This window comes from Cetorhinus maximus, chromosome 18 (genome assembly GCF_964194155.1).
Source record: "Cetorhinus maximus chromosome 18, sCetMax3.hap1.1, whole genome shotgun sequence".
Classification (NCBI taxonomy): domain Eukaryota; kingdom Metazoa; phylum Chordata; class Chondrichthyes; order Lamniformes; family Cetorhinidae; genus Cetorhinus; species Cetorhinus maximus.
This window is the reverse complement of record NC_135896.1, coordinates 14,154,130-14,442,487: the sequence shown is the minus strand read 5'-3', so window position 1 is coordinate 14,442,487 and position 288,358 is coordinate 14,154,130. Positions and strand designations below refer to the sequence as shown.

The 288,358-nt window shown below is 44.1% G+C and overlaps 1 protein-coding gene and 1 long non-coding RNA gene across 2 annotated transcripts in view; one reads left to right on the top strand and one right to left on the bottom strand.

The window, feature by feature from the left end:
* Window positions 1–61,210: 61,210 nt before the first annotated feature.
* Window positions 61,211–214,071, bottom strand: LOC144692953 (uncharacterized). Its single transcript, XR_013579430.1, has 3 exons — window positions 213,876–214,071; window positions 67,938–68,053; window positions 61,211–61,360 (listed from the first exon to the last, which is right to left on the bottom strand). It is a non-coding gene; the product is annotated as an uncharacterized LOC144692953 (long non-coding RNA).
* Window positions 214,072–286,459: 72,388 nt separating this feature from the next.
* Window positions 286,460–288,358, top strand: part of LOC144692949 (latent-transforming growth factor beta-binding protein 2-like) — a 662,780-nt gene continuing 660,881 nt past the window's right edge. Inside the window, exon 1 of the mRNA XM_078562124.1 lies at window positions 286,460–287,539. Coding sequence (XP_078418250.1) covers window positions 286,758–287,539 — 782 coding nt within the window. The 5' untranslated portion in view covers window positions 286,460–286,757. The remainder of the gene's footprint in view (window positions 287,540–288,358) is intronic.

Here is a 288,358-nt window from a genome sequence, read left to right as displayed (position 1 = left end):
CATAGCCCTGCATTTGCAGAATGCTGGTTAACTGCAAAATTGCTGGTCTCCAGAAACTTTCACCTTTGGTCAATGAGTGTTCCAAGAGGTTACCACCGCATAGTGGCAGAACATAGAATTGCACCTGCAATTTCCCACAAAGCAGTCCACTGATCCTCAGCTGTGCCACTGGGGGCAGTCAGAGGCAAAGTCAGGTAGGTGGCCACTCTCTATTCCTCAAGCTTAGTTGTTTCTTTCAGTGTTCTCCCTCATACCATCCTTTGCACACAGTCTCCCATTTGTGCTCAACATCATCTTCCCTGAAATGGTACAAACAAAAACCAGGTAAACTGTATTGAGTGGGAGATCTGAAACAGGCACTTTCAAAATCTAGACCAGGGTCAAGCAAGGCTGAATGACAACCCACATACTATTTATAATTATCTACTTGTCAGTGGATATTCACCTCATCAAAGATCAAATGCCCTCTGGTGTCAGTATTAAAAACTGTCTAAAAACAAAAAACTACTGCGGATGCTGGAAATCCAAAACAAAAACAGAATTACCTGGAAAAACTCAGCAGGTCTGGCAGCATCGGCGGAGAAGAAAAGAGTTGACGTTTCGAGTCCTCATGACCCTTCAGCAGAACTGAGTATAGTTAGGAGAGGGGTGAAATAAAACTGTATAGATGGAAAACTCTTTAACCTCAGTTGCCTCCATGACAAAACTAAACTGATCATCATAGATATACATGATCTACAGTATGCATATGACTGCAGTGTCATTGCCCACTCAGCACTAGATTTGCAAGCCACTCTCACTCTGCTCATTTCTGCATACAAGAAACTCGGCCTGTCCTTGAATGTTGCCAAAACAAAACCTACATATCAACCCACACCTGGTCAGCTAAATATTCCACCCCCAATGCACCCCCCACCCCAAATATATGTTGAAGGAGAGGCTCTGGAATATGTTGAGCACTTCCCATACCTTGGCAACCACCTCTCTTGAAAGGCCACCATTGATGAGGCGATCCAACATTGGATCAGCCTTCTACAAACTATGGCAGTGAATGTTTGACAACAAAGACCTCTGTAAGTCAACAAAAGTTCAAGTATACAGAACAGTTGACATCACCATACTCCTGTACTGCAGCGGGACCTAGACCGTGTATCAGCAACACATAAGAACGCTAGAGAAATTCCAGAAGCAATGCCTCTGCCACATTCTCTGGATTCAATTGGAGAACTGGAAAACAAATACTAGTGTCTTTTTTGAAGCCAGCTGCACAACCATTCAGGTAACACTCCTATAAAATCAACTTCTTTGAACTGAACACTGTGTACAGATGGCCGAAAACCGTCTCCCCACTAGGTGCTGTTATCTCAACTCTCAAATGGCCAATGTTCCAGGGGAGAACAAAGAAAACCCTTCAAGTGCACTCTGAAGCTCTCCTTGAAGCGCAGCATTGACATTAACGACTGGGAAGAACTTGCTACCAATTGTTCAAAATGGTGACAACTTGTCCATCAAGCTACGTCATGCTTTGTGTCACAATGTCTTCATAATGAGGCAGAGCTGCGGGAGAGAAGGAAAGAAAAGAAGTATATCATGTACTCCAGATCCCACTAGCTCATGGGGTATCTTACCCCATGTATCCAAAGATATGAGGGTTGAAAATCAACCTGATCAGTTACAGCAAGACCCATTGCAGAAACTCAAGACCCTGTGTAGACATTATCCTCGAATCGAAGGACAGCCATGATGACAACGAGCTAGTCACTCATTACAAAAAAAAATAGACAACAGTGATGATGAAGATAATCTCTGGAACTCTGAGATCAACGCCAATTCAGTGGTTACCAGTCCTCTCAAATTTGGCCTCTCCCTCCATTTGACAGGACCCAGCAACACACAGATAAATAAAAGCAAAATACTGCCAGTGCTGGAAATCTGAAACAAAAATAAAAATACCTGGAAAGCCTCAGCAGGTCTGACAGCATCTGCGGAGAGGAATACAGTTGACGTTTCGAGTCCGAATGACTCTTCATCAGAACTAAGGAGATAGAGAAATGAGGTGAAATATAAGCTGGTAATCCTGTCGGAGAGAAGAGCAATACTTCTTCAGGAATGTCTACCTTGAAGAAGTATTGCTCTTCTCTCCAACAGGATTACCAGCTTATATTTCACCTCATTTCTCTATTTCCTTAGTTCTGATGAAGAGTCATTCGGCCTCGAATCGTCAACTGTATTCCTCTCCGCAGATGCTGTCAGACCTGCTGAGTTTTTCCAGGTATTTTTGTTTTTGACACAGATAAATAACTCATATTAGCAGCAACATGGACTTCCCCATCCATAGGGACCTTCAAGACCACCCCAACTCACTACATGGGCTCTATGAAACTCTTTCTGGTTACGAATTGAGAATCTCAAGCTCCATAACACTGATGGAACCTGAAAGAAAGCTTGGGCAGAAAACACCCTCCCAAATAAACATATGGGGTGGGGTTTTCCACCCCCACCTGCTGCCGGGTTCGACCAGTCCTGTTGAAAGTCAATGGACTTTTGGCTGGGCCGTCAAATCTCCCGCGGCAGGTCCCGCCATGATGGGGCAGGAAAATCCTGGCCTTTGTCTTCAGTCCAACATCTCAACAACCAGGCTTCAATCTCCCCTGGGAGCACGCAGACAACCCTCATTAGAAGACAGACTGAATATGGCCGATGTGGCTACCTGTTGTACAAATGGCACCTCAAAACCTCGCCTGGTTGTGACTGCGATTCAATCAGTTATTGCAACCCATCAGTCTGTAACATCATTGGGAAGTATTTAACCATCCACAAAAACACCTCCTACTATGAGCCCCATTGCATTGCTGATGCTGAATGGAAACATCAGCTGAGGAAGTCCCAACCGGTAAAAGAAAGTGGCCAATCTAATGCATCTGAGATTCCCCGGTTACACTCATTCCCAACAATAATAAATCTCATAAGTCATAATAATTCACTGGAAAAAGAGGACCTTATATGCTGGTTGATTATTTCTTCAATATAAAAGGACTAATGATAATTTACTTGAAGGAAGGTAACAAAGAATAATGACACTCAAAATGATTTCTGTTGACAATTTCTAGCAATGAATGATCACAGATCCAACCTGTCCCACTACTGAAATCATCCAACGATTCAGAGCTGTGGAAATGTTATTACCTCCTGGCATCTTCCTCCCTCACTTACTCCAGTTACTGGGTGTAAATTGGATACAGGTGTGACCATGAAAAGTGCCACTTAGAGTTAATTCCTGAAATGCAGCAGAGTTCAGAGGTTTGATTCCTGCACTATCTCAGCCTGCGGGTACGTGGCTTACTTTAAATAGCAGTGACTCTCGCGGCAGGGCCGCCAAAAGCACCGTGGCTCCTGTTGTAACGTAGAACTCATGCTCCATTAACAAGGAATGGGCCGCTGATCTGAGTGTGTATCAGCAGGTCCGTCAGCTCTTGGCAGAGGGTAAAGGTATTTTGATGTAAAGATAGTGTCAGGGTCCAGAGAAAAAGTACCTGTGACTTCTCAAAGAGTGACTGATAAGTTAACAAAATGTACAAAGTATGCAGGCACTTCCCTTCTGAACTCAACCTCATTGTGTAAGCTCTGATCTGCCCCATCTCTTTTGTTTTTTGCTACATGTGCAGGGTAGATGTCAATAGTTTATTTGCAGTGATTTCTGAAAAAGATACTCTCCTTGACCCTGAAATGGTGCTTCATCTCAGATGATGTAAACAGATGCACGGCCAGAGTGTGGATTAGTTGGTTGCACACTTAAATCAGAAATTCACTCCAACACTTAAACACATCATTGTTGCTGGAGCACTGCATTACCAGAAATACCACGCGTTGGATGAGACATTAAACTGAGGATTTGTCTGCACATTCAGGTAAAAGATCTCATACACCATTCCAAGAGTGGAAGGGAGCTCTCCTGGTATTTTGGCCAATATCCCACCCTCATCCAACACCATCAGAAATACATAAACTGGCTAATGCTGTTTGTGAGTTTATAGAGGAAGTGCTTGAGACATTTTTGAGAGATGTTCAAGTTGTCCCTCATAATGTCTTCTGTCAGTTTGCTGTGAGGTCCATTTTTTTCAATATTACCTCTAAGATAATTAAAGTTTTAGACCCGATTTTAACATGGAGCAGGAATCAGGCTAGCAGGGGGCTGAGTCAAGCACCAAATCCAACTGACATCAGCAGCGTGAAGCCTGTGAGATTTTCAATCGTCATCCACATACTCTGATGGGTTCCCTGCTACAAAGTGGCAGGGGGTGCAGAATACTAGACAACAAAAGGCCACCAGCTGGAATCGAAGAAACGGTCCCCGGCACTCAGAAAAGTCAGGGGAGGGAGTTTTGGGAATTGTACTGAGGGTTGTCTGGGGCAGGGAAGAGCTAAACTTTCCTTGTGGAGCACAAAAGAGCAATTCTACTGCTTCTGGCCCCACAAGGAAAGTTAAGTATTTTTTTCCAAACTTTACCTGTTTGGGTCTCTCCTGACCACTCACCGCCACCACCAACCTTTCCTCCCAAAAAGCAACAACATTTTCCCTGCTCAGTCACCCACTTAAAATAGCAGTTGACTCACGATGCCGTTATCACAGTCTGATCTGCATGAGTCATTATTCGCTATCAAAAGAACAGTAAAACTAATGACTCTTGCACAAATACTACAACAACTTGAGACGAGGCCAGATGTGGGTTAATATGAAAATCCAAAAGTTACTATTTGTGCCATTTCTCAGCATCTGGTTCACCACTGAAAGGCATTGAATGTGTGAAGTTGCTATATTAGCATGATCAATATGAACTAATCTCATCACAGAAAGTTGTTTTGTTCATTTCAGATTAAGTATGTTTTTAATGTGATGAGTGTTAATTACTGACAGTTCACCTTACTAGCGTTGAAAATTAAAAATATGGGATCTCATTCCTTCAGGTTTTAGTTGTTGGAGTTTGTCAAACTCTAAATTTAAAAATATTAACATGCTCTTTTTTCATTTTCTCTCTCTCTCATTTCAGCCTTTCTTTCTTTCTCTTTATTTCTCTTTCTGATTTGGCATTGAATTCATTCATTCTAATTTACACTACCTTCACAGTCTTTGGGCAGAATCTTGTTGAGGCATCGGGGGTCTCGCCTGCCGGCTGGAGACCGGTGAGGGTCTTGTGCTGCCCCTTTTCTGGAAGGCCTGCTGAACCGCAAGCCAATCAGGCAGTGGCGAGGCCAGGGGGCGGGCCTTTCTCTGGAATTAGACCCCAGGGACAGAAGTCTTGCTTAGCAAGAGTTACCAGCCAATCAGAGGTTGCAGCTCTTGTGCTCAGCACCCCCACAGAGGAGGATGTGGCTGCTTCCAGAAGAACTTCTCCCAGAGTCCCAGGATTGCAGAGCAACTCAGGACAAAGGTAAGTGATGTGATGGGGGGTTTCACAGATTGAGGTTCGTGGGGAGAAGATTGCAGGGGGTTCAGAAGCCAGTGAAGGAGGTTGGCTTTCGGGGCCCCCCACTTCCCGATGTCTAGTCCCTCGACCAGGCACTGAGTGCATTTGATCAATGGACCCCCTTCCCTGGATGTAACAAGATGCCTGCAGGGTAGCAGCTTTTGTGCACACCACATGGTGAGAGGCCCGCCCGCAGCTAGGTTAATCCCAGCGGTGGAGGAATGAGGCCCTTAAATGGTTAAATAGTTCTTCATTGGCAACTTAAAGGCCTCAATTAGCAGCGGGGCCAGAAGGTTGATCATGGGTTTTCCTCCTAGAACTTAATTCAGGCTGAGGTGGCAAGGCGGCTGGGTTCGGGTCCAGCACCATCCCGCCTAAGGACATGTCCTTCCCACCTCCAAGCTCGCCATCAGCAAGAGCACAAGATCCAACCTTTATACTGTTAAGTTCAATCAATCAATCTGATTGGTTACGGAAATAAAGAATTGATTATTCTGTTCACTCAGGACTCAGAATCACCATGAAGGAGCCTAAGTATCTATCAGCTCGTCCTTTCACCGAATTGTCACTTAAAACATTCAAGGACCTAAGCATGCAATGGCAAGTCTAACTAATGGCAGATGCCATTAGATTCACTCTTACAGAAAATTATTGTCCCATATTTAATGAAGGACCCTTGTGGTTTCAGGCAGGTATTCTTGACACCTGTTCAGAAAAACAGATTAAAATTCCAGAGGTACATCAGTGGATCAAGCTTCCGGTTGATTTTAACTGCCCAACTGCTTAATTAGTGCTGGATTAAAATTTATTTCTGCTTTTCTCCATAATTATGCTTGCCAAACAGCCTGTCTGTTGCATTTGCACTCACCATGTACAGCATACCAACTCCTTGTGACCCTAGTACAGTGACAGGGGGATTTTAGCATAGTAAGTGTTGTAAAACAAACCATTTATGTTGTAAGCACTCTAGAGAACAGGTGAGAGAGAATGGATTAGTTAACATTTCAAGAGTGTACCTTTAGTTTAACCAGCATATATTCAGGATTTTGTTTCCATTACTCCTTGTTTCAGTTTATCTAACATTAACAATCTTTCAGCTACATGCATTTCCTGTCAACCTTTTTTCCATTATAAGTTCTTAGATCTTTATAATGAAAACTGCCTATGTGAACTTGTCACTCTGTAATTACTCCCTCCTCCCATCACAGTGCCATCACTGGCAGGAGGGTATAATTATAGTGTAACAATTTTCCAAAGGCAGTTTCTTTCATAAATATACAAATTTACAATGTAAATGTCAAATAGGTTTGGCATGTATGACTTTAGAATGGGGACTGAATCACATCTGTGTTCTCTGGTCATTATCTCCCCATATTCTAACTCTACTTCACCTGCAAACCACACTGTATTGTGCAATCTACTGGAGTTGGACTAGTACATGAAAAATTCTTACATATAATTTGTACTTATGGTTTTGCCACCTTTAGTTCCTTCCTTCTGTCTCATTATTCCTGGCAAAGTTACCTGTCACCTTTTGACCTAATACTTATCTACCTTTTACACTCACCTTCCATTGAGCCCTGGCTTCACAGTTAGGCCCTTTATCCTCAGGGTTCAGTCACTGGTATGTGAGATAACCAACTTTTAAGTTCCTTTAGTGCTTTGAGCACCTTTAAAAATAGTAATGGTTCAGCGAATACTTCCATTGCAGGTTGCAGGCTAGGCAAAAAAAAAATAATGCCATAGGTGGACACTGAATAGATGAAGTTGGTTTCAATGACAGTAGGGTAGCCAAATACTTAATGAATTGGCCCTCTCACTTTCTGTCATTACCAGCAGATTAAACCCACTTCTTTATGAAACATTATTTCCTTAGACATCCTCATTCCTGCACAACAGAAGATCCACAAGCAATTTCCTGTATATCCCACATTGCTTTGACCCACCCCCAGATGAGGTTCTCTAAAGTTGTTGATCCAGGCTCAATTTCTCACCGTCTGGCTGGGACACCCCCAAATTGTTATAGCCTTGCTGAGGAGGGATGAACTGGCTCCCTGCCTTTATTCAGCATCCCCTCTCTGTTGGTCGCAACAAGATTTGGGCCGGGATTTTCTGGCCCCATCGCGGACGGGACCCGTCGCGGGTGAGGTGGTGCCCCAGCCAGAAGTCCATTGACTTGCAGCAGGACCGGAATATCGCGGCAGTGGACAGGTGCGGAAAATCCCACCCTTGATCTAAAAAGGATCCCTTTTGCGGATACCTTTTTCCCAGACCCCAATCGTTCTGGTTTTGAAGGAGCCAATTTAATCAGACTTTCTTGAGTTAAAGGTAAGAGTACGTTTATTAACTACCAAAGGCAAGAAAGGAGAAAAACACATGCATATAGGTTCTTACATGCTAAAAGTAAGAATTTAGTTTGAAGTAATAAAAGGTATACGGAACAGTTCTTGACTTGTGGGGAGTAGGTGATTGAGCGTTGTGGCTGTTGTGATTCGAGATTCCAGTAGAATTTACTCTGGTAGACGAATAGTCGGATTCGAGGTTCCAATAGAGTTGACTCCAGTAGACGAATAGTTAGTTTCGAGGTTCCAGTAGAGCTGGATTAAGTAGAGAGTAGTAGGTTTTGAGGTTCCAGTAGCGTTGGATTTGATAGAGAGGGAGAGAGATCAGGATACCTGCAAAAAAGCAATCTGCTGGGGTGTTGTGTATGGCTGTTACTTCTGTGTCAAACTTCCAGTATTTGTTCTCTTTCAGAACACCCACTAACAGACACCGGGGCAGCTTTTCAGCTCACTTTTAACCCCTTCTTTGTGTGTTCCAAGTGGGAAGCAAATTCACAAATCTGTCTCACAGGATTTATTGATGAGATGATACTCATCTCCCATTATATCCCATTGTGTCTACCGGAGGGACCAATTAGGTTCTGAATGTCTTTAAAAGTGCTTTGTCTGGCAATAGGGTGGGGTTCCATTACCTCTTAGGGACTCACCCTGCAGCATTCCAGCCAGTGGCTTATGTGCATTTTTAAAAACTCAGGTCTTATTTTTTAAAGCCCAATATTTCCAGATGCAATTTGGTGCTTTCCCTTCATTATCATGACAACATTAATATATTTTAATTCACATTCACTTTTCACTCTACAATTATATAAAACCTTCAAAAATATAATTTTATCCTAATTGAATTAATCTTATTTCAAGCTCTATGTAATTCCTCTTTTGCCTAAATTTAATTTGTGTTAATTTGTTTATTTTTAAGCAAAATTTCCTTTCTTTCTGACAATACTAATACATACCAGCACAATGACATATTCTCCATTACACCAAATAATCCTTTTCTTCTTACCAAATACATTGTTTACAAAAAGGCACGCAATCATGGAATTCAAACCTTAAAGTGCCAGAAGCACTCCTATTGAGTAATAAAAACACAAGCTGAATTTAAGGGAAAGCTGGATAAACACATGGCAGAGAAAGGAATAAAACGTTACGCCGATCGGGATAGATGAAGAAGGGTAGAGGAGGTTTGTGTGAAACTTAAATATAGGAATAGTCTGTTTCTGTGCTGTACATTCTATGTAGTTCTATGAATTTTTCAACCACTTCAAGCCAAAGTACTTCATAATATAATGTAAGCTGCAGAGATAAAGCAGGAGTAACTCCCTCCACTGATTAGGGAGGGAGGGAGTAGCAGCGACTCAAAAATCATATCAAGTGACACATCTCCCCATTTACACTGACGCTGCTGCTGCCACCACCCTGGATAGGGTTCTGCAGTATCCCCATTGTTTACAGCTGAAGTGTATTCATCATACCCCCTGACCATCCCCTCTCCGATGCTGAACGTTCAGTGCTCAGCAAAGGACTTAGTTTCATACCCTTGCGCCCTCATCTCAATGAATTTCGGGCTCGGCACGATGCTGAACTCTTCTTCCACCGCCTTCGTCTCCATGCTCACTTCTTTGGGCAGGAGTCCTCTCCCCGTTCAACGGATCCTTTCACCCGCCTCCAATATTCTCCCTCCACCTGGACCCCTCCCTCTGGATTCTTACCTTCTCTTGATCTTTTCATTGAGAACTGTTGGCGTGACATCAGTCATCTCAATTTCTCTGCTCCTCTCACCCACTCTAACCTGTCTCTCTCTGAACTTGCTGTACTCCGTTCTCTCAGGTCCAATCCGGACATTGTCATCAAACCTGCTGACAAGGGTGGTGCTGTTGTTGTCTGGCGCACTGACCTCTACCTCGCAGAGGCTGAGCCCCAACTTGCAGACACTTCCTCCTACCTCCCCCTGGACCATGACTCCACAGCTGAACATCAAGCCATTGTTTGCAGGACTGTTACTAACCTCATCTCCTCTGGAGATCTTCCTTCCACAGCTTCCAACCTCAGAGTCTCCCAATCTTGGATGACCCGCTTCTACCTCCTACCCAAAATCCACAAACAGGACTGTCCCGGCAGACTGTTCGTGTCAGCCTGTTCCTGCCCCATGGAACTCATTTCTTGCTATCTTGACTCCATTCTCTCTCCCCTTGTCCAGTCCCTTCCCACCTATATCCGTGATTCCTCTGACACCCTACATCATATCAACAATTTCCAGTTCCCTGGCCCCAACCGCCTCCTCTTCACCATGGACGTCCAATCCCTCTACACCTCCATTCCTCACCGGGATGGTCTGATGGCTCTCCGCTTCCTCCTCGAACAATCCCCATCCACCACTACTCTTCTCCGTCTGGCTGACTTTGTTCTCTCACTGAACAATTTCTACTTAAACTTCTCTCACTTCCTCCAAATAAACGGTGTGGCTATGGGTACCCGTATGGGCCCCAGCTATGCCTGTCTCTTTATGAGATATGTGGAACATTCCTTGTTCCAGTCCTACTCCGGGCCCCTCCCATAACTCTTTCTCCGATACATTGATGATTGCTTCGGTGCTGCTTCATGCTCTCCTCTGGACCTGGAAAAATTTATTAATTTTGCTTCCAATTTCCACCCCTCCATCATTTTCATATGGTCCATCTCTGACACTTCCCTTCCCTTCCTTGACCTCTCTGTCTCAATTTCTGGTGATAGACTGTCCACCAATATTCATTACAAGCCTACCAACTCCTACAGCTACTTCGACTACAGCTCCTCACACCCCGCTTCCTGTAAGGACTCCATCCCATTCTCTCAGTTCCTTCGCCTCCGTCGCATCTGTTCTGATGATGTCACTTTCAAAAACAGTTCCTCTGACATGTCTTCCTTCTTCCTTAACCGAGGTTTTCCACCCACGGTGGTAGACAGGGCCCTCAACCGTGTCCGGCCCATCTCCAGCACATCCGCCCTCACACCTTCCTCTCCCTCCCAGAAACATGATAGGGTCCTCCTTGTCCTCACTTATCACCCCACCAGCCTCCGCATTCAAAGGATCATCTTCTGCCATTTCTGCGAACTCCAGCATAATGCCACCACCAAACACATCTTTCCTTTACCCCCCTGGCGGCATTCCGCAGGGATCGATCCCTCCGGGACACCCTGGTCCACTCCTCCATCACCCCCTACACCTCAACCCCCTCCCATGGCACCTTCCCAAGCAACCGCCGAAGGTGCAACACCTGCCCCTTTACTTTCCCTCTCCTCACCATCCAAGGGCCCAAACACTCCCTTCAAGTGAAGCAGCATTTCACTTGCACTTCCCTCAATTTAGTCCACTGCATTCGCTGCTCCCAATGCGGTTTCCTCTTCATTGGAGAGACCAAATGCAGACTGGGTGACCGCTTTGCGGAACACCCTCGGTCTGTCCGCAAGCATGACCCAGACCTCCCTGTCGCTTGCCATTTCAACACTGCACCCTGCTCTCATGCCCACATGTCCACCCTGGGCCTGCTGCATTGTTCCAGTGAAGCTCAACGCAAACTGGAGGAACAGCACCTCATCTTCCGACTAGGCACTTTACAGCCTTCCGGACTGAATATTGAGTTCAACAATTTTAGATCATGAACTCTCTCCTCCATCCCCACCCCCTTTCCGATCCCCCTTTTTTCCAATAATTTATATAGATTTTTCTTTTCCCACCTATTTCCATTATTTTTAAATGTATTTCCATCCATTGTTTTATCTCTACCTTTCAGCTTATTTTGATTCCTTCCCCCCACCCCACCCCCACTAGGGCTATCTGTCCCTTGCTCGTCCTGCTTTCTACCCTTAATGTCACCTATTAGCACATTCCTTAGATAATATCACCACCTTCAACACCTCTTTGTCCTTTTGTCAATGACATCTTTTGGCAATCTCCACCTATCACTGGCCCTCTATCTAGCTCTATCTGTCCCACCCCACCTTAAACCAGCTTATATTTCACCTCTTTTCTATTTTTCCTTAGTTCTATTGAAGAGTCATACGGACTCGAAACGTTAAATGTGTTCCTCTCCGCAGATGCTGTCAGACCTGCTGAGTTTTCCCAGGTATTTTTATTTTTGTTTTGAATTTCCAGCATCCGCAGTTTTTTGCTTTTATGCTTGCATCTCCCCAGTATTTGCTCATCACCACACAGCAGACCCCCACCGCCGCTCCCCCCACCCCCCACCCCACCCCCTCCCCCAACAGCATGCAGCCGATGGGTTGAGCTGGCTCTACTCCAGTGATATTAAAATTATCAGGCAGCACCAAGATTGCACACTGGGTGAGACAACGCCATGGAATGTGAAATGGACCTTCTACCCCCTGCATGACTATTTTTGGGCATTATCAGAATTCTAGGCCTATTACTTCCATATAATGATTATTGCTGAAAAGAGAGACATGTTACCAGAGCTTTTCATCTTGCACTCATCAGGACAAACACTAGAATGCCAAATTTCAAACAATCACTGCAATTTTCAGGAGAAAAGGGTGCTGATTGGTTGGCAAATTGACTCTGATTGGCTAAGGCATTGCCATGGCTTAAGCAATGGGGAACTATAGACTCCCCAAGCTTGGTGCAGAAATAGAGCACATCAAAGCTATCCTGTGGGACAATGGCTATCCTAATCAGATCATTGTTCACTGTGTATCAATATTCAAGTTCTGTACTACCAAGTGACTAGATGATAATTAGCACTGTTTGTTACAATTACAGCTATAGATTCCAGTTTTTAAAGCAATTTTGTTTCAGCCCCTACGCTTTCTCCGCTGAAAATTAGCAGCACAAATCTCAACACAGTGGGTGGACTCCTCAGCTAGTCCCAGGGTTCTGAAAGTTCCCAGTCGCTGGAAAGTGTGCGAAAGCAGCCTTGGGAGGAGTTCACTCACCTCATGATGCTCCATCTCTTCTCTTGCAGGAGGGCCTGGTCTTCACTCAGAGATTCCTGACACAGTTTGGGTGAGATGAGGAGCTCCCTAAATTGGAAATGCCAAGAATACTGGGGAAACTGACACCCTAATGCCCTACAGCACAAGTTATTGTTACATCAACCTGACTTTCGCGAGAACCTCTGCCATATTTAATTATTTATCAACTCCACCCTCCCCCCCCACCCCGCCACAAACACCCCAACTCACCCTACACCCCCCGACCGCTGAGAAAATGTCCCTCACAGGCTCTAACACCCCAGGCATCCTGATCAGGAACACCCTCTGCCAGAAGCTTTGTCTGAATATCTGCTTTCTATCAATTCATAGTTCTATGTATCAGCACACGAACATCACCAGGGCTGCTGTTTCTGCACTCGAGTGAGGGTCATTGCCATTCTATCCGCTTACTCCTTGGAGCCCCTCCCTAGTTTATTAGTTATTTGACTTACTAAAATGTTTGACATATTTGCAGAGGGTGGAGTGCATGGAGCCAGGAGCTGATTTACAGGGAGGCCCTGGCAGGCAAACACTGTCGACTGCATACTGTCCAAAAAAACAATCAGAAAAACGCAGGAACTGGCTTCAGAATTGGGAGACAAGCAGAGTCTCGTGTTTGATGGCAATGATCCTGTGGGGTAATTTAAGAACTTTTGTCTGGATTTTTCATGCATGATAATTACAGACAAAAGTAAACATACTCTATATATAGATGAATTGTAAGAAGGAGCCCATTGTAACATCCAGAATGGCTGTTTGGAGAAGAAGTGCTCTTGGACAATTACTACAGTACGAATGAAAAGGTGAGGATTAGATCCCATCACCTGATATTCACAAACACACACCAACTCCCACATACATTACCTCCCACACACGTTAACTTCCACACACATCTTTCAACCACACAGACTCACCCACCCACCATCACACTCACTCTCTTTCTCACACACACCCACACTCACACACCCCGACATTCCCACCTCCACACACACACAGTCTCACCCCCCCAAAGCTCACACTTACACTCACAACATACTGCCACACTCACATACACACTCACTCCCACACACAAACCCACACACTCACTCCCTCACATACACCCACACACACTCCCACCCGCAAACACATTCACACACACAGACGCACAGACACACTCACTCACTCACACAAACAAGCACACATGCACACACTCACACATACACACTTCCACCCACACAAACACATACACTCACGCTCATCCACACATAAATGCGCGGCACAGAGTCTGGTGTGGGAGGAATGGGTTTCAGTTCATGGGGCACTGGCATCAGTACTGGGGTAGAAGGGAGCTGTTCTGGTGGGACGTGTTTCACTTGAGCTATGCTGGGACCAGTGCCCTGGCGAACCGAATAACTAGGGCTGTAGAGAGGGCTTTAAACTAAATAGAGGATAGGAGGGTTCTGGAAAGGGGATACGTAGGCTTACTAAGCAAAAGGGCATGACAGCCTTGTAGGGCAGCTATTTAGGTAATGATAGCCAGAGTGTGACAGGAAGGGACAGAGAGTAAAAACATAAAGCAGCAAATAGGGTCAAAAGGGGAAAAAATGGTAAAAAGGCAAAATTAATGGCTTTCTATTTAAATGCATGGAGTATTCATGACAAAATATATGAATTAATGGCACAAATAGAGGTTGTTGGGTATGATCTTATAGCCATTACTGAGACATGGTTACAAGGAGATCAAAGCTGGGAACTAAATATTTAGGGGTATGTGACTTTTCGAAACAACAGGCAGGAAGGAAAGGGTGATGGGGTACCTTTGTTAGTAAGCAATGGTATAAGTATGATAGCAAGAAAGGATCTTGGATCGGAAGATGTAGAAATCGTATGGGTGGAGGTAAGAAATAACAAGGGGAAGAAGACACTGGTGGGAGTAGTCTATAGGCCCCCTGACAGTAGCTATACTGTAGGACAGGGAATAAATCAGGAGATAATGAGGACATGTAAAATAGGCAGTACATTAATCATGGGTGACTTTAATCTTCATGTAGATTGGGAAAATCAAATTGGCAGAGGTAGACACGAGCAAGAATTCATAGAGTGTATTCGAGGCAGTTTCTAAGAGCAATATGTTGTGAATCCAACCAGGGATCAGGCTATTTTGGATCTGGTAATGTGTACTGAGGCAGGTTTAATAAATGATCTCAGAGTAAAGGGTCCCCCAGGAAACAGTAACCAAAATATGGTAGAATTTAGCATTCAGTTTGAGAGTTGGAAACTTGGGTTGAAAACAACTGTGCTAAACTTACATATGGGTAATTACAATGGAATGAGGGCAGAGTTGGCTGGAGTGGATTGGGATAGCAGTTTAGCAGAAAAGACAGTTGATGAGCAATGGCAGACGTTTAAGAAAATAGTTCATGACTCTGAACAAAGATATATCCCAGTGAGGAAGAAGGGTTGTAGGAAGGGGATAAACCAACCATGGTTAACCAAAGAAGTTAAGGACATTATCAAATTGAAAGAAAAAACATACAATGTGGCAAAGATTAGTGGTAAGCCAGAGGATTGGGAAAGTTTTAAAAACCAACAAAAGATGGCCAAAAAAATAATAAAGAGGGAGAAAATAACTTTGAGGGTAAACTAGCAAGTAATATAAAAATGGACAGTAAGATCTTCTTTAAATATATAAAAAGGAAGAGAGAGGCTAAGGTGAACATAGGCCCCTTCGAGAGTGAAGCTGGGAAATAATAATGGGGAACCAGGAAATGGCAGAGGAGTTGAATAAATACTTTGCTTTAGTCTTCACAGTAGAAGATACTAATAGCATTCCAAAAGCACAAAATAATCATGGGGCAAAAGCAGGGGAGGGAATAAGCACAATATCTATCATGAGAGAAAAAGTACTAGGGAAACTAAAGGAGCTAAAGGCCGATAGGTCCCCTGGACCTGATGGGTTGCATCCTAGGATATTAAAGGAAGTAGCTACAGAGATAGTTGATGCACTGGTAGTAATCTTCCAAGAATCCTTAGATTCTGGAAAAGTCCCAGAGGATTGGAGAATGGCCAATGTAACATCCTTATTCAAAAACGGAGGGAGACAAAAAACAGGTAACTGTAGGCCAGTTAGCTTAACATCTGTCATTGGGAAAATGGTGGAGTCTATTATAAAGCAGAGCATTTAGAAATGCATAATCTAATCAAGCAGAGTCAGCATGGCTTCATGAAGGGGAAATCATGCCTAACACAAATTTATTAGAATTCTTTGAGGAGGCAACAGGCAGGGTAGATAAAGGAGAACCAGTAGACGTAATATATTTGGATTTCCAAAAGTCGTTCGTTAAGGTACCACACATAGTGCTACTTAATAAGATAAGAGCCCTTGGTATTGGGAATAGTATATTAGCATGGATAGAGGATTGGCTAATTAATAGAAGACAGAGAGTTGGGATAAGGGGGGCACTTTCAGGATGGCAACCTGTAACTAGTGGAGGGCCACAGGGATCAGTTCTGGGGCTTCAATTATTTACAATATACATTAATGACTTAGATGAGGGAAGTGAATTTACTGTTGCCAAGTTTGTGGATGACACAAAAATAGGTGGGAATGCAAGTGGTGAGGATGACACAAGGAGTCGACAGAGGGATATAGACAGGTTAACTGAGTAGGCAAAAACTTGGCAGATAGAATATAATGTGTGAAAATGTGAGATTATGCACTTCGGCAGGAAGAATAGAGGAGCTGAATATTATTTAAATGGAGAAAGGCTGCAGAAGGCTGCAGCAGAGGGGGATTTGGGAGCTCTTGTGCATGAATCCCAAAAAACTAACATACAAGTTCAACAGGTAACAGGGAAAGCAAATGGAATGTTGGCCTTTATTTCAAAGGGAGTGGAGTATAAAATTGGGAAGTCTTGCTAAAACTATACAAGGCACTTGTTAGACCACACCTGGAATACTGTGAACAAATTTAGTTCCCTTATCTAAGGAAATATATACTGGCGTTGGAGGCAGTCCAGAGAAGGTTTACTAGGTTGATCCCGGGCATGGAGGGATTTTCTCATGAAGAGAGGTTGAGTAGATTGGGCCTGTAATCATTGAAATTTAGAAGAATGAGAAGCGACCTAATTGAAACACATAAGATTCTTAGGGGGCTTGACAGGGTAGATGCTGAGATGTTGATCCCCTTGTGGGAGAGTCTAGGACCAGAGTGCATAATCTCAGAGTAAGGGGGCGCCCACTTAAAACAGAGATGAGGAGGAATTTCTTCCCTCAGAGGGTAGTCAATCTGTAGAACTCTTTACCGCAGAGGGCGGGTCGTTAACTATATTCAAGGCTGAGATACACAGATTTTTAATCAGTAAAGGAATCAAGGATTATGGGGAAAAGGCAGGAAAGTGAAGTTGAGGATTATCAGATCAGCCATGATCTCATTGAATGGCAGAGCAGACTCGATGGGCCGAATGGCCTACTTCTGCTCCTACGTCTTATGGTCCATGGTCTTATGGTCACACACTCACAATGACACACTCCAACACTCACACTCACTCATGATTACTCACACTCATAACACATTCCCACACTCAAACACACTCACCCCCCACACAAACACACTCACGCACTCACTCCCTCATAAACACCCACACATATTCACTCCCAAACACACATTCACAAACACACCCTCACATAAACACTCATGCCCTCACAAACACACACACCATCACACTCACTTTGTCACATACACCCACACACATTCACTTATACACACAGTCACTCCCAAACACACACACACTCATACTCACATACATGACAACACCCCCATTTCCTCAGTCAGATACACACTCCCTACAATCCCACAGCGCCACTTTCATTCTCACACATAAACACACACACTTCCACTCTCACTCATATAACCCCTCACACACTCAGGTCCACACACATTAGCACAAACTCACACTAACACACTTTCACAAGCATGTACACACACGCAGAAACACACACACACAGACACACCTTCTCCCCATCCTTCCATGCACTCACACGCGAACAAAGACCCATACAAACATGTACACACACTCACATACACGCACACTAACACACACTACCACACCCTCACACACACTTATATGCACTAACACAGACTCACACTAACACACATACACAAAAACACACTCTCACATAAACTCACTCAAACATACATTAACTTGACTGAGCTACAGATGTTGGGACAATCCCTAGAATCAGGACAGCAATCTTCTGACACTTCTCTATGCCTTTCAAACCTTTGCATTTTTTCACAATGTTACGGTAATGAACTATTAGAAGTCCTGTTTGGTATCTCAGGGGTGCTTGTCCTGATGTATCTATGGAATACAGCACTAGATATGGTAAAATAGGGGTTCATATGGCTGGAGCTGAGACAATGACATGTCACTCAACAGTATCTATGTGAGAGATCATTTATGCAATGCCAATCAAATACTGTAGTCACTGTTTACAAGCAGAATCCATTGTTAATTCTTCAATTTTTTCCCCTCCTCTCTTGAGGCTGGTTAAACTGAAATTCCATGAGGTTTACACCAGTCTCCCACTGTAACTCCAAGAGTAGGAGACTGGCAGAACATCCAGGGAAATAGTGTAAATGTAGGAGATTGTTGGAAATCCCACAGAATTTCATTCCCCAAGTTGGGGGAAGCCACCATCCAACTGGTGTTTCACCCAGATTGTCGTATTGCGTTTGTGTAAAGCACTAAACTGTTTTATCTTGGGCTGCATCATATAGAGTCAGAAATTGTTGTCTCCTGACCTCCATTTTCCAGTGCAGAATCACTAGACAGCAATCAGGGCTTGGAACCTTGGCTAACTTTTACTTTACCCAGGCCCAAAATACTGATACAACCTGTACTACTATTACTCCTATATAAAAGCAAAAAACTGCGGATGCTGGAAATCCAAAACAAAAATAAAAATACCTGGAAAAACTCAGCAGGTCTGGCAGCATCTGTGGAGAGGAACACAGTTAACGTTTCGAGTCGGTATGACTCTTCAACAGAACTAAGTAAAAATAGAAAAGAGGTGAATTATAAGCTGGTTTTGGGTGGGGGGTGGGGTGGTAGCGCTGAATAACAAGGCAAAAGAGAGATACGGAAATCCTGTTGGAGAGAAGAGCAATATTTCTTCAAGGTAGGCATTCCTTGAAGAGAAGTGGCAGTCAATTAAACACTAAGATAAAAGCAAAAAACTGCGGATGCTGAAAATCCAAAGCAAAAATAAAAATACCTGGATAAACTCAGCAGGTCTGGGAGCATCTGCGGAGAGGAACACAGTTAATGTTTCAAGTCCGTATGACTCTTCAACAGAACTCCTGCTTTGTTGAGACCAGTTGAATCAGCATATACCAGAGATTGAACTCTGGCACTTTCCTGATCTGTATGGTGAATACCACACTACAAGGTATATTTAGACACTGAAAGTTGAGAGACAACAAGATACAGAATTAACCCCATTGAGGAGCAGCAATTATTGCCTTTGGTTCAATTTGATGCATTGTGAAATTATCCTCGCAATTTAAAGTGAAAGTATTGCAATCAGGGCCAAAATGAATTAAGATTAATCGTGGCCAAAACAAATTAAATTAAAACAAACAAGATTAATCATAACTGAATTATGATTATGATTCCACAATTTTCTTTTTGCTTTTTCTTCTCTCCTTTACCCTTCTTCCTCTCCTGAAATCACTGGGACAGGTTTTCTTGCTCTTGGATGATATTGGCTCACTTAGACAGAGAGCAGAGAAGGTGGGGCAGATAACTCACTCGAGTTGATCCAATACCCCCAGTCCAATACTCCCAGTGATCCATTACCCCAGTGACTCATTACTCCCAGTGATTCAATACCTCAGTGATCCAGCATCCCTCGGTGATCAAATACCACCAGGTGACCTTATACCCCCAAATGATCCAATACTCGTAGTGTTGCAATACAATTATTGATCTAATATACCTATGATCCAATACTCTCAAGTGATCCAGAACCCCAAGTGATCCATTGTTACAAGGATCCAATACTCCCAGTGATTCAGTGCAAGCAGTGATCCAATGCACCCAATGAAATAATGATACTAGTGGTCCAATACTCACAATGATCCAATATCTCCAGTGATCCAATACCCTCAGTGATCTAATGCTCCCAATGATCCAATACTTCCAGTGATCCAATGCCCTCAGCAATCTAATACTCCCAATGATCTAATACCTCCAGTGATCCAATGTCCTCAGTGATCTAATACTCCCAATGATCCAATACCACCAGAGATCCAATGCTTCAGTGATCCAATACTCCCAGTGACGCAACCGCCAGTAATATAATACCCTCGGTGATCCAATATCCCCAGAATCCAATGTCCCAGTGATTCAGTACACCTGGTGATCCAATGCTGGCAGTGCTCCAATATTCCCAGGAGATCCAGTCCAACCAGTGGCCAAATCTCTCAGTGATCCAATATCCCCAGACAATCCAATACACCCTGTCATCCAATACTCCCAGTGATCTAATGCTCAGTGATACAAAACACCCAGTGATCCTATACATCCAGTGATCCAATATTTTAAAATGATCCAGTGCCATCCAGTATGCCCAGATGACCCATTACGCCCAGGTTCAGAAGCAGAAAAATCTCCACCACCTGACAGGTTTACCACAAACTGACTAGCTAAGGATGACACGACAGTTAAGACGGACCCTGTTTTTATGCAACATCCACGCTACTGGCCAGCGACCAGGAGGTCAGTAGTCACATTCCGACTGCTCACCATCGAAGGAGTCAGGAGATATCATATAGAGCAGGACTTGAACTTGGGCATCCTGAACCATATGGCTTAAAGTCACCAGGGCTAATGCTTTTACCCTGCGGGCTATTGAAGGAACCTCATTTGTGTTGATTTTTGAATATTCTTGTTTAAATCATGAGCAGTGACAATGTGGAATTGAAAAAAAAATGTCAGAATAAATAATGTAGATCACAATACTTGATAAATAAGCAGGAGTTTTAATCAATTATTGTCAAGGATCAAAGTGAAATGATGTTTATGAAAGATAAAGCCGTCGCTTAGTAGTATAGAACTTGAATATTGCTGAAAAAAGAGAGACATGTTGCTGAAGCTTTTCAGCTTACACTCATCAGGACAAATACAAGAATGCCAAATTTCAAAAGATCACAACAATTTATGCTACAGGGGAATTCTAAAGAAATATAAGGAAATAACTTGCATGTGTTCAAAAAGAAAGAAAAATTTCCATCTATTCAGCACCTTTCATGACTTCAAGACATCCCAAAGTGCTTTGCAATCAATGAAATCCTTCTAAAGTGTAGTCACTGTGGTAATGGAGGAATCATGGCAGTCAAAATTGTGCAGAGCACGATCTCACAAACAGCAATGAGATGGTGATCAGATAATCTGTTTTAGTGATGTTATTTGAGATTTGGTTGCATCTTCAGGGTACCTCAATGAGCTCCAAAGCCAATAAATTACTTTTGAATTGCTGTAAATGAGATGATTATTTTTGGTTAAGGGAGGAACGTTAGCTTTGACACCAGAAAATCTCCCTACTCTCAAATAGTGCCACGGGATCTCGATTTAACAGCCGATCTGAAAGACGTCACTTCCAGGAATGTGGTGTTCCCTCAGAGTTAGACTGGAGCATCAGTTTATATTGTGTTGAAGGCCTGGGGGACTGACTTGAAACCAGAACCTTCTGACTCAGAGACGAGGGAGCTGTCAAATACTGATACTTAGGAGAAAAATAGAAAACACATCAAAGTACACAGCAGGTTACTTAGAACATGTTAAAGTGAAAGACAAATTTGTGGTTTGGTTGATTCGTCGGACCTGAAAACTGAAAGATGAGTTAGCCCTTTACTAGAATTGAACAAAACAAAAAGGAAGAGGGAGAAATAAGATGAATAGGTTTTACTGGAAAACTGTGAAAATTGATGGCCTAAGTGAAATCATTTTAACAGGATGTATGAAATAGATAAAAAAAAGAGCAAATAGGACCATAAACATAAATGAGAAATAGCATATCCTGGAAATTTGAAATGAAAACCTAATTGGAAAACAATAGGGCCCTGAAATCCCATACAAGCCACAATCCCAACATTTTCCAGGATCTGGGGTGGTTCCCTTAATTCCCCACCAATGGTGGGTGCCTTGCTTTTTGTTTCAATGATGCACACAGGCTGTTGGCATTGAAGCTGAGTCAACTTTATTGATAACACATTTTCTTAACATGAATACATATCTGCAGTAACTGAATTCTATCAAGACAGGCTCCAACATGTGCTATCTGACCTTCAACACCCAGGTCAGGTGACCCCATGTATAGTACAGAGTACCGTCTAGTATCTGATACTGGAGTCCACAACCACAATCAACTATTATCATGACATTTCCCTTTTAAAAAAAAAACTCTTATACAACTCAAGTCAAGTACACAAAATCTCTTATATATTGTTTCTCACTGTTTTGATCAGTCTGTTTTGCCTTTTAGTCATCTCCATATTCCTGTGGTTTTTTTCACAATTCTTCCACTGGATGTTCTGAATGGTGTCAGAGGTGATTTTGAAGGACAAGGGCCTTCTCCAGCTCTGTGTTACTATCACCCCTTGGATAGTTTTAAGGACCCTCAGGTTGTGTTTGTATCTGTTGTTTCATTGGTGCACTCTGGTTTTTGATCTTCGGTTACATTTTCTGGTTCAAAGCAGGGTTGTGTTTCATTTGTTTTCTGTAAGAATTTTCGGTGTCTCCTGTACTGTTATCCGTTTGGAGTCTGCACTATGTAATACATTGGTTCTCCTGTGACAACAGCAGGATTCCAGATCCCTTCATGTTGAATTCTCACTGTCTCTCCCATGTTCAGGTCAGGCAGAGGTTGGGCACCTTGGTCCAAGTACTGTTCCTGCTTCTGCTGTCTCAATTTGAGCAGGTCCTGCACGCTGTAGCTCACTGGCTGTGGAGAAAACAGTTGGGGCACAGTTGGAAGCTTAGTTCTTAGTCTTCTCTCGATCAGGAGCTGTGCTGAAGATGATCCAATGCCCTCTAATGGAGCATTCCTGAAATCCAGCAGAGCTAGGTAGGGGTCTCTTCTGTCTGCCTTTACCTTCTTCAACAGCTGTTTTAAGGTCTGCATGGTATGTTCTACCATTCTGTTGGATTGTGGGTATTTGAGACTTGATGTAGGGTGGCAAAACTCCCAGTCCTGTGGAAATTTGCAAAACTCAGTGCCTGAGAATCGTGGACCATTGTCTGAGATGAGCACTTCAGGTATGCTGTGGCGAGAAAAAATTGATTTTAAATGATTTATTACAGTGATGCTGTTACTATCATTTCTCAGCAGCACAGACTCAAAAAGCCGAGTAATAATCTACTGCTAGTAGCTACTCACTGTTGTCAAATGTGAACCAATCCACTCCAATTTTCTGCCAGGGCCTCTCTGGAACACTGTGTAGCTGAAGTGATTCTTTTTGTTGTGGCTTACTGCACTTTTGGCACACTACACATGCATTCACCCTTCCCCAATTTGTGCTCCCATTCCAGGCCTCGAGCTCTTCTCATGCATATTTCTAAGCTGAGGTGACTTTCATGTATGGGCTGCAGCATTTCTTTCCTCAATGTTGCAGGAATTATGATCTTTTCTTCCTCAAAAAATATTCCCTCTGCTACATGAAGTTCCTCAAGAAAGTTCCAGTATTCTTGTACAGCAGAAGGGGCTCCGTTCTGATGTGTGGGCCAGCCAGCTTGCACAATCTGCTGCAGTTTTCTCAAGGTGGCGTAGCTCTTGGTTGCTTCCCTGATCTCATCCAATTTGGTTACAACCACAGGTAAGTTCTTTGTCAGCATGTGAACCTGTGCATTAGCGATTTTCCAGTCCTCTGGGACCCTCCCTGACTCGAGTGATTCCTGAAAGATCACCACTAATGCCTCCACTATCTCTTCAGCTATCTCCTTCAGAACTCTGGGGTGTAATCCATCTGGTCCAGGTGATTTATCCACCTTCAGACCTTTCAGTTTTCCTAGCACCTTCTCCTTGGTAATGGCCACCATACTCACCTCTGCCCCCCGACTCTCTTGAACTTTGGGGATGTTACTCGTGTCTTCCACCATGAAGACTGACGCAAAGTACCTATTCAGTTCCTCCGCCATTTCTTTGTTCCCCACTACTACTTCTCCAGCGTCATTTTCCAGCGGCCCAATGTCCACTTTTGTCTCTCTCTTACCCCTTATATATCTAAAAAAACTCTTACAATCTTCTTTTATATTACTGGCTAGTTTACCCTCATATTTAATCTTCTCCCTCCTTATTTCCTTTTTAGTTGTCCTCTGTTGGTCTTTGTAGGCTTCCCAATCCCCTGGTTTCCCACTGCTCTTCGCCGCATTGTATGCTTTCTCTTTAGCTTTTATGCTGTCCCTGACTTCCCTTGTCAGCCATGGTTGCCTCGTCCTCCCTTTAGTATGCTTCTTCTTCCTAGGAATGAATTTTTGCTGTGTCTCCCAAATTACTCCCAGAAACTCCTGCCATTGCTGTTCCACTGTCTCTCCTGCTAGGCTCATCTCCCAGTCAATTCTGGCCAACTCCTCCCTCATGCCTCTGTAGTTGCCTTTATTCAACTGTAGTACCGTTACATCTGATTCCAGCTTTTTCCTCTCAAATTGCAGGGTAAATTCTATCATATTATGGTCACTTCCTCCTAATGGTTCCTTCGCCTTAAGCTCCTTTATCAAATCTGCCTCATTACACATCACTAAATCTAAAATTGCCTGTTCTCTAGTGGGCTCCACCACAAGCTGCTCCAAAAAGCCATCTCATAGACATTCCACAAATTCCTTTTCTTGGGATCCACTACCAACCTGATTTTCCCAGTCTACCTGTATATTAAAATCCTCCATGATCACTGTAACCTTGCCTTTCTTACACGCCTCTTCTATCTCCTGGTGTATCTTGTGCCCCACATTCTGACTACTGTTCAGAGGCCTGTACGTAACTCCCATTATGGTTTTTTTACGTTTGCGGTTCCTCAACTCTACCCACACAGTTTCTACATCATCTGACCCCACATCATTTCTTGCTATTGATTTAATTTCATTTCTTACTAACAAAGCAACCCCACCCCCTCTGCCAACCTGCCTATCTTTTCGATAGGATGTATATCCTTAGATATTTAGCTCTCAGTCCTGATCCCCTTGCAGCCATGTCTCCGTGATGCCCACCACATCATACCTGCCAATTTCAACCTGTGCCACAAGCTCATTTACCTTATTTCGTTTACTGCGTGCATTCAGATACAACACCTTCAGTCCTGTATTTCCCGTCCCCTTTCTCATTGTCGTCCCTTTATCTGATGTGCTTGAAGTTCGATTCCTAACCCTTTCCAACCACTCTGTCCTATTCTGTGTTCTGGGGACTTTAATAGCCTCTCCTGGGTTCTCCTTTCTTTTCAGTTTTTTCATAAGTTTCCATGAAGTTGAATCCACCCCCCACACGCTAACCTGCTGCTTTGTTTCCCATTAGTCATACTTCTTGGAGTTTTACCCTTCCCTCCTCCACCCCCGCCCCCCACCCCCCCACCCCCCCCCCCCCCACCCCCCACTCCTTTAGCCACGTGTTTACTTCCCTTATTCTCACGTCCCTATGCTGATTTGCACGTGGCTCGGGTAGTAATCCAGAGATTATAACCCTTGAGGACCTGTACTTTAATTTAGTTCCTAGTTCCTGATAATCCCCAAACAGGTCCTCTTTCCTAGTCTTACCTATGTCATTTGTCCCGACGTGGACCACAACAACTGGATCCTCCCCCTTCCTCTCCAATATCCTTTCAAGCCGGTCAGAGATGTCCCTCACCCTGGCACTGGGCAGGCAACATACCATGTGGGGCTCTCGATCCTGCTTACAAAGGATGCTATCAATTCCCCTAATTATAGAATCCCCTACATCTACCACTTGTCTTTTTGCTCCCCCCTCTTGAATGGCCTCCTGTGCCACGGTGCCGTGGTCAGCTGGCTCATCCTCCCTACAGCCCTGCTCCTCATCCACACAGGGAGCTAGTACCTCGTACCTGTTGGACAAGGTCAAGAGCTGAGGTTCCTCTGTTCCTGAACACAGGATCCCTCTACCTGCCTCACTTGCAGTCACACCCTGTTGACCCTGATACTGACCGAACTTGAGGTACTTAATCTACCGGGTGTGACTGCCTCCTGAAACAAAGCGTCCAGGTAACTCTCCCCCTCCCAGATGTGTCGCAGCGTCTGGAGCTCGGACTCCAGCTCATCAATTCTGAACCGGAGTTCCTCCAGCAACCAACACTTGCTGCAGATGTGGTCACTGCGGCTCGCAATGGGATCTGCCAGCTTCCACATCATACAGCTACAGCACATCACCTGCCCAGCCATCTCGACTTAGTCTTACATCAGTTTTCATCACTATGAATAGAAGTGCTTGAGACTGTTTTTTGTAGTTCACTTTAAGTGTGCACTTGCTTTCTACTGCATTTTTTTCACCTGTATAAGTAGGCAGCTTCACTTCTGTTTTAGTTAGCTGTTTTTCTTTGCTTATATTACGATACAGGCTTATGGGGATGACATTTGCTTGTATGCCTGTGTCAAGCTTGAAATTCACCAACATATTGGCAATTTGTAAATCAACCTTCCATTCATCTTATTTGGAATTTATTGTTACTGCACCAACAAAAAGTTCCATTTCAGTGTTTTGTGTCAATCGTGTACACTTTCTTCGATTTATACATCTTAGCAGTGATTTAGTTTATCACAGTTCTTACATTGCTTTCCGTAGGCTGGATAACTACATGGTAAATGCTCTGTTCTGCATCGGCTGCATTTAAATGTTTTAATAGCAGTTTTGTTCTTTGTACGTTCAGACTGTCTATTTGTTGTTTCCCAGGGCTGTTTCTGTTTAGCTGCATCTAACTGCTTGACCGTGTGTGTCTTATCATCGTCTGTCATCTGCTTAATCTGGCTTTTGTTGTCTCTGCCACTTTGCAGATATTGATTACTTTCTCCAGTGTGAGGTCAACTTCTCTCAAAAGCCGTTCTCTCAGAGTGTTATTTGGGATCCCGCAAATTATTCTATCTTGGATGTGTGACTCTTCAAGCTCTCCAAATTCAAATGATTTAGCTAGTTTTCTCAGCTAAATTACGTACTGACTAATGTTGTCACTGCCTTGTGTGCACGTAAAAAATTGGTATCTTTCATACGTGATGTTTTACTTAGGGCTGCAGTAGGCTTTGAATTTTTCCATTATTTCTTTCAAGTCATTTCGTTTCTTTTCACTTTCAAACATGAATGTGAATGGCTTTGAGGGCTTCTTCCCCTGCTATGTGAAAAAAGATAGAAGATTGTACCTAACGGTCCTTTTTACCACTGCTCGTTGCTATGAGGTACAGCTCGAATCGCTGCTGGAACCTCCTCCAGTTTTTGGCAAGATTTCCTTCCTAACTGAGCTGTCAGTGGGTTCAAAACCTCCATTGTTGTTTTTAGTTTACTTCTGACACCATATCTTGTTTTTTGTTCCAATGATGCACACAGGCTGTTGACATTGTAGCTGAGCTAACTTTATTGATAAAACATTTTCCTAACATTAACACATATCTGCAGTAACTGAATTCTATCAAGACAGGCTCCAACATGTGCTATTTGACCTTCAACCCCCAGGTCAGGTGTCCCCCATATCTAGCACAGAGTACTATGTAGTATCTAATACTGAAGTCCACTACCACAATCAATTATTATCATGACAATAGGCACCTAGCATTCCAGGGAAGTCAGGGAATCTGAAAAGTGCCTGGTCAGGGAGATCGTAACAAATCTCTTCCTCCAGAATTAATTATCAGTAACCCACAGCCACTTTATGTTTGTTAAAAAATATCATCCTGTTTATCCTTGGAGTTCAGACCTCAATCTAGTCTGGACCCTTGAATCAGCCCTATATCTGTCGAAGGGCTAGTCTGAAAAGGTGCAACTCCATTGATGCTAGACCGATCCCACTAAAGGCCAGGAATGTGGGAACTCTTGGCTGAGGTAACCTTTGTTGGAGTCAATGTGTAAAGTTGGCTGAGGACATAGTTGTACTGAGCTGTGATTTTTACCCCCACCAATTGGAGCTGTTTTTAATTCTTTTGTGGAATATGGGTGCCACTGACAAGGCTGGCGTTTCTTGCCCATTTTTAATTGCCTTCAAGCAGGTGGTGGTGAGCTGTCTTCTTGAACCATTGCAGTTCATATGGTGTAGGTACACCCACAGTGCAGGTGGAAATGTGTTCCAGGATTTTAACCTAGCAATGCTGAAGGAATGCTGATATATTTCCAATCCCTCCCTAACAGCACTGTGGGTGTACCTACACCAGGTGGACTGCAGCGGTTCAAGAAGGCAGCTCATCCCCACCTTCTCAAGAATAATTAGGGATTGGCAATAAATGCTGGCTTAGCCAGCGACACCCACTTCCCATGAAGTAATTTAAAAAATGTCAGGATGGGGTGTGACCTGGACATGCTTAGGAGTGGTGCCCTTGTCCTTCTAAATGGTAGAGTTCATGGGTTTGAAGAAGCCTTAGCAAGTTGCTGCCATGCAATCTACAAATAGTATATACTGCAGCCAGCTACACACCAGCTACTGGAGAGTTTTCCCATTGATCCCCATTAGCTTCAAATTTGCTAGGGCTCCTTCATTTCACACTCAGTTGAATGCTGTCTTGATGTCAGGGGCAGTCACTCTCACCTCACTTCTGGAATTCAGCTCCTTTGCCCATTGTTGGACAAAGGCTGTAATGGGTTTTGTGCCGAGTGGTCCTGGCAGAACCCAGTGAGTAGGTTACGATAAAAGCAAAATACTGCGGATGCTGGAAATATAAAATAAAAACAGAAAATGCTAGAAAACGTCAGCAGGTCTGACAGCACCTGTGGACAGAGAAACAGAGTCAACGTTTCAAGTCAGAAAGACTCTTCTTCAATAGGTTACGATGCCTTCCCTCAATTTGCTGATGATTGAGAGCAGATTCATTGGACAGTAATTTGCTGGATTGGATTTGTCCTGCTTTTTTGTCGATAAGACATATGTGGATGATTTTCCACATTGTCAAGTAGGTGCCAGTGTTTCAGCTATACAGAAATAGCTTGGCTAGGGACATGGCTAGTTCTGAAGCACAAGTCTTTAGCACTGCAACTGGAAAGTTACTGGGGCCCTTTGCAGGGTTCAGTACACTCAGCTGTTTCTTGATATCACGTGGAGTCAATCGATTTGTCTGAAGATGGTGAGGCCGAGAGGATACTTTGCATTGTGGCTTATGGTGTTTGTGAGCCCTTCAGCCTTGTCTTTACCAATCACATGCTGAGCTCTGCTATAATTGAAAATGGGGATGTTCGTGGAACCTGCTCCTCTCATTAGCTAATTATTGTTCACCGCCATTTGCAATTGGATGTGGCAGGACTGCAGAGCTTTGATCTAACCTTTTGGGTGGGATTTTCCACACCTGCCCGCCGCCAGGATCTTCTGGTCCCACCGTAAGTCAATAGACTTCTGACTGGGGCGCTGCCTTACCCGCAGCGGGTCCCGCCTGCTACGGAGTGGGAAAATCCTGGCCTTTGTCTGCTAGATTTCTTAGTTCTGGCTATAGCATGCTGCTTCCACTTGATATTGAGTTTTTTTGCAGACTTTCACTATCACTGCTCACTCTTGAATGAGGTACTGTACCCCACAAAGAGTTAGGAAAGATGGATAAGTGAGGATAAAAGCAAATGGTGGATCAGAAATTTATATGCAATGGGAGTGAACACAAACCTTTGAACAGACTTGTTTGGATCTGGGTTTTAAACAGTAAAGACTAAACATATTACAATTTTAAAATCACTCCATTATAAAATAAATCTTTCCTCTGGCTATTAAATGGAGATGGTGTGGGAATTTCAATTTAGTCAATGCTGGCTGTAAAACAGAGTTGCTGTGAACTCCCCATTCCCTCATATATTCTGGAACCAAATTAGAAGATCACTTGTTGGGTGGATAGGATAATCACAGTTTTGGGAATTGCTGACTTTGAGTATGAGTAATGTATTGACAAAGCCACTTTCATCCATAGAGAGTGAGTGTACTTCAGTGGTTGAGTGGAGTCTAACTGATAACATCCAGTAATGAGAATAGCTTGCATGACTCATTTAGGATCCTACTGCAGGAAGACTTCTGTTCACCTCCCACACGTTTCTAATTTTAAGCTTCAAAAATACCTCACACAGAATGATTTCCTTCTTGATAATAAAGTTTAAATTACAGATTTTAAAGGCACTGAATCAGGAGTGGAATTAGACAGGACCTACTAGAGAACCTTTAATCATGTGGTTTCTTTAAGAACTGGTTGTATGTAATTATGAGGGGTTATGGGATACTGAGATCTCCTGGACCTTAACTGAATTGCTTTAGTGATTTGGAGTGGAGTTTAACTGTTATCCCTGAATTGACGGAGGTTCTGTCCCTGGGAATTATTTTGCCTCTCCCAGGAGGATGAGTTGTCAGTTGTGTATAAGCTATTTTTATATTTTATATATGCAATTTAATGTGCTACAATATATCTTTAGACTGGAATTTTAATCAGAATTACTAATAATGAGGACTCTCTTGATTATAACAGGAATAAGTTGTTACACTGAAATAACCAGAAAAGCCTTCAATTTAGCTCATGCCTTACTTGCCAACTCTAATGGGCTCTGGTGTAATCCCAGTTCTGACTTCAATCTCTTGAAAACATGTCATTTACATTGTAACATCAAGAAGAGAATTATCCTAAACAGATTTGTTCCTAGCTACCATCTTCATGAATCATTGGAGCTTCTAGTTTTTCTTCCATTAGGTCATTAATAGAAACAATATTTGATCCATCACGCAGTTAGATTCTAATCTCAGTTGTATTGCTGTGAGCAGTAGTTGAGCAGAGGCCATCATCTCCTGTTTGTTTATGGGCACTCTCCAGAATTCTGCAGCTTCCTGCACCACAAGATACTATCATGTTGGGCCCCTACTTGTGATTCTCCTCAGAGTTATGCCAAGTTGGGTCTGCTCTCAGAACAGAGAGAAGCAAGTAGAGCATGCACCTGGCTTTGCCAGAATAGTGGGCTCCCCCATGGTGCTGGGTGTCATTGACTCCACACATGTGGCTTGCCAGCGCCACAATGCTGAGATGTACTGGAACTCAAAAGGTTATCATTTGCTCAATGTTCAGTTGGCTTGTGACCACGATTAATGCATAATGCTAGCGAATGTCTCTCCTGGCAGCAATCATGTTGTGTTCAACCTGCTCCAGTTGGCTGCTCCAGCAATCTTTCAGCCACCATGTCAAACCAGAGGGCAGCTGTTGGATGACAAAGGTTATTGGCTTGATATCTGGCTGATCACTCCCCTTTGCAACCCAAACACAAGTAGCCAGCAGCTATATAAAGGGAGCCATGCTGCCATGAAGAATGTCACGGAGCAGACAATTAGTTTCACTTCCTCAACAGCTCTGGACTCATGGGAGCAGGCGTCCTGATTCATGATGGCGTAATGCACAATCTGCCAATCATGAGGGCTCAGCCCTTGCCACCACAGATTTGGCGACAGCCCCAGGTGGAGAAGGAAGACGATAATGAGGAGGAGGAGGAGGAGAAGGAAGGGAGGAGGCTGGAAGGGTCTTTCCCCCGGCTGCAGAGTCTAGAATATGGCGTCACAGCCTCAGAATGAGGTATCAGCCATTTAGGACTGAGAAGAGGAGAAATTTCTTCATTTGGAGGGTTGGAATTCCCCACCCTAGAGAACTGTGGATGCTCAGCTGTTAAGCGTATTCAACAGAAAGTGACAGTTTTTTGGATACTAAAGATATCAAGGGATATGGGGATAGTGTGGGAAGGCAGAGTTAAGGTAAAAGACAACTATGATATTATTGGATGACGAAGCAGGCTCGAGGGGCTGAATGGCCTACTCTTATTCCTGCTTTTTACGCTCTTATTTTCTGCTGATGCTCAACTTGGGGGTGGGGGAGTGGTTGTGATATTAAATTATAAATGTGATTGTGGAAGATGGTAGGATGGTACTCCAAGAAGGATCAGATGAAGTTCCAAAATGTTGCATTTTGGGCGCGAAAAGAGGGAAAAGAAATATGTCTAAAATAGAAAGATTTCAAGTGGAATAGAGAAATCTTGTTGTGAAAATACACACACCTAAAAATGATAGTCCAAGTAGGTAAGCTCATAAAACAGGTAAATTGAACTCTTGGGTGTGAAATTCAGGTCTGTAGCTTTGTTGGAGATGGCACCAGGGAAGCCTGAGGGCCTCTGAGTGGGGTTTACAGCACCCACAGCTTCTTCCAGCATGGCCTGTGTGGTGTCCTACGCCAGGAAGGGCACTTGCATGAACATCCCCTCTTTGCAAAGGAAGCAACCCAACTGGTGCTGTCATGACATCTATTGGCCATGATTTGACCCTCCCCTTATAAACATTGTCCACAGAAGCCCATTCAACATATTCACGTCATTCGCCAAGGAACATTCAGCTGTGAGAGGGGTCTAGCTGTAGCACTATCTAAAGGGCTAGCCGCCCACCGTGCAGGAGGACCTGCCAACTTCTGATTGGCCGGGAGCTCTCAGTGGGTGGGACTTCAACCGCAAGAGACCTTAATCCTCGGGAAGGTCGCCACTTAGGTGTCTAAAGGGCACTTGATTCCATTGGGCCTCCCCCATGGAACTGATGGAGGTTCCCTGCCAATTCTCTGACTGATGGGTGAGACCCCAGTCAGCCCAACAAAATCATGGTCAATATCTTCAAATGCCATCTACTAATAACTGCACCACCAACCTCACACACTACTCAATGCAACACTGACCTAGCAGCAATCTCTAACAATCAGGACTTAAGCTTGACTTTCATGTGCTTTACCTCACCCTGAAACCTCTATTACTGCTGTAAACCTCAGAACTACATATCACCATTTCCACATAGCTATTCAGCTATGACAGGCACATCACCCAAACACATTTCAACACACTCACTAACACTCTTCCTTCTCTCTTGCAGGTAACCCATAACAGGAAGGAACAGCAGAACTGTCCAGGTGGGGGACAGGCGCCATTGCATGTCCTCATCCCCTTGGGGGAAACGGTGCTCAGCTGGTGGACGGCTGCAGCTGACCTTGCAGAGCACCCTCAAACAACCCTGGGCCTAGAAGGCCCAGCTTTGGACTGCGCCGTTTCAACATTGGAGGCAGCAGTCGGGTTGGCTGCCTGACAGGCAAAAGCAAGGGCACTGCACAGTAGCAGAGATGTGTGCACGGATATGCTATCCTGAGAGAAGATGGCAGGCTCATGTAACATGAAGCAACTGACATTCCCCCATGGCACGGCCTCAGTTTGAGTTGGAGCACAGATTGCTGGACTGAGGTCACTGAGATCATGACAAGTGGTGTCATTGAAACCATTTAGGATAATGGCAGCTTCTTCTTTTTGCACTTTCTGAAGTCCCACATCACTCTCATTCTGCAGTCTGGTGTGATATGCAAGCTATGATGGTGTAATCATGCATCGCTTGCTTTCCCCACACCATGTCTTCCCTCATTCCAGCCCTCCCCTGCCATCCTCTCTCAGGGCAGCATTTATACTCTCATCCCTGATGCTCCGCCAGTGCCCTTACTGTTGCTTGTTGGGCAGCCAGCCCAGACTGCGGCCTCCCACGCTAAGATGGTGCAGTCCAAAGCCAGGCCTCCTTGTTTGAAGGAGCTCTGCAAGTCATCTGCAGCCTTCCACCAGCAAGAACTGCTGCCTGGCTGGCCAGTTGTACCTGAGGACAAAGGCTCAGGTGAAGAGCAGGCCTCTGAGGAAGAAACGCCTTCACTTAATCTGACACTTGCAGCCACCAATTCAGATACTGGCACTGCACTTACTTGAGGGGATAGTATAGAGGCGAGGTCTGCATGTGTTGAGTCACTGGGCATGAGTGGACTGCAACTACGCCAGAGGAAAGGATAGCGCGAGTGCCAGCTCTCAGTCAAGGATAGGGTTGCAGATGAATTCTGCTGCAGAGGACTTAGTTAAGGACTTTGATCAGCAAAAGGCTGATGCACACAGAGATATTTGATGTTATCACTGTCAAGCAGCATGGAAGAGTCTGGTTCCAACTTGGCACTGGACTTCGCGCAGAACTCAGAGCCCATCCTGTCCAGTATGGAAGTGGTGGCCAACTCCATGGGAACATTAAAGATCTGGCTGTGATGCAGTGTGTGATGACCAATGTCCCTGGGTCTGGGTTCACATCTGGGTGCAGTGAAAGTTTAGACAGTCATGAGATCCATGCTCGGTGCTGTGCAGGCTCAGGCTGCTGCCATGATGGCTGCGGATCTCAGTGCTCAAAGAGACGGCGCAGTCCAAAGCCAAGCCTCCTTGTTTGAAAGTGTCCTGCAAGTCATCTGCAGCCTTCCACCAGCCATGCTTCAGCCACTGGGATAGAACTACCTAGGAGCATTTGGCTAGGCAATAACATTCACAAGACAGGCACTAAGGAAAGGTTCAAGAGTGAACAGTTGAGTATGATATGCATTCAAAGTTTGTGTTGTTGGATAAAGTTAGTGTGGAATGGTTGTTTTATGATGTCTGTTGTTTAAGGATTTTGGCCAATAGGCACCAAAGGGTTGGAAAGGTGGGGAAGAACGGAGCAGCCTCGTTCTGAAGACTTTTATCAATGGAACCAGAGTTTGATGAGACACTCATGGACAGTCATCAGGAATGATGATATGCTGGCTGCCTCTGCCTCTTCCTCCTCCTGCTCAGGTGGTCTGGGTTGTGAAAGCCCCAGCAGATCACCACGAATCGGGAAACCCGCTAGGGCAAATACTGAAGGCCATCCCCTATGAGGCTCAGGCAGCGGCACCATTGCTTCAGGATGTGAGTGTCTGCACCTCAGCTTTCCTCGTGGCAGCTTCGCTCTCATTGTAGGAGCTCACTCCATGTCTGGTGGGGTATGGTGGAGGGGAGTAATTTGCCACAAGGAGAGGTTGTAGACCTTGTCATCAAGCAGCCATCCTCTGCTTCAACATAGTGGCACAGAGATGGTGCAAACAGCTGATTGGAAGCACAGAACGAAAGAACGTGACTGCTGCCAGGATAGTGGAAATTAATCAGCATGCTGATCTTGGCAAGGTCACCCAGTACACATTAGGGCAGTGGAACCCTTTACAATTGCAGTACATCTCCCCATTGAGGTGCAGTACCCACAAGGTATGATGATGTGTGATGTGTTCCCTGCACTTTTGGGAATCCTGCTATTTCAGCAAAGCCATGTGCCCACTTCTCCTGTTTCTCTCTGTTTAGGGAGAAGATAATTATGCCCCTCTCCAGTCATATAGAGCTTGGTTGACTTCCTGGATGCAGAAATGCAAATCGAATTTGGTATATTGTCGATGTCACTGGCTCCAACCTGAAAGAATCAACTGGCATAGAAATTGAGGACGACAATGATCTTGCTGGCTACTGCCACTGCAGTCCTTGCCCTGCTTTGAGGCTGCAGGCCTGGTTTGAGGAGGTGGCACACTTGTGACCACTTCTTTGTTGAAATGCATTTGCTTCATACACTGCTCCACTTGAGAATAGGTCAGGGAAGTGCTCTCTGTAGACCCCAGGTGGCAACGGCTTCCTTCTTCTGCAAACAGCTTGTCTTCTCTGCTGTCTCTGCATCTCCCTCTATGCTGCAGCTCTAAAGGGACTGCAAATGTAGCTCCCATGACTGGGAGAAAGTGGTGTAATCAGAGACCTTTCCAAACCACACAACTCCTTTCAAAGGTCCAGCACTACTCCCTTCTGACTGAAGGTACTTTTGTCAGCTCCTCCAACAACACAAGGACTTTCCCTAATAGTGCAGGAGCAGTTAGACAGTCAAAACCACCTCACCTGCAAGTTGGATGGTGATGCCTTTAATGTACTGGTTCGATGCAGTCTTTTATGCAACTGAGCATAGTGTGTTTAACAGAACATTAACAGGATCGATAAAGGCAAATATGGCAGTTTGTGTATCAAGTCAGTGCTGACATCTCAATCTGCCAGCTCTACAAATAATAATCCAGGAGAAAATTACTTGCCACTTGGGCAAGAAAGGAGAGCAGTGCAGATTTGTCAAGGGCAACCTTTGTTTGACTAACTCGATTGAGTTTTTTGGTGAGGTAACAGAAATAGTGGACGAGAACAGGACAGTTTATGTTGTATATATGAACTTTCAAAAGATATGTGAGGAAGCACCACATATTAGGCTTGTTATCAAAATTGCATTCCATGGGAAAATAGGAGCAGCAGCCTGGCTAAGAATTTAAAAAAAAAAAGTTGTAATAAATGACTTTTTTTTTGGATTGGAGATATATAGTGAGTTCACCAGGGATCAGTGCTAGGACCCACTTCTGTTTTTGATATGCAGTAATGACTTGGACTTCGGGGCACAGGAAACAATGTTGAAATTTTTAGATGACATAAAACATAGAAGTGCAATTAACGGTGAGAAAGATAGTAATGGACCTCAAGAAGACTTAGACAGGCTGGTAGAAGGAGCTGACACGTTGCAAACAGAATTCAATGCAGAAAGTGTGAAGTTTCAGTCAGGAGAGTGGAGAGAGACATTACGTGCTCAATGGTACAATTTTAAAGGGGTGACAACAACAGAAACCTGGGTTGCTTGAGCACAAATCTTTGAAGATGGCAGGACAGGTCAACAAAACAGTTAGTAAAAAGGATCTTGGGCTTTATTAACAGAAGCACGGAGTACAAAAGCCAAGGAGTCATGCTAAATCTATCTAAGATACTAGTTTGGCCACAGCTGGAGTATTGTGTTCCATTCTGGGTGCCACACTTTAGGAAGGATGTGAACTCTTTGGAGAGAGTTACTGTAGAGGTTTATTAGAATAGTTCACGGGATGAGGAAATGTGGCAGGACAAATTAAGAAGGTTGTTAAAAAGATACAGGGAATCCTTGAAGTGTCATTGACCTTAAACATTGGGCTGGATTTTATGGCCCCTGCTGGGCGTGTTTTCGGTGGGGAGGGCACTGTAAAATATGACAGGTGGGTGGCCCACCGCCTTCCCCCCTGCCCCTGAGCTGTCCCCTATAATATGGCAGGTGGGAAAGCACTGAAATTGGCAGCCTGCCCGCTATTTTTAAAAAGACAATTAATGGGCAATTGAGCTTGTTAACAAGCCAATTGACCCATATATTACACTGTGCCCGCCATAATATGGTTGATGTGGGCAGGCAGGATTGAATAGGCTGATTTTTTAACCCAACTCGATAAAAGGCGGGAAGCATCCTTGGGGGTGTGCCCTGTGTGCAATGGGTGCACCCCTCCCCAAGATGTTACCCCCCACTTTATTCCTTCCTGCTTGGCCTCCAAAACCGGTCTCCCCCACCACCCTCGCTCCACTCCCTAGGTTGTCCAATCCCTTCCCACCCTAAAAACTCAGGACTTACCTCCCTCTGGACACCATTTTTCTTCCTTGTGGGCCTGCTTATAGTCCCAGCAGTGCCCACTACTGAGTTCTGGTGCTGTTGGGATTACTAGATTGGTCAGAAACTCTTGAGAGCAGGACTTCCTCCCACTGAGCAGTGGAAGTCCAAACCTCACCTGCTTAAGGCAGCGTGTTATTGCTGCGGGTTGGGCTTGTTCAGTGTTAGTCAGCATGCCACCAACTTTCCTTTCAGGGAGGGTCAAACAATATGCCCCTCCCCACCACCCCCCGCCCCAGTAAAATTCAGCCCATTAATCCTGCTTCTCTCTACAGATGCTGCCTGACCTGCTGAGTATTTCCAACATTTTTAGTTTTTATTATAGGGATTCCTTGGCTTTATAAATAGAGACAGACAGTACAAAAATTAGGAAGTTACCTTTTACTGATCAGGCACCAGCTAATGTATTTTGTCTAATGCTGGGCACCACTCATTAGGGAGGATGTTAAGTCCTTAGAGAGGATGCAGAGGAGATTTACCAGAATGGTACCAGGGATGAAAAACTTCAGTTATGTGGAAAATCTCGGCCAGCTGCAGTTGTTCTCCTTGGAGCAGGGTAGGTGAAGGGGAGATTTGATAGAGGTGTTCAAAATCATGAAGGGTTTGGAAGAATAGATAGGGAGAAATTGTTTCCACTGGCAGGAAGTGCAATAACCAGAGAACACAGATTTAAGATAATTAACAAGAGAACCTGAGGTGGTATAAGAAAAAAAAATACAGCGAGTTGTTAACATCAGGAATCCACTTCCTGAAAGGACAAAGCAGATCCAATAATAACTTTTAAAAGGTAACTTGAGGAAATTTTTGAAGGATAATAAATAGCTGAGCTATGGAGTGAGAGCAGGGGAGTGAAACTAATTGAACAGCTCTTTCAAAGAGCTGGCAGAGGCATGGTGGGCTGAATGACCTTTTTCTGTGTTACTTCATTCTATAATCTATGATTCTGCATGATGTGGATTCTATGTGAATAGACTGGATAAACTGAGGCTGTTCTCCTTAGAGTAGAGAAGGCTAGGAGAAGATTTGGTAGAGGTGTTGAAAATTTCATGAAGGCTTTAAGTGGAAAGATTAAAGAGAATGTTTCCAATGGCTGAAGGGTCAACAACCTAAGGCACAGTTTTAACGTGGCTGGCAAATGAACTAGAGGCGAGATGAGGAGAATTGTTTTTACGCAGTGAGTTATGATCCGGAATGCACAGCCTGAAAGACTGGTGGAAACAGATTCAATACTAGCTTTCAAAAGAAAATGTGAATGAGTAAATATTGTGAGGTTATGGGGTGCAGCACTAACTGAATTTCTTTTCAGATCCACCTCTGGGTAATAACCTCCACTGACAGAATCCAAGCAACCATGTCTGTAACTTATTTTCTGTCATGAGCTGTAGAGTGGCACACCATAAAAAGGTTGAATGCAAAACACGGTCATGTCATGTCATGTGTGTTTTGCCCGAAGGCAGGCTTTTGGCTCATTATCTGCTGATTCTTCATCCTGAGCTGTTTTCGTAATGGCAGCTGTTGTCAGTAGTGGTTTGCCATTGTCTTCCACTCTCTGGCGGCAGGGTGAGGAATCAGGTCCCAAGTTTACCTCAGCCAGAATGGAAATTGAACCTGTGCTGTTGCTGTTATTCTGAACCCCACGCTAGCCATCTAGCTCCCAAAACTTGGTATGTGTACGCAATAAGTATAAAAATAATAATACTTTGCTAAAATATATAGATTATATTGCAATTTAATAGTAAAATAGAAAATAAGTATAGGCAGCCACATTTGTCATGAAAAAGGCAGCCAATTCTGCCTCATGAAAAAGATGACCCTGACTATAACCCAGTTCCTCAACACTATGAAATCACTATTCTTGCGGACCATGAAATTCTGCCACATAAGCTTTTCAATCACATGGCATTGTTTTTCTTCAAAACAAATGCAAGACCATGATAATATTAAATTGGAATGTTTTCACTAGAAGAATTTAGATTTTGGCTCAAGGAAAATTATTGCGCCCATCCTTTTTTTGTCGTCTTATAGTCTTCAGTCTTCTCCAAAACTCCCTTTACTCAAATATTCAATGTCCATTCAGTATCAGATAGTATCTCTCAATGGGTTTGATTCCACTTTCCTGTCTCAGAGTTCAAATAAGGAACAAGAACCACCCACGTTTCACTGTCATGGTTTATAACAGCAGGCCCCCTCAAACGGATTAGGATCTTGCCATCCACTGAGAGGTGACTAGTGTTCTGTACATAGTCCAACTGAAGGGTCCAGATGACCTAATGAAATATTAGAGAATTATGCTTATCATTTAAAATCAGTGATTGCATTGCTTTTTCACCATCACGGTTCATTTTAAAATCAAGCTTGACAGCTTGACTGGAAAATTACTGTTAGTTGCCTTCCATTAATAAAGCTTCAATCTCCACACTTTTTTGACTTTTTATTCCTGTTGATGCTACATTTGCACAATGAACTGAATGGGACGGAACAAAGCAAGGGATGAGAATGTTATAGAAACAGAAAATGCTGGAAAACCTCAGCAGATCTGGCAGAATCTGTGGAGAGAGAAACAGAGTTGACATTTTGAGTCCAATGCGACTCCTCTTCGGAACCTAGATCGATTGTTTGTTGGTTATAAATGGTTTGATTTTGGAAGTGATTCTAATGGTGCGACTCTCATTTAAATATCTGTGCAATAGTGATTTTTTTTCTTACTGTTGAGACTGAATTTACAGTGGTTGTGATTATGTTATGTCTCCAGTATTATTGGGCTACTTTTGATCATTAATCACAGAAACTTCCAGAAAAAACCAGGAAGGATTTCTTTGGAGTTGAGTTGGCTCCAAGATGGAAATTCAGAAGCAAGTTAACTAAGCTAAGGAAAAATCTGCAGGGCTGTGGAAAAAAGAGCAGGGAAGTAGTTTTAATTGGATAGCTCTTTTAAAGAATAAGCACAGGCTTGATGGGCCAAATGTCCTCCTTCTGTTATGTAAGATCCTATAAAGTTAACCTTTTGTAGCATACTTAGGAATTCAATTGGTAGGTCCACTATTGGTGGTAGACTCCTCATTTTTTGAGTATGCCCAATCTGTATGTGACCTTGTTTTCTATGGGTTTTCTCATGGCTGAAAAGTCCGATGCGAGATCGGCATAGCTGTCCACAGAACTGGCAGTTCATGCTGGGAGAAACTTCTGCAGCTGCGCCACCTCTGGCCATCCTCTGGTCATGTTCGACGCTCTGAGTTTGACGTAGTTCACCCTTGAAGCACGCTGAACCAAATTTCAGCACTTTGCTGCCACATGGGCTGGTCGGCTGCAGTGTTTTCCCAAGAGAAGTGGTCTGTAATGCAAAAGCTTGTGGGGCTCTTTTTTAAGGTGTCCTTGTATCATTTGTACTTACCACCTTGATGATGTTTGCCCTGAGAAAGCTCACCATAGAAGATCTGCTTGGGAATTCTGAAGTCATCCATGTGGGAGACATGGCCTGCACATCTAAGTTGAATTTTTTGGACGGTGGTCTCCAAGCTGTTGCGCCTAGCATGATGGAGGACCTCATTGTTTGTGATTTTGTTCTGCCATCAAATTCTCACAATGAACCTCAGGTGTCTTTGGTGGAAGCGTTCCAAAGTTTTGGTGTGGCACCAATAGCAGACCTGGAATTCTGTGCCATATACAGCAGGTTGGTAAGGACAATGGCCTAGTAATTTTCAACTTAATGTCATGCTGCTTCCAGACATGATCATGGAGTCGGCCATAGGCAGAACTTGCTTTCTGGATGTGTGCATGGATATCTTCATCAATGGTGGCACCGCTAGAAAGCACACTACCAAGGTACATCCTTGTGGCTGATTATGTCTGGTGCTTCATAGCGTATAACTCGTGCTGGCTAAAACATAACCTCGGTTTTGAAAACACTGATTTGAAGGCCAAAGTTTTTAACAGTACTTGACAATTTATTTGCCATAGTCTGGCTGTCTTCCTTGTTGTGGGAAGACAGGGTACAGTCATCCGGCATCCAAAATTTCTCTGATTACTGCCTCTATGACTTTGGTGGAGGCTCACAGTCTGGAGAGATTGAAGAGCTTTTCTGAACAGAATCTAATGTTGACTCCCGCAAGCGTGTCTCTGCTGGCTTCCTTTAGCACTGAAGCAAAGAGGAGATTGAAGAGATGGAGGGCCATGACGCATCCTTGCTTTATGCTGCTGGTTACTGCAAAGGCATCGGACATCTCGCTATAGGCATAAAACGTCCAGCCACACCATCATGCAGTAGGTGTAGGATTTTGAGAAACTTGTCCGACATCCTACTTTGGAGAGCAAGTGTCATAAAACAGGTCAAGTCACACTGTCAAAAATCTAGTTAGGTCTATGAACAGCATGTAGATCCTCTGCAAAGCGCGACAGATGAGGTCCACTGTTGATGAGGGCACTGTCAGTCTACCCACCAATGGAACCTGGAGAGGTGAACCAGTCACTGAAAGCTGAAATTCTTTCATCCTATCTCCAGATGACCCGCTAAGTCAATGGGAGGACTTTTCCGTGCCCACTGGCTTTGGGCATGTTCGGCGGTGTGAGCGGACAATATGACAAGAAGGCCAAAAATCAGTTTCATGAAGTCGTGAAACCAATTTGCAATCATCCGCTCTGCCCTTCAATGGTAGGCCACGTTTCTCGCTGTCGGACAATGGGAACCTCACTGAAATACATCTGCATAAGCCCATCCCACCAAAATCATCCCCCCATGCTGGATCATCCACCCACATGGGTGGGAAAACGTGCCGATGCAGAACACGTCTTGACAAGTGTGACGTGCAGAAGTTGGGACTTACCTTCAGGGCCTTGCTCACATCGCAAGCATCCGAGGAGCAGAAGATGCTGGAGCCCTTCAGCAATGAGGTGCCTGGAGGAATATCCATCGCATGCTGGGTGGATTCTCATGGACATGGCTCCGCTGTGAAGCAGCTCATGGAAGGTGGAAAGTCGCTGTTGAGGCTCTGCTCACAACGGATGATGGTCGAGGGGGTGGAGAGGATGGTGCAGCTGTGTTTGGGAGAGAATGGTCTAGGGTCGACAGTGAAAGGAAGGTGTGTCGGGAGGGGTGAGGTTGGGAGAGGGGAAACGAAGGTATCGGTGGGGTGAGGTTGGGGGGTGGAAAACGAAGGAGTCGGTGAGGTTAGGAAGTGGGGAATGAAGGTGTTGGGGAGGTGAGGTTGGTGGTGGGGGGGGGGAAGGAGGGGGTAACGGGTTGAAGATGGCAACTGGGGAGGTAGGTGTAAGGGGGGAAGTAGGTAAAAGCGAAGGAGTTCGGAAGGGAAGGAGTTGAGGAGAGAAAAGAGTCCGGGAGCAGGAAGGAATCCAGAGATGGGAAGGAGTAAGGCTGGAGGAAGAAATAAGAATGGCGCAAGAAGTAAGAATGGAGGAAGGAGTAAGGAAGGGGGAAGGACTAAGGGCGAGTGGAGTCTGGAGTGGTCGGGGAGTCCTGGGGTCGGGGGGGGGGGGCGGGTGGTGGTGGAAGGGTGTTTCAAGGGGGGAAGGAGTTCCAAGGGGAGAATGTCCAGGTGAACGTGCAAGGGAGGTCTCTGTTGATTCCATGACTGCCTCCTGGGGAGTGAACTGAGGGTGGGTATGGTAGGAGGGAATAGTGAGAATGACCGGGGGCAGAGTGAGGCAGTAGGGTGGGAGGGTTAGGGCGCAACGATATCAGCAGAAGGGACGGCAAGGGAGGTTGCTGGAGACTTGGAGGCAGACATGGACTCTGGGGGTGGGAAGGTGGAGATTGGGGAGATCAATGTGGATAAGGGTGAGATTTTCAGGAAGGTAGGGAACGTACACATTCACCTGGATGTCCTGAAAGAAAAGGGTTGTGGTTGGTAGGTCAGGGTGGGGAGGTGGAAGGTGATGCCAGGGGGCTCAACAGCGATGGGGGAAAGGAAATGGGTGACTAGAGGAGGGGAAAGGATGGGGGAGTGCAAGAAAAGCTGTAGCTTTCCCTGCTTGCTAAATCAAAAGTGAAACAAGAGTCGTGGTGGGTGAGAACAGGGGCTGCACGGGAGTGTGATCGGTGGGTGGCTGGAGATGCAGGTCAGCTCAGATGGACAACTGAAAGCGAACCCCAACAGGCAGCATTGAAAATGCTCAGGACATTGAGATGAGTGTGATGCAGGAAGGATCCACGTGTGTGGGACAGTGCTTGCACGAGGCTCCAAAAGGCCCTGCCACACACACACACTTCTCCCTCCAGAATCACTCATGGGCTGACTGGGTGCAGCTGCACTGCTAGTGGGAAGCTGGGGTGGGGGAAGGTGGGGGTGGTGGCGGAAATGCAGTGGGATGACTCACAAAGCTTGACAATGAAGTTGAAAGACACCCTTACACATTATTCTGTGAAAGCGAATATATTTTTAGATTGTAAAGTGACAAAATGTGTTCACCTGTGCAACCAACTGTGATCAGAATTTCTTAACTTTTGAACGCCTTAGACTTCTGGGTGCTGCCCTAACATCTGCAGCAGGGGTGGAGACAGCCTGTGCAAAGGTTGGCACTGTTGCCTCTGATGACTTTGGCATGGGTCCTCTGGACAGCTGAGGTCTTGGGGGCCCCGGCTTGTTTTGTCTGTCCTCCTGTGGGCCAGTTGCTCCCTCTGCAATGACAGAGGATGAGGTTGAGGGGGTCATAGGCAAAGGGCACTTGGAGGGAGAGGACAGTCTCTGAAATTCCTGAGTGGATGACCCAAGGGTGTCTCTTCCCCTCCCTTCGGGTGCCCGAGGGCCTGGCCTGACTCCTTGAGGGGAGGTGCACCGGGGGAACGTCGGGGTGCTTTGTTTCCCTCTCTCGTTGCCACTGCAGGAACTCAACCACGGCTACCGCGATGGAGTACAGGTCTACATGCATCTCCATATTCTGCTGGACCAGGGTCTCCATGGCATCTGCCATCCTCCCCGTGGGCACCACTTCTATCAGAGAGCAGGCAGACACACTCCAACTTGCGTGGCACTCTGTTGAGGGCTTCCAACAGCTCTGCATGACGTTCCTCCACTTTCTGCTAACTCTCCAGGATGAGTTGGAAGGTTAAATCCAGAGGCTCACCATCTGACTCGGGCCTCACAGATGACTCTTCCCCAGCAGTCCTCCGAGCGCCGGGGAGTTCAGTTGAACCTGCCTCCTTCTGCTGAGGACATGTGTCCATGTGGTGAACACCAGATTGTGAACCCGAACCTGCTCTAGATCTAGGTCCCACCGAGAGGTGTGTGTCTCTGTGCTGGTGGAGGGTGTGGGTAAGTGCTGTGATGGGTCTTCCAGGCTGCTTATTTCCAGCTCTTCAATGGAGGAGTCCTCTTGGCTGAAGGTGAGGACGTGGATGGAGTTGAGGGACAGGCTGGCTGAGGGTGTTCATTGATTGGTAGAGCTCCCTGTGAACCAAAGTAGAGATAATTAGTGTATGGCAGCAGAGTCAAAAGCAGGAGAGAGAGCACTCACAGTTGGGTTGAGGGACGGACGATGTGTTGCAGGATCCTCACATGTGTGTTCGCCGCCAACCTCACCCTTGCCGCAGGCACGGTCCAAATCCTCACCAGTCAGCACGATGGCATGCTCCTCAAAGTGAGTGAGGGGCTTAATGTGGGCCACTCCATCCCTGGTCTGGGACCTCTCCCTCTTGTTGTGAGCCAGCTTCTCCTGCATGAAAACAGATGGAGAGAATGTGAGCAGGTCACATGGCACTGCGTCAAATATTTGTGTGGTAAGCGGAGCCATGGATGGGATGGGGACGTGAGTTCCAAAGGATATGAGCCTGATAAAGATGTGAGGGTGTGTGTGAGAGTTAGTCGTGTTGTCCCTTAAGATGTGAGATCCCGGTGGATGTGTGATGGGTTTATGCGTGTATGAGTTGAGAGTGATGGGAATAGTGATTTATCCTGGCGGAACGGATGAGACCATTCATCCTATTGTGGCACTGGGTGGCTGTCCTCTTTTGCAGGGCATTGGCGTTGACCACTGCTGCCACCGCCTCCCATGTTGGATTGGTGACTCCGCTTGTTAGTTTTTGTCCAGGGCGGGAGTAGGGGAAATCACGGCGGGTCTCCACTGCGTCCAAAAGACACTCGAGGGATGCATCATTAACCTGGGGGCTGCAGTCTTCTTGCCTTTCGGAGCCATGTCTCCTTTGCAGCAGTTGTGGGCTGGAAGCACACTTCTAGCTGCACTTTAAATATGGCGCCCAGCGTGATGAAGCAGCGAGGTGATGGTGTGGCAGGCGAATGAGAGCCCGCCCGCCATCGGAACAGCATGTTTCCCGGGGATGCATAATTAATGAGGTGGGATTGGGACGATACGAAATGAAAAGCCGCTAATGTGGCCGGCGGGTAAAATGTCCTTTTTCCTGCCTGCTACCACACTTAGTGCAAATCTGGGACGATTCCGCCCAATGTCTCAACAGGTAGGGTAGTCCTAGCAAAAGAAACAAGAAAGAGGCTTACCAGTGGTCCATGTAGTATAAAGGGTTAACAGATGAGGTGTGCTAATGTATGATGTGGATGATGATGTACCACTGACATCTGTCAGTCATGTGTTGGAGTCTCGAGAGAGAGAGGCTGGAATTATGCCTAGGAGCATCGTGCCTACTCTGTAACCTGTTTAGATGTAGTATTAATAAACGTGTGTTAAGCAGATACTAGAGTAAGTCTACAGTCTGTCTAAGAACTAAGTCCCACGTTTACAGTCCAAGATAGAAGGACAGCGTTGGAGACATTGATGTAAAAAGAGATATTGATGTTCTGGAAGGAAACATAGAATAAAGAAACCTGTGAAAGTAGCTCAAGAAATTTCAGCAGTGGAAGGAGGCACACTGGAGAGAGGTAACGATGACCCTACCGAATGAGCAGTCCCTCCCATTGCCCTGTCTGTTTGACACGTGGTAGGTCCAGTAGCTGATGACGTTCTCTTAAGACACGGGGTGCGGGAGTCCACCATGGACTTTGAGTCCATTCCTAAAGCCTTTATTTTAGCACACGTTAACCAGCAGTTGCAATGACCTGGGGAATCGATTGAATCACTTCTAACCGACCTATATTGCCTAGCTAGTTCTTGTGGATACAGGGCACTAAAGGAGAAGATAATCAATGATCACATAGTCGTAGGTATACAGGATGAAAAGCTCTCCAACTTTCTGCAGACCAAAGATGATCTTACTTTGGATCAAGTGGTCCAGCGTGTGAGGCAGGCCGAGCTTAGAGAATTTAACCGGGCTATATTTCGGCGTGACTCCAAGGTTTCACATGATTCCGTTGACTGGTAGGCCCATGGGCAGTGGCCACACCAATACGAAAGCCTGCCAAGCAAAACAAAGGGTGGGAAACTCCATGCTGGCAGCTATTTTGAGAAGCTTGCGCTGCGGTGTGAAAATGCAGCATAGGCACCAGAACTGCCCAGCAGGGGGAATGGAGTGCTTTCAGTACGGCAAAACTGGATATTTCAAGCGTTTCTGCAAATCCAACAATTTTAATCGAAGTCGGAGACTAGAAAATATTTATGAAACACAATTCATCTAAGAACAAAACAAAATTACAGAGTTCCTATGGAAAGTTGATAGTCTTAATCCAGACTATTGATCATTTAAAGTCCAAGTTCAAGGCTTCGATTCTACTTTGAAAATTGATACTGGAGCTGCTGTTAACATATTAGTAGACGATCTTGGCTGGCTTCAGCTAATGATACTTCATCCATCAGACTTCAAATTGCAAGGCCCAGATGGCATAGACCTTCCAATCAAAGGCAGGATTATTGCCCCTCTTAGCTACAAGGGATCGTTGATTATCTCTATGTTCTTCACAATCAATGTACATCCCTATTGAATGGCGATGTTGGTGCGCTTTTAAGAATCCTATAAAAACCAGATGATGCTCATCATTTGAACGACTCACTGGCCCCAGCATGGCAGGACCTGCTGAGGGAGATTTGGCAGCCCAGCCAAAGGTCCATTGACTTTTGGCGGAACCGTATGATCCTGGCGGCGGGTGGGGCCAGAAAATCCCACCCACTGTCTTTCATGCAATAATCTTCAACCTTTAATTTAAAAGCAGTGGAACTTCATCCTTCAGAAGCTGAGGAAGTTTATACAATCAGCAGTAAATGCCTTTCTTTCACAGAGCCACCAACCACTAGACTCTGGGCAGAGATAGAAGTTATGAATCTCTCAGTTCTTCATGAAGTAAGGCCAGAGCTGGAGGATACAGAAGGCACTGCAGCAGATTGTGACCATCCCCATGAAGACCCGCTGGATCTGAATTGGCTCCTCCTAGAGAGTGATGAGGAAGAAGGCCTTGCAGTATTGAGTGATCTCTTGGAGGTTGAGGTCCTAGGGGATGATTCATCTTTCCAGTTGATGGACATATCGTTTGAAGTCTCTGTTGTCTTTTTAGAGGAGTCAGCTGTGTTTTTACTGGCTGAGCAGCATTCAGATCTTATTCCACTGAACCTACCAATGTATTGCCTACTTTATCTCCTTGCTTCCCATGGAGAGCCTTCCACAGAGAATACCTTGCCTGAGTCCAGGTCAGAGTCCACAGAGGATCACACTGCTAAAGAGCTGGCACCTTCCCAGGGTCAAAGTCAATTGGCACCACACTTTCAGCTGAAAGTCTTTTTCCCTCCAGAGCATGAGGTCAGCGCAGAATCTGCGGCACAATCTTTAGCACCTCTGAAGCTGCAGAATCCTGTGCAATTGTCTTGTTCCCAAGTTGATTGTTTACAGGAAATTTCTCCCATTCCAGAAGATTAGACTGTCTTGTCTCCAGATCCTCAGCAATTATTCCCATTGCCCATAGTGGAGCAACCTCACACAGAAAGTAGTGTGGTTCTCTTACCACTGGCTACAGAAAGTGGACAGTCCTCCTGAAATTTCATTGGAAAATCATCTCTTCTTTTCCTGACAGTCTTACAGGAACTTGGTTGTTTCTTGCTTCGTCATCTAAGTTAATTGAAATCTCAGATCTACAACGTTTTTTCAGTCATTGATACAGCTATGGATGATATAACTGTGACAGTCTTCCCTGGAGCTGAAGATAATTCCTTTTCTGAAGCTCTTCCCCTTTGTTCTTTGAGGGAGCAACAACTTCCTCAAGAGTGTCCTGAGTTCTTCTCTTCTAGCCCCAGAAGTACAAAGATTGATTCTTCTCAGTCTTCTCTCTTGCTTAATCTTACATTGAAAAGTCATTGTTGTCCTTACAGTTCAGCCATCCTGAAACCTACACTCTACTTCCCAGCAATGCTGACACCAATGCTGCTAAATTGTTGTTCTATTCTGCAGATGATGATGTCCTACCACATGCAAAAGAAAGCCTTCATGTCTCCAAGATGTGTTCCCTATGGACCAGGAATATGTAGGAGATTGAATCTCCCTGGAATATGACCTGGGGCGGGGAAGAGTAGGAGTTGGAGTTGGGTTGAATCTGTAGTTGTAAAAAGGGAGTTACAGAAATGCAATGTAGATAAAGATATAGTTTAATGTTTTTGTTGAAAATAGTTTAATATACTTGGGGGTGGGAGTTGTAGTATAAAGGGTTAACAGATGGAATATGTTTAGATGTAGTACAAATAAACAAGTGTTAACCAGATACCAGAGTATCTCTACAGTCTGTCTACTAATCAAGTCCCACGTCTAGAGTCCAAGGTAGAAGGACCATCCCAGAACAGTCTGTACCTGTAGACTGTGCAGTTTTAGCTGATGAAATGTCAGGAGTACTGCTGTGTATTTTCAGGTCTTCTTGTAAACTCCTTAGACTTTGGTAAAACATTTATGCTCCATACTGAGCAAACAGAGACTCCACTGTAAAAATTTCTCAGTGGGGAGACTCTTAAATATAATAAAGGGTTCCATGTGTGCCTTATCTTCTTAACAATCTGATGAACCTTTGCATGCTCACCCAGGTCCAACCTGACCCTTATTTCCAAAATTTGGATGTGATATAGTGAAAGGCTGATCCAAAATCGGAATATAGGAAATTGAGAGTGTGATGCCATAATGATTTTCTAACTTGCCTAATTTTTGTGTTAAAATGTGACATGTGGAAACCAATTCTATCCTCAGAGAAAAAGAAGAAAATAGCACATGAAAGTCACACCTTAGCTGTTCAATTGCAGCCTATTTTTCATCCAGCGTTAGCAAGAGACTGGGAATTGGTCACCTTCTCTAGGTTCATAAAGGACAAGCAGGTGAGGAAGCATCTCAAAAAACAGGAGTCACATCCTCATCAGCATGATTTCTGGTCAAGTGCATTGAGACCCGTTCTGCTGCGTTGTGGTAAAAATCCAATGTTGCACTGCTTCACCACAGAGAGCCGAGTGTGTTTGGTTAGGATGACTTCACTGTGTCCAGCTTGTGCTCTGTAATCATGCATTATAGAACTTTCCACAGAAGTTTGGCTCACATACCAGGACAGCTTTATTATTTCTTTTTATGAGCCAAATTACTTAGTGTAACTACAGAGAGCAAGCCAGTTGCAGTGATGTCATCTTACCCAGATTGAAAAAATTAGTCATGTTCTGTCCAACATGTCAAATGTTTATAATCTGAGCTGTAAACGAGGTAAGATAAACATATCACATTGGGTAATCTGGGCAAAATATTATTCACTAAATAGGAATTTACAGAGGATTGAAGAAGAAATCCAAGCATGTGGATAGAAAATGATTTGGGATTTTCATTTCCATATGCACTTACATAGAATCAAGACCAGGATATTCATTGATCTTGTGTTTAGATAAGTGGAGTCACGTCTGCTGAGCTTCAATGGCCATTGTTCAAAAGGTGGCCCTTGTGAACAATCAGGATTTATTTATGTTGAAATCAGAAGGCACTCTGAATAAGCAAAGAATCCGGTCATTGGGCCAGAGTATTCTCACTCACCAGCACTGAGCCTGAGTATTCTCACTCACCAGCACTGAGCCTGAGTATTCTCACTCACCAGCACTGAGCCTGAGTATTCTCACTCACCAGCACTGAGCCTGAGTATTCTCACTCACCAGCACTGAGCCTGAGTATTCTCACTCACCAGCACTGAGCCTGAGTATTCTCACTCACCAGCACTGAGCCTGAGTATTCTCACTCACCAGCACTGAGCCTGAGTATTCTCACTCACCAGCACTGAGCCTGAGTATTCTCACTCACCAGCACTGAGCCTGAGTATTCTCACTCACCAGCACTGAGCCTGAGTATTCTCACTCACTAGCACTGAGCCTGAGTATTCTCACTCACTAGCACTGAGCCTGAGTATGCTCACTGATTAGCAGTGAGCCTGAGTATTCTCACTCACCAGCACTTAGCTTGAATATTCTCACTCACTAGCACTGAGCCTGAGTATTCTCACTTACCAGCACTGAGCCTGAGTATTCTCACTCACCAGCACTGAGCCTGAGTATTCTCACTCACCAGCACTGAGCCTGAGTATTCTCACTCACCAGCACTGAGCCTGAGTATTCTCACTCACCAGCACTTAGCCTGAGTATTCTCACTCACCAGCACTGAGCCTGAGTATTCTCACTCACTAGCACTGAGCCTGAGTATTCTCACTCATTAGCAGTGAGCCTGAGTATTCTCACTCACCAGCACTTAGCCTGAGTATTCTCACTCACTAGCACTGAGCCAGAGTATTCTCACTCACTAGCACTGAGCCAGGGTATTCTCACTTACCAGCACTGAGCCAGAATATTCTCACTCACACTGAGCCTGAGTATTCTCACTCACCAGCATTCAGTCATGGATTTAAAAGCTGATCCATTGAAAGTGTTATAGGAGCAGGAGTAGGTCATTCATCTCCATGATTCTGCTTCATCATTCGATTAGCTGATGGCTGATCTGTATGTACATCAACTCTTTTACCTGCTTAAGCTCCATATCCCTTGATATCTTTGCCTAGCAAATATCCATTCCTCTCAGCATGAAAGTTCTAATTGTCCCAGATGTCTAATATTTCATTTCTGATTTTTAAAAATCTTTTCCCTCAAGATTGAATTATGCAATAAGAGTTGACGATGAAGATTTCAGTGATGATGATGATGATGACGGAATGTTGGAGTTGCACCTCTAGTGTTGTGCCTCAGAAAGGTAGGAATTAGCTGCTCGTAACTTTCTCCTACCACCGAGTTCCTCTTATCAGTCATTCAGACTGGGTGGGGTATCGTAGTGATTATGTTAGTGGAATAGGAATGTAGTAAATTCAACTACTACCACAGCAGTTTGAGAATTTGAATTCAGTTTGATAAAAGTCTGGTTTGATTTAATATAAGTGTCAGTGAATCTGTTGGTTTGTCATAAAAAGACAACTTTAGGGAAGGACACCTGCCATCCTTACCAGACTCCTGTTCCACACTAATGTAATTGACTCTTAACTGGCTTTGGAACTGGCCTAGTAAGTCAATCAGTTGTATCGAGCCATGCAGTGGTCAACCACTATCTGGAGATGGACAATAAAAGCTGGCCTTTTGTCAGTGACGCTGAGAATCAATTTATAAAAAAGTAATGGATAATTGCACTCAGGGTGAAAATCTAGTCATTCACTTGCCTGACCCACCACCCTCCCAGTTGCTCTCACTTCAGTGGATGGTCTCAGCCTGCCACTGTTGAAAGATTGAAACCAGGCTGCTGTGTCTTCTCAAACATGGGGCAGAGTTTTAAGGCCCTGTCGCGGCGGGGCCAGGGCCGTAAAATGCGGTGAGCCATTCAAAAGTCCATTGACTTTGGCGGGACTGGAAAATCCCGTTTGTGTAAAATTCCACCCATGGAGTGTGTTGGCAAATGGATGACAAAGAAAAGGAAAAAAAATAACCTACACAAATTTCCCATTGAAACTATCTTAATTTCAGAAAGAATAATTTGTTGCTATAAAACAAATTTCTGTTGGGAAGTCTCCTTGTGGCTTTTTTGGGGTGTGTTTCAAGTGTAGAAAGAACATTAGAATCAAAACGTCAAGTTAGATTGAACTGAAATCTGTAAATAAAAAGTAAGCAAAATGGGAGAGGATAGAGAAAAAGCAAAAATGGGGAAGTGAAGGAAGACAAGATGCACAGCAGTAAAATATTTTTATTGAGGATTATTTTGAAGTTATGTTTGTTGTTAATATTACAGTAATAGAACTACTTCTGAAATGTGAGAAGTTACATTATTCCAATATATTAATGTTTATTACATGGTAATGGATTGAGAAATTCCTTGGAGTTGTTCCTGCTCTGCTGGTGTAGCTTCACTGGATGAGATTTATGCTGCACTTCCAGCAAAGCTCCAGCTTAGCAGCTCCAAGTAATCTCCAAACCTTGGTGTGTTTCACTGAAACAGGTCTGCAATTCTAAGGGTTAATAATGGCTTAAGAGAAGGCACCGGTACACATCGGAGGCTAAAGCAAACAGTTCAGATACCTGGTGATTTGCTTTCCACCATGTATCTTTGGCAGCAACAAATAAGGTCCATTTCATAAAATTCTAAGCGCTGAGAGTTAGGAAGAAGAGAAAGGTATGACTTTTTGGGGTAGATTTTGGCTTTGTGTGACAGTATAAAATGATTTGTGGCAAATCATTTTTCGGCTTTCCCAGTTCCATTGACTTCAATAATTGAAATAAAAGTTGAAAGAGATGTAACCAGGCTGCCAATTCACTATCACCCATTTTACACTATTGCCTATTGCAAAAAGTAAAAATAAACCCTTGAACTTCCTAAGTAGGAGTTTCTGGTTTAATTACTTCGACCATAAAGGACTGGCAAATGAATAATTGAGGAATGACAATAAGTAACTGTCACCGGGTCCGCAACTGGTTGCACGCGAACACACCATCTCCTTCAGTTTCCTCTATTTGTAACTTAAATTTCCTTTTTTTTGGCAGTTGTTGAAGAATCATGAGTGAAACACATCCAGCACCTGCTTTGCTCAATCCAAACCAACCTTGCCAGGGCCTCACCTCTGTTTTAGGAATCTGCACTGTAAACCCACATAGCTGCCTTTACCAATACGGTGACGCCCAAATGGAGGGGTAGAATGGGAAAAGGACATTGTGCACTCACATTTATCTTTTTTTCCCTATTCTCTACTAGGAAAATGAGGAGTAATTTCTACCACATACTATCCAGGAAGATTATGTGTGAAATTTTCCATATGAGAATGGGAGACTTAATGAAAATTACAGTAAATACACTGTTTGAAAAATACTTGTTATAAACATAAGAACAGAAAAGGTAAGTATGCTGAGAGCACAACTTTTTTTATCTTGAGCTCCCTGCTGTTTAAATCATTCCGTGTCCTTCATTATTGTCCAATCTATCTCATGGTCTCTCCCTTGCGCCCATGTGTTTCTAGTTTTCTTTCCCATCTATCCCAGATATAAACTCCCATCTATTGAAGGCTGTTTCCTAATCTGCTTCTTGTCTTCCTCTCAAGTCTCAATATCCTTAGTATTCTTTTATCTTTTCCACTCCGTTTCTCTTTTGCATTCCTCTCTCTTCCACTCCTACCTGAAATGCATGCTTAACCACATTTTCTTTCCTGCTTCTTGGATCATGATCATCCCATCCCTGCTGACTGCTCTGTCTTTATCCTTTACCTCACCAGTCCCATTGCCTGTTGTGTTGCCTCCTGCCATCACCCCACTTTCCTGATTATGCCCTGAAACTCCATCATTTCTCACTTTCTCTAACAGACATAATTTTCCCTAACTTGGCTCTTAATTTTCAATCTTGTTATTATTTTAAGGCTAACATTAATTTGTTTGAAAAAGAAATGAAGCAAAAGCTATTTAATGACCATTTTGACAAGACACTAATTAAATTATGAACACTATAACTGCAACGGGCATTTATATTGCACCTTTAAGTTAGTAAAATGTTCGATGCTTTTTTTATTTGTTCCTATACAATGTGAGCATCATTTACAAGGCCAGCATTTGTTGCCCATCCCTTGAGAAGGCGGTGGTGAGCTGCCTTCTTAAACTGCTTCAGTGCATGTGGTACACCCACTGTGCTGTTAGGGAGAGAGTTCCAGGATTTTTACCCAGCGACAGTGAGGGAACGGTGATATAGTTCCAAGTCAGGATAATGGCTTGGAGGGTAACTTGCAGGTGGTGCTGTTCCCATGCATCTGCTATCCTTGTCTTTCTAGGTGGTTGAGGTCGCAGGTTTGCAAGGTTCTGTTGAAGGAGTCTTGGCTAGTTGCTGCAGTGTATCTTGTAGATGGTACACACTGCAGTTACTATGCACCGGTGGTGGCGGAAGTGAATGTTTAAGGTGGTGTATGAGGTGTTGATCAAGTGGCCTGGATGTTGTCAAGCTTCTTGAATGTTGTTGCAACTGCACACATCCAGGCAAGTGGAGAATACTCCAATACACTCCTGATTTGTGCCTTTGGATAGGCTTTGGGCAGTTAGGAGATCAGTTACTCAGCAGAATTCCTAGCCTTCGGCCTGCTCTTGTAGCCACAGTATTTATATAACTGGAACAAAAACAGAATTACCTGGAAAACCTCAGCAGGTCTGGCAGCATCGGTGGAGAAGAAATCAGTTAACGTTTCGAGCCTTCACGGCCCTTTATATAACTGGTCCAGTTAAGTTTCTGGCCAATGGTAACTCCCCAAGGTTGGTGTTAAAGGGGCAAGATATCAATTGTCTTTCAATAAAGGCAGTTAGAAGACCTGAATTACTTTTAAAGCAAAGGTTTCACCGTATATCAGGCATGTACAACAGTTGAAATTAATAGTAGGACTAATTGGCCTGAACTCTTTTTTGAGGACATGTTTTCTCCTTCACCTGTATCATTTACAATCCCTATTTCTTTTGCCAACGATGATCCTCCAATTTTACCATTTTCCTCTGTGGGGAAGCATCTAGGTGCCACTGATACTCTGCACCACTGACTCCTGACAATACTCTAACACTATTTAAGAAAAACCTTAAGACCAACTGGCGTTTCCTTGAATAGTGAGGATAAGAATGCCTGTGATTTCCATCAAAGCGAAAAAGTGGCTGACAAGTTATTTTTGTGATCATGGAGCACCATCTTAGCTTTCTCTTCTTAAGATACAATGATTTATTATGTACAACACCAGCTAAGGCTTTGAGGGAGAGGTTTGGGTGAGTGCCAAATAGGCATGATGTCAACTGCCAGTCAATCAAGGCAGTCGGAAGACCTGGGGCTGAATTCTCCCTCTGTTGGGGGGGCCTTTGCAGGGGTGGGCGGGAGCGAGTGCGAACCCGATTGTGGGCGCGCATGAACGTGAAATCAGTTTAAGGTTTCAAAATTTAAATAAAGGAAAAAAAAACTTTTAAAACATGTCCCCTCATGTGACAGTGTCACATGAGCTAGGGCATGTCAATGAATTTTTAAAATCATTTTTATTGAATTTTAAAACACTTCATGAAACCTCATCCCACCCATGGATGAAGCTTCATGAAAAATGCAAAGGCCGCCTGGCCCATTCACCCGCCCGCCAACCTTAAGGTTGGATGGGCAGCTCATTTAACTATTTTAATTAATTTTTAACAGGCCTTAATAGGCCTTTGACAGTTCGTCGGGCGCGCAGCCAACTTGGCTGCGCGCCCACCGAGCTGAAAATCTAAATGGCGCGCGGTGATGTCGGGACGCCCGCCCAGCGTCAACGCGCGTCATTTTACGCGTGGGCGTGTGGGCCTCACCCCCGCTCACTGACTGGAAAATTCTTCCCCTGAATTACTTTCAGGACCAGGTCTCGTTAACATTTTCTTAGTAAACCACCGATGGCAAATAGCCATCCTGGTCTGGTGAGAAGAAAGCAAGCGGCTGGTTGGTGGGTACGGTTGGTTTGGGGGCAGGAATGGATGGCAGCATAGGTTGGAAAAGCAGAAACAGGTCAACAATGCCACATTGCAGTCAAGCTACAACCTATGACCAGCTAAGGCAATGGCACTGCAACTCAGGGAGCCAAACTAAGTTCTGAAGGGCTGTAAAAAACATTGAATATTTGTCCCTTTTCCAGCTAATCTTAATCATTCTGCAAAAAGCCACAAGATGACCAACACTCAGTTGGAAGACAACAGATCTCCTGTCTGAGTTTACTTTGTTCCAACAATGCTTAGAGCTCTGTTTGCTGGACCTCAATATTTCCGGACCAGATAAATAAGACATTAAGGTTAAAATTGCTATAGGCAATGAAGGCCTTCACAGACTGAATATGTCAGGTCTGTCAGACAGTGACTGTAAAAATCCAGATAAAATATGGTCAACACTTGAAGATCAATAACGAGTGAAGCTCAACTTTTGAATACACCATCTGGAATCCATGTCTTTTATGCAATAACTGACAGAGACCATTGATCAAATCATAAGTAGATTTAGAGACAAGGCAGGTGGTTGCAACTTTATGGCGTCAGAGCTGGCCAACAGAATAATTGAGCTCATGATATCATCTATCCCAGTAGAAGTGTTCCAAAAAGACCACTTAGACCAAACCAAAGGTTTGAGACTGGAACACTACTGCAAAACGGACACAGGTATGAAGCCATATTACCGGGTAGCCAGAGTTTACAGTCTATACATAATATTGTTATAATAGCCAATGCAGGCAAGCCTAGTAAACAATATAGGTGGTGCGGCCTCATACATGCATCCAGAAATTGCCTGGCTTTAACAATGTGTGCAAAGCATGTGGCACCAGGGTACAATGGAAGCGCAAATGCAGAAAACAAAGGGCGGAACAAGTGGTTCAACATCACGAGAAGCCACAGCCAGTGGCCACACAGGTAGAGCATTCCATTCAACCAAGGGCATGTAACAGACATCATCAAAATAAGAAACACAAAATGTCTTGCCAAACTACATGGTCAGATGATGAAGATAAACCAAACCATCAACACATAAAGTGAGCAGACATTCCACATGGTGAACATTAAAGAATGTATTGGCACATCGTATCAACAGAAGCCTTTACCACCATCCAGTCTATATGCCCACAGATGCAGGGACAGTGCAAATTGTATAAAAAATTGTATACCAGTGTAGGTGCAAACATCCTTCCACTTCGCAGACTGTCATCAATGTACCCACAGAAGTGGCAAGTGATGGTTCAAATAACCACTGCCAAACCTATTGTGTACAATGGCTCAGAGATTCCGTTCCTGGGGTCCATTACACTTAAGTGTCGCCACAACAACTCACCCTGGTCATACCAGTTACTTTATATTGTGGACACAACAGGTCCAATGATTGCAGGCCTACTGGTGTGCAGGGACCTGCCCTTGGTCACCATTCATGGTCTCATCAAGATAATGATGAGGACCACAGACCACAAACAGCGCCATTGGAAATCCCATGCTTACACTGGAAGAAGGCCACCTACCTCTACATCGCAGATCATCAGCTGACAGGCTATGTGGCACAGATGGAACCGAATATGTATAGCCATTCTGAACTTGCAAACTTCATTGTATTGTGAAACAAATGCGGAATTACTATTCAGCACACAAGTGTGGAAAACCTTCCTCAGTCATCACTTGTCCATACTCCTGGGAGTACAAAATACATTCATTGAAAACTGGGGAAGATGAAAGATGCCCATGACCAGCATGCGGGTAACAAATTACCCAACCTGAGTGTCAAAGAAAAAAGTTTGAGTACAAAACCAAACCAATGGCACATGGAATCCAGCAGAAATCGTCAGCATATGCTCAGAACCAAGGTTGTATCAAATACAAACTCCAAATGGTGTGACAGTGTGACAAAACAGAAGCCAAATCAGAACAATACCACAATTAGAAACACTGAGTAATCATATTGCAAATAGAACATGGCCTATAAGGTGCAACACAAACAAAGCAACCCTAACCAGCCTTTGGAAAACATACAGCAGCCTCCAACCAAGATCATCGTAACTAAGTCTGGATGGGTAAGCAAATTAATGATATGTTTCAGAGACTTGTAAATTTATTACTTTATATAAGGGTATATTCAGACAAAATGTTATTTTCCTTTGCTGTCATGTAAATAGTTTGGAATAGTTTTTAATAGGTTCTTTAAAGGTAAACTTCTAGTTTAGGAAAAAGGGGGATGTTGTGATATGATGTACATGTACCTTTAAGGGTACACATCTTAAACTTCAGTCAATCTTACCCACCTCAAGACACTATGTGATTTGTAACCCCATGACTTTGTACTCAGAATACAGAAGCAGCCCTTCAAGGCAGATGTGCCTTCTCAGCCTCCCAGTTAACTCTGTATGTATATAGTCTTATCTTCAAATAAAGAACCCACATTATTGTTTTACCAACCCTTGTCATATGGTATGTTTGCAATGAACAAGAGAATGTAACAAGGGGAAACTTTTTATGCAGAGAGTAATCAGAATGTTAAACTCGCTACCACAAAGAGTAGTTGAGGTGAATAGCATAGACACATTTATGAGGTGGCTAGATAAACAAGTGAGAGAGAAGTAAATAGAAAGTTATACTGATAGAGTTAGATGGAAGGGTGGGAGGAGGTTGATGTGGAACGTAAACGTTTCCATGGACCAGTTAGACTAAATGACCAGTTTGTGTGTGTGAATTCTTTGCCATTCAAGATATTTCAATTGCTATCAGTAAGATGCAATAATTAATCCAAGGGCGCAGCATCTCAACTGTCTAAATTTAAATTTAACTCCTTTGCTCTATGAAGCTCAGATGAAGTCATAGGCCAAGATTTTATGGCCCCTCCCATCCAGTGGGGTATTATGGTCCCGCCGAACTGAATGGAGATTTAAATGGCTCGCCGCATCCGCCAGGGGGAGACACACTGTGGTGGGGCCATAAAATCCTGGCCATAGGGTCGTATTTTGACTACTACTCGGGTCATGTAACTTCCCAACTCATTGGACCCGCCTCAGTAAAAAGTGCTCCTAGTCACCTTGTGGGCAGGTTGGGGGAGGGGTAGATAGGTTTAGGATGAAGTTGGGCCTGCCAACCCCAGAAGCAGATGCGAAGAGGATCCGGGAGGGGGACAAATGCTGAGCTGGTTAGAAGGCCTCCTTTGGTTCTCTGGTACTTGGTCACAGTTGTTTTAGAAGATTTTATGCCACCTAGCCATCACCCCTCACTCCCTTACCCAACCCCCCATGGCCCCTCATGCCAACTCATGCCCCCCCACCCACCTCCCATAGCCCCTCATACTCCCATATCAACTCAGTGCAATTTGTGACACATACCCATCTGCATGGCCCCTCATACCCTATGTCAACTCATTGCCAACTCAGACTACCCACCCAGCCCCCATGGCCTCTCATACCCCCATACCAACTCAATGCCAACTCATACGCCAACCCATCCCATTACCCCTCATAACCCCATTCAACTTAATGCCAAGTCATTCAATAATCACCATGGGCAGGACTCAGGAGGCAAGTGGAGAAAAAATTAATTTATAAAAATCTAACACAGTTCTCACTATACAGCTGTGATAGTGAAAAATGCTCCTATTCATGAAAGCATCAGGACATTTAAATCTCTTCAAGTGGTTAATCTCTTATAAGAACAAAACAAACTTCTGTTCATACCCATAATCCTTTAATAGCCTCTTTAAGCTGTCATTCAAACTGTGAACTCAGAACCCCTGCTAAAATAACTGTAGCTTTTGCAACTCAGCTAAACAGTCATAATGGATAGCCCTTAGGGAAATGTCAACAAATACCTCTATTGAAATTGCTTGAACATATGCCACTCTAGCTGGTTAATCAATCAAAGCAGTCGAGCAGAGGTTTGTTTAAATAATCCCTGACAGCTGCAGCTAGTTGTTATTTACATTTTAAAAAGTGAGGGGTTTAAGAAACTTTAGATCATGACAGTTAAACTGACCTAATCCGACCTTCAAGAGTGTTTACATCTACGCCATCAATTTGTGACTCCAACACTGCAGGTTAAGGCCCTTGCAACAGCCAAAATGGGGTCTGTTTGAACTTAACACTAAGTTCACATGGGCCTGCTGAGTTCAGGTTTCTCTCCTGTATGATTCACGCCCACCTCCTTTCCTCCCACCAGCAAAAATGGATGTCAGAAATGGGGCGGGACTTCCACACCTGAGCTCTGCGCACCATTTTTAAAGGACTGTGAAGTTAGAAGACTCTGTGAAAATCTAACCCATGGTCACTCATTTTAAACAGGACCATTTACAAAATCAACAAAACAAAGCTCAAAAGGATTTGAAAATGAATCAATTTTTTTCATTGTTTGTTTTTTTAAAAATGGAGTGTTAATGGTATCACTCCTAGAATAGAGGTCTTGTGTTAATCACTTTGAAGATCAAAGATTAATTGATCTTCACTCATGGAGCACAATGTTATTTTAAGTGAAACTTGTGCATTTTTCAGAGTCTTTTTTGCTATATCTGTCTTTCAATTAAATGAGACAAACATCTCAGTTCTACCAAAGCATAAAATATCCAATCGTTTGAAGACCTGCCAAGTTGAGTACAGACAAGTGAGATCATCCACTTCTATTTTTTCATAGAGGAGCTACTCAGTAGGCTTGTATTGAATATACAGTTCAAACATTTATTTGGAGAACATTTACTTAAACCCTTCAGCATAGATCAGTGCCCTGCTCTGCATAAAATGAAGGTTTCACCATGTGTCATGCATGTACAACAGTTGAAATTAACAGAAGGCTTGCGCTCTTTTTTGAGGACTTATTTTCACATCACCTGCTTCATTCGTGATTCCTGTTTGGATTGCCTATGATACTCTTCCAAATTCCCATTTTACTAATTGAAGACCAAAAGCAGAGTTTGCTCAGTCCGCAAGCATGACCCAGACCTTCCGGTCACTCATCATTTCAATTCACCATCTTACTTTTATGCTTACATTTCTGTCCACAGCCTGCTACAGTGTTTCAGCGAAGCCCAATGCAAGTCGGGGGAACAGCACCTCATATTCAGACTAGGCACTTCACAGCCTTTTGGACTTAGCATTCGGTTCAACAACTTCAGATCACGATTTCTGTCCTCCATTTTGATTTTCCCTCCCTAAGTACCCTGCATCTTGCTTTCAAGGTTCTGCTTTCAGGCAGCTTCTAATAACATGAATCTGGAATACAAAAACACAATATTTATTGATACTGGTCACTCAGATTTGGTGCTCCATTTGCATTGAGCTTTAAACTTAATTGTCCACCATCATTCGTGGCTGGATGTGACAAGACTGCAGAACTTTGATCTGATCTTTTGGTTGTGGGATTGCTTAGCTCTGTCTATAGCATGCTGCTTCCACTGTTTAGCATGCATGTAGTCCTGCATTGTAACTTCACCAGGTAGGCACTTCATTTTCAGGTATGCCTTTTGCAGCTCCTGGTATGCTCTCCTGCACTCCTCATTGAACCAGGCTTGATCGCCTGACTTGATGGTGATGGTAGAATGAGGGATATATAAAGCCAAGAGGTTACAGATTGTTGTTGTGTACAATTCTACTGCTCCTGATGACCCACTGTGCCTCATGGATGTCGCGCTTTCAGTGGTAGATCTGTTCTCAATCTATCCCATTCAGCACGGTGGAAGTGCCACGCAACATGAAGGACTTCTTCTCATAAGCACTGTGCGGTAGTCATTCCTACTAATATTGTCATGGACAAGTGCATCTGCAACAGGTACATTGATGGCAGTGAAGTCAAACAGGTTGTTCCTTCTTGTTAGTTCCTCCACTACCTGCCAAAGAGCCAGTCTGACAGCCATTTTCTTTAAGACTCAGCCAGCTTGGTCAGTAGTGGTAATAGACACTGAAGTCCCCCATCCAGAGTACATTATATGCCCTTATTCATTCTTTCTTGGTTATTTTGCTTAAACCTCTCCCAAAGTTTGTTTGGTATTTGTTGACGCTATTTAAGCGCAATTTGCTAAAAGGTAGCAATCTCTCTCAGAGAGATTTCAATAGTAGTTGATGTGAGATTGTAAAGACATATCCCTTTTCCTTGGACTGTTGTAAAGAACATATCTTTTTATTTCTGTTGGACTGTGGATTAAGATTACAATGGCTGCAGTTTGAAGGACATGTCTACTTGAACAGTGTGAGGGATATAAACAATGTTACTGTCCTGGAACAGTGTGTGCCATGAAAGACAGGTTGGTGCCGAGGAGGAGTCTGGTCTAATGGGGAATAGCCTGGCAACAACATTTTAAATTGGCTCCTGACCAGGTGACAAGGGTTTGTGTGAGAACAGTGCAGCGGAATAACTCATAGCCTGAATGGAAAAAGTCCTAAAACCTCTGTCTCCTGTGTGTGTCAGATTCCAGTATTTCTACAATAATAGCTAGCTGGCTTTTTCTCCTCATACCTATATAACCTGCTCTCTCTCTCTGAAAACCCCTGTCAAGAGGCAAAGGGGAAAATCACTGTTCGAGACATTAGAAGGCAAGTGCTCAACCAGTGAACTAAATAGTGAAAGTGCTGGAAGACCACCTTGTGTCATCAACAAGAACTGAAAGGAATTTGGAAGCCATCAATCAAAATCAACCCATTGAATCCTGTACTCTGGAATTGGTGTTATTGAACTGTTCTATCCCACCCTTAAAATCTATGATTTTCTGTGTCTTATGTGTCTTGTATGTGTGTGTATAGGGATTTAAGAAGGGATAGAGTTTAGGTTATAGAGTTAGAAATTAGCAGCTCTTTCTTTTGCCACTGGTTAAAGTCAGTTTGTTCAATGAACAGTTATTTACTTATTAAGTTTACAAACCTGGTGCTTGTATTCTGTTAACCTAAATTAAGCAATTAGGTTGATCATACTTTTTCACATTTGTCATGGCTCAGGGAGCAGTGGAGCTTGATATTGAAGCGCACTATCCCCAGTGCCTCATGACAAGATCTTCACACAGGTACAGCAGGCTAGGGTTAAAAACATCTTGTTGAAATTGGAAAGAGATTATTCTACACCTAATCAGTTCTATACTTGTCCTGGAAATGCTTGATGCCAATACTGGATGCCAAATGTGGAACAATGCCTATTTTCCTCTTGCTCATTTCCATCTGTAACCTTAATAAGCATAGAAATTCATCAAAGAAAAATGGAATATTTGGAAAATCAAAACACAGCTTTGATGATACAAGATCAATAAGTAATCCGAGGTGAAACCTGGCATGGCATAAACATTGTACCAATGAAAGGCATGATTTTACAGAATGGAGTTAGATAATGGGTGGGGGAAGGGATATAAATGAGGTTCAGTAAAACATAACATGCAGGGGATTGATATAATGAAGATTCTCCTAGCCCATAAATGTTCTTGTTTGGAGTGTTGTTGAACCAGGATTGCTTCAAGATGCATTAACTCTCCATTTCGTAAATTCGTCAATAATTCAAAATGGCAGGCTGGCGGAGGAGTTTTCATATGTTTCCCATTGAGTTGAGTAGTCTTTTGCAGTGCGAAGTGACTGAATCTTTGAGTGACCTGTGGAGATTTTGATCTATGCTTTGATGACTTGTCTTTGGCATGGCCCTGGTTATTGTCTTTATACTGTGCTAATTTTACTTTGTACAGTTCAACTCTAACAGTTTGCCAAGAAATGTTATGCTTCAAATAGGATATCTATAAAGATAAAAAGGGTGTATTTGTAAATTCTTGTTCCACTGTTTATTTAATCATTCATAATTCAACCTAATTAAGAAAAATACTTAATCAAAACCTATGTTCTACATTGCTGAAATTCCCTGCAACTGCCAGGTGATATTCAACAGCTTTGATCAGTAAATCTGGAAAAATGAATAACTCTTCTGGATTAGAAGTTTCATACAATATGAAGCTGTTTAATCCTTTGCTTTCTCAATAATAATTGATCTGTTCCACTTGAATTATAAACAATGGGATTGATTCCTGGGAAAGAGCACGTATGGTTAATAGATTTCTACCAGTGAGGGTGTATCTGTCCACAAAAATCAGGGCAAATCCAACCTGGCCTATTACCGCCCTCTCTACTCTCGATCATCAGTAAAGTAATGGAAGGGGTCATCAACAGTGCTATCAAGCGGCAATTGCTTAGCAATAACTTGCTCATTGACTCCCAGTTTGGGTTCCACCAGGGCAACTCAGCTCCTGACCTCATCACAGCTTTGGTTCAAACATGGACAAAAGAGCTGAACTCAGAGGTGAGGTGAGAATAACTGCCCTTGACATCAAGGCTGCATTTGACCGAGTGTGGCATCAAGAGGCCCTAGCAAAACCGGAGTCAATGGGAATCAGGGTGAAAGCTCTCCACTGCTTGGAGTCATACCTAGCACAAAGGAAGATGATTGTGGTTGTTGGAGGTCAGTCATTTCAGCTCCAGGACATCACTGCAGGAGTTCCTCAGGGTAGTGTCCTAGGCCCAACCATCTTTAGCTACTTCATCTGTGACCTTCCTTCCATCATAAGGTCAGAAGTGGGGATGTTTGCTGATGATTGCACAATGTTCAGCACCATTTGCGACTCCTCAGTTACTGAAGCAGTCCATGTTCAAATGCAACAAGGCCTGGATAATATCAAGGCTTGGGCTGACAAGTGGCAAGTAACATTCGCGCCACACAAGTATCAGTCAATGACCATCTCCAACAAGAGTGAATCCAACCATTGCCCCCTGATGTTCAATGGCATTACCATCACTGAATCCCACACTATCAACATCCTGGGGGTTATCATTGACCAGAAACTGAACTGGACTAGCCATATAAATACTGTGGCTACAAGAACAGATCAGAGGCTAGGAATAGTGCGATGGATAACTCACCTCCTGAGTCCCCAAAGCCTGTCAGCTATCTACAAGGCTCAAGTCGGGAATGTGATGGATTACTCCCCACTAGCCTGGATGAGTGCAGCTCCCACAACACTCAAGAAGCTTGACACCGTCCAGGACAGAGCAGCCCACTTGATTGGTATCACTTTCACAAACATTCACTCCCTCCACCCCCGACGCACAGTAGCAGCAGTGTGTACCATCTACAAGACGCAATGCAGGAATTTACCAAGGCTTCTTCAACAGCACCTTCCAAACCCACAACCACTACCATCTAGAAGGACAAGGCAGCGGATAGATGGGAACACCACCACCTGGGAGCTCCACTCCAAGCCACTCACCATCCTGACTTGGAAATATATTGCCATTCCTTCACTGTCGCTGGGTCAAAATCCTGGAATTACCTTCTTAACAGCGCTGTGGCTGTACTTACACCACATGGACTGCAGCAGTTCAAGAAGGCAGCCCACCACCACCTTTCTCAAGGCAACTACGGATGGGCAATAAATGCTGGCCCAGCCAGCGAAGCCCACGTCCTATGAATGAATAGAAAAAAAAATCTGCTGTTCATTGTATTAATTAAATTATTTTCCTTCACCTTTGTGTTATTTATGTTGGCTTTGAGGTTTTTTTTCAGATGATACTGAGGAAAAGATATATTACAGTATAACATTGTCCTTTCATCTCCAGCATTTGCAATCAAATGCAGTCTAAACTAATCGGATGCAAGTCTCTCCACTGGCAGCAAGTATTGTGTGTGAAAACAGTTTGAAGCTGTGTCAGCTCAAAGGTATGAATCCACATCACCAAATTGCCCCAGTTCCTGCCCTTGTTGTATTTCTCAGTCAACTTCACTAACATAGTGGGCAATATTTAATGGAGGTGACATGGGTCTCGCCCACTAGCTGGAGAACTGGTGAGAGCCCCACATCACCTCCTTTTGAGAAGGCACTTAACTGGGCAGAGGCAGGTCTTCCCCGGGATCGATGACCCCAGGGCGGAAGTCCTGCCCACTGAGCGTCGTCAGCCAATCAGAGGTGGGCAACTCTTCACTGCCCGGCAGTGCCACCGGGGAGGTGGTGGCTGCTGCTGGTACTATACCCACCTGAGGCCCAGGATCACCATGGACCCAAGCAGAGGTGTCAGGAGGGCAGTTGCAGGGGAGGGGTAGTGTGCAGCAAAGGTGGGGGGTGGCTCTAAGCCTCCAGCAGAGACCACAATCCCCATTACTAGGGTAACGGAAAGCTGTCTGATACCTGGAAGGGTCCACACGGTCTGAATCCGCAGAAGGTCTTGAAGACAGCAATGAGTCCTGAAAAGAGGCCTGGAAATGCTTCCCCCCTTCCTGATGCCAACTCCCTTGATCAGGCACTGAGTGACTTTGGATAAGGACATCTCCAACCCCGGAAACCTGCGTGCAAAGATGCCAAGATTTGCTTTTTGGGCTCCCTGCATTGTGAATCCCATCCACCACTGGGTGAAGAGCAGCACTGGCGGGATGTGGCCCTTAAGAGAACATTAATTTCCCACTTAAGGGCCTCAATTGGCAGTGGAATGGCAATGCCATCCATGGGCCTTCCCACCATGGACTTAATCAGGGCAGAAACGGGGAGGCAGCGGAGTCCGCACCCACCACCATTCCACTTGATTAAATGCTCCCCCGCCACCAAACCCACCGTAGGGTTTGGTGGCTGGGACATTAAATTCCACCCAGTTTATTTGATCATTATCACATTGCTGTTTGTGGGACCTTTGCTGTTGCTGTGGCAAAATGGATGCCATGTGCTTCTTCCATTGCAACAGTGACTATGGGCAGAATTTTCTGCCTGTCGGGCGGGCAGGCCCGACCCAATCTCTGGCAGGCGGGGAGCTGATCCCCGCTGGAGAAGTGGGCCGCACCGCCATTTTACGTGGGCGGGCCAATTAAGGGGGGGGATTCCCCAAATGTGAGAGTGCGCTCTTTTGCGCATGCACACGAAAGAGCGCACATCTCCCTGAGGCAAACTGCAGCCTCAGGGAGATCGCTTCCATTTTGAAAAAGATTATAAATAGAAAAAAAAATTCCCTAACATGTCTCCCTCTTGTGACAATGTCACATGAGATGGGACATGTGCATAATTTACACTATAACTTTATTAAACTTTTTAAAACCCTGCATGAAACCTCATCCCACCGGTGGATGAGGTTTCATGTTTTTTCTATTTGCCGCCGGGGCTCCTGGCCTGCCCGCCCACCTTACGGTTGGACGGGCAGGTCCTTTAATTATTTAAATGATCCTGTCAATGGCCTCAATTGGCCATTGACAGGTCGGCGGGCCCATAGCTGATTTTGCTGCGCCCCCACCTTCCTGAAAATTTAAGTGGAGTGGAATGACGTCGGGGGTTCCGCCTGACGTCATCCCGCGTCATTTTATGCGTTGGCGAGCCCCGCCCCCTGCTCGCCTACGGCAAAATTCTGCCCTATATTTCATAAAGCACTTTATTGATTGTAATGTGTTTTGGGACTTCCTGAGGTTGTGAAAGGTGCTGTATAAATGCTCTTTCTTTCTATCTTTCTTTGTAACAGAGTGGAAGGGACTTTACTCTGCATGTGGCTCATTTTGTATTGAAGCTGGGAGTTCTTAATGCTGATGCTGTGTACCAAAAGAGGAAAGATGCTTAATTAAATGAAATAAGACCATCAAAGGGTACATGCATAGATATTCTTTGCTAGCAGACATAATTTGTTAGACCTTATCTACATTGGCAAAAAGAATAATGTTCCACCATCAGGTCATGTCGACATGTTGGAGCAGCTATCCATGCTACCATGACAAAGGCTGAATCCTACACTACTCAATGCTTTTACTCTAAGGAAGGCGCTGGCTAGAATGAAAACAGCTTAAGATGGTAAAAATGCAACTAACCTGTTTGAAGAAGATGAGACCTTTAAATAGTATTCCTCCAGGTTCCTTGTTGATTGTTGGCACTGTGATTTGTCCTGGGCAAGTTTAACACCTAGTGAGTCCATCGCTGAGGCAATCTAATCACAAAAGAGGGCAAGGCCTTTATTTTAATATTATAATGACACTTTCCAGTACTCCAAGTGGGTGCCTGGATGCCGACACTACGGCCATATTCCACACTTTTGGCACGGGATTGGCTTGTGGGGCCACTTGTCATATTAGAAACTTAGGCCCCTGTTTTAGACCTGTATATTTTTACGCCTGTGTAGCCTTTTGAAGTCCACATCTTGGACATCTTGAAAAAAAGACCTTGCATTTATGTAGCACCTTTCATGAACTTGGGTCATCCCAAAATGCTTTACAGCCAATTAAGTATTTTTGACGTGTAGTCACTGTTGTAGGAAATGCACCAGTCAATTTGCACACAGCGAGCTCCCAAAAACATCAATGTGATAATGATGAAATAATAAGTTTTAATGATATTGGTTCAGGGATAAATGTTGGTCAAGACACTAGAGAGACCTCCCATTCTTTTCTTTGAAAAGTACTATAGGATCTTTTAGCTCCGTCTGGGAGGACAGACAATTTAATTGAAGCTGAATGACGGCACTTTCAACGGTGTAGTACTCCCTCAGCACATCACTGCAGTGTCTGCCTAGATACTATGCAGTCTCTCAAGAATTTGAGATTGCTTTTGCTGAATGCATTATTCAACTTTACATCAGCCTTAAATCAGTCCAGGGAATAAAAGGGTAAAAAGCGGCTCTAAAACAAGCTAATGGCGTGTTGCCCTCTGACGCAGTGGAAGTGACATGTTTGCTGGGCAGAGCATTGCAATCTTCTAGTGACAGGCATTTGTTTATTTTCTCCATGTAGCTTGATTAATGTGGATGGATGAAAGGGTTCGGGATCACTTGAGGTAACCATTTATCAGATGGGAGATGACGGATGTGTGGCATTTGAAACCGCATGAGTAAAAATAAGAAAGACAGGTTGAAAGGTTGATGGCCTGTTTCACACTAAAAGGTTTGTTCGTTTTCTTGACCTGTACGTTTATAAAATCACAACGAAATTCACCCTTAAGCAGCTCCTGTTTTAATTTAAGGCTGTTCAATACCATGCTTTCATTTTAACAAATGTCAAGGTTCTAAAGAAATATATGTTATGGGCACGTAGGACAAGAGTTTGAGCCCCAGATTCCCTATAGGGGAAATTCTTGATCTTCATTGTGCCATGGGAGAGGGTGGAAAAGGCTGCAAATTAGAGACCAGGCGGGAGCAAATGTTTGTGGATGGGGTGCCAATCAAGCGGCTGCTTTGTCCTGGATATGCCATGCATGGAAGTGGGAGGAGGGGAAGAGAGAGAAAGAAACATTGAAGATTGCAAACTAATCAAAATTCCTCAACTCACTTAAAAACTACATGAATGATGGCGACAATCTGACTGTCATTAATACAGGACAAAGACAATAAAGTCTCTCCCTCATTAATTAACTTTTGCTGGTGGCAAAGTACTTCATTTGTGCTCAACACTTTCCCTTCATGGCCAAGTCATGATTGAGCATTCGTCATCTGGGAAAATCATTGGTGTGAACCAGATCTTACCATTTCACACTCATGTGCACTAACACAGTGGACTGGCAGATCATTATCATTCATTCTTACTTCACTAAAAATGGACACTGCTGCTTGATTATGAGCAGGTGGAGTTCAAGAATGGCAACTGTGATATTAGATTCCTGTTCTGGAGTGTTCGTATCTTCAAAGGTTAGGGAGAGATTTCAGAGAGATTTCTCTTCTTTGAGGTAAACCGTTCATTTCCCAGGAGACAGAATAAACTGGAATAGATTGTGGCAATATGAATTGTATATCACCCAATGGAAAATAATGGACCGTGAAAAAGAAAGAATTTGGATTTATATTAGTAGCATTTAATCCTCAGGACAACCTAAAGCAGCCACTGGACTACTTTTACGCATTGTAGGAGAGTGTTGAGCACAAATGTAATACTTCGCCACCAGTGTAGGGGTGGCAGTGGTGTAGTGGTATTGTCAACCGACTAGTAATCCAGAGGCCCAGGATAATGCTTTGGGGACCCAAATGCCACCATGGCAAATGGTGGAATTTGAATTCAATAAAAATCTGTAATTAAGAAGTCTAATAATGACCATGAAATCATTGTCGATTGTCAGGAAAAACCCCATCTGGTTCACTAATGTCCTTTAGAGAAGGAAACCTGCCGTCCTTAACTGGTTTGGCCTCCATGTGACTTCAGATCCACAACAATGTGGTTGACTCTTAAATTCCCTTTGAAATGGCCTAGTGAGCTACTCAGTTTTATCAAACCACTGAAAAGCCAATAAGGAACAAAACCAGAAGGACCACCTGGCATCGACCTAGGCACTGTAAATGACAATGTCAAACTCAGCCCTGTCGACCCTGTAAAGTTCTCCTTTCCAACATCTGGATAGCTGTCTCACAGACTAGTCAGCAATATACTCAAGAATCATATTGTGAGGACAATGTCCCAGACACCACCATCAGCATCCCAGACACCACCATCAGCTATCCCACCGGCAGTACAGACCCAGCAGAGGTGGCGGCACAATGGTATACAGTCAGGAGGGAGTTGCCCTGGGAGTCCTCAACATCGACTCCAGACTACATGAAGCCTCATGGCACCCGGTCAAACATGGGCAAGGAAACTTCCTGCCGATTACCACGTACCATCCTCCCTCAGCTGATGAATCAGTACTCCTCCATGTTGAAAACCATTTGGAGGAAGCACTGAGGGTGCTAAGGGCACAAAATGTACTCTGGGTAGGAGACTTCAATGTCCATCACTAAGAGTGGCTCAGTAGCACCACTACAGACTGAGCTGGCTGAATCCTAAAGGATACAACTGCTAGACAGGTGAGGGAAACAACAAGAGGAAAAAATGTACTTGACCTCATCCTCGCCAACCTACCTGCCGCAGATGCAACTGTCCATGACAGTATCGGTAGGAGTGACTACCATACAGTCCTTGTGGAGACGAAGTCTCACCTTTACATTGAGGATACCCTCCATCGTGTTGTGTGGCACTACCAGCGTGCTAAATGGGGTAGATTTTCAACAGATCTAGCAACTCAAGACTGGGCATCCATGAGGCGCTGTGGGTCATCAGCAGCAGCAGAATTATACTCAACCACAGTCTGTAACCTTATGGCCCGGCTTATCCCCCATTCTACCCTTACCACCAAGCCAGGGGATCAACCCTGGCTCAATGAAGAGTGCAGGATGGCATGCCAGGAGCAGCACCAGACATACCTAAAAACGAGGTGTCAACCTGGTGAAGCTACAACACAGGACTACTTGCATGCCAAACTGCAGAAGCAGTAAGGGATAGACAGAGCTAAGCAATTCCACAACCAACATATCAGATCTAAGCTCTCCAGTCCTGCCACATCCAGTTGTGAATGGTGGTGGACAATTAAACAACTCACTGGAGTAGGAGGCTCCACAAATATCCGCATCCTCAATGAGGGGGAGCCCAGCACATCAGTGCAAAAGATAAGGCTGAAGCATTTGCAACAATCTTCAGCTGACAGTGCCGAGTGGATAATCCATCCTGGCCTCATCCGGAGGTCCCCAGCATCACAGATGCCAGTCTTCAGCCAATTCGATTGACTCCATGTGATATCAAGAAAAGGCTGAAGGCACTGGATAATGCAAAGGCTATGGGCTCTGAAAATATTCTGGCAATAGTACTGAAGACTTGTGCTCCAGAACTTGCCACACCCCTAGCCAAGCTGTTCCGATACAGCTACAACACTGGCATATACCTGGCAATGTGGAAAATTCCCCAAGTATGTCCTGTACACAAAAAGCAGGACAAATCCAATCCGGCCAATTATCACCACATCAGTCTAGCTTTGATCATCAGTAAAGTGATGGAAGGGGTCATCAACAGTGCTGTCAAGCGGCACTTGCTTAGAAATAACCTGCTCACCGATGCTCAGTTTGGGTTCTGCCAGGGCCACTCAGCTCCTGACCTCATTAAAGCCTTGGTTCAAACGTGGACAAAAAAACTCAATTCCAGAGGTGAGGTGAGAGTGACTGTCCTTGACATCAAGGCAGCATTTCACCGAGTGTGGCATGAAGGAGCCCTTGCAAAACTGGAGTCAATGGGAATCAGGGGGAAAACTCTCCGCTGGTTGGAGTCATACCTGTCCCAAAGGAAGATAGTTGTAGTTGTTGGAGGTCAATTATCTCCATCTGTCAAATTTTTTGCCCACTTACTTAACTCATATATATCCCTTTGCAAACTCCTTGTATCCTCCTCACAGCTTGCTCTCCAGCATCATCAGCAAAATTGGTTACAGTACAATCAGTCCCTTCATCCAAGTCATTAATATAGATCATAAATAGGTGGGCCCAGCACTGATCCCTGTGCCACTTCACTAGTTACAGTTTGCCGACCTGACATTGACCCATTTATCACAACTCTGTTTCCTGTTAGTTAGCAAATCCTTTATCCATGCTAATGTATCACCACCCACTGACCCCGAATACTATGAGCTCTTATCGTGTGCAGCAACCTTTTATGTGGCACCTTATCAAATGCCTTTTGGAAATCCAATACACTACATCTACTGGTTCCCCTTTATCTGCCTTGCTTGTTACATCCTCAAAGAACTTGAATAAATTTATCAATCATGATTTCCCTTTACAAAAGTGCCGACTCTGCCTGGATGTATTACGATTTTCTAAATGTCCTACTATTGCCTCCTTAATAATGGATTCTGGCATTTTCCTGATGACAGATGTTAAACTAACTGGCCTATGGTTTCCTGCTTTCTGTCTCCCTCCATTCTTGAATGGTGGTGCTACATTTGTCGTTTTCCAATCCGTTGTGACCTTTCCAGAATCTAGGAGAATTTGGAAGACTACAACCAATGCATCAATATTGCAGTGATTCTGGCGATGTAGGGGTGATTGAGAAGTGATGTAGGTGGGCAGGTAGTGATGGTGTTGATCCTGATGATTGTGGTAGGGAGGGGAGAGCTTGACTAATGATGTTCATCTTAGATCCTTTCTAATTGTCCCTCTTTGGTATCAAGAGAGAATTGGGATGTACAAACTTTCTTCCTTTCCACTTTTCCCTCAGAAAGTAATCATATTATATGAGACAAAATAAGATTTTATATAATTTTAAGTGACATAAATAAGACTAAAATAACCCAAAGAAAAAATGAAAAATGTTGTTTTGTTCCAGCGAAGACATCCATCTGCTACAAAACGACCCCCTTTCCAAGTAGGAACCCTGGCAACGCGCAAACAAACAGACAGACAGACAGACAGAAACATTGAGATACAGACACTGTTTAATAGGGAGACTTGTGTTTTGGACTGAACTGTTAATTCCCAAAAGCTTTCTAAATTTTTAGGGGCATCTCAGATGATGAAGTAATTAACATCTGCAGCACCTGGCGAGGAGAAATATATGCTTTTGCAAACTTATGCACACATTTATTTTAAAAATGCCCTTTCTTTTATCAAATCTGCATTTTATTTGCAACAAGTGTGATGATTCCAGCTCCTTGGTATGCATGCTGGCTTCCTCTCCCTCTCTCACTCACTTTTGTCTCTTTTTCTCTCTCTCTCTCTCTGAATGTTCTCTATCTTTTTCTCCATATTTTCTTTTGTTTTCTTTCCTTTCCTCACTCAAAGGCCACTTCTTCTACTGTTCTTTGAAGCTTGTCAGCTCCGTAGAAATAAAGCCCAAGGCTCAATGCTTTGGGTCTCACCATTTAGACACAGGGCCTGTTCCCTCCTCCAGTGTTGGTTGAAGGAGGGATGTTGGCAGGGCACCAAGCGATGCCCTGATCTTTTTGAGAAGTACTAACTATTGAGTCAACCCAAAGAGACAAGCTTGGGGTTGTTAGGGAGGGGGGGGAGGAGGTGTGGGGGGGATGGTTTGAGGGGGTACAGGGGGTGGGTGGGGTGATCAGACAGTGCATCACTCTCTTGGTGTGTCAGTGGAGCATCAGTCCAAAGTGTGTTCAAATTCTGGAGTAGAACTTGAGATGTCAAACTCCTGGGAAGACTGCTGGTCATGGTGACCTTTTGAACAGTTTCTCTTGAAATGTCAATGTATTTTTGCTTGTCTGGTGTTGACCGATCTGCTGCACATTTTAGTATCTTCTGTTTGAAAATAAATTTTCATGTTGAATTTTTATCATTTACATTTTTCATCTTTCATCTTTTTACCTCTATTTTTCTCTTGATTGCAGAGAAGTAGAGATGCTATGGATAGGAAATGCTCTTTAGTTGAGAACAGACCTTGAAGGTATATATGGAATTGTTCGGAGTGACTTCTAAGGGGTTTTAAAACATGTTCCTCATAGGTTGAAGTCATTGGGTGTAGGCTTATGATCTATAAAATCCAAATTTATTTTAATTAATACCAAAATGCGTATTCTTAAATGATACCGAGCATAGCTATAATCTTTCATTATGTGAGAATTTCTGAAATGACTGAATGAGTTAAGTTTTTAATTGAGTTGGAATCTAGGCCAACAGCAGCATGTGCCACAAGTAGCTACTGCTGAGATTTTACTCAATGTTTTACTTTTTCTTTTTGATCTCAGCAGCGAGTTTTAAGTAATAACATTTCATGCATTTATACGGTAGCCAGAGTTTCAGATTAATTTATCGCTAACAACCAAAGGCTTTATCTAACTCTATTCAGCTTCTCCTAGATCCCTTACATCAGGCTCTGTTTAAGAAGCTTATTATCTGTCATCTCTCTTTACCAAAACAGGGATCTTACACTAAATTGGCTTCAGCTTCAAAAGATCAATAACTCATTGTTGAATAGTAAGGGGAGAGAAATGCATATGGGATAAAGTAGGCTAGTACAATTTCAAAGAAAAGTAATTAATTTATCTATTTCATTTCAAATCAAGGAAGTATAGTGTTCCACCGAACATTTGTCAGTCTAGATATTTTATTATGATCTTTGCTGATTTGCAAATAGTTGCACTGTGTGGCTGGCTGTCCATTTCCTGCAAACATTATAGAATGCAAGCCAATGTCCTGTGGTGTGCGCATGGCGTTTTCAGTTTCCTGGGCCCTAAGCTTTGGAATTCCCTCACTAAATCTCTTCACAGCACCACATTTCTTTCTATCTCTAAGACACCTACCTCTTTGACCAAGCTTTTAATCATCTTAATAGCCTAATATCAAATTTATTTCCTTATGTGCCTCAGTGCCAAATTTTATTTGATAACACTCTTGTGAAGTGCCTTGGGACACTTTACTATGTTAAATGGTTACATAAATGGACATTGTTGCTGTTGATGTAGTGTGGGGGCAAGGACATGGCTGTGATGTTAAAATGGTCTTTCTCTTTGATGTCACTGTTCAACTATTCCCTGCCAGATCCAGACACTTCTAACTGTGTGAAATCAGTTTGAAGTGGAATGTTGTTTTCCATTCAGAGGGCTGTTAGAATTGGATGTTTTATGTGTTATAGATTGTTCCAGCACCAACTCTGAATTCTGGATTGACATCCAGCAGGGCAATCGAAACTGATGGGAATGGATGTCCCTGCCCCCATCATATGGGTTGTAGGAGGCCAGGAAATTTGCTATCATATAGGATGAACCACTCTATTGGTGGGCATAATGATGGTCATGGCCCTGGACGGACTGTGGCCTGTCAGACTGTTAATCAACCTTTGAAGTTGGCTACTTCACTCTACTCTCTGAGGAAAGGGTCTGGCGATCATAAATAACAACAGCCAGAAATGGCTATTTAAAAGGGAATTAGATAAGTATTTGAAAAGGGAGATTGCAAAAGAACATGAGGAAAGACAGGGGAATTGGGATTAGAGCTGAAAACTCTTCTCAAAGATTGATTGGTCAGCACTCTCTTCTAATGAAGTATAAATTGTTGTTCCCTTTGAGATTTGGTATTCCTGTTACGAGGATGTGCTTTTTAAAGATACAATTTCTGATTTTTCTTTTTCTTGCTGATTTAATAAAAACACTGGGACACTATGTACAGGAAATGGACAACTGTCCAGGCTGTGGAAATCCACACAATCTTGCATTCCATTGAGTGGGATGAAAAGAACAGATACTGAACCTCCTGGGGAGTGTGAAAGACCCATCCCCCATTGGCTTCACACCATCCTGAGACTTTTCAAACGTTTCTGAGATAAGACATCAAAATGCAATTACCTGTTCTGAAACAATAACTGCAGCAGACATGAACCAATAGAATTTCTCTAGAATAGACAACCAGCAAGGTACTTTTAAGGACTGCATACTAAGCAAGAGAGTGAGAACAAAAGACAATGATGTACTGAATACAGGCTGCTGAAGCTGTGTGCCTCTCTGCTCCTCTCTCTCGGAAGCATTGTGCCCAATTTTGCAAAGTAACCATCCAGAGAGGAACTACTCCCAAATATCCCACCACAAACCAGCATCCATTGAAGGTGCTGAATCCTTGAAAGCGCCCCTAGCTGATCTAGCACATGCATTTTTCAAGATTCCGAATGACCTGTCCGACTTTCACATGCAATGCAAGGCCTTAGGACCAACCAGGACATCAGTAAACTGGACAAAGAGACGGGGATAGTCATCCTTAACAAGCGTGACTATATTAACAAAATACACGCCATTCTTAATGACAGGTCCAAATTCCTATCCATTCGATCTGCCGCTCAACATGACCAGACAATCTTGCTCGAAAGTAAGCTAAAAAAAACACTTGCTGGACTTGTGTAAGAGCAATGAGCTACCGCATGATATATATGACAGGGTTCGTCCTCATGGTTCGCTACATCTGCGTATGTATAATTGCCCAAGACACACAAAAATTATGTCCCTTTACGCCCCATCCTATCTTTGGCCGGTTCTGCACAACATGAATTGACCAAATGGTTGGGGGCGAATTGTTAAACCAGTTTTGACCAAGTTTTCCACATACACAGTGAAGGACTCCTTTACATTTGCGAAGGTCATACAGGACTTGTGTATCGATAGCAATGCTGTGTCCATGTGCTCATTTGACATTGCTGGCCTATTCACCAATGTTCCACTTAAGGAAGCCATAGACATTTGCACTGCAGCACTATATCATGGTGATCTCGACCCGGCGCCATTAGATGAATCAGTATTCTTTGAACTTATGAACTCAGCATCTCGCGCTGTTGAATTCAGTTTTAATGACACCATGTATGCTCCAATAGATGGTGTTACCATGGGATCCCCTCTAGGCCCAGCTCTCGCAAACATCTCTGTTGGGTTGCATGAGAAACGTGTCTTTGATTGAATGACGCCTAACCTGCTACCCCTCGCATATTTCCGACATGTGGATGATACGTTTGCTATATTTAAATTCGCAGCTGCATGTAACAATTTCCTTACATGTCTTAATGGGCTCCATCCTGCGCTCAAATTCACCTTTAAAATGGAGCAGTCAAATGAACTCCCCTTCCTTGACGTACTAGCTGAGAAATTTGCCAGAGGGTTCTCTACTATGGTCTACCACAAGCCTATCTTCACTAGTCATTTTGCGCATTGGGATTTTTACAGTTCCGCACGCTATAAGATTGGTCTTATCAGCAACCTTATAAATAGGGCCTGAGTGATTTGTTCACCCTGCAAGCTTGATGCTGAAGTAGGGCGCATCAAAGGCATCCTGCAGGATAATGGTTACCTTGATCACATCATTTCGCGCAATATATCACACAAACTCATGAACTGGCCTAAGGCCATCACTTTCAGCCCTGAAAAGTGCCCAGTCTACCTCAGATTACCCTGGAAGGGCAGGGTATCTCAAAAATTTGACCAACAGGTGAAACTAGCTGTTTTATGCTGCTACTATGCAATAGTAACACGAGTGGTATTTGCCACTAACAGGATGCTGCTACCAAGTCAAAAAGACATTCTGCCTATCACACAAATAAGTAATGTGGTATATAAATTTCAGTGCGAGTGTGATGCTACATATGTAGGCCATACATCCCAAAGACTGGCAGATCATATTAAACAGCATGTCTCAGCCGCTGTTCACAAAGGGGAAGGTACAGACTGTACCCAACCAGCCTGTGCTTGCAAAACTCGAAACACAGTGTCCAACATTAGATGTGATTTTGCATTTGGACAATGTTTGCTAAATAATCCTCAGTGCGTTAACAATTACACTGACAACCTATTTAAGATTGTCAGCCGGGCTCTCAGTGTGGTGCATTTGCATGTACTGGAAGCTACATATATTAATACACTTTGCCGACAGGAAAAACATGTACACACATTGCGCCTGTTTCAGCTAAACAAAATAAGTGACAACCTTCACTGACTCATTCCTCAGGGCAGTGCCTTGACCAATCAGGGTAATGCTGCTTGGTTTAAATTTCAAATAATGCTTGGCAGTTAACCCTCAGTTACCATCACTGTTGTATTCTCCATGGCAACACCACTTGCCAACCGATCAGCACTCTCTTCACATACGGTATAAATTGTTGTTTTCCCTTTATATTGGTACTCTTGTAAAGTGTCCTGATAAGAATAATCTGAAAAGCTTAGACATGTCTCTTTTTTCAGCAATACTCAAGTTCTGTACAACCAAATGACTAATAAAATCTGTCTGACTAATTCTTTACATTCCAAAAACGTTAATAGCGGGACGCCTACAGAATTTGCAAAGCATATCTTCTAAAAATTCACACAAAACTCTGACGTGGTCAAACCTGGAGTAGAAGAATAGTGGAGCCATTTCACCACTCCTCACGTGGCCACATAACATCTTGCAATTTCATCCTGATGAGTGCAAGATAAAAAGCTTCAACAATGTGTCTATTTTTTTTAACAATGCTCAAGTTCTGTACTACCAAGGGACTAGATTATGCAGTGTCTGTCTAGAGGGCTACGTTTGATTGAATCATTCGTACCATGCGGTGTCATTGAAATGTTTAGAAATTAAAATTTTTAAGCTGAAATCTTCTGAAGATGTTGCCTTTTTATTCCTGTAAGAGAAACTGTTCTGCTCAAGCTCATGTGCCTGAGGCAAAAGTTAATGCTAATAGCAAATTCTAAAGTCTTGTGGAATCCCAGTGTGAAGTGAGGTGGGCATGAGATTTATAGAGTATTAAAAGAGCCTAAGCTATGACCACACCTACATTTTGGCCACATCTGTTTGAGGTTATGTTCGGCACCAAACTGCATTCTTAGTAATATCAAAATGGCAGCGTAAAACCTGCAACTCCACTGCTGCTTATACACATCAAATGGTGCTGGACTACTTTCATGTAAATACTTTCATATGAAGATCACTTTTCAAACTCTCCAAAAACAGCTCTTAAATAAAAAACATAGATACGTTCAATCCAAACCCAGTTTTTAGATTAAAGAAAGGCACAATTAATCCAAAAACAGCTCTTAAACAAAACAAACATAGGTATGTTTAATCCAAACCCAGCTTTTAAATTAAAAAAATATAGGAAAGGTTTATCCAAGAACAGATCTTAAAATAAAATCCCAGCCGACTTTTATTTCTGCGCCGTTTTTAAAATAGCTGCTTTATTATTGATAAAGGATCTTTTTTAAAGCAAAGTTTCCAACAACGTATATATGTTGTCTTTCTTGATTGTTTTGGCCTTGGAGGGTCTTTATTAAAACATTTGTCAATTAAATGGAAGTTAATTAAGTTATGAAGAAAAATGCAATACATCCTGGATGACTGATTGCTACTGAGCAAAACTGTACAAATGTGACCTCTGCACTATGGAGCAGCTCATTTGTGGCAAGTATATCTAAATAATCTGGTAGCAACATTATTGGTCTTTTACAAATACTTAGAGATGAAATAATGCAATAAATTATAATAGGTATAGTAGGCTGTTGTACACAAATAATTAACAGCTCACAAGATGATGTTAAACACTTACTAGCCAAGCTCGACTTAGACTGGAAAGTTGGATCATCTTCAATTTAATGTACTCAATTTTATTATGCCAAATTTGATTAAGTCTTTTATGTTCACATATTTCTTTTTGTAAGAAATATTTGCTTTTAATGTTTCTGAATTCCTCTCCTGAGTTCCCTTCCACCAAGGGTCATGCTGCTCTGAGAGATGAGGCTGTTGAAGTTCTGTTCTGCCAATGCTGTTTTGTAGCCTGATATCTGAGGATGCCATAGGTGACAGATTATGTACTTCAATCCATCAAAAAGAAGCTAACTTTCGCTCATCTTCTGTTCACTACAGAATGACTCAGACCAGAAAGGAAAGACCAAACAAGGAAAAAGGGACCGTTGTGAAGAACCACTCCTTTTATGTAAAAATGTTAAAAATTGTATATGCTGCTTGTTGTAGTGAAGCAGAAAAGTGCCCACAAGATAAGTACAGAATTAATTTTGCAAATCAAGACAGGAGCAGTAGTAGTGATGATTTTTTTATTGCCTCAATGAAGGGTATGGAGGAGATCTTGCTCTAGTAATACAGCCATTACATCGCAAGAGGTCAGAGATTGTGAGCACTGATGTTGTGGGACATGAAGGAAGTTGATGAATAGAATTATCAGCAGAAGCAGAATAGGGTATTGGATACTGAGTCGAGAAAGATATTGAAATGAAACGGCAGAGATATTGAGAGGACAGCATCTTGGAAAAGCCACAGGATGGTGAAAAAGTGGCAGAACATGAACCATTACCTGCAGCAATTTGATGGAAACCATAGCTTTGATGGAAGATCCAATTATGGTAACTTGTTCAGAAGTGGCTGGTATGAGTCTGCTGCGTGTGATACTGATTGTGTTTGTCAGACATCGCTCATTGATTCAGAGGTCTTTCAGTGGTTGGAGATCTTTAGAAATGCTCTTTGACCTTGGCAAGTTTTCTCACATTCCAAAGTTGACACAGAGGAGGAGAGTTTCTTTAACAACTTTTAATTTCTATTTTGTTCCATTTAGTTTGGCAGAAGGCTGAAAGGTCACTTGCCTTTCCGTTGAGTTATGAAATAATGTGTGAAGAAAATAAGGAAGGAAGAAAAGAAGGAAGGAAACAAGGAAACATTTATATTAAGGCTAAAAGGATTGGGATTTTTTGGCTCGATCGGCTGATATGATGGATTTGTGTACTAATTTCCTAACTTTGGGACTAGGTTCAACTCCAGCTCATGCTGATTGGCTTAAAGTCTCTCTCTCATTGCCAAGGTCCTAAATAGAAAAAGCTTGGGGCAATTTGAAGACAGTTTTATATGGCCTCACAACTGCCAATAATTTTGCAGTACTTGTAATTAGCATCAAATTGTCAATATCTCTCAGCAAAGACATAAGGGAGTGCTGCTATTTAACACAGAAATATCACACTGCTGTTAAAGGGGTTCTCTTCTGATTCACCTTTGAAAGGAAGCATGTTGTTGTAAATGGGTAGAAGGATTTTTTTGTGCTTTAGCCCTCTGTATTTAACAGCACTTAAATATTGCTTGATCCAATACCAAAAGTAGAAACTGTTGCATTGCTCAACATTCCTCACTAAGAATAAATAAAAGGTGCAGATGGCAGAGTTACAGTACAAAGCAATATGCAGAAAAGGTTCTTCATAGGATTCAGGCTTTTTAAAAGTTATTGATGGGATGTGGGCATCGCTGGCTAGGCCAGCATCCAGCATTTATTGCCCATCCCTTATTGCCCTCAAGAAAGGTGGTGGTGAGCTGCCTTCTTGAACTGCTGCAGTTCCTGGAGGTGTACATACACCCAAATTGCTGTTAAGGAGGGAGTTCCAGGATTTTTACCCAGAGATAGTGAAGGAACAGCAATATATTTCCAAGTCAGGATGGTGAGTGGCTTGGAGGGGAACTTCTAGGTGGTGGTGTCCCCATCTATTTGTTGCCCTTGTCTTTCTAGATGGTAGAAGTCATGGGTTTGGAAAGTGCTGTCTAAGGAGCCTTGGTGAGTTCCAGCAATACATCTTGTAGATGGTACACACAGCTGCTACTTATCGTCGGTGGTGGAGTGAATGTTTGTGGATGGGGTGCCAATCAAGCGGGCTGCTTTGTCCTGGATGGTGTCAGCTTCTTGAGTGCTGTTGGAGCCGCACTCATCCAGACAAATGGGGAGTATTCCATCACACTCCTGACTTGTGCCTTGTAGATGGTGGACAGGCTTTGGGGAGTCACAAGGTGTTACTTGCCACAGGATTCCTAGCCTCTGATCTGTTCTTGTATTTATATGGCTAGTCCAGTTCAGTTTCTGGTCAATGGTGACCCCCAGGATGTTGCCCTGCCTTGAAAAATGCTGCAAGGTCCAATTATTCAAATTCCTGAAAGTTCTTGAGAAAACACTTCCTCTCTCAACACCATCCTGTATTACTGGTTCATCCTCAATTTTTATAATATAGCATGCGTGTTATATACTTTCATGTGGAAGGACAGTGTAATTTATTCATAAGCCATAGTTTTTAAATGATTTAGCTTGTTTTGAAAACGCTGATTGCATACCTGTCATACTTGAACATGCTATTCCCATACAAAACCCTGATTTATTTCAGTAATATGAAAAAAAGGAATCATAGAACCATAGTGGTTACAATACAGGAATCCATTCAGCTTTTCTGTCCATGTTGGCTCTCTGTCAAAGTTTAGTGTTTTGTCACTTCTTAACAATTAAGAATACACACACAGCTATCTGCTTCTGAACTCCAACTTCCTGTGTGAAAAACAGCAAGTTCCTTTATTCCTTGTTCTTCACCAGAGGGCAATACATCCAGGACTTAGCACACCCTACTGTCAGGTTTTGGAAGCCACAATTGAATCTGTCTCAACCACTTGCTGCATAAAAAGTTTTTCCTAATCTCGCCTTTGGTCCTTAAAACTGTGACCTAAATTACTCAGCCCTTCCGCCAATGGGAACAGTCTTTCTTTATTTACACTGATCAGACCCCTCATGATTTTGAAAACCTCTATCAAATCTCCTTTTCTCTTCTCGAAGCAGGCCTGTCCAAATAACTGAAGTCCCTCATCCTTGGAACCATTCTGATAAATCTTTTCTGCAACCTCTCTAAGGCCTTCATATCCTTCCTAAAGTGTGGTGCCTAGAATTGAAAGCAATACTCCAATTGAGGCCGAATTGGCGTGTTATAAATGTTCATCATAACTTCCTTTCTTTTGTACTGTAAGGGTGGGATTTTCTGGTCCTGCCAGCGTGATGGGTGGGACTGGAATTTATGGAGGAGGGCCAAAAGTCTGTTTCCCGCTGGTGTAAAAAAATGTTTGTGATTGTCCACTCCCTACTTTCATGGCGGCTCGGGCATTTGACATGTGCCATTTCGGGAACCAAGTTTGCATTCATTTAAATATTATGAATACTCATTACTAAGGCAGCTCACTAGAATCTCCAGATCATAAGGCTCCACTGGCAGCTTATTAGACTGGCATGATTCACAACCGATCATAAGTGACATGCACCTGGTGAGCACCACTTCACTCATGCCCTCAAGGTATGTTTGCTTACCTTTCATTCCGCTGCACTCGCGGCTGCACTGGCTCTGTGCCAAGCTGCGCAGGCAAAACCAGTGGGGAGGCATGGAGGTCTCTGAGTGAATGCTTACCATTCCAGACCAATGGGAAGGTGGGGGGGGGGGGGGGGGGGGGCGGAGGTAGGCGAGGGAAGGGGCTGGAAGGCAAAGGCTTGACTGCAGTGGCTGAGAAAGACTGGGGAAGGGTGCACACAGGCACATAGCAGGGGTGGGGTGGGGAAGGTGGGGAGGAAGTTGAATGCAATTGAGGCCAGAAAGCTTAGGCGGTTCTGGGCAGTTGCACAAGAGGCAGTCGGGGCCAGAAAGCCACAATTTAGAGGCTGTCCTTGGCATGCTGGTCCCAGACCAGGGACGGGGAGGGTCTGTCAGACCTCTGTCAGTTGTGCCTAGCATGGTGTTTAGGGTGTGGTCATTCCCTCAGACATATCGGGCCTGGGGGTTGATGGCATCATACTGGGCCGCGGATAGTTCAGTCACAGTGAGGGAGGCATTTGTAGCTTGTAGATGGGGAAGTAATTTAGGGGCGGGCACTTGACAGTCTCATGCGGGTGTCAGTGTAAGTCACAGTACAAAAAGCTCAAGATGGATAGAGGTCAGGTCAACATGGGGCATCGGAAAATCAACATCAAATGGTTCAGCGGGATTGAGTGGGATATCAACCACAATCAAGATGGCACCAAGGATGAGAGGGGGAGGAAGGACAGTGATTGGAGGGTGGGAAACCTGAACATGGTGCTCCTCCGGCACGATGGGAGGGATCTCAACGGTCACAGCGGGGGTGGGGGGGTGGCTTGAAGCTGGTCTGGTAGTAAAACCTCAGCACCACCAGTTTTCAAGCTGATCCAAAGATGTAGCTGAAAAACAAGCATGGTAAAAAATGACATGGGACAACTCTCAGGGCTTGTGGGAGGAACTGCCCACTGCATTTGTGGGTCGATTGAAGGGGTAGCCAATTAATTTCCACTTTTTCAAATTGAGAGGAAGGCATGGCTGAAACATGTTAGGAACAGTCAAAAGCCAACCTAGGAAATGTGGTGCCTTAACTCTTGTAGCGCATTCATCTAGGAGTATAAACCCGGTTGGGATCATTGTAGGATTGGCTTGTAAAGACCCTTTGTCCCTCTTGTGGAAAATCCCAAGGGCCAGAAGGAACCAATTAAAAAGGAGCCATGAGCCAAAAAGTATCTGCCTAATGGCCCTAAGACCTCTAAACTTTGCAGCTGACACATTCACTTTGTGATCCCACTTCCCCCTGCAACCCGACCCCCTCGACCCCCCAAATCTATCATACCATAATTGCAAGTTTGGACTCTTGTGTAATCCAAAGGGTGCAGTCTGACAGTGCCCTGAGTGAGGCTTCTTCTGCTTGGTAGAACTCATTGACATCCAAGCCCCTATGTCAAAGAACTGTCAAACGTGTGTCATTTTGGGTTGTGGGGTTGGGGGAGGCGGCTGGGTGCGCTAGCGGTGATCCAGAAGCCTGTAATAACACTGCAAAGGGACTAAGTGGGGATGTAATGGCTGGGATGATAGGAACCCATGGGCTCCACACAGACCCCCTAATTAGCAAATGTAAGGTGACCATTGCAGACTTATGTTCATTCACGTTTCTGTTCATTACTTCCACAGAGGCAAGCACAGGCATGATGGATGGGGCAGGAAACGTTGCATTCATCCTGGTAATTAGGAAACAAAGAAGGAGGAGAAGAAGGGCCTGCCGCCACCAGGCAGGACAAAGGCAAGATCCTCACCTTGATGATCAAGGGCCAGTGGGGCCCGCTCAACACCCTGAAGCGGAGGCTGCCAAAGGCATTGTATGTAGGCATCTGGCAGGACCAAGGGTACAAAAGACGCCTCTCATTCCTCCAGATGAGCAAGAGACAGTGCTGTAGACACCTTTGCATGTCTAGGGATCTGGTAGCTTACATCTGCCACATTCTTCCGAAGGAGTTGACGCTGCAGGAACTGGGAGGCCGCACGCCCAGCCAAGCTGTTCCTGTACAGCTACAACACTGGCATCTACCCAGCTATGTGGAAAATTGCCCAGGTACCCCCTGTCCTCAAAAAGCAGGACAAATCCAACCCGGCCAATTGCAGCCCCATCAGTCTACTCTCAATCATCAGTAAAATATTGAGAGGGGTCATCAGTCAAGCAGCACTTGCTTAGCAATAACCTGCTCACTGATGCCCAGTTTGGGTTCCACCAGGGACACTCAGCTCCTGACCTCATTACAGCCTTGGTTCAAACATGGACACAAGAGCTGAACTCCCGAGGTGAGGTGAAAGTAACTGCCCTTGACATCAAGGCCGCATTTGACCGAGTGTGGCATCAAGGGTCCCTAGCAAAACTGGAGTCAATGGGAATCAGAGGGAAAACTCTCGGGTGGTTGGAGTCATACCTGGCACAAAGGAAGATGGTTGTGGTTGTTGGAGGTCAGCCATCTCAGCTCCAGGACATCACTGCAGGAGTTCCTCAGGGTAGTGTCCTAGGCCCAACCATCTTCAGCTGCTTCATCAATGACGTTCCTTGCATCATAAGGTCAGAAGTGGGGATGTTCGCTGATGATTGCACAATGTTCAGCACCATTCGTGACTCCTCAGTTACTGAAGCAGTTCATGTCCAAATGCAGCAAGACCTGGATAATATCCTGGCTTGGGCTGACAAGTGGAAAATAACATTCATGCCACACAAATGTCAGGCAATAACCATCTCCAACAAGAGAGAATCCAACCATCGCCCCCTGATGTTCTACGGCATTACCATCACTGAATCCCCCCACTATCAACATCCTGGGGGATACCATTGACCAGAAACTGAACTTTAATAGCCATTTAAATACTGTTGCTACAAGGGTAGGTCAGAGGCTTGGAATAGTGTAACGAGTAACTCATCTCCTGACTCCCCAAAACCTGTCCACCATCTACAAGGTGCAAGTCAGGAGTGTGGTGGAATACTCCCCACTTGCCTGGGTGAGTGCAGTTCCAACAACACTTAGGAAGCTTGACACCATCCAGGACAAAGCAGACCGCTTGATTAGCACCTCATCCACAAGCATTCACTCCCTACAGCACCGATGCACAGTAGCAGCAGTATGTACCATCTACAAGATGCAACTGCAGGAATTCACCAAGGCTCCTTCAACAGCACCTTCCAGACCCATGACCACTACCATCTAGAAGGGCAAAGGCAGCAGATAGATGGGAACACCACCACCTGCAAATTCCTTTCCAAGCAACTCACCACCCTGACTTGGAAATATATCGCCATTCCTTCACTGTCGCTGGGTCAAAATCCTGGCACTCCCTTCCTAACAGCACTGTGGGTGTACCTACACCAAGTGGACTGCAGCGGTTCAAGAAGGCAGCTCACCACCACCTTCTCAAGGGCAACTAGGGATGGCAATAAATGCTGGCCCAGCCAGCGAAGCCCACATCCCGTGAATGAATTAAAAAAAATTCCTTGCCAGTGGCTCTCAAAGTAGCTGCTGCTTTGAACTTCTTCATGAGTGGCTCGTTCCCGGGCTCTGTGGGCTTTCTCAAGCATCTGCTCACAAGTGCATCCGAGAGTTTACGGATGCTTAGGAGCTGCGCGTTTTCATTCCGAAGTCAAGCACACTCAAGCTTATCGGAAGGTACAATGGAAGGCAATGAAAGAAGCATCAACTCTGTGCATGCCACCATTAAATCCTCCAGGATACTACAGATTGATCACTCTACAATGCATAAACATGGGGGGACTAAAGCAGCCTGTAGGTTCTGAACTCATGAGGCACCATGACATGACTCTCTGAGGCAGGATTCATTAATAACCTGTCCAACAACAAAGTTCTTAGAGGCTGGCACACTCAGGTTACTACTGAGCAGAGAATGGACAGGCACTGTAATGAGATGGTTGTAGAGACCATAGGGCTGAGGGAGATGATGGAAAGAGGTCGGTGGTGGGAGGGGGAGATGCATCAGTGACACCTGAGTGATCACAGAGCAAATCGTCAGAGAGAAGAGGCATATACAACATGAGAAGTAAAATGAGTGGAAATATATTTACATATGTGCAAAGAATGTACAAATAGTGGACACCTGTGCTACCTTTGTGCTCCTATTATTTAACTTTTCTAGCCCTACGGTTAAGTCTTGGTACTTCCCTTTCATCCAAGCAGAGGTAGAGACAGCCTGCTAACTGCTATGCCCTGTTGTCTGGGATGACCTTGGATAACCTAAACCTTATGATATAATGATCACTGTGATCTAAATGATACCTGAGTGACACTTGACCCAGCTGACCCACCTCATTCCCCAGAAGCAGAACCACTTTGGGCCAGAAACACACTGATCAAAAAAATTCCCCTGAATATACTTCAAAAACTGTTATCTCTCTCTGCCCTTTACACTGTTATAAACCCAGCCTATATTAGGATAATTGAAGTCTCCCGTTATCAATACTCTGTGGTTTTTGCACCTCTGTAATTTCTATACAAATTTGCTCCTTAATATCTTCTCACTAGTTGGTGGTCCATAGAATATATGTAATGCCTTCCCTGTTATTTCCTAGCTAAGTTTACCATATACAAGATACACTGCAGCAACTCGCCATGGCCCCTTCAACAGCACCTTCCAAACCCACAGCCTCTACCACCTAGAATGACAAGGGCAGCAGACACATGGGAACAGTACCTGCAAGTTCCTCTCCAAGTCACACACTGTGGGTGCACCCACAACACATGGACTGCAGCAATTCTACATGTCTCATCATGCCTTCTCAAGGGCAATTAAGGATGGGTAATAATAAAAAAAAACAAAGAAAACAGCACAGGAACAGGCCCTTCGGCCCTCCAAGCCTGCGCCGTTCATATTGCCCGTCAACTAAAACATTTTGCACTTCCAGGGTCCGTATCCCTCTATTCCCATCCTATTCATGTATTTGTCAAGCTGCCTCTTAAACATCACTATCGTACCTGCTTCCACCACCTCCTCTGGCAGCGAATTCCAGACACTCACTACCCTCTGCGTAAAAAACTTGCCCCCCACATCTCCTCTATACTTTTCTCCTCTCACCTTAAATCTATGTCCCCTAGTAATTGACTCTTCCACCCTGGGAAAAAGCTTCTGACTATCTACTCTGACCTTGCCACTCATAATTTTGTAAACTTCTATCAAGTCACCCCTCAATCTCCGTCGCTCTATCAGAGTTTCTCCAACCTCTCCTCATAGCTAATAACCTCCAGACCAGGCAGCATCCTGGTAAACCTCCTCTGCACCCTCTCCAACGCCTCCATATCCTTCTGGTAATGGTAGTTCTTGCCAGTGACGCCCACATCCCATGATAAAAACTCATGCTTTAGTGCTATCTGTCTCTCCCAATTCTTTGTGGATCTCGCAAACAGAACTTAAATTTATATAGCACCTTATCATTTCCTTAGGGTGGCCAAAAAGTATGACTTGCTTTTTGAAGCATTACCAAAATGGACATTCATCAATGCCTCACAAGTATTAAATGATTAGATGACCAGATAGTAATCTGTCTTTTGGTGGCTGAAGGAGGAATATTAGCTGTCCTCCAAAAAGTGCCATAGGATCTTTGCTATCCATTTACCAAGTGAACAGGGTCTTCAGTTAATGTCTCATCCAAAAGACAGCACATCCAACAGTCCAGAACTCTCACAACACTATACTGAAGTGACTGTCTAGATTATGTCTATAATGGGGCTTGAATCAATGACCTGGCAGCTCAGACATAGGAGCATTACCTATTGACCCTAGCTAAGTTGCAACTAATATCTCTATTCCTAAGAATGAAAAGATCTCAATGAAGAGCAACAAATTCTCATCTATAACATGGAATTAATAGCTGGCAGCAAACGGAAGTGTTTGAAAACTTTTGGTCTCAATTTTAACTCGACGTGGGATCAGGTGGGCAACAAATTTCCTTGCCAACAGCACTTGAAACTAGCAGGAATCACTGCCTGGCCATTAGGCGGAAGCAGAAATTCAGGCAGTAGCATGGGGGCCTGTGTGTGGGAATAATCCCCGGCTGTCAGGAGGGAGGTGAAGCCTGACCATGGAGTAGAGGAATGGGAGAGGAATCCTGGGACATGCTTGTTTGTGGGGCTTAGAGGAGATTTAGGGCTGGATTTTACAGGGGGTGGGTTGGGGGGGGCAGTGGAGAGCGGGGGCATAGTGCTCGCACTGCCCTGCACCAACACACCCCCCCACCCCGCCTCCCCCACCCCCACCACTCCTCAGAAGTAAAGTCATTCGCAAGGCAACTGATTTTAACAGAAGGCTGCCATGCAGTGATAACATACTGGGAGCAGCCTTAACTAGCTGAGGGTCAAACTTCCATCCCTCAGTCAAAGGAAGTTCCGTCCTCGAGAGCTGCAGTCCTAGCAGAACCAGAACTAAGTCGTGGGTGCTGCTGGGACTGCAAACAGTCCCCAGGATCAAGGAGACATGGCTACTGGAGAGAAGTAAGTCTGGGGTTTTGGACAGGGAGGGATCAGGGAGCCTAGGGAGAAAGGCGAAGTGGGTTGGGGGGCAGTTTGAAGGTTTAGCGGGGAGGCACAAATGAGGGGCATTATCTTAGCAGCATGCTCCTGATGAGTACACGGCACCCCAAAGGAGGTAAACTCCTTCCTTGTCGCCACTTCATCAAGTTTGGTGAAAAAGTGGCCTGCCCTCTTTGGTCAATTGTCCACCAGCCAGCGTAGTATAGCAATGGAGGCAGGCTTAAGCCCTTAAATGCTTAATAATTGTCCACTTAATGGCCTCACCAGGCTAATAGGCCTAGTGAATGCCTTATCGCCTCCCGTAGTATGGGAAACAGGTCGGGGTAGGTGGGAAGAGGGTAGGCTGGCACCTGACATACGTTACATGCCCCCTCGCCGTAAACACGATTGGTGGAGGACCGTAACATCCAGCCCAATGAATAAAAATTAACCTACTGAGCCTCTTCTAGCCCTGACTCCTAAGGTGCATACACTTTTCATCTCACAAGTATATATTTATTTTGTGTTTGGTTGTCTCATATTTGAAGATTTACCATTTCCTTGTCCCTCACATACAATCTGAAGCTGGATTTCTTCCAATGTTGATCTTAAACTAGCTGTGAGAAGGTAGACCATAGAAGCCCAGAGGTAGGCATAACTCTCTATCCTAAACTATATTGATCCAGCCCATGTTTGGTTTCTGACATTAGCACAATATAAGGGGTCTTAATTGAAAGAGTTATTGGCCTGACTAAGTTGTGCTATAGCGAAAGTTATCTCAGTTGTTTTGAACAGTTAACTCTACTGTGTCACTACTCTGCCTCCTTAAGGGGAACACATGGCCCTCTGCTCTTCCCACACCTGAGATGAAGAATTTAATATGTTATTGGCACACGGAATTGGTGCCGCCATAAAACCTGTCACTGCATTGCCTTGAGACAATACCCCTTTCAGAACGTGGGAGCTAAAATTCCTCAAAAAGCAACTGTAAAATAAAAGACCTCACTAATCATATCAACAATTCTTCCCAGAGCTGATTGCTGCCCTCCAAGATTATCCCAGTTGAAATAGATTGTGACAGACTGTTTATTCAACGGGTGTGAATGACTTCCATATCAATGTTATTTACACAAGAAAACTTAGAGGACAGTTACTCGCACTCCCCCACAAACAATAAATGTGCACCATCAGTCAACATTAAATCCAGTTCCAAGGAAAAGAAAAATATTGTGTCTATTAACTATGAAATTCTAGGTGCAAATTTAATCGTTATCTTCTCCAACCTGAAAAATATTTCCTGCCTGATGTTGTATTTTTGCTTCCCTCCCTCCACAACCACCACTTTAATTGCATTCTACATTCTAGAAATCCCATTTCCTTGTAAAACACACAATGGGAGATGATTTTCATCTCTTTATCATTCCGTTTGTGCTGTAAAACAGCAATGGTGGATGGAAAAATAAACTTCAGTACATCCCGCACGCTTGTAGCTGCTTGTCACAGCTGCTCAGATTCTCTGAGGGATATAAATTAAGTCTAAACGGACGGGCGGCTCATGAATTGATTTAAATCAGTGCGGCGCAGGGTCATTATGATGTCAACACTATTTCCAAAGCTGCCACCTTCCTGCTCCTGTCTGACAGGCATGGGTGATACATAACTTGAGGTCACAATTTCCATTGCTATTTAAAGGGGGGAGATGGTGGCGTAGTGGTAATATCACTGGATTGGTAATCCAGAGGCCCAGTTTGAAAGTGATGCAGTTCAATCGAAACCAGGCTCTTAAATCTAAACAAAGGGAAGTATGAAGGTATGAGGGGCAAATTGGCTATGGTGGATTGGGAATCAACATTAAAAGGAATGACGGTAGACAGGCAATGGATAACATTTAAAAGTACAGAGAAATTAATGGGGCTTAAAGTAGATAAATCCCCTGGAACTGATGAACTACATCCCAGAGTGTTGAAGGAGGTGGCTGCGGCGATAGTAGATGCATTGGTGGTCTTTCAAAATTCTATAGACTCTGGAATTGTTCCTGCAGATTGGAATGTGGCAAATGTAACCCCACAACTTAAGAAAGGAGGGAGAGAGAAAATGGGGAACTACAGACCTGTTAGCTTAATATCAGTTGTAGGGGAAATGCTAGAGCCTATAAAAAAGGATGTGATAACAGGACACTTAGAAAATAAGCATTGGGCAGAGTCCACATGGATTTATGAAAGGGATGAGGCTTCCAATAGTAATTTAAAAGCAAATTTTAAACATCATTTTTAATATGTCCTGTTCATGTGACCGAGTCAAATGTGGAGACATGTTTCCCTTATTTTTATTTTTCAGTTTAAAATTCATCAGCTCCCTGAGGCAGCTCTGCACCTTCAGGGAGCTTTCAGTGCGCGCTCCCCCACACATACGCAGACTTCAACGCATGCGCTCCTCCCACTCCCCATCCCTCACCCCGGCAGCGCTGTGGCTCTTAGCATGCGTTTCACACTGGCTGGCCATTAATTGGCCAGTCAGGGTGAAATCACGGTCCGGGCCCAATCGTGGGTGGTGGTTTGTTTCACAGCCGTTCCCAGGCCCACCACCATGTTTGCCCAACGAAGGGACAATCCAGCCCATGGTTTTTTTTCACTTACAGGAATACACAGGAACAATGGGTTAAAAAGCTAGCCGCAGGGCAGTGCAGCATGTGCTGGTGTGAAAGCAAGAAGAAGACCTGCAGTTGCAGGCAAAGTCTCTCTCTCTGTCTCTCTCTGTTGCTGGGGGCAAAGCACAGCAGAAGCCACAATCAAAAAGGAAATAGGACAGCTTCTTCAGCTATCCTGCAGAACCAAGTGCTTCCAAACCAACTGCCATATCCCTTGAAAGAATAAATTTAAAAAGTCAGCTCTACCAGAATCACCCAATTTAACATCCGCAATATTTCACCATCTACACCTCACAGATAAGCCAAAGACTGATTCGTATATCTTTTTAAACTTTTACTTGAACTCTTAACTTCTCATTTCTGATCTCTGTTTATGTGTGTTGCATTTTTATTACTTTTCTCTGGTTTTTAGTAATTAATAAACTTACTCTTTCTTTGACTCATGAAAGCCTGGTTAAATTGGCTCCTTCTAAAACAAAAATTTGGACTGGAAAAATGCATCCATAGGGGAAAGGACCCCTTTTAAATTTAACTTGTTCCGACCAACCGAGGGAGTTGAATAAAGAAGGGGAGCCAGCTCATTCCTCCTCACCCGGGAGCTTAACAAAATTGGGGTCCCATTCAGGAAGTTAACAAATTGGGGGACCTCGTCCGGGAAATGGTCATAAACAGGGAAGATGCAGGAAGGATGTTTCCCCTGGCTGGGGTGTCTAGAACCAGAGGACACAGTCTCAGAATAACAGCTAGGCTATCTAGGTCACAGATGGGGAGGAATTTCTTCACTCAGAGGCTGATGAATCTTTGGAATTCTCTGCCCCAGAGGGCTGTGGAGGCGCAGTCATTGGGTATGTTAAGGACTGAGATTGATAGATTTCTACATATTAAAAATATCAAGGGGATTCAGGGTTAGCACAGGAAAATGGTGTTGAAGTAGAAAATCAGCCATGATCTCATTGAATAGTGGTGCAGGCTTGAAGGGCCGTATAGCTTACTCCTACTCCTGTTTCTTATGTCTTTATGTCATGCTCTGGGGAGGTGGGTTCAAGTCCCGCCATGGCAATTGGCAGAATTTAAATTAAATGAGTTAATGCAATCTGGAATTGAAAGCCAGTCTTAGTAACAGTGATCATGAAATTATCATCAATTGTCATAAAAACCTATCTGGTTCACTATTGTGCTTCAGAGAAGGAAATCTGCTGCCCTTACCTGGTCTGGCCTACATGTGACTCCAGACCACAGCAATGTGGCTGAATCTTAACTGCTCTCTGCTACTGCCTTACAAGCCACTCAGTTCAAGGGCACTTAGGGATGGGCAACAAATGCTTGCCTTGCCAGTGATGCTCACATACCTTGAAAGAATAAATTTTTTAAAGTATTTTCTTGGGTAAAGTAGCACAGAGATTTTGTAGGCATTTTTCTTGCAGTAGCTTGTGGGGAATTTTCTTTTTTGACCTTAAAAGATTTGAAAGTGCTTGCAGTGGCTGCTGTAGGTTCTGAAGAGGCTTTTGACAGTACAACTGTTTTTTGATGAGGGTTTAGGAATACCATACTCAGAGGAGGAGGGACAGAGGAGGAGCAAACAGGGTTGCATCTGAATCAAATACAAGGCAGCATTCTCAGATAAATCATCTTCTTCCAACAGAGTTTATAGGTCTAGAATGTGGTATATATAGTTCTCTGAAGAGCAGTGCAATGGCTGACTTTGAGTGTCCAGAGAGGCTCTGACGAGTTGTGTTACATTGCACAAGAAGATTGTAGCTTTGACTGTTGCAACCAAAGGTCACTACAGCCTTGAACCTCCTTGTCTCTGGCTTTTTCCATGGCTTCCACAGGGATGATATCAGAAATATCAGTCAGTTTGCATTCCATGTTCACATTTAAACTGATTTTGATGCCTTGTTTGCTAGAACAAATACATTCATATTTTCCCTAAGGACAAATCAATTGCAGGATTCCCCCAAGCCCAGGGAAAATTTGATTGGATTTAGCTCTGAAGTCATACAAACCCGAAATGTTAACACTGTTTCTCTTTCCACAGATGCTGCCAGACCTGCCGAGTTTTTCCAGCAATTTCTGTTTTTATTTAATATTTGATTGTAAGGTTCCTTTGCACAGTGCACCGAGTTACCTTTGTGAGTGGCAAAGGCTTCCATTCGATTAATGTTAGAATGGTGTGTATTGATCAGCAGTGCATTAACCACTTTTCTGGAAGCTCCCTTGGTGCTTTAAATTGTGTCAATTGTCCAATGTTAACAACTCACTTATCCGGCTTCACGTGGGTAGGATCCAGATTGCCGCCAGGAACTTGCGGGTTTTGTGGACTATCATTTGGCCTGTGGTTAAAATGGTGCATGTGGCCCAATGACATCGTAGTGATGTGACTTTGCCATTGAAATTAGGTTTGCATTCCTCTGGAGCGGGGATCCATCTTGTGCCTGAATTCATTCAAGTTAAAATGGCGGCAGGGGGAGCTTGGGATTGTGACATAAACCCCTGTGCCATCATAAACGGCTACCTGCACTGTCATAAGGCCATAAGATGTAGGGACAGAAGTAGGCCATTCGGCCCATTGAGTCTGCTCTGCCATTCAATGAGATCATGGCTGATCTGATAATCCTCAACTCCACATTCCTGCCTTTTCCCCATAACCCATGATTCCCTTACTGATTAAATAACTGTCTATCTCTGCCTTGAATATACTTAACAACCCAGCTTCTGTGGTAAAGAATTCTACAGATTAACTAGCCTTTGAGAGAAGAAATTCCTCCTCATCTCTGTTTTAAATGGACAACCCCTTACCCTGAGATTATGCCCTCTGGTCCTAGACTCTCCCACAAGGGGAAACAACCTCTCAGCATCTACCCTGTCAAGCCCTCTAAGAATCTTATATGTTTCACTTAGGTCAACTCTCATTCTTCTAAACTCAATGAGTATAAGCCCAACCTACTCAACCTCTCATAAGAAAATCCCTCCATACTCGGAATCAACTTAGTGAACCTTGTCTGGACTGCCTCCAATGCCAGTATATCTTTCCTCAGATAAGGGAACCAAAACTGTTCACTGTATTCTCGGTGTGGTCCAACGAGTGCCTTGTACAGTTTTAGCAAGACTTCCCTATTTTTATATACCATTCCCTTTGAAATAAAGGCCAACATTCAATTTGCCTTCCCTATCACCTGTTGAACTTGTATGTTAGCTTTCTGGGATTCATGTACAAGGGCTCCCAAATCCCTCTGTGCTGCAGCCTTCTGCAGTCTTTCTCCATTTAAATAATATTCAACTGTTTCTGCCAATTGGGTTAAGATCAATCCTAATGATTCAGATGCTTCCTAAGACTACCCAAATATATAGTCCTGTATGATTGTGGTTTGCTGTACTCCACGTGGAGACACCATCGGAGGGGCAATGTCAGCTTGATGATGGAGAGGAGACTTTTGACATGAAGGATTGGGAGGAGGTGAATCCAACAGTTTCCCACAGCCAGAGTTGATTGAAAACAGCTGATTGAAGAGAACTGCAGCTGAACAACCGTACTCACAAAATTAACAGTCATGTTCATCATAAAATATGCAGCATCTACCAGAAAAGATAACTGATATTCATATGAACTGATATTGCAGGCTCATCAGCTACTGCGACACTATTATCTGCACAACAAAAAGTTCAAATAAGGTTATAGTTTATGGTTTGTAATTTTGTTGTCTTATGGAAAGTCTGAAACACAATTTCTCAATCCTGTTAAATTGGTCTCTTAATCTGCTCCAGTACTTATACAAAGTGTTCCTCCAGTGGTTACATCATGGGAGTGGGGGTGGGGTGTTGGGGTTGGGTGGGGTGGGATTAATGCCAAAGCTCAATCAAGCGTTATAACATGTTTGCGTTAAGTGTACTCTAAGTGGCCTGAGTAGGCCAATGGGTCAGATGGAAACTTACTCAGTGTCCACTGGGGCATTGGTTCTAGGGGTTGCAAGGGTTGAGGAATGTGGCCATAATGAGAGAGGCATGATGTTTTATTTCCATTGCATGAATACCCATGCTACCTAGCTGTGCCTCAGCACCTGCACTGAAAGGAAGTAAATCTGTCGTCCTTACCTAGTTTGGCCTACATGTAATTCCAGGTACACATGTGGTTGCCTCTAAACTGCCCTCTGGAATGGCCTAACAAGCCACTCAGTTGTACCAAATGGCTACAGAAAAGTTTACTAAGAATAAAATCAGACGGACCACCCAACATTGACAGAGGCACTAGAAAAGACAAGGGCACACCCTGCACAGTGGACCTTGCAAACTCATCCTCACTGACATCCAGAGATTTGTGGCAAAATTGGGAAAGTCCTCCCACAAACAATCATAGTCATACTTAAAGAATCATGCCTTACATCCAACATTCCTGCCCACTCCATCACCTGGGTAAGTCCTATCCCACCAGCAGGACAGTTCCATCAGAGGGAAAAGCAAATTTTTGATTTTTTTTATTCTTCAAGGGATGTGGGCATCACTGGCTAGGCCAGAATTTATTGCCCATTCCTAAGTGCCCTTGAGAAGGCGGTGGTGAGCTGTCTTCTTGAACCACTGCAGTCCATATGGTGTGGGTATACCCACGTTGCTGTGAGGGAGGGAGTTCCAGGATTTTGACCCAATTACAGTGAAAGAATGGCAATATATTTCCAAGTCAGGATGGTGAGTGGCTTGAAGGGGAACTTCAAGTTGGTGGTGTCCCCATGTGTCTGCTGCCTGTGTCCTTCCAGATGGTTGTAGTCGTGGGTTTGGAAGGTGGTGTCTAAGGAGCCTTGGTGAGTTTCTGCAGTGCATCATGTAGATGGTACACACTGCTGCTACTTAGTGTCGGTGGACGGAGTGAATGTTTGTCAATATGGTGCCAATCAAGCGGGCTGCATTGTCCTGGATGGTGTCAAGCTTCTTGAGTGTTGTTGTAACTGCACCCATCCAGACAAGTGGAGAGTATTCGATCACACTCCTGACTTGGGCCTTATAGATGGTGGACAGGCATTGGGGAGTCAGGAGATGAGTTAGTTGCCACAGGATTCCTAGCCTCTGACCTGCTCTTGTAGCCACAGTATTTATATGGCTAGTCTAGTTCAGTTTCTGATCAATGGTAACCCCCAGGATGTTGATGATGGGGGATTCAGCGATGGTAATGCCATTATATGTCAAGGGACGATGGTTGGATTCTCTTTTGTTGGAGATGGTCATTGGCTGGCACTTGTGTGGCACGAATGTTACTTGCCACTTTTCAGCCCAAGCCTGGATATTGTCCAGGTCTTGCTGCATTTGGACATGGACTGCTTCAGTATCTGAGGAGTCGCAAATGGTGCTGAATAATGTGCAATCATCAGCAAACATCCCCACTTCTGACCTTATGTTGGAGGCAGGTCATTGCTGAAGCAACTGAAGATGGCTGGGCCTAGGAACTCCTGCAGTGATGTTCTGGTGCTGGGATAACTGACCTCCAACAACCATCTTCCTTTGTGCTAGGTATGACTCCAAATAGCGGAGCGTTTTCCCCCTGAACCCCAGTGACTCCAGTTTTGCTAGGTCCTCTTGATACCACACCTGATCAAATGCTGCTTTGATGTCAAGGGCAGTCACTCTCATCTCATTTCTGGGGTTCAGCTCTTTTGTCCGTGTTTGAATCAAGGCTGTAATGACGTCAGGAGCTGAGTGGCCCTGGCAGAACCCAAGCTGAGTGTCAGTGAGCAGATTATTGCTAAGCAAGTGCCACTTGATAGCCCTGTTGATGACCCCCTTCATCACTTTACTGATGATGGAGAGTAGGCTGATGGGGCGGTAATTGGCAGGGTTGGCTTTATCCTGCTTTTTGTGGACAGGACATAACTGGGCAATTTTTTACATTGCTGGGTAGATGCCAGTGTTGTAGCTGTACTGGAACAACTTGGCTAGGGGCGTGACAAGTTCTGGAGCACAAGTCTTCAGTACTATTTGACCTCATCCTTACAAACCTATCTGTCATGGTTGTATCTGTCCATGAAATATTGGTAGGAGTTAACACCACGCCATCTGCAGAAATTAATTTCCATCTTCACATTGAAGCCATCCTCCATCATGTATGGCACTATGCTAAATAGGATAGATTTAAAGCAGATCTAGCAGCTCAAAACTGGGCATCCATGAGACCTGGTGGGCCATCAGCAGCAGTAGAGCAACATGCCAGCAGCACCAGGCATACCTAAAGTGAGGCTCCAACCCGGTGAAGTTACAACACAGAAGTACATGCATGCAGAACAGTAGAAGCAACAAGCTGCAGACAGAGCTAAATCCAACAGATCAGATCAAAGCTCTGCAGTTCTACCACATCAAGTCATGAATGATGGTGATCAATTAGACAACAACGCGAGGAGGAGGCTCCATGAACATCCCCATCCTCAATGAGGGGGGAGCCCAGCACATCAGTGCAAAAAAATAAGGAAGAAGTATTTGCAACCATCTTCAGGCAGAAGTGCAGACTGGGTGATTCATCATGTCCTCCTTTTGAGGTTCCACCATCACAGATCTCAATTTTCAACCAATTACATTTGGTCCATGTGATATTAAGAAATGGCTGAAGGCACTAGATATAGTAAAGGCATGCACCCTGACAACATCCCAACTGTAGTACTGAAGACTTATGCTCCAGAACTAGTCACATCCCTAGCAAAGCTGTTCCAGTACAGCTACCACACTGGCATCTACCCGACAAAGTGGAAAATTGCCCAAGTATGTCCCAAGCAGGACAAATCCAACCTCATCAATTGCTGCCCCATCATTCAACTGTCAATCATCAACAAAGCAATGGAAAATGTTGTCGATAATGATATCAAGCAGCACTTAATCACCAATAACATGCCCACTGATGCTCAGTTTGGGTTCCTCCAGAGCGACTCATTACAGTCTTGGTCCAAACATGGACAAAAGAGGTGAGGTGAGAGTCACTGCCCTGATATCAAGGCAGCATTTGCCCAAGTGTGACATTAAGGAAGCGTAATAAATGAAGCTAATGGAGTATTGGTGGAGAGGCGGGGGGGGGGGGGGGGGGGGGGGGTGGGTGTTACGAAAGTATAGTAATTTTCATAATATTATTCTGGTTTATTGTAAAATAGGTTATGGGTGTGAGTGTAGATGGTTATGTCTGTGGGATTTAATTATATTGAAGACAGGTAGACTGCAAGCTTGAAACTATCAAAAGAAGTTAGGTGTAGAAGTGTACTTGAAATGCTAATGAGTAAACATGGATGCTGTCTTAGCATATAAAGTGTGAAGGAAATTAGCATTTTTAGACAAGTGAATGGGTTGTTTGGATTTCAAAGGGATGTTAGGATGTTTAAATTTTTTTTCACATTTCTCTCACCGAGATGAGGAGAAATTTCTTTACTTGTGAATGTTTGGAATTCTCTACCCCGGAGGGTATGGAAGCTCAGTCATTGAGTATGTTTAAGGTAGAGATTGATAGATTTCTGATTAACAATAATGTAAAGGGTTATGGGGATAGTGTGGGTAAAAAGCATTGAAGTGTTCAATCAGCCATGATCATGATGAATGACAGGCTCGATGGACTGAACGGCCTTCTCCTGTTCCTTTGTTCCTGTTCCTCTGTTTGCAACTAGCCAGATAAGCAAGACCAAGCAGTGTGTTTATTTTTCCCAAAGGTTACTGACAATATTGGCAACATGAAGGTTTTTATATTATGGGAAAAGTGCATTTCCAAAGATATATGGAACAATGGGATTTACAGATTAAAGAGAGGAAAACATATATAAAGGAGAATGAAAGGCTATGTTGGGGGCCCATGTAAGATCTAACAGGACTGTGTGAAACAGCCTTCGGGAAGCCTCCAGTCATTTGTGCGTAAGTCTGCTGTGTCCAGTAACCAAAGTTGGAAAAAAGCCTTTTGGAATTCCACTGTCAAGTGGGTATTGTGGTAACTTGCTGGCTTGCTTTTTAAATTTAAAATTTATTTTGAGCTGTTGCCTTTAAGTAGGTGTGCAATTGGAAGTCAGGTTAATTAGGAATTTTAGGATTTGTCATAGTTTTAAATAATTGTAGTTTTATGTATGTGCTTGAAATCTTTTCTTTTGTTAATAAATATTTTAATTTAATTTTTAAAATCTCTAAAGGTCCTGGTGGACTTATTACTTCTGAATTCAGTGCACATGTCTTCTTGTAATAAATACAAATTGCAAAACCGTTGTGACAGCGTGGCTAAGTTTCCTTTGTGGATTTGGTTGGCCTGGCACACATCATCTGTCATGTCATAACAAGGGAAAACTGTCTACTGACTGGAGCCATACCTAACACAAAGGGTAATATTTTTAGCTTGGCGGGCGTGTGCCCGACCCTACTGAGCATAAAATGATATGCAATGACGTCAGGCAAGCGTCTCGACGTTATTTCAGTCGGCAGGCGCGTGCTGGATTTGGCAGCGTGCCCGCCGGCAATTAAAAAGCCTACTAAGGTCATTAAAAAGTTAATTAAAAGCAATTTTTCATTGCCCGTCCAATCTTACGGTTGAAGGACAGGCGAAAAGGCCAAGCGACCTTTGCACTTTTTGGAAACCTCATCCACGGACGGGATGAGGTTTCCAAAAGCAAATAAAAATAAATTTAAAACTTTAATTTTTCATTAATAACATGTCCCTGCTCATGTGACAGAGTCACAGAGGGGACATGTTTCATTACATTGTTATTTTAAATTTTTTTTTCATATCTCTTCATCTCCCTGAGGCAGCTCTGTGCCTCAGGGAGATTATGAAGCACACACTTGCCCGGCTCGCACTCTTCCCTTAATTGGCGCGCCTGCGTGAAATTGCCTTCTGGCCCCAACCGTGGGTGGCGGTCGGCTTCCTGACTGCCCACGCCCGCCACCGCCGAGCCCACCCGACATGGATGAAATTCTGCCCAAAGAAAAATGGCTGTAGTTGTTGGAGTTCAATCATCAATGGCCTTTCTTCCACGAGTTAGAAGTGGGGATGTTTGCTGATGATTGTAAAGCATTGTGCTACATTCACAACTCCTAAGATAATGAAGCAGTCCATGCACAGATGCAGCAAATCCACCTTTGATGATTTTCCTGTATGTCTGCAGACTCTGCTCCTGTGACTCTGGATTACTAATTGTTCCTCATACTGTCCTCCCTATCCTCGGAGGCTGATCTTTCAGCCAGTAGAGGCCTGAAATTTGTACGTGCGAGCACCCCAAAGACCCATCATCCTGCAGCTCTTTTCCTTCAAAAAACTCCTGATGGATAATAGATACAGGAACTGTAATAGATCAGTAAAGAGAGTATTAATCAGGGCAGCGTCACAGATCCTGTGTCTGATTTGATTAATGAGGGAATCTGCTGGATTAGAATTGCTTTTCTTTGCTTATGTATAGGTTTTAGCTTTTATTTGTCAAACCTGATAATATGATTCTTAAGCCACAATGTCTTAAAGCAACTAATTGGTGCCTGATTGCAGTTTTGCATTTACGTGTAGGGAAATAGTTTAAACAGATGGTTTTTGAATGAATGAATGAATTAGGAAGTGGAATCTGTAGTTGAAAGGTAATAAGAGTGTTGAGGTTGGAATAACAAGTAGGTTATGTCTTTGCAATGAAATATTGCACTACAGGATGAGAGCAGTAGACTTGAAATTGAGAGGTTGCTTAAAATGAATAGTAACCAGATTTATGGTTAGGAGGCCCAAAAGGTTGAATTAACAATTGACTGCAGGAAAATTGTGCTGTGTGATAGGCTAACTGGTACTTAGTGATATAAATTGCAAGGACACCAGAGTGTCAATTCAGCAAAAGGGAGCCATTTCATTAAATAGGACATCCTTTTCTTCATATGATAACGTTTATGGGAGACCAAGGGAAGTTATTACTGGGACAGGATGGTGAATGCCAGGAGCAATCACAAAGAAAAGAGTATAGAGAGAGAGGATCTTCACCTAGACGAGGAGCCACGGTGAATTCTCCACAGAAGAAAGATGTTGGCTGGCCATACACCTAGGTTAAACTACAATATCTTGTATGTTAATGTTGCTTCATAGTGGAATATATAGTGCCATTTACTCTTACTGCTATGGTTGTTGCTGCTACTTTACTGTACAAAGTACACAAAGTTCATACACATCGATTTTTAAAAATACATGTGTATTCCCATCTGAACCGACCTGCCTGAACCCCAATTATAAATAAAGACACAGTGCATGGTTATCTAAAACTCCATTGCCCCAATCTCTCCCCAGAGCCTCTGTATCTTCCTCTGCATCAAATATTTATTCAACTTTCCCTTAAAAGGTGCAGTGCTCTCTGCCTCTGCTTCAGTTCCAAAGCATTCCATGTTTCAAAGCCTGTTTTGTGAAGAAATTTCTGCTAATTTCCCTCCTCATTTTCTCAGTAATAGTTTTAAATTGATGTCCCCATTGACTCCTCAAACAGGCGGAATAATCTTTCGCAATTCACTCAATACCCGATTCATGGAATATAGTCTCTATGGCTATGACGAGTTGCCTGAAGCTGTACACGGTACTTTTCCTGTGACCTAACAACTTTGTTGTATAAATTCATAATTACTCTTGCATTCAATGCTTATGTTTATGAAATTTAAAATTCTATTGGTCTTTTTGTGTTTTTTTTGCTTTCAGGAAATTATGTGAACCACCAGGATATAGTTCATTCACACCCTTTATTGAGTGTGTACCTTAATTCTTTTATTTTCCTCCTAAATATATTACCTCACACTTAACCACCTTAAATTGTACTTGCCACCTGTCTGCCCATTCTACTAACCTGTCTATGTTTTCTCGATCAGTTCTCACTGCTTTCCAATATCTGCTTGTAGTGTCACTCAAACCAAAACTCGTGAATGAGCTTTGCTCATTCCTGTAGGTAATCAGCATCTCTCACCTTCAGTTCCTCCTTTCCTGAAGGCAGTGATCTCACAATGGGCTGAAATTTATTCACACGTTGGTTACCCTCCAATGACTGGAACTAATTAGCCATTCTTCATGTCTAAATTGCTGCCAGTGGCATCAAGAGATTCAACTGCTGGAGCAGATCCCAGATGAGTCCAATCACGTTCTCATGCAACGTCGACAGATTTTACTGCAGGGTCATTGCTTAAAGTTCACAAGCAGGCACCTTTTGCTGATTCCCCAACCTCACCAGATTCCTTCACCAAATAAATAAATGTTTTAGGAATGCCTGTGGTATAATTTTTACTGAAACAAGCTGCATCATCATGTGAGAGCATATCACCAGCCCAGCAAGTGGGAATAAACACCATCATGTTGCTAATCCAGCTCTCAGCTAACTCAACAAAGATGGAATCAATCTGGGATCTTCCTGGCCTTTGTGGCTCAGTAAGATGGCAGACAGCACACTTATAGAATGAACCAGCATCAGAGCTCTAAACTCTATTTTTCTACACAGCAATATTACAGTCTTTCTGCCCCCTTTCATTGATAAGGGTTAAGATCAGGAATTCACCTGGTGGTCCAACATCCAACTCATTGAGTAGAGGCGTGTGCTGATCTAACAAACCAGCCTGAAAAGAAATTACTTGAAAAATGAGAAGCAAAACAAACAACTAAATTGCCTATCACCACGCTTTACTCCAAAAAAATTGTGGAAAACTTTTGCTGCCAAAACTACAGCAAAAAATTTTACCTTTTGAGCTTAGTGGTGTCAATCATAACTGGTTCATGATTATGACAGAAGAAAACATAATACTGCTGTTTATTACTTCCTGCATACTGCACCCCTCTCTCTCTTGCAGAGCAAGCAGACACTGTTACTACCATAGGAGTGGGGACAGATTCTTTCTCTTCCTTAGTTCACAACCAGGTGATGGGAAAATATGCGGTGAAATTTAATGGTTTAATAATGGTTACTCTACAACAACACTATGGGCTGCATCTTCTGGTCAGTGAGCGGGTGGGCGGGGCCCGCTCACTGATGTGTAAAATGACGGGGGTGATGTCGGGCAGACGTCCCGACGTCACCCTGCATCATTTACATTTTCAGGCCAGCTGGCGCGCAGCCGACCTGTCAACGGCCTATTAAGGCCATTAAAAAGTAATTGAAATCATTCATGGACCTGCCCGTCCAACCTTAAGGTTGGCGGGCAGGCCGGGAGCCCTGGCGGGCTTCTAAAAAAACATGAAACCTCATCCACGGGCGAGATGAGGTTTCATGAGGGATTTAAAAATTTCAGAATATTTCGAAATAAAAGTTATGGACATGTCCCAACTCATGTGACAGTGTCACATTGGGTGGGGGGAGAACATGGCAGCAAAATGTTTTCTATTGTTTAAACTGCTTTTCACATTTGAGCCAATCTCTCTGAGGCAGCACTTTGCCTCAGGGGGATCTGTGTGCTCTTCCACACACATGCGTGAAAGAGTGCACTCCTGGCTCAGGGAATCCCCCCCTGCCCACACATCCTGGCGGACGTCACACTGGGCGGGCCTTAATTGGTCCACCCACGTAAAATGGCGGCGCGCCCCTGACCAGGGGCGCCGATTGGGAACCCGCCCGCCCGCGCTCCTGCACATCCCCCCAGCGGGGGGGGGGGGGAATGTTGCCCTATGTGTTGTGATCATGCTGGTGATTATGCCAAACCTCATGGTAACATGGTTGTGGTACTGCTGTTTCTAATAAAGTATTGTGTCCAGCAAACAATTATTTTCAATTGCTATGGAATTTAGATGTGCTTTCTTCTGCTCCAGAATTCCAGGTTCTTATGCTGTATAATCACAGGAGCCTCTATGACTGGATCTGCCCCTTGCCAACTATGCAGGGGTGAGCTGCTTTTCCAGTTTTGGCGAGGAGCTGACAAACTAAGCAACTTGCCAGAAAATGTGTGCGTTCAGTCCTTCCGCTTCAGGCCTTACAGTTTCTTTCTCAGTTTTCCTGATGCTTTGTGTCCCTTGCTGTGGCTCACGCCCACTTCTCTGACTAAGGGGTTGTCAGTTCCATGTCCTATCTATTTTGCTAAAACATTCTTGTGTGAATTAACAGGTTTTCCTGTACACTGAACAAAACCTGAAAAAGTCTGAAAACATTACAACTATGCTGGCATTTTGCAACAAAAAAGAATAAATAGTTACACCCCAATTAGGGTGCCTGGTGTATTGAAGTGAAGTCAATTGTGACATTTATGAAGGAGTTACATAAACACTTGGTAAGCATACCAAAGGTTATGGATAAACAGTACAGATTGGAATAAATGAAAAAAAGAAAGACTTGGGCAAAGGCAAGTTGCTTTTTCCTGTACGGTGCCGGGGCGGGGCTCCAGTTCGGGTGGGTCTGGGGGATGGGGGGCGCAAGGCAGCACAGACTGAAGGAGGTACACAAGCACATGCCAGGGAGAGAGGTTGGGTTGGGGGAGAGGGGCGGGGCAGTAGAGGGTGAGTGAAGTGGCCACACACTTGGAAAAGCTTATCAAAAGTGAATATTCTTCCGCAGCTGAGACCGCTCACCAGCAGCTCTTTTGACATGCTTGGAGTCGGGCCTCTGAAGCATTGACTCAAGCAATGCAAAAGCATGAATGTGCTACAAAATGCTCCAGAAATTTTCACCCCTCGGGTGCAGACTGCAAATTAATGTGCGTTTTAGGGCGCTGCAAAACAACTGGACGACTGGGCAAGTTTTAGAATCCCCTTGCGAAAGGTGGTCACAGCACAGTCACGGGTGAGGGCACTCAGAGCAATTTGAAATGTATTTATTAAGGTTTGGACCAGTATCCCTCATGGTTCAAGCTAACAGCATAGCCTTGCAGTGCGGGTTAGGAGAATGCCTGCACCTGAGCTGGGAGCACAGTATGCAGTCGAGAAGCCGAAGCTGCTGTCAATTGGTCAAATGGAGTGGGGCAGAGGTGAGTGGGGTTTCGGACAGCGAAGGAGCACACTACACACTGACCATCCAAATGGTGGCCAGCACTCTCCAGCATATGTGAAGGGGACTTGAGACATAACCAAGAGAGGTCCTTAGAACATAAGAAATAGGAGGAGTAGGCCATTTGGCCCCTCTAACCTGCCCTGCCACTCAATAAGATCATGGCTGATCTGCCCCAGGCCTCAACTCCTAACTGCTCCTATCTCAACTGCTAACCCACACATCTCTCTCTTTGATCCTGCAGGAGGGGAACATCAGGATCTTGGAGCCTGGTGATCTAGCGATATGCCTCATAGCTTACAAGGAACAAAGAAGAAGGAGAAGAGTGCAATGGAGGCACCTGGCTCGCCAAAGGAAGGAGCATCACTCTCAAGGTGAAGGTACTGCAGGGCCTCCTGCACACGATGCTGAAGATTCACAGCGAGCCTTTGTTCATAGGCACCTTGCTAGACCCAGGGTCTATAGATGGCACTTGTCATATCTGCATTCCTGGCCGGCCGCCAGTGATTTGGCGTGTTTTCCGTGACTGCATAACTTATGAGACGGAAAGGGGATGATACGGCGCGAAAGCCCGTCATTGCGGCCGGCGGGTAAAACATCTTTTTTCACACCCGGTACTGCACTTAGTGCAAATCTGGGACAATTCTGGTCTTGCATTTCTATAGCGCTTCTCATGACCACCGGACGTCTCAAAGCGCTTTACAGCCAATGGAGTACTTTTAGAGTGTAGTCACAATTGTAATGTAGGAAAACCAGCAGCCAATTTGCACTCAGCAAACTCCCACAAACAGTAATTTGATAATGACAAGATAATTGGCTTTCTTTTGTGATGTTGATTGAGGGATAAATATTGGCCAGGATCCCAGGGATAAATCCCCTGCTCTTCATCTAAATAGAGCCATACAGGATCTTTTACATTTACATGAGCAGGCAAATGGGGCCTCAGTTTAACATTTCATGCAAAAGACAGCACCTCAAACAGTGCAGCGCTCCCTCAGCACATCAGTGAGGTGTCAGCCTTGATGTTTGTAATCGAGTCCTGAGCCGGAATTTTCCGGCCCCATTGGCGTTGGGCATCATGTTGGGAAAGGCTTGGACAATATGGCAAGATGGCCAAAAATTGGTTTCACGCCATCGTGAAACCAGCTTGCGATCATCTGCTTCACCCGTCAATGGCGGGCCACGTTTCCTGCCACCCACGTTGGGACCTAATTTCAATACTTTAGCATCTCATTATAAGCCCTGCTCGCCAGAATCATCCCCCCACATTGGATCATCCGGGCGCGTTGGCATGATTGCACGCTGACGTGTTTCACAACTATACATAAGCGATATGCACCTGGTGGGCTGCATTTCACTTGGGACTTCGAGGTTTGTTTGCCTACCTTGCTTCAGGCAGCGCTCATGGTCATCAGCGCCAGGCTTTGAAGGCAGCACCACATCGCTTTTAGGCTGGAATCTTCTGGTCCCATTGGCATCGGGTGCCATGGTGGGAGGTGGGGGCGATATGGTGTGAAAGCACATCGGGTTCATCTGATGGTGTCCGCCATGATGGAACAGAGTGCCAATCCTGCTGGAGGCCAGTGTAAATCCAATTGGATCCCGGTTATGGGATGCAAATTAGAGACCGGCCGGAATCGGCCCCCTGATGCCAGATTTATGTTTACACTGGCGGGAATACACGCCAGCCCAGAACATGTCTGGACAAGTGTGATGCTAGGCTCAGATTGCGGACATCTAAGGAGCAGATGATGCTGGAGCCCTACAGCTACCGGACCCTGGAGGAACACGTGCATCACATACTGAGTGGATTCTCATGGACATGGCTCTGCCACGAAGCAGCTCACGGAAGAGGGAGGTATCCATTGGTGCTTTGGGTCTGCTTCGGAACATCACGGTCTTGGCCATGGGCTGCTATGGATGATCGGCGAGGGGGGAAGAGGAAGGTCTAGGTGTGAGTGGGAGAGGGAGGTGTACCAAGGGTGGGATGAGGTTGAGAGGGTTGGGGCAAAGGTGTTGGGGGGTGGGGGGATGAAGGTGTTTGGGGGAGGGTGAGCTTGGGAGGGGGGCTGAAGGTGTCGGGGGAGGTGAGGTTGAGAGGGGGAGGAGGGAGTGCGGGGGGAGCAGGGTGTAATGGGGAGAATGCAACAAGTTGCGAAGTAGGTGTAAGGGGAGGAGGAAGGTATAAGGGAAGGAGTTTGGAGGGGGAAGGAGTTTGGAGGGGGAAGGAGTTCAGAAGGGGGAAGGAGTTCGGAGGGGGTAAGGAGTCCGGTGGCAGGAAGGTGTCCGGGGTGGGGGGGAGGAAGGTGTTCGGAGGGGGGAGGGTGTCCGGAGGGAGTTCAGAGGGGGGAGAATGTCCAGGGGGAGGAGGGAGTTTGGAGGGGAGAAGGTGTCCAGGGGGAGGAAGGTGTCCAGTAAGAGGTGAGGGTAAGGATGGAGGGAATAAAGGGTGGGGGGTGTCCAGGTGAACATGCAAGAGAGGGGTCTGTGGAGTCAATGACTACCTCCTGGGGAGTGAACTGAGGGTGGGTGTAGTTAGAGGGAATGGTGAATATGGGAGGGGGCAGAGGAAGCTGGAAGGGTAGAAGGGTGAGGGTGCTTCGGTAGCGATAGAATAGATGGTAGGGTGGTTGGTGGAGACTCGGGGCAGACGCGGACCCTGGGGGTGGGAAGGAGGAGGTGGGGGAGGTCAATGTGGATGTGGGTAGGATTCACAGGAAAGTAGGAAATGTACACATTCACCTGGACATCGTGGAAAGAAAAGGGTTTGGGATGGTACATGATGGTGGGGCGGTTGACAGTGATGGGGGAAAGGAAATGGGAGCTGACATAACGACCTGCATGGCTGTTGAAATCGAAAGTAAGTGACGCCTCGTGTTTGACGGGCAGATGCTGCATGGGAGTGCAATCGATGGGTGGGCAGAGATGCCAGTCAGTTCAAATGGACAACTGAAAGGGAACCCCAGCAGGCAGCATTGAAAATACTTGGGACAGTGAGATTAGTGTGATGGATGAAACCTCCACATGCATGGGAGAGTGCTTGCACGAGGCTCTGAAAGGCCCTGCCACACACACACTTCTCCGACCAGATTCACTCCTGGTCTGGCTGCATGCAGCTGAACCGCTAGTGGGGCGGGCTGGGGGATGCAGTTTGAAGACTCACGCAGCCTGACAATGAAGCTGAAAAACAACGTGACGCGTTATTCAGCGAAAGTGAATATATTTTCAGATTATAAAGTGACAAAGTGTGTTCACCTGTGCAACCACTTGTGATCAGAATTTCTTAACTTTTCTAGGCCTACCACCTCTTCTAGATGCTGTCCTAACATCTGCAGCAGGGGTGGAGACAGCCTATGCAATGGTTGGCCCTGCTGCCTCTGATGACTTCGGTGTGCATCATCTGGAGAGCCGAGGCCGTGAGGGACCTGGCTTGCTTTGGCTGTCCTTCTGTGGGCCAGCTGCTCCTTCTGAAGTGACAGAGGACAACGTTGAGGGGGTCACATGCAAAGGGGCTCAAAGGGAGAGGACAGCCTCTGAGATTCCTGAGCAGATGACCTACTTGTTGCTCCTCCTCCCTTATGTGCCCGAGGACCCGGGCCTGACTTCTTGAGGGGAAGGAGCACCTGGAGGGATGTCGAGGTGCCCTATTTCCTTCTCACATTGCCACTGCAGGAACTCACCTATGGCTGCTGCAATGGAATGCAGGTCTGTGCACATCGCTGCCTTCAGCTGGACCAGGGTTTCCATGGCATCCGCCATCCTTTCCTTGGAGACCTCCATGCGAGCACATGTGGGTACCACTTCATCAGGGAGTAGGTGACTGCACTCCTTTGACTAGCGTGCAACTCTGTTGAGGGCTTCCAGCAGCTCTGTGTGTTGTTCCTCTGCCTTCTGCTGACTCTCCACGATGATTGGAAGGCTGAATCCGTCATCATCTGACTTGGACCTCACAGATGCCTGTCCCCCAGCAGTCCTCTGAGTGCTGGGGAGCTCGGCTGAACATGTCTCCTCCTGCTGTGGAGGAGCAGGCATCTATGCAGTGACCACCAGGTTGTGAACCCGAGCCTGCTCTAGATCTAGGTCCCAGCGAGGTGTGTGTCCCTGCGTTGGTGGAGGGTGTGGGTGAGCACTGTGACGGGTCTTCAATCAGGATGTCATCAGATTCTTCTTCCAAGGTGTCATTAGGACTTGAGTTGAGGACCTGGCCAATGGAACCCCTCAGCTGCTTCCCAGATATGCCTGCGAATGTAAGGAGAGATAATTAGTGCATGACGGGTGGCTGCGGAACAGGGAACTGACTCACAACATGGCTGTCTGATGGATGTTGCACTGCTGGATCCTCACTTGGTTGAGCACCGCCGTCCTCAACATCAGCACAGGAATGGTCCAGATTGTCACCGGCCAGCCGGGATGACTCTATTTTCAAAGTCTATGAGGACTTTGATTTCAGGCATTCCTCCACCAGTCTGCGACTTCTCCCTTTTGCTGTGTGCCAGCTTGCCCTGCATGAAGGCAGATGGAGTGTAAGCAGGATGCCCGCCAGGCCAAATGATAAGTATGCCTGGCACATGTGGGTGGTAAGTGGTGCCATGGAGGACACGACCCACAGGGCAGATGAAAGTGTGTGTGACAGCGTGAATGGTGATATCCGTTGAACTGGCAGTGAGTGAGGTCCCTGTGGATATGTGATGGGTTTGTGAGTGTGTGAGCTGAGCGATGAGAAGATTGACTTACCCTAGCAGATCGGAGATCATCATTCATTCTTTTTTGGCACTGGGTGGCTGTCCTCTTTTGCAGGACATTGGCCTGACCACCGCTGCCACTGCCTCCCATGCTGGATCGGTAACCTTGCTGGCTGGTATTCACCCTGAGCGGGGGTAGAGGACTTCACGGCGGGCCTCCACTGCATCCAATAGGCGCCTGAGGGAGGCATCGCTAAACTTGGGGGCAGCATGTTTCCTCCCTTTGGCAGCCATGACTTTGCAGCAGCTTCCGATCCCTTAGACAGTGCTAGCTCTGTGCTCGGGCACCCTTTAAATATGGCACCCAGATTACCGACGGCCTAAGGTGACAGCAAGGCAGGCGAATCAGAGGCCGCCCCACCAGCAATCCAGCGTATTTCCTGGGAATGCATTATTAATGAGGCGGAATGCCGGGAATGGGACGATCCAGCGCAAAAACCTGCCATTGCAGCCAGCAGATAAAACGTCTTTTAAACCAACCACTACCACACTTTGTGCAAATTTAGGACAATCCCACCCTTAGGGGGGCTCATGGGTAGGTCTCTACCTACCAGACCAGCTTTTTAATGGCTGCAGGACTAGGGCTTGCTTGGGGAAGGGGGAGACGTAGCCTCAGGCAAGGGAAGAGGCTGCAAGGCGAGGGTTATACTGGGGAAGGGGGGGTATCCCATGGTGTATGTGGGGGGCACAGGTTGATCTGTACAAGTGGCCTCAAGATGGTGAGGGCTGAGGAGGCAGCCTCCAGAGGAGATGAGGCCAGATGGTGATGTGAGGGCATATGTGAGAAAATGGGTGATGTTCCTTGAGCTGGCAGTGAGATACTAGTGAATGTGTGATGGCTTTGTGAGTGTAAGTTTAGAGTGATAAAATAGTTGTGTTACCCTGGCAGCATGGATGAGATCATTCATCTCTTTTCTGCACTGGATAGCCGACCTCTTGTGTGCAGCACTGGCACTGACTACCACTGCCTCCCAAGCCAGAGTGGGAGACTGATGGGCCTCCTGAGGCCAGAGCAGGGGTAGAGGACATTCAAAAGGCATTCCAGGGATGCATCACTGAATCAGGGGGCTGCACTCTTCTTGGCTTTAGGGGCGTTGTCTTCACTGGAGCAGTCCTGGGCTGCAAACATTGAGGACTGTGCGTGTAGCTGCAGTTTAAATATGGCGCCCTGTGTGAGGAAGCAGGCAAATCAGAGGCCACTCACCAGCGAGACGGCGCATTTCCTTTAGCTGCATAATTAATGAGGTGAGTATGGGACAATACAGCGCAAAAACCCCGTCATTGCAGCCGGCGGGTAAAACGACTTTTTTTCCCACCCACTACCACACCTTGTGCAAATCTGGGATGATTCCACCCCTGCAGTGGGACTTGAACACAGAATCTTGCAATTAAAAGGCAAACATAGGGACATAGGAAATAGGAGCAGGAGGAGGCCATTCGGCCTGTCAAGCGTGCTCCGCCATTCAAACAGATCATGGCTGATCAACTACCTCGTACACCATTTTCCCCCACTATCCCCATACCATTTGATGTCATTGGTATCCAGAAATCTATCAAATTCTGTCTTGAACATACTCAATGATTGAGCTTCCACAACCCTTTGGGGTAGAGAATCCCAAAGATTCACAACCATCTGAGTAAAGAAATTCCTCCTCATCTCAGTCTTATATGGCCTGCCCCTTATTCTGAGACTGTGTCCCTTGGTTCTAGACTCACCAGCCAGGGGAAACATCCTATCGACATCTACACTGTCAAGCCCTGTAAAAAATTTGTAAGTTTCAATGAGATCACCTTTCATTCTTTGAAACTCTAGAGAATACGGTCCCAGTTTCCTCAATCTCTCCTCACAAGACAATCCCACCATCTCAAGGATTAGTCTGGGGAATCTCCATTGCACTCTCTCTATGGCAACATGCTACCAACTGAGTCCCAGAGCAAGCACCAGGTGAGACAGAAAGAGCTGAAAGGCCTCTTTCTGTGCTAAAATTTCTATGATATCATGCAACATTTTTCATCTCGTACTGGTGTTTAAAATGTATGTCGGCTAGCTCTTAAGCAAAACATTTGACTTTTTCTGCCTCCATCCGTCTTTCTGCTTCCTTTCAATTTTGATGAAAGATTTTCACCTGAAATACTATTCCGTCCTTGCATCGAATTATACAGAACGTACGGCACAGAAGCAGGCCATTCAGCCCAACTGCTTCATGCTGATGTTTATGCTCCAGACGAGCCTCCTCCTACCTCTTTCATCTATTCCTATCAGCATAGCTTTCTATCCTTTTCTCCCTCCTGTGCTCATCTGGCTTCCCTTTAACTCATCTATGCCATTCGTTCCATGTGGTAGAGGGCAGGATTTTTTGGATGGTGGGGTTTCCCGCCCAGCCACCTAAAGACAGTGGGACACACATCCTTGTTGAGGCCAGATGCCCTACAGACATTTAACACTCCGAGGAACGTTAATTGCTGGCGGCGGAACTTCCGTCAGTACTTCCGTCTGACCTCAAGTCAGTAGAAGATCCTGCTTCAGAGAGCTGCCAGCCTCACTCGGGCGAACACAGACCTTGGGGACACATCCAATCTGGAATGGAAAGGGGGGCCATAATGGCACCACACTCCCACCACCCCCCAACACTTTACTGACCGAGGACCAAGCAGGATGATCTGCTGGGCACCCCTCCCCATTCCCTGAACTCCTCCTTTCACCCGAAAAATTGTGGGGCAGGAAGTAGCTTTTAAGTGGCCAATAATTGGCAACTTAAGGGCTTCAATGGAGGCACGGGTGGGCAGGCTGTCCTCCTCACCCAATCCCTGTAAAATTGTGGACAGGTCGGAGGTGGGCAGGGGGGTGGCGGGGAGGCCACCTGGGGAGTTTTACAGGCCCCTGTCTGCAAACCCACTGGCGGCAGACTGCAAAATTCTGCCCATTGAGTTCGACATTCTAAGCACTTAGTAAAGTAGTTTCTGTCGAATTCTCTATTGGATTTATTAGTGGCTCTTTATTTAGTTTGGTGCTGACAGTCCTGCTTTGTATTATTTTCTGCCTTTTATGTCAGATTTCCAGCTGTTTTCTTTTTACATTAATAAATAAAGCTTGTCTGTTTCATGGCCTGTTAAATTATACTGAATAAGATGCCTTCCTGGATCATGTGTGATCCTGTGCTACTGAGTTTCAGTGCTCATGTTTGCCGAGAGACCAGGGGAGGAATGAGCAGTCCATGTACAGAGGAAATTATAAGCAGTAAGCATTTTCTTCTGCACATAGAATTCCTGTTGTCTGCTGACTAGCTCCTTATCTATATTGAAAAGGTACTTTGTTCCTTGTCAGAGTTCATTCTCTCTGGTACAACTCTTCAATACCCAAGTCATCTTACTGATCCTATAACATTAGCATTCAGGCCAATGTTCATCTGTTCCACTGCTTTGGTGCTTCCAGCTGAACAGGGTTTTCCATTTGGGATGAGGAACTTTATTCTTCCCACCTGCAAATTAAACATTAGACAGCACGACAAATAGAACTAGAGGTTCTTGTATTAAGTACTTCAATTTCAAAATGGTCACCATCATTTTTCTCTATCAAGAATGGGTTTTCACACAAAGCAGTGTGATTGGATGAGGAGTTGCCAGAGTAATCTAGCTGATTTATGGTGGGCAGTAGGTCAGCTATAAACTTACAGTTCCTATATTTCAAAAACTTAATCCTTCTGGTTTCTTCTTTCATGGGATATGGGTATCGTTGGCAAGGCCAGCATTTGTTACCCATCCCTGATTGACCTTGAACTGAGGGCAGTTACGAGTCAGCTCTGGGTTCCATAGTGCAATGGTGAGCACTCTGGGCTCTGAATCCAGCAATCCGAGTTCAACTCTTAGTGGAACCTTGCATTTGGTGGAGATGATGGCATAGTGGTACTGTCGCTGGACTACTACTCCAGGGACCCAGGCTAATGCTCTGGGAACATGGGTTCAAATCCCACCACAACAGCTGGTGGAATTTAAATTCAGTTAATAAAGCTAGAATAATTATAAAAAAGAGTTAGCCTCAGTAACGGTGACCGTGAAACTATCATTGATTGTTGTAAAAACCCATCTGGTTCACTAATGCCCTTTAGGGAAGGAAATCTGCCATCCTTACCTGGTCTTGCCTTCATGTGATTCCAGGCCCACAGCAATGTGGTTGACTCTGAAATTACCTAACAAGATTGGTCCAAGGGCAATTAGGGATGGACAACAAATGCTGACCTTGCCAGCGATGCCCATGTCCCATGAAAGAATGAAGAAAAAAGAACATTGCTGTGCGGTCTGGAGTAACATGTAGGCCCAGATCAGGTAAGAATGGCAGATTTCCTTCCCTTAAGGGCATGAGTGAAGCAGATGGTTTCTATGACAATCAATGACAGTTTCATGATCAATCATTGCTGAGGCTAGCTTTATAGTCCAGGTTTAATGATTGAATTTAAACGCCGTCAGTTGCCATGGTGGGTTTTGAACCCATGCCCCCAGAAAATTAGCCTGGGCCTCTGAATTATTAGGCCAATAGCATTCCCACTACGCCACCATCTGCCCCTATTTTGAGGGCCATGCTGACTGGATTTCTTTGTCCCTTCATATTTGTGAAGTGATTTTCTTTCCTTGCGGTTTACTGTGTTTAGTTTACTGTATCCTGCCCATTTTTGCAACAGAGTAATGTGAAGTTCCCTGGCCCTTTCTGCCCTCCATCTCTCTCTCGCTTTCCAGGAGGCCTCTTTCACTGCAGCTGAATCTGATTCATATCTACAAAATCCAAACCTGCCTGCATTTACATACTACATTGCCCTACATGAGAGTTTTACATGCATCAAATCACAGATATGAACTTGAAATGAGGAGAAAAAATCAAAATGCTCCCTTCACCAAAGAGATACAATTATTGGAATTATATCTCAACTGTACCCCTGTTGGCTCCCTGCAGATCGAGAGAGAGGCAGATATGTTTCAAAAACAGAAAATGCTGGAAAAATTCAGCAGGTCTAACAGCATCTGTGGAGAGAAAAGACAGAGTTAACATTTCGAGTCCATATGACTCTTCTTCACAGCAGATGTGTTTGCCTTGCTATAGTTTTTATCCCACACTGGACTATTGGCAGAGACGGACCTAAAACCCTTTCCTGTTCACTTTATTGATCTTTGCTTCTTTACTGACTGTGAGTTCTAACGTGGTATTTTACGCCAAGTAATTTAGCTGAGAATTATAAGTAAGTAAATAAGTATGAAACAATTATTGGGATTTAAAAGTGCTTTTGGGCAGGCTAGTTTCTGGAACACCTCACTCAGAAAGCTCAGCAAGTTGCCATATTAGCCATCTGGGAATGTCTGACCAAAGCAAATGCTGCAACTTGTTGCAGTGCAATTTATTAAAATCTGCTTTTCATTTAATTACCCATAGACGTGATCACATCACTTCTGCTTACAGCCCTAACAAGCAAATCATTTTGCCAAAATGACAATCCTAGAATTTCCTTGAAATGACTTTACACCGTTGTTGCACCTTTCAAAGAAAGTGCAGCACTTTCAGGTGGCCTCTAGAGGGAGACACTTGCACATTTCCTGGGTGTGCTTGTTTACAGAAGCACTGACAGGTAATGTTGGTGTAAAAGTGGTGCAGGAACTGAAACATCAGGAAGCTTCTCTGCAGCCATTAAATGCACTGTTCAGTCTCTGCCCCTCAGCAGTTCTTCTAGGGGACAAGCAGTTAAAATACCAACATCTTCCACCCCAACAGTCTCAAGATTCAATAAATCATCCTCCGCCATTTCCATGACCACCCCTAGTGTGATGTCACCAGTAAACATATCGCTCCTTCCTCTCTGGTTTCAGCATTCTGAAGGAACTGCTCCCTTTGCAAAACCCTAGTCCACTCCTCCATAACCCCTCCTCACCCACAGCACCGTCCCCTTCAAGCACAGGAGATGCAACACCTGCCCTTTTGTCTTCTCACTTTGCAGTGTCTAGGGCCCCAAGCACTCCTTTCAAGGAAAACAATGATTTAATTGCACTTCTTTCAATTTAGTATACTTTATTTCTCGCAGCTCCCTCCTTGGCAAAAAATGAACCATCATAATTCCAAAAAGATGGTTTCATTTTTCAGCCGTTTCATATTCCTTACTACATTTAACTATACAAACAAAACTATTACACTATAGTCTACATGCATTAAACATGAAATATATATACACAAGTCACTTGTAAAAATAGAGTTCATTCCAGTCAATTCTCCATTTGCCAATATCCAAGTTCTATTGAATTTTAAAATCTTGACAACACATCTGCAATCAAATTTTCTTGTGCAGCCACATGTATAATTTCTAAATTAAACAGTTGCAATAATAAACTCCACTGAAATAGTCTTGCATTTCTGTTCTGAAACTTATCCAGAAACTTCAAAGGATTGTGGTCAGTTTATATAGCTCTCTGAAGAACCGTTTGCAACGCATACCTAAAAAATGCTACAAAGCTAAAACCAAGCTTAAAGTCTCTTTCTCTATAGTTGAATATTTCTTCTGGTGTGGATTCAGCTTCAGTGAGAAATATCCTCCCAGCTTTTCAATTCCCAGTTCATCTTTTTGTAGCAACATAGCACCAACCCCCACATCACTGGCATCAATAGGTAACTTAAACTGCTTTGTATAATCAGGTGTTGATAGGTTGTTGGTAGTACAGCTTTCAAGCTGTCAAATGCATTCTGACGCTCCATTGGAATTTTTTGCTCTTTTTTAACAATTGTTATGGCACAGCAGATGGTAAATGTTGAGCCGCTCAAGTCCCAAGGGGAAACTTGAAACAGCTGCCACAACTGTTTGCAAGTTGTACTTTATTTCAAGGTGCGTGCCTTGAATTCAGTAGTAATGAGCCCACCAAGACTTAGAGGTTTCTTTTACAAAACTAAATTAAACATTTATTAATAGAAGAAAAGGTTTTTGAGCACATACATAGGTCTACAAATTACCACTATAATAACTCCTAAATCCCCTAATTAATGTAGCTCCCAGTTATACCTCCATTAAGGCAACAGCAAAACAAGATAGATTTCAACAGACTCAGGCAAAGCACACAATACCCTGGACAGGGATGTTCATAATGAGTTTTCTTAGCTTCGGTTCCTGTAGACAGCAACTTGATACCTTGAAGCTGGAAGTTTTTCACACCTGTTAGCTCTTAGGATGCTTTCTGCTTAACACATAACCTCAGTTCCTTTATACATGTTTCTCCCTTTTTAATGTAAATTCCATTGTTCCAATATATCTTTGCAACTTTACTTTTTCCATAGTATAAATCTTCCATAGTACTCATATTTTCAGCAATCTTTAGGAAAAATAAACACACTGTTTGGCTTAGCCTCTGTTGGCTAGGTGTAACACCTTACCATCTCCGAAATTCACGACTCTGAAAATGCAAATGTTTCTCACACCTCACATTCTAAAACTTCAGCCATATTTATGTATTTAGCATTTCAAACCTAGCTTCTCTTTTGATAACTCAAGAGCTCCAGACTAGCTGTCTGCAATTCAATTAATTACACAATAGCCTTTACTTTTGCACCTCATGGGTCCACTTGACCATGTCCAACTGTGTGGCCTAAATATGTAACTTGCACTTTCGCAAATTCACTTTTAGCCAAATTTACAACCAAATTACCTTCCTGCAGTCAATCAAACAATTCCTCTAAATGTTGTAAACATTCCTCCCACATTTTACTGAATACTATTAAGTCATCAATATAATCAGCACAATTGCTCAATCCCTCAGTCACTTTATTTGTTAGTCTCTGAAATGTTGCTGGTGCATTTTCCATACCAAAGGGCATTACTTTGCATTGATATAGGCCATCTGGCATCATAAAAGTTGGTCTCTCTTTTGCCCTTTCCGATAAGGGTACTTGCCAATATCCTTGCAGCAAGTCAATTTTTGTGATAAACGTTGACTGTCCTACTTTCTCAATACAATCCTCCATTTGTGGAATAGGATATGAATCTGTTTTTATTACTGCATTCACTTTTTGGTAATCAATACATAGTCTTTGTGCTCCATCCGGTTTCAGCATCATTACAATAGGTGAATTCCAATTACTGTGACTGGGCTCTATGATGTCATTTTGAAGCATAAATTCAATTTCTTTCCACATGAGCTAATTTTACTGGATGTAATCTATATGGGTGTTACCTTATTGACTCCAAATTCCCCACATCAACAGCATGTATAGCTAAATCTGTTTTCCCCAGTTTATTTCCATAAATTGCCTGTGCCCACAATAGCTCCTTTAAATCACTGAAGTTTTTCTGGAAGGTAATCTAACATTACATCTAAATTCATGAGCACTTCCTCATTGTCCAATTTAATCAGAGGAAGTTTCAGAACCCTTAATTTCTACCTCCATTTTCTTACTTACAACTATCAGTACCTCTTCCTGTTTATTCTCTCTGTCAATGTATTTTTTGAGCATTTTTACATGGCACACTCACTGACTCTTCCTTCTATATGGGTTATTTACTATAGTTTACTTAGTCTCTTTATATCTGGTAAGGTCCACTAAACCTTGCCTTCAACGGTTCACCACACACTAGCAACAATACTAACACTTTTTCTCCAGCCACCAAACTATGAGCATTTGCTCTCGTTTGCCTTTGTCTTCATCACTCGTTGAGATATATTTCAATGTTTCTGAGCTAGCTCACACACCTTACTTAATCTCTCTCTGAATTTCATCACATAACCTAGGAGAGTTGTTTCAGAACTTTGATTCACTAATTTCTTCTGAATCAGCTTGAATGGTCCCCTTACTTCATGACCATAAATTAACTCAAAGTGACTGAATCCTGTTGACTCATTAGGGGCATCCCTAATAGTAAACAAAAAGAATGGAATCCCTCAATCCCAATCATGTGGATAACCTTGACTATATGCTCTAATCATAGTCTTTAAAGTCTGATGTCACCTTTCTAATGCACCTTGTGATTCAGGGAGATAGGCTGACAATCTAAATTGCTTTACTCCTAGGCTATTCATTACTTCTTTAAACAGCTGTGACTTGAAATTTGACTGATCTGACTGTATTTCTTTTGGTAATCCATACCTTGTAAAGAATTTGGTTAACTCCTCTATAATCACCTTTGCTGTAATTTTCCTTAAAGGTATTGCTTCTGGAAATCTCATGGACACATCCATGATTGTCAATAAGTACTGATTCCCACTTTTAGTCTTAGTTACGAGTCCTACACAATCAATTAGGATCCTGTTAAAAGGTTCCGTAAATGCTGGAATTGGAATTAAAGGTGCAGGCTTAATCACTGCTTGAGGTTTTCCTATTACCTGACATGTGTGACATGTTTTACAGAATTTGACTACATATTTATGTAGTCCAGGCCAAACATAGAAATTATTTTGTATCTTAGCTTGAGTTTTCCTAATTCCCAAATGTCCAGCTACTGGAATTTCATGAGCCACTCTCAAAGTTTCATTCCAGTACCCAGATGATATCACTGCTTGATGCACTACCACCCACTTTTCATCTGCCGGGATATAAGGCGGTCTCCATTTCCTCATTAGCACATTGTTGGTAAAGTAATAACATTCTGGAATGTATTCTGCTTCTGTTTCAGAATAAGCTGTCTGATATAACTGCTTCAAGTCTGAATCCTTCTGCTGCAACTTCAGTCACTTCACTGAACTAAACACCTCAAGCTCATCCTCTTTAATTTTCTCCTCCTGAGTAACCTTTTCAAAGATTGATCCAGCCAACTGAATTTCAGCATCCTCCCCCTGTCTTTTAGATTTCCTTCTCCTATTTAACTTTGTGCGTTTGTGATCCCATCACCACACAATTTGGAAACAATGCTCTTTCTGTAAAACCTCTGTTGATTGTGTCTCAACAGGCTGCTCTACTACAGAAGGCATAGTCAATATCTGTGATCCAACTATGTCATTCCCCAGAATAAATTAAACCCCTACACTGGGCAATTTCTCTACTACCTCAACAATCACCTCTCCTGTTTTCAAATCACTTCTTAAATTTACCATTCACAATGAAATGGGTTTGACTTTGCCATGAATGTCCTTAATTAATATTTTATCCTACAATAACCTTTCTGGACAACAGATAGCACTAACCCATAACATTAGGGACTGACTAGCCCCAGTATTCCTTAAAATTTTGACATCCTTTCCTGCTCTTCCCTGTACACATGGAGACACTGTCCCTTCGCATATAAAATCTTTAAACATCTCAACTCATCCTTCAGAACTCCCTTGGGTAAGTTGTGAGCATACTCTCACTTCTCTGGCTACCACTGATTCCTCTTGCTCCACCTGGATGAAACCCACTGGTTTATCTTGCCTCTGGGTCTCAGAGCCCACAGTACTCTTACTTCCAGAACTTTTCTGAATTCCTACCATTGCAATCGGTTTCCCATTTAACCTCCAACAACCTGATCTAGTAATGCCATCCTTATTACAATGGTAACATATCAGTTTCCTTCCTTCAACTCTACTTTCCACCTTTCCATTTTTAATAGACTGGGGTCCTTCAGCTTGATCTTTGTTATTAACATTTTTAGCATCACTAGGTTTTCTAAATTTCCAACTTCCCTGCTGGTTTCCATATGGCTCTTTTCCTACACTCATCTGTTTGTGTGAAATATCATATGTATTGGCTAAAATAGCAGCTTCCCTGGAAAAAATTTCCCCCCCTTTGGGGGGGAAGTGCAGGGGCGGGCGCGGGCGCGGGCAGGCTCGCCTCTGATTGGCACCCCCGATTGGGGGCGCGCCGCCATTTAATGTGGGCAGGCCAATTAAGGCCTGCCCAGCGTGACATCTGCCAGGAAGCGCTATGCGCTCCCTGTGCAGGTGGGAGGGGGGTTCCATCAGCCGAGAGTGAGCTCTTTCGTACATGTGCACTGATCTCCCTGAGGCTAAATGCTGCCTCAGGGAGATCGGCTCCAAATTAAAAAATGACACTGTCACATGAGTTGGGACATCTCCATCACTTTTTGCGAAACATTTATAAAATATTTAAAAACCCTCATGAAACCTCATCCTGCCTGTGGATGAGGTTTCATGCTTCTTCTTAAACCTGCCAGGGCTCCGGACTGCCTGTCAACCTTAAGGTTGGACGGGCATGTCCATTAATTATGTTAAGTACTTTTTAAATGGCCTCAATAGGCCGTTGACAGGTCGGCGGGCACACAGTTGATTCGGCTGCGCCCCCCCCGCCGACCTGAAAATGGAAATGAGGCGGGATGACGTCAAGAATTCTGCCTGATGTCATCCGGGGTCATTTTCCATGTTGGCGAGCGGGCCCTGCCCCCCGGTCACCGACTGGGAGATCCTGCCCCTGTTTTTTTTGGCTTTGTCTTTCATCTAAATATATCTTAATATTTCCAAATTCTTCCATAATCATAACCTCTCTTACATTTTCAGAAGTCTTGTCTAATTTTAATGACCTGCACCATTTATCCCAGGTAATTTATTTTTCTCTTGCAAATTCTACAAATGTCTGATGCGGTCTTTTCCTTAAAGTTCTAAACTTCAGCTGATAAGCTTCAGGGACAAACTCATAAGCATTTAATATTGCCTTCTTTACTATCCCATAATCTGCAGACTGATCCTCTGATAAGCTTGCATACACATTCATTGCTGTACCTGATAAAACACTTTGTAACATGATAGTCCAAGCAGCTCTTGGCAACTTCAATTTCATAGCTATTTTTTCAAATGAGGTAAAATATCTTTCAACTCCATCCTCTGTAAATTTAGGCACCAACTGAAGAGTTTTAGTTAAATAGAATTCCTCAAAGGAATCAAAGTCACCATCTGAATCACTATCTCTCCTTTCTTCCTTCATTCTAAGTTTAACTTTAGGCAATTCATATCGTCTGGCTTCTTTCTCTCTCTGAAGCTCTCCATCTCTTTCCCTCTCTCTTTCTCAATTTCTCTCTCTGAAGTTCAAGTTCAATGTTTCACATTTCTATCTCTTGTAATTTATTCTTTTCCTTTTCCTGCTCCTTTCTTTCCCATTGGAGTTTCTTGATTTCTATTTCTTTTAATGTCTTTTTCTTTTTCCATTTTGTCATTTCTCTTTCTTTCTCCTTTCTTTCTAACTTGAGTTTTTTTTTTCATTTCCCTTTCTTTTTCTCTTTCTTCCAATTCAATTCTTTTCAGTTCCATTTTTTGTTCAAGTTCAAGCTTCCTCATTTGCAACTGAAGTCTTACTGCCTCCAGCTGTGACACACCAGTTTCAGATATCCCTTCCTCCAACTTTAAATGCTGGGTAAGTACTCTAACCATATCAACCTTATGAAATTTCACTTCTATCTCTACCTGCAATTTCTCTGCTAATCCTTTCAACTGAGTTACAGTCAGATATTTCAAATACGCCACAGTTACATTTTCCACTCCCAGAAAAGTTGTAGCTATATCTATCCTAAACTCTCCACAGTAACGCTAAAATACCTTTTTTCTCCCTTTCATCTCAGGTTCCATTGTCATCACACCTTTTTGAAACTCAAATCCATCCAAATATAAAATCTTTCATTTCTCTATCTTGTCTATGCTTTCAGGTCAATAAAATATAATATCCCCACTACTGTTGACCTATGGAACACCTGCAAGATACAAAAATGTTTCTTGGTATCTCTGACTCCCTTTAATATTCAAACAAACTCTCAAACTTATCTAAAAATGCAAATGTTGTATCCAACACGTTTACTGTACCTCAAACTGTCACCTCAATTCTATTCATGTTTTAACCCCCTCCCCAGACAACATGGCTTCTATTAATCCCTGCCCAACTGAACTATATCATACACACACACACACACACAGAGTCTTTTCCATAGAAAAGCACAATATTCCCCCAAAACATTTTAAAAAGACATCCATTTCTTGACACATCAATGTCGAAGATGGAGGGAATGAATGTTTGTGGATGGGGTGCCAATCAAGCAGGCAGCTTTGTCCTGGATGGTGTTGAGTTTCTTGAATGTCATTGGAGCTGCACTCATCCAGGCAAGTGGAGAATATTCCATCACACTCCTGACTTGTGTCTTATAAATGGTGGACAGACTTTGGGGAGTCAGGAGGTGAGTTACTCACTACAGGATTCCTAGCCTCTGGCCTGCTCTTGTAGACACAGTATTTATATGGCTAGCCCAGTTCAGTTTCTGATCAATGGCAACATCCATGATGTTGATAGTGGGGGATTCAGTGATGGCAATGCCGTTGAATGTCAAGGTGAGATGTTAGATTCTCTCTAGTTGGAGATGGCCATTACCTGGCACTTTGTGGCATGAATGTTATTTGCCACTTGTCAGCCCAAGCTTGGATATTGTCCAGGTCTTGCTGCATTTGGACATGGGCTGCTTCAGTATCTGGGGAGTCATGAATGGTGCTGAACATTGTACAATCGTCAGCGAACATCCCTACTTCTTACCTTCTGATGGGAGGAAGGTCACTGATGAAGCATCTGAAGATGATTGGGCCTAGGACACTACCCTGAGGAACTCCTGGAGTAATGTCCTGGAACTGAGATGATTGACCTCCAAAAACCACAACCACCTTCCTTTGTAGGTATGACTCCAAACATGTTTTCCCCTGATTTTCATTGACTCCACTTTTGCTAGGACTGCTTGATGCCACACTCAGTCAAATGCTGCCTTGATGTCAAGGGCAGTCACTCTCACCTCACCTCTGGAGTTCAGCTCTTCTGTCCATGTTTCAGCCAAGACTGTAATGAGGTCAGGAGCTGAGTGTCCCTGGTGGAACCCAAACTGAACATCAGTGAGCAGGTTATTGCTCAGCAAGTGCTGCTTGGTAGCACTATTGATGACCCCTTTCATCACTTACTGAGTTTGAGTTTAGAGTGATGAGATGGTTGCTTTACCCTGGCAGATGAAATCATTCATCCTCTTTCGGCACTGGATGGCCAACCTCTTTGTGCAGCGTTGGCCCTGACCACCACTGCCACTGCCTCCCAAGCCAGAGTGGTGAGATTGCTGGACCTCCTGCAGCCAGAGTGTGGGTCGAGGACATCATGGCAGGCCTCCAAAAGACATTCCAGTGATGGGTCACTGAACACTTCTTGGCTTTTGGGGCCATGTCTTCACTGGAGCAGTCCTGGGCTGCAAGCATTGAGAACTGCGTGTGCGGCTGCAGTTTAAATATGGCACCCAGAGTGAGGAAACAATGAGGTAACAGTGTGGTGGGTTATTCAGAGGCTGCCCGCCAGTGATACGGTGTGTTTCTTGTGGCTACATATTTAATAAGGCAGGAAGTGGATGATACACTGCAAAATCCCACCATTGCAGCTGGTGGGAAAAGCTTCTTTTTTCATGCCCGCCACCACACTTAGTGCAATTCAGGGAAAATTCTGGCCAAAGAGTTCATCAAATTTATTATGAGTCACTTTGGCTATGGCGTCTTCATAAGGATTGCACCCTGGGTCAGAATTGGCACTTTCGGATTCCGCATCATCCCTCCAAGACAAATCATTTTCCTCTCCATTCATTGAATTGGATATTCCACATTTTTTGAATGATCTGGTGACAGTTTGTGCACTAATAACAGCCCATGATTTGATGACAAAACTGCACAAAACCTCAAGCCAGGCAGCGTGCATATTTCCACTCTTTGTGAAGGTTTTTCTCCATCAACCATCCACCAGTTCCATTCAGCATGAACATGATCCTTGAATGGCTTTTTAAGGCACACATCCAAAGGTTGAACTACGGATGTTAGACCGCGGGTGTTATTTCTTCACTGGTGCCTCTTGATCTCATCAGTTATATGGGATCTGAACATATCCCACACTAATAAGCTGCATTCCTTACATAAGCCACTGGGTCACTTAATCCACACATTATGGATCCATAACTTCACTCCATACTCATCTATCCAACCATTGTCATGGACATGCAAATAAATTCTTGCAGGGAATTTGAGTTTCAGCACGGTTTTAAGTTTGAAAATTATCATAAGCTTTAATTTCGTTCCGTTGGCCATGCAGGCTAGTACCACCATGAATCTTGTCTTCTTATGTCCTGGGTGTAACATCTGCAGTTCTCCAGTTCTCTGGTATCACCGTGTATCTGAGGAGGATTAGATTAATATGGCCAATGCCTCCACAATTTCCACCCTTACATCCCTTCTTGGATGCACTCATCTGGCCATGGTGTCTTCTCAGTTTTTAAGTACAGCCAGCCTATCTAATACCTCCACGTAATCAATTTTTAGCTCATGTAATGTCTAAATTACCATCTCTTTCACTATGACTTTGGCAGCATCTTCTTCCTTGGTAAAGAAAGATGCAGCATATTCATTTAGTACCTTGGCCACGCCTCCTACCTCCAAATGAAAATCCTCTTTTAAGTCTCTAATCAGCCCCACTCCTTTTACAATTAATATGCCTATAGAATACTTTTGGATTCCACTTTATGTTAGCTGCCAGTATTTTCTCATTCTCTCTTTTTGCTTCTATTATTTTTTCACTTCTCCTCTGAACCTTCTGATTCAACCTGATACTCAGTCGTATTATCCACCTGACATCTGTCCCATGTGCCCTTTTTCTGATTCATCTTACTCCCTATCTATTTTGTCATCAGAGAGCTCTGAATTTCCTTGCTGTATCTTTCCTCTTCGTGGGAGTTTACTTTGACTGCATTGAACTATGTCCTCTTGTAAGGCAGCCCATTGTCCTGTTAAAGTTTTGCCAATCTTTGATTCAAATTTACCAGACCGTTCTCATCCCATTGAAATTGGTCCACTCCCTATTAATTATTTTTACTCTCCTTGTCCTTTTCCAAGGTCAACCTAAATCATATGATACTATGATCACTGTCATTTAAATGTTCCGCTTGACCTACCTCATTCCCCAGAACCAGCGTCAGCAATGTTTCTTTCCTCATTGGACTGGAAACATCCTAATGTAGAAAATTCTCCTGATCACATGCTAGAAACTCTTGCCCCTCTCTGCCCTTTATATTACTACCATCCCAGTCTATATTAGAATAGCTAAAGTCCTCCATTGTAACTACTCTATAATTCTTGAGCTTCTCTGTAACATTCTTGCAAAGTTGTTCCCCTAAACCTTTCCTACTATTTGGTGCCTAGAGAATACATCCAGCAATGTAATGGTACCTCTGTTGTTTCTTAACTCTAGCCAAATAGATTTAGTCCTTGCGCCTCAAGGACATCTTCTCTCTCTAGCACTGTAATATTCTCATCAATACTGCTGCCCTCCCCCTTTCTTTCCTTTCCTATTTTTCCTGAACACCTTGTATCCAGGAATATTAAATAACCTGTCCTGCCCTTCTTTGAGCCAGATCTCCATTATCACCATGACATCATATTCCCACATGGCCATCTGCACCTGCTACTCACTAACCTTATTTACTACACTCCATTCACATACTGGCCCAGTAAACCCAATTTCATCCTTACTACATTTCCTCTTACACTGCCCCACCTAATATCTTACTATTTCCTATTCTAGTGCTATCTTTCTGTCCCAATTTTCTGCACATCTTTGTATTCCTCTCTAACATTACCTTCAAGTTCCCGCACCTCTGCCAGCTAGTTTAAACCCTCCCAAATAGCACTAGCAATTTATTACTATTATTATTAAAACGATTTCTTGCATCATCCTCCTTTTTGTTATTTTGTCTCTCCTGCCTTTCTCCCTATCACGGACCTCTTTTTTGTTCTTTCCTTCCTTTCCCCCTTTCCCTGCCTCACAACTTGCTTAAAATCTCTTAGATCTGCAAGTTTTGTTGGAAGTTCATCGGCTTGATACTTTTTTTCTCTCCAGCGATGCTGCCTGACTTGCTGAGTATTTCTAGCATTTTCTGGTTTTATTCCAGATGACCAGAATCTACAATATTTTGCTTTTGCAAAGGAGCAATGGTGCTGACTCTTTCATCTGTCTCTCTCCTATACTTCATTGCAAGCATTACCATAGTTCCATCCCTGCAGAAAATGTCTTTCAAGTGGCCTGTGTAAATGATGAACAGATAGGGTGGGGGGAGCAATAACAGAATCTCTGAGGGCTCCACCTATCACCATGCGGGGGTGGGAAGAGAAGCTAGTGCTGTAGGTGTGCTTCGATCCTGGAATAGGTGAAAGTAGAGCGAAGTGTGTCCATGGAGGTGGACCATCAAGGAGAGGTAGTGGCCAACTTTGTTGAATAATACAAAGAAATCGGGAAAGACAAAGGAGGCACAATGGGAAAAATTATCCCCCCGTCCGGGAGGGGGGTGGGGTGGGGGGTGAGCGCGAGCCTGATCGACGATGCGCCGCCATTACATGTGGGTGAGCCAATTAGGGCCCGCCCGTCGTGACTCGCACCCGGAATCACTGTGTGCGGGCGGGCGGGGATTCCCTGAGTGGCTCCCTGCGCTCCTTCGTGTATGCGCGCGAAAGAGCTCAGAGATCTCCCTGAGGCACAGAGGTGCCTCAGGGAGATCTGTTTGACGTGTGTAAGTTTAAATAAAGGAAGGAAAAAACTTTTGAAACATGTCCCCTCATGTGACACTGTCACATGAGCTGGGACATTTCAAAGAATTAATGTAAAAAATTTTATTACATTTTAAAACACTTCATGAAACCCCATCCCGCCAATGGATGAGGTTTCATGAAAAATGCGAAGGCCGCCTGGGCTCTTCGCCTGCCCGCCAACCTTAAGGTTGGACGGGAAGCTCATTTAATTGAGTTAATGACAATTTAAATAGCCTTAATAGGCCTTTGACAGCTTGGTGGGCGCGCAGCTGATGCACACCCGATGTGACCGCACGTCATTTTACGTGACAGCGACCGGAGAATTATGCCCAATGTGTCCTGTTTACAGTGGGTGTCATTGATGATTGTGACAAGCATGTCTTATTGCTGTCGGTAGGGCAGGAGGTAGATTGAAGAGGTATGACAAAGAAACTAAACGTAGAGCTGGATGGCAATAACATGTTCAAGGATTGAAAATGGAAATAGAGGTTCAATATGGGATGGTAGTTAGGAGGGCAAAGGGGTCGAGGGTGGGTTTCTGAGTAGCAGAGGTAACTGAAAATCTGGGAAATGTCTATTCAGAGGATTCTTCCTTTACTGATGTTGGGAAAGCTGTGGCAGGACATCAAGCTTCACTTGGGACCAGCTGAATTAAAGCTGAAGTTTAGCAATTTATGATAAGAAAATCTTGCTAATTTTGAGATTTGCTTTTTTTAAAAAAAAATGTCTTTTTAAGATCCAGATCAGCCATGATCTAAATGAATAAACAGAGAAGGCTCAAGGGGTAGAATGGCTTCATCATGCTCCTATGTTCCTAATTGTTACTTTTTTAAAAGGAGTTGAATTAAAGGTGGTAGATTTAAATAAAATTTACTTATCAACAACTGTGTATGGTGGAACTCTTAAAATTACAGTAAAGCGCACAGCTGGGATAAACTTCCAACAATTGGCAACAGCGGCCTTCCTGCCTGACCTCTGAACTGTGGAACAGTGCATGGTGTGATGGGAGTGACCTGAAGGAAGGGGGTGAACCCTGGGATCCTGGAGGGGAACTCAGAGGAATGCCATCCTGAGTTGCTTCTCGGCAGCACCTACATCTTCAAGCAGATTGGCAGTGAGCTGGAATGTGATATTTCAGTGAGGAATTTGTGCCCATAAATAATTCAGAGGTTGACAAAAAGGGAATAAAAATAACTGTTTCACAAAATTGGGTTTTATTGCCTTATCGTCTGTACACACTTCCACTTGTCTATGTTGCTTATATGCTCCTGCGCACATCAGCAGAGCAACAGAAATATGGTGCAGGAGTGCCTTGTTCTCCTTTTTATCTCAACAGAATAGCATGAAAGAGCACTTGAGCTCTGTGTTCTGTCAACCTATATGTAGTCTGACTGGATATGGGCCAGTTCACTGCAATTAGCAGGGTCACCACAGCGACATACAGTGGAGGATCAGTTCTTCAGTGCTGAAAGGTTGGTGCTGTTGGATTTGTGCTGAGGGTTGCAAGGCCAATCATCTGATGGATATACTCATCACCGCAGGCTAAGTAGCAGGCCATTTATAATCAAAGATGTACTCCTAGAGCAATCTCTGGCTTATGTTCTCAGGTTTCAGCGTTTATGGGAGATTGCGAATTACATCAGCGATGTATAACCTCTTCAGCCCCAGGGCAGAATGTATCCTCTCTGCAGAACATACAAACATTTGGCATGCTCAGCATTAGGGATATCCTTAAATAATTAAGGAAGGTTTTTTTTTGTAAATCTTTCTTTTTTAAGTCTCCATGTGGAACACACCTTGTCCAGTTAAGTGAGCAATTACTCCTAAACAGCTCACCAGCTCAGGACAGCCCTCCCCTTGATATTCCTCCCTTGATCTTTGTGGAGAAGCTTGGAATCTCTCAGCATGTGAAGGAACTCCCATATTCTACCATTCCACAGCACCACAAGCTGCTGCTCCGCCTCACTATCTTCTTACACTAGAAGCTTACTGTGTGTGTGAACAGCTCAGAAATGGTTACAGTCTTCTATCAGAGACGACAGCAGAGGATAGTGGACAGGAAATGAGTGCTAGATGAAAGCTTCTGCACTTGTTTACTCTCTACATGAGGGCCAGTGCTCCTCTCCTGGAGTTGTCTAGGAACAAAATCAAAGTAAAATGCACCAGGCCCCAGCCGCAGTGCTCAATATTTCTCAAGTCATGTATCAGATGCACATGCAGATTGCTGTATTGGCTGCAGGAAAGCAACCAATAGCAAATCTAGTGCATGAGCCTTAAAGGGAGGAGCAATCTTAAAGAGACAGTGACCAGGTAAGCATCAGGAGATTTTTTTTATGACCAAGTATGGAAGCAGGATTTTTATCGTGACAGCTTCTGATGGGATGTTTTGAAATCCATTTATGCTTGAGAGGCTGTAAATTTCCAATGGGGAGTCCTCATGTTTGTTTGAAAGGCAACGTTTCTTGTAAAGGAGTTTGCATGGCTGTGCCAAACCAGGAACGGCTGCGGCACCACAAGTAGGAGTTCGGGCATTGCCGCCATCTGCTTCAGAGGAAATTAATTAAAAGGCGACATGGTGGTGCCAAGCACTAGGAGGAAAAAAAAGTGCAGAATGAAGGACAAGGAATCGAGGACAGTACTGGTTTGACTGTAAGATTGCCAAGAGAGCTTCATAGTTGTGTCCCCTTGCCAAGCTCCAAATAAGCCACATTACACCAGAGGGTGACACAGTACTAAACACTCTCATCATTAAGTGAAACTAACAGCTTTCTTGAACAGGTTCTGTAGCAGCAAAACAACTATTCAAAAAAATCATTCAGGCCTTTATTGACAACACCAACCAATTGCTTAGGATGTAGAAACAGGAGTAGGTCATTCAGCTCCTCAAGCCTGATCCTCCACTCATTTACTGAATCGCTGAACTTAAGGCAGATAGCAATCGTAGGCAGCTCAGGATATAGCAGCATTATAGGTTATTTTGGAAGCAATAATCTCCTGATCTGAACATGGTGCTTTTGTAGGAAATCTGTGTGCAGAGCCACCTGATGTTCACCAGCAAATCATTTTCATTATTGAGCTCCTCCTCAGGCACAGTCATGTGTGAAAAGGCCACAGAGGAAGTTGAGGATCAATCCTATTCAGTGGAGCCAAAGAAAGGATTAGTGCTCAATTGTTCTCTGCTTTGCTCCTGGTTTTTGAATACTATTTGGGAACAGGGTAAAGAAAATATACCCTCTGGCGCCTGTACACATGAACACTTAAAGCATTATTCTAGAACAAAATCACATTCTTATACAAGTCTTATCCTGCAGTATTATTCTCCTCCTTACCCTCAAGTATTTGATTTAGAGGAAAAAAAGCTTTGCTTCATTGAGTAATCGAGGCGTGCCACCAGCCTCAGATTTGAAATCCTCAAACAGCATGTTGGCCACGGCAAGATCATTTAAAAAAAAAATAAAGAACATTTTTCTGCACTATTATGGAGAAACTATCAAGATACTTTGTCTTGTTGGATAGGACTTTGTTTGATTCCCTTCTGTGGGACAAGCTGTGCATGGTCTGATAGAAGAATCACATGCATCGAAGGCAGACATGGTTCTTAAGATAATATTGTTTATGTCCAATCTCTGCCAGTCTACTCTGTACCTTAAGAAATGGTTGCCCATAATTCCTAGAATAGATGAAATTGCTAGATTTAATGTTGAAAGTGTACAGCAACCAATTGAGGCAAGGGTGACATCAGAACCTCACAGAATCCGTTTTCTCATAGCTTAAAAGCTGATCAATGACATTATTACTACTGCAGACTATGAACTGCTCTTGGGTGTTTTGTTGCGAAGATATTCACAGCAACAACAACAGCTTAAATTTATATAGCGCCTTTAACATAATGAAACATCCCAATGCGCTTCATAGGGCAGAATTTTCAGTTTGACATGCGGGGGGCGGGACCCGCACGTCTGCGCGTAAAATGACGCACGGTGACGTCAGGCAAGCATCCGGACGTCACCGCGCGCCATCGCGACATTCCGCTGGGTGGGCACACAATGAAGTCCGACCCACACTTGCCATTAATTAATGGGCCACTTAAGGTCCTTTAGTCGTCAATCGATGGCGATTTTTAGGAACCCGTGTGATTTTCAGCTCAGTGCACAGCCGTAACGGGCAGGCGGGCAAGAGACTTTTCTATGAACCTCATCCACAGACGGGATAAGAGGGCTCAGTGGGGTCGTCAATCTGCTTTGTGGATTATTTATTGGAGAAAGTATTTTAAACTTGCTTGTGTGATCTGCAGTAGTTCAGAACACATTCCAGCAGCTTTCTGCGTACTTTCAACCTTCAGGTCAGCACTCTGCAGTCAGGAAGATTAAGCGGGCCTGCAGCTTTCTGGAGGCCTCCCTTTAGCCTGGTTATGGGATCTGGCATGTCCACTGGAGGCAGGTCCTCTGAGGAGGAAGGGAAGGCTAGAAGGAGGAGGAGGCCAGGAGTGCACATTCAGCCTCCAGGGGAGCCACCTTTGGGAGTACAGGCGCAGGCACAAGGGGCGCAGGGCCAAGAGGTAGTCCAAGATGGAAGGGGCTGCAGAAGACGCCGCTATCCTGCTGCTAGGGTATACAGGCGACGAAGCAGTTACCTCAATATGTCTGAGGTGCAGTGCCGAAGGAGGCTCCGACTGTCAAGGGAGACAGTCAACTACATCTGTCAGATGATTGGCCCTGAGATGTGCCCTCCGTAGGCCAACACCCCATGCCAGTGACTCTGACGGACACAGTTGCCCTCAACTTCTATGCCTCTGGCTCCTTCCAGGGCTCGGTGGGTGATCTTTGCGGTGTCTCCCAATCAGCTGTGCACACTTGTGTCAAGCAGGTCACAAAGACGCTCTGTTCAGGCGTGCATTGACCTTCATCCACTTCCGCTGGGACCAGGCAAGCCAGGCACAGCGAGCCAGAGGCTTCGCAGCCATTGCTGGCTTCCCCTGCATCCAGGGTGCAATAGACTGCACACATGTGGCCATCAAGGCGCCAGCAGGTGAGCCCAGTGCCTTCGTCAACAGGAAGGCTTCCACCCCATGTACGTGCAGATAGTGTGTGACCACAGAATGCTGATTCTTCAAGTTTGTGTAAGGTACCCAGGCAGCTCCCACGACGCCTACATCCTCAGACACTCCCAGGTTCCGGGGCTCTTCAGTGCTCCGGCCCAGCTGGATGGATGGCTGCTGGGTGACAAGGGCTATCCCCTCAGAAGGTGGCTCATGACACCTCTCCGCCATCCAATATCAGAAGCTGAGCAGCACTACAATAGGAGCCATGCCTCCACAGGGGCTGTGGTGGAGAGAGCCATCAGTCTTCCCAAGATGCGCTTCTGATGCCTGGACCGCTCAGGGGGCGCACTCCAGTACCTCCCAGATCGTGTGTCGGTAATAGTGGTTGCATGCTGTGCTCTACAAAATCTTGTGCTGGAAAGGGGAGATACAGTGGACGACGAAGACGTTGATGCAGTGTCTACGGCTGTGCACGATGCGTCCAGCACTGATTCTGAGGATGAGCATGCCCAAGGGAATGCTGAGCGGGTAGACACTGAGCTGGGACTACACCTAAGAGGCAGGGGCACCCGGGAGGCTTTAATCCAATGAACCTTCAGCTAGAACAACACAAATGGATCAGCAGGACCAGCCTTGCCTGGCACATCCATACTCGGCACCTAAGTGCCAAATCTGCCAGGTTATCAGCAGGAACTAAGGGTTTTGGACATAAATTTGTATGTCCAAACAAACACTCATGACATTTTTCTTAAACATACACACACAGAACAAACGAGCCACCCTCAGCCATGGTCACATATCTGATTTTTAATTTTAACATCAGATGTTCTCCCAATTGCAAAACAATACTGTAAGCAAGCAAAAATAAATTATAAGGACCTAATCTTGGGCCAACACAAAAGTACCAGTGAGGAACCCGTGGTGTGCCTAATGTGCCTTACGTTTCCGTTTGTGGGTGCCATGTCTTGGTGCTGCCCCATTGCTCGGAGTGGCATCTGAGCCAGCTTGCTGACTCTGCTGTCTTGTTGGCCTCGATGACCTTGGCGGTTGTCCCCTGGCCCCTGGAGCCTGTGCTGGGCCTGCCTGGGAGGGATCTGCCAGTTGCACAGATGGCATCTCTCCAGTCGTCGCAGCCTTACCGGATGAAATAGGGAGAGGGGCGGAGGAGCTGGTGCCCTCATCCGGAGTGCCGTGAGAGGACCCCGCAGATACAAGAAGCAGCTGCTGCGCCGAAGTGAGGTCACCTCGGACCTCCCTACTCACCATGGATGGATGGGCAATGAGCTGGGAAGCTTGAAACCCACACCATCTCCCATTGGCACTGACCAACTGTGGCCAATGCCGCTGTGAGGGCTTGCAGGTCCAAGTATAACCCCAGGAGGACCTAATTGTTCTCCTGGAGGCGCCTCTTCACGAGAGTAGCCACTCTCTCCATGGAGGAAGCATGACACTCTGCCGTGAGGCTCATTGCATCAGTGATGCTCTATGTGGACTCCTCCACCATGGGCGCCAAGCGAAGCACAGCCTCATGTATGACACCCAGATGCTCCCGCACACCCAGCCGCATTTCCTGCAGCTGCTGCATCACGGATGACTCCAGGGGCACATCATCAGGCACCGACTGCTGGAGTCAACGGCATTCTCTGTCTCTTCCAGCTCCTCCAGCGAATGTGAAGTGCCTCTCCACTGTGCCCCGGGATACAGCCGATGTTCCAGTGCCTACCGAGGTGCTAGTATCTGTGCTGGTGCCTGCCTCGCAGAAATGGTGTGAGGCAGGTGACACTCGAGGGCCCCCAGGTGTGAGAGGGGGCATCTGCAGCTCCTCCTGCCGGCCATGCTCTGATGATGCTGAAATGAACAACAAGGACAGTGGATCAGTTAGCGTGAACACTGTGACAAACTTCATCCCTTCCCCCCGGCTCATTATGCGCTCAACCTTCCAGAACCCATGGACACGACCATTACTGGAGTGATAAATAGTGAGGAGGAAAGCCTTACATTACAGGCAGATATAGATGGCCTGGTCAGATAGGCTGATGAATGCCACATGGAATGTAATGTGGATAAGTGTGAGGTGATGCACTTGGGCAGGACAAACAAGGCACAGGAATACATGATGAGTGGTAGGACCGTGGGAAGTCACGAGGATCAGAGGGACCTTGGCGTGCATGTTGATTGATCCCTTAAGGTAGCGGGACAGGTACATAAAGCGTTTAAGAAGGCATATGCCACACTTGCCTTTATTAGCCAAGGCATAGAAGAAAGGTGCAGGGAGGTAATGTTCCAACGGCTTAAGCCATAGCTATAGTTCTGCATGCAGTTCTGAAATGCACATTATGGGAGGGATGTGATTGCAGTGGAGATAGTGCAGAGGACGCTTACCAGGATATTGGCTGGCCTGGAGAGTTTCACTTATGAGGAGAGATTGCATAGACTGGGGTTATTTCCCCTGGAGCAGAGAAGATTGAGGGGTGACATGACTGAGGTGTATAAACTTATGAGGGGCATAGATAAGGCCGACAAAAGAACTTTTCTCCTTGGCGGAGTGATCAGTAACCAGGTGGCATAGATTTAAGGTAAGGGGCATGAGAAGTGATGAGCAACTTTTGCACACAGAGGGTGTTGGGAATGAGGAACGCACTACCTGAAAGGGTGATGGACGCAGAAACCCTCCTAACATGTAATAAGTGTTTGGATGCGCACTTGTGATGCCATGGCACACAAGGCTATGGGAATAGTGCTGGAAAACGGGATTAGAAGTCTTAGGTACTTGTTTGACCCGCGCATCCTCGAAGGCCCGAAGGACCTTTTTCTGTGCTTCACACCTCTGGCTCTTATCACTTTGTGACCGAGCAATGTTGCAACAATAACAAATTAAACAATCATCAGTGCTATGGATGTTGGGAGGACATTGCGGATCTCACTTTTTGCCTCAAATACCTGGCTGTTCCATCCCAGCCTCACCGACACCAGTTGACCTGGATGTATGGCGCCTCTCAAGCTCAAGGGCCTCCTGCTTGAAGCGGCTTAACATGAGGAGGTGAACCTGGCCGCCTCCAGTCCTTGCATGCTCCGAGGCATTATGAGCATTCTTCTCCTGAGAATGAGAGAACACCATTCATTATGGCAAATTATGCATGGGCTCTGCATGCGCACACCACACCCCAACCACAGTGGGCCATATCAGGTCTCCAGTGCCTCCTCTCCCCCTACTGCTTTTCATTCACACAAAGATAGTACGCCTGATGCCAACCCCCCCAACAGCCACCTTGGGCACATGCTGCGTACATCACTTTAGGAGCCACATGGTCTTTGCTCCCATAGCAAGGAAGCGCAACTAAGTGCAGCATCAAGGGCAGCAGATGGTTCTTGGCCACGACACCTTAAGGCTCATCTTCCACCATCTCCTCACCCTGAATAGGACATGTGCTGGAGTTCTGAGTATGTGCCTAGCTGCATCTCTTGCAGGTTGCCCCCAGATTAGTCATGTGCGACTAAGAGCAACACATGGTGCGGGGGAGAACTCATCTCCTCATGAACCACTCAGGTTGATCTAAGCATGGGCACTATCTGCTTGCCCACCCAGCATAGGAAAAATGCCCTACATGATTCAATGCAGTCACGACAGTGAGACTTGGGTGGGGCCTCAAAGGCTAAGGCTACCTGCTGGGTTAAATGCCCAATGCCAACATGATACTTACCCTGTCAAAGTGCAACAAATCGTTGAAGCATTTATGGCACTGGATCCAGATGCACTGCACCACGTCGCGGGAGCTCACCACCTCCGCCACGTTCTCCCAGGCACGTTTGGTCATGTGGGGGGAGCCTCCTCCTCCCGTCCTGGGGGGCCAACACCTCCCGCCGTGCTGTCACTTCCTCGAGGAGGGCAGCAAGGCATTCATCTGAAAAGTGAGGAGAGCCTGGCCTGCTCAGCTGACACCCTATGGTGCGCCCTTGAATTGGCCATTGTCACCAGCCTACAAAAGGCTGCCAGGGCTTCTTTTAAACAGGCTGCCGGGTCACCATTGGACCCAGTGGTCTGTGCACGCCTGCCGCCGCCCACACACTCCCGTTATTCGCGGGAGTCAGGAACACGCTGAGCGGTCCTTAATTGGCCCACCTGCGCAAAATGGCAGCGCGGACCCGATCGCAGGCACAGATCGGGTCTGCGCCCGCCCGCGCCTGCAACCACTCTCCCCTCCCACAATGGAAAATTCCGCCCATTGGAGCATTATAAATCAAAATATGATACCAAGTCACATAAGGTGATATTAGGTCAGATGACCAGGAGCTTAGGTGAAGAGGTAGGTTTTAAGGAGTGTCTTATGTTATGATCCCAGCTGATGTTACTTCTGCACAAGCCAGATCCCAGGGTGGAATCTGGCTTGATAGATCCTAACTTTTATTTGTTTGTCTAGATAAATGGAAGACGGCTTCTGAACAGAGTCACAGAAGTCAGCTGATGAACTTCTAACAAAAGAATAAAACATTTATTAAACACGAAAAGATAATATTACAATGCTCCTTCACCCACAACTATACCTTTACCGATGTATACAGATTCATACGGATAACACAAGTTACAAAAGCTATTTTATACTCTAATGTCCACAATAAGTACACAGTCCATGTAAGCCAATATGCGACCTGTAGTCAGGCACACCACACTCTGAAACCAAGTGACAGATGCCACCCCAAACAGATGCTATGGATCTCTCATCAACTCCCCCCCGGATGCTTGCCACACCATGAACCAATCAGTCTCACTGAATTCTGTCCTTCACATGAGGGTTTCCAATCTCCAGTCTCAAAGAACTCACTTTGGAACCTTTGCCCAAGCGACACTTTCTCTCAGGCACCTTCCATAAGGGTCCGCCCTCCAGGGTTTCGAACTCTCCTGCCAACTGCCACGTGCATTCCACACACACTCTCTCAAATGATCAGCCGTGCCAACAAAACACCGCTCCTTCACATGCCCATATTAAAGATTTACAGACCTTCGGCTGTCTCCATGGATCTTCTGGCTTCTCTCAAGCCTATTTTTGCTTTAAGTCTGCGTCCTGCAGTTTTCCCTCTTAAAGCTTGGAGCTTTCCTCTGCTCCTCACTCTTAACTTCACTTAACAGGACCTTTTCCAGATTCCTGTTCTTTCCCTTTGACGAGGAGGTCTTCTTGGGACCTTCCTTCTTCTGTTCTTTGGGGAAACCTGCTTCCTCTGCAGTTCCCTCTGCTATGTCCAGCCTCTCCTGGTACCTGCTTCCAACTTTAGCTTGGGAAATGCTATCTGTCTCTCGCTTATACTGCTTCTGCTGGCAACTCCATTCAACCTTAGAGCACACTGACTAACTGAGCTCAAATTGCTTTCGGTTTCTCTGGGTGGAATTGTCTCAGATTTTAACTCAGTGCGGTAGCCGGGGGTATAAAACGACGTTTTACCCACCAGCAACAATGGCGGCTTCTCACGCCATATTGTCCCAAACTCACTGCATTAATTATGCATTCCCAGGAATTCAATTCACCTGCCACACCATCACCTCACTGCTTCCTCACGCCAGCATTCACATTTAAAGTACAGCCACATGCACACCTCTCAGTGCTCCCAGTCCAGGATTGCTGCACAGAAGACATTGCCCCGAAAGGCAAGAAGAACTCGCGTCCCTCGAGCCCCTTTTGAACACTGTGTGACCTGCCATGATGTCCTCTACTCCCCCTCTGGGCTCAGGAGGGCAGCAACATTACCACTCTGGCTTTGTAGGCGATGGCAGTGGTGATCAGTGCCAATGCTGCACAGAAGAGGTTCGCCATCCAATGCAGATAGAGGATCAATGATCTCATCTGTGCCACCAGGGTAAGGCAACCATCTTATCACTCTAACTTCACACCCTCACAAGCCCATCACACATTCACTGGCATCTCACTCACTGCCTGCTCAAGGGACATCACCACCTACTCTTTCACACACAACCTCACATCTCCATCTGGCCTCATCTGCTCTGGAGACTGCCTCCTCGGCCCTCACCATCTTTAGGCCACTTGTACAGGTCAACTTATGCCCCCACACAAACCCCCTTTTCAGTACAGCCCTCACCCTGCAGCCTCTTCCCTTGCTTGAGGACACTTCTTCCCCTTCCCCAAGCAAGCCCTAGCCCTGCAGCTATACAAAGCCACTCCCACCTTATGGCTGGTCTGGTAGGTACATGAGCCCCTCTAAAAGTGATGTGGTGCTGCCTGTGAAGCCTGGCGCTGATGACTGCGAGTGCTGCCCAAAGCAAGATAGGCAAACAAACCTTGAAGTCCCGAGTGAAGTGCAGCTCACCAGGTGCACGTCGCTTATATGCAGTTGTGAGATATGTCGGCATGCAATCATGCCGATATGGGCAGACGATCCAGTGTGGGGGGATGAGTTCAGTAGGCTAGCTTTATAATGATATACAGATGTATTACAATGAGATTCCCAAAGTCCAACGGCTGGAAACGCAGCCCACCATCGACAGGCTGAGCAGACGATTGCAAACTGGTTTCATGATGTCGTGAAACTGATTTTTAGCCTTCTCACCTCATGCCACCGAGCACGCCTGATGCCAGCAGGCACGGAAAATTCTGCCCTTGTGTGTGTGTGTGTGTGGTGCCTTTCTCTCTGGAACCCTGTTGCTAGGCAACAGCACAGTTTTATTCTACGTTGTTTGTTTTAACTCCCCTTCAAGAGTCATAAAATCTGATTAAAATATAGGTATCTTTTAAAGTGAAACTAAAACTCAGGTTTCATCCTTTTAACCTACAAATACAGAAACACAAATCAAACTTGGACATTAAAGCTAAAACTCAATCCTAGCACAAACAAATACAGATACAACTTACTTAAACTATCTCTAAGACTTAAAGGCAGAAAACGAAGGAGAGAGGTGGAGAGGTGTCAGGAAGGGTATTCCGGAGTTTGAGGCCTGGGCAAATGAGGGTGTGGCCATTAATGGTGGAGCACTTAAAATTGGAAATGCACAAGTGGCCAGAATTGGAGGATATCTCAGAGGGTTGTGAGGCTGGAGGATATTACAGAGATGGGGAGGCATGAAGCCATGGAGGGATTTGAAAACAAGGATGAGAATTTTAAATTCAAAAACTGGATTTTTCAGCTTTCCAGGGGAGCTTTAATTGGCGGGAGACGTGACTTCTGCCCCTCCCTCAGATGGAAGCTCCGTCTCAGAGAGTTGTCGGCCAATCAGATTGGCCAGCAGCTCTGTAATCCCAGCCATCTGAAGCCCTTAAGTGGCCAATTATTGGTCACTTAAAGACCATTTCCCGCTCGACCTCAATGTTTAGGCTGGCAGGGGGATTGAACTTCCGTGGGGGAAGCCCGCTAAAGAATAAAGTTACATCTAGGGCAGATAGGGGACATGGGCTGCCTCCATCAGAAGCCCACTTCTGAAAATAGGCACCATCCCTTTAAAGTCTAGTGGTCTCTGGACCTCCCTCCACACCCCAGCCTCTCCCCCGAAACCCCAATCACTCCCTTTGTGTCCCCCAGACCTTCCCTACCCTCCTCACCCTGGGACCCCTTGAACTTACCAGGCTTTGACTTTCACCTGCATTTCTTATTCTGTCCACTGCAGCGCTGTCGCTGCAGGGACTAGAGATTTGACTGGCCGTCAGCTCTCTAAGGGAGGACTTCCTTCCGAGTGAGAGGCAGAAGTCCTGCTTGCAGCCACTAAATGCTCATGCGGGGCATTCGGGGTCGGCGGGGAACTCTTTGGATGGTGGGAAGGGAAACCCCTCATCCAAAATATTCTGCAGCTGCGTTCAACCCTGACTGCTATCAAATTCTAACAGACCACCACCCTGACCCCCCCACTAATCCTGCAAGATTAATCATGTCCAAGATATGCACACAATTTGATGCCACTTCAAGACCGTCCTGCAATTATTTTAAATACCCTGCTTTGAAAATCACTTCTCCATGTTCAGCGCACTTTTTTTCTTGGCACTTTGTCAGATGTGCAGAACAGATTAACAAGGTTTTTCTGTATTCGGTACACATTGTGGTAGACCTGTGTTTCATTTTCATCAATTCAAACCTGTACCACCTGCAATTATTAATGCCAATGACTACAGCATCTACAGATTTGTTTTTATAGCTCTACATGAGACAAACTATTCAGTCCTGGCACTAATTAAAACAACCCGCATCTGATCTTAATAATGTCAAAAGCCTTGTAAAATAGCAAAAATAAACGTCAGAAAGCAGGCGCATATGGATGATGGAGGGATATATGTTATACCAAAGCGGTACCTGCGATCACAGAGGGAAGACAAAGGAGGACTTTGTAAACCATTGGCTCTTAGAAAAGATGTAAGTTTTGAAAGAATGAATAACTGAGAGTTGATTATGTGATGAAATTCCATCACATTTCTACTTCTCTTTAGCTCTGAAGGCGAGTCATATGGGCTCGAAATATTAACTCCGTTTCTCTCTCTACAGAGGCCATCAGGCTTGCTGAGTTTTTCCAGGATTTTCTGCTTTTATTTCAGATTTCCAGAATCAGCAGCATTTTGTTTTTATCTTCGTGTATAAGTTGGGGTGTTTAATTTGGTTAAAGGATTCAATAGCCTAGATAGGGAGAAAATATTTCCTTTGTTGGAGGGGTCCAGAACGGGGTCGGGGGTGATGTCAGGAAGCACTTCTTTAGACAAAAGGTAGTGGAAGTCTGGAACTCTCTCCTTCAAAGAGCTGTTGAAACTAAGAGTAAATTGAAAATTTCAAAACTGAGATTGATAGATTTTTGTTAGGTGAGGATATTAAGAGTTCCGATACCAAGATGGGTGAATGGAATTAAGTTACAGTTCTGCCATATCCTAATTGACTCGGGGCACAAGTTCAAGGAGCTGAATTACCTACTCCTGTTCTTATGTTAGTTAGCTCACCAGTGCCTATGGCAGTGAAACTGACAGCTCTCATGATCCTCTCTCCAACAGCCTACTTTTAATCTCTGGGACATCAGTCAATTTGCCAATGGATTGATGTATTAATCCAGTTGTTAAAACCTTAGTTATTAGGACTAGTTTTATGCCAGCGTAGATTTTAACCTCTGGGCAGCTGGCCGTCGGAGAACATGACCAATAGTGTCCGGCGGAAGGTTAGGCGGCATGATCTTGCCACTGGGTGGCCTGCAGAGCCCAAATGGGCACCCCAGTCTGGGCTGGCACAATATTGAGTGGCTGGAAGCCAACTTGAAGTTAGGTTCAGGGAGTTTGGTCGCAGATGGAGGGGCAGCCCAAGATCTGTGGCCCTGCATTATTCCTGCATATTTCTTTCGCTTTTAGACCCGCACAATAAAAATGTTAAACTACTGTTTTGATCCTCATCAGTGATAGCACGAAATAAACCCAGTGGAGCAAGCACGGTTGCATAGTCCGCCATCATCTCCCAAAATGGCAATCAGGTTCTATGTACATCATAGGGCCCTGATTGGCATATCGCCTACCACCCAGTGGTAGGCCTCTTTCCGGGATAGTGAACGCTGAATCCTGAGTGAGAACTAGGAGGTGAGTTTTTTCCTGTGGTTTTCAAGGTGGAACCACCCCATTTCTAAACCTGAGCAAGTTAAAAGATCTAATACAAAATTAAAATGTTGCGGATGCTGGAAATCTGAAATAAGAAGAAAAAAATGCTGGAAATACTCAACGGGTCAGGCAGCATCTGTGGGGAGAAACAAAGTTAGCGTTTCAGACCAATGACTTTCCATCAGCACTGAAGTAAAAAAATCCCCTCCATTGTCTTCACTGTTAATTGTATATCAATTGTGATTAATTATATGCAGGTGGAGGGCATTAATTGTGGTTTCACTTAAGCATATATCGAGACACTTACTGAAACCGTGGTGTGGCGGAGTTGCGAGGTGCATGCTTGTAATGTTTCACTTTGTTAATAAATGTAAAATTGCGTAAAGATTGGCCCCAAAATCAACCTTTACCAATTGGCTTTCTGGAATAGAGCATTCACTCCAGCTTAGAACATGCAATACAACAGAATAAAGCTAGTGTCTTTGTGCAATTAATTGAATATATATGGAATGCAGGCTTTCAGGGAATTTAATCACTTTCCTTGAGCAGGAACAGTGCCATTCTACAACCAAGCAGAAATCAAAAATATGCTTAATAGCGCATTGCTGATTATTTATGTTTCCTGTCACCATTTGTTCCTGCCCAGTCTTCACTGTGTGGAAAACTATATATCAGTTAGCTATCAAGGGATGATTATTATGCCTTCAATGGCTGACAGAGAAAGTAATTTTAAATTAAGAAGAACATAAGAACTAGGAGCAGGAGTAGGCAATTCAGCCCCTCAAGCCTGCCCCGCCATTCAATACGATCATGGCTGATCTCATTTCGGCCTCAACTCCAGTTTCCCACCCTCTCCCCATAACCTTTCAACCAGTTACTAATTTAAAATTTGTCTATCTCCTCCTTAAATTAATTCAGCGTCCCAGTATCCATTGCATTCTGAGGTAGTGAATTCCACAGATTCACGACCCTTTGAGAAAAGTAATTCCTCATCTCTGGTTTAAATCTACCACCCCTTAACCTAAAACTATGGCCTCTCATTCTAGAATGCCCCACAAGGGGAAACATCCGTTTCACGTCTACTTAGTCTACCCCCTTTAGCATCTTATATACCTCAATTAGATCTCCTCTCATCCTTCTAAACTTTAGCGAGAATAGGCCTAAACTGCTCAATCTCTCCTCATAAGACAAGCCTCGCATCTCTGGAATCGATTTAGTGAACCTCCTCTGAACCGCCTCCAACGCAACTACATCCTTCCTCAAGGGGACCAAAACTGTGCACAGTACTCCAGGTGCAGTCTCACCAATGCCTTGTACAGTTGCAACAATGCTTCCCTATTTTTATGCCAAAATTCCATTTGCCTTCCTTATTACCTGCTGTACCTGCATACTAGCTTTCAGTTACCTGCTGTACCTGCATACTAGCTTTCAGAAAAGTATAGTGAGGAATATTGAGATAATAGGAGTTTCAAACAAAATTGAATTCCCTGTATTTGTTGACTTTGTGGATTTACAATCACTGCTGAATTTCCAAGTAAAATTGAAACTGGGTTGTGGCAGGGGGAGGGAGGGGGAACCCCAATTTGGTTCAACACATTTTCTGCAATGCATGTTTCAATGGCCCCAGTCTTTAAGAAGTTAGGTTTTGCAATTCACATCACATTGCCAATTTTTGTTAATGTTATTTTTAACTGCAGATGTTTCACAGCAAGGTTTTCTTTCCTTGTCTCCCCTAACTCATGAATTTGTATCCTTACTTTGGTGTTCTAGACGAGATGAATTTTTGTAGTACACTTCTGTCAAAAGAATTGCAGGAAAAGATATGAAGTAAGTAAACAATTTTAATGAGGAATGTAAAGTTTTAAAACATTTTTGATGTCCTGGGAATCTTTCATTTGGCAGGTGTTAAATATTATGGGCCACCCAGATGTTCTTTACCAGACCATGGAGGTTCTGTTGGCTCTTCTACAAAGGCCCGTTGAACTGGCAAACTGACGGGGAATGGAAGAAATCACACTGCAGCTAAATATCCTTAATATCCTCTAGGGAAGGATAGCAAATTTATCACTTTATATCAGATTCTTAAGAGCAGGGATCCAAAAATCCAAAACTATGATGGGCAGTGGCTTTATGACTCAAATGAGCCAGGTAGCTCTTTATTTGCAGGAGTCTGGGTCAGACTGAGCCTCAAAGAACAGTCCTCTTATCCAGGCATGGATTATAACCCCAGATGCTTTCAGCAGGAGTAGACCGACTTCTATGGTACCATAGATTAACTTTCTGTAAGATAGGAGACTGAAGAAAGAAAGACTTGTTCGTGTTTTACTACCACCGAATGCATCAACATGCTTTACAGCCAATGAAGTGCTCTTGAAGTGTAGTCACTATATTGCAATGTAGGAAACATGGCAGCTAATTTGCGCACAGCAAGCTCCCTCAAACAGCAACGTGATAATGACCAGATTTTTGTTATGTTGATTGAGGGATAAATATTGGCCAGGACAGCAGATATCTCCCCTGTTCTTCTTCAAATTCGCGCCTGGGATCTTTACATTCGCCCCAGCAAGCAGACAGGATCCATCAGTTTAATTTCTCATACAAAAGATGCTTCTCAAGGCCCTGTGCCAAACGGTGATGGGCCCTCCTTTTCCTCATCTGGATGACAGCCATTACCATGGCAGGGTTCCTGCAGCCTGCATTATCGAGGCACAACATAAAGGGAAGAATTTTCCCCCCATTGTGCGGGGGGGGAGGTCCAGGAGTGGGCGCGTGCAGGCGCGCCTCTGATCGGCACCCCAGATTGGTGGCATGCCGCCATTTTAAGTGGGCGATCCAATTAAGGCCCGCCCAGCGTGATGTCTGCCAGGAAGCACTGTGTTCCCTGTGCAGGCGGGGGGGGGATTCCCTAAGCCGAAAGTGCGCTCTTTCGCGCATCCGCACGAAACAGTACACTCATCTCCCTGAGGCTAAGTGCTGTCTCAGGGAGATCGGCGTCAAATTCAAAAATGTGAAATATAGACAAATAAAATTTCCCTGACATGTCCCCTCATGTAACACTGTCATTTGAGTTGGGACATGTCCATCACTTTTAAGTCAACTTTTGCTAAATTTTTAAAAACCTAATGAAACCTCATCCTGCCCGTGGATGAGGTTTCCTGTTTTCTGAAGCCTGCCAGGGCTCCTGGCCTGCCCGCCAACTGTAAGGTTGGGTGGGTAGGTCCTTTAACTACTTCAATTAGTTTTTAAATGGCCTAATTTGGCCGTTGACAGGTTGGTGGGTGCACAGCTCATTCGGCTGCGCCCCCACCGACCTGAAAATTTAAATGACGCGGGGTGATATCGGGAGTTCCATCTGGCATCATCCTGCATCAATTTAAGCGTCAGCGAGCGGCCCCCCCCCCCCCCCCCCCACTCGCCAAACTCAACATCCTGCCCAAAGTCTTGTCTAAATGGAATGCTGCAATAGGATAATTAATAATGGTAGATTGATTCTCAAGAAAGAAAGAAAGAACTTTTACTTATAAAACTCAGGACATTCGAAAGTGCTTTACAGCCAACAAAGTACTTTTGAAGTGTAGTTGCTGCTGTAATGGAGGGAAATGAGATAGCCAATTTACACCTAGCAAGGTACCATAAACATCGATGTGATAAATGACCTGATAATTTGCCTTTGGTGATGGTTGGGGGACAAAAGGTCCCATGGGATGTCTTACATCCCTCTGAGAGAGCAGATGGGTCTCTGTGTGCAAATTCATGCTCCATTGACACCAAGTTCAGGGTTGATAGCATTTCTTAGTAAAATCCAAATCTATATCTATGCCACTAGGCTGAAATGTAAGCTTGTACGTCTGTTACTGAAAATTTCTTGAGGGCATGGGTTATCCTTCAGAATATTTGTGTAGCCTAAAATATTTTACACATGCAACCTGCAGAATTAATGTTGTTTGTTGCCCTTTAAAGTTTTCTTCAACCATATTACAGAATGAAATTTAAATATGGCCCAGAACTTCTGATCTCCAGATGGTTGTACCCTGGAGGCACCCCCAAAATGCATTGGGGGGACCGCTCGGAAGTCCCAATGCACTGACTACGTGGGAATTGCCTGGGAAGTTTGGACTTACAATGGGCAATTCCCCTGAATCTGGAATCCTCCGAAATTCTCTGTTAGAGTCAGAGACTTCAGATGGTTCCAACTCACTTAGCAAAATAAATGCCGAGGAAAAGTTAGAGGATTAAAACCAGTTCTACCCCCTGACTACCCCCCGTGACCCCCTGACCACCCTCTCGACCACCAGGCTACTTCTGACCTCGTGACTGCCCACCGATGACCCAATTACACCCCTTGATCACACCCTAGACCACCAAACAAACCCCACAAACCCTGACCTCCCAGACCCACCCTACCCACCTCAACCACTTTCTGTCACCCTACCTCCTCACCCATTTACCTGCTGCCCTGGTCCCTCGCCAAGCCACCTGCCACCCTAGCCCCACGCCCACCTGCCACCCTAGCCCCTCACCCACCCACCTGCCACTCTGGTTCCCCAACCTTAACTTACACATTTACCTTCTCTCCATAACTTCTCAAAGTGGCTTTGGGACCTATAAACTTACCGGAATATAGCAACTAGTGTTGTAAAAAGAGAGTGTGACTTGGCTCTCCCCAACAATCCTGCCCTACAAAGAAGAACTCCCAGAACAGGTACACTCGGCATTTCTGAAGAGACCCAGCTTGGACATCCGGGCAAGAAAAGGAGAGCTCCGGTGCAAGATAAGGAAATAGGAGCATAGTGGCAATCCGACAGCGATTGCCACTCCTCAGAAGATTTGGCCCATGTCTTTATAAAGTGTACAACAGAAAATATCAAATTGGAAAGTGTGTTAAAAAAAGGAGTTGACTTATTTCCCATTTTCCTGGCCTTCCCTGCTGCTCCTTAAAACTTGAGCCATCATCTATAGTCCTCGTGAATTAGTCACTGGGTGCCAATTCCTATGCCAGTGCGAATTGTGTTTGTGGGAATATAATAAGTGTAGCCTGCTTGGGATGAACAAGTGGCCTGTGTTCTCAACACTAGGAATTTAAATGCCTTGTTTTTGGATCTGTTGTAGACTAATTGACAGAGGTTGGTTGCTATGATTAGTCCACAGCTCCATTACCATTGTACCATGTAGTTACTGGGTTGTAGAAGGTGAATTCGACGGGTCTTGGGCCAGAATTTTACGTTAGGCGTGCGGATGCGCGCCTGACATGCCTGGGTGTAATATGACACGCGATGACATCGGGCATGCGTCCTGACATCACCACGCACCCTCACGATATTTCGCTAGGCGGGCATGCAATGAACATGGAGGCACGCCAGCGAATAATTAACAGGCCAGTTAAGGCTCTTGAGGCACCAATTGTCTGGGAGTTTACGTAGCCCTTGCGATTTTCAGGGCATCGCACAGGCACAACGGGCAGGCGGGTAGGCCACATTTTCAAAAACCTCAGCCACGGGCGGGATAAGAGGGGTGAGTGGGCTTGCTAATGCGAGTTGTTTGTACATTAGCTTACAAGTTACTGCTGCTTGCTTGTGTGAACAGGACATCTTCATTTTGCTTCAGAGCTGCTTTGACAGAAATAAGGGGCTTCAGTTTAGGACTCCGGAGGAGTCATACCACTTGGGTCCTTCCAGGTATCACACAGCCTTCCCTTACACTGAGAATGGGGATTGTGGTCTCTGCTGGAGGCACCTCCTCTGAGGAGGAAGAGAGGGCCAGAAGGGGGAGGAGGCCAGGTGTCCCTATTCAGCCTCTAGGGGAGCGGCCTGTGGGAGGACAGGCACAGGCATAAGGGGTGCAGGGACAACAGGAAGTCCAAGGCGGATGGGGCCGCAGAAGACACCACTATCCTGCTGCCAGGGTTTACAGGCGGTAGTGCAGCATGTCTGAGGTGCAATGCCAAAGGAGGCTCTGCTTCTCAAGGGAGACAGTGACCTCCATCTGTCAGATGATCGGCCCTGAGATCAGCTCCGACTGAGTGGGTGGACACCCCATGCCAATGGCGCTGAAGGTCACAGTGGCCCTCAACTTCTATGCCTCCGGCTCTTTCCAGGGGTCAATGGGCGACCTTTGTGGAGTCTCCCAATCAGCTGTCCACAGTTGTGTCAAGCTGGAGACAGACGCTCTGTTCAGGCGTGCATTGACTTTCATTCGCTGCCGCACAGACGAGGCCAGCAAGGCAGAGCGAGCCAGAGACATTGCAGCAATTGCTGGGTTTCCCCTGCATCCGGGGTGCAATCGACTGCACACATGTGACCATCAAGGCACCAGCGAATGAGCTGGGTGCCTTCGTCAACAGAAAAGGATTCCACTCCATGAAGTGCAGATAGTGTGTGACCATAGGATGCAGATTCTGCAAATCTGTGCAAGGTACCCAGGCAGCTCCCATGACGCTTACATCCTCAGACGCACCCAGGTGGCGAGGCACTTCAGTGCTCCAGCCCGACTGGATGGATGGTGCTGGGTGACAAGGGCTATTCCCTCAAAAGGTGGCTCATGACGCCTCTCCGGATCCAAGAACAGAGGCCGAGCAGCCGTACAATAGGAGTCATGCCTCCACAAGGGCGGTGGGAGAGAGAGCCATAGGTCTTCTCAAGATGCACTTCCGATGCCTTGACCGTTCAGGGGGCGCACTGCAATATCCCCTAGATCGTCTGTCACTAATAGGGTTTGCATGTTGCGCTATCCACAATCTAGCGCTGGAAAGGGGGAATGCAGAGGAGGAAGAAGATGTTTACGCAGCTGCTCTTGCAACAGACGATGAGTCCAGTAGTGAGCCCGAGGATGAGCATGGTCAGGAGAACGCTGAGGGGATAGACGCTGAGCTGGGCAACCTCCAGTGAGGCAGGGACACCAGGGATGCTTTGATCCAATGTTCCTTCAGCTAGCCTACCAAATAAGAACCACTACCACATGCCAGGGTTGCAGGCTCCATATTCAATACCTGACAAGAACATTTGCTTGGTGAACAACATGCACTATGTGCCATTTCAATAAAGTTCAATGACAAACAAGTCACTCATAACATCATGGGTTACTCTGCACCTGCAGAACTAATGAAGCACCCAGAGGCTTGTCGAACAGAAACACATAATGCTGTGGTGCTTGGCATACATAATACAAATTAAACTGATAGGTGTTATCCACCACACCAAATAATATTTAACATAAAAGTGGGGGAAAAAATATCACCAGTGATAAGCCCGTGTTGTGCTTAAGGTGTTTTAGGTTTTCGCTTGCGGGTGCTACATCTAGGTGCTCCCCCCTCACTGGCACTGGCATTGGAGACAGCCTGCTCACTTTGTTCTCCTGTTGGCCTTGATGACCTTGGTGGGTGTCCTCTGGCCCGTGGAGCCTGTGCTGGCCTGCCTGGGAGGGAGCGGTCAGTGCTACGGCTCGCATTTCCCCAGTCACCGCAGTCTCATCAGATGCCACAGTCACTGGCAGAGGGGCGGAGGAGCTGCTGCCATCATCCGGAGCACCCTGAGAGGAGCCCGCAGAGACAACAAGCAACTCATGTGCCAACGCTAGATCGCTTTGGACCTCCATGCTCACCATTGATGGATGAGCACCTAGCTGGGATACTGGGTGCCCAATCCATCTCCCGCACTGACGGTGACCACTTGAGGTCATTGCTGGTGTGAGGGCTTGCAGGTCCGAGAGCAAGGAATCCGTGAGTCAGCTCCTGGCGGAGCCTCTCCATGAGAGTCGCCACTCTCTCCATAGAGGAAGCAGTGTGCTCAGCCATGAGGGTCATTGCATTGCTCATGCTCCACAAGGACTCCTCCACAACAGAGACCATGGCATGCATTCCCTCATGTGTCTCCACCAGATCCCCCCGCACACCCTGCTGGACTTCCGGCATTTGCTGCCTCAGGGCGACTCCAGAGGCACATCATCAGCTACTGACTGAGCATGTTCCTGGTCCCCAGCAATCCTCCAACTGCCGGTGCCCTGGGCACTCTCTGCCTCTGCCTGCACCTCAAGCGAGTATGATTGTTGCTGTACTCTGGGGTCAGTCCCCACCCTGATGGGCTGCTGGTGAGCCTGAAAGAAAGAACAAGGACATGTCATTAGTTGAAGTCATTACACTGTTACTGTGCATGCCTGGCACCCGGATCAGGGTGCCCTCGTCTTTCCATTATCAATAGGGATTCCGTGTTCGAGGCTCACATCAATATAGAGACTACAGTGGAATGGCTGCCATTGCAGACATTCTGACCTCAGTACACTGCACTCTTACCTCCCTGTGGCACCCCAACCTCACCGCCATCGGTTGACCTAGGTGCATGTTGCCTCTCCAGCTCCAGGGCCTCCTGCTCATGTTGAGTTAAGATTAGAAGGCGGGGCGGTCCTCCGCCAGTCCGCATCCTCTCGGCATTGTTATGGGATGTCTTCTCCTGAAAGGGCAGAGGAACATTGATTAGTCCACCCTGTACCTGCATTGCCACTGCAGCCTGGCCAACCCCTCCTGAGCAATACCTGTCAGGGCTCAGCCAATTCGTGACCCTGGAGCTGCAAGACAATCATTCCAAGCAGCCAGGGCTCACCCCCTTGCCCAGATGCTGCCTCATTGACATTTGCCACTCACACTCTAAGACCTCCGAGGTCCAAGGGTTGGGTGCGGGGGGAGGGGTTCAGCTCCTAACTCTGGTGCTAAGTGACCCATGCCAACACGGTACTCACCCTTCCCGATCGCAGGAGATCACTGAGCTGCTTACGGCACTGCACCCATGTGCGCCCCACCACATCATGGGAGCTCAATGTCCGCCGAGTCCAATGGTGACCTGGCGGCCGATTCAAAAGTGGCCGGGGCAGCCATGCGAAGGCTGCCAGTGAAGCAGAAGCACCTCGTCACGGAGCTCATTACTGGTGAACGCGGCAGGCGGGAGGGCAGGTTGGTGGGGCAGTCAGGCCTGCGTTTTTCTGATGAGTGCCTCTCTGCCCTCCTGGAGGAGGTGGCAGCACAGAGAGAGATCCTTGTCCCCAGGGGAGGGAGGAGGAGGAGGCCCCCCACTTCACCAAAAATGCCTGGGAGGAGGACCCCGCCCGTCCCTTCTCCCTGTTGCCGCTGTCGCGTCTTACACTGGGCGCACCTTAATTGGCCCGCCCGCGTAAAATCGCAGTGCGGAGCCAATCGCAGGCGGCGGTCGGCTTCCCGACCGCCCCTGCCGGCTCCCGCCAAGCCCGCATGCTGACTGTAAAATTTTGGCCTTGGTCTTTTTTCTGCTTAGAAATTCCTCTGCAATTTTCTCTCTTCCAAATTTCATATTTTTCCTTTACACCTCAGCAAAAATAATATCCGGCTCTTATGGGATTTTTCTATTCCTCAAAATAACAGAATACAAACCACAGTCCCACTTCTAAAAAAAACAGAAGTCCCCTCTTCTATAATGCAGCTGTGTTTGCCAAAAACCATGGCCTTGAAATTATGTGTGAATGTTCGCATATGCGCACTCTATGCTTACATGTGAAATACTTTTGTCCCTAATTTTAAAGGAGGCATTAACCTATTTAAATCAAAATAGAAACAAAGCTATTCAGGCAAAAACAGTAATCATGCATGGATAATCACACAGAATTAATTCATGGCCAAAGCAGTTGTGCAGTAACCATCTAATAGGTAAGGTCCAGAGGTCAAAACCCAGGAAAATAAATTCACCTTGACACTTTATTGTTGTAAATTGGAGCATAATTCATTACATTCTTTTGTATCATTGTAAAAGTGGGCAAACTGAAAATTGCACTAAAAGCTGCAATGCTTACCAGCCAGTGAGAATACTCATTCAACAGAGGGAACTGAACACCCAAAGTCATGGCAGTCTACCGACTGTTGAGTGCAGCATCACCAATTGGAATGCCCACAAGGTTCCTTCCCTCTCCTCCAAATTTTGAAATTGTCAATCCCAAAAAAACTGGCAACTTGAAAACGGCCGTGATTATGAACCCCTGAGATGGGAACAATTAGTCACACGGACTTCATAACATCAACTATAGACCTAGCCCAAAATATGTCACGTGTTGGAGAGACAAAAAAATGCAAATACACGAAAGCCACAAGGGGTTGCTTGGGGACATGAACCGTGGTAACGTTTTGAATCTTCTTATTCAAGTGATGCATTCTGATAAATTTTTAAACACTTTCGGATTTCATAGTTGATATATTCTTAATCCTGAATAAAAGCAAAAAAAAAGGTGACAATTTGATTTTCAAAAGAGCAACAAGAATGACGTTTCTCCAAAAGTTACCTCAACTTTCACTATCCCATAGCCAACTCCCCTGCTGAGTTCAACAACAGCTCATATTTATATAGCACCTTTAAAGTAGTAAAACATCGCAAAGGAAACATTTGATACTGAATCACATCGGAGATATTAGGGCAGGTGATAAAAAAAACTTGATCAAAGAGTTAGGCTTTAAAGGGCATCTTAAAGGAGGAAAAAGAGTTAGCGAGGTGGAGAGGTTTGGTGAGGGAATGCCAGAACTTAGGGCCAGGGCTGCTAAGGCACAGCTGCCAATGGCAGATTGCTCACAGAGATTCTGTACTCCATTTAACGCTTCAACATTTCACAGAGACTTTCTCCATTCCTCCAGCAGTTCATCTTCTCCTTGTCACTCTTCAATTCAATTTGGCACTATTCTTCCCCTCCAACCCACCAGAAGTTCACCCCAATTGATGCTGAAACTGGAAGTCCTCTTCCTCCAGTTTAAGCTGCTACTTTTCTCCAGCTCCAAGCCTCTCAGTTCACGCTGCTGCTATTCTCCTCCAACTCCTGTTAATGCTCACAATCTCCCTTCGCAATTCACCTCAATTCTTGTTGTCACGACCCTTCCTCCTCAAAGACCAACTGCCAGTTCTCCCACGTTACCTCCGAAGCACCAATCCCAGATTCTACATCCGTGCCTCACCCCTTCACCCCCATCCATTTCTTCTTTGTCATCAATTTTCCTCCCTTTCACACCCCCTGCTTTATTACTCATTTTGTATCCTTCCCTTTGCCACACTCTAAGTGCTGCCACTAGTGGAAGAGATTCACCATCAACCCCCCACACCCACCTACCCCAACCCCAACCCCACGTGCAACGTCTAGGCAAGAACTCCTGTTCCTGCGATAATTTCCAGTTACAGTTTATAGAGGAAGAAATCTCTTCCATTAGTCACAGCATCTGAGGGGTTGCACCACTGGGGAGAAAGGAGCCTGATCTATTAGCAGCAGCACTTGGGAAGCGGTACTAAGGGGGCCAACCTGTTGAATGAATTACTATGTACCATTATTTGCAGCAGTTGAAAAGTAAGTGTGTGTTTTATTTCCTGGAATGAAATTTAGGTATACAGTGTACTCCTGCATAAATTTCCGACAATATTCCTGGGACTATAGCTGCAAGGACCTATGGCATTTGTAATAGGCAGTGGAATGGGAATTCTGTACCCAGTAATTGTAGGGATCTCAATGCTGAAGAATGGAACAGCTTTCCAATTTTAGCACACAGCACCAACATCAAGCACCCCTAGATTAATGAGAACCTGGTTTACACAAAGGATAATGCTCTCTCTAGTATACTATTGAATCTCACTATTTGATCTGTACTCTCTACTGCACCAGTGTGACATGTTATGTGCCCCATGTCCACTATCACAGTGGCCTGTGATTGAGATTGCCAATTTTTGGGCAGAATGGATTTGAGCTCATTTGGAATAGAGTTAAATGTGATAGAAATAAATTCGAGTAAGGCTCTTTACAATTGTCATAGAGATGACATCAGGTGGAATTTTCCGTGCCCGCTGGCAGCCAGCATGATAGGCGGCGTGCGCGGACAAATGGCGTGATCAGTTTCATGATGGCAGGAAGGCAGGTCGTGTTCGTCCGCTCAGCCCACCAATGGCGGGCCGTGTTTCCCGCCAATGGCCATCAGGGAGCTCATTGTAATACATCAGCATATCATTAAAAGGCCATGCCACCAGGTTCTTGGACCCCCACCAGATCGTCCGTCCATGTCGGCGGGAAAGTACACTGACATGTTTCACAACAGCGCGCAGACAACGTGCACTTGGCGGTCTTCACTTGGGGGAACTGGAGATGAGTGAACAGTATCGTTCTGCAGAGCTCGCCAGGGTCGCCTGTTGCTTTGCAGGCTTCAGGGGGGCCGGGGTGAGGTGCTGCCCTGCCATGGAGGCAACTGTTGTCGGGGGTGGTGTCCAGGGGCAACTGCTGCCCAGCCTCGGAGGTGATCTGGGGTTGGGGGCGGGGGGGTGGTGGTGTCCAGGGGCAACTGCTGTCCAGCCTCGGAGGCGACGTTGTTGGCAGGGGTGGGTGTTCGGGAGCAACTGCTGCCCAGCTGCGGAGGCGACTGTTGTCGGGGGTGAGGCAACTGCTGCCCTGGCATTGGATCCTGCGCACAAGAAATCAAGGTGGGGGCAGGGTAGGTGAGGGAATTGGCCATACATTAGGGACACCTGTATAAACTGACCATTCCTCTGCAACTGAGACAGTTCAGGCGGAGCCAGAGTGATATGATTAGGATTGGGCTCCTAGAATGCCCACCCGTGCAAGCAAAAGTGGGGGCACCAAAGTGCCACCAAGCGCTCCAGGCCTTACCCAACCCCCCCACAACCCTGGCACAGACTGCGAGTCCACGGCCATTTTACTGGACCACAGAGCAGTTGGACTGCACACGTCGCACAATCTCTTTGCTAATACAGGCCATGTAGCAGTCACTGCTGGAGGAACTCACAGTCCCGAGCAATCTCAGCATCAGGTTAGGAGCAGTCTCCCCCATGTTGCAGGCTGACAGGGCAGCCATGCAGCGCACTCATCTGTGGCCATCTGACGGGTGGCCAGCACTCTCCGGGAAGTCTTAAGGGGCCGTCACACAGGGCCAGGAAAAGTGCTAAGTTCACCCATGCTAACCACGTCTCTCTCTCTCTTTTATGCCACAGGAGGACCACATCAGGGGCATGGAACCTGGTGACCTAGCTCTATGCTTGATGGCCTAAAGAGAGCACGGAGAAGACGGAGGAGAGAGCGGCTGAGGCTCCTGGCCATGCAAAGGCAGGAGCAGCAACCTCAGGAAGAACGGGCTGCTGGGGCTCCTGCACATGCTGCCCAGGAGTGACAGCAAGCCATGGCTGGTCGGCGCCAAGCGACACTCAGGGTCTATAGACGCCGCCTGTCATTCCTGTAGATGACCGAAAACCACTGTCACTGAACACTGTGCATGTCTAGGGACCTGGTCGTTCACATCTGCCACTTATTGCAGGACTTGGCGCCAAGGGGACATGGAGGGCATCCACTGCCAGTGGCTGTGAAAGTGACCTCGGCGCTCAATTGATATGCCAGTGGCTCCTTTCAGGGCTCCACAGGTGATCTCTGTGGGCTATCACAAGCCACCACCCATAAATGCATCCATGATGTCACGGATGCCATCTTTTCCATGGCACACAACTTTATGCATTTCACCCAGGACCGTGACAGCCAGGATGCAAGGGCCATTGGGTTCTCCTGGATCTCAGGAATCCCACAGATGCAGGGTGCGCTTGACTGCACCATGTGATGCTCAGGTCTCCATCGCCACACACAGTAGACTACATCAACCTCAAAGGATTCCACTCACTGAATGTGCAGCTGGTGTGGGACCACCAGAAATGCATCGTGCAGGTGTGCGCACGGTTTCCAGGGAGTGTGCACAACAGCTACATCCTCAGTCGGTCGCAGATCCCTGGAGTCTTCCAGGGTCCACAGAAGCTGCAGGGATGGCTCCCCGGAGACAAGGGCCACCCACAGATGACACCCATGCGGCAGACTCAGACTGCAGCAGAGCGACGCTATAATGAGGCTCATGCTGCAGCTCACAATTTGATGGAGCAGACCATCGGGATGCTGAAGATGAGGTTCCGGTGCCTGGACCGGTCTGGTGGAGCCCTGCAATACAGTCCGCAGAGGGTGTCACGCATTGTCATTGTCTGTGGTGCCCTTTACAACCCGACACTGCAATAGGGAGACGAGCTGGCTGAGGAGGAGATGGAGGAGCTGCATGTCTCCTCCGATGAGGAGGACGTCGACGGCGATGAGGCTGAGGAGGCCCTCGGAGGCGACGATGATGGGGATGAGGCCCTCATATTGGCTAGACGAGGCAGGCAGGCTTGGGAGGCCCTCATGGCTGCTAGATTTATGTAGGATGATGACGACATGCGGTGAGTTGTCCTCATAGATCTTCACATCGCATTTGTGAACGTTTGACTCCAGCCTGGCTTATGACCCTCTGTGAGAATGCTCCTGTCATGGAGATGTAGTGGCCTATCACCTCAGCCTAAAGGCAAACAGACTCCTCCATCATGCCCTGCAATCTGAGGACATCCCTTCCTGACGTTCCCGAGCTTGCCTTTGCAGCTGAAGCAACTGTGACATGACCAAGTCCAGAGGCTTGTCATCTGACTTGGTCTCAGCAAATTTCTGGCCTCCAGCTGTCCGCCAAGTGCTGGACACCTGAGAAGTTCCTACCACCACCTGCTGTGAATCAGACAGTGCGATGTGCTCACCAGATTGTGATCCCAGGGCTATTCTAAAGCTGGGTCCCACTGAGGTGTGCGTCTCTGCGCTGGTGGAGGGTGTGGGTGAGCGCTGTGATGGGACTTCAGGGAGGGTGCCTCCAGATTCCTGTCCAGAGGTTTCTCTGGGGCTTGACTGGAGGCCCTGGGTCATGGACTCTGTCGACTGTTTGGCAGATGTACCTGTGAATGCAAGGGGAGGTAATTAGTGCATAGCAGTGGTCTGTGAAACAGAACACATCATTCATGGCATAGTTGTCTGATGGATGTTGCACAGCTGGATCCTCACTTGGTAGAGCAGCGCCCACCTCACCGTCAGCACAGGACTGGTCCATTTCGTGGCCGGCCAGCTGGACCGCTCTGTTTTCAAAATCTGTGAGGACTTTAATTTCGGGCATTCTGCCACTGGACTGTGACCTCTCTCTCTTGTTGTGTGCCAGCTTGTCTGCATGGATAGAGATGGAGAAAGGATAAGCAAGATGCCTGCCAAGCCAGATGATAAGTATGCCTAGCCTGTGCGGGTGATGAGTGGTCCCATGGACAGGATGAGGACAATGACGGTGTGTGTGAGAGAGTGAATGGTGATGTCCCTTGAACTGGCAGTGAGTGAGGGCCCTGTGGATGTGTGATGGGTTTGTGAGTATGAGTTGAAAGTGATGAGAAGAGTGACTTACCCTGGCGGAACGGAGGAGATCATTCATCCTCTTGCGGCACTGGGTGGCTGTCCTCTTCTGAAGGGCGTTGGTGCTGACCTCCGCTGCCATCGCCTCCCAAGCTGGATTGGTCACATTGCTGCCCATCCTGCAGCCAGAGCGGGGCTACAGGACACCCTGGGTGGGCCTCCGTGGCATCCAGCAGTAGCTCGAGGGACCCATCATTGAAGCGGGAGGCTGCGGTCTTTTTTCCTTTGCTGACCATGTCTTCCATGCAGCAGTGGTGAGCTGGAAGCAATGAGCGCTGTGCTTGTGGCTGGACTTTGGACATGGTGCCGGGCGTGGTGCGGCAGCCATGGCCTGCCATGGAAACTGCCTGTTTTCCGCGAATGCATAAATAATGAGGCAGGTTTAGGACGATACGGTGAGAAAACCCGCCATTGCTGTCGGCGAGTAAAACATCGTTTTACCTGCCTGCTACCGCACTTAGTGCAAATCTGGGAAAGTTCTGCCTGTCATGTCTGAATTGAATTGTGACCCAAGTCCCAGAGGTGAAAGAAAAGTATCCGGAAAGGATAAAAGAGGTTTGTGAGCATTATATTGGATTGGAAAATTACTGTGGAAAGAGGTTATAAAGAGTGAAACCTGATCTCTTTGGAAAAAGACTAAAGGATGATAGGATTGGGAGATTGGAAGGGTCCACATTGAGAAGTGCTTTTTCTGTAGAACCAGAAGAAAATATGATTATAACTTAGGCCAGGGTTTTATGGTTTTTTCCCCGTCAGGCAGCATATTATGTTCCTGCTGAACTGAATGGAGATTTAAATGGCTCGCTGCATCCACCGGGGGATACATTCTGCGGCGGGGCCCGTAAAATCCTGGCCTCAGAGTTAAAGCTAACTTAGTGGCTGCATTTTCATCATCGAGGCAGTTAGTGGGAATGGGAAAATTCCTGGCTCGGCCAACCTGCCTCGGAAGAAAGTGCCCACGAGAATGGGATTTTCATTTGGGGGACGGGGCGGAAGGGGTGGGGCAGGTGCAGGCTGCAGTTGGACCAGCTGATCTGGGAAAAAGTTTAGAGCAGCCACAGGAGCTGCTGGATGCGGAGGCAGGCTGTATAAAAGGTCCTTCTTGGTGCTGTGGGGCTTCATCCCAGTTATAATAAAAGGAGAAATGCCCTCCAGCCCTCATTCCTCATACGCCCTCACACCCCCACACACTCCCCATGCCACCTCATGACCCCCACCTACCCCTATGGCCCCTCATGCCCCCAGTGCCAAGGTATGCTCCCAAAACAACCTCTATGGTCCCTCATGAGGGACTTCACTTGTACTTCCTTCAATTTGGTCTACTGCATTTGCTGCTCCCAATGCGATCTCCTCTACATTGGGGAGATCAAACGCAGACTGGGTGACCACTTTGCTGAACACCTTCGGTCTGTCCACAAGCATGACCCAGACCTTCCTGTCACTTGCCATTTCAACGCACCATCCTGCTCTCATGCCCACATGTCCGTCCTTGGCCTGCTCCAGTAAAGCCCAACGCAAACTATAGGAACAGCACCTCATCTTCCGACTAGGCACTTTACAGCCTTCCGGACTTAACATTGAGTTCAACAACTTTAGACCATGAACTCTCTCCTCTATTTTCATCCCTTTTTTAATTCATTTATTCATTGTTTTATCGCCTTTATTATCCATTCATGGGATGTGGGCTTCGCTGGCTGGGCCAGCATTTATTGCCCATCCCTAGTTGCCCTTGAGAAGGTGGTGGTGAGTTGCCTTCTTGAACCGCCGCAGTCCATGTGTGTAGATACACCCACAGTGCTGTCAGGAAGGGAGTTTCAGGAGTTTGACCCACTGACAGCGACGGAACGGCGATATATTTCCAAGTCAGGATGGTGGGTGACTTGGAGGGGAACTTCCAGGTGGTGGTGTTCCCATCTATCTGCTGTCCTTGCCCTTCTAGATGGTAGCGGTCGTGGGTTTAGAAGGTGCTGTCGAAGGAGCCTTGGTGAATTCCTGCAGTGCAGCTTGTAGATGGTACATACTGCTGCTACTATGCGTCAGTGGTGCAGGGAGTGAATGTTTGTGGATGTGGTGCCAATCAAGCGGGCTGCTTTGTCCTGGACGGTGTCAAGCTTCTTGAGTGTTGTGGTAGCTGCGCTCATCCAGGCAAGTGGGGAGTGTTCCATTACACTCCTGACTTGTGCCTTGTAAATAGTGGACAGACTTTGGGGAGTCAGGAGGTGAGTTACAAGCCGCACGATTCCTAGCCTATGACCTGCTCTTGTAGCCACAGTATTTATGTGGTTAGTCCAGTTCAGTTTCTGGTCAATGGTAACCTCCAGGACGTTGATAGCGGGAGATTCAGTGATGGTAATGCCATTGAACAAGAGGCGATGGTAGGATTCTCTCTTGTTGGAGATGGTCATTGCCTGGCACTGTGGCATGAATGTTACTTGGCACTTGTCAGCCCAAGCCTTGATATTGTTCAGGTCTTGCTGCATTTGAACATGGACTGCTTCAGTGTCTGAGGGGTTGCGAATGGTGCTGAACATTGCGCAATCATCAGCAAACATCCCCACTTCTGACCTTATGATGGAAGGAAAGTCATTGATGAAGCAGCTGAAGATGGTTGGACCGATGGTTGGACACTACCCTGAGGAACTGCAGTGATGTCTTGGAGCTGAGATGACTGACCTCCAACAACCACAACCACCTTCCTTTGTGCTAGGTATGACTCCAACCAGTTGAGAGTTTTTCCCGATTCCCATTGACTCCAGTTTTGCTACGGTTCCTTGATGCCACATTTGGTCAAATTCTGCCTTGATGTCAAGGGCAGTCATTCTCACCTCACCTCAGGAGTTCAGCTCTTTTGCCCATGCTTGAACAAAGGCTGTAATGAGATCAGGAGCTGAATGGCCCTGGCGGAACCCAAACTGGGTGTCAGTGAGCAGGTTATCCCTTTTTCCATCCTTTTTCCCCAACCACCCAACCTCCCCCCACCCCAACCCCAAAAGGGCCATCTGCTACTTGTTCCATGTTATTGTTTCAGAGTGCTTACCCTTGTTCTACTAGTAACACATTCTGCTTTCTTACCTTTATGCCATTATCAGCAACTCCTTTAGCCCTTACCTCAACCATTAACACTTCCTTTGTCTTTTTGTCTATGACATCTTTGTCAATCTCTCCTTAGACCCCACCTATCGCAGGCCTTCTATCCAGCTTCATCTGCTCCAACCCCCCACCACTTTAACAGTATAAATTTCATCACATTTCTACTTCTCTTTAGCACTGAAGAAGGGTCTTACAGACTCGAAACATTAACTCTGTTTCTCTGTCCAGATGCTGTCAGACCTGCTGAGTTTTTCCAGCATTTTCCATTTTTATTTCAGATTTCCAGCATCCGCAGTATTTTGCTTTCTTCTTAATACATAATGAGGCTTGGCTGAGAGAACAGAAATCCATGAGCCTGTTGAAACACAGATACTGTGATTGCACCTGGATTATAGTTATTTAGGCCAGTGAATGTGGATGCAATTGGAATAGGCTACCAATTAGAACAGTGATAGCCAATGCATCCAGAGTAAACTGTCTCCTAGCACAGTGAATGTATGCACAGATATTGAATGTGTACATATATATGTTACAATTAACATAGACATTTGCTCAGATGTAATAAACTGGCATCTAACATAATGAACAAAAATTCAAGTGGGATAGATTCCCACCTAAACTAGTGAATGTACTCAGATGGAGTAAAGTCACATGACATGATTAATAGATTCAGTTCTAATGCAGAGAATGTAGCCTCAAATAGACTGCCAAACAGAGGGACAGATTCCTGTATAGATGCAGGGTAATAGTGGCGAGTAATTCCTGTATGTGGAACTAAAAGGGCGAGTTGTGGAGTGGGTGCAGGACTGCAGTGACCCTGATGAGTTATATGGCATTGCTCATTCCTACTCCGTGTTCCCACATCCTATGTCTAATATGATACCAATGACTCATTGTGTAACCTCCTGGATGTTTCATTCAATAGCAGAATAATTACAATGACTTCCTGCTCGCGGAAGTAGTGTTTAAAATGGAATCAAAAAATCTGAGCAAAATCAGCAGCTAAAGCTGTTGAAATAAACAAAGAGGCCATTGGGTGTCCATGTCTTTGTTTCCTTCAGTCCCTGTAAAGGTTCATAATGAGTTTTGATTATCTGTTTAATTATTATCTGATCAAGAGCTTCCCAGTATCTGCATTTCTCTAGACTTCATTTACATTAAACTTCTGTTATTTGGCTATTTTAAGGCATCTTGATGCTGTAGTAGGTGAAGAGCCCAGCAAGAAACAGCAGTCCATTGTTTCTCTTTATTCCTTACACGACAATATGCACCTAAATTTTTTAATAGGGCACATACCAACTTCTATTTTTTTTAAATGACATACACTGTTCTCTTCTTTTCTTTAACAATTTTCTGCTTTCCCTTTTCCTCTGAAAAGCCATGCCTCTTTGTTCTGCTACGGCTCTTGAGTGTTAGCTGCCCTCTGTAACTCACCCAAATCACCATTATCCAATGTTCCCACTTGTGCATCTACAGCTCCTAATTAGGAGCTGGAACCCTGCCCAATTTCCTGCTCACTATATTACCAGAACCAATTGGATCATAGCATTCCTTCAGCCACCCTGAATGAGGTTAGCTAATTCAGAACACGTCTGGGATCAAACCTAGAGCCTTCCTGCTCTGTAAAATGTAGTCATTCATTGAAGAGACCTCAATCATTATTCACCTTGAACATGACGTGCACTTCCTGAAAATTGTGCAAAATGCATGCAATTTGTCTATCATCTGGGATTGAAGGCTCAAAGGAGTAATCCAATCGTCCTTTGAGGATTTGAGAAGATTTAATTTTCATAGCATTATTTTGGGAAAGTAATGACATTAAGAAATGTTGCAGGGGTTGGGGGGAAGATGTTTTCAACTTCTGTTTGTCCGTCTCTCACCTAATGCATGGACAACCATCTGGGGTGTTGGGCACACATTTACCCACCTGATTCCATTTTAGGATAATCCCTCTGCTCACTATGCATTTGTGAAGATTTCCTCTGTTCAGCATTGCTAGTGAAATCATAAAAAGTGTTCTTTTAGAACTTTTATAGAACCATAGAGCAGAAGGGAGCCATTCAGCAGATTGTGGCTATACTCATGTTAGCTCTTTAGCTGAATCTGTCTCATCTAATCCCATTGCTCCACCCTTTCTCAATATTCTTTTTCAAATACTAATCCAATTTCCTTTTAAATGAAGTTATAATCTCCATTTGAATAGATACTTGTAGCTAAGCATTTTATGTTCAGAGAAAATTGTGTATGAAAAAATGTCTTCTAATTTCCCCTTTGTTCCAATGATAATTCTGGGTCCTAAAAATAGTAAGCAGAGAAACTATTCCAATGTTACCGGACATAACAATCCTGGGAGTTTTTAGCCCAACCTCTGATCATTTCCCACATCAGCTAAACTTGCGGCCGCATTGAGTGTGACTGACCATTTAATGTCATTTTTTACTAATAAAGGGAGAATGAAAACAAATGGTTGTTGAGACTGATACTAAAAATTGCAGGGCCATGGAGTAATGCCAGTGAAGAAAGAAACAGCATTATTGTTTGTAGCTTTCCAGGCCAATGTACACATTGAAAGCATAAGTGAAATATGTGACACAGTGGCTTGGTATTTGACCAATGACAAATTGATGTATGATTCATGTAAACGTTGTTTTTTATGCCAAGGGGACAAAGTAATAAGTGAAAAATAATGGGAGGCACACTGACGAATTCCCAACTTCAGCTATTCCAATGCTCTCTGGAGAGTTTCCATTGTCCCTAAACTGCAGCTCATCAAAAATTCTGCAGGCCTATTCTCTCCTGCTCCAAGTCCTGCTTACCCATTATCGTTGTCCTTGCTGATCTACAATGGACCACAAATTAAAATTTCTCAAAATTAAAGTGATTATCCTTGTGTTTAAATTTCTTTATGGCCTTGGCCTTCCCTATTTGTGTAATCTAATCCAACCCTACAAGCCACTCACCAACACTCCCCAAAAAATTCCACGTTTCTCTCACTCTGAGATCTTGTGCATCTTTTCTTTCCTTCATACCACTGCTGTTTGCTGTGCCTATTTGGCCACCTGCACCCAAAACTTTACAATTCCCTGCTCAAATCCCTTCCTCTCTCCATCAGCCTCTTCTCCTTTCAAATCTTACATGAATCACAAGCTTTTGGTCAGCCCTTTGAACAGTTTCTTCGACTCTGTATCTCTTTCCTTATGCCTCTCTGAAGCACCTTTGAACATGTTCAATGTTTAAAGACACGAAACAATCACAAATTGTCACTCTTGTTGCTTTTGGCTGTCACTTCCAACTTCCAAGGCTGAAATTTGACATGGAGGCAATGACCGTGCCTCCCATGCTGAAAAGTTGGAGGCGAATCAGCCTCCACTTGACCAGATTGTTCCGCAGCAGTTTAATGGCTGCTGACTCATTCATTTGGCTCAGGGCAGGACTTTCATTCCCATCTGGGAAGCAGTCTCACCTCTGAGAACTGCTAGCCAATCAAATGGCCAGCAGCTCTCTTGTCCCAGGAGTGGTGGCCAATGCTGACGCTACCTGCAGACCCCAACAAAAAGGAGCTATGGGTAAATGGGGTGGGGGCTAATATTGAGACAATGGTGGAGTTCAGACTGTTCTCTAGGATCCAGTATTCCAATATACAAAGAACTACTTGTATTAGCGTGGCATGAATGTGCCATACAAGCAGAAAAAGGCTGACCTTCATAACCTCATCAGACAGATCCCTGAGAAAATGCAGGTAGTTTGAGGTGTGGGTTCTGATGGTAGGTATCAAGTGCCTTGGTGAAACCCTACCAGTCCCTCCATTTTTCCTCTTTTTCTTTACATAAAGCAAAAGTAGAGGAGATACCCCCAATGCGATATTCATTTGTGGCCTCTCTGGAGAGATAGAAGGCAGTCTAGCAGGAAATTTTAGAAAGATAAATGTGAAGTCTGCCCCAGGCTGCCAGTGACTTCAAGGCAAATGCAACAAATAAATGGCCAGGGTTAAAGAGTATCTTAACTAACAGTTGCAATTTCTGCCTTGCCAGAAATATGCCCCAAAGAGGAGGGCATCAATAGGAAGTTTAGGCCCTGATGTCACCACATCATTCCTGGTCCATTTAATTGGACTTAACTGCACTGGGAGCTGGTGAGTGGAGTTTTACAGGTTAATTTTACTTAATGTCCAGTTTTTTGTTTCTTTTAGTAATTAACTAAAAATTACTCTTTAAGTTAAGAGAAGTTAAGTTTTGTTCCAGCGTTAAAACAGGGGTATAAAAGCTGTCTGAGGGCAGCTGCAGCTAGATAATTAGGTAGCTAGCTTAAACTAGCTTTCAGAAGCTTGAAATCAGTTGTTTTTCAGGGGACATAAAAATAGACCTTCCTCAGTGTTGCTTCGTCTGCACTGAGAAAGCTGTGTTGGGTGTAAGGAGAGTAAAGTGGGAGTTTGGTGAGTGAGTGAGTTCGGTGAGGGAGGTGCTCCTTTCTTTTTCAAGCCTCCAGCAGTTGGCTGTTACTTCGGTACAGGGGAAGAAGCTGATTCATGAGTAACTGGTAAGTTATACTACTTACGCGAATTGTAATAAATAGTTTTTAAAGTTACAGTGTGGCAGATCAGCTCAACTGAATGTACATCCTGTGGTATGTGTGAAGTCATGGACACACCGTGTGTCCTAGGTGAACACATCTAAAAGGAAGTGTCACCGGCTGCAGAAGCTTGCGCTCCAGGTTTCGGAAACTCTGGTGGCTGCTGGAGTCACTGTTGTGTTTCTGCGAGGCAGAGAATTACGTGGATAGAATGTCTAGGGAGGTGATCACACCGTAGGTTATGAGCGTACAGGCAAAGAGGAAATGGGTTACCGGCAGGCAGTCTAAGAGAACCAGGCAGGCAGTGCAGGAGTCCCCTGAGTCCATCTAGCTTGCTAATCGGTTTTCCATTTTGGAAAGAGCAATGGTTCTTCAGGGGAGTGCAGCCAGAGCCAAGTCTGTGGCACCACAGGTGGCTCAGCTGCACAGGTGAGGAAGAAGAGTTGAAGAGCAATAGCGATAGTGGATTCCACAGTCAGGGGATGAGACAGGTGTTTTTGTGGCAGTAAACATTACGCCAGGATGTTGTGTTGCCCCCATGGCGTCAGGGTCAAGGATGTCGCAGAGTGGCTGCAGGACATCTTTCTGGGGGAGGGTGAATAGCCAGAGGCCTTGGGCCACACTGGGACCTACGACATGGGTAGGAAGAACGATGAGGTCCTGAAAACAGATTTTAGGGAGTCAGGAAAGAAATTTAAAAAGCAGGACCTCAAAAGCAGTAATCTCAGGATTACTTCCAGTGCCACATGCCAGTGAGCATAGGAATAGGAGGATTGAGTGATCAAACACGTGGCTGGAGAACTGGTGTAGGAGGGAGGGCATCAAATTTCTGAGGTATCGGGACTGGTTCTATGGCAGGTGGTACCTGTGCAAGATGGATGGGTTACACCCTGACAGGACCGGGACTAATATCCTGGCGGGGAGATTTGCTAGTGCTGTTGAGGAGGGTTTAAACTAGCTTGTCATAGGTATGGGAGCCTGAGGGGCAGCTCAAACTGGATGGAAGTAAAGCTGGTAAAGGGAAGTAGAAAAGTGGCAAGTGAAATTAGAAAGCAGGCAAAATGAAGACGAGCATTTACTAAGCTTAGAATGTGGAATAATGTCAAAAAGACAAAGTTAAGGGCATTCTACCTGAATGTGTGTCGCATTCGCAACAAGATAGATGATTTAAAGGCATAAATAGAGGTAAATGGGTATGATCTAATTGCCATTTCAAAAACATGGCTGCAGGGTGACCAAGACTGGGAACTGAATGTTCAAGGATATTCAACATTTAAAAAGGACAGGCAAAAAGGAAAAGGAGGTGGTGTTGCACTGATAATAAGGGATGGGATCAGTACATTAGTAAGGGAGGATTTCAGATCGGCCAAGAACAAAATGTGGAATCTGTTTGGGTGGAGCTCAGAAACAGCAAAGGGCAGCAAACATTGGTAGGATTTGTTTACAGGCCACCAAACAGTAGTGGTAGTGTGGGGCATGGTATTGATCAGGAGATTAGAGAAGCATGTAGTGTGGGTAATACCGTAATCATGGGTGACTTCAATCTGCATATAAGCTGGATAAATCTAATGAGCATAATGCTGTGGAGGATGAGTTTCTGGAGTGTTAGAGATGGTTTTCTGGAGTAAAATGTTAAGGAACCAATTAGATAACAGGTTATTTTAGATCTAGTATTATGTAATGAGAAAGAGATAGTTAATAATCTTGTCGTGAAAGAATCTTTAGGTTTGAGTGACCATAATATGATAGAATTTTACATTATGTTTGAATGTAAGGGGTAGTTCAATCTGAAGCCAGGGTGCTAAATTTGAACAAAGGAAATTCTGAAGATATGAGGGGCAAATTGGCTGAGGTGGATTGGGAAAATACATGAAAAGGTATGATGGAACGTGGGTAATGGATAGCCTTAAAGAATCATTACATGGTTTACACCAACTATACATTTCTTCAAGGAACAAAAACCCAAAAAAGTCAGTCAACCGTGGCTAACAAAGGAGGTTAAGGATTGTAGAAGTTAAAAGAAAAGGCTATAAAATTGCCAGAAATAGTAGTAAGCCTGAAGATTGGGAGCATTTTAGAATACAGCAAAGGAGGACCAAGAAACTGATAAAAAAAAAGGGAGAATAGAATATGAATGTAAACAAGCAAAAGACTTAAAAATCGACTTTAAAAGCTTCTATAGGTACGTAAAAAGGAAACGTTTGGCTAAGGTAAATGTGGGTCCATTACAGGGAGAGTCAGGAGAATTCATAATGGGGAATGAATGGCATGGCACTAGGAAGTTCTGAGGAACAAAGGGACCTTGACGTGTGTGTCCATAGATCTCTGAAGGCAGAGGGGCATGTTAGTGGAGTGGTGAAAAAGGTATATGGGACACTTGCCTTTATCAACCGAGGCATAGATTACAAAAGTAGGGAGGTCATGTTGGAGTTGTATAGAACCTTGGTGAGGCCACAGCTGGAGTACTGTGTGCAGTTCTGGTCGCCACATTATAGGAAGGATGTGATTGCACTGGAGAGGGTGCAGAGGAGATTCACCAGGATGTTGCCTGGGATGAAACATTTAAGTTATGAAGAGAGGTTGGATAGACTTGGGTTGTTTTTGTTGAAGCAGAGAAGACTGAGGGGCGACCTGATCGAGGTGTACAAGATTATGAGGGGCATGGACAGGGTGGATAGGGAGCAGCTATTCCCCTTAATTGAAGGGTCAGTCACAAGGGGGCATAAGTTCAAGGTGAGGGACAGGAGGTTTAGGGGGGATGTGAGGAAAAACGTTTTTACCCAGAGGGTGGTGACGGTCTGGAATGCATTGCCTGGGAGGGTGGTGGAGACGGGTTGCCTCACATCCTTTAAAAAAGTACCTGGATGAGCACTTGGCACGTCATAACATTCAAGGCTATGGGCCAAGTGCTAGTAAATGGGATTAGGTAGGTAGGTCAGGTGTTTGTCATGTGTCGGTGCAGACTCGATGGGCCGAAGGGCCTCTTCTGCACTGTGATTCTGTGAATAGAGAAATGGCAGAGAAGCTAAATGATTACTTTGTATTTGTCTTCACTGAGGAAGATACAAGAAACTTCCCAGAATTAAAGATCCAAGGGACTAGGGAGAATGAGGAATTGAAGGAAATTCGTATTAGTAAGGAGGTTGTATTGGAGAAATTATTGGGACTGAAGGTTGATAAGTTCCTGGGGCCTGATATTTTAACATCTCAGGGTTTTGGAAGAGTTAGGTATGGAGGTAGGGGATTGGTGATCATCTTCCAAAATTATTTAGATTCTGGAATGTTCCTGCAGATTGGAAGGTAGCAAATGTCACTCCAATATTTGAGATGGGAGGGAGAGAAAAAATGGGGAACTACAGACCTATAAGCCTTATAGGGAATAAGGAAAATGCTAGAATCTGTTATAAAGGATGTGATAAATGGACACTTGCATAAAAATGATCTGATTTGGCATAGTCAACATAGATTTATGAATGGGAAATCATGTTTGACGAACCTGTTGAGTTTTTTGTGGATGTTACTAACAGAATTGATAAAGGGAAGTTGGTGGACATAGTATACTTGGATTTTCAGAAGGCTTTTGAGAAATTCCCCCACAGCATAATTAAAGCACATGGGCTAGGAGGTTTTTTTTCATATTCATTTATGGGATGTGGGCATCACTGACTAGGCCAGCATTTATTACCCTTTCCTAATTGCTCTTGAGAAGGTGATGGTGATCTGCCTTCTTGAACTGCTCCAGTCCCTGTGGTGTAGGTACACCCACAGTGCTGTTGGGGAGGGAGTTCAAGGATTTTGACCCAGTGACAGTGAAGGAACGGTGACATATTTCCAAGTCAGGATGGTGAGTGGCTTGGAGGGGAACTTCCAGGTGGTGGTGTTCCCATGTGTCTGCTGCCCTTGTCCTTCAAAATGTTAATGCTTGTGGGTTTGGAAGATGCTGTCTAAGGAACCTTGGTGAGTTCCTGCAGTGCATCTTGTAGATGGTACACACTGCTGCCACTGTGCATCGGTGGTGGAGGAAGTGAATGCTTGTAGAAGGGGTGCCAATAAAGTGGGCTTTGTCCTGGATGGTGTCGAGCTTCTTGAGTGTTGTTGAGACTGCACTCATCCAGGCAAGTAGAAAGTATTCCATCATACTCCTGACTTGTGCCTTGTAGATGGTGGACAGGCTTTGGGAAGTCAGGAGGTGAGTTACTTGCTGCAGGATTCCTAGCCTTTGACCTGCTGTCATAGCCACAGTATTTATATGGCTGGTCTAGTTCAGTTTCTGGTCAATGGTAACCCCCAGGATGTTGATGCTGGGGGACTAAGCGATGGTAATGCCATCGAATATCAAGGGACAATGATTAGATTCTCTCTTTTTGGAGATGATCATTGCTTGGCACTTGTGTGGTGCAAATGTTACTTGCCACTTGTCAGCTAAAGCCTGGATATAGCCCAAGTCTTGCTGCATTTGTACATGGGCTGCTTCAGTATCTGAGGAGTCGCGAATGGTACTGAACATTGTGCAATTAACAGGGAACATCCCCACTTCTGACTTTGTGATGGAAGGAAGGTCATTGATGAAGCAACTGAAGATGGTTGGGCCTAGGACATTACCCTGAGGTAATATACTGGCATGGATTAAGGATTGGCTAACAGGCAGAAAACACAGAGTAGGAATAAAAGGGACATTCTTGCATTAGCAGGTTGTGACTAGTGGGATACCACAAGGATCAGTACTTGGGCTCCGGCTGTTCACAATATATATCAATGATTTGGATGTGGGGACCAAATGCAATATTTCCAAGTTTGTGGATGACACAAAGTTGGATGTGAACATGTGATGTGAAGAAGATGCAAAGTGGCTTCAAGATGATTTGGACAGACATAGTGAGTGGACAAGAACATGGCAGATGGAACATTATGTGGAAAAATGTGAGGTTATGCACTTTGGTAGGAGGAATAGGTGTACAGAGTATTTCTTAAATGGTAAGAGATTAGAAAGTGTAGATGTACAAAGGGTGTCATCATCAAAAAGTCACTGAAGGCGAACATGCAGGTGCAGCCAGCAATTAGAAGACTAATGGTATGTTAACCTTTATCACAAAGAGGATTTGAGTACAGGGGTAGCGAAGTCTTGTTTCAATTGTCTAGAACCTTGGTTAGACTGCACCTGGAGTACACTGTACAGTTTTGGTCCCCTTAACTCAGGAAGGATATTATTGCCATAGAGCAAGCGCAACAAATGTTCACCACACTTCATTGCAATATTTAAACCAGATGGATTTTGTTCCTTAGATGGTAGGACTGCTCTATGAAGAGAGATTGGGGAAACTGGGCCTGTATTCTCTAGAGTTTTGAAGAATGAGAGGTGATCTCATTGAAACTGATAAAATACTTAAAGGAATAGACAGGATACTTGCAGGTAAGATGTTTCCCCAGTTGGGGAGTCTAGAACCGGGGACACAATTTCAAAATAAGGGGGAAGCCACTTAGGACCGAGATGAGGAGAAATTATTTTACTCAGGGTTGTGAATCCTTTGGATTTCTCTACCCCAGCGGGCTGTGGAAGCTCAGAGTGTGTTTGAAGTAGAGATTGACAGATTTCTAAATACCAATGCAATAAAGGGATAAGGGGATAGTGTGGGGAAAAAGGCATTGAAATGGATGATCAGCCATGATTGTATTGAATGGCAGAGCAGGCTTGATGGGCTGATTGGCCTACTCCTGCTATTATGTTCCTATGTTCCTATTTTAGGGCAGATGCTTCTCCTATATGCTGGAAGTGATGCGAGGTGGGTACTCAAGTGGGCAGAGATCTGCAGTGACACATTGCAATCCCATTATCTTCCTGATAAATTCTATATAATCATAGAATAGTACAGCACAGGAGGCCATTCGGCCCAACACATCTGTGCTGATTCTTTCGAAGAGCAGTCCAGTTAATCCCAAATCCCTGCTCTTTTCCAATAGCCCTGCAACTATTTCTCCATTAAGCATTTATTCCCTTTTGTCAACTGCTATCGAATCTGTATCCACCACCACCCCATCAGGCAATGCATTCCAAATCCTAACATTAAAAAAAGTTATCCTCATGTTACCTCTGATTCTTTTGCCAATCACCTTAATCTGTGATTCCTGGTTATGCATCTTTCACCACTGGAAACAGTTTTTCTTTCTGTACTCTATCCAAACCTTCACACAGCAAGCTCCCACAGCAATATGATAATGACCATTTATTTTTTACAATCACCTTGACAGTGACTATTCACCTCATCAAAGATTACTTGCCCTCTGGTGTCAGTATTAAATACCATCTAGATGGAAAATTCTTGAACTCCAGTCGCCTCCATGCAAAAACTAAACTGACCACTATAGACATACATGATCTACCATTTGCAGACGATTGGAGTGTCATTGCCCACTCTGCATCAGATTGGCAAGCCACTCTCAATCTCCTCAATTCTGCATACGAGAAACTTGGCCTCTCCTTAAATGTTGCCAAAACAAAACTCTTATCAACTCTCAACTGGTCAGCCAAATATTCCATCTCTGGAATATGTTGAGCACTTCCATACCTTGACAATCACCTCTCTGAAAAGGCCACCATTGGCGAGGGGATCCAACAGTGGATCAGCTGCTCCAGCTCTGCCTACAAACTATGACAGCAAGTGTTTGACAATAAAGACCTCCACAAGTCAACAAAAGTCCTAGTGTACAGAGCAGTTGTCATCACCACACTCCTGCAATGCAGTGAGACCTGGATTGTGTATCAGCGACATATAACACACTAGAGAAACTCCAGCAGCAATGCCTCTGCCGCATCCTCTGGATGTAATGGGAGGACTGTCAAACAAACACTAGTGTCCTTCTTGAAGCCAGTTCACAAGCATTCAGGCAAAACTCCTGCAAAATCAACTTCGATGGACTGGGACAGTGTCCGGGTAGCTGAAAAGCACTTCCCTGCCAGATTCTGTTTTCTCTATTCTCAAACAGCCGGTGCTCTGGGGAGGACAAAGAAAGCACTTCAAAGGTACTCTGAAGCTCTCCTTGAAGTGCGGGAGCATTGACATTAATGACTGGGAGCAACTCCCTACCAATCATTAAGACCAGCCTACCAACTTTTCTATTAAGCTACATCACGCTTTGAGTCACAATTTATTAATGATGAGGCAGAGTGGTGGCAGAGATGAAAAGGAAGCAAATCCCCCACCTCAGATCCCACTACCTTGTGGGGCATCCTGTCTCATATGCTCAAAGATCTATGTGTCGAGAATTGGCCTGTTTTGTTACATATAGACCCACGGTGGAAACTGAACAGACATCATCCTCGAATCAAGGGACAGCCGACGAATGACCAGGTAATCTGTTGTGATGTTAATTAAGGAATAAATATTGGTCAGGACTCTGGGGGTAACTCTCCAGCCCATCTTCAAAATAATGCCATAGGATCTTTTACAACCATCTGAAAGTGCCTTGCTTTAACATCACATGCGAAGTATGGCATCTCCAAAAATGCAGCACTCCTTTGTACAGTACCACATTGGATTGTCAGCTGAGCTTTTGTGCTCAAATCGCCAGAATCATGTTTGAGGCCACAACTTTTTGACCTAGAGATGAGAGTACTATCCACTGAGCCCCAGGTGACACTGAAACAGAAAAACTTTATTGTTGCTAAGGCAACCCTCAGATCCACATCAAATAAAACTAGAAACAGCTTTAGAAAGGGAGTGCTGCAATATTGTATGTATAATATAAACAATGACTTCTATAAACCATCAAAAAAATAACAACACAAAGAGAGTAAATAGAAGGCAACAAAACACACGGTGTATATTTTTCTTTGAAATTGTACAAATAGAGTCTTAAGATGAAATAGACCTTTAATGTTGATAGTTGACGCCTCATTGCCTGCAGCAATGAAGTTGACAGGTACTGTCAACTCTTAGCCGACTGGCTGTTTTTAATCTTCAGGTGATCAGTCAATCTTATTTAAAGTGCAAATATCCAAGTTAACAGGGATAGTCCACAACTGTCATGTACAGAATGTATATGCTTTCTGATTGCCCATAATCATTTGAACATACGAACTGGGAGGAGTAGGCTATTCAGCTCCTCGAGCATGGTCTGCCATTCATGGCTGATCTGACTGCAGTTTCAACTCCACTTTCCTTCCTACCCCTATACCCTCTGACTCCCTTTTCAATCAAGAGTTTGTCGAACTCAGCCTTAAAAATATTCAATAACTTTGCCTCCATCACTCTCTGGGGAAGAGAGTTCCAGATACAAAACATCAGTATGTTTTGTATGAAAAAAGGTGCGTCTTTTCTTAACATTGGAGTGTGTATTCCAATTAAACAATTCAGCAGCAAGCTTTCATGGGTTTAAAATAAAGAATTTATTCTCACACACTTACCCCGAATTAATGTAACTTCACACACTCGGTCTTAAGCATGTTCATGTACCCACAAAAACTGGATACAAATAAAGTTAGTGTACTTTTACAGATTACAGCTCCTTCGGTCTCTGATTTATAATTTCAGGTTTCCCATGTGGCTGGCCTGTGGTTTCTTGAATGGATTCGGTAATTTAAAGTTGAAGTGAGTGCCTTGTAAAGCGAAGGGTTCACAGCTGGTTGCGAGGTTTCTTGTAGTTGAATATCTAGGAGGTTGGTTCTCAAGTGAACTTTGAAACTGGAATAGGTTAAGTACTTTGCTTGCTTGATGGCTTGCAGACAGCTTCAGGGTCTGGTTCTCAGATTGGCTGATGACTGATGGTTCTGCTGGGTCCTGTGTAGTATTAGGATGTTCAGGGCTGAAAGGGTTTATGTGTGTGGCTACAGCCCACATGGTGATGTAGGAGACACATGACCAAGAGTCAAGAAGGAGAAAGCTCATGGTTTAGACTAAGTAATACCTGTAGTCTTATATGTAAACGGTTATGTTCCTCCAATAAAACAGTTAATGTTCAGACACATCTATGCCTCTGCAATTGTTCCTTAGCCAGTAACAACTAACTGTGGCAGCAGTGAATGACCCCAAAGTCTCTGAAAATCAACTTGAGAAGAAGTTTGCAAGTCTGACCTGAAAAAAAGGCACCAAAACTGAAGACTTCGTTAAGACAGTTTAAAATCGCCAGAGGAACTCCATAGAAGATGTGGAGGCTAAGAGGCGGAGAAAAAAAAATCAACTCTTCAGCTTACTAAGGGCTACACTATAACGTGTGGTGGTCATGAAAAATCCAGATCCAACAGCAAAGTCAAAGAACCTGGTGACAAAAGGAAGGATGAGTAAACCTTGAAAAAAGCACAAAATTATCAAATTAATGACACAGTAAGCAGGCAGCTCTGGGGAAAAGTCCATTTCAGTGAGCGTGGGCTTCGATACGCCCTGCAGTCCAGGTCTGAGGTTGGCACCATTTCACATGGCAACCATGAAGCAGCAACTGAAAAAAAAAATCGACTGCTTAAACACGTTTCCCCAATGGGAGGAAAGCAGCGAACAGAGCTTAATTGTAATTTCCAGCAATCAGGAGGCTGTAGAGACCATGTCACCGAATACAAGAAGGAAATAGATAGATTTCTAGACTCTAAAGGCATCAAGGGGTTTGGGGAGAGAGTAGGAGTATGGCTTGAGACAGAAGATCAGCCATGATCTTACTGAATGGTGGAGCAGGCTCAAAGGGCTCAATGACCTACCCCTATTCCCATTTTCTATGTTCCTATATTTCAAAATTCTGCAAAGTTTGGGAACGATTACCAAAAAGGGTCAGTGACACAGTGGGTATCAGTGGAAGGCTGATCAATGTGGGAAAACTCCATTACTGCAACAGAAGTTTTAAAAATCCAGTCAGACCTCCTAAGAGCTTGAAACATGTATGGATTCCAAATTCACCTTTGGGCACATGGAAGGGCCAGATCAGAGCATAGAATTGGGCACAATGGAGGAAGAGATTTTTAAGAATCAGAATTGCATCCAGATTGAACAATAAGTCAGAGATTGAACAAACCAACACATTATTGCACTCTATTGGAGCAATTGCTGATGACACGATTGCAAGACAAGGTATTGATGAAACATCAGGCAAATTTGAAGAAGTTGTAAAAGCCTTCGATAATTAATTTAATTTATGGAGTAACAAGATATTAGAATGGTGATCTTAAAATGGAGCTGATACGAGATCACATCATAGTTGGGGTTACCAATGACACCCTATCTGACCTACTGAAATCCAAAGAAGACTTAACTTTGGAGAGAGCAATATAATTAGTCAGACAATCAGAGGTCCATCAACAAAATCCAGCCATACTAAGAGGAGAAGACAAACTGTGGTTCAGAAAACCCCGAATAACGGTACAACTTATCAAACAAAAGAATGTCAAAGACACTCCAGGGAAAAAGAACCTTTATGGAACAAAAGCTCAAGACACCATTAAATAATGCTTGGCACCAAAAAGCCGCACAGGCGCAAACAGTGTCCTGCAAGCATTGCAGAAAGACTTAATCGTAAAAGGTTTGGACACTTTGGAAAGATGTGCAGAACTAAAACTTGTTGATACACAGAGGATAATGAGAGAATCTTCACACATAAGACCATCAATGAAATTGAGGAATCTTAACAAGAGGAACAACAACGTTTCCCAGGCGAGATCAAAGATCCAAGATGCACTTTCTAGAATGTGGATATTTGTGTCAATGGACACATCACTAATTCAACATTGGATACAGGAGAAAGTGTAACAATCTTGCCTGACAAAGATAAAAACAAAAAACTACTGCGGATGCTGGAAATCCAAAACAAAAACAGAATTACCTGGAAAAACTCAGCAGGTCTGGCAGCATCGGCGGAGAAGAAAAGAGTTGACGTTTCGGCTCGAAACGTCAACTCTTTTCTTCTCCGCCGATGCTGCCAGACCTGCTGAGTTTTTCCAGGTAATTCTGTTTTTGTTTTGCCTGACAAAGAAGTGTGGCTAGCAAAATAATGGCTGAGTACAACTGAAACCCAGTTATATGGCCCAGGAAGGATCAAACTACAAGTCATAAGTATGTTGCAAGCAATGCTCCAATACAAGAATAGGCACTGGAAACATTATATGTTATTTGCAATCATGAATTTTCTCTTGTGAGCCTGCATTGACCTCAATGTCATCAATACAGCAGAGGGTGTCAATGAAAATGAACAGTCATCAATGAGACAAAATCTGAGCTCCTCAAACTGTCCAGATGCACTGACGATCTAGATTGGGACTTCAATACTGATTTTTCAACACACTTCACAGAGGCCGATAATCCAACCCTTTTCCTTGAAGATGTCCAGTGGACGGCAAATAAATTTGCTATTACTGAAGCGGTAATGAACCAATTGGGCCAACGAGTACCCGAGTGTGACTCTGATCCTTCGTCACTCCGTGAGTCTGTTGAGCAAGTGGTGTTGAAATTCCAATGATAGAATACACTGGTACAGATTCATCCAACAGTGGTGACCCTTTTGTAAATGCAACCACACCTATCCATCCACCAAAGCTGGTAGTCCAACATGTGAGCAGTCAATAACATCCAGAACCAGAGACAGGACTGAACTTGACAGGGTCCACCTCTTCCATGTTGGAAGACACTGACCTTACTGCTACACCAGGGCTAATGGAATTTGAGGGAAAGCAAGATCTTGATCAAGTGCCTTCCTCACAGCTTCCAGTCCTGCCTATACAATTGTTTCCCGAGGCAGCAGTCCAGGCTTACCCAAGACTTCACAAGCAAGAGGCTACAAGGAATCATCATTCCAGAGGTAAAGAAAGACAGACAAAACCATCAAAAGGAACCAAGGTCAACTCAACTGACAAGGATAGGGAACATACCAAATGCAAAGAGAGAGATAACTCACAAAATCCAATCGTAAGAGAGAAACGTCGGATTGAGAGAGGTATAACAGCAAGGAGAGGAAAGAGGATCAAGTCTAGATCCAGAAAAGAGAACCTTCCATTATACATTTGAAAGAACCAGATGTTGAGTCACAAATTGACAATGCACAGATACTGCAACTCTTACCAAAGACCAACAAAGTCCAAGAAAAAAAGTCCAAAGAGAAACTATTGATCTTCTAAGCCTCACAAGCACACGATCAGGGAGAGTTGTGAAACCTCCAGACTGATTAAACCTATTAAGTCAGGCTTGTGGGGGAGAGGAGATAGCATATAAATATAAAATATATTTGGACAAAGACTTGGGGGAGATATAGCATTAGGATGTTCAAGGCTGAAAGGGTTAATGTGTGGAACTGGAGAAAGAGTACCACCCACATGATGATTTAAGAGAGACATGATCAAGAGTCGAGAATGAAAAAGCTCATGGCTTAGACTGAGTAATAACTATTTACAGATATATAAGATTACAGGTATGTTCCTCCAATAACCCAGTTATTGTTCAGGCACATCTATGTCTCTGCAATCGTTCCTTCTCCAGTAACAACCAACATACAACAACCTGGAGTAATAAGGGTACAGTCCCTGAAACCAGCTTCGATCACATGACTGCTAGGTTAACATTTCTGAGGCTCACCCAGTCTAGTTTGGATGGGGAAGGGGCGTCATGGTAGAAAGGGAAGTTGATAATGGCCTTTTGATCAGCCCATTTGTCCAATATGAAATATGGAGACAGGCAGTCTGGAAACTCCATGGTCTTTAGGCGTTATCCCATCCTTAAACAATGAGATGAGTGAACTCCACAAATGGCTGTGAGTTACCCTCACTTATGTGTATATTTAATTAGGTATTTGCCAGACACTTGATACTATCTGTAGTTAAAATGCCAAAAATCATATCTTAACAGTTTGCTCATATCCAATTTTTAAAAGTATCGATTGAAAGTTCATAATATGACGTGCCAGTGCTGGGCATGACACAGCATTCTCCCATGACTCAGGTGCACCTTCAGAAAAATTATTTTGTGGTTTTTCTGCTTTCGTTGAGAGCCTTAAATATAATTGATTGCACACAGGGACAATGATCAATTACATCATTACATATCAACCTACAAAGTGAGATATTCACAAACGTAGCGCAACCAGTTTCAAGTCAAACCCGAAAGGTGCCGACATGAAATGTTCCAGTTTGACAGAGTCCAGGGATAAATTGTGGTGGCTGTACTGGGAAGCAAATATTGCAAGATTTCAGAATTCTACAGGTATCCTTAATGTAATTCAATCAGGCTGTCAGAAGCAAAAGTTTCAATCAGTTTGACATTTTCAATCCATTTCAGTGAACTTAAGCTTGCCAGGAAGGGGGAGCTGAGGCCAGAAAAGGATATTCATTTAAGAACCAAGTAAGTATGGAATAGGAAGGCAGCAGATTTGGAATTCTGCAAGGATGGGATCCAGTGGGTTGAAGACCCAGCATTCTCCAAACCTACATCCGATAGGATTAAAATACTTGCAAATATAAACTTTTCAGGTGAGGATGAAAATATAATGAAGTAGCCTTTGCTTTTTTTCAACGTATTTGGTGCTGGAACAGTGTTTGACTGGTCCATAAAGTCACCTCTGGCAAAGTATATAGTCAGATTTGTGCGTGGTGGGATGGGTGAATGGAGGCCTGGTAGGGAGGAAATTGGGCCTTGGTTGAGGGAGGAAGCGGAGAGGCCTTTTGGTGGGTTGGAAATTGTGGCCGCACAATTGGGAGATTGGGACCTGGAGTGGGGGAGATTGAGTCCTTGCCTCAATGAAGCTGCTGAGTTATCCAAAACCAGGGAAACCTGGCTGCAGCATTTACATTTCAAAAGCTGAATTACAGTGAATCTCCCAGCCTCATTATCATACTTAAAATCTCAATTCACCTCCTTGGAGTGGGTAAGTCACCAACCTACCTCCAGATGCAGTTAAAGCTGGAAATAGACACATTGAGGCAGGTTTGTGTTGGGGGACAGATTCCTGACATTTTAAACACCCATCTGACCCAAACCCATCCATTTTTTACAGTTAACATTCAGCCCACCTATTTTTGAACAAAGATGGATTTTGTAAAAGGCTATTTTGTAACATTGATGGCTGAGTGGTTAAGGTGTTGGATTTGAAATCCATTGGATTTCCCTGCATGTGTTCACGACCTGCTCACAGCGGATGCACTTGATCTAACGTAATACTTCAAACGGCCCAATTTTATTTCATCCACTCCCTCTGGAAGGTTTTGTAGCATGTGATATGACGTGATGTAGTGTGATGTGGCATAACGTAATGTTACGTAGTGTGCAGACTGATTTTGAGTTGCAATTAATGGAATGACATCCACTTGTTATGGTCAGCTGCAGTTTGAACTGTCAGGGCAATTGTACTCTGAAGAATGGTCAGAAATCTGGAGTTAGATTCCATAAGATCCAAGGAGGCAGACAATTGTATAGATAGAAACTATAATCAGTACACCGAGAGCTTCTGAATTTTAAAAGGTGGTGCAAGGGAGTTCTGCAATCTAGATTCTGTACTCTGATGGGTGCTTTTGAGGAGAGCGTGTTTTGTATTGGAAGGGGGCACTGGAGGAGGAATAGTCCAAACTGCAAATGACTCTTGCTCTAAAAATAATATGCAAAAGTCAGACACTTTCATACCTCTTGAAGGAATAACACATAAAAAAGTCCACACGAGTAAATTATAGCAAATACATAAATTATAGAAGTGAGAGTTGGAAATGTTTACATTAGTTGGTGTAGCTAACAGGAGCTGTGGGATCTGCCCTTGACCTCGCCCTGGAATTTCTGCCAGAATTATCCAATGTTGATAGATTGAGCTTGAACAAATCAGAAAGTAAAAAGCAGCCATTTATCAAGCAAACATCTGTAACCGAGACTTTCTGCATGAGCAGTAACTGTTCGTTTTTTTTTCTTCTTATGCATTCTTTTTGTAACTTAAAGCTGGGCTACAGGGCTGGAATGTTAATTTATTCCTGAAATTTGTTTTAGATTATTCCAGACCAGTGGCATTGCACTTTAGTGCACAGAGAGGATGCCACTGTCCTGAGTACCTGTTCAATGATCAAATGGGTCAGAGGAATTTTTCATCTGAGATAATCTTGCAACTTGATCTAGGGCAAACTGCCCAGTGGAAGCACTGGTCAAGCGCACAGGAAGGGAAGAAAATTTGAATCACAACTCCACCTCAAGCAGGTATTACAGTGGCATTTGCAAAGTTACCTTAAGCTGAAAAACAATTGAAGACATTTACTTTTGTAGACCTGTTCCGGCCCTGCTCCTGCTTGCTGCTAACTTTAAATGGGCATGGGCATCACTGCTGTGATCGGGGTCGGCATCAAAATATTAATGAATTCTTCACCTATCTGTGGAGTTGACATTGCCAAAAAAACATGGCAGTTAAAACTGTGGCAGATGTTAATGCCTCGGGCATGCAAGGTGGAGTGCCCAGTCACCATTTTAACCACTCACCCACCTTGTTCTCACTGGCAGCAGGAGAGTAGGTACAGGGCAGGGATAGGTCCTTAAGCCACTGAGTCAAAGCTCAGCTGGAATAATCGCAGGTTCGTACTTTAACAAACAGGAAATGAGATCCTTGCCTCAAACAAACTGCAGATAATCCAGGTGTGCTGATTAGAAATTTGAGAGCCATGGCTCACAAAACCCACACAAAATCTCATTTCATGCACACTGAAGTACCCTTTGTTCTATAGTGGTTAGGAGAGCAGTGGGTCACAACTCAGGAGTTCAACTCCTCGACATCTACAAGACAAGAAAGAGGAGAAGAATTCCAGCTCCATCACAACAGAATTAAAAGCATTCAGTCGGACCTGCCACCTTCCACTACTTACATTGCCATATGAGCAGAAGTACACGATCATAGGTGGGAAGAAGTACACAGCGTTCACAGGTCAAGTCCGCCAAATAAACACAAACAGGCATGAACACCACTCTTCGAAGAACAGCCTCCCTCCTACTCCATTTTAATAGAAATCAGTTGAAATCAATGTTGGCCATCTTTACTTTTGTCCTTTCTGTTTAACAACAGCTACTTGCATTTATATAGCACCTTGAATAAAGTAAAACATCCTAAGGCATTTCACAAGAGAGTTATCAAACAAAATTTGACACTGAAGCACATTAAAGAGAGAGAGAGAGAGAGAGGGGGGGGAGCAGGGGGAATATTTGCTGAGGGTATTCCAGAACTTAGGGCCTCGGCAGATGAAAGCATGGTGATCGAAGGTGGAGCAATTAAAATCAGGAATGCTCAAGAGCGCAAAATTGGAAGACTCCAGATATCTTGGAGAGCTGTAGGACTGGAGGAGGGTACAGAGATAATGGGCAGGATTTTACGTCTCACAGGCAGGCGCGCGCTGACCTGATTGGGCTTAAAATCACATGCGACGACGTCAGGCAAGCGTCCTGATGTCATCGCACATTCGTGCGAATATTTCGGCCGGCGGCACACACGAGAGTCAGCAGCGCGCCCGCCAACAATTACGAGGCCTATTAAGGCCCTTAATCAAATATTTGAATGCTATTTTTCGCTGCCCATTCAAGCTTACGGATGGCAGGCAGACGAATCGGCCAGACAGCCTTTGGATTTTTAATGAAACCTCACTCATGGGCGGGATGAGGTTTCCAGCAGTAATTTAAAAAAAATAAAAAATTTTCAACATCACCTTCAACATGTCCCTCTTCAAGTGATTGAGTCACATGTGGGAACATGTTTCCCTTATTTTTAAAATCTTTATTTTTCATTGTAAAATCCTTCAGTTCCCTGAGGCAGCTCTGTGCCTTCAGGGAGCTTTCAGTGCGAGCTCCCCCGTGCACGCGCACGCTTCTGTGCTCGCCCTCCTCCTGCCCCCACCCCTGCAGCGCTGGGCGTTTCAGTATGCCTTTTATGCTGGCTGGCCTTTAATTGGCCAGCTAGTGTGAAATCGCAGTCGGGGCCCAATCGTGGGCAGCGGTCCGTTCCATGGCTGCTCTCAGGCCCGCCCACCAGACAAAGGGAAAATCCTGCCCAATGAGGAGTGAAGCCATGGAAGGATTTGAAAACAAGGATGAGAATTTTAAGATCAAGGCATTGCTTAAGCAAGAACCAATGTAGATCAACAAGCACTGGGTTGATGGTCGAATAGGATTTGGTGTGAGTAGTACGTGGGTAGTCGAGTTTTAGATGACCTTAAGTTTACAGAGGGTGGTAGGTGGGAGGCTGGCCAGAGAGCATTGGAATAATTTAGGAAACAGGAGTAGGCATAGAGAGAACAGCAAAATCAAATAAAGAGGATGTTATGTCAATATAGAAAGACAAACTGTCCTATGGCAGATCATTTATCACTTCCTTCAATATTATGTGCAATAGTGATATGAGTGAGATCCTTATTGCAGCATAATGGGAGAATAGTTGAATGCATGTCTTATTAACTCTTCAACACAATGAGTGGAATTTAATGGAGCCTGCTGGAGCGGGCATGATGGTGAGGAGGCCGGGAGAATTGGTTGGGAATGGCCTGCATCGAATTCCCAGCATTGGGAAAACTGTTCCCAATTATGTTGTGGACTGGAAGGGCCTGACATGAGAATCCTGCCCAATGCTGGCAGAATGCCAATCAGGCTCATTAATGAGCCACTTGAGAGCAATTATCCCTGAGCCCTCTGCAATTTAGTGGTGGCTCATGGATTTTTTAATGGGGCGCACATAGCTCTCTCATACCTCCCAAAGACCTGGACAATATGCTTAAGTCGATAACAGAACATGGTACCCAAAGCTTTCTGACTCAAAGATAGGACTGCTACCAATCGAAACACCAAAAACATTGGACCAGATTTCCAAATGCCTGTGGTGTTGGGACCCGATGTGAGCGTGATTTAAAAATCACGGCCCTGAGGTTGACTCAGGATCCCGACGCCTCCAGGCCACTTGCAAATTTTGAAAGTACTCGCGCAGGGGGAGGGTAAAGGAAACCCGCTCACCATCAATTAATGACCCAATAAGTTCCTTTAGGAGCTTGTTAATGAGCCAGATGTCTGAGAATGTAATTTTTAAAGCTGATCTTAGAGAACCTGAACAGTCTGGTGCACATTAATGCACAGCGTCAGGTTCACTGTGGGGCCAATGAAAAGTTCCCCTTGTGACAGTGAAAGTTATCGGACCCTTGGATAATCTGCACCAGAACATGCACATTACCTTAGTTTTTCCCGGTTGTCCTCATTCTCAAGTGTTTATCCTGCCGGCCCTCTGATGAGCTCAGCAAGGCAGCAGCAGACCCCAACATGGCTGCCACCTGACCTTGTCACTGGTGCCAGACAGGCAGCTCCCGCCTCCAAGCTTGTCTCCTGTCCAATTAGGGCATTTGCATTCCAAAATAGTGTCACATGAGTGATGCAGTTGATACATGGCGTAAGGGCCCAGGATTGATCTCTGTGTTGGGCCCCTGAGCCCACTTTGAAAGTTGGGATTGGTAAGTTCACAGAGCTACATTCTGAAGAATTTTGTCTGTGTTGTTGTGCAGGAACAATAAGGAGTCATTGTCACATTGATCAACAATTAGAGGAATACTTTGATAATAAATAGCCCCCTCAATCTCTTTGCAGTTCAGCAAATAGTCCTAAGACCACAGATAGTCAAGGGTATTGGTCTGAAGCTGAGAATATTGCCATTAACTTTGGGAGATATAGCAACAGAGGAAGCTTGGTCTGCCATTCGGTAAGTTCATGGCTGGATCTGTATCCCAACTCTATTTGCCCGTTTTTATTCCATATTCTTTGATGCCCTTACCATATCTGTCAATCTCAGTCCTCTTAATTTCACTTGACCTGGAACCACAGCCTTTTGGAGCAGTGAGGCCCAGATTTTGACTACCCCTTGTGTAAAAAAAGGGGAGAGGAGGAAAGTGTCCTCAACTGATTTGATTCTTTCCATTGCTATTTGTATTTGTCCTAATACTCACCTTTTGGCTCTCAAATTTTGCTGTGCTCTTTTCTCTTACATGACAAGAAAAAGCATATTTTTGAAAGGTGCCTTGGGGGAATGGAAAGAGTTAGAGTCAGGCAGAGGTTAACTGAAAAATATATATTGTTATACTGTGGACTTGCACTCACTTGGGACTGGAGCATTTCCCACAGTACAACGGTGACGACACTTCAAAAGTACTTCATTAGCTGTAAAGCGCTTTGGGACATCCCGAGGTCATGAAAGGTGCTATATAAATGCAAGTCTTTCTTTTTTCTTACAGAGGTTACACCTGGACTGAATTCAAACCTGAATCCCAGACGATTAAAACTTTCCAGGCCTCTTTATTATTTCGTATTTCATTGCTTTTGTGTTTATAGGTATTTCGTTTAATTTGGCCTTAAATGCTTTTATCAATAATATTTGGGTCAATGCCATGAAATTAGACTATTCATGTACATTCTCATGCTAATTGCCTGCCATTTAAAATAATGGTAATCACATAATGTAATGGTAATTCCGAAACATTACTGTTGAAAAGAATTTTACGCTCAATATGCAACCAATGCGAAAAATAGCTTTACGATCAAAATGGCCAGATTTCCTAGATTGTATCCTGAATGCCCTTTGCAATCTGTTTTATGCTGAGTGCTATCATTTTAAAAAATTTAAATGATAATGTTATTTACATGAATAGGTATAATTTACTTTATTTTCATTCAGTCGACCGACAGGCCATGCACCATGTCTATTGCAGGATTGTAGTGGGAATTTCTTTATTATCTCCTATGCCATTAGGAGGTGCAAGGGAATAGGTTCTAACTTTCCTTCCATGCCTGCAAAATTGTGTCTGGCTCCTGGAGGTTGCCTTCTTGCAGGGAAGCATTTAGGCATTGTTTGGTGCCACTTTGGGATGACATCACTCTGCATGGGGAATTACAAGACATAAATCTATGACCTCCACACAAATATGCATAACAAAAATGCACTTTCCTAATCCTGCAGATGCTGGAAATCTGAAACAAAAACAGAAAATGCTGGAAATATCCATCAAGTCTAACAGTGTCTGCAGAAAAAAAAAAGTTAATGTTGCAGACCTGTGACCTTTCATCAGAACTGAGGAAAGTTAGGAATATACTAGGTTGCGAGGGAGAGGAGGGAGGAAGAACAAAAGGGAAGGTCTATATTGGGTGGAAGACAGGCAAGATTAAATGACAAAAGCCAGAGGAGTGGTAATGGGTAAAGTGAAGAAACAAACCTTGGGCAGAATATTACAGGGGTTGCGGTGGACCCCACCCCTGTAATATTCTGCCGCAAGCAAAGTCTGTGTGGGGCCAATCTGCTCCACTCTGGCCCACCCCACAACCATAAAGCACTGCGGGCAGGCTAAACAGGGGCAGAGTGGGACTTCCGGCCCTCACTGGGAAGGAAGTCACGCCTTCGAGAGCTGCCGGTCGATCCAATTGGCTAGAAGCTCCACCAGTCCTCGAAGCACCAACAGCACATTAGTGGGTGGTGTCGGGACTGCAACGAGGAAGCAGAAGGCCCAATGGATCCCCAGAGACAGGTAAGTCCGGGGTCTTGGGTGGGGTGGTGGGGGGGTTTGGGCAGATTAAGGAGGGGGGTGGAGGTGGTGGGTTTAAGGCAGCAGGCAAATAGAAAGAAAGGGGGTGGTGCTATCTTTGGTGGACGGGGTGCCCTCCGATGCACAAAGGGCAGTCCCCAAAGATGGAATTCCCTTTTCCTTCCCGCCCTTTGAAGAATTTTAATAAAATAATCGGACTGCCCACTCCCATCCGACTGCCCACACCAACGTGTCTTGGACAGCATAATATTGAGGTTAACTGACTTGGTAACAAGCCTAATTGACTCTTGATTGTCTATTTAAATATTGCAGACAGGCTGCCAATTTCAGCGCCTGTCACCCCAATGTACGATGGGGGTGAGCTCGGGGGTGGGCGGGAAGGTAGTGGGGTGGGTACCCACCCTATTTTACCTGCCCTCCCCCACCCCAGTCGAAAACACCCCCAGTGGGGGCACGTAAAATTCAGCCCTTTATGTCTAGATGAGGTGTGAATGGCTGGATAGTAGCTGAAAAACCGAACCAGCAAAAAAACACACATAAAACAAGGTGGAGTCTGAGGTTATGATCTAAAATTGTTGATCTCAATTTTGAGTCTAGAAGGCCGTCAAGCGCCAAGTCAAAAGATAAGGTGCTGTTCCTCAAGCTGCAAACTACAATGTGCGCATTTCTGCATGTGTGCATGGCATGCACGGTGAGAGTGCAAGTTAGTGTGTGTGTTTATATGTTAGAGAAGTTATTTTCTTCGCTGTTTTAGAATCTGCATCATTCCTGCTTGAAAGCAGCTAGTGCAACCAAGCCAATAGTGATCTAAGACTGAGGTGGCAACCCTTGATTTTTTTCCTTTCCCACTGGGGAAGCCTATAGCAGATTGATCAGTCTCTCCCTTAATTCTACTCCTTTATGGTGAAATATACCCATATATGAATGCAATGTGTCACCTAGTTGTCGATCTAGAAACCTTCAGATCCAAAGTGCACAATAACTAATTATTGATAATGTTTCTGCATTATACCCCAACACATGGGGCAGAAATTTTCGCTCGGCGGGCAGGTGCACGCTTGACCCACTCGAGCATGAAAAGAAGTGCGATGACGTCGGCCGAGCATGCCAACTTCAACGCGCAGTCACGCGATAGTTCGGTTGGTGGGTGCGCGCCGGAGTTAGCAGTGCGCCTACTGACAATTAAAAGGCCTGTTAAGGCCATTAAGTTATCAATTAAATTTCACTGCCTGTCCAACCTAATGGTTGGCGGGCAGACGAAAAGGGCAAGCGGCCTTTACATTTTTTTGGAAACCTCATCCACGGACAGGATGAAGTTTCCAAAAACAAATGAAAATAAAATCTTTAATTTTTCATTAATAACATGTCCCTGCTCATGTGACAGAGTCACATGAGGGAATATCTTTCACTACATTTTTATTTTTTTCATTAATTTTTTCATATGTCTCCATCTCCCTGAGGCAGCTCCGTGCCTCAGGGATTATGTATCGCTCACTCGCACGCATGTGCGAAGTTCACACTTGGCCTGCTCACCCTCCTCTCCCTCCCACCCCGCCATACAGGCAGCGCTCAGCCTTTCACTCTGGGCAGACCCTAATTGGGGTGGTGCCAATCGCAGGTAGCGGGCGGCTTCCCAACCGCCCCCACCCGCCAAGGGCAAAATTCTGCCCATGGTATGTTAACCTTTACTACAAAAGTTTTGGAGTATAGGGTAAAGAGGTTTTCCTGTAATTGTATAGATCCTTGGTGAGATCACACTTGGAATATTGTCGTTAGTTTTGGACTCCTTACTTAACAAAGGGTATACCTGCCTTAGAGAGAGTGCAGTGAATGTTCAGTAGATTGATGTCTGGGATCAGAGAGTTGTCCTATGGAAAGAGATTGAGTAGTTTAGCTCTATATTTCCTAGAATTTAGAAGAATGAGAGGCGATCTCGCTGAAACGTGTACAACCCTTAAGGAGCTTGACAGGGCAGGTGCTGCGAGGAAATCTCTCCTCGCTGGGGAGTCTGGAACATGGGGGTCACAGTCTCAAAATATATACCTTATCATTTACAACTGAGATGAGGAGAAATTAAGTGTTGTGAATCTTTGGAATTCTCTGCCTCAAAAGTCTGTGGATACCCAGTTGTTGAGGATATTCAAGACAAAGGTCGATAGATTTCTGATACTAAGGGAACCAAAGGATATGGAGATAATGTGGGAAGATAGAGTTGATGTGGAAAATCAGCCATGATCTTATTGAAAGATGGTGCAAGTTCGGAGAATTGAAAGGTCTATTCCTGCTCCCATTTCTTATACTCCTTTGTTCTTATAAATGAAAGGCAAGCAGACTGAACTCATCACAACAAGACCATTGTGCCTATTTTGGGAATGTGCTTTGGAATCATGGCAGCTTATAATAAAAATAATATTATAGATACTGTGGGAATCACAGCCCAGGATTCAGAATGCTGTTATAATTTTAATTCAATGAACCTCTGTGATGTCAGCCTAATTACCTAAGATTGCTGTCTTATAATTACACAACTATGTATTATTTTCTGTGTACAAAATTTGATTTCTGTGATTAGATTACAGGCAATGATAACTCCCAGGTATCTAATAACAAGGCAATAATTGAAGGGGGCCAACTGGGATATTTGGCCTGGTGTCAACACTTTGCTGAGTAGATCTGGGCCATGGCCCTTATTGTCAACATTACAAAGGAATTACAGTACACAGAGATACATCAAGTATGATTGAGCAATGGAAGTTTCAAATAATTTGTTTGCGCCAAGATTCTCATGTTTGTTTTTTCCATGGAATCTGTCATCCCCAGGGAATACCATTCTTCTGTAGTATAGCAAATGAGCAGCGTTAATGATGCAGTAGCTATGGGTGGGATTTTCCAGTCCTGGCCACTAACAGGATCTTCCGGTCCCACCAAAGTCAATGAACTTTTGGCTAAGTTGCTGCATCTGCCGTGGCAGGGCCAGAAAATCCCATCCTAAGGGCAGGATCTTTAGGTCGGCAAGCGGGGGGCGGGTCCCACTCGCCGATGCATGAGATGACACGGGATGATGTCGGGCGAAACTCCCAACATCACCTCGTGTCATTTCCATTTTCAGGTCGGCGGGGGTGCAGCCGAATCAGCTGTGCACCCGCCTACCTGTCAACGGCCTATTGAGGCCATTTAAAAAGTCATTAACATAATTAATGGGCCTGCCCATCCAACCTTAGGGTTGGCAGGCAGGCCTGGTGCCCTAGCAGGCTTCAGAAAAAGCATGAAATCTCATCCATGGGAGGGATGGGGTCTCATGAGGGTTTTTAAAAATGTAATAAATATTTGAGTTAGTGATGGACATGTCCCAACTCATGTGACAGTGTCACATGAGGGGACATGTCAGGGAAATTTTTTCAACATTCACCTTCAAAGTTTTAATTCTGAGCCAATCTCCCTAAGGCTGCACTTGGCCTCAGGGAGATCAGTGCGCTCTTTCGCAAAACAGTGCATTCCCGGCTGAGGGAATCCCCCCCGCCCGCATCAGGGAGCGCACATTGCTTCCCGGCAGATGTCACGCTGGGCGAGCCTTAATCGGCCCGCCCACATAAAATGGCAGCGCACACCAATTGGGGGCGCCGATCGGAGGCGCGCCTGCCCGCGCCCGCTCCTGCACTTCCCCTCCAACTTCCTTATGTGTTCCTCTCCACCATCTTGTGAACACCTGTTTTAAAGAAACATAGAAATTGGAGCAGGAGTAGGTTATTCAGCCCTTTGAACCTGTTCCGCCATTCAATATGATCATGGCTGATCCTCTATCTCAACACCATACTCCTGTTCTATCCCCATACCCCTTGACACCTTTAGAGTCCAGAAATCTATCGATTTCCTTCTTAAATATATTCAGTGACTTGGCAGCAGCCTGTGGTTGAGAATTCCACAGATTTACCACCCTATGAGTGAAGAGGTTTCTCCTCATCTCAGTCCTAAATGAACTACCCTGTATCCTGAGATTGCCACCCCTAGTTCTAGACCCACCTCAACTAGAGGAAATATCATCCCTGCATCCAGTCTGTCCAGCCCTGTCATAATTTTATACGTTTCAATGAGATCCCCTCTCATTCTTCTAAACTCTAGTTAATACAGGCCTGGTCGACCAAATCTCTCCTCATACGACAATCCTGCCATCCCAGGAATTAGTCTGGTGAACCTTCGCTGCACTCCCTCTATGGTAAGTATATCCTTTCTTAGGTAAGGAGACCAAACCTGCATAAAATACTCCAAGGGCAGAATTTTCCGTTGAGTGGGTGGGCGCCAAATGGTCAGTGTGAGTTGTGAGAGGGCGGGGGGGGGGTGTGTGTGTGTGTGTGTGTGGAGGGGTGGAGTTGGGTGGTCAGTGGGGGCAGTTGGAGGGGTGGAGGGTTGGTTGGGGTGGGGTGGGCGGTAGTTGGGGGGGTCAGGATGGTAGTTGGGGGTGGAAGGTGGTCGGGGGGGTTGGGAGGGTAGTTGCAGGGGTAGGGGATAGTCAGGAGTTGGGATGGTAATCAGGGCGTATAGACTGGGGGAGGGGTGTAGTCGTGAGGGTCAAGAAGTTGGTCGGGGGTTAGGGGTGGGTGGGAGGTCAGAAGAGTAGTTGGGAGGCCCAGTGGGGGTTCGGAAGGGTTTGGGATTCCATGGAAGGTCAGTGAAGCGGGCGAGTAGTCAGGGGATCCCGTGTGGGGGGTCGGAGTGGGCGGCAGCGGTCAGTACTATAGTTACCCAGGAGCTAGAAATGGTTTTAATTCTTCTAATTTTTCCTGGGTAACTATTAGACAGTTGGAACCATTCGAAGTCTGTGATTTAAATCGAAGTATCGGATGGCTCCCAGTGGAGGGTAATTTCCCAACAGAAGTTCGAACTTCCTGGCAATTTCCGTGCAATCCTTACATGGGAATCTCTGGGGGGAGTGGGGGGGGGGTCTCCCTGGGTACAACACCCTGGAGATCAGAAGTTATGGGCCTATATGAAAATACTTACTTCAATTTTACATTGATAGTACGGTAAAAATCTGGCATACTGCATTCACTTCTGGTCCATATTAACCATAATGGTTATGATATGTGGTCCAAGTTCCACCCACCAGCAATGCGTATTTTAACATACACTGAAATTTATAAGCCTGATGAATTAGGAGGGCAGATGTTGAAGTGAGTGGAAATTCATCCAAGTTTCATTTAAATTTCCCAATACTGCCTCCCTGCCCTCCCAAATCAGGCAGTAGGCAGGACTGAGAAATGGATGAAGAAAATGATCCCCAGCAAGAAGAGTCATGCAGGAGAGGGTTGGTTTCAAAGGTGATCACAGCCAGAGAATGGAGGAGGGCAATGGTTTCCTTGTTCAACCAGAAGGAGAACTCCTGTTTTAATGACTCAATACCAGTGCTTTTGCAAGGACCCCACCTATCTCTGTCCTTCAGTGGTAACCTGGCTGGAGTCTGCAGGGTCAGTGCAAGGCCACTTAATCAACATTGGACAGGCAGGCATAAGTACAACTTTGGGCATATCTTTGGCATGACTGTTCCTTGCACCCAGACACTTTGGCCTCTGCTCATTACTTGATGAGGCACCATGGGGTAGTAGCCAACCCAAATCCTAGTCACAGTCTCCTGGGCCCCCTTATTAAGGAGGTCAAAATATCCATAGATCTTTAAGAAATATTTATCTGGACTGCACCTCATAGTTAGGCTCCATCTCCAACCTTACCTCAGCTCACTCCACTCGTGTGCCAATTCTTCGGAGTGGGAATTGCCAGCATAGGTAAACCCTGCCACTGTATACACCTCCATGCCATCATTTTCTTTCTGCTTCTATGTATAATCTATTGGTTATAATCTGAACGTTATAGTTTGACAGTTTGCTGTTTACCGCTTGGCATATCAGAAGATCTCCAGTATAGTGTACTACCATGAAGAGGTAATTATCGATCCTGCGGTATGTTGTCCCACTACACTGAAAGGCAAGAAGTGTCAGCTGTGGCTCAGTTCATAGCACCCTCACCTTTGAGTCAGAAGGTTGTGGGTTCATGTCCCACTCCCGGAAAAAAAAAAGTCAAGAACTGTGAATGTACTCGAAAGAGTTACACTGAAAGGCACACAGTTTTTAATTCTTAGATAGTCAGCCTGCTTATGAAAACCGAGAATTTATTGTGAACAAGTTAAAAGTGAGGATCGAATGCCTGTGCAATAATGTTCCATTTAATGTCAAAAAAAGACACCACAAAGGTAGTATCAGTAAGTGCTTCAACCTAATTGTCATGGAGGGTACAGAACCTATGCCACTCACATTAAAGTTTTTATTGCTGTGGGAGGTGTGAGAAATTCTGAGATGCCCCCGTTCAGAATCTATTTTTAACTAAAGCTTCTGCAAGCCGTACACGAAGAATACAAAAGTTCACATTGACTTACATGTTAATGGCTGACGGACTGAAGTGCTGACAGATGCTGCTTTTGAACAGCCTCTTTACATTCTGAGCTCTAAACTGTAAGTGAACTGTGTCTTTGTTGTTCGGGAAGAGTCTCCATATTGTGTATGGACTTGTGTAATTGCTGTTCTTGACCCTATAACCTGCATTCTTAGCACTGCGCTGAAAGGTCAAAAATTGAAAAGACTTTCAGTGAAATTATTTTCCTTATGATTTTGCAGTCAATTTTTTTTCCCTTTTTCCTGGTTTTCTCATCTTCTGTCCTGAAAGCACAGTCTCTTGCTGGGTAATGGATCCATGGGTGCCGATATCCCAGACAGCCACTCTCCAGATGCAAGCTGTGACTATTGACAGACTTTTCTGCCATTTGAGGGAATTGGTGCTTAACATTTGAGCATAATCTGAGTAGTGATGACAGGATAGAGATCAGGAAACCTGGAGGGTGCTTCCCTCCCTGATCCAAGAGTGCTGACAACAGTTACAGTCCCTAACAATGATTAAATAATACAGCGCAAAATCTAAGATCAAACCTGCAACCTTTTTTCTTCAGCCAAGAACATGTGTGTAAAGAATTGACTGAGGGACACAGAGATTCCTGAAAACATTCGCAATGCTATTCTACAAATGTTTTACCCACTGGCTATAAAAGCAGGTTTTCACGCCATAACATCCCCTTCCCACGTCATTATTTATGGAGTCATGGGAACCATGCTGTTTCGCTGGAAGGCTTCCTCCAATTTGCCTGCCATGCCATCAATTCGTCACTTCCTTATGCTGAGCACCATATTTGAACTGCAGACATGGCCCAGAAAGGCAAGAAGACTGCAACCCACCGTTTTTCTGACGCGGCCCTGGAACACCCTTTGGACGCCTAGAGGGCCGCCGCGACGTCCTCTACCCCTGCTCTGCCTGCAGGAGACCCATCAGTCACACTACTCCAACTTGGGATGCGGTGGCAGTGGCGGTCAGTGCCAGCGCTGCACAGGAAAGATTTGCCATCCAGTGCAGAAAAAGGATGAATGATCTCATCCATGAGGCCAGGGTAAGGCAACCATCTTATCATTCTAAACTCACACACTTACAAGGCCATCACACATTCATTGGCATCTCACTCTGCCAGCTCAAGGGACATCACCATTCTCTCTCTCTCTCACACACACCCTCACATCTCCATCTGGCCTCATCTCCTCTGGAAACTGCCTCCTCAGTCCTCACCCTCTTTGGGCCACTTGCATAGATCAACATGTGTTCCCAAACACACCCTGGGGACCCCTTCCCCAGTACTGCCCTCACCCTGCAGCCTCTTCCCTTGCCTGAGACCACTTCTCCCCCTTCCCCAAGCAAGCCCTAGCCCTGTAGCTGTTGAAAAGCCACACCAGCCTATTTGCTGGTCTGGTAAGTAGAGACCTGCCCATGAGCCCCCCTAAAAGTGACATGGTGCTGCCTGAGAAGCCTTGCCATGACGACTGCGAGTGCTGCCCGAAGCAAGGTAGGCAAACAAACCTCAAAGTCCCGAGCGAAGTGCAGTTTGCCAGGTGCACATTGCTTATGTTTAGTTTGAAACAAGTTGGCGTGCAAGCACGCCAAGGTGCCCGGATGATAAAGCATGGAGGAATGATTCCAGCAGGCAGGCATGATGATGAGATGCAAATGGATTAAAATTACATTCCCGACGTCGGACGTCAGAAAACGCGGCCCACCATTGACGGGCGCAGCGGAAGATCGCAAACTTGTTTCACGATGGCGTAAAACCGATTTTTGGCCCTCCCGCTATACTGTCCGCCCATGGCGCCAAGAACACCTGCCGCCAACAGGAGTAGAAGATTCCGCCCTCAGTGAATGGCTGGTAGAAATTAAATTACCTGGGTCAATAAGTTTAATTAACAATCAGATTCATGGTTTGTTTCTAAGTTCAACACTCAACCATAAGCCTTACTGCAATGTCAATAACTGAAGCAGAAAAATATTCCTTTTCCTTAACTGCTTTGTCCAGGACTACGTAAGCCATATACTACACACCATTGAGCAGGTTTGTGTTAAAGCATGTTTAAAGCGCTATGCTATTGAAATTCTTTCACATCAGGAACATTTCTAGTATCAGGCATGGGGAGTTGGGAAAGGCACTAGAGTGGATGGAAAGAAAATTATCCAGAAATTTGGAAATAGATTGTCACTTGATCAAGAAATGGTGCATAGCATTGGAGGAGGTCAGATATGATTTTGAACCAAGGATGGGTGGGAATTTCATGTGGAATCAGTGGTTCTTTTTGCTGACTTGGCATATACTCTTGACATACCTCACACTTCTTGGCTCCAATGTCATTGTTCGTACCCGGCCAATAGACCGTCTCTCTTGAGAGTCTTTTCGTCCAATCTCTGCCCGTGTGGGAGTGATGAAGTTGTTGAAGAATATCAGCTCAAAGATTGCAGTATGATGACCTGCCTACCTTTAAAAATGACGCCCCAGGAGATGTCTAGCTCATCTTGGTAAGGCCAAAATGGTCTCACGTGTTTGTTGACATGCTGAATTGAATCAGGCCATCCATCAATGATGGTTTTCCATAGTTTCTATAGTGTGGAATCTTTCACCATTTCCTCTTGTAGCTGCTGTCATTTTGTAATGACTTGAGGGACCAGACAGATTTCAACAAGAAGCAGATAAACTTTATTACAGGGGGCTTTTCAAATGCTATATGCTCGATCAAGACTCATCAGGAAAAACCCCACCTCTCAGATTGCCCGCGCTTAGGGCTCATTGGTCGGAACTTCAAGAACATCACATGACCCCTGATAGACAGCAGCATGAGAGGCTAAACCTTCAGTTATTACACAATTGTGTTGTGCAAGATGTACCAGGTCAATTGAAAATCTTGCATTCTCCTGCAAGTGTAATGTTGCAGCTCCCTTGAAACTGCCAATTTCGTTGAAACATTCTGGATATTTCGAGGTTAGGTCATGAACTAAGGGGATAGGGGTAGTTTCTGAAGTTGATCTGCTGTGTGAGGTCTGACTAATTCCATGGATTGTCACTAGTGTGAGGTCACGGAATGCAAGTAGACCTGCAATTGCTGGGCCTTTAGTCTCCAAGATGTAGAACATCTGTGGCACTCAAGAGAATTGATTGTATTTGCATTCCAGGACAAAGGAACCTGCACTTGGAATTAGTGAACTATTGTATGCTGAGAGTTTCGCATCAGTAGGTTTCGCTATGGCCTTCCATGTCTGTGAATATGTGTCTTTTAGAATTCACAGGGGTAGAATGTTTGCACTTTTCCCCTTGTCAATCTTGGCCAATAATAAGCAGTTACCAACTTTCTTAGGGCAGATAATTTGAATCTTGGCAAACACTTCGGATGGTGAGACAGTATCTACGTTTTTCATGAGACTGATGGTGTGAAACATGTGTTCATGAGTCTTTGTTTCATCATGCACATCATTGTCATTTTCTGATTTGTCAATCGCCTCGTGAACATGTTTCTGACAGGATACTGGATGGTCATTCTAATTGCTTGAAGGTACCCATTGGATACAGTCCATTCGGATCTGTGCATGGCTCTTTGTAGCTGCATCAGCCTTTGCTCTGGTGCACTCTAGCTGCCAATGGCCCTTTCTGCCACATGCTTTGCAGAATTTCTGGAAATCTGGGCATTTCCTTATTGCATGCAAAAGGCCACACCTTCCACATGTTTTGCTAGATTTGAGTGTTCTAGTGAGTGCTTCAACAATTGGGGTTGTACTTAGGACCTGTAAGCTCTGTCGACCTGTGAGGACCGCTTCGTACTTACATCCATCCTTGAGTAGTTCTTCGATGCTATGTGTTTTTGGCTTATGTAGCAAATTTTGCTGGAATGCTTCCATAGAGGTGGATGCGATCACATACTCAACAATTCTGTCTGCTAGCTCTGCGTTTGAAAAATCACAGTACATACCCTTTTCTCTGCACCTGTTGAAGAAGTGGTCTATGGATTCTGTAGGTTGTTGTCGAAATGACATGAACCCTAATCAATGAATACGGAAGTTTAACCGGATACTGAACGGGTCTTCCAATGAAGTCCATATATTTTGGGGATCCTTTAGCTCTTCTGCTGCGAAACCTGACATATTCAGCCTGTGTAGCCCTTCATTCCCAATTGCTAGGTGAACTTTTATGGCTTGCTTGTCTGGATCAGATGCACCTGAATCAAGAAACCATAACTCTGTAGGCTGTTTAAACATTTTGAATTTGGATATTAAGTCAGCTGCATTCCCATTTAAACTGGGGGTTTTGTGGACATTGTAACAAAATCCCTTTGATCTTCCTTCTCCTATAGTACTTAGGATGAGAGTGTAACTGTTTTCGCATGCTTTTCCAAAGCTCCGCCCATAAAAATCAGAACCTTCTCTGGCTCAATTTTTATTACGTTTTTGTGTGCTTTTCATTTTGTTCTACTCTCCCTCACTCGCTATCAATCTGGCCCACACCATGGTCAGTCACCTCTTAAGTTCCCCAATTAAGCTAACCCGGTGCTGGTCCTCTTGATGCACTGTGCTACTCACCATGAGAGATCCGTCTGCTTACCAGCTTTTTATCTGTGCACTATCTCTGCACTGTGTCTCCAAAGCCTTTCTGTGCAATCACTACGCTGCAATTTCAACACTCGCCAACACTGTGGCCAGGAGTATGCCCTTGTCGGGCGGGCTCAGCAGGAGCAAGCAGGACTGACTGCGAAAGCAACCGCCGCCCGTTATCAGGCCCCAACTGTGACTTCACGCTGGTGGGCCAATAAAGCCCAACCAGCGTGAAACACGCGCTGTAGTGCTTAGTGCTGCCTGGTTGGGGCGGGAGGAGGGCAAGTGCGCAAGTTCGCGCATGTGTGCGAGTGCTGCCTCAGGGAGCTGAAGACTTTGAAAATGATAAATAAAGAATTTTAAAATGTTAAAAAACATGTCCCCTCATGTAACTCTGTCACATGAGCAGGGGCATGTTATGAATGAAATGTTAAAACGTTGATTTAATTTTTAATTGCTGTTGGAAACCTCATCCCGCCCATGGATGAGGTTTCTTAAAAAATCCAAAGGCCATTTGGCCTTTTCACCTGCGCGCCAGCCATAAAATTGGACTGGCAGCAAAAAATTGAATTGCCTTAATAGGCCTGTTAATTGTCGGTGGGCACGCTTCTGACTCCCGCATGCTCCCGCCGACCAAAATATCTCGCGAGCGCACAATGTTGGAACGCTCGCCTGATGTCATCACATGTCATTTTAAGCTCGTTAAGATCAAGCACGCGCCTGTCTGACAAGCGGAAAGTTCTGCCCCATGGCTTTGTTGCAGTCTGACCAAAACATTGAACGTTGTCTCATGCCATGTAGCATGATCGAAAACTGTTCACCATGTCGTACCTGTACTGAATCTTGCTAACAGACTGTTTCACCATATCGTTTAGAAGGGACCACTGCTGCACACTATGTCGTATGTGTTATACTGATATTAAGGCACCTATCACTCATTTGGGTTGTGCAGAGATGTTGTAGCTTCATATATTGATTCTAGGCACATGTGAACAGGTACATATGGGCAGGAATCTTGAGGACATCAGAGTTGCAGAACTGTGTGTCTGTGTTCTGTTCCAGGCCAAAGTGAAAACTGAGGCTGGATCACATGACACATTTCCCGTAAAGTGATGGCATGCTGCTATCCCTTAAATGCATATTACAACAAGGATGAGATGAGGATATGAATGTTAGGCATGAGTCATGCTTCATAAAGAATATTGGTAGTTCAGTGAAGAGGGGTTGGTGAACAACATGTGAAGGTACTGGTTCATTTGTAAGGGTATAACATCTGAAGATGAAGATTTCACTGACATTTATCACTACACTCTCTCTGTTGATCTGGAGGGCCTCCTGGCCCCCTGTGGATAGAGGATCCCTTCCTTCTTGTCCACTTCCTACACTAAGGCCTCCAGTGCTGCAGCAGACAGCAAATTCCCTGCCCTGTGGCACCATATTAACTCTTCGCTCAAAATGTCTTCCATAACCAGATTCAACACCTGCTGCAGCCAGATATAAAGGCACCAATCACTCCTAAGGGTTGTGCAAAGATGTTGTGGGTTCATTTATTGATTCTAGACACAGATACACATGGACAAGAATCTTGAGGCCATCAGAACTGCAGAGCAGTATGTCTGTATTCTCCTCTAAGAGGTGCAGCCTGGTTCTAAGATGCGCAGATTAGCTTTAAGTCATGATAGTCTCACACATACTTGGGCCCCATGCTGAGGGGTGCAGCAACGCAGTGGTGCATTTGGCACTGGGTGGAAAGTTATAATCATTATAATTAGCAGGCAGGACCAACTTTATATGCCTGTAAGGGAACAAACAGGCCCAGGTTAATCATGCATTGCAAGCCCTGCGCCTGTTTTTGAGTTCCCAAAATGTCAAACGGGGCTGTTATTCCATAGAACTTCTATCATTTAAAAGTTAATACAGTCCAACCTATTGATCCCTACAGGGCATAGATTTTTAAGAACTAGACTTCTTCCCCTTTTTCTCCAGTCATTTCTGTGCCTGAATATTGTTAAAAAGAGAGACATGTTGCCAAAACTTTTCGTCTCGCACTCATCAGGGCAAACGATCACAACAATTTATACTATAGGAGAGAAGTGTTGGAACTTGGTGAGCCTATAGTTCCCCGTTACTTTCTCCAAGGCAATGCCTCGGCCAATCAGAGTCAACGAATCAGCCTGTAGTATAAATTGGGATTGTTTAAAATTTGGCATTCTTGTGTTTGTCATGATGAGCACAAGTTGAAAAGCTTCAGCAACATGACTCTCTTTTCAACAATATTCATTTCTGCGCCGTTTTATTTCTGTTACACGTATAATTATTTCTCATTAACATTCCACTTCCCAACTTCCTGACCAAAATCCCTGCAAAGACAGTTGGAAGCAATTTACTGGCTGTTAAAATCAGGCAGCAATAGCCCATCAAACAGCGCACACAGCCCTTCCCTCGAGATAGAGGGGAATGGTCCTCAACACAAAGTAAGTTCTCTGGAAGGGAAATCCTGGTCAGAGAAAAGGGTGAAGGGAGAGGATGGGGGTGGAAGCCTGAAGCAGTGAAAGCCAAGGCTTCCTTATGCAGCCTAGAGGAGTACTCAAATTTTTCTTGGTCAACAAAGAAAACAACACAAGATTTTTAAATAAAAGCAAAATACTGCAGATGCTGGAAATCTGAAATAAAAACAGAAATGCTGGAAATACCCAGCAGGTCTGGCAACATCTGTGGAGAGAGAAGCAGAGTTAATATTTTGAGTCAAGTATGGCTTTTCTTCAGAACTGAAGTAAGATAGAACTGTGAAGGGTTTTATGCCATTGAAAGGGTGGCAGGTGAAGGAAGAACAAAAGGGAAGGTCTGGGTTAAAGTAGTGCACAGGAGAAATTAAATAACAAAGATATTATGGAACAAAAGGCAAAGGGAGTGGCAATGGTCGTAGCAAAGAAACAAAGTATTTATCCAGAGTGAGTGAGAATAGCAGAATAATTAACAGCTCTGTCCCAAAGCAAAAACACAAAAAAACAGATTCAGACTGCCACATGTGAAAAAAAGAATCAAAATGGGGGAGAGTTCATGGTCTGAAATTGTTGAACTCAATGTTGAGTCCAGAAGGCTGTAAGGTGCCTAATGGAAGATGAGGTGCTGTTCCTCCAGCTTGTCTTGAATTTTACTGGAACACTGCAGCAAGCCGAGGACAGAAATGTGAGCATGAGAGCAAGGTGGTGAATTAAAACGGCAAGCAATGGGAACCTTGGGGTATTTCTTGTGGACTAAGTGGTCATGTTCCCTAAAGCAGTCACCAAGTGTGCGATTGGTCTCCCCAATTTAGATTTCACCACATTGTGAGCAGCGAATATAATATACTAAATTGAAAGAAGTCCAAGTAAATCAGTGCTTCATCTAGAAGGAGTGTTTGGGGCCTTGAACAGTGAGGAGAGAGGAGGTAAAGGGGCAATTACACCTCCTGCAATTGCAGCGGAAGATGCTGGGATAAGGGGACGAGTTGCTGGGGTGACTGAAGAGCAGACAGGGTGTCACAGGGGGATTGGTTCCTCTGTGCTGATAGGGGAGCGGAGGGGAAGATGTGGTTGGGGTGGCATAATGCTGGACGTGGGTAAAATGGCGAAGGATGATCTTTTGAATGTGGAGGCTAGTGGGATTGAAAGTGAGGACAAGGGGAACCTGATTGCGGTTCTGGGAGGGAGAGGAAGGGGTGAGAGCAGAAGTGCAGGGAATGGGTCGGACACAGTTGAGGGCCTTGCCAACCACAGTGGAGGGGAAATTCTCAGTTGAGGAAAAAGCAAGACATTTCAGAAGTGCATAACAAAAGATTTTTAAATGATGGGCCTCTTCTGGCTCCTGTTCCCATCAGGTTTGGATGGATGTAGAAGCCACCTCTTTTCCCCACTCAAGTCTCAGGTTAAAAGAGCTGATTAGACCCTCATGATGAATTAGAGTCCGATCTGCATGTTTAAAGACCTACCACTTGGGACGGTTGTCATTACCCTAGAAAGGAGTAGGTGATTCTTCTGTTCTATCTCAGTGGCCTCCTGCCTACTCTCCGCTGGGAAAAGGGGAGTCAAATTCAATCCCTATTAGTCACCAATATTTGCATATAACTCATATATTAGAATTTACCCAGCAGGTATATTAACATCTTACCTTCACAGTATTAATAATATTCTGGAACTTCAATGAGGGTATAAGTACTTTGATTTTCTCTTGAGACTTCTTGATTCCTTCAGACCACACATCAATTGTGGCTAATAGGGCCTCTGTCAATGCCTTTATGAGCTGCTTATGATGATTATGATGTGTGGCCCTTGCCCTTTCAAAATTGCAGCAATTCCCCTTTTAAGATGGCAACCAAGTCTCTTTGATGAACTTTAATTAAAGTCATCCATAGGCGAATTCAATCTTTGCAATAGAAGTGTATAACGTACTGATTGTGTTGACAGCAAATGCTGCCAAGCTGCCTGAACCTTGAAAACTGAACTCAAGTGACAGTCAGGTGACATGTCAGCTCCTTTCAATTTCTTCCTTGACAATATATGAACCAGATGTGTGGCAATGATTGAGGACTTGGTCAGTGAGGTCAACACTCCACCTGTAGGCCAGCATTAGAACTTCTCCAGCATTCTTACGGTGGAATCATCCCAATTGGCACTAAGCGTGGTAGCGGGTGGGAAAAAGACATTTTACCTGCCGGCCGTAATGGTGGCTTTTCGCACAGTATCATCGCATTCTTGCCTCATTAATTATGCAGCCACAGGAAATGCGCAGTCTCACTGGCGGGCGGCCTCCAATATGCCCGCCACACAGTTACTTCACCAATTCCTCACGCAGGGCACCATATTTAAACTGCAGCTAGAGTCATAGTCATAGAGGTCTACAGCACAGAAAAAGGCCCTTCAGCCCATTGAGTCTGCGCCAATCAAACAAGAACCTAACTACTCTAATCCCATTTTACAGCACTAGGCCCATAGCCTTGTATGCCATGGCATCGCAAATACTTCTTAAATGTTATGAGGGTTTCTGCCTCTACCACCCTTTCAGGCAATGAGTTCCAGATTCCCACCACCCTCTGGGTGAAAAAATTCTTCCTCACATCCCCTCTAAACTTCCTGCCCCTTACCTTAAATCTATGCCCCCTGGTTATTGATCCCTTCACCAAGGGGAACAGTTCCTTCTTGTCTACCCTAACTATGCCTCTCATAATTTTATAAACCTCAATCATGTTCCCCCTCAATCTCCTCTGCTCCAAGGAAAATAACCCCAGTCTGGATATCCAATCTCGCCTCATAACTAAAACTCTCCAGCCCAGGCAACATCCTGGTAAATCTCCTTTGCACTCTCTCTAGTGCAATCACATCCTTCCTATAATTCGGATTCCAGAACTGCATGCAATACTCTAGCTGTGGCCTAACCTGCATTTTATACAGTTCCAGCATAACCTCCCCGTTCTTATATTCTATGCCTCAGCTAATAAAGGCAAGTATCCCGTATGCCTTCTTAACCACCTTACCTACCTGTCCCGCTACCTTAAGGGACCGGTGGACATGCACACCGAGGTCCCTCTGATCCTCGGTACTTCCCAGGGTTCTACCATTCATCGTGTATTCCCATGCCTTGTTTGTCCTGCCCAAGTGCATCACCTCACACTTATCAGGATTAAATTCCACTTGCCTCCGATCAGCCCATCTGACCAGCCCTATATCCTCCAGTAATCTAAGGCTATCCTCCTCACTATTTATCACCCCACCAATTTTCGTGTCATCCGCAAACTTACTTGAACTACATTCAAGTCTAAATCGTTTATATATACCTCAAACAGCAAGGGACCCAACACCGATCCCTGTGGAACCCCACTGGACATAGGCATCCAGTCACAAAAACACCCCTCAACAATCACCCTCTGCTTCGGCCACTCAGCCAATTCTGGATCCAATTTGCCAAACTGCCTTGGATCCCAAGGGCTCTTACCTTCGTTATCAGTCTCCCACGCGGGTCCTTATCAAAAGCCTTGCTGAAGTCCAAGTAGACTACGTTAAATGCAATGCCCTCATCTATACACCTGGTCACCTCTTTGAAAAATTCAATCAAATTGGTCAGACATAACCTCCCCTTAACAAAACCATGCTGACTGTCCTTGATTAATCCCTGCCTCTCCAAGTGTACATTAATTCTGTCCCTCAGAATTGCTTCTGAAGGTTACACTGACTGGCCTATAGTTCCCTAGTTTATCCCTTCCTCCCTTCTTGAACAATGGTATCACATTGGCTGTCCTCCAGTCCTCTGGCACCTCTCCTGTGGCCAGAGAGGTATTGAAAATTATTGCCAGCGCCCCTGCTATCTTCTCGCTTGCCTCACTCAACAGCCTGGGATACATTTCATCCAGGCCTAGAGATTTATTTACTTTTAAGCCTGCCAGGCCATTTAGAACTTCCTCCCTTTCTATGCTAATTTCTTTAATTATATCACAGTCCTTCTGCCGGATTTTCATACCCACGTCGTCCCTCTCATTTGCGAAAACCGACACAAAGTATTCATTTAGAACCCTACCTATGTCTTCCGGCTCCACACACAAATTACCACTATGGTCCTTAATAGGCCCTACTCTTTCCCGAGTTATCCTCTTTCTCTTAATGTACTTGTAAAATAACTTTGGATTTTCCTTTATTTCCAGCCGATGTTTTATCATGCCCCCTTTTTGCTCTCCTAATTTCCTTTTAAACATCCCCCCTAACATTCTATATTCTTCTAAGGCTTACGCTGTTTTGAGCCCTTGGTATCTGCCATAAGCCTGTCTTTTTCTCTTCATCCAATCCTGTATATCCCTCGACATCCAGGGTTCCCTGGATTTGTTGGACCCACCCTTTATCTTTATTGGAATATGTTGGTCCTGTACTCTCCCTATTTCCTTCTTGAATGAGTCCCACTGCTCTAGCGCAGATTTACTTAAAAGTAGCTGCTCCCAGCCCACTCTGGCCAAACCATATTTGATCTTATTAAAATCGACCTTCCCCCAATTTAGAACTTTGATTTCTGAGTTACCCATCCTTCCCCAAGCAAGCCCTAGCTCTGCAGCTGTTGAAAAGCCACCCGCACCTTATGGCTGGTCTGGGAAGTAGAGACCTGCCCGTGAGTGCCCCTAAAAGTAATGTGATAGTTGCCTGCAAAACTTGGTGCTAATGACCACGAGCACTGCCCAAAGAGAGGTAGGCACACAAACCTCGAAGTCCCGAGTGAAGTGTAGCTCGCCAGGTGCATGTCGCTGATGTGCAGTTGTGAAACACGTTGGCATGATGTCCCCAAATGATCCAGCATGAGGGGATGATTCTGGCCGCAGGGCTTATAATTAGATGCAAGTGTATTAAAATGACATTCCCGACGTCCAGCGGTGGGAAACGCGGTCCGCCAATGACGGGCAGAATGGATGATCGCAAACTGGTTTCACGATGACGTAAAACTGATTTTTGGTCTTCTCGCTATATTGTCTGCTCAAGCCTGCCAACAGGGGCGGAAGATTCCGGCCTTAGATTGAATTTTCTGCTTCTGGTTGGGCATCTTGTTTCTGGTTGGGTATTTTCTGACACTGAGGGATTTATTTTTGTTCTGATATTGGTTTTGACATACAAATAGTAAATAAAATTCATGCTGTGACAATTCAGTTAACTCATAAATGTTACTTTAGCACTATACAGTTTTTATATATTCACAGGATGTGGCTAACATTGGCAAGGCCACATTCATTGCCCATCCCAGACTGTAATGAGAAGGTGTCATTGAACCTTTGGCTGATGGAACAGAGACTTAAAGTGATAATCTAGGCTGACACTTTAGTACATTAGTGAAGAAGCGATGCACTGTCAGAGATGCTGGCCAGAATCTTCAGGTCAGCATGCGGGAACGGGAACGAGCCCGCACCCGCTCAGCACCCCCAACGCGGAGAAAATTCTCCCCGCTGTGTTTCAGATAAGAATGAGATCCTGTCTATCTTTACAGACAAATTATTACTATTTGAAGAAGAGTGAGGGAGTTCTTTTGGTGACCTGGTTGACATTTATCCTAGAACCAAAGCCTGATAAAATAGATTATCTGGTAATTTATTCTCATTGCTGTTTGTAGGTTCTTGGTGTATGCAAATTGGCTGCCATGTTTGCCAATAATATAACAGTGACAACACTTCAAAAGTGCTTCATTGACTGCGGACTGCTTTAGGACATCCTCAGCACATGAAAGCCACTATGTAAATGCTCACACTATATCCTGGGCAAGGCTGAGTTTAGACTTGTGTCTAGGCCTGCTGCTGGAGGACCATCAACCCAACGAAAGGCGCACTTGTAATCTGCATGAAACTTGCTGGTCTTCCAGTGCAAAGAGCTGTCAACGACTGAATGTTGCAGACAGGCACATTCCAGGGTCCAAGACTATGTGACACAATAAAGCTCAGGGCATCCATCACAAAGGCTCAATGGAGAAATACCACTGCTAAGGCCCTCCCAACGTTGTACAACCCTTCGGGCTGTATGTGCTAGAGAATGTTTGACATGAAATTTAAATGTCCATTGTAAATATAATCTATAATGGCAAGTGTAATGAGGCACCTCATGTACTATATTGAAAGAATCTGATATAAATTGCACTTTATGTGATGTCAAACTTGAACTATTATGTAATGTACCTTACAAATTTTATGAATAAAGTATATTTTCCAAGAAAGTAAAGTATCTAGGCATAAATAGCTAACCTTTTAGAATTATCCTTCTTTTACCACCTTCATTCACACCAGTCTCCTATCTAATTTCTTTTGATAAGTATTTATTCTTCATTCTGAAAGTCAGACATGCACCTGAACACTGTATGGTTTGGTTATAGCTGCTGCATGCTAGTAGTTCTGAGGAAATACTTATGCCGTCCTTCACATACTGCCTGCAGCTGTGCAATTTTGATGGCACTTGGATCTTAAACAGTTTCCTGAACTGGATATTTCATTTGAGTTTAGAAAATTATTTATGACTCTCTGACAGCTAGTACAGCCATAGTTTGCATTTCTCTTAAGTATTGCTCTATTAAATAATTGTTTACCTTGGATCATTTCTTTACATCTCAGGAGGTTTTATGAGCTTCCAACCAGTTTCAATAGGTCCTGGAGCACTGCGAGTCCATAGGCACTGTCTTGTGGCCAGCTGATCCAAAGTTATCCATTTAGGCTGTTCTTGGCTATAACTTTGAGGGCCTGAAGGACACCATCTGTAAAGCTTGCTTTGCACTGTTGGCCAATTAACTTCCATTACAGAACTTCTGTAGCAACAGGAGAAATCTTTCATCATTCAGTCTTTGCTGGACTCAAACTCAAGTCCTAAAGATACAAAGACAATTTGTACCCTCTATTCCACCCAATAATGGAATGTGCTTTTTATTGAAATAGTCACAACCAGGTAACCAAAATGCATTTTTTAAATAAGTTATATTATTGGAATTATCACATTATGGGGATAGTCTTCCAATAGTGAATTTATAATTTCACATGAGCTTTCTTGCTCATGAACAATACGGGATGAATCAGCAGTCAGAAAGGATGGAAAATGTGGGCCCATAGCTTCCGTGGAGTCACATTCACTGTTGGATTGCTACTCCGCTCCTTTTTACTTCCGCAGGTCAGGAGCTGCACATTTCTTGCCCAGACTTTTGACCCGCGCCTGGTAAGAAATGTACAGTTCAGCAGCTCCAAGTCCATCCACTGCAGGGCAGAAGCATTGGGGCAAGTGTAGACATACCCACTTTTTACGACACTAGCTGCTGTAAACCACTAAGTTTAAAGGTCCCAGCCACTTTGAGAAGCCAGTGAGAAGGTAAATGGGTAAGATAAATGTGTGAGGGGTTAAGGTGGTTGGGGGTGTGGTGGTTGTTAAGGAGGGGTTGTCTGTTGGTTAGGGGAGGTCGGGTGGTCAGGAGAAGATGGTCTGGGGTGGACAGGATGGGTGGTGAGGGGTGGGGTGGTCGGCGGAGGTGGACGAGTGGTGGCTAGGGGGCAGCGTGGTCAAAGGGGTACCGGGTGATCGCTTTGTGGTTGAGGGTGTGGTCGGGGGTAGCTGGGGAGGGTCAGGTGGTCAGGAGTGTAGTCAGGAGTTGGGGTATTCAGGAGGGTAGTCGGGGAGAGGGTGTAGTTGGGGGTGCAGGGTAGTCAGGAGGGTAATCGGGGGATTGGGGGCTAGTCGGGGGAGTAGTCGGCGGGGGGGGTGTTGGGATGGTAGTTGGGGGCTGGAAGGTAGTCAGGGAGGTAGGAGTGTAGGGGGGGGGGGGGGAGGAGGAGTCACAGGACAGGGATGGGGTTGGGGGGGGTAGTCGGAGATTGGGAGGGGAGTCCAGTGGGGGTCAGAGGGTGGTCAGTACCAGACTTACCCAAGAGTTAGAAGCGGTTTTAATCCTTCTAATGTTTCTGGGTAATTACTCTGCTAAGAAAGTTCGAACCATCCGAAACCCCAATTTAAGTCAGAGTTTCGGATGGTTCCAGGCACAGGATAATTGCCCAACCAAAGGCTGAACTTCCTGGGCAATTCCTATGCCGTCCTTGCGTGAGGACTTCCTCAGCACATCTTCTGGGGTACCTCCGGGTACGAGCCCCCGGGAACAGAAGTTCTGGGCCATAACATGAAAATCTTTGAAATAGTTGAGGTGTGAAAATATCAGTTTACTTGCCAAATAAAATGGAAGAAAGAAGAAAATACCAGCTTGGGCCTAGTACAAAGGAAAATGGTTATGGTTGTTGGAGGCCAGTCATCTCAGCCCCAGGACATCATTACAGGAGTTCGTCAGGGTGGCGTATAGGCCCAACTATCTTTGGCCTCTTCACAAATGACCTTGCCCCCATCCTAAACTCAGAAGAATGGATGTTCCGATGATTGCACAGTGTACAGAACCAGTCTCAACTCTTCAGATACTGAAGCAGTCTGTATTTGCATGCAGCAAGCCTGGACAAAAGAGAAGCTTACCATCTCCCCTTGACATTCAATGGCATTACCAATGCTGAACACCCCTACCATCAACATTCTGGGGGCTTACCATCGATCAGAAACTTACCTGGACCAGCCATATAAGTAGTGGCTACAAGAAGAGGTCAGAGGTAGGAATTCTGTGGTGAGTAACTCACCTCCTGACTCTCCAAGGTATGTGCACCATCTAGACGACAGGAGTGTGATGGAATACTCCCACTTGCCTGGATGAGTGCAACTCCAACAACACTCAAGAAACTTGACACCATCCAGGACAAAGCAGCCCGCTTGATTGACACCCCATCCACTACAATAAACATTCACTCCTTCCACCACTGACACACAGTGGCAGTAGTGTGTACCATCTACAATTCCCACTGCAGCAACATGCCAAGGCTCTTTCGACAGCACCTTCCAAACCTGCAACCGCGACTACGTAAAAGAACAACAGAAGCAGACACACGGGAACACCACCACTTGCAAGTTCCCCTCCAAGCCACACGCCATCCTGACATGGAATTATATCACTATTCCTTCACTGCCAGTTCGTTAAAAATCTGGAACTCCCTTCCAAACAGCACTGTGGATCTACCTACACCAGATGAACTGCAGCAATTCAAGAAGGCGGCTCACCACCACCTTCTCAGGAGCATTGAGGGATGGGGAACAAGTGCTGGTCTTGCTAACAACACTCAGACCCCTTGAATGAATAAAAAGCAGTCCAATTGACAGAGATTTCAGCGTCAGATCTGTGCTAGCACCAAGCTTTGCACAAGTCATTCCATGGGTATCACCAAAGGTAGCAGTAGGGAAATTTAGGATTGTGTTTTGACAAATTTTGAAGGACATTTTTTAAGAAGTGACAGATCGAGTACATAAAAGAAATGAATGCAGTAGATTTAATATTTAGGAATTTTCAGAAAATACTCAACAAGGCTGAAACCCTCATCACATTTTTTAAAATATTTGGATATGCACTTGAAGTGCTGTTACCCACAGGACTAGAAGAGCTGGAAAGAGGGATTAGGCTGGATAACTCTTTTTTTGGCACAAACACAATGGGCTAAATGGCCTCCTTGTATATTGTAAATTTTCTAAGTATCTAATGTGTTGCACAAGAGGTTTTGTTAGAATCAGTGATAAAGGATCATCAGGAAAAGAAGCACTATGTTTGTGGAGGGAGAGTTAGCAGTTGTTCCTTACATAGTGGGTATGAAATGTGTTGTTACAGGAAATGATTCAGACAGAGACAATTTACAACAAAATTGGTTAAATATTTGTTGCAATATTTGGGGGATTCAGGGCAGTGGAAAAAGACAGAAAGGGGGGCTTTGGAATTAGTTTTGGATTGTTCCAGCACAGAGCTGGCACAGACATGGGCCAAATGGCTTCCTTCTGTGTCTAAAACCAAGGATCTACTCCAGTGGCTCAATACAGGATACATCAGATGTTGCAATCCAGCCAGAGGGCACACTGAATTTCAAGCACAACAGTTGGCATCAACGTGTTGCCTCTTGGCTTAAAGAAGCAAGTCGATCACAGACAGACACTACACATATATAGAAATTCATGACTCATAACAGCTGATAAGCACATTAGGATAACACACTAGAGATAATTTTCCAAGTACACACTGTGGCCAGGAACCCTGTCCGCTGGACGTGTGCCTGTAACTTCACAAAATACTCAAAAGATTGACCCTACTGAGTGACACATAAGCACTTAGCGACCACATGCACTTACAAGCTGCCATATATAACAGTGACCAATAGAATTCACTACTTTCATGAGTCAAATTCTGCAATTCGTTTTTTTATGAAAACTGACTACTTCAACAAAACAAAAAGAAAATTCTAGTTCATTTAATGCAAATGAGAAAAAGCAATTTCAGCCACTTACAGACATACGAAATGGCAGCAGAAGTAGGCCATTCGGCCCCTTGAGCTTGCTCCGCCATTTATGAGATCATAACTGATCTGTTTGTATTTTGAATTCCACATTCTCATCTACCTCCAATAACCTTTGATTCCCTTGCCTAAAAAGAATCTATCTACCTATGTCTTAAAAATTCAATGACCCCCATCTCCACCGCCTTCATAGGTGGAAAGTTCCAAAGTTGCACAGCCCTCTGAGAGAAAAAAAAATTCTCCTCATCGCCTGTCCTAAAAAGGCACCCCCTAATTTTAAAACAGTGCCCCCTAGTTCTGGACTCACCCATAAGAGAAAACATCATTTCCATGCCCACTTTGTCAAAACTGTTGAGGACTTATGTACTTCAATCAAGTCACCCCTCACTCTTCTAAACTCAGGTGGAAACAAGACCAGTCTGCCTAACCTTTTCTTATAAGACAACCTGCTCATTCCAGGTATCAATACAATAAACCTCCTCTGGACCACCTCCTACACATTTACATCCATCTCTACAGAAGGAGACTAAAACTGCATGTTTTATGTGGTCTCACCAAAGCCCTGTATAACTGAAGCATAACATCCTTACTTATATGTTCAATTCTTCTAGTAATAAAGGAGAGCATTCCATTAACCTTCTTAATTACTTGCATACTATTTTTTGTGACTCATGCACTAAACTACCTAGATCCCTCTGCGCCTCAGAATTCTGCAACAGTTCTTCGTTTAAGTAATATTCTTTTTTATTCTTCCCACCAAAGTGAACAATTTCACATTTTCCTACATTATACTCAATTTGCCAGATTTTTGCCCACTCCCTTAACCTATATATCCATCTGAAACCTCCTCGTGTCCTCTTCACAACATACTTTCCTACCTTTGTGTCATCTGCAAATTTAGCCACCATGCCTTCACTCCCTTCATCTAAGTCATTGATGTAAATTGTAAAAAGTTGAGGCCCCAGCAGGACTCCACTCATCACATCCTGCCAATCAGACAAAGACCGATTTATGCATACTCTCTGTATTCTGCCAGCCAGCCAATCTATCCATGCTAATATGTTAGCACCTACACAATGAGCTTTTATTTTCTGCAATAACCTTTGATGTAGCACCTTATCAAAAGCCTTCTGGAAATCCAAGTGCAGTACATCTACAGGGTCCCCTTTATCCACGGCACATGTTACTCCTTCAAAGAACTCCAGTACATTGGTTAAACATGATTTCCCTTTCATAAAACCATGCTGACTCTTCCCAATTATCTTGAGTTTCTCTAAGTGCCCAGCTATAATTTCCTTAAAGATTGATTCTAATACCTTCCCCACATGAGACATCAAGCTAATTGATTTCCTGTTTTCTGCCTCCATCCCATCTTGAATAGAGGGGTTATATTTGCTGCTTTCTAGTCTGATGAAACCTTTCCAGAACCTAGGGAATTTTGGAAAATTAACACCAACGCCTCTATTAGCTCATTAGCCATTTCTTTTAAGACCCTAGGATGAGGTCCATCAGAATCTGAAGGCTTGTCAGCCCACAGCTCCATCAATTTGCTCAGTACTGCTCCCCTAGTGATTGTAATTTTAACCAAGTTCCCCTCTCCCTTCCACCTCCTGATTTACAGCTATTACTGGAATGTTTTTTGTATCCTATATAGTGAAGACAGAAGCAAAATACTTCTTAATTTAATCTTCCATTTCCTTATTATCTACTATTAACTCCCCACTGTCACTTTCTAGAGCACCAACACTCACTTTAATTATTCTTTTCCTTTTTAAATACCTGTAGAAACTCTTGCTATCTGTTTTTATATTTCTAGCTATCTTCATCTCATACTCTAATTTCTTTCTCCTGATTAACCTTTGTCATTCTCTGCCATTCTTTATATTCTGACCAATCATCTGACCTGCCACTCATCCTTGTTCAGTTATATGATTTCTCCTTAAGTTTGATGCTTTCCTTAACTTCTTTAGTTAACCACGGATGGTAGAATTTTGACATTCTTCCACAAAATATGCATGCATATATATTTATATCCATAAAATTAACTTGTGGGCCATCCTAAAAAAAGCTTTGCACCTCATTTCCAGCCAGGTCAATAGCTCATCAGTACCTTCTTCTATTTTGTTTTCCTTCTCTTTACTTTTGCTGGCCTTCATGGAAGATTATTGCAAGGTCTTTCTCAATAGCAATGTTTTGAAACATGGAGCACACTAACAATTTTGTTAACCTTTGGAGGAGCATGTGGCAAGGCTGCACCTTGCATTCGTCTGAGTCTTTTTCTTGCTTTAGAAGCAGCCTGGCTCTGTTGCTGGCATCAGAGATTGAGCATGGTTGAGCTACCCATGGTGGCCATTATCTCTCTTACATACAAACATTTTACTTGCATTGAACTGCTTCAATATGAAGGGACTTTGCATATTACCTAGGTACTTAATATTAACTATATGATTTATAGGTGGTGATCACATGCCATTTGGACCTTGAAGGATTAGAAGCCATTTCTGTTCATGTATGCCCCAAGAATACAAGCACCTCTTTCCAAATGGTAATAGACTTCACTATAGGAAAGTGGGCCAGCTGCTAAAATCTAAACTCTCTTTGCTCCTGTTCTGGGTGATCATTGCTGAACTGCACAGACTGATGGACCTTCCTATACTAAGCTTTGGTCACATCTCAGAAGTTGCAGATTGCTTTGCAGTTGCTGATTCCAATCAAGTCTCCTTGGGTGCCTAGAAGGTAACATCAGCATGGAGTTCAGCTCAGTTGTTGGCCCAATTTCCACTGATAGCACTGTTGTTCCTGCTTACTTTTGTTGCAAATCATCTTGTATAATGCAGTATTTGCTGCTTCACTGAGCTTCAGCCTCATCAGGCATCACTCGTCAGTTTGCTCCAGGTAATCGCGCCCAGTGTAAGAACCTATCCTGGACCAGTGATGATCCCAGTGCAAGGCCTCCTATGTCCTCAACTCTTCACTTTCTGCAATCATCTCCATCAGGTCTTTCATGACAGCAATATCCAGAGTTGACATTACTCCCATAAAATATGCATGCATATATACTTATATCCATAAAATTCTTTACTTGGCCTAACCCATTCTTTACAATCAGAATTGTGCCAAGTTGTATCATGTACCAAACATGACTTTACTGTCTAAACAAAGGGAGGGTAATTTGAGCTTGCAACGGTTTCTTTTGAGAATTAAACACTCACAATCAGAAGCTTTGTTCATTTGGGTATGTCAGCACTTGCTTTGGTAATTTTGCTTTTATAAGTTGAAATCATTCTTTCTTCAGCTGAGAAAAAAGTTAGCTTTGGCACATTTACAGAGCTTGGTACAGTCCTTCTGAGGGAGGGAGAGTGGGTGGGAGAAAGGGAGGGAGGAAGGCAGGAAGGGAGGAAGGAAGGAAGGAAGGAAGGGAGGGAAGGAGGGAGGGAGGGAAGGAAGGAAGGAAGGAAGGAAGGGAGGAAGGAAGGAAGGAAGGACAAAAATTTTGAATGGCTAACAGGTCCCATGACTAAATCATATGATTCAATTTGGCATTACTGTAGGAGATGACTCACTGCTATTATAAAATGTCATTCATACTCTTAAATTGTTCCACCACATGACTTTTTACTGCACTGCTACTGTACAATGTGGCTTATTCTGAAGTGCCATTATACCACATAATTAATAATATAATTGTATCAGTTATTATTGAACAGCAGGAACTAAATGAGAGTACACTTTCTATATTATAATGCAAGAGCTTTCAGCAGCAATCACACATTGTTTGTTATATTGAACAGCACACTTAAGTAATTTAGTTTCTGTGAGGTAGCAACTAATAATGTGTTTTCAAAGATGCTTGTTCATTAACTTATGAAGGGTTGAGTGAAATGCTGCTGTGCTTTTTAAAATCATATTTTGTGTTATTTCACGACCCAGAAAACAATTTTAAGAATACTGACCACTTCAACTAAACAAAAAGAAACTCTGAGTTAATTTAATGCAAATAAGAAAAATTAATTTCAGCCACTTGCAAGCCACCCTCCAAAACAGAGTCTCGCACCTCATTTCCAGCCTGTAATGCCTGGTCTCCTGGTCAATAGCTCGTCAGCATCATCTTCTACTTTGTTTTCCCTCCCTCTACTCCTCAAGTTTTTTCACCAATAACAACATTGTGAAATATTAAGCACACTAATAAATTAGTTAACCTCTTGAGGAGAGTACGCACAGCAAGGGTCTGTTTACAATTTTTAGCAACAAAGTGGATGAAATTATTAAAGAGTCATATGATGGGGTGGGTATCTGCTTTTCTGGGGGTTCTCCCATCTGGCCACTGCAACTCTGGCAGAAGAACCATAGAAATCCCTGTAAAAATGGTTTAAGCACTTTTTCCCATGTTTATGCAGATCTTCCGTCGAAGTAACATTTATCCCAATGGTAAAAGGAAGTAGGAAGTAATGGGAAAAGGTGACATCTTGTACACACCATAGCATGTCTTGTAAGTCTTGGTGAATATAACACACTTGTTTATATAACACTTGTTTAAGTAACACAGTACTGTATTGGCAAAAGTCCTGTGGCACTGCTCTCTGTAAATCAGATGATTCTCATATTGCACACATAGTCTGCAGTTCAGATGCAGCTCTGTCTAAGTGTCAGATCAGACAGAGTTTAATTACAGATGTTTGTCTCTCATATAGTATGGGGCAAAAAAGGTAACTGTATTAATTTAAGGCTCCAGGTAAATGACGTCTTCCTTGTCCTTTTTTAAGTTTGCTTCCAAGTATTTGTGCAAGCTGGCATTTGATGGTTGCATACTATATGCAAGGATTATATAAGAATATAAGGAAATAAGAATTAGGAGCTGGAGTATGCCATTCAACTGTTGAAATCCACTCAGCCATTCCGCACAATCGTGATGATCTTCTACCTCAATACCGTCTTCTTGAATTCTCCCCATATCCCTTAATTCCCTTAGGGCTGAATTTAATGCTCACCCGCTGACAGGGTTGGAGGCAATGAGGATCGTTAATCCAGTGGGTGGCCTGCCCACCACCTTCCTACCCGACCCTGTCCCATCCGCAGTTATCCCAAAGGCAGGGGTGGCATCAAGCTGCTGCCACCATCCCCCGCCTCCCCACCCAGCCAGTTAGCCAATTGAGGTCCTTAAGTGGACAATTAATGCCCACTAGCCTTTGGGATTTAACTGGCGATGGCAGAGGCCGATGCTAAGTGGACACACCAGCAGGTTTCCCTGTAAGGGTCGGTGGCAGGCAGGGAAGGGCCTCTTTAATGGGCCCTGGCTCATTGGAGGCCCCCACCCCACACTGGCCAGGTTTTTACCCTCCCTCTCTCAAGGTTGTGCTTCCCCATTTCGCCTTTTAAACCTCAGGCCCCACAACACCCTCATCCTCTCACCTGAGTCTACCAGCTTGGTGCTTAGCAAGACTCCTAACCACACCTAAATGATCCAGCATCATGCACTCAAAGTGCTGGAGAACTGCCAGCTTCTGACTGGCTGGCAGCTCTCTGAGACGGGGCTTCTTGCTCCAGAAGGGCAGAAGTCTCATCTCCAGCGGCTTGGCAGCCAATGTTCCCCTTGGCAGGCTGCCCCCCCACCGACATTTCAGCTGGGGATGCAGGGAATCCGGTGCCTCATACAATTCAGTTCTTACTATCCAAAAATCTACAAATCTCTATCTTGAATATATTCAATGCCTGAGCCATCTTGGGTAGAAAATTTCAACTTTTGAGTGAAGATATTTCTCTTCATCTCAATCCTAAATGGTTGACCCCTTATGCCAAGACTATTCCCCCTAGTTCTAGATTCTCCAATCAGGAGAAAGAACCTCTCAGCATCCACCCCATCAAACCCCTTAAAAATGTTATTTTCAATGAGATCAACTCAGCTACTCCTAGTCAAGGGAATATAGGCCTAGTCCACTCAAACTCTCCCAATAGGCCAACCCTCTCCTCCCAGAAATCAATTAAGTGAATCTTCATTGCACCCCCTCCAAGACACATACATCATTCCTTAAGTAAGGAGACTAAAACCATACCCAGTACTCCAGGTGTGGTCTCTATAGAATTGTAATAATGCTACTTCACTCTTATACTTCAATCGCTTTGTAATAAAGGCTAACAGACCATTTGTTTTCCTAATTGTTTGCACTACCTGCATGTTAACTTCCTGCAATTTGTCAAAAAGGGCACAAGAATACCAAAATTTCCCAGTTTCTCAGATATAAAAAGAATAAGCTTTTCCATTTATCCTTCCAGAGTGGACAACTTCACACTTCCCCAGATTGTATCCCATCTGCCATGTTTCGCCAACTCAGTTATCCCATCTGTATCACTTTGCAGCCTCTTTGTCTTCTCCTCAGACACACATCTGGAGGGATAGATAGATAGATAAATAGATCGATAGATAGATCGAAAGACAGACAGACAGACAGACATAAATAGATAGACAGACAGACTGTTTTATAGATGTACTTCATCCATCTAGATTACAACATTGAGCGGCAGGGATGAAATTTATAAACTGCTTGGGTTTATAGACAGAAAGACTGTTTTATAGATGTACTTCATCTGTCTAGAATATAACAATAATATTGGGCGGCAGGGATGAAATGTATAAACTGCTTGGGTTTTGTTCTTAAGACCAATGAAGTATTTTGACCCCTTGAATAGAACACCAGCTAATATATTTGTGATTTTTATAGCATTTAGGAATTAACACAACTTTTGTATACAAACAGATGGATGGATTCTGCTGTCACTTCAACGAATGGGTGTTTAGCAAAATAACGGTTTACAGTCTACTTTGATGTCGTCTCATGTGTTACGTTAGACCAAGTCTCAATTTGCATAACCGACTGCAAATGCTGCATATGAAGATAATGTTGGAGGGATGGATGGAGGCATTGGCTTTGCGCTGTGCTCATTTGTCCTGTAGGGACTTGACTCTGTTCACCTCAAATGTCAAAAGCACTTGATCACAGAGACTTTGCCATTTGGGTCTGTCCAAGGTTGTTTTTTTGCCAATGTATTGGGATCCAGCTTGCAAGCTCTGATGTTAGCTTTCAGATAGCTAAGTCTGAGATGTCCTGTGGTGGGGCTTCCCGTGCTCAGCTGGTTGTGGAACATTGCCTTTGGTATGCGGAATCCACCATGCGAACCACATGGCTGACCCAGCGAAGTTGAGCTCTGATGAGCATGCTCTCAATGCCAGGTATGCAACACTTTTCAAGAATCTCGGCTTTGGGGATGTTGTTCTGCCACCTGATGCTGCAAACAGATCTCAGACAGCAAAAATTGAATGCTTCTAGTTGTTTTATGTGATGCCAGTAGGTTGTCCAAGTCTCACACCAATAAAGAAGTGATATAAGAGCCACTGCTTGGTAGTCTTTGATCTTTGTTCTGAGACAAACTTGATGCTCTTTCCAAAGTCTGTGAGTGAGCCTGCCAAATGCTAAGCTTCCTTTTGCCAGGCGTTAGTTGATTTTGTCACCCAGTGTAGTGTTATTAGAGAGGATAGTCCCAAGATAACAAAACTTCTGTACTGAATGCAGGGGTACATTGTTGATAGTGAATGTAGGTGTAGTATAAAGGGTTAACAGATGGGATATGATAACATATACGTAGATGATGATGTATCACTGACACCAGTCAGTCATGTGTTAGACTCTCTCTCTCTCCCGAGAGAGAGAGAGAGAGGTTGGAATCATGCCGAGGAGCTACGTGCCTACTCTGCAACCTGTTTAGATGTAGTATTAATATACAAGAGTTAAGCAGATACCAGAGAATGTCTACAGTCTGTCTAAGAACCAAGTCCTATGCCTAGAGTCGAAGATAGAAGAACACCTCTCACAATATGGTTGCAGCGGTAGAGGCATTGATATGAAAAAAGATATTGGTGTTATCGAAGGAACCTCAGAGTGAAGAAACCTCAGAAAGCAGCTCAAGAACTTTCGGTGGAAAAAGGAGGCACACTTGAGAGAGGTAACAATGACCGTACTTGGTGAGTAGTCTCTGTCCTTGACCCGCCCATTTGACTGCCTCAAGGGCTTGCAGAGAGGCCAGCAGAGGGAGTTATGGAAACGCCATTTTCTCCAATACCATGCAGCATCAGGTCTTCATCAATAAGAGCCAAAGCTTCAAATTAGTTCATTTCTTTATGCACTAGGTCCAGTAGCAGATGCTGTTCTCCTAAGGCAAGGAGTGCAGGAGTCCACTACGAACTTTGAGTCCATTCTTAAAGACTTTGACACCTATTTTAGCCTGAAGCAAAATTTAGTAATTGAAGTAATATTTTAACCAGCACTCACAATGATCTGATTGGATTATTCCTAACTGACTTATATCACCTAGCTAGTTCTTATGGATGCTAAAGGACAACTAACCCATGGTTGCATAGTCATGAGTGTCCAGGATGAAAAGCTCTCTGACTTTCTCAAACCAAAGGAGATCTTAAATTGGGTCAAGCGGTTCAGTATGTGAGGCAGGCTGAGATTTGAGCGCTTAATTGGGCTATGATTCGTGGTGACTCCAAGGTTTCACATGACTCAGTAGATTGGAAAGGCCCATGGGCAGTGGTCCCATCCATACAAAAGCCCTCCAGACCAACCGAAAAGGCAGGAAACTCCAAACCAGCAGCCATTTTGAGATGCTTGTGTTGTGGCGTGAAAACCCAGCAAAGACTCCAAGACTGCCCAGCAAGGGGTGCAGAATGTTTGCAATGTGGCAAAACAGAACATTTCAAGTGTTTCTGCAAATCCAGCAATTTTAGTCGAAGTTGAAGACCGGAAAATATTTATGAAACACATTCCTTCCAAGAAATGGAAAGTCAAGAACAAGGCAAATTGACAGAGTTTCTTGGGGAAGTAGCTAGACTTCATCCAGACTACTGGTCAGTTACAGTCAAGTTCAAAGCTTTGATAGTACTTTTAAAATTGATAGTGGAACAGCTGTTAACATATTAGAAGATAACCTCGACTGGCATCAGCCGATGCCCCTTTACCCATCAGGCGTCAAGTTACATGCTCCAGGCGGCACTGATCTTCCAATCAAAGGCAGGATTATATCGCCCCTCTTAGCTACAAGGAGTGACAGATCATTGATTCTCGCTATGTTCTTTATAATCAATGTACATCCCTATTGAATGGCGATGTTGGCATACTCTTAGGAATCGTAGACAAAGTAGCTGATGTCTACAATTTGAACAACTCATTGTCTTTCATGCCACAATCTTCATCCTTTTATTTAGAAGCAGTAGAAATTGAGCCATCATAAGCTGAAGAAGTTTATACAATCAACAGAAAGTTCATTTCTTTCACAGAGACACCATCCACAAGACCCAGGGCAGACATGGAAGTTATGAATCTCTCAGTTAATCATGAAGTAAGGCTACAGGTGCAGGATACAGAAGGCACTGCAGCAGATGGTGACCAGCCTCATGAAGAGCTGCTGGAACTGAACTGGCTCTTCCTAGAGAGTGATGAGGAAGAATTCCTTGCAGTACTGAGAGATCTCTTTGAGACTGAGGTCCTAGAGAATGATTCATCTTTTCCATTGTTAAATGCACCTTATGATGTCACTCCTTTCTGAGGATCCGTCACCTTGCAGTGATGGGAAGGCTTGCATGTCCCCATGAACCCGAGAGCAATGCCATCCAGAGCTCACACTCCTGGTAGGGTCTTCCATGGTGATAAAGTTGAGGGTGAGGTACCAGACAGAGAAAGACCCAAGAAGTCCTCAATGGCAGAGCAGGTGGAGGAGGGCTGCGGCCCCAATGGCTGCGAAGATGGGAGAAGGCTGCAACGGAGAAGTGGCCCCATTCGTCATGGTCTGCCATGCCACTGAACCCGGCCACCAACTGCCAAGACTGTGTGGAACCCAGCTGCGCACCGGGGTTCCCATGCTAAACTACACCACGCACAGGTCTCCATCAGGTAGAAAGCCCTGTGGTGATGGAGGATTGGCAACAGGGGCAGGGCTGTGATATCTGGGGGCCCCCAGTCCAAATTCCACACACAGGCGCTGGTTGTGTGACAGTTGTTGAGCACCCGTGTCGGGACAGGGGTGCCTTTCGGCAGCTGCATCTACAACTGAGCAGTCCTCTTCAGGTTACCCTCTGCTCACCCCAAATGGGGAGGGGGTGAGAAAAGATGTCCCAAAAATAGTCTGTCCCATTTCTCCTGGCTGGGAAACTGCACCCAGCGGGATCACTACCTCTGCAGTCAAAACAAGAAATAGTTAAACTTCAGAGCCTGGAATGTGAGAACACTTGTTGACAACCCAAAGTGATCGCCCGGAAAGACAAAGTGCCAGCCTGGTTCAGGAGCTAGCAAGGCACAACATCGACATCGCTGCTTAGCGAAATCTGGCTCACTGAGGAGGGGCCGCAGAGAGAGGCCAGTGGAGGATACACCTTCTGCTGGAAAGGGAAGTCATACCGTGACCCCCATGTCCACGGAGTCAGTTTCGCCATGAAGAACAGGATAGATGTCGCGCTCTCTGAACTCTCTTGGGGTCAGTGAGAGGCTCGTGACCCTACACCTTCATCTTAGTCGTAACAGGGGGAGGTGATGGTGTAGTGGTATTGTCACTGGACTAGTAATCCAGAGACCCAAGGAAATGCTCTGGGGACCCAGGTTTGAATTCCACTATGGTGGAATTTGAATTCAATAAAAATCTGGAATGAAAAATGTCCAATGAAGACTACAAAACCATTGTTGATTGCTGTAAAAACCCATCTGGTTCACTAATGCCCCTTTAGGGAAGGATATCTGCCATCCTTACCAGGTCTGGCCTACATGTGAATCCAAATTCACAGCAATGTAGTTGACTCTTAAATGCCCTCTGAAATGGCCTAGCAAGCCACTCAGTTGTATCAAACCACTACAAAAAAGGAATTAAACCGGGCGGACCACCCTCCAGCATCGAACTAGGCAGCAGAAACAACAATGGCAAACTCAGCCTTGTCGATCCTGCAAAGTCCTCCTTATTAAATATCTGGGGGCTAGTGCCAAAATGGGAGAGCTGTCTCACAGACTAGTCAAACAACAGTCTGACATAATCATCCTCATGGAATCATATCTTAAAGATAACGTCCCAGACATCACCATCCCTGGGTATGTCCTGTCCCACTGCAGGTCAGACCCAGCAGAGGTGGCGGCACAGTCAGTAAGGAGTTGCCCTGGGAGTCCTCAACATCGACTCCGGACCCCTTGAAGTCTCATGGCATCAGGTCAAACATGAGCAAGGAAACCTGCTGATCACCACCCTCCCTCGGCTGATGAATCAGTGCTCCTCCATGTTGAACACCACTTGGAAGAAGCACTGAGAGTGGTAAGGGTGCAAAATGTACTCTGAGTGGGGGACTTCAATGTCCATCTCCAAGAGTGGCTCGGTAGCACCACTACTCACCGAGCCCTAAAGGGCATAGTTGCTAGGCTAGGCCTGCAGTAGGTGGTGAGAGAACAAACAAGAGGGAAAACATAATTGACCTCAACATCACCGACCTGCCTGATGCAGATGCATCTGTCAATGACAGTATCAGTAAGAGTGACCACTGCACAGTCGTTGTGGAGATGTCCTGCCTTCACATTGAGGATATCCTCCATTGTGTTGTGTGGCACTACCACTGTGCAAAATGGGATAGATTTCATACAGATCTAATAACTCAAGTTTGGGCATCCATGAGGTGCTGTGGGCCACCTGCAGAAGCGGAACTGTACTCGAATACAATCTGCAATCTCATGGCCCGGCATATCCCTCACTCTACCATTTCCATTAAGCCAGGGGATCAACCCTGGTTCAATGAAGAGTGCAGGAGGGCATGCCAGGAGCAGAACCAGGCATAGCTAAAAATGAGGTGTCAACCTGGTGAAGCTATAACACAGGACTACTTGCATGCCAAACAGCAAACAGCATAAGCAGCAAGTGATAGACAGAGATGAGCGTTCCCACAACCAACGGATCAGATCTAAGCTCTGCAGTCCTGCCACATCCATTCGTGAATAGTGGACAAGTAAACAACTTACTGGAGGAGGAAGCTCCACAAATATCAAAAATCTAAGGCTGAAGCATTTGCTACATTCTTCAGCTAGAGGTGCCGAGTGGATGATCCATCTCGACCTCCTCCGGAGGTCCCCAGCATCTCAGATGCCAGTCTCCATCCAATTCGATTCACTCCACATGATATCAAGAAACGGCTGAAAGCACTGGAAACTGCAAAGGCTACAGGCCCTGACAATATTCCAGCAATAGTACTGTAGACTTGTGCTCCAGAACTTGCCGCGCCCCTAGCCAAGCTGTTCCAGTGCCGCTGCAACACTGGCATCAACCCAGAAATGTGAAAAATTGCCCAGGTATGCCCTGTACACAAAAAGCAGGACAAATCCAACTTGATCAATTACCGCCCCATCAGTCTACTCTTGATCATCAGTAAAGCGATGGAAGGGGTCATCAACAGTGCTATCATGCAGCCCTTGCTAAGCAATAACCTGCTCACTGAAGCTCAGTTTGGGTTCCGCCAGGATCATTCAGCTCCTGACCTCATAACAATCTCGGGCCAAACATGGAAAAAAGAGCTGAACTCCCGAGGTGAGGTGAGAGTGGCTGGCTTGACATCAAAGCAGTATTTGGCTGAGTGTGACATCAAGGAGCCCTTGAAAAACTGGAGTCAATGGGAATCAGGGTGAAAACTTTCCAATGGTTGGAGTCATACCTAGCACAAAGGAAGATGGCTGTGGTTGTTGGAGGTCAGTCATCCCAGCTCTGGTATATCATTGCAGGAGTTCCTCAGGGTAGTATCCTCGGCCCAACCATCTTCAGCTGCTTCATCAATGACCTTCCTTCCATCATCAGGTCACAAGTGGGGATGTTCACTGATGATTGCACAATGTTCAGCACCATTCGCGAGTCCTCAAAAACTGAAGCAATCCATGTCCAAATGCAGCAAGACCTGGACAATATCCAGGCTTGGGCTGACAAGTGGCAAGTAACAGTTGTGCCATACAAGTGTCAGGCAATGACCATCTCCAAAAAGAGATAATCTAACTATCGCCCCTTGATGCCCAATGGAATTACCATCACTGAATCCTCCACTATCAACATCCTGGGGATTACCATTGACCAGAAACTGAACTGGACTAGCCATATCAATACTGTGGCTACAAGAGCAGGTCAGGGGCTAGGAATCCTGTGACGAGTAACTCACCTCCTGACTCTCCAAAGCATGTCCACCATCTACAAGGCACAAGTCAGGAGTGTGATGGAATACTCCCCACTTGCCTGGATGAACGCAGCTCCAACAATACTCAAGAAGCTTGACACCATCCAGGACAAAGCAGCCCACTTGAATGACACCACACCCACAAACATTCACTCCCTCCACCACCGACGCACAGTATCAGCAGGGTATACCATCTACAAGATGCACTGCAGGAATTCACCAAAGTTCCTTAGACAGCGCCTTCCAAACCCACAACCACTACCATCTAGAAGGACAAGGACAGCAGATAGGTGGGAACACCACCACCTGGAAATTCCCTTCCAAGTCACTCGCCATCCTGACTTGGAAATATATCCTGTTCCTTCATTGTTGCTGGGTCAAAATCCTAGAACTCCCTTCCTAACAGCACTGTGGGTGTACCTACACCACAGGGACTGCAGCGGTTCAAGAAGGCAGCTCACCATCACCTTCTCAAGGGCAATTAGGGATGGGCAATAAATGCTGGCCCAGCCAGTGAAGCCCACATCCCGTACATGAATTTTTAAAAAAATCTTCATGTGGGTGTTTGCCCCCGACCTCACCATTGCCATAGGCACGGTCCACATGCTCACCAGTCAGTGCAATGACATGCCCCTGAAAGTGAGTGAGGGGTGTAACGTGGGCCACTCCATCCCTGCTCTGGGACCTCCTGCTGCTGTTGTCAGCCAGCTTCTCCTTCATGAAAACAGGTGGAGAGAGTGCGAGTAGGACACATGGAACTGTGTAGAATGTTTGTGTGGTTTGCGGAGCCATGGATGGGATGCGGGCGTGAGCTCCAGAGGATATGAGCCTGACGGAGATGTGAGGGTGTGCTTGAGAGTTAGTGGTGTTGTCCCTTTAGGTGTGAGATCCCTGTGGGTGCATGATGGGTTTGTGAATGGGTGTGAGAGTTGACAGTGATGAGGTGGTTGACTTACCCTGCAGAATGGATGAGGGCATGCATCCTGGTCCTGCACTGGATGCCTGTTCTCTTTTGCAGAGCATTGGTGCTGACCACCACTGCCATTGCCTTGCTGACCTTTCTTGCCGGCCTTTGCCCAGAGCAGGGCTAGAGGACTTTGCAGCTGGCCTCCACTGCATCCAGTAGGTGCTCAAGGGAGGCGTTGCTAAATTTGGGAGCAGCATGTTTCCTCCCTTTGGCAGCCATCATTTCCCAGTAGCTTTATACTCCTTGAACAGTGTTAACTCTGTGCAGGGGCAGCCTTTGAATATGGCGCCTGGTTTACTGAAGGCCTGAGGTGACAGTGGGTTGGGCGAATCAGGGGCCACCACGCCAGTGACCTGGCGTGTTTCACGGTAATGCATTATTGATGAGGCGGGACGCGCCAGAAAGGGGACCAAACGGCACGAAAAGCCATCACTGCAGCTGGCCTTTTTCCCACCTGCTACCACATTTAATGCAAACTTGGAACGATTCCGCCCATAGTTTCATGCTGTTGTTAAAAAGTAGTACAGTATACCTGGGGGCACGTGTAGTATAAAGGCTTAACAGATGGAATATGCTAATGTATAACATAGAAGATGACACCTGTAAGTCATGTGTTAGGCTCTAGAGAGAACGGAATCATGCCGAGGAGCTACATGCCTGCTCTATAACCTGTTTAGATGTTGTATTAATAAATGAGTGCTAAGCAGATACCAGAGTATGTCCACAGTCTGTCTAAGAATCAAGTCCATCTCTGAGAGTCCAAGATAGAACAGCAGATCTCACAATAGTGGGGTCTTAGAGTATGTGGCCAGGGACAGGTTGATATAAGATCGGCGTCTTCTTCAGACTTACTGTCAGGCCAAAGTGATCTGAAAGTAGGGCAAAGTGACCATCAAGCAGCTGAGTGTCCTCTGGAGTGTATGCTATGAGAGCGCAGTCGTTCATGAACAAGAGTTCATTCAGTAACCTTTGTGCAAGCCTTGAATCTTTGCAAGTTTGAAAGATTGCTGTCTATCCTGAATTGAATATGTGCTCTTGTGTCAAGATCTTTGAGCACATAATGGAGTATGGCAAGGAGTATATGGCAAACAAAGCTGGAGCCAGTACACAGCCTTACTTGGTGGCATTGGTGACAGGAAAGGCATCCGATGATGTACCACTTTGCATCATGCTGGCCATCATGCCATTGTGAAATAAATAAATGACACTAATCATCTTTTCAGGGCAGCCATTTTTGTACAGAACCTTCTACAGGCCTTCCTGGTTTACTGTGTCAATTGCTTTGGTCCGGTCAACAAATACCATGTAGAGGTTATTATTCTGTTTCTGTGACTTTTGTTGAATTTGATGCGCTGCAAAGATCATGTCCACTGTTCCCTGCTCTGCATGGAAGCCACACTGTGATCTTGGTACACAGTCAATGACATGAATGACAATCCAATTAAGATTAACCCTTGCCAGGTTTTTTCCTGCTGTTGAAAGGAGTGATATTCCACGTTTATTGTCACAAATGAACTTGCTCCCTTTCCATTTGTCGAGATGAGTTATGGAAGCATCTTATAGTCCTGGGGCACATTTCCCTCATTCCTGATTAGGCAGAAGAGACTCGTGAGTTTCCTGACCATGTGAGTCCCTCCGTACTTGTATACTTCAGGTGGAATGCCATCTGCTCCTGGTGACTTGCCCATAGAAAGCTGCCTTATAGCCTTTGTGAGCTACACTTGAGAAGGAGAGCAAGCTCTTCTAGAGTGTGGTGCTGTGGAAGTGACTCAATGGTATCATTGCACACTATGCATTGTTGGCTTAGGAAATTGCTGAAGTGTTCTACCCAACAAGAGAAAATCTCATTCCTATTTGTTAGGAGCTGATTGCCATCTGCTAAGTGGATGGGTGTCACACTGTTGCTTTTGGGGCCATATGCTGATCACAGACCTTCATGTAGAGCCCTCAGGTCATTCTTATCAGCAGCTGCTTTATGTTTATCAGCCTTGTTTTCCCACCACCTGTTCTTCTTCTCTCTTAGTTTGGCCTGCTGCATGTGTTTTGGGTGATGCTATCTGGCATTGCTTGCTTGTGGTTTCTTGTCAGACATGTAAAATCTGAGAATGTCATGCATTTCATCTAGCAGCTTGCCTATGTTTTGGTCATCGTTGTCGAACTAGTCTTGGTGTTTCCATTTAATGAATCCTAGGACCTCAAATGCCATGCTGTAAGTAATATCTTACAACTTTTTCCAAGAAGCTTCAATGGCAATATTGTCCTCTAGGATATTAGCATTTCCTGTGTCTAGTTTGTGTTCCATTTCTTGTCTCTTGGCCATGTCTTTAAGAACAATTGTATCAATCATCCTCTGTGGCTTGCCAAAGCGCCTTAGATTTTATCTTAAAAGACACAATACTCCTGACAAGCTGATGGTCAAACAAGCGTTCTGCACTTCCACGAGAGTCGGTAGAGTGGATGTTCTTGCAATCTCTGTCATACAATAACATAATCCAACATGTGCCAGCATTTGGATCTGGGGTGCATCCATGGTGTTTTCAGTTTTTCTGCTTGCTGGAAGACTGGTTATAATGGTTAGGTCAAATTCGCTGCACTTAGAGAGAAGGAGCTGGCATTTGGAGTTTGCTCTGCCAATACTGTGGTGTCCTAGTGCTCCTCTCCATGCATTACAGGCTGTGCCCACTTGGGCATTGAAATCACCAAGAATAATGAGTTTGTTGTGGTGGGTTACTCTTCTAATTACCTTGCTCAGGTCATCACAGACTGCTTCTTTGGCCTCATCTGTATGTGCTATTGTTGGAGCATAGGCACTAATGATGTTGCATGCTGGTTACTGGCAAGACTTAAACGAAGAACCATGAGTCGATCACTAGTCCCCGTAGGAAGTGAGTCAAGCTTGTGTGCCAGTTCAGATTGAATGGCAAAGCCCACGCCTGACTGTTGAGGCTGGTCATTGGACTTACAAATCCAGTAAAAATGTGTAGCCTGCACCAACCTCCTCAAGTTGACACTCCTCAGCGAGCCTTGTTTTGCTTAGGGCTGCTATGTCAATGTTGTAATTAAAAACAGAAAATGCTGGAAAAACTCAGGAGGTCTTGCAGAGAGAAACAGAGTTAATGTTTCAAGGCTGTATGGCTTTTCTTCAGAACGATACGAGTCATATGGACTTGAAACATTTCTCTCCCCACAGAAGCTGCCAGACCTGCTGAGTTTTTCCAGCATTTTCTGTTTTTATTTCAGATTTCCAGCATCTGCAGTATTTTGATTTTATCTTTATGTCAATGTTGTACCTGTTCAGCATTCTGGTTATGAGGGCAGTCCTGCACTCTGGTCTAGTGTTGTTGACTAGAAGTTTTCTGACATTCCATGAACTGAGCTATGATGGCCAGTCATCTTGTTGTTTACATTTCAACCACAGTGAATGGATGACCAAACAGGAGCAGTAACCTGGCAGGCGCAGTGAGAGCAGGCTGTGTTTAGGGTTCCTTTTCTTCCCCTTTTCCAGCTTGGGGAGAGCAGCGCTGTACCTGAAAAGGTCTGCTCTGTCGCCTCAGGAGGATACAAACTTCACATCTGCCCAATCTATGGAGGGCAACTATCACCCTTAGGCCGACTGTGTGCATGGTTATGAATGAAGACTGCGAGTGGCATCCTTTACCTGCCCCATTATCATTTCCCCAACACCACAGGGCTTGGTATGTCTGATGTTTTGGTTGATAACTTGCTGAACAACCTGCCCGTTGAATATATTTAAGTGGTTGGGGTTCATGTGATCTTCCGCACTATCAGCTGACTTATACCTCGCTGATTAACCCATTGCTGGCGGTTTGAAATCAGAGTTACCTTCTCCTAGGTAGTTAAGGAGATGAGCCCCACCAACCCAGAGCTACCTGGTTTAGAGGTGCCAAACACCTGCTGTCACACCTTTGCCCATAGTTCTAAGCAAGAATGGGCACATGAAGCCGGGCAGAAGGAGTTTGATTAGGAGAGGCTATTTGAGATGCTGATCATATGGGATTATTTGTGGATGAAGAGCACTTCAACCCTTTGCAACAACCCGATCCTTCCTAAACCTTTGATCCCCTGTATATAAACATTGTTATTCAATAGCAATTAAAACTTATATCAGAGTACAGTCACTTGGCATCTCATTTCAATTCTCTAAGCAATGAAATATTTTTGTGAATTTTCAACAACTAAGAACCAAGCTTACAGTTAGCACCCTAGGACATATGAAAGCATTGAGTGAGAAAGGTCAAGTGCTCTATCAAGTTAACTTCTTGCAAGGATTTGTATATAAGCTGTTCAAAGGTGAACATTTCCAAAACATTTTAATTTCCTAACAAAATGTTTGAGGAAGTTTTTCTTGCTTTTCAGGGATAAGTCAAGCAAAACTACAAAATACCTATCTAGCAATTTTGCAATTTGCACTCCAGACAGGTCACTGCTCTTCGCTTTAAATTACACAGGCCCAGATTTTTGCTCCCAAGATGGGTAGCGCAAGTCATGGAAATTTCCCAATTCACCGCACCTGTTTTGGGAGAAACTTCCCTGAATGGAAGGCGGGATCTGCATTCCACGGGCCAGGTGTGGGATGGAGTCTGGCCTGCCACCCCCAGCCGCAGAGGCTACCACAAGGGCTGCTGAGTGCTCTATCCCAAATCCCAGTGTGGTTTCAGAACTTGAAGATTTGTAATTGACATGATCCTCTCAGTCTGGCATATGTAAGAGAAATGCCATGAACAAAGGAAAACCACTATATATTGCGTTCATCAATCTCACCAAAGCACAGTGGGGTCACACAGGGTTGTGTTCTGGCACCGACACTCTTCGGTATATTCTTCTCTTTGCTGCTATCATATGTCTTCAGGTCATCTGCAGAGGATTTCTATTTACATACCAGAACTGACGGAAAGCTGTTCAACCTTGGTTGCCTGAGATCCAAGACAAAAGTGTGCTGAGTCCGCATCAGAGAGTTGCTCTACACCAGGGGTTGGGGACCTTTTTCTTAAAACAGGCCATTCACACATAGATAAAATCAGTCATGGGCCACATTCACAAAAATCAACTTAATTTAGTTTTTTTTTAGAGCGAATACAGAAACATTCAACTCCCCTGCATTTTTAATGCAATGGCTGAGTTTGAATATTATATTGTTAAATATTATTATAGCAATTTAACTGACACTTTTATCCAAAGCAAATTTGTAACGACCATGATAAATGCTATTTTGAAGGCGCTGCTGTCATAGGTCTCTATTTTTAGAAATCTTGCTGCAGGCTGGATGAATTTGAGCATGGCCCACGGGCCGTAGGTTCGCCATCCCTGCTCTACACTGACGATGCTGCACTAATATTCCATGCTGAGGAGCACGTGCACCAGCAAATGGGCTGACTCTCTCGTGCCTGTAAAGAGCTTGGTTTGACCATCAGCACTAGGAAGACAAATGTCATGATCCAGGATGTTACCATAATGCCATCTATCAGCATTGATAATATGACCCTGGAGGTTGTTAATAGCTTCATGTATCTAGGATCCACAATCATCAGCAATCTGTCGCTGGATGCTGTAATCAACACACATCACAAAAGCTGCAGCTGTTATGTCCAAGCTGAGTAAGAGAGTGTGGAACAACAGCAACCTGACTGAGAACACCAAACAGAGTCCACCAAGCCTGTGTCTTCAGCACACTCCTCTACAGTGGTGAGACCTGGACAACATATACTAGCCAGGAGAAAAGGCTGAACAGTTTCCAGTTTTGCTTTCTCGGACATATACTCAGCGTCTCTTGGCAGGACAAGGTCACAAACTCAGAGGTCCTACAGCATGTTAATTCCATCAGTATTCACTCATTGCTGAAACAACTGCGCTTCAGCCACGTTCATTGTGTGGATATCCACCATATATCCTGTACGGGGAATCAGCCACTGGGTCACGACCTCCAGGGTGTCCATATCTCCACTACAAGGACACCTGCAAGCAAGATATGAAAGTGACACTGACAACTGAGAGACAGTCACTAATAGCTGGGAGTTTTGGCGGCTGCCTGTTTGGTGAAGTGAGCAGAAACGAAAAGCTCAGCTGGCTGAAAAGAGGGGCCCTGAGAAAACAAGGGCCAGCAAATCGTGCACCTTCTTAGCCCATTGTATTCCTCTGCTGTGAATGTGGCAGAGATTGCCATGCTAGAGTGGGGCTTCTGAGCCACACCAGATGACGCTTAACACAGAGTTGACCATCCACCGTGCAATCAATCTTATCAGCGTTGAGACTCCGAAGTCTTTAACTGCCAAAGCTGATCTGCATTCCACTGGCTAATTGCCCGCTTGAAAGGAGCATGTAAATGGCAGCCAGCCGGGCTGAAGTGTAAGTTGAGTGCTGTCCAAAGGAAGAATCGCTGGCAAAAAATAGGTCACTTAGAAGGGTTTTCGGAGGGTCCTGAGGAAGGGAAAGGGATGGAAATGGCCAGATGCCTAAATGTTCCTTGTGAAGCTTGAAGATCTCCTGATATTACAAAGCAAGTAATAAAACTTACCTGAAATGGCCTCTTCTGTTCCCAGAAACTCTTACCTGCTCATGCCACAGTTAAAATTACAGTCAGAGCCCAATTATGTCATTGAACCCCAATCTACGTATTTAAAGAAAGACTCTGCCAACCTTTGCCACCTGCCTAAGAAAGCAGGTTAAAGTTAATGATGGCAGAATCTAGGTGGGAAATCAGCAGGTATGTCACTGGGCTGATTTTACCTGCCCAATTTCCAGCCCTACTGATTGAAATGAGGAAGAGGTCGGAATTTGTGACGTTCGGCCAACATAAACCTGAGGAATGTAGTAGATAGAGACTTTGAAATGTTGATCTTCAACTTAGACATGGGTAATGGAATCTTGGTGGGGTTTTTTTGGTGAGGGGCCTGGGGTCAACTTCTTTGTGGATTCACCTTGTATGTGAGTACATATGCTGCACAAAACCACTAGACTGGGGCAGGATTTTGGCCTTTGAGTTGGGACCACAATGTAGGGATCAAATGTGAGTTGCACTTTGTGGAAACAGCCGCCTGGCAGTGAATTTCCACAAATAGGCCAATTAGTGGCCAGAGGGCAGGCTCGCCATCCAATTAAGGTTGGCAGGTGGGCTCTCGAATCTGGAGGGGCCAACAGGAGGCCGTCCAGCACTGAAGAAAGAGCAGCTTGCAATTCAGGTAACTGTGAGAGTGGGTGCCTCCATTTAGAAGCTTCCTCTCTCCAATTTAAATTTAAAGGTGTCTTCAGTAGCCAGACCACCGTTGTGGGAGGGGGAAGCCTCTCCACAGGGTGGCCTGCAGCTTCAGCTGTATGCACACAGTGGTGGAGTGTGGGTTGGGGGTGGGGGCGGGTGCTTTAAAGCCTGCCTGAAGCACATTGCCACCCCTACCCTGGCCTGCCACTGGGAAGTCGCCTCCAGGCAGCTGACATAGTCCCTGATACCTTGGTGGTGGTGGGGCGGCCTCGGATCTTAACAGGCCTCTAAAAACCGTCAATTGCCAAGTACCACTTTTTGGTGAGGCGTCCAGCCGTTTCTGATCCCACTTTAGGAAAATGGCCCAGGAGGCAGGAAAATGCTGGGAGACCCGCATGCCAGCCAGCAGGAGGAATTTATGCTCACACCCGCTCCTGCACTCATCTCCATTGGGACCTAAAAATCCTGCCCTGGTGTTGTAAGTGGTGAGAATAAGGAACTCGCTCCCAGATGGCGTAGTTGAAGTGATTAACATAGATACAATTATGGGAAAGCTAGATTAACACATGTTGGTAAAGGAATAGAAGGATATGTTGATGGAGTTTGATAAAGAAGGGTGAGAGGAAGCTCATGAGGATCATAAACACCAGCATTGATCTGTTGGGCCAAATTGTCTGTTTCTGTGCTGTAAAATGCTATAAGATTTAATATAAAAAACTAAATCATTTAATACTGACAAGAGCTGATCTCCAGTGGTATATATGATATGATATATACTCGCTCCCCCATTAGGACCCCTCAAAGCAGTGATGTTTAAAAGCATGGTGTGAGAGTAAATAAATCTATAACATTTGGGTAATTGGAAATATCACTGACAGGAAAGGATTTTTTGATGGGGCTCTCATTGGATTGGTCTGCTCCCTTGTTATCTTTCTGATGTGTTTAGCCCAGGGGTTGAACCATGCCCTAGTTTGGCCCTCAGAACCTGCTGATGCTTAAAATAAATCTTTAGCGTTGTCCAAATCTGTTTCCCAAAGGGCTCCTTCCATTTCATTTATTACCTACATTACAACGGTGACTACATGTCAAAAAATACTTCACTGGCTATAATTATTTCAGCAAATCTTGAGATTGTGAGGGATGCTACATAAATGTAAGTCCTTCGTTTACCATGTTTACACCATATGGCATTAAAGTCTGCATTCTTGTATTCTTAATTTGTCACATCTTTAGGCATAAAACAAGCAAGTTTCAGAGTAGACAGGATTCGGTGAGGAAACTCCCATTTGTTGACTAGACAGTACACTCATAGACTGAGACATTAACAGTGGTATAGACTAATGGAAAGAACAGCTGCTTTAGTTTACAATGATCTTGTCAACACAAGGAAGCCAAAAGGAGGACAACATTAATCAAGGAAGATTATTGGCTGCCTGGCAACTTGTATATTTGATTGTTTTTCGAATAAAGTCACAACATGAAGACAACAGCACAGATGATTTTTTTGTGAAAGGGAGAATTAATTGGTAATGACTGCTTAAATACTTTATTCATAATATGTTATGAATGCAGCCTTTGTACGCTGACAAGAAGACAGTCAATGTCTCTGATTTAATATAGCCTTGGGATCAATAAGAAGTGGTGTGTAACTTAATTATAGCTTGGCTATACCCAAGGGTGAATCAGGTGGGCTTAACACAGGCGCCATGCTGCAGATGGAAAGCAAAGAAATGAGTTATATTCCTAGTAATTGTTGACATTTTGAACAGCAGGGGAGAATGAACACTAGAGATGTCATTCCTGTCAACTCCAAACTTCACATATATTTTCTTACACATGGGAACTTTAGAAGAACAGGCGATCTGTGAATCTTATCAAGGGTCAGCATAACTAGTGATAAATTATTATATATTGTCCTATGAGTGTCATCACAAAGCTGTAAGATATATAAAGCACACTGACCAGGGAACAGTGGAATACACAATTAATTCTCCAAACTAGGAAGATCTAATAACAGTTGAGTGAAAAGGTCATAAGTGGAACGTTTAGGTTTTCATCAAAAGTACAATACAATTTAAATTCTACATTTCTTCAGTGAGTCTCCATATTTACAATTCACAAATATAGAAAATTACCTAATTTTTTGCTGCTGGAAATGGCTGCCAGCCTGGGCAAAGCTAGCCCACAACACATTTAGTTATCCGTGGGCTATTGTGCAGGGTCACATTATTTGAATACTTAGAATGAGTTGCCATCAAAGTTTTAAGATTGTTCCATAAGCTCCAGCACAATTCAGAAAATCTGAGTAGCAATTCAAATTTAAAGGGGTGCACCTATTCATAGTTAAATAGCTGTACATGAGGCAAATAGTGTTTCAGCAATCATACAACAGAAAGGAAAATTTGTCAAGCTGCATAACTGGCAACCATTCGCTACCATTAGTTTAGTGCTAGATGATTAAAGTTAAAACCTAAGTTTTCATTTCAACTCTGAGTCAGCGGTGGAATACTCTCAGTTTAGAGAGCCACAGAGGAGATCTTCAAGATGGAGGGAAAGATTGTTGAGTGAAAAGGATCATCTTTACTAATTTTAATGACAATAGTCGTTTGGTAATGCAGAACTTGAGTATTGCTGAAAAAAGAGACATGCCTAAGCTTTTCGTCTTGCACTCATCTGGACATGTTGCAAGACTGCCAATATAAGGAAAAAACAACAATTTATACTGTATGTGAAGAGAGCTCTGATTGGTTGGCAAGTGGCGTTGCCATGGAGAATGCACCAGTGATGGTGACTGGCAGTTAACTGCCAAGCATTGTTTGAAATTTAAACCAGGCAGCTTGACCCTGATTAGTCAAGGCATTGCCCTGAGGAATGAGTCAGTGAATGGCTATCACTTATTTTATTTAGCTGAAACATGAAAAATGTGCATTATCCTGCAGGATGACTACCCTGATCAGATCATTTTGCACTGTATATCACACAAACTCATGAACGGTCTTAAGACTGTCACTCTCGGTCCAGAAAATTGTTCAGTCTGCTTCAGATTATCCTAGAAGAGCAAGGTATCTCAAAAGTTTGAGCAATTGGGCAAGCTATCTGCTTCACGCTGCTACTATGCAGTAGTACCACAAGTGGTATTCATCACCAACAGGATGCTGCCAAAAAGTCAAAAAGACGTTCTGCCTATCACACAACTGAGCAATGTGGTATATGAATTTCAGTGTCAATGTGATGCTAGGTATGTAGGCCGTACTTCCCAAAGACTGCCGGTTCAAATCAAACATGTCCCAGCCACTGTTTGCAATAGGCGGGGAACAGACCGTATCCAACCAGCCCATGTTTGCAAAACTCAAAATACAGTATTTCACATTAGATGTGATTCCGCAATTGGACAACATTTGCTAAATAATCCTCAGTGTGTTAAGAGTTACACTGACAACCAATTTAAGATTGTCAGTCGGGCTCGCAGTGTGGCACATTTGCGTGTACTGGAAGCTACACATATTAAAACACAGGGCCCTGTTCTTTGCAGACAGGAAAAACATGCACACATTGTTTCAGCTAAACAAAATAAGTGACAGCCATTTGCTGACTCATTCCTCAGGGCAATGCCTTGACCAATCAGGGTCAAGCTGCCTGGTTTAAATTTCAAACAATGCTTGGCAGTTAACTGTTTGTCACTGTCATTGGTGCATTCTCCATGGCCAACCAATCAGCACTCTCTTCACATACAGTATAAATTGTTGTTTTTCCCTTATATTGGTATTCTTGCAAGGTATCCTGAGGAGTACAAGACGAAAAGCTTAGCCATGTCTCTTTTTTCAGCAATATTTAATGACAATATTGATGAGTGTACACGGAGGGTAACACCACCCTATATGAATGTTTATTTTTCCATAAAAGTTGGTCAATTAGAAAACAAAGGAAAATGTATCCCTGAAAGTGTAAATCATTAGTGTAAAATGCCCATTAGAATCAATTACCATCATGGTTAGTCATTATGAATTTGCATTCCTGCCATGCCTTTTCACACACCAGGCGCATGTATTGGGAATTCAGGCTGGAAGGACAAGGGGTCTCCAAAGATTTCCCATTTATCAAGCTAAAAGAATTAGAAATATTTTGGATCTATTGACTGCACTCCTCAACTTGGTTCAAACCCCTGGTGCCGGATTTCCATGACCCTAATCAAGACTAAATAGAGGCGGGACCAGGAGAAAATGGTCTCTGAGTGGCACACCTGGAGGTCCTACCTCTGTTTCCACCCTCAGCCACTTTCATAAGGACAGGGGAGGGAGTGGGCCCCAGAACCCAACTGTTCCTGTTAAAGAAGCATTATGGGTTAATTGAGACCCACTCTCTGGTAAATTTTTCTAATTTTCGTTGAGGAGCCCAGACTTTAGCAGCTACCTGGAGACATGAAACATGGATTGGGGGCCGGAAGAGTTTAAAAGGTAAGTAAAATAGTTTTGCCTCCTTTACAGTTCTTCATGAAATGCTGTAGTATGAGTGTAACTGTGTTCATTAAGGTGAGTCATGACAGTTCTGTGATTGGAAGATGTAACTAAACAAGGTGTTTGCCAACATGTTACTTCTGCTAACTGGCAAACTGTCATGTAAAAGACCAACATTGTAAGTGTGGAAAAGTCTTCAGATGAGTTTTTAAAAAGTTCATCGAATGGATAAAAAGTTAGAGTACAGTTCGCACTTCTGAAAGGGTAGCTTAGAATGATAACAATGTGTATATATTTAACCATTTCCCATCCCTTTTATGCACTCCATCTAGACATCTGTTGAGATAGCAGTTCTGAAGTCTGTTTATTTCCTTAGGGAATTTTATGGGCTCTTGGCTGCTAGCCAACTGCCTAATCATTTTACAAGTGCTTGACACTGTTTATGCAGTTGGTGCGAAGAGGCTGTTTATTCACTAGGAGAGTTTTATGGGCTATTCAACAGCTTCTAACTGTTATAATAGGGCTTGTGAGTTCTGTTCATAAAGTAGATAATGAGTGTGAGGGCAAGGGGGGTGAGGAAGGTGAGGGGGTGATGGTGAAGGGGATAAAGGGGTGAGGTACTGAGGATGTGACAGTGAGGGGGTGGCAGACATGAGGAGTTAGTGTGAGGTGGGAGCAGTTTAGAGTGGTCAGAATGTCCAACTGTATATCGATGAGCCACTGATTGCATCGGAAGCACCAGGCCGGGTTTTTTGGGAGTGGAGGTGGGCCTTTTAACCTGTTCACTTTGGACCTGCCTCCATTTCTGCCATTTAGGGCCTGCACCCCTAGAAAATCCCACCTCATGGAAATCGATTAGTCTTGTCTCCTGATTCTCGACATGATAATCTGGCCCTTGATATCAACTTTTGGCACAACTTTGTAAAGTCTGCTCTTAAATGTTTAAGAACTTATAAATTGGAATGCAATAGAAATATCAATGTATTGTAATATTAGGCCACCAAGAAAACCATGGTGAAGGAAAGAGAAAACTTTTACATAAGTATTACAGCCAAGGTCCAGCAGCAATATACTCTGGCACAACTACGTAGTTCTTACAATCAGTATAAAGCTCACTGTTGAATGTATGCCAACATACAGCAAGGGTTCACAGTTCCTCAGTTAATGATGCTTTGCAATATTCATTGTCCATTGTGTTCCAAGTAAATAATGTAAGAAGCTATCCTTAGCAACAGAAGTCCATGCAAAGTTCAAAGCCTAATAATGTAAACTGTCTTATGTTTTCAGAGATGAATCTATCATATTTATCACTAAAATTTGTGTAAATAATAACATGTGGAATATAGAATGCAGACTGTGGAGGCAAAAAAATTAATTAAAGGAGATAAAAGGGAACATATAGATGAGCTAGTAGATCATGGAATTATAGAATAATACAGCGGAGAAGGAGACTATTCAGCCCATTATGCCTCTGCTGGCTCTTTGAAAGAATAATTCAATTAGCTCTACTACCCTGCTTGTTCTCCATAACTCTGCATTTTTTTCTATTTTGAGTATTTAACCAATTCTTTTTTTTGAGTTAATATTGAATCTGCTTCCACCACACTTTCAGACAGTGCATTCAATAACACCTTGCTGCATAATTATTTTTCCTTGCGTCACTTCTGGTTCTTTTGCCAATTACCTTAATGAAGTGAAAGGAAATAGTAGAACTTCTTAAGTAATAAAAAGTTTTAAAATTGTTCTCAGCATTCAATATGAATATTAAAATCATACAACATAGATTCATCAGGTTGTTACTAGGGATGGGAAACTATAATTATAAGAGACATGAGAAACTGGAACTATTTGCACTGAAGCAGGAAAGGCTAAGAAGAAATTTAATAGACATTTTAAAACTACTAATAGGTTTGATAGAATGAATAGTGAAAGACTATTGCGCCTGGCTGAGGAGTCAGTGACAAGGGGGTTGTCAATTTAAAATTAGTGCTAAGTGAGTGAGGAGAGATGTAAACAGGAACTTTTTTACATAGTGGGTCATTTGAGCATGAAATGTTTTGCCGTAAGGAGTAGTTAAGGAAGAGACAAAGGCATATTTTCAGGGAAAACTAGTATATATTTTATATAGATGAATATACAGGGCTATGGAGAGAAAGTAGGACAACAGGATCAGATTCAGACTAGCAAAGAGGTAGCACAGATATGATAGACCAAAAGACCTCCTATGCAGTAATGATCTACAGATCTATGGCTCATTAAGCAAAAGTAACTGATGATCACAATTTCTGAATATGTTGTATATACTGCAGGATCTAAGATCCAGAGGGATGGCAAAGCATGCTGAGTAATGGGAGGTACATCGCCTAGAGCAGATTTCATGTGGTGTTTTCTGGCTTCTGACGTACAAATACTAAATAATTTCATTTGAAGTATCAGAGGGCTGATTGTTGCATTTTCACACCTTAAGTTGCAAATGGAACATGTGCTGTATAATCTGGAAATAATGCAATGCATACAAGCATGGCACTGTTGCATGTCATTGTGCAACATTGTTCATCCTAATTAGCAGAGCTGATTGAATTTTTAATCAACCTCTTTGACACACTGAAGGCATATCTCATAACTTTGTGATTTTACTGCTTGGAACTTCCTCTTGGGCTCTGAGGCTAATCTACTGGTTATTTATGTGATCCATAGGATGATGTGCATTTTCTTAAGTGTCGTGCTGGGGAAGATCAGTTCTCCCAAAGTTTGGCAGCCAGCATATAGAAATATCTGTGAAAATAGCAAATTCTAGTTTGTAACTATTTACAATACACAGAGCACAATTAACATTGCATTTTGGTTGCTTTGGTACTTTTTCAAAACCAAAGATATAGCTTTTAAACTATAAAATGTACATACATATTTCTTTAGTTTCATAGCAAAGATAACGTCTGAGCAAACTACATGCAGTGCGGTCAACAAGATGTATGCGTCAATTAAACGTGAAAAAATGGAAGCTTGCTTGTGTTTCTGTGATACTTATAAATTTATTTGATCAGATAGCTCCTTTTTCTAGTTCTATGCCCTGCGTGCTTTGATTTCCTGCATAACAACCTTTACTTCTGATTCTGTGTCCAGTTTGATTTTGCCCCTCCAAAGCGAAGAGTGCTAATTTCTGAAAAGATACGCCCATGTGTATACCAGGCCCATTTCCTTTCTTTTGCCTGTTTGGATAAGCAGTATGCTGGGGGTGGAGCATCACTTGAGCTCCTAAAATTTAACCTGTGGCACGCTTTGCATAATGGGAGATTTTCTTGTTAGTAACAATGCCCCAATATTTATGGGGAAGAAGCTAAGGTATGGGGGAGACCAAAAATTGAAGAACCCAATAAGACCTGAGGTGCAAAGGTCCTGCTGAACTTAATGACTTAACTTAATTCACTAACATTTGTTGATCTGTTTCTTGCCCTGCATCCAGACAAATGATCAGCCAAACCAGTAAGGAGAATGAGCGCAGGAGGCTGAAACCTTGGATGTGGTCTCCTGCAATTGGGTGGGGAAAGAGCCTGCAATTGGGAGGTGGCAGCGAGCCTATAATTGGGAGTGAGAAAAGAGATATTGTGATCAGGATCGGGGAGAGAAGTCATGATTGGGAGAAATGAGAGAGATTGTAATCAGGAGGAAAGAGAGAGAGAGGGGCTGTGATCGGGAGAGGGAAAAGAGACCGCAATCAGGAGAGGAGAGAGACCACGAGACCATGATCAGAAGAGGGGAGAGAGACCATGATCAAAAGAGGTGAGGGAGAGTGTGATCGAGAGCTGGGAAAGAGACCATGATCAGGAAGAGATAAAGAGGTCATGATTGGATGGGGAAAGAGAGACCATAATTGGAAGGTAAGAAAGAGGCTGTGTTTGGGAGGGGAGGGGGGAGAGAGAGAGAGATCATGAGCAGGAGGAGGGATAGAATCCACAACTGGGACGAGTAAAAGAGGTCACAACTGGGAGAGGTCACAATCAGGAGGAGGGAGAGAGGTCATGAGTGGGAAGGGATAAAGCGGTTCTGATTGGGAAAGGAGGAAGAGAGGTCATGATCAAGGCTTGAGGGATGGCTGTGATTGTGAGGGGGGAAAGAGATTATCAGTTAGGAGGGCTGGATGAACAAGGTTGGGGAGCACATGGCTTCCTTGAGTGTCCAGCATTAGCACTCCTTCACCTCCTAGCTCAGAAGGAATGTTAAAAAAGGGAGTTAGCTTTGGGAGCCGGTAGCTGCCACCTCCCCTTCACTGGCAGGCTTCCCCACACCTGGGAAAGCTGTGCTGCACACTGTCAATTTTAAATCAGGCTCCCAGTTGCATGGTGGGAACCTGATGTAAATATCTGAATTGAATGAGCCATCTATCCATGCCAGGACACTCTGACAATCACTGCCATAAAATAGGCAGCTTGTGCCATGAGTTAGGGTCTCATTCCCTGCATTTAGCTCTTTAAACTCTACCCCCACTGACATTGCTCTGCCCATCATTGAAGTCATTGCTTATTCATTAATGTCTAAACTGTCTATCAGTAAACTCATGAACTGGATGTGCTGGGTTGGGATCAGATCTTCACACCCCTGCCCATTGTCAATTTGGCTTTGTTCCAAGGAAATTGGAACTTTAATCAATTGAGGGCAAAGTTCAAAGCATGCAATTGGAACCAATCTCATTAAACTCTATAGAAAAGGGAAAGGTTGGGCCTCCTCCGGACGCAGCTAAAGATCCACAGCTAGCTGTTGCTTCAAGGCGCCTCGCTAGATCCAAGGTCTATGGACGGCACTTGTCATTCCTGCAGATGACTGAGAACATGTCTAGGGAACTGGTTACTCACATATGCCACCTTCTGCAGGATTTGGCACAATGGGGATTTGGAGGGCATCTACTGCCAATGGCATTGAAAGTGACCGTGGCACTCAATTTTAATGCCAGTGGCTCCTTCCAGGACTCCACAGGTGACCTGTGCGGGATCTCGCAAGCCTCCACCCACACGCGTATCCAGGAGGTCACGAATTCCGTATTCGCGAAGGCACAGGACTTTGTGCAATCTGACTGGGATTAGGCAAGCCTGGAAACAAGAGCGCTGGGATCTGCAGTGATCTCTGGTTTCCCACAGATGCAGGGTGCCAACGACTGCACTCACAATGCACTTAGATCTCCGTGGGAATAATCAGTCCAGTATGTGAACTGCAAGGGCTTTCACTCACTGAATGTTCAGCTGGTCTGTGACCACAACAAATGTAACATACAGGTCTGCGCACAATACACCTGGAGTGACCATGACTCCTACAAGCGGATGACTCTATTTTCAAAGGCGGTGAGGACCTTAATGTCGGGCATTCCTCCACCAGTCTGGGATGTCTCCCTGTTGTTGTGAGACAACTTATCCTGCACGGAGACAGGTGACAAGAGTGTAAGCAAGATGCCTACCAGGCCAGGTGAGAAGGATGCCTGGCATTTGTGGAGTGTGAATGATGCCATGGACTGCATGAAGACACAATGAGCAGGGGAGATGAGGGTGTTTGTGAGAAAGTGAGTGGCAATGTCCCTTGAGCTGGCAGTGAGTGCGAACCCTGTGGATGAATGGTGGGTTTGTGTGTGTGGGAGTTGAGAGTGATAAGAAGAATGACTTACCCTGCTAGAACGGAGGAGGTCTTTCATCCTCTTCACATTGCACTGCATAGCTGTCCTCTTTTGGAGGGTGTTGGCATTCACCATCACTGCCACTATTCCCATGCTGGTTTGGTGAGCTTGGTGGCTGGTCTTTGCCCAAAGCGGGGATACAGGAGTTCGTGGTGGACTTCCTCTGCATCTAGCAGGCGCCCCAGTGAGGCGTCACTAAATTTGTGGACTACCTGTCACCTGGAGCAGTCCTCTGGCCTGGAGACACTAAGTAGGCTGCACTCTGGTGTACTTTAAATATAGTGCATGGAGCAAGGAAACATTGAGGTCATGGCGTGGTGAGCAAATCTGAGTCCCATGCATGCATTATTAATGAGGTGGGTCATGCCCAGGAAGCAGAAGACACGACACAAAAACCCGCCACTGCAGCTGGTGGGAAAAACATTTTTTTTACGCCCACTACCACACTTAGGGCAATTCAGGGAAAATTCCGCCCATAGCATCTTACAGCATAGATGGAGGCCATTCAGCCCCTTGTTTTTGTGTTGGCTCTTTGAAAGGCAAGTCCAGCTATCCAATTAGCTGATGCACAAAAATGCCATTGGGGTGGGGAGGTTCTGATGATATCAGTTCACCTCTATTTGAATGTTTTAATCACGCTGACCACCTAAATTATGGTCTGCCTGAAAATCAGAATGAGCACCCCTCCATCAGTAAGTTGAAGGATTTACATATGAAAATACGAAATAGGAGGAGAAGTCATTCGGCCCCTCGAGCCTACTCCACCATTCAATAAGATCAGGGCCGATCTGATTGTGGCCCCAACTCCACATTCCACCTACCCCCATTAACCTTTGACTCCCTGTCAGTTAAGAATCTATCTACCTCTGCCTTAAAAATATTCATTGACCCTGCCGCCACTGCTCTCTGGGGAAGAGAGTTCCAAAGATTTTGTTTGCTAATTATTGGCCCACTACCTTCCTGTTTATAACAACACCAGCTTGCATTTGTAAAACGTTTCAACATAGTAGAATATCCCATAATGCTTACAGGCATGAACAGAGCAGGAGCAAGCTTCTAAACTCACCAAACTCAAAGGAAACAAATTAGCACTCATACTATCTTTAACTGTACTGCATCCAATCTGCAAAGGAATCATCCTTGAACCAGTCTATTTTGTCACTTTACCTAATACATTTGTAGCATAATCTTAATGTAATGTGAGGTCCCATGCAATATAAATCATAATGTTTCCTGTTTTCATTCCTCAGCATTGATGCCCTTCAGCACCATGTGGATATATTAGATGGGAAAGGGAGAAAGAAGAAAAGAAATAGTCGCTTCTGATGCAGAAATAAAATCAGAAAACACTGTGTTCTTAGAGCAACTTTCTGTCTGGGGCTGTGTTGCCTGCTAATTTGGTAACTACGAAAGGTTAAAGCTCAGAGTGCTTCAAAGGAGTATTGTACATTCTGACATGAGGTCAGAGGAAACATGAGATTGTTGACAAGGAGGAAGATGGATTGTTTTTGTATTATCTGGGGGCAGAAAGATTAACTCAAGAACAATCAGTACAAAGAAAAATTAAGGCTGAAGAAGTCATGTAATTTGTACTTTGCCTTCACCAAAATATCATGAATTACCAACTTCAGGATAAACATTATATTTAATTAATTTGTTTAAAAGCTATTAAATCCTGAGGATGCAGTATGAATGGATATCATTATCATTATTTTACAATTACACTGTTCCACGCAAAAATTCTAACCTCCTAAACCCAATTTCAGGAAATTCTATCTTGTAATGGCTGCCAGCATTGTGAATGTAAATTCATACCATTCCTGTGCATGTGGAACACTTTTCTTTGACTGAATCAGGGTCAAGACCCTACTTTTATCGTTTGGAATATTCACGGTTTCCTGCAGTCATTGGTTTCAATCAGGAAAAAAGTAGAAGAGTCAAAGATGCAGGACAATTAGAGAGAGGCAGGAATAATCCTGGCACAGGGAGGAATGCTGATAGGTCTGCAGATGGTCTCCTGTAAACCATTCTGAAAGCAACGGTCACATTGACAGGTTCCACATTTGTAGATATTGTGGATGTTGACAAGACTTCTAAACTTACTGTAAACTTCCTGTAAACTCTGGACAAGTGAGATGCCGTAAAACTTCCTTTCCAATATAAAGTTTAAATGCAGCTTCTTACAGTTACGAGTAAGAGTTTTGGTAGAGCACATTGACTTTTAGTCACAATGATATCATGTGCAAATGACACAGTTCTATTTTGTGAAGTATATTATGCAAGCGCAATACGTGTTAACTAACATGGTTGGCAAATAAATTTCCAATACATGCAGTTACCTTTTTTAACTCAATTCTCTTTCTTCTCCAGGTAGTTCATTAATTATCCAAGGGTCACCGAACCACAGCTTAGCTGTTGCTTTTACTACAGGACAGGGTGAGGAGGCAGGCCCCAAGTCAATCTCAGTTGGAAGGGGGGATCAAACGCCATGCTGTTGGTGCTATTCTGAGTCACACGCTAGCTGTCTAGTCAACTGAGAGCTAACTGCCCCCCTCTTGACTCAATTACTTAAAAAAAACACTGTATTGCATTATTCAAGAATTTAAAGGTATGGAAAACTAGAATGTTACTAGAAGTTTTGATTAAAAGGTGAATCTTACAGGTTTGGTGAAGTATAAGAGCCAATGGTATATTTTGTTGCAATGACATTTTCCAATTACATTTTTCCATTTGTTACCTATGCTAGTAAAAATCAAGTAAACCTTTGCCAAGTATTTCGCTAAGAATACAAAACCTTTAAGATAACTGATGTTGCAACAAATATTGACCAGTGCAAAATATAATTGACAAAATAGCAAAGGGAAATTTTTTGTACTAACTGCCAATGAGAGTGTTAACTCCAGCATTTTACTTCCTGGATCTCTATTCAGATTAAGTTGAAGGGGTAAATTTTGGTCTGGGCTCAGACTTATTGTTGCATGACAAGCATGTGTACAAACCAGAGGCCCATGGATCCATGGAAATTGACCCTTGGACCTCATCAGCACACTTGGCATGTGATGCTGGCAATGGTCACACCTCCATGGACAGCATGCCTAAGCAAAGTCATCAATAGCAAGTGATAAGCCGTTACTTACACATAAAAAGCACCCAATTCCTGATTCAGGTGTCCATCCTGTCTGACCAAGACCGGAACAACTTAAGTACAGGTGGTCCCACTGCTAAGTTATTACATTTTTTGCCTGTTTTACATCCATAAAATGGGCATACGTTTTCTACCCCAAAGTAATTTGTGTTATTCTTTTCTCTTTACTCTTTATAAGTTATTTATATTTTCACTGTTTATATTTTCAATTGTTTCACCAAGTTTCATGATAACCTTACAGTCCAAGAAGCTGAGCCTGAGTCACTATCTGGGTTTGGGCCAAACGTTGAAATGCTCCATATGTTCATCAAGCATTGTAGACTACTGCACACAATCAGAGGATTTTTAATTACTAGGTCAGTTTGATCTAGAGCAGAAATGGTACTGCTTTGAGACAGTACAAAGATTACTGAGGTGGTCATGAAAATTCTGCTATGCTGCAGACTGCTAGTTGTACTATGCTAATGTTTTCATTTTGTCTCTATTGCAGACTTGTTAGAAACAGGAAAAAGGCCATTATAAAAACAGAATTACCTGGAAAAACTCAGCAGGTCTGGCAGCATCGGCGGAGAAGAAATCAGTTAACGTTTCGAGCCTTCATGGCCCTTCGGCAGAACTGAAGCATAGTTAGGAGAAGCGAGAAATATAAACTGGTTTAAGGTTGGGTGGGGGGGGGGGAGGGGGGGGGGTGGAAGAGAGACGTTGAGGGTGTGGTGATTGTGGAGATAAGCAGTGATAGGCAAAAGATGTCACAGACAAAAGGGTCAAAGAGGTGTTGAAGGTGGTGATATTTGTCTAAGAAAAGTGCTAATTAAGAATGGAAGACAGGATATTCAAAGTACAGCTCTAGTGGGGGTGGGGTGGACAGACTAACGAGGTTTTAGTTTTAGATTTAAAAATAATGGAAGTAGGTGGGGAAAGAAGAATCTATATAAATTATTGAAAAAAAGTGGGGTGGGGGGGGGGAGAAACGGAGTGGGGATGGGGGGAGGGGGAGTTTAAGATCTAAAGTTGTTGAATTCAATATTCAGCCCGGAAGGCTGTAAAGTGCCTAGTCGGAAGATGAGGTGCTGTTCCTCCAGTTTGCGTTGGGCTTCACTGGAACAATGCAACAAGCCAAGGACAGACATGTGGGCAAGAGAACAGGGTGGAGTGTTAAAATGGCAAGCGACAGGGAGGTTTGCGTCTTTCTTGCGGACAGACCGCAGGTGTTCCGCAAAACGGTCGCCCAGTTTGCGTTTGGTCTCTCCAATGTAGAGGAGACCGCATTGGGAGCAACGAATGCAGTAGACTAAGTTAGGGGAAATGCAAGTGAAATGCTGCTTCACTTGAAAGGAGTGTTTGGGCCCTTGGACGGTGAGGAGAGAGGAAGTGAAGGGGCAGGTGTTGCATCTTCTGCGTGGGCATGGGGAGGTGCCATAAGTGGGGGTTGAGGAGTAGGGGGTGATGGAGGAGTGGACCAGGGTGTCCCGGAGGGAATGATCCCTACGGAATGCCGTCAGGGGGGGTGAAGGGAAGATGTGTTTGGTGGTGGCATCATGCTGGAGTTGGCGGAGGATGATCCTTTGAATGCGGAGCCTGGTGGGGTGATAAGTGAGGACAAGGGGGACCCTATCATGTTTCTGGGAAGGAGGAGAAGGCGTGAGGGAGGATGCGCGGGATATGGGCTGGACACGGTTGAGGGCCCTGTCAACGACCGTGGATGGAAAACCTTGGTTAAGGAAGAAGGAGGACATGTCAGAGGAGCTGTTTTTGAAGGTAGCGTCATCAGAACAGATGCGACGGAGGCGAAGGAACTGAGAGAATGGGATGGAGTCTTTACAAGAGGCGGGGTGTGAGGAGCTGTAGTCGAGGTAGCTGTGGGAGTCGGTAGGCTTGTAATGGATATTGGTGGACAGTCTATCATCAGAAATTGAGACAGAGAGGTCAAGGAAGGGAAGGGAAGAGAAGTGTCAGAGATGGACCATGTGAAAATGATGGAGGGGTGGAGATTGGAAGCAAAATTAATAAATTTTTCCAGGTCCCGACGAGAGCATCATTTTCACATGGTCCATCTCTGACACTTCTCTTCCCTTCCTTGACCTCTCTGTCTCAATTTCTGATGATAGACTGTCCACCAATATCCATTACAAGCCTACCGACTCCCACAGCTACCTCGACTACAGCTCCTCACACCCCGCCTCTTGTAAAGACTCCATCCCATTCTCTCAGTTCCTTCGCCTCCGTCGCATCTGTTCTGATGACGCTACCTTCAAAAACAGCTCCTCTGACATGTCCTCCTTCTTCCTTAAACGAGGTTTTCCATCCACGGTCGTTGACAGGGCCCTCAACCGTGTCCGGCCCATATCCCGCGCATCCTCCCTCACGCCTTCTCCTCCTTCCCAGAAACATGATAGGGTCCCCCTTGTCCTCACTTATCACCCCACCAGGCTCCGCATTCAAAGGATCATCCTCCGCCAACTCCAGCATGATGCCACCACCAAACACATCTTCCCTTCACCCCCCCTGACGGCATTCCGTAGGGATCATTCCCTCCGGGACACCCTGGTCCACTCCTCCATCACCCCCTACTCCTCAACCCCCACTTATGGCACCTCCCCATGCCCACGCAGAAGATGCAACACCTGCCCCTTCACTTCCTCTCTCCTCACCGTCCAAGGGCCCAAACACTCCTTTCAAGTGAAGCAGCATTTCACTTGCATTTCCCCTAACTTAGTCTACTGCATTCGTTGCTCCCAATGCGGTCTCCTCTACATTGGAGAGACCAAACGCAAACTGGGCGACCGTTTTGCGGAACACCTGCGGTCTGTCCGCAAGAAAGACGCAAACCTCCCTGTCGCTTGCCATTTTAACACTCCACCCTGTTCTCTTGCCCACATGTCTGTCCTTGGCTTGTTGCATTGTTCCAGTGAAGCCCAACGCAAACTGGAGGAACAGCACCTCATCTTCCGACTAGGCACTTTACAGCCTTCCGGGCTGAATATTGAATTCAACAACTTTAGATCTTAAACTCCCCCTCCCCCCATCCCCACTCCGTTTCTCCCCCCCCCCCCACCCCACTTTTTTTCAATAATTTATATAGATTCTTCTTTCCCCACCTACTTCCATTATTTTTAAATCTAAAACTAAAACCTCGTTAGTCTGTCCACCCCACCCCCACTAGAGCTGTACTTTGAATATCCTGTCTTCCATTCTTAATTAGCACTTTTCTTAGACAAATATCACCACCTTCAACACCTCTTTGACCCTTTTGTCTGTGACATCTTTTGCCTATCACTGCTTATCTCCACAATCACCACACCCTCAACGTCTCTCTTCCCCCCCCCCGCCACCTTAAACCAGTTTATATTTCTCCCTTCTCCTAACTATGCTTCAGTTCTGCCGAAGGGCCATGAAGGCTCGAAACGTTAACTGATTTCTTCTCCGCCGATGCTGCCAGACCTGCTGAGTTTTTCCAGGTAATTCTGTTTTTGTTTTGGATTTCCAGCATCCGCAGTAGCTTTTAGCTTTTTGTTTTTATCTAAAGGCCATTATGTTTGGCCTAACAAGCCTATATTTTGTAGATCAATCCCCATCTGCCCAACTTGTCTCCTCTCTCTCCAGAACAGCGTCCCTTGACTGCAGTTAAGTCGTGCACTTCAATGATCTTTCTTGTAACCTATTTCACAGCTCTATTGTCATTTGGGTGAAAAAGCCCTTTTTGACTTCCCTTCTTACATTAAATTTGCATCCATTAGTACTTGAACTCATCACCTCAGCAAAATCTGCATTTTTACAAATTTGGTCAGTTCCTTTAAAAAATCCTAACATTCTAGTTATAATCTTGAACTGATGACTGTGAGCCAATCAGGGCCATAAGCTAGTGCACGGGGCATTTGGTTACTAAACAACACTATGCATTTATTTTGACAAAGGCAGAATTATAATCATTCACCGTCTCCTTTATAAAGTCTTACATTTGCCAAGATGATTCAGATGCCACAGTCTCAGTCATCTTCACATTCACTGATGGCAATTTTAACTTAACTCCCTCTTCAGGAAACTGATGATAGGGTGAAATTCTGGTTTCAAACCCTGCTTGAAGTCAATAGACAGGGACATCGGGTGGGATGTGTTCCAGTTGACCCTGTCAGTTTCTTGCCTAATGAGTTAAGTGCACACACATACGCCCACACACACACACAAGGACTAGGGTTGTCAACTGTGATTAAATGTATTCCTGGAGATTTCATCACATGACTTTCTCCCACGCTCCAGCCATTAGTCACCAACACATCCAACCTTGTGACGCACTGCTTTCCAATGCCAAATGGAAAGCCAAAAGACTCATTCTCCAGTTGGATGATGATTGACTGTCAGCCAAACAGCCATTTTTTCCCCCTTTTTCAATATTTTTATATCTGGGAAAGAGAGATGCTCAAAGAAAATGACAGAAAAACCCAATCTTTTTTAATGTCTCGATGATTTTTCTCCAGAGTTGTACACAGCAGTGTCCTGGAGATTGATCTTCAATTTCCGAAGACTCCAAGTGAATCCTGGAGGGTTGGCAACCCTAACACGGGCACAGGTACAGATTGATGGTAACCTCGGACATCACTAGTCACACACAGCCTTGGATGTTTCTAATCGGCACAGACACAGCTTTTGTCTCCTTTATTTTTACAGATAGGTGCTGCAATATTTAAAGCACACTACTATCTCTGCAGTGTAATGATTAATTTGTGTACGGTAGCAGCACCCTAACGATTTGTAAACTATAAGTATTCCTCTTTCCTGTTATAAAACAATGATGAATAGCTACAGCTGCTTCTCAGCAACCTTATTAGTGGTATTTCTTTAACCTTAATTCATAGGTTAAAGAAATAGGAGGTTTAAAATAACAGTTTTAATTTACTGTCTGGCTGAAAAGTTAGTCTCCCACAGAAGTGATGAAGGTTTGGACTTTTCCTATAAAGGGATATTTTCAATTGTAAAAGTGGTGCAGGCATTAGTGAATTTTTCAGTGATTAATAAGCATGTCTACTAATTTTACAAATATATGTTTTTCCAGTTGTGTTTAGTGAAAGTGACACCACAATCAAATAGTCTAAATTCACAGTTTTTCAAACAAGGATCCATAAAACTGGGAGCAGTTTTGATCCGAAAACTTGTCTTTTCACAATTTCTATTCCTCCAGTTAGGCTTATCAAAGTGCAAAATGCTATTGCTGGGAAGAGGAACACTTTCCCATTTATTAGAAGTCAGCACAATATATTCCTATAACATAGGCCAATGGTACATCAGGAAAGAAAAATAGTTATACTTTGCAAATCATTAGGCAATGGCCATCTCTTCTAACTAAAACCCAGAGTGCCGCTGTTGTGCGCATGTTTGCAACCAATCTTCATAGAATGGGTTTAGCACAGCAAGATTCAAGTGGAGTTTAGAAGGCTCATAGTTTCTGAAGTAATTTAGGTGACATCATCTGTCAAGGATGAGGTGATTAAATGATTGAACACAGCAACTGATCATGGAGCTAAAGAATTAAATTTTCAGGCACAATTTATACTTGTCAAATTGGAATTAGTGACATCTGCTCCCAAAATGAGAGTTTCACTGTCAGACTTCCTTTTAAAAATCAAGCTGGCAGGATGCAGGATGCTAATGTTTAATTTCCTTGTGACTTGTTGGATGAGTTGGTTGAACATTTTTGTTTAGATAGCAAACATAGATGACGTCAGCAGACTTGGAAAATTTTCCAAGCCTGACAGCATGAAGGAATGTCTTCAGGCTAGTAACTATCACACTCATATTAATTCAGATCCCTGACACCGTCATCCTTCAGCCAGATATTCTAGAGGAAATGTCATCAACATTGGATAATTGAAGAAAATATCCAAATAACAAAAGAAACGGAAGAAATAAAACAAAAGGGCCTTGACATAAATTATAATTCTTCACAACTGTTTGTGCTTTTTAAGGACTTAATGAGCCTACTTTCTGGTAGTGATGTGAGCAAGACCATTAATACAACATGACTGATTGGCACTTCCCCGACTCTGCTGAATGCCTGCTTTCTGCACAGGGAGGCAGATGCGTTCTGAAAGGTTTAGAGCAGCTAGGTTTAGGAGTCTTCATCACGCTTCTGTTGCATGCAGCAGCTGGCCTGGTGTGCAGCGACACACACCTCGGTGGGGCCTGGATGTAGAGTAGCCTCGGGATCACAAACTGGTGAGCACACCACACAATCTGTTCCATAACATGTGGAGGCAGGGACATCCAAGGTCGCCGGCACTTGGAGGACTGCTGGAGGCAAGGAATCTGCTGAGTTTGAGTCAGATGATGAGCCTCTGGACTCGGTAACATGGAAGCAGCTTGCCATCCGCCAGCAGGTATAGAGGAAATGAGGAAAAATAGGACACAGGCGGTCTATTGTATGAAAATACACTCCTGGCCCGCAGCTTTGGAGGCCAGGTATACATATAAAGAAAGCCTTGCATTTATATAGTGGCTTTCATGACCTCAGAACATGCCAAAACAATGTACGTTGCATTAATTACTTTTTGAAGTATGAGAAGCATGGCAGCTATTTTGCGCACAGCAGGATCCCACAAATAGCAACATGGTAATGACCAAATAATCTATTTTTTATTATGGTCACTTTAGGATACTGGGATAATACCCTGCTCTTCCTCAACTAGTGACAAAGGATCCTTTACATAGGTCCACATGAGAAGACAAGATGGGACTTCCGTTTAGTGTCTCTCATCCGATGTGCTGAATTCCCTCAATTATGCACTTGAATGTCAGCCAGGATTATGTGCTTAACTCTTCAAAGTGGAACTTGAATTCACAACTCTCTGTCTCAGAGTTGAGAGTGCTGTTATCCAGTGAGCCATGTCTGATAACATCAGCAAATCTGATGAGGAAGTCAGCACCTCCAAGGATTTTCAATGTATCTGAAAGGTAAAAGCACACAACTGCTAGAAATCTGAACTGAAAAGAGAAAATGCTGGAAACACGCAGCAGCTCGGGTAGCATCGGTGGAGAAAACAGACTAGTTAATATTTCAGGTATAGGTGCTTCTCAAAAAAAGTTTTGGGTCTATACGTAAAATATTAACTCTTTTGTTTCTCCTCACAGATGTTACCTGACCTGCTGAGTGTTTAAAATTTTTTCTGTTTTTGGTTCAATAGTGGCAAAGTCTGTTTCTTGCTTGAAACATGGCAGCAGGTGAGTTGCGGAGGACAGGTCACCTCAGCTGCTCCATTGACAGCTAAGGCCTGTCTGGTCCAATTGTAAAGTTGGCAATGTATAGAGCAAGTCTGTCTAAAGCAGCTGCTTCAATATGCAAATTGGGCTGCAAGGCTAGCTGGAGGACCTCCCAATGGGTAAAAGTATGTGCAGCTAGCTCAAATTTTGCTGGATAATACTCCTCCTAATAGAGCCTTGGGACACTTTTTACTATGTTAAAGGCACTATATAGAGTCATAGAATAGTACAATACAGAAAAAAGCCATTCAATTATCGGCTATTTTGAAGAGCAATCCAGTTAGTCCCACTAGCCTGCTCTTCCCCCTTTTCCAGCATTTTTCTTCTTCTTCAAGTATTAACTGAATTTCTGTTTGAAGGCTTTTATTGAATCTGTATCCACCACCCGATCAAGTAGTGCATTTCAAATCTTAACCACTCATTGTGTAAAAACATTTTTCCTCATGTCACCTCTGGTTCTTTTGCTAATCATCTTAAATTGGTGTTCTCAGGTTATTTACCCTTCAGCCATTGGAAACAGTTCCCCTTACTCTGTCAAAACGCTATATCCTCTTTGCTTTCTCTGCTCTAAAGAAAACAACCCCAGCTTTTGCAGTCTATCTACGTAATTGTAATCCCTCACCCCCAGTGTTACGAGTTCAAAGGCTACAGTATTTCCAGTGTAATGTCTTTATTGAACTGAATGTAAGATGGCTGCCTGCAGGGATTCCCTCATGGCAGAGGTCACATGACTTCAGCAAGCCAGATAGGACATGTAGTAATGATTGCATTTCAAAACCCAAACATCCCCATTTTCATAACGAACAAAAGGCACAACACCTTTTTCCTGATGAATATAAGACAAATTTGCATGCAGTATCATGTGTAACTGAGTTACCCACTATATCATAATAGCTCTCATGCATTATCAAACTGTTTGTTGCTTTCGTCAGTCACTGCACATTCATTGCATACAGTCATTAAGCCATGCAGGTCTCTTAATGGTATACATGCACATTGTCATTGGCTGTTCATCTGTGTGATGTTCCCTTTCCGGGGATTGTCATTCCTGTGGCACTTGTTGCCATGGTAGCTGTTGTTGTCATTCCATTTCTGTTGTTGGGGACTGGTAGACCTCTGGGACTGATGGTTATTCTGCACTCTGTGCAGTTGGTGAGATCCCATCTTCCTGATCAGCAATGAAAGAACAGCTTCTCTAGTTGTTCATATATGCCTGCAGTTGCGCCAGTGTATTTGGTCGTTCACTTCCACTGCATACAATCGAGGTGACAACTATTCTATGCCTGTCCCAAGTTGCCACGTGGGCTAACTCCTGTTGAGAGCGGTGAAGGTTTGTACCCTGACGGGCTCTCCAATGCTCAACTCTGGCAATGGTTTGGCAGTCTTATCAAAATGAAATTTGGTTTTCTGCCATTCATCTTGATTTTTTCACTCACACGTGTGACTACTTCTGGTTTCAGTAGCTTGTTGCTATTGGAAGAGTAGTCTGGGTGCAGCGTGACAACAGTTTTTGGACTGGACTACTTTCCATGCATTCCTTCGGTGTTTCTCTCCACTCAAGATTTGCCTTGTGTACATCTGTGCCAGATTTGCTTGATTTTTGGATGGATCCTTTGGTGATTTTCACCGCCGCTTCAGCCTTTCCATTCGGCTGGGAATAGTGCGGAGATAATGTAGAGTATTGAGTTTCCCAATCCTTTGTGAAGTGGCTGAATCCTTCACTTGTAAACTAAGGGCCATTGTCTGAAGAGTGCTTTCAAGCATTCTGCTATCTCTCCTGCTATCATTGAAGTCAGTTGGCCTACCTCCTAGTAGTCAGAATAGTAGTCTACAGTGACAAGATAATCAGTTCCTGCTATACTGAAGAGGTCTACTCACAGCTTCATCCATGGTCTGTCTGGGATGTCATGTGTAATCAATGGCTCTCTAGCTTGTTTAGCTTGGTACTTGTTACAAGCACCGCACTGGCCGATGCGGTCTTTAATTTCATTGCCCATGTTTGGTCAGACTTGATTGAATTCGTTGATAGCTTAGATGGATGTGCTTCAGCATTTCTCTCCTCATCTCCTTCAGGATGATGATTCTATTTCCTTTGTACAAGATGCCATCTTGAACTGTCAATTCACCTCAGTATGCCCAATATGCTCTTGTGTCCTTGATGCTCTCAGGCCATCCTTTCATCATACTTCTTGCAGCACTTGGAAAGTTGCACCCTGTTGGGTAGCGCGCTTGATTTGAGCAAGGCATTTGTCTACCTGATTCAATGTCTCTGCTGAGTTGATGACTTCCAGAGCATGTCAAGCTGCTCCTTTGTGTTGAACCTGGTAGATTTCACATTCTGTTGTAGCATTCTTGACTTTCTACAAGAGGAGTGGCAGCACGTCAGCGACGTACATCTGTTTCCCTTGCTTGTACGTCACATCCAGCTGATACCTCTGTAAATGAACTAACACACTTTGCAGACTCTTTGGAGCAGATAGTAGCGGTTTTAGAAAAATACTGTGAACTGGCTTGTGGTCAGACTCCACTGTTACTTTGTCTCTCCCAAGCAGGTGTCGATGAAAACGCTCACAAGCAAAAACAATGGACAGGCACTCTTTCTCAATCCGAGTGTAGTGTCGTTCAGTTTGAGTTAATGGCCTGGATGCAAATGCGCCTGGTTGTCTTTGCTCCATTAGGGTTGTTCCCAGGCCTATCTCGCTGGCATCCCACTGCAAGATGACTTCATCACTGACGTCATAGTACTTCAGCACTGGCATTGTCGTCAGTTGTTTGATTTTAGTGAACACTGCTTTCTGTCTGTGCCCCAATACCACTGCACACACTTTGCAGTGAACTTGTGTAATGGAATCCCTCACCCCCCAAAATCATTCTAGTAAAGGTCTTCTGTATCCTCAATGAAGCCTTCACATCCTTTGTAAAGTGTGGTGCCCATAAATGAACATAACACTCCAGTTGGGACAAAACTAACGTTTTATACAGGTTTATCATAACTTTCTGGCTTTGTACTTTATGGCTCAATTTATAACACGCAAGAACCAATATTCTTTATTAGTTGTGTTGTTAATCTGTCTTGCCACCTTCAAGATTTGTGCACAAACACCTCCAGGTCTCTCTCTTCTTTCATCCTTATTAAAATCTCACCATTAAGCATGTATTGTCTCTCCTCATTCTTCATACTAAAATGGATCATCACCTACTTTTCTACATCTGCCGTGTGTCTACCCATTCCACCAGGCTGTCTATGTCCTCTTGAGGTCTATTACTATCTTCCTCACTGTTTACTGAACTTCCAAGTTTCCTGTAATTTGCAAATTTCAAAATTGTGTCCTGTATTCCAAAGGTTAAGCCATTAATGTTTATCAAAAGCAGCAGTGGTCCTAAGTACTGAACCCTAGGGAACACCACTGTATACCTCCCTCCAGTTGGAAAACATTCACCATTCACCACAACTCTCTGTTTACTATCCCTTAACCAACTTTGTATTCATGCTACTACTTTTACACCTTTTATCTCAGGGGCTTCAATTTTGCTGACAAGCTTAACATGTGGTACTTACTTAAACACCTTTTGAAAGTCCATATCCATAACACCAACTGCACTGTGGGCCTCATCTACCCTCTCTGTTACATCATCAAAAGTTCAGTTAAACACAAGTCCTTAACAAAGCTGTGTTGGCTCTCCTCTGCTGGTCCATGCTTGTTCAAGTGGCTGTTAATTTTCTCCTGGATTATTGTTTCTAAATAAATGCAAGTTATTGTAGTTCGTTTCATCTGGAAGTTAAAATCATCCCCAATGCATCTTTAGTTACTTCCTCTTTTAAAAAGAAAACCATGATACTTTTTTTCTCTGTCAAGTGATAAATTTGGAAGGTTCTGGTATTTATGAAATAGTATGAAATAAAAGATCACATTACAACTGTTTGTGCGTCATCAAATAAGAGATAATCTATTAAGTTTGCCTCGTTCTGGGATTCACTTTCTGCCACAATGAACAGTGAAAAAAATCTGGTTAGTGGTTCATTGTGCACTACAGATACAGATCTACTTAAAATGATCGGTCATAGAACCAAAAATATTTTTTATTGAATCCAGATAAACCTGGATAAACATACTTCCCCAAAATTTGTTCTCTAATTTGCAAATTCACTTTTATTTTGACTTTTGTTTCCACACCTTCAAAGTCTTCTTCTACTGCACACCATTCCTACACCAAGGAGTAAGGTTTGAAGCTTACTCCTCCTACACTGCTTTATAGCTGGTGCCTCAGAAATATGCAAGGGTAAGCATGAGAGTTGCTGTTCATCTTAATTAGTCCTCATTTCCATGTGTGGAAGTGGTTAGTCTCTACTTGAACTCACTTGGACCACGAATTCAGATTGGAACAGTTACAGGTGGAAATATGCCTCCTATCATTTTGCAGTAGAGTACAATGCGATCCAGAATGTTGCGTTATTGTGACATTATAAACTGTATGCCTCAGGAGGTAAATGAGGAATTTGCTGAAGCTTTTCAATGCAAGCAGTTTTTTTTTGGAGTAACTTTATAATTTCTTTCCTCGCAAATAATAGGTTTCATTGAAAATTTAAACAAAACGGAAGACACAATTGTGCCTTCTTAACTCATCTTTAATCCTTAAGGAGAAATAATTAAAATAAAATAAATGACAAAGGAAAGAAAAAGCTTCAAGAGGAACCAAACAGAAGTAGTGCAGATTGTGATATTCACCACGTACAGCAAGTATTAAGACTTATTCCAGGAGAAGGAAACTTCAGCATTTTTCAAAATTGGGAGGGGATTTTAAAAAGCACAGGATCTCTTTTATTTGAAATAAAGCCAGTGGGAAAATAAGACACTTATTCAGAAATATTGGGAATCTCGTAGCAGTTTGTATGGAAAAAACATTTAGATCAGGAGTTATTTGCTCATAATTCCCTCATTGTGTTAGCTGATGGGTTTTTTGTTCATATCTTTGCAAGCACATCCTTTATGCAAAGCTTGTCCTTGGAATGGAATTCATTACAAATAATAAACAGCTGAATAGAATAACGAGGGGGCTGGTTAGCTCCGTTGGTTAGACAGAATGCATGCGGTTCAGAATAATATCAACAGCATGGGGTTCGATTTCCCCATTCCGACTTAGCTAGACTTGGGGCCTGCCTTCTCGCCCTGCCCCTCAGTAAAATCATGGCATCAGCCACAGTTCCGCAACCCTTAATCAAGGATGCTACCTGGTGAACAAGAAAAGAAGTGAATCACCCCTTGATTTCCCCCCTTTACTAGATACATAAATGATAAAAATAAAAGTACTGTAAATATATCAATGCCACCTTTTGAGTACACAAATTGGAGCACTGATAGAAGGAATAAAGTTTAGAATGGCTTGTTTCACAGATGCAGGTCTTCAGATTATTGTGAACTGTTTAAGAAAGAAATGTCCTCCAACGCGTGGAAGGACATCCACAACAAAATAGAGGTGGGAGGTTATATTTGTATTTTTTAACATTCATTCACAGGATGTGGGCACTGTTGGCAAAGCCAACATTTTTTGTCCAACTTTAATTGTCCCTGAGAATGTGGTATTAAAACACATTCTTGAAAACAACGGAGTTGATTGTTGGGCATTTTAGTAGGCAGGCAAGAGTCAAACACATTTCTGTGCTTCTGGGGTCCCACCTAGGCCAGATGGGGTGAGGTCATCAGATTTCCTTCCCTTAAGGACATTAGTAACCAGATAGGTTTTTATGACAATATGGTAGTTTTATGGCCTAGCTTTTTATTCCAGATTTATTTGATTAACTGCGTTTAAATTCCCCAGATACCATGGTGGGATTTGAACTCATGTTTTGGGTTATTAGTCCAGGTCTCTGGATCACTAGTCCTGTAACAATAACCACCATGCTACCATTCGTTTAATTAGATGGGAAGTCAATGTGATATAAACAAACTATCACAGTTGGCAGGATGCTATATATTACATAGAATCACTGTTAAAATGAATGCACATACTTAATTGAAATATTCAAATCACCAAACTTACTCCTTTTTTAATTAATTTACGGGATGTGGGCGTCATTGGCTAGGCCAGCATCTATTGCCCATTCCTAATTGCACTTGAGAAGGTGCTGGTGAGCTCCCTTCTTGAACCACTGCAGTCCCCGTGGTGTAGGTACACCAACTGTGCTGTTGGAGGGGGGGGCGGCGGTAGTTCCAGGATTCCTGCAGGTGCATTAGTTGTCCAACCCTCATACTGGCTCCATTAAAACCAGAAGTGGGCTGGCTTGAGTTGATGTTTCAGATTTCTAGCTTTCTAACCTCCCAGCTGAATCAAATACCTGTTTGGGGGTTACAATTCCCCTCCCACCTATTCCACTTCCTGATTTGGCTCTAATTCATCACCCTTCTCCATCCTCCTCTGTTTCAGTCTCAATCCTTAAATCCACTGGTTGAGGAGGTACACTGTTGGTCTCACTGTAAAGCGCTACCCCATTAACCCCACTGCGCCGTTATCAGTTTGCATTTCCAACAATGTGCATACATTTATGTGCTGAAAGGTGAAGAGAAAGGTCTTTAACTAACAATGCATGTTGTGAGATGCTCCACTCCAACAAGATCTGACCCATTGCCTTAAATTAAATAGTAGGACTAGTACAGGGTTTAAACTAGTTGAAGTTAAATTTAATATTAAATTACTGATAAATCATAAAAAATTTTATGATGCTCTTCTTTACATAAAGAGTGATAAATGCATGAAATGGACTTCTAGGAAGAGTAGGAAAATGAAAACCCAGAATTGCTTAAGGAGCAATTATTTGCTGGAATAAAATGGTCAGTAGAATGTATCTTCATGGATGAATTAAGAAAGACTGAATGTCCTTCTTTGTCTGTAATTATCTTTTGATCTTGAGTAATACGAGAAGTACTCTGAAGCATGTATACCTCCACATATTCAATAAGCGCATAAGTCTTGACACACTGATAGGAGTAGCCATATCTGCATATGTAATTGTAGGCTGTCATTAGAATCATCAATGAGTTCTCGGGAAACCTTGTAGTAATTCTCCAGACCCACACCTTCCAGTAAGGCATTGGTTAGGAGTATAACAGAATAAAGGACATGGCAAACAGATGCACAACATGTGGGTAGAAAACAACACAGCACAATATTGGCCAGATTTTACTGTCAATGTAAGAGTAAATCTAATGGCTCTTATTATGCAGAAATTATAAAACCAATTTCAGGTGAGGATCAGACCTGCTTTACCATTGATATGCACTGAATGTCATGAAATTGCTGTATTTGAACGTTTAAAAAAAAACTGATGCACCACAGATAATTTGGGCAAATAGTTACAAGGGGAATCACCCTTTTAACGACGTGATTAGCCTTAATGACTTCCAATTGACCTCTCTGACACAGTAAAATAACTATCATAAGTGTGGAGGCTCATTCCTTAAGGATGTGAATTATTTTAAACAATTTTTAAAATGTCAAATTTTAAATTTTATGGGCAGAATTCTCTTTTCGGCGAACGGGGGCAGGGCCTGCTCGTTGACGCGTAAAATGATGTGTGGTGACATCGGGCGGGGGTCCCAATGTCACCACCCATCATTTAGATTGTCAGTCCGGCGGGCGCGCAGCCATGTCGACTACACGCCCGTCGAACTGTCAAAGGCTTATTAAGGCCATTATTAAACTAATTAAAGTTGTTAAGAATGCTGCCCGTCCAACCTTAAGGTTGGCGGGCAGGCGAAGAGCCCAGATGGTCTTCAGGAAAAAACATGAAACTTCATCCACAGGCGGGATGAGGTTTCATGAGGGATCTAAAATTAGTGTTACGTTTTTAATAAAAATAATTGACATGTCCCAGCTCATGTGACAGTGTCACATGAGGGCACATGTTAATAAAATTTTTCACATAGTTTATTAATCTTTTTAAAAGTAACACTGATCTCCCTGAGGCAGCACTTTGCCTCAGGGAGGTCAGTGCGCTCTTTCGCACGCATGTGCCAAAGAGTGCATTCCCGGCTCAGGGAATCCCCACCCCCGCCCGCACAGGGAGCGCACATTGCTTCCTGGCGCATGTCACGCTGCGCAGGTCTTAATTGGCCCGCCCACATAAAATGGCGGCGCACCCGCAACCGGGGGCGCTGATCAGGAACCCGCCCACTCCTGCACAATCCCCCCCCAACTGGGGGAAAATGCTGCCCTATGTTTCCTTTCTTACTTCTGTTTGTCTTCTTTATCCAATCTTTCTTTATTTTTCTTTCTGTACCTGATTTGATATTGAATTCATCTCCTTTAATTCATCTTCCTTCTCAGTCCATCCGTGGTTTATTTCCCAATCTTTATATCTCACCAATTAAGAAGATCACCCAGTTGGTCACCCTGTTCATCCAGATCCCAGATGCTTTGTTTCCCTCTCAGTGCCATTATCAAATTGCACTTTCAGCAATTTCTTTTGCGATGAAGGGAGCAAGTCTAACCAACGACATACAGCATTAGATACCCTGATACAACAAATTCTGGCTTCTTGTTAGACACACAGTGCAAGATTATGTTCAAAACTTTTCTTTGCATATTAATGGTAAAGATGAAGCATTTGGTTTTATATCAGTAAACAGGCAACTCCAATTAATTCGTATTGACATAATTCCACATTCTCTCCTTTTTGCAGAGACGTCGGCCAGCATGCCCCAGGGGAACTAAGCATTTATGATTCCCAATCTGGCAACACCTCATTTTAAAATTATGATCCTTGAATTCCAATCTATTCCAAAATTCTCACCCGCCTACCTGGCCTGGATTTCCTGGTCGGCAAGCAGGGGGCAGGGCCCGCTCACCGACATATAAAATGACATGGGATGACATCGGGCAGAACTCCCAACATCACCCTGCGCCATTTCAATTTTCAGGTAGGCTGGGGCTCAGCAGAATCAGCTGTGCGCCCACCCACGTAAAATGGCGACGGGCCCCCAATTGGGGGCACCGATTGGAGGCGCGCCTCCAAGCGCCAACGGGGGGGAAAATTCTGCCCCCTTTCTCTGTAATCTCCTCCAGTCCTACAACCCAATTCGATTGATGTGCTCCTCCAATTCTGGTTTCTTGTGCATCCCCAATTTCAACTGCTGCACCATTGGCATTCAGCTGCCTCCACCCTATACTCTGGAATTCCCTCCCTAAACAACTCTAACTCCCTCTTCTCCTTTAAGACACTCCTTGAAATGTACCACTTTGAACAAGATTTTGGTCATTAGTCCTAATATTTCCTTATGTAACTTGGTGCAAATTTTGTTTCATAATGTTACTGTGAAACACCTTGGAATGTTTAACTATGTTAAAGCTGCTATATAAATGCCAGTTGTTGTTGTTGTTAGCATCTACAACCTGTGCCACTTTGGGCACTGGCAGTGCTGCATAGGGTTCATGCTCACTCTGATCCTTTCTTGTGTAGGGGTGGGAGCTGCTTTGCACCTCGTGTTTATCTAAAATATTCTGCATTGAGATGTTTGATTCCCATGTTGCAAAGTTCACTAAAATATTCATCCTTTGAACAACATGACTTGTTCTAGCTCCACACCACTCAAAACTCTGCCGGCTCCCTCTGGTGTTCTAATGCCAGTTTTAAGTAGGAAAGTTAACACAATGTGAGAGTGAAGCAAATCCTGAGAAGATTTGGATATCGCACATTCAGACAAGTAAAAATAGTGTAACACTAGATCTCTGTGTTAACAGGCATTATAAACATTTACTCTAAAGAGCTCCTTGAGACCGCTTGAGAAACACAGGCAAAAGTTAACATACATTCTATTGACAGCAACTCATATGCTTATTACCCTCTGGATCCCCAAAAATCCTCCAACTCACTGAAGCCCATTCTCAATCCCGAGCCACTCTGAAACATGTCTTGCTTTCTGGCCAGTCAACTGTTGTTACAGCTGGCTGATTTTCCTCCAGAACTGACTGATGAGCTACACCATCTGTGTCCACGTTTCGAGTCTATATGACCCTTCTTCAGAGGAAGGGTCTGAAGGAGGGTCATACAGACTCGAAGGGTCATATAGGCTTTGAAGAAGGGTCATACAGACTCGAAACATTAACTCTGTTTCTCTCTCCACAGATGCTATCAGACCTGCTGAGTTTTTCCAGCATTTTCTGTTTTTATTTCAGATTTCTAGCATCTGAAGAATTTTGCTTTTATCATCAGTGTCCATTGTCTCCAGCTAGTCATTTAAAAAATCCCAAATTGAAAATGATTTGGGCCTCTCAACTTCTATGCTGGGCAGTGATACCAATATTATGCCCACTTGGTGTCCAACCTGAAAGTCCACTTCCTCCCCTCCCCCAGAATTTTCTACCTCCAACTAATTTGTAGTAAAGATTTGGTACACAAAGGGTCTATTGTTAGGCATTTGAGAAAGCTTTGAATTGTTCTCCTTAATTTTCATGATTAGACCAATGAAACAGGTTTATTCAATGATTGTGCAACCCTTTCAGGCTAGCCCATGCAAGTGTGCTACAATTTGTAAAGAAGTTGGTATTAGTTGGTTTGTGATGGATGTTTCTATTAAATTAATTTGCATTCTGTCAATGCAGCACAGAAAGGCATTACTTGCCCCGTTTTCAATCTTTTGGGAATTTAATTATGTTCTGATGTTACAGCGTGTAGTTCTGGAATCCGCATTACAGGAAGGATGTGATTGCACTAGAGAGAGTGCAGAGGAGATTTACCAGGATGTTGCCTGGGCTGGAGAGTTTTAGTTATGAGGAGAGATTAGACAGACTGGGGTTATTTTCCTTGGAGCAGAGGAGATTGAGGGGGGACATGATTGAGGTGTATAAAATTATGAGGGGCATAGATAGAAGGAACTTTTCCCCTTGGTAGAGGGATCAATAACCAGGGGGTATAGATTTAAGGTAAGGGGCAGGAGGTTTAGAGGGGATGTGAGGAAGAATTTTTTCATCCAGAGGGTGGTGGGAATCTGGAACTCACTGCCTGAAAGGTGGTAGAGGCAGAAACCCTCATAACATTTAAGAAGTATTTGGATGTGCACTTGTGATGCCATGGCATACAAGGCTATGGGCCTAGTGCTGGAAAATGGGATTAGAAATAGTTAGGTACTTGTTTGACTGGTGCTGACTCGGTGGGCCGAAGGGCCTTTTTCTGTGCTGTAGACCTCTATGACTCTATGTTACGACAGACTTTGTGGAAATGTTTGAAATACCTGCTATGCACATATTACTGCCAGATTTTGATTTTGCAAAGCAATATATTTAGCTACATAACATATAAATTGTATATTTATAATAGACACATATCTAGATGTAAACATATACCCTCTAGTCACACACCTGTTATTTTAAGGACTCAGAATAAGAAAAAAATCATCAGGCCCATGTGCATTTGCCCCACTTCATAAAGGATTCATCCATGCAACATGCACATCCTGTAAGCATAACACCTAATTCCTGTTACACATAAGATGCTACACTTTAGATATCACATTTTAGCCAGCACACAAGAGTCATGGACCCCAAAGCACTGGTCAAAGTCGTAGAATATCATGCATCCAGATGGAATTTGATGTATTCAGTCAGCCGATGACAATAAGGTACACCCTTGTCATAACACTCCTATCATGATATAACAGCATATCCCTTCAATCACCTTGAGCTTGGGAGATCTGCTAATACGCCATAACCTCTCCAGTCCAGAATGCTTGTAACCAAGTGATTTCTGGATTTCAGAATTTTCCAGATAATAAAGTTAGAATGTCTAACTACAAGCATAAGAACTGGAAAACACTGTAGATATAAATATTTATCTGCAACATAAAACAGTGATAAAAGTTATTCTACTTATCCAAGTACTGCACATGCTTCTGCTCTGAAGGTCAGAGAGAGAAATCAAGAGTGAGAGAGAGATGGACAAATAGACTGATAGAAAGAGAGAGAGAGACCAACAGAGACAGAGAGGGAGGGGTGTGAAGAGAGAGAGAGAGAGAGGGGGGATGCGGGAGATAAATAGACTGACACAGTGAGAGACCAACAGAGAGAGACAAAGAGATTGAGAAAGAGACCGAGAGTTAGGGACAGAGAGAGATGGTAGACCTAAAGAGAGAGACAGAGACAGTGTAGATGGAGAAATCGAATGGCTTTGTAATTTTGCGCTGCGCTTCCCAAACTACACAGTCACTGAGCTCCCCCCGACCATCACCCACCATTTTCTACCCTCAGTCCAAAGATCAAGTGAATCCATGCCTTCTCCATTTGTTGTAGATCTGAACAATCAAGTGGTGTGTCCATGAGTTGCCTGGGACTGCTCAAAAAGTTTCCAGAAATTTCTGAACTTTGGATTTGCAGACTGGAGAGGTTATAGTATGTATCATTTTGCATACAGTTAGTGGTATATATGTGATTTATTTGAAATACATAATGCACCAAGATTGAAATGTATCATTTTCCAAATAAGCAGAAGTGACTTGCTTGCCAACTTTGAAGAAGCGAGTAAAAAGTAATGGATTTCTCCTTGTTCTTTTTGTATTTCCTGTTCAAAGGTGTTCCCTACCTTATAGTTATAAAAATGTTTACCGACAAAACTTTTCCTCGATGTTTTATAAAAATATCAATTTTCCTTGTTGCAAGGAGATATGTCAGGTTTGGTCTTTCTCCTTGTTCAGCCATTGTGTTATGCCATTTATTCTTTAAAAATCAAAGGCAAAGAAGATTCTTTTAGGCAAATCGTTATCCATTATGTGCTTTAAACAAAAATACAGGTAATCTATGCTTTATTTTTTCTTTAAGCTTTTTAGTCAAAGTTCAATCAAGCTTTTAGCTTATTCCACTCACTCCCCACTCCATTGAAAGATTTAAATCCTCCTTGGGTCTGCTTCCTTCACTACACACAAATTCTCACTTGAGAGGATGGGCCACAAATCGCAGACTTCAGCCAATGAATCCCTGACTTCTAACACATGCATGAAAGCACCCAGGGAAGACACTCAATGTCCCTGCCTCTCAATTGGAAATTGTCCAGACTCTGTTCAGTCAACCTAGAAAAGTGTCAAAAACTGACCAAGAGCTTCCCTAAAAGCTCACACAACTACAAAACAACTGACAGTTCAAAAACAGCCCTGAATATAAACTCGGTGGTGTTAAGTTGTAGTAATCTGATGTGTAATATACTTTTAAGACAAATATTGTAATGTAAGATCACATGATCTAGGTAACCAATAGCAGAGTAGTGCGGGCTACCTCTGTAGAGCATTCTTGAGTTAGATTCTGACGAGTAAAGACAGAGTTTTGAGTTGTAAGCACACAAGTATAGCTGCTGTGTCCTTTTGCAAACAAAAAGAATGTCTGTCTTCTAAGAATAGTCTACTGATCTCCTTTGTCTTGGTTCCAACTTGGTCACCCCGAAACAAGTGTGCAACCCAGGTCCTTTAGCCCCAACAAACCAGGGCACTGGGTCCGACAAACTGGCGACAAGAGTAAAAATCAAGAAAAGACATGCAAGGATAAGGTAAAAAGCAAGAAAGAATGAACGAAATCAGAAAAACCGAAATTGGGCTGTACCTCGCACAGCAGTTGTAAGTAAAGAAAATTTTCCTTCCTGATCATTGAAGCAATCCCCTCAGAGAATGCTGCAATTTGGAAGAATTGAGCCTTTCGATCTAACCTCGGACAACTGGTCTCATTATGTTGAACTTCTTCCAGGCAAACGACATCGCAGGGGAGGAGAAGAAGCAAGCAATCCTTTTATCCACGTGTGGGAGTAAGACATATGGACTAATTCAAAATTTGTTGGCGCCCAGTACCCCAGACTCGAAAAGTTTTGATGACTTAGTGAACCTCATTAAGAATCATTATCATCCCAAGCCGTCGGTGATGGTGCAACATTTCAAATTTAACTCAAAAAATAGAGCTGAGGGGGAAACAGTTGCTTGTTATGTGGCAAGTCTGAAACAATTAACTGAATATTGTAGTTCGGTACATCTATCAATGATATGCTTAGAGATTGTTTGGCATGCGGTATAAATGAAGATGCGATTCAGAAAAGATTACTGTCTGAAACAAATTTAGAGTTTCAGAAGGCATTGAAAATCGCTCTGGCAATGGAAGGTGCAGTGTGAGACTCGAAAGCCATATGAAGAGCGCAAAATAGTGTCATCCCCCACGTTGGGCAGGAGCCTCAGTCAAGAAGAGTGTGAAGGTGCAAAGCTTTACTCATTAGTGGGAAGAAGCCACCGCTAGCAGACAAATGAAAAGAGATAACCTAGTACCAGAAAAATGGCATAATGGTAACAGAGGTGGAAGCAGACAACCTTGTAATGAATCATAGTTTAAAAAGATCGAATGATTTTTCTGTCGTCAAAATGGACACCTCATGAGACATTGTAAAGATAGAATCAGGCAGACTTTCAGACAAAAGCAAAAGCCAAATGAGATTAACAGTGTTGAAAAGCGTGAAGTAATAGATTCTGATATTTATTCATTGTATCATTTAAAGGTAGGAAGAACAGAACCAATCTATGTAGCCATGAGAGGCCTATCAAAATGGAGGTGGATACTGGAGCAGCCACTATGGTGATAAGTGAGCATACTTTTAAATACCTGAATCATGGGGAACGTAGACTAAATTTGGAAGAAACAGATGCCAAATTGAAAACTTACATGGGAGAAGACATCCAAGTCAAGGGCATATTTAAAGTCACAGTACACTACAGAGGTCAAACAGCGAAATTGCCCTTGAAGGTGGTAACAGGCGAGGGACCTAGTCTCCTCAGACAAAACCGGCTGAAAGAAATTAAATTGGAATGGACTGAAATCTTCCAACTGAGAACCAATGTCCTATCAGAGCTACCACAAAAATATGCTTCAGTTTTCAAGGACAAACTTGGAAAGATTGAGGGACTACAAGCAAAATTTCATGTCAATTCAGAGGCAAGATTCATGAAGGCAAGACCAGTACCTTATGCAATGCAGGAAAAGGTAGATGCCATACTGGAGGGATTAGAAAAACTGGGAGTGATACAACCAGTGCAGTTTTCAGAGTAGGCAGCACCAATTGTACCTGTTCTCAAACCTGACCAAATTGTTCAAATTTGTGGGGACTACAAATTAACAGCCAAAAAAGTGACTAAGTTGGACAGACACCCCATACCAAAAGTTGAAGGCTTGTACACTAAACTGGCAGGTGGAACTGCCTGAGTCATGTCTATCAACAATTGGAATTAGAGAAGGCCTCCCAGAAGTTTGTCACCATTAATACACACAAAGGGTTGTACCAATACACCCGTTTACCTTTTGGCGTATCTTCAGCTTGACGCATCTTCTAAAGAACCATGGAAAGTTTACTACAGGGACTGTCCCACTGAAAAGGAACATTTGATGAATTTGGAAGAAGTTTTGAAATGTTTTTCGTAGGTTAGAGTGAGGTTGAAAAAAGCAAAGTGTACATTCCAAGCGAAAGAGGTAACTTACCTAGGTAGATTCACAAGGCAGATTCACAAGGCCTACATCCAGTTGAAGAAAAAGTGAAAGCCATTGGAAGAGCACCAGGGTCAAAGAATACTTCCGAACTGAAATCATTTTTGGGGATGATCAATTACTATGGATGCTTCTTGTCTAATTTGTCGACAGAACTGGCACCACTGTATTACTTGCTCATGAAAAACCAATGATGGTCTTGGCAAACACCACAGGAAGAAGCTTTCACAAAACTGAAACAATTTTACAATCATCTACACTTCTAGTACATTTTGACCCAAAAAAAGAGTTGGTATTAACATGTCATGCATCTCCCTATGGAGTGGGAACAGTGCTTTCCCATTGAATGGATCAGAACGACATATAGGATATGCATCAAGAACACTCAATACACCAGAAAAAGGGTACTCTCAAATAGAAAAAGAAGGCCTGTCAATCATTTTTAGTGTAGAAGTTTCACCAATATGTACACGGTTGTCATTTTACTATCATATTGGACCACAAGCCATTATTGGGATTGTTCAGTGAAGACAAGGCTATATCCCCTATAGCCTCAGCAAGAGTACAAAGATGGGCATTGATCTTGGCAGTGCATGAGTATACTTTCATTCATAGACCCAGAAGTCAAATTGCAAACGCAGATGCACTCAGTCATTTGCCTGTAAAAGTAAAAGATGAGGATGTTCCAATTCCTCAAGAATTCATTTTGTTATTGAGCTTCCTGGACTCATCACCGATATGTGCTAGACAGATTGAAGTTTGGACAAATTGAGACCCAATCTTATCCAAAGTGCAAGAACAAGTTCTTCATGGTTGGTCACAAGAACAAGAATCTGATAAAATGAAACTGCAATTCCAGAGAAGATACAAAATAACCAGCTAGGAAGATATCTTATTGTGGGGAGCACAAGTGATTGTTCCTGCAAAAGGACGAAAGCCATTGTTATCTGAACTTCACAGTGCACATCCTGGAATTTCCAGGTTGAAGGCGATAGCACGCAGCTATCTATGGTGGCCTGGGATGGATGGAGAAATAGAAAATTTAATAAGAAGTTGTATGCAGTGTCAGTAAGTACAAAAATTACCTCCAACAGCTTTGTTACACCCCTGGGAATGGCCAGGAAGGCCATGGGTGCGAGTACACATTGACTTTTATAGGAACAATGTTTCTACTTATCTTTGACGTTCATTCAAAATGGATGGACATATATGAAGTGAAGTCGCCGACATCTTCTGCTACAATTGACAAACTATGACAAAGTTTCGCAATAAATGGACTACCTGAGGTGGTCGTATCAGACAATGGAACAGTATTTAAAAGTGCTGAATTTCACTGATTTATCAGCCTCAATGGTATTACTCATATTAAAGCTTCATACCACCCTCCTTTAAATGGACTGGCCTAGAGAGCAGTTCAGACGTTGAAATCTGGTATGAAGAAATTGTCTGGAGATTCTATAGCAACTAAATTAGCACATTTTCTTTTCCATTATAGAACCACCCCTCATAGGTCAACAGATGTCACAGCTTCAGAATTGTTGATGAAGTGCCGTCTCCGATTGAGATTGAGCCTAATTATGCCAAACTTGGGGGGGAAGGTGGAAAGAAGTCAGAAAATTGGACATGACTGTCACAGTTGTGACAGGATGCTTAACGTAGGAGAGAAAGTATTTGTGAAGAATTTTAGAGAAGGACTAACACGTTGTTTGATGAAATAAGTGTAGTAACGGGACCTCTTTTCTACCACGCGAAAATGGAGGATCGAGTCATACGGGGACATGCGGATCATATAAGAGGAGAAACAAAATACCCAGAAATTATTCCACCAGTGTTCATGACTGAATCAACGTCTCCTGTTGAAAGAACCCAACTGAATACAGATTTGTCTGAAGGGCCGACTGTACCTGAAAGAGTCGAAGAAACAGACTTGCAGGTACCTAGTGAAGAACCAGATGCTCAAGCGACTACAGTAAAGGAGGTTCCGGATAAAACATCAGAAGCTAGAGGGCTGAGATGTTCTACACACAGGAAACCACCAGAAAGACTGACTTTGTAAATTATTTATCTGTGTGAATAATTTGATATTTTGAGAAAAATTGTAAAATGTATTTCTGAATAAGGGGGGAGGGATGTAGTAATCTGATGTGTAATATACCTTTAACACAAATGTTGAAATATAAGGTCACATGATCTTGGTACCCAATAGCAGAGTAGTACGGGCTACCTCTGTCGAGTAGTCTTGACTTAGAGTCTGAAGAGTAAAGACAGAGTTTTGAGTTGTAAGCACACTAGTGTAGCTGCTGAGTTCCTTTTTGTAAATAAACAGAATGTCTTTCTTCTAAGAATGGTCTACTGATCTTCTCTGTCTTGGTACCAACTCGGTCACCCCGAAACAAGCATGCAACCCGGATCCTTTAGACTCAACAAAACCAGGGCACTGGATCCAACAAAAATGGAGATCCTAAATTCCAATACTTATGGTACAAAGGTGCTGTAGTTCTTGTTTAGGGATCAGAATTTGGAACAGAAGTCAGAGTTGCATCCAATCCAAAAAGCCCCAACAAATTTGAGTAGAAGCGACAACTGGCAGGAATGTGCCAGGCCTCAAAGTTGTTCATGTCTGCAAATGTCTGGATAATGGGGTAAAAACTGCTGTCCAGAAAATTCCCCATTTACACCAGCATTGGACCTTGCTTTAAGTAACCTGTAGAAAAGAAGGATGTTACCTGCATGACCTTTCAAATCAGGAAGTGGATCAGCTCAAAGACTTTAACCAAACTTGCCTGTTGTGAAACTGACGGGATCAGGGGCAAAGCTGGTCTTACAAACACCTGATTTTACTCTCCATTGAAAGCAATGGAAAATAATATTGGAAGGGTGTAAAACTAGAGTTTATACCCCAGCCTGTGTATTTCCCACCTGGTAAGTTAGGTTAAACTCCTCATGAAGGATCACATTTAAACATAGAATTATAGAATGGCTACAGAACAGAACGAGGCCATATGGTCTGTTGTGTCCCTATTAGCTCTCTATAAGATCAATTCAGGTAGTCCCGCTCTCTTGCCCTTTCTCTATAGTCCCACAATTTTTTTTTTGGTGCTTATCCAGTTCCCCTTTGAAAGCTTCTTTTGAGTTTCCCTTCACCACACTCTCAGGTAATGTGTTCCAATTCCTAGCCACTAGTTGTGTACAAAGCTTTTTCTTTGTGACACTATTGAATCTTTTGACAATCACCTTAAATTCATATCCTCTGGTTCTCAGTCCTTCCACCAATGGGGACAATTTCTCTCCATCTACTCTGTCTAGACCCCACATTTCTGTCAAATCTCCTCTCAATTAGATCCTCTAAGGAGAACTACCCCAGCTTCTCCAATCTATCCATGTAATAGAAGTCCCTCATCCTTAGAATCATTCTGGCACATCTCTAAAGCCTTCACATCCTTCCTAAAGTGTCCAGAACTGGACACAATGGCCGGGATTTTCCAGCCACGCCATGGCAGTACTTGCCATGGGGACGGCGGCGGCATGGCCGAAAGTCCATTGAGTTTTGCGGATGATCTTGGCGGAAAGCGGGGCTGGAAACTCCCATCCAATACTCCAGCTGAGGCTGAACCAGTTTTATAACTTCAACCTGTGTAAAGGAAATATCATATTTTTCTAATATTGCTGTGGGATAATGAAGCAGGCTTGTGGGGGTTACGTGTGTGTGTGTGTGTGTGTGGCTAATTTAATTAAGCTGAAGACAGTCAGACTGCAAGGTTTAAATCATCAAAGAGATTAGGTGTAAGCAGGCATTTTGAAATGGAAATGGATGAGCTAACATTTGCATTTGTAGATAAGTTGAGTGGTTGTTTGAATTTCAAAGGAGAATTAGAAGTTAACAAGGAAAATATTTGCATCTTGCAGGAGTTCAGAAGGAATACCATGTTTTATGGACCCAAAAGCAAAGATAAGATAAGATGGAAAAATGAAAGATCTTATATTTGGAAGAGTTTGACTTTCTAAGAAAGTTTAAAACAATGGATTTAAATATAAAAAGGGGAGAAAATATATTTAAGGAAATATTGAAAGTTGAATGGTAATGGCCATGTGAGATCATGAAAGATGGGTGGTGTGAAGACAGACCTGTGAAAAAACAACCTCTAGCCACCCAAGAGAATTGTATGCTTGTTCCAGAAAGCAAGGTTTTGTTATAAGCCTTGGAGTTCCATTGTTGAGTGAGAGGGCGAGAGAAGCTGTGAAATCCCTCCCTTATAGCAACAGTGGGTGCCTTGTGGTAATATTACTCGATGTTTTATAGATTAAGAATCTACTTGGACTGTTGCCTAGAAAAGGGTGTTTCTTTGGGAGTCTAGCTAAGTGGAAATCTTTTGCGAAATATTATAAGACTAAATTTAACTTTGTAATTGTAATCTTGTGTGTTTACGTTTTCTTTTCTTTTGTTAATAAATGTTTTAATTTAAGAGTTAAAATCTCCAAAAGTGGTAGTGGACTCTTTACTTCTGACTTTAGTGCACATACCTTCTTGTAATAAAAATACAAATTGCAAATGTTTGCGATAGCTTGGCCAAGTTTCTCTTTGGGATTTGGTCAGGCTGGCAATAACCACTTGCCATATCATAACACCCGTCTTTTGTTCTTTTAATGTCGATCAACCAACTACGAACACTCAATGCATTTGTATAATACTTTTTGTCCATGATTTTAATGTAGGGATTAATTCATTTAGTTTTAATTAGGTTAATGTCTGCATCTAAATAGAGGACAGAACTATGTAATACTCCCATTGCTACCAAAAAAAAATGCTTTATCTTGGCTTCAAACCAAAAAATAAATGTATGTTGTGAATTTTGATTTTTGCAGTGGATTTTCAGTTGATAAATAACATTACTCCCTCTACATGTTATATTCTGAAACATACTTCATTCAGGGTTATTCAGGGTTGAGTACTCTTTTGTATCCTGAATGAATGAGGGATGGGAGATAGAGTGCAAAGCTTGTTCAGACAGGAAATGTTTAATGAAACTAAACATCGGAAATAGTTAATTCTTTGAATGGGTGACTCACTGACAGCAAAAGTGTAGGCTTGTGGTTTGCAATAGGTTGAAGCTGTGCGTATGGTATCTGTTTATTTGATTTTGGTTCACTGGAGTACAGAGGTTCATGTTTTAAATATTCTAATCATTTTAGGCATCTTTGGTGCATTTGTTGTTGATTAGATAACAAATCAGGTCAGAAATCTTGTTGGGTTTAACTTCATCATTTCCTGAATGCACTGTTTTAATGTGATTCTTAATAAGCTTGAAACAAATGACTTAAAGACCTGTTCATTTTGGAATATTTTTATGATTTCACAAAGAGAAGCAATCATCCAAAATTTCTTCGCTATACTTGTGAAGTTACTGACACATAATAAAAAAGAGGAAATATTTCCCAAAAATAATTCTAGGAAACAAGTGAAATATGAAACACCCAAACATTTAACCAACACATTTATAATAAAGAACAGAGAACTTACAAATATAAATTGCATTATCATCTCCTTAAGCACTCTATAACCAATGGATTGGTGTTGAAGTGTAGTCACAGATGTCATTTAAATAAATGCAACAGAAAATTTTCACACAGCAAAGACCCACAAAGATCAATAAGATAAATGACTATGTAACCAATTGAAGAATGTTAGCCAGGACACCAGGAGAACTCTAAAATAAAGGTAAAATACTGCAGATGCTGGAAATCTGAAATAAAAGTAGAAAGTGCTAGAGAAGCTTAGTAGGTCTGGCAGCATCTGTGGAGAGAGAATCGGAGTTAACATTTTGAATTTGAAGAGTCATATTGGACTCAAAACATTAACTCTGTTTCTCTCTTCACAAATGCTCCCAGACCTGCTGAGTGTTTCCAGCACTTCTCGTTTTTACACCAGGAGAACTCACTGATCTTCTTTGATTAGTGCCATGGAATCAATTACATCCACCTGAGCAGGCATATGAAGACCCTGTTTAGAGCCTCATTCAAAAGGCATCATCACTCTGTTACGTGCAGCACTGAAACGTTAGCCTAGTTTAAGTTCTGAAGGCCAATCTTCAGACAAGAGTCCACCAACTGAGCCAAGCTGACACTGAATTTACCTAATTTAACTAAAAACTGTCAGGAAAAGTCTGCGATTCAATCACTGATAATCCCTGGCCATATTGCAGCATGTATAGCAGAAATCCACAGATCAGTCAATGGCCTTGATTATTTGATTATTTACAGGTGCTCAGTGAGTCACAAGGAGACAGAACTACATCTGCGTACAGAAAAGGCTCATTTAACAACAAAAATCTTTTAATCAAGTTTGATAAAAAATGAGCATAGATGGATTTCTGCAGTTCAAGGGCCTCAGATCTTGATGGCGGAACTAGAAAACCACAGATCCTGGAACCTAGCCTGGAAAAAAGGCTTCAAAAATGTTTTTATTTCAGAATTAAGTGAATTGTACCAATTTGAAAAATCAACATTTGAAAGAAGTAAGTTTACTTTTTAAATGCCTGAAAAAATATGCTCATTCTTCATATGATATTTTCTCTTATTCTACGATGAGTTTTCCCTTAAAAATACATGCAAAATTTTTAATTGTTTCCATGCCTCAGAGCTACAAATCTTCTGTATTCTAACATAGCTAAGTATCTTGTGCTTAGCTGCTGGGTGCTTCTTAGGTGCTCACAAGTCACAGCCACCTGACCAGGTGGTTGCGATTACACTGAAGGTGAGCTCTAGCCTTCAGCATTCTGGGGTTCCTCGGGGTGGTTCAGGAAGTATAGATCCTGTTCTGGCATTTGACAGCACACCTTAATGAGCAGGCACCGGGTGAAGAGTGCTAACTGTCCATGTAAAACACTTCACCTCTTAAGGTATTAAGGGGATGGAATCAGCATCCTGCCACATACCAGCAAAGAGTATTGGCTTACAGCACCATAACGAGTTAAAGTTAATCTCATTGACTCTACCCTGTGCAAATACTTAATACATTCATATGGTTGGAGTTATTTTTAAGAAGTCAGGGTAGTATGCTTCCACATAAGGTGGTATGGTGTGCCAATCTGCACGATAATGGGGTGGTGGGGACTGGGCTTAGAACTGTGACTCCTTCCTTTCAAATCACTAAGCTCCCATTCACAATTATGAAACTGCCAAAGCAAGGTCAAGCATCTCCCCACAGAGAGGGCGGGGGAACTGCAAAGACAAGTCAGCAAATATACTGCTCTCCCCCATCTCATATTGGCTGGCTTGGAAAGATGCAGGCTGAAACCTGAGAGGAGATCACCTGTCTGCCTACTTGGTTGGCATTAGTGCATGGCCCAAGTGACAGGAGAAAGGAAAATTAAAATAACTTCAAAAAGCAGAGCTTGCACCATTGCAAAAAAGGCTCTTGTGTATAAAGCATTGTGTAAAATGTTTTCAGCTTTTGTAGTATGTTTCTATGTTTGTAGAATGGTATTTTCACAGTATTAGTTGGTGAATAAATTTCAGTACCATTCAAAGCACATGACATACAAGTGAGAGCTTATAATTCATCACTGTCCTCCAAGACAACCCTGTTGCCAAAAGAGAAAAAACAAAATGGGAGCTGTAAAAATAAATATGGAAGAAGGAACAATATGTTAAATTTCTATGCATTAGACAGAATAACATTCTGCAGAGTTCCAAAGCAGTAGCGCACCTTGAGGTTCAGCTATAATTAAAAAATTCCCAGTTTTGCCCTCAAATTTATTTGTGTCTCTCAATCCAATGATAGTCTAATTCCTTGTAACACAGTGCACAGTGGTTTCTATCTAATCATTATTATATTTTATTCCAATACAAATAGAAAAGTAATATTTATCAATAACTCATTGACGATTACTTCACTGTAATGTTGCATTATTTACGTCACAAAATTAATCTTCAATAATTACACCACACCCAATATGGAATGCATCAGCCTGCCTGTTGATATCAGTCATGCGCCCCATTAACAAAAAATAAACCAGATTCCAAGCAGTAACAAAAAGGTCAGAGTTCAATTTGATTATTATTAATATGAGCTCTAGATATAACTGATAAGTAATACATGGGTAGAAGTGATTTGATTCTGAGATTCAGGTGTAAATAAGTAAACTTGAACACTTAATAAATATTGATCATTCTCTTTATGTTGTTTGGGAACAATTCTCCATTGAATTACAAACCCAGGTCAGTTTATGATACTTGTTATGCTGACAAGAGGTCAAAGACTTCAGTTGAAAAGTTGCTTAAATGCATGCCTACCTTGCCAGGAAAAATAACATCAGGATCAGGATTCAAATGAACTGCAAATAAAAACAGACAAATTACAACTCTTTGTCTCACAGCCCTATTTAATGGTTCATTCAGAGATCCTATCTTAAGAAAAACAGGTAACACTGAGCCAAAATGTTTTACACCAGACATATGTTGTTGCCTTAGGTGAAAGTTGGCAGTAGTTTACCTTACGAGCAACAGCATTACAAAACAAATAATCAGAGATGATCTTTTTATATGTTTGAATCAGGAATTCATATTTAACTGTTATGCTTGGATCAGGATTGCTGTATAATTGAAGTGGAGGGGAAGTGGTTTGAGACATTGGAACTGTACAGTTGTATCAGATCTGTATTTCTCTGAAGTCTGTTTATATCCATGTTTTTAGTACTGCGCAGCTTGCTTATCTCTGGCAAGCTTGAAGGATTGCTTCAAAGGAAATGTTACTATTTTTTAGTAAAGACATGTAACTCTTTAATATTTAAACCTTGTTTTCTCTTTCACTTGCTTAGGTCTTGCCAGATACCATGACATCACTAACTAACTTGATCTACTGCTGGCCTCAGCATGAAGTATCTGCTTCTCCTTGGCAGTTGCCAGCAAACTTAACACAGTTGCCCAGTGACCTCTTAAATCCACTCTCCGTATCACCTTTTAAATTTACATTTCCTCCACCCAACTCCCAACCACATAAAGTGATTTAGTCTCTGTTCGGCACTTTTTAGTATAATCTGGTTATGAATGAAACCCAGTAGAGTTTACTTCTCCACCGCTACATTCTCTGATGCTATGCACAGATGGTCCAATGCACAGTGTTGACATCCATACTGAGTCAAACATGCTTGTAATATTAAAAACAGAAAGTGCTGGGAAAGCTCAGCAGGTCTGGCAGCGTCTGTGAAGAGGGAAACAGAGTTAATGTTTTGAGTTTGATATGACTCTTCTTTGGAACTCAAGAGTTCTGAAGAAGAGCCATATCTGACTCGAAATGTTACCTCTGTTTCTGTCTTCACAAATGCTGCCAGACCTGCTTAGTTTTTCCAGCACTTTTGTTTTTATTTCAGTTTTCAGCATCCACAGTATTTTGCTTTTATATAAGCTTGTGTCATGAAGAGATTAATGTGTATAATGTTATTAAAAATTATTTTTAAACTGGCTGTAGTAGGGTCTGTGCCTATGCGTATGTCTATGTCTGTGTCTGTGTGTGGCTTAATTGGATTAAAGACAGCTAGTCTGGGTGCTTTGATGTATAGTAGTTTGAGATGTTAATTAGATAAACGTAAGGCTAGAAGGTAAAGAGTACATTTGCATTTGTTGAATAAGCCATTTAAAAGGGAGTAAAATCTTGCACCTAGCTAGGAGACACCAAGCAATGAGTTTATATTACTAATAACACTAGTGCTACTAGAGGGGTTTTATTGCTAGAAGAGGTGGAGTTCAAAGACCTAGTGATACAATGAGAACTTACATTCAAAGGGAAGGCTAGGTATAAACAGAAAGGAGTTTTGTATGTGCAGGGCAGAGGCATATAACATTTAAACAGCCTGTAAGCCCTACAACTCTGTCTGCAAAGGAACCAAATTGCAAGGGACCTCATTTTGAATTCGTAAGGTGAACTGTGCTTTGCTTGGTGTCTGTTTGTTGCCTTGGTGAAGATTTACCTGGGAGTGATTAATTTGGGAATTTGATTAAAAGTTATTATGGTAGTAATTTGTAGACATGTGTATGTGTTTAATTTCTTGTAAAATTAATAAATGTTTAATTTAGCTTATATAAAAACCCTCGAGGCTTGGTGGTTTTATTCCTGAATTCAGAGCTGCATCTCAAACATACCAATTGAAAATATAGGTTATGACAGTTGTTCAAGTTTCCCCCTCGGATTTAAACAACTCAGCCTTTACCAATTGTTGTGTCATAACAGTTTATAATATTGCTGTTACACATAATCCACAAGTACAGGGTCAGCTTCCTCATAGGAGCTGATGGCACCCAGCTTTACCTCTGCGTCATTTCCCTCAAGTCAACAGCCACTGGCTTTCAAACTGCCTATCAGTCTTCAAGCCACAGATGAGTCACAATTTCCTCCAACTGAACATTGGAAAGATTGAGGCAACATTGTCAACCTCTGCCATAAACAACTTTCTCTTTCATCTGACTCCAACCCCATCCCCTGGAATATGCTCAGGCTGAACCAGACCTTGTGAGACACTTTATCCAGAGCTGAGCTTCAAAACTATCCATTACCAACATAATTTACTTTCACCTCCACAATATGACCTATCTCCTTCTGTTTCTCACCTCCAATGCTGCTGAAACCTATATTTGCAATTTTGTAATGGTTAAACAACATCTGGCCAAAGTCCCCCATGCTAACTTCCCATCCTCCACCAACCATAAATTTGAACTTGTTCAAAACTCCAGTCTCCACAAAACTCTCTATCCTGTCCCACACTAAGTCCTAATTCTCCATCACATCTATCCTTCCAGACAGGCAACAAGCATTGATTTCCTGACCCCCAACACATTAAATCTCACCTCTTTGTCTTTGCCTTTAAATCTTTCAATTTACATCACACATGAATCATCGTTCCCCATCGTATCTCTGCAATGTCATTCAACCTTACAAGCCCTAAGCAAATGCCAGCAGTTGGAAGCCATGTGAACAGGTAGGTAATGTGAACAGGGCATTTCACTCAGTCAAAATCTGATAAATGTAGAGCTAATTTGCCAACAATTTGCATGCTTGAAATGGTGCATTGGAATTATATGCTTGCACCAAATGTCTGTAAGTCCAAATTTCATTGTATTATGCTGTCACAGCTTCTAAAATAAGCTCAAAGGAAAGGTACAGGAGTGGCAAAGTGACAATAAGCCTAAGTGAGAATAAAACCACAGATGAGAGACGTACAGGTAGAAGTTGGGCATATTTTTCTGAAGTATTGCATATACCAAAATGTCATCGATAGCATTTTTTCATAATTGATATGCATATGGTGCAAATCAACAAATAGAAGAGAATGTATCTAAACAATAAATCTTGGGGCAGAATTTCACCCATGTCGGGCGGGCTCGGTCGGGAAGCCGACCGCCGCCCACAATCGAGGCCGGAAGGTGATTTCACGCTGGTGGTCCAATTAAGGCCCGCCCATTGTAAAACGTGAGTGGCAGCGCTCAGGCTGGGGGAGGAGTGTAAGCCAGGCGAGCAAGACCTTTGCGCATGCGCATGCACGCGCGCGCTTCATAATCTCCCTGAGGCACAGAGCTGCTTCAGGGAGATGAAGTGTTATTAAATAAATACAGAAAATAAAGATGTAATGAGGCATGTCCCATCATGTGACTGTCACATGAGCAGGGATATGTTATTAATTAGGTTTTAAAATTGTAATTTTATTTTTATTTGCTTTAGGAAACCTCATCCTGGCCGTGGATGAGATTTCCTAAAAAATGCAAAGCCCGCTTGACCTTTTTGCCAGCCTGCCAACCGTAAATTTGGACGGGCAGCGAAAAATTCAACTTAATTGATAAGTTAATGGCCTTAACAGGCCTTTTAATTGTCGGGCGCACACTCGCTGAACAAAATATAGCGTGACTGCGCGTTGATGTCGGGGCACTTGCCTGACATCAAGGCGCGTCATTTTACCTTTGAGTGGGTCGGTCGCACACCCGGCTGCCGAGCTAAAAATTTTACCCTTAGATTCCTTCACAATTTTAAAAATAAATTATGCACATTCCCATTTGCCTGAGGGTTCATACACAATTTACTTTCAAAAATAAATTCCTGTCAGTTATTTTTCAGACCATCTTCAACGCAGAGTGCTAAAACTAGCTATAGCCACAGGCACCTCTCAATGTACACATAAAATGGGGAAGATCAATTAGTTTTTAAAACATTTTTGCATCTGTCTGCAGGACGGGGCATACAATATAATTTGCTTAAACAAGGGAGAAAGACTGTAAATTCCAGTGCATTAGTTGCACTTGTATATAAATCACTTCCATCTTTACAGCTTCTGCTCTGTAGCTGTAAGCCTTAAGCTCTGGAATTTCCTCCCTAAGCCTTGCTATCTCTCCTCCTCTTTCAGATGCTCCTTAAACCTTCTTCTTTGGCCAAGCTTTAGGTTACCTGCTCTTAAATCTCCTTATGTGATTTCATGTTGAATATTGTTTAATTTCACTCCTGCATAGTGTATTGGGACGTTTTTTGAAATAAATGCAAGTTTCTATTGCTGTACAATCTACTTGGCAAATACCTGTGAAGCCAATGCCTGTGTCCAATCTTCTCCTCATTTTATTTCTTCAAGAATTCAGGAGTAATTGGGAGCTTTGGCTGATTCTTCTTTTCCCTGTCGCTGGGCTGAACCTGATGACGCCATCCCTGAAACTGGTCAACTATCAGAGTCGTATTTTTTCAATGTTATTTCAGATCTTGCACTTGAGCAGCTAAGGTGTAAGCATAGGAAGACATTGGATAACTTTTTGATGACTGTAAAGAGCTTACACCACCATGTGAACTCCAGAAAAGTTTAAAAGCAAAATGTTGCGGATGCTGGAAATCTTAAACAAAAACAGAACATGCTGGAAAAGCTCAACAGGTCTAGTAGCATCTATGGAGAGAGAAACAGAGTTAATGTTTCGAGCCCCTATGACCCTTCTTCAGAGCTCTGAAGAAGGGTCATACGGACTCAAAACGTAAACTCCAGAAAAGTTTATATTAACTTTGCTACAGAATGATCTTTTGCTTTAGTGATTCTGTGGTCTAGTGTGTGCTTAGTATTTCAAACCAGCACAATAAATTGGATGGAGTTGTGGCTATTATGCATACTTCCAGCTTTCTAACAGAAATGAAGGCCTGAATTTTCAGCTTGGCAGTCGGGCGCAATCAGCAGGTCCGGGAGCGGCCAGGAAACAGATGGCTGGCCGCAATTGGCCCCTGACTGCGATTTCACACTGGCTGGCCAATTAACGGCCAGCCAGTGTGAAACGCGTGCTGAAAAGTTCATTGCTGCCAGGGTGGGGGCGGGAGGAGGACGGGCGATGATGTCAATGCGGGCGCGGGTGAGCCCTGATAGAAAGCTCCCTGAAGGCAAAGAGCTGCCCCAGGGAGCTGAAGACCTGAAACCCAGGAAATAAAGCTTTTAAAATCAGGAAGAAAATGCCCAAGCATCACAATTAGGCACCTGAATACATAGACATAAAAATGATGTCCACAGATTTCTATTTTTATTTTATTTAATAATGGAAGCCTCATCCCGCCCTTGGATGAGGTTTGACGAAAAATGTAAAGGCTGCCTGACCAATTTGCCGTCTTCCAACCATAAGGTTGGACGGGCTACATAAAATGACAGACAATCGCCCCATTAATGGGCTTAATTGCCCTCTTAATTGTCGGCGGGCATGCTTCCGACTTATGCGTGCGCCCGCCAACTGAAATGTCACATGAGCGCAGGAGGACATTGAGGTGCTCGCCTGACATCATCAGGCGCAATTTCACACCCGATTGGGTTGGGCATGCACCCACCTGATCAGCCTAAAATTCAGCCTCTAGGGTTTCTTCCCACAAGAACATGCACACATATTTTCATGCCCAATCTTTAAAATCAATTTTGAATCTAAATTGAAATGGCAGCAATGGCATCTTAATACGGACAAGCAAAGGATGCAGCAAACAGAGCAGTGTACTTGATGGTTGCCAAAGAGAAGTAAATTTCAGCCATTAAGTCTCACCAGGTTTCAGTATGTATGCATCTAATTTGGGACTGTTGAGAAACAACCCCTGAAGTGGCTCTATTTTCAAGCTGGTACTGATTCGGCACTAATTAAGTTTGGAGTCCAGAATTGGTTAACTTCAGGTCCAATTAATCACTAAGACACTGTAAAAGTCCAGCAAAATAATGCTAACATTATAATGCAATTCTCCAGCAACAGAGCCATGATATTTATCAGCTGGAATTATTGGTCCCAGTAGAATGGAGACCCATCTCAAGAAGTTGTTTCATAGCTTCCCCATTGAAGCAAAGTGCTGTGGCTCTAGGCAAGTGTAAATGAGTGCTGATAGCAGCGTTAGGTGGCTCATGCTATCACATTGGTCTGGCCATGGGAAGGCTGTTAGCCAAGAGGGTCATATAGCAATTCAGCTTTCACTTCTTGGACTGAATTGATCTTTCCCTAACATTGATTGTTTCAGTTTTGCCAGTAGAATTTGTGCCATAAAATAAATGCATTCCAAAGTGACATCAGCGTTGCATTCTGCAATACAGGGATCAAAGCAACATAAAGGAATTGAATCTGGTGCAAGTGCCGATGTGTCCTATCTTCTGATAGTCAGTCAGCATTGTTGGAGTTGTGACCTTGTGTTGAATAATAAAGTGACAGAGTATTAAAGGAGGCTGTACCAGCAAAGGGTGTTGGAGTGACTGTTCAAGCAGCACAAATGAGAAATCAACCATCACACGCTAGCGTTCATTGGCAACTTTAATTAAAATAGGTGGATCACTCGTTAGCATACCATTATTATCTCAACACATGAAAAACACATCTCACAACAGAAACTCCAACATCTCTTAAATAAAATAGAATGCACTTAGTGAAGCATAACACATAAGGAAACAAATTTATGTTCTATTAGTTTATTTGGACCATAATTCAACATGTTCAAAACCAATTACTGTGAATTTACTTTAAAAGCTATTAGAATTTAATATAAAATCTTTCATTTTTTTCCTCCAATGCTCTATAGATATCCTTCTATCATTATTTTATATCTAGATACATATTTTATTGATATATATTCTATATGTAGTATGCTACATATCTCTCAGTATTTACCAATGTTGTACAATGAATGCACTGTTACTTTGTGAATTATTTACAATTACTTCAGAATATCTATATATATCTATATATATGTAAGATCTGGACTATTAGTGGGGAACTAAGGGCAGGCAGTTTGATCAAGTCATATCTTCGAATTGATCTCTTGCCTTCAACAAAATGCAGGGAGAATTTGTTATTCTAGCTGATCTGAGTTCTTACTTTTAGTGATTATCTAATTTTTCTTGTCTTTTGAAATTATGAAAAAATGCCTGCTGGAGGAATAAGGAAAACTCTCCACTTCTACTGAGAAGCAAAGAGGAAGAAGATGATTCCCTGACCCACCAGAGCACATACATAACATCAGATATCCTCAATCAGGCCTAATTGTTCACAACTGATGTACACAGCATACAGCTGCTCTGAATGTTGGATTTTGAACAATTGAGGTGGGTATAATCATAGTTTTTAACTGCAAACCAAGGAAGATAAATTAGGAACAAAATTTGACCTCAATGAAAGCTTATCCTGTGCATATTTTGGCTTTCTACTTTTGTTAACTAATACCCGTTGCAAAATAACTTCTCAGCCGTAATAGAAAACAGTACTACACGGAAGTATAGTTATGAAAATGGCCTTGGTTGACTTGCCCTCTGACTTTTCTTTCCTGTTGGGAAGTGGCTGGCCTCCATTTACCTCCTGCCCAACCCATCCCCAAAGGCAGGATGGAAATCAAGACTCAGTGTGTGGGGGAAATTGGGGGTTTCACCTGTTTGCTACAGAGGTTATTCTGTTATTAGTCCCTTTCCTGGCTTGTAAATCTCTGCTCCCTGCCCTCTAAATAATATGTAACCAATTCAATATGGTGATGTTGTTGTTCAGTTTGTATCATTCACTAGCTTTGATTGTGAAAACCTATACGGGGTGAAATGTATTATAATGTTATGCACTACTTTCATACCAATCAAGTGTCTTTTTTCCCAAATTTAAAGTGTTTATGGTTTTCTTCCTTTACTATTTCATAATTCCTGAAGAGACAGCACACAGCTTTACTATGTAACAGGCTGCTAGGATGTTCATGGTTCAGAGGGGAATGTTGAATAATCTGCCCTTTGATTTCCCCTCTTTCCCTGTAGAAAATTGGCTAGTCTTTGTTTTTCACCATCCCAGGGTGGTTTAGTTGATTTTGGCATGTTATGGCAAACAGGGCCATTCCATTCCAGACTGTTGTAACAATTGCTTTGATTTAAAAGAACTGTTAGATCTGATGTATTTTAATTAGGGGTCTGATCAGAAATTCATTTTCAACATTGGTTAAAGCCGAAGTTGACTCAGCAATGTTGATCTTCCCTTTGTTTCTTTTGTGAAGAGCCAAGGAGCATTTTGCCAAGTTAAAGGCACTTTATAAACACAAGTAGTTGTTATATTTACCCACTAGACCTATAGTGAAATCACAAAACGAATAGGACACTGTATCAGGCTTACAGGTGCTAGAAATTACTGTTTATTTTTGAAATTCACGCGATTTATAGTATTTAACGCAACACATTTGATTTCTTACTGGTATATAATTATTATTGGAGTGTAAGGAGCCTTGAAGTTGCTCGTGAGGCTGTATTGAGGGAACCTTTATTCAGGAATCATCTGGGGTTCCAGGCAGTTGTGATACCACAGGTGAATGCATGGGGAAGGGCATTAGCTTGAAAGATGCTGGACAATTTGAGATAAAAACAAAATACTACGGATGCTGGAAATCTGAAACGAAAACAGAAAATGCTGGAAAAGCTTAGTAGGTCTGAGCATCTGTGGAGAGAGAAACAGAGTTGATGTTTCGAGTCTGTATGACCCTTCTTCAGAGCTGAAGAGAAGTAGAAATGTGATGAAATTTATACTGTTTGTGGGGGGGGGGGGGGTTGTGGAGCAGGTGAAACTGGATAGAAGGCCAACCATAGGTGGGAGCAAAGGAGAGACTGACAAAGATGTCACGAACAAAAGGACAAGGAGTGTTAATGGTACTGGTAAGGGTTTAAAAAGGTGCTGGTAGTGGTAAAGCTAAGAAAGCAAAATGTGATAATAGGAGAACAAGGGTAAGCACTGTGAAAAGAACAACATGGAACAAGTAACAGATGGCCCTTGAGAGTTGTGGGGTGGAAGGTAAACTTTCTTGCTTGCTGCAGGTGCCAAACAAGCTCTTTCCCAATCTTGGAGAAAACGTATTTTGTCCAACTGGCAAAGCCACTTAAGGTGGTTTTGGAACATTTCCGCTGAGTGTTTGTGAAGAAAGAAAAGTGTGGTTATTCAATGTTGGCGGATTCTGAACCGGTATCCCAAGTTGTTTAACTGCTTCGAACTTGTATGCAGCACAAACTCGCCGGGATTTCATTTTGGTATGTTGTTGCATCTCTTTAAAGCGGCCAGATCCGTGTTCGGGTTTATCTGACGGGAGGGGTGGTTGAGGGGGGGGGGGGGGGCACCCCGTCAGCGCCTGGCGGAAACATCATTAAAAAATGACAGACGTGGAACCGAAGCAAAGTACTTTTACAAGCCTCGGCAGCTGTAAATAAAGAAATCCAACTTTATGGATAGATTTGACCTCAAACTTTCTATCTGACGGCATAAATAAATAAGTTGTTACTTTGATTGCGAGCGATCGCCCCTTTAGTGTTCTTTGCTTAAGATGTAAGCCTAGCAACTTGAAATAACGCCAGGAGCTCCGGCGGATCTTTGTCTCAAATTACGGGCACTTAAAAAAACCTCAGGAAACGAGCCTGGCAGTCGGGTAAACCCTCCCTTGCCGGTGTTCTCGCCGCAAGGTCAACTCTTTAATTGGAACCTGCCTCTATATATATATATATATATATGTGAGTAGAATACTGTCCGCTTTAAAAGATAGTGCGAATCATGATAAGATGAATGTCATTTAGGACCTTACTTGATTAAACATCCCATTGCAGTAAGACAAACACACAAATATTGCCGCTGTACGTGTGCACTTTGATTCGAACTGTTGGGAGGATGGATGAGCTTTGGTGCTTCGTTTTCCCGATTGCTGTTAATCTTCTGCTGTGAAGACACCTCCCGCCCCGTCCTGTCACTGAGAGGCAGGGTTGTTACAAGCATACACTCAAAATCTATCTTCCTCCCGATACTAAATTAGGGGTTGTCCTTACGTCACAGTTCATTGAGAGTGGGCGAGAGCGTCCTCTATACGTAACGCATGTTTCAGAAGGAATCCGAAAGGAAAGCCAGAGTCCCTTTAAAAACTCTTGAGGCAGAAGCCGATTTTTTTTTCCACCACACTTGCTGACTGGGAGTCTGACAGTCACCCACATGCACCAGAATCTACCAGTGTTGGCAAACTTCTAAAAGGTGGGTGTGGAGCGATCTGGGGAGTGCTTTTCATATTAAAGGGAGCAAAAAGGAAAACGTTTTCACTGGCGTTTTCCGAAAAGTTTTTGAGTTGCGTGCGTGTGTGTTTGTGTTTTGCGCAAGAACTTCTTGGGATTTTATAACCGAATTGGACTGAAAATCTGTTGTTTACGAAGAAAGCGAAAATCATCTTGCGTGGAAGATGCAGTGCAGCCACTTATGGATTTGCCTCCCCGTCCTGGTGATTTTGGGGAGCTTTGTTGTACTGAGTGAGTCTCAGAGGGGTTTGAGCGGGAGGTCTGCACACATTTCAGCTCTCCGAGGAGGACATGCGGTCTCCAACATGACAGCGAACAGGGCGAGACTGGTAGCCCACAATACCACATTGAGCGGCCGGAGGAGCCACGATAGAAATCCCGCACCAATCCGGATGACAGCCGCTGATGGCATTTCTGTGTCATCCCGGACTTATAGTCAACTGTCACCTGGTAGTAGCCGAGCTCTCGGCTCCCGAGAAAGCAGCACTGGTCTTACCCGGGTAAATGGACAGAATTTAGCCGGAGTCAGTCGAGCACCATCTAACCAGCCGAGTGATGCCCCCGTCGAATTACCGAGGGTCAATCCTGCTCCAGCCAGGATAAGTCGTCCCATTACGTCCCGCATTAGCGCGGCATCATCCCGGGAGAGCGGTCAGACACATCACGGGACAGCCCAGGCTAGCAGCCGTACCCCGGCATGGCATAGTTACGCCGCCTCATCCGAAAAAAACCGTGGTTTTAATTCCGACGCTGGCGGCAGATCTGTTTCGCCCCAGGAGAACCGCCCTGCTTCCACTCGGGCCAGCAAGCTTTCACCTGTTCGGACGAGCTTGCTGGCTTCAGGTTCTTTGAGAACCCGGCTAACGGCAAGTACTTCCCAGCTGAGGAGCAGGCAAATTGCCAGACAAAACCCGGGGAAACGAGCACCGAGCAGGAGACTGATAGGGTGAGAATGAAAATATTTGAATAAAATGCTGAGAATATATTGCATACATAACAATAGTCACTGCACTTCAAAAAGGCAACACGTTAGTGTCTCAGGAGTAATGAAACACTCTAAATAACTTCTTTGTTATGTGGATAGTGCAATAGAGTATTAAGCCAACGTTGGATCTTCAATGTTTCGCAATAGTTCGAGTATTTCAAATATTGCAAAACTACTGCAGCTAATTTGAAAATTGCGTTTGACTTAAATTAAACCTTCTAAAGAAAAAACATGTTATTTTCAGATAACATCACATCTACTCTCACATAAGCCAGTCCTTCCACAATATTGTCTATCCAAGGTTATTTCCCTGTAGTTTCAATTTGCACCGAGAGTATCATTCTGGAATTACGGTTGGAGCAACTGTATCTCGCAGAAAAGGCCTCCACTTGTATTTTTTAAAGATGTCTTAATAGTAGATAACTGTTCCCAAAGTCCCGGAGAGCTGACACAGCCTTCTCCATAGGTACGGTTTCCAATGTGTCGATGGACCATGAATTTGGAATGAGTTTGTTGTTACTCAAAACACGGGTAAAGAAATTTAGAGCCAATAACCCTGAACTAAATCACTCCCGCCTTCTGATGAGTCCTGGGTTTACGTTCCTCCACATGAACTGGCGAAGCAAAGACTATTTTACGGCAGTTTAGGAGTTAAAATTGCACCGCGAGCAAGGAGAAAGCGGTTCACAGTTTAACGTAGATGGATTACAAATGCAAGTCTAGGTTCGCTGCAGCTCAAGTAAAGGACTTTGGTAAAGTAGCTCAGTACATCCATACTTA